The sequence below is a fragment of the Scatophagus argus genome, chromosome 19, assembly GCF_020382885.2.
Source record: "Scatophagus argus isolate fScaArg1 chromosome 19, fScaArg1.pri, whole genome shotgun sequence".
In the NCBI taxonomy this organism is placed as follows: Eukaryota; Metazoa; Chordata; class Actinopteri; family Scatophagidae; genus Scatophagus; species Scatophagus argus.
This window is the reverse complement of record NC_058511.1, coordinates 13,415,433-13,645,341: the sequence shown is the minus strand read 5'-3', so window position 1 is coordinate 13,645,341 and position 229,909 is coordinate 13,415,433. Positions and strand designations below refer to the sequence as shown.

The 229,909-nt window shown below is 41.5% G+C and overlaps 17 protein-coding genes across 27 annotated transcripts; 8 read left to right on the top strand and 9 right to left on the bottom strand.

The window, feature by feature from the left end:
* The first annotated feature begins 2,299 nt into the window (after positions 1-2,299).
* Positions 2,300-44,854, top strand: evlb (Enah/Vasp-like b). Of its 3 annotated transcripts, none has more exons than XM_046373065.1 (13): positions 2,300-2,722; positions 29,560-29,728; positions 30,868-31,045; positions 37,094-37,160; positions 40,321-40,391; positions 40,544-40,791; positions 40,982-41,079; positions 41,273-41,312; positions 41,627-41,678; positions 42,305-42,362; positions 42,450-42,510; positions 42,734-42,791; positions 43,947-44,854. In XM_046373065.1, the coding sequence occupies exons 1-13, from the start codon at positions 2,718-2,720 to the stop codon at positions 43,982-43,984; spliced, it is 1,143 nt and encodes a 380-aa protein (XP_046229021.1). In that variant the 5' UTR covers positions 2,300-2,717; the 3' UTR covers positions 43,985-44,854. The 3 variants fall into 3 exon arrangements, with proteins under 3 accessions (XP_046229021.1, XP_046229020.1, XP_046229019.1); XM_046373064.1 differs by lacking the exon at positions 2,300-2,722 and adding an exon at positions 3,499-3,668 and having other exon boundaries at positions 41,276-41,312; XM_046373063.1 differs by lacking the exon at positions 2,300-2,722 and adding an exon at positions 3,499-3,668.
* Positions 44,855-45,991: 1,137 nt separating this feature from the next.
* Positions 45,992-52,533, top strand: yy1b (YY1 transcription factor b). 2 transcript variants are annotated; one of them, XM_046373066.1, is made up of 5 exons: positions 45,992-46,712; positions 48,066-48,228; positions 49,792-49,852; positions 50,349-50,507; positions 51,433-52,533. In XM_046373066.1, exons 1-5 carry the CDS (start codon positions 46,172-46,174, stop codon positions 51,613-51,615), a joined length of 1,107 nt encoding a protein of 368 aa, XP_046229022.1. In that variant the 5' UTR covers positions 45,992-46,171; the 3' UTR covers positions 51,616-52,533. The 2 variants fall into 2 exon arrangements, with proteins under 2 accessions (XP_046229022.1, XP_046229024.1); XM_046373068.1 differs by having other exon boundaries at positions 45,994-46,712; positions 48,078-48,228.
* Positions 52,534-60,963: 8,430 nt separating this feature from the next.
* On the bottom strand, positions 60,964-75,938 carry lrfn5b (leucine rich repeat and fibronectin type III domain containing 5b). Its single transcript, XM_046373397.1, has 8 exons — positions 75,743-75,938; positions 75,515-75,613; positions 72,391-74,325; positions 66,167-67,083; positions 65,177-65,351; positions 64,104-64,437; positions 62,852-63,152; positions 60,964-62,721 (listed from the first exon to the last, which is right to left on the bottom strand). The coding sequence occupies exons 4-8, from the start codon at positions 67,055-67,057 to the stop codon at positions 62,026-62,028; spliced, it is 2,397 nt and encodes a 798-aa protein (XP_046229353.1). The 5' UTR covers positions 67,058-67,083; positions 72,391-74,325; positions 75,515-75,613; positions 75,743-75,938; the 3' UTR covers positions 60,964-62,025.
* A 250-nt stretch (positions 75,939-76,188) lies between these two features.
* LOC124050655 (methylmalonate-semialdehyde dehydrogenase [acylating], mitochondrial-like) lies at positions 76,189-85,795 on the top strand. The gene is made up of 12 exons (XM_046373398.1): positions 76,189-76,402; positions 76,736-76,777; positions 79,608-79,682; positions 80,070-80,231; positions 80,333-80,411; positions 81,380-81,682; positions 82,246-82,367; positions 82,640-82,829; positions 82,981-83,162; positions 83,617-83,796; positions 84,553-84,651; positions 84,764-85,795. The coding sequence occupies exons 1-12, from the start codon at positions 76,367-76,369 to the stop codon at positions 84,866-84,868; spliced, it is 1,575 nt and encodes a 524-aa protein (XP_046229354.1). The 5' UTR covers positions 76,189-76,366; the 3' UTR covers positions 84,869-85,795.
* A 270-nt stretch (positions 85,796-86,065) lies between these two features.
* On the top strand, positions 86,066-93,878 carry LOC124050657 (ectonucleoside triphosphate diphosphohydrolase 5-like). 2 transcript variants are annotated; one of them, XM_046373403.1, is made up of 15 exons: positions 86,086-86,201; positions 87,539-87,626; positions 87,808-88,043; positions 88,458-88,537; positions 88,822-88,965; positions 89,470-89,545; positions 90,049-90,084; positions 90,430-90,518; positions 90,603-90,685; positions 91,025-91,086; positions 91,413-91,514; positions 91,796-91,939; positions 92,237-92,293; positions 92,493-92,608; positions 93,149-93,878. In XM_046373403.1, the coding sequence occupies exons 3-15, from the start codon at positions 87,809-87,811 to the stop codon at positions 93,230-93,232; spliced, it is 1,308 nt and encodes a 435-aa protein (XP_046229359.1). In that variant the 5' UTR covers positions 86,086-86,201; positions 87,539-87,626; position 87,808; the 3' UTR covers positions 93,233-93,878. The 2 variants fall into 2 exon arrangements, with proteins under 2 accessions (XP_046229358.1, XP_046229359.1); XM_046373402.1 differs by lacking the exon at positions 87,539-87,626 and having other exon boundaries at positions 86,066-86,201.
* On the bottom strand, positions 93,070-105,078 carry znf410 (zinc finger protein 410). 3 transcript variants are annotated; one of them, XR_006841667.1, is made up of 13 exons: positions 104,920-105,078; positions 104,518-104,604; positions 104,381-104,432; positions 104,113-104,245; positions 102,423-102,608; positions 101,388-101,609; positions 99,107-99,257; positions 97,864-98,045; positions 97,187-97,276; positions 96,894-97,013; positions 95,698-95,799; positions 94,051-94,223; positions 93,070-93,228 (listed from the first exon to the last, which is right to left on the bottom strand). XR_006841667.1 is itself a non-coding variant. In XM_046373400.1 (12 exons), the coding sequence occupies exons 3-12, from the start codon at positions 104,411-104,413 to the stop codon at positions 94,123-94,125; spliced, it is 1,320 nt and encodes a 439-aa protein (XP_046229356.1). In that variant the 5' UTR covers positions 104,414-104,432; positions 104,518-104,604; positions 104,920-105,078; the 3' UTR covers positions 93,070-94,122. The 3 variants fall into 3 exon arrangements, 2 of the variants coding, with proteins under 2 accessions (XP_046229356.1, XP_046229357.1); XM_046373400.1 differs by having other exon boundaries at positions 93,070-94,223; XM_046373401.1 differs by having other exon boundaries at positions 93,070-94,223; positions 95,698-95,796.
* Positions 105,079-105,807: 729 nt separating this feature from the next.
* cipcb (CLOCK-interacting pacemaker b) lies at positions 105,808-114,280 on the bottom strand. 2 transcript variants are annotated; one of them, XM_046373405.1, is made up of 4 exons: positions 113,892-114,280; positions 113,229-113,345; positions 112,961-113,145; positions 105,808-111,125 (listed from the first exon to the last, which is right to left on the bottom strand). In XM_046373405.1, exons 2-4 carry the CDS (start codon positions 113,335-113,337, stop codon positions 110,211-110,213), a joined length of 1,209 nt encoding a protein of 402 aa, XP_046229361.1. In that variant the 5' UTR covers positions 113,338-113,345; positions 113,892-114,280; the 3' UTR covers positions 105,808-110,210. The 2 variants fall into 2 exon arrangements, with proteins under 2 accessions (XP_046229361.1, XP_046229360.1); XM_046373404.1 differs by having other exon boundaries at positions 113,229-114,280.
* A 935-nt stretch (positions 114,281-115,215) lies between these two features.
* pgfa (placental growth factor a) lies at positions 115,216-123,093 on the bottom strand. 2 transcript variants are annotated; one of them, XM_046373407.1, is made up of 7 exons: positions 122,848-123,093; positions 119,878-119,911; positions 119,567-119,763; positions 119,357-119,433; positions 119,245-119,271; positions 119,101-119,166; positions 115,216-115,821 (listed from the first exon to the last, which is right to left on the bottom strand). In XM_046373407.1, the coding sequence occupies exons 1-7, from the start codon at positions 122,911-122,913 to the stop codon at positions 115,785-115,787; spliced, it is 504 nt and encodes a 167-aa protein (XP_046229363.1). In that variant the 5' UTR covers positions 122,914-123,093; the 3' UTR covers positions 115,216-115,784. The 2 variants fall into 2 exon arrangements, with proteins under 2 accessions (XP_046229363.1, XP_046229362.1); XM_046373406.1 differs by having other exon boundaries at positions 119,101-119,169; positions 122,848-123,092.
* A 2,852-nt stretch (positions 123,094-125,945) lies between these two features.
* On the bottom strand, positions 125,946-134,497 carry actr10 (actin related protein 10). Its single transcript, XM_046373517.1, has 13 exons — positions 134,276-134,497; positions 133,083-133,155; positions 132,896-132,978; positions 132,658-132,766; positions 132,259-132,366; positions 131,480-131,547; positions 131,255-131,334; positions 130,435-130,470; positions 129,372-129,451; positions 129,161-129,234; positions 128,785-128,866; positions 127,289-127,490; positions 125,946-127,100 (listed from the first exon to the last, which is right to left on the bottom strand). Exons 1-13 carry the CDS (start codon positions 134,350-134,352, stop codon positions 126,919-126,921), a joined length of 1,254 nt encoding a protein of 417 aa, XP_046229473.1. The 5' UTR covers positions 134,353-134,497; the 3' UTR covers positions 125,946-126,918.
* A 1,503-nt stretch (positions 134,498-136,000) lies between these two features.
* On the top strand, positions 136,001-143,998 carry LOC124050551 (armadillo-like helical domain-containing protein 4). 2 transcript variants are annotated; one of them, XM_046373220.1, is made up of 8 exons: positions 136,001-136,294; positions 137,407-138,341; positions 139,432-139,809; positions 140,405-140,554; positions 141,178-141,336; positions 141,425-141,456; positions 141,813-141,947; positions 142,064-143,998. In XM_046373220.1, exons 2-8 carry the CDS (start codon positions 137,432-137,434, stop codon positions 142,136-142,138), a joined length of 1,839 nt encoding a protein of 612 aa, XP_046229176.1. In that variant the 5' UTR covers positions 136,001-136,294; positions 137,407-137,431; the 3' UTR covers positions 142,139-143,998. The 2 variants fall into 2 exon arrangements, with proteins under 2 accessions (XP_046229176.1, XP_046229175.1); XM_046373219.1 differs by having other exon boundaries at positions 136,002-136,294; positions 141,813-141,962.
* Position 143,999: 1 nt separating this feature from the next.
* naa30 (N-alpha-acetyltransferase 30, NatC catalytic subunit) lies at positions 144,000-151,771 on the bottom strand. Its single transcript, XM_046373221.1, has 4 exons — positions 150,684-151,771; positions 149,721-149,844; positions 149,364-149,419; positions 144,000-147,917 (listed from the first exon to the last, which is right to left on the bottom strand). The coding sequence occupies exons 1-4, from the start codon at positions 151,542-151,544 to the stop codon at positions 147,780-147,782; spliced, it is 1,179 nt and encodes a 392-aa protein (XP_046229177.1). The 5' UTR covers positions 151,545-151,771; the 3' UTR covers positions 144,000-147,779.
* Positions 151,772-168,980: 17,209 nt separating this feature from the next.
* On the top strand, positions 168,981-171,953 carry LOC124050559 (homeobox protein OTX2-like). Its single transcript, XM_046373230.1, has 3 exons — positions 168,981-169,120; positions 169,480-169,631; positions 170,142-171,953. The coding sequence occupies exons 1-3, from the start codon at positions 169,024-169,026 to the stop codon at positions 170,769-170,771; spliced, it is 879 nt and encodes a 292-aa protein (XP_046229186.1). The 5' UTR covers positions 168,981-169,023; the 3' UTR covers positions 170,772-171,953.
* An 18,538-nt stretch (positions 171,954-190,491) lies between these two features.
* Positions 190,492-201,429, bottom strand: LOC124050682 (E3 ubiquitin-protein ligase pellino homolog 2). The gene is made up of 7 exons (XM_046373451.1): positions 201,067-201,429; positions 196,526-196,655; positions 195,987-196,088; positions 195,253-195,450; positions 194,881-195,066; positions 194,560-194,765; positions 190,492-194,377 (listed from the first exon to the last, which is right to left on the bottom strand). The coding sequence occupies exons 1-7, from the start codon at positions 201,144-201,146 to the stop codon at positions 193,993-193,995; spliced, it is 1,287 nt and encodes a 428-aa protein (XP_046229407.1). The 5' UTR covers positions 201,147-201,429; the 3' UTR covers positions 190,492-193,992.
* Positions 201,430-211,083: 9,654 nt separating this feature from the next.
* arf6a (ADP-ribosylation factor 6a) lies at positions 211,084-213,811 on the bottom strand. 2 transcript variants are annotated; one of them, XM_046373364.1, is made up of 2 exons: positions 213,653-213,811; positions 211,084-213,516 (listed from the first exon to the last, which is right to left on the bottom strand). In XM_046373364.1, exon 2 carries the CDS (start codon positions 212,829-212,831, stop codon positions 212,304-212,306), a length of 528 nt encoding a protein of 175 aa, XP_046229320.1. In that variant the 5' UTR covers positions 212,832-213,516; positions 213,653-213,811; the 3' UTR covers positions 211,084-212,303. The 2 variants fall into 2 exon arrangements, with proteins under 2 accessions (XP_046229320.1, XP_046229321.1); XM_046373365.1 differs by having other exon boundaries at positions 213,649-213,800.
* A 3,028-nt stretch (positions 213,812-216,839) lies between these two features.
* On the top strand, positions 216,840-223,980 carry prpf39 (PRP39 pre-mRNA processing factor 39 homolog (yeast)). Its single transcript, XM_046373528.1, has 15 exons — positions 216,840-216,996; positions 217,873-218,310; positions 218,490-218,656; positions 218,820-218,945; positions 219,138-219,256; positions 219,444-219,611; positions 219,865-220,045; positions 220,487-220,594; positions 220,697-220,861; positions 221,305-221,431; positions 221,594-221,862; positions 222,321-222,505; positions 222,610-222,693; positions 222,951-223,065; positions 223,314-223,980. Exons 1-15 carry the CDS (start codon positions 216,984-216,986, stop codon positions 223,401-223,403), a joined length of 2,355 nt encoding a protein of 784 aa, XP_046229484.1. The 5' UTR covers positions 216,840-216,983; the 3' UTR covers positions 223,404-223,980.
* Positions 223,981-224,443: 463 nt separating this feature from the next.
* Positions 224,444-226,406, top strand: faua (FAU ubiquitin like and ribosomal protein S30 fusion a). The gene is made up of 5 exons (XM_046373608.1): positions 224,444-224,551; positions 225,029-225,110; positions 225,296-225,440; positions 225,970-226,025; positions 226,180-226,406. The coding sequence occupies exons 2-5, from the start codon at positions 225,036-225,038 to the stop codon at positions 226,303-226,305; spliced, it is 402 nt and encodes a 133-aa protein (XP_046229564.1). The 5' UTR covers positions 224,444-224,551; positions 225,029-225,035; the 3' UTR covers positions 226,306-226,406.
* A 370-nt stretch (positions 226,407-226,776) lies between these two features.
* Positions 226,777-229,000, bottom strand: fkbp3 (FKBP prolyl isomerase 3). The gene is made up of 7 exons (XM_046373607.1): positions 228,842-229,000; positions 228,377-228,478; positions 228,159-228,260; positions 227,928-228,063; positions 227,596-227,663; positions 227,371-227,468; positions 226,777-227,158 (listed from the first exon to the last, which is right to left on the bottom strand). Exons 1-7 carry the CDS (start codon positions 228,944-228,946, stop codon positions 227,104-227,106), a joined length of 666 nt encoding a protein of 221 aa, XP_046229563.1. The 5' UTR covers positions 228,947-229,000; the 3' UTR covers positions 226,777-227,103.
* Positions 229,001-229,909: the final 909 nt, after the last annotated feature.

Genomic DNA, 229,909 nt, shown 5'->3' with positions numbered 1-229,909 from the left:
AAATCCAGACAATATAAAAACTCATTTAGCCTCCTATGGATATACAATAACAGTGACATCTATCATTTGTGTGAGCCATGATGAAGTGAGCGAGCTACAAGCATCCACAACCTCAGCGCCCTCCTGTGGAGATAAAGTCCATAGACCCCAGCATGGATGAGTGATCATCAGACAAAGGTAATGTTGTATGGGTATTAAAGTTGCATCAGTGAATCCAGACTGACTTAACCAAATAAAAGTTCCTCTAGGGCCTCTTTTTTCATGATGATCTGATCAGTGTATAAACCACAATGAAAATTGTTGTGCACTTTGGACATCAGGAGGACCTCTGCTGGTGAGAAAACAACACTGCTTCAGGTCTGATTTGAATGCTGCGAAAGATGCATGTAAAAAAAGTCTTGTTTGCAGTGGTTCTGTCTTGGGTCAGCCTTTAATAAAACAAATTCTGAATTCTGATAATACACTGAGGTACTACACAGAGGTTAAAAAGAGTGAGTACTGTCCAATGGAGACTTTGCAGCCTGAGTAAGGAAACCACAGACTTGCCTGACTACCGAGGGGTAAACGAGTGGAGATTTAGCTGAGCCTGTCTGTCCTGCCATGTGAAGAAACAGCAGCTGGCTGCTGCAGACAGAGACAGATGTTAGCTGGTCAATCCTGACTGGTGATAGGTGTGTGTGTGTGTGTGCGTGTATGTATGTGTGTGTTAACCACCTACACTCTGTCTGTCCTTTTATATCCACTATATAGACTAGAGAATTGGGACTTGTGACCATTACACCTACAGGGACTTTAATGACATTGCATTCTAGATACATAGAATTAATACAGAGTTGGTCCCCTCTCTTTGCAGCTGTAACAGCTTCCACTCTTCTGGGAAGGCTTTCCACAAGATTTTGGATTGTTTCTGTGGGGATTTTTTGCCCATTCATGCAGCAGAGCATTTGTGAGGTCAGACGCTGATGTTGGACCAAAAGGCCTGGCTCACAATCTCCGTTCCAGTTCATCCCAAAGGCGTTGGATGGGGTTGAGGTTAGGGTTCTGTGTGGGCCAGTCAGGTTCTTCCACACCAGACTCTTTCAATCATGTCTTTAAGGACCTTGAAGGGCCTTCCCCAAACTGTTGCCACAAAGTTGGAAGCACAGCATTGTTCAAAATGTCTTGGTATGCTGAAGTATTAAGATTTTCCTTCACTGGAAGTAAGGGACCTAAACCAACCCATGAAACACAGTCCCATAAAGAGGATACTTTTTGGATACTTTTATCTATATAATGTAAAGTATTGCATCATGTCTATTTCCACAGAAAAGACTGTATACTTCTGTACAGCAGCATGCAGTATAAGTGAGCAGTAAGACGACTGAGAAGGGAAGCTCATAAAAGAAGAAACTGGATGTGATGACACTGAAGATACTCTTACTGCGATAACTTTAAACTCATGAAATGAACTTTTTCCTTATGTTGTCACCAATCCATACAAACTACCATAAGATATTATCTTTGAGTGTTTATTCCATATTTATTCTAGATATCAGATGGGAGGAAATAACACACACACACACACACACCATATGACAATATAATACTATTTCTGCAGGGTCTTAAAGGCTTAAAGTATTTGTGGTACTAATCGCGGTATTTTATATCCAATCATATCGCTAATATAGCAGTGATTTTGTTTTACTGAGAAAATAAAATTCACTTTGAAAAGTGTAAAATGTGATATGCATACACATACTGTATATTGACTGAACTTACTCTGATGGTATACGGTGTGCGTTTGTTTTTCATAAGTGCTTGCACAGTAGCTGCATCGACACATCGAGGGCGCCACCGTGCAGCAAAACCACCAGGACTTGGATATTTATTCCAGCAGCCTTCTCTCTGTGTCTGTCTCCCTCTCCCTCCATCTCTCTCTCTCTCTCTCTCTCTGTCTGTCTCCCTCTCTCTCTCTGTGTCTGTCTCCCTCTTTCTCTCTGTTTCCCTCTCTCTCTCTCTCGCCCTCTCTGTCTCCCTCTCTCTCTCTGTCTGTCTCTCTCTCTCTCTCTCTCCCTCTCTCTCTCTGTTTCCCTCTCTCTCGCTCTCTCTCTCTCACCCTCTCTCTCTCTCTCTCTGTCTGTCTCCCTCTCTCTCTGTTTCCCTCTCTCTCACCCTCTCTCTCTCTCTCTCTCTCTGTCTGTCTCCCTCTCTCTCTGTTTACCTCTCTCTCTCTCTCTCTCTCTCGCTCTCTGTCTCCCTCTCTCTCTCTGTTTCTCTCTCTCTCTCTCTCTGTCCCTCCCTCCCTCCCCACATCCAGCCGCCCAGTGGTTGAAGTGAGGAAAAGATGGCACCTCAGAAGCCGCTGTCAGCCACTCCGCCCGGCCTGTCGTCCTGCGGACAGCGGCGTGCCCGTCCCTGAAATGGCCTCAACCGAACCACCAGCCGTTTGACAAGACCCCGGAGAACAATTTGTTATTTTTTAAAAGACAGACCTGAAAACTGTGGGCATCCGTGTAGCATTCTCCACACCCTGTCGCCTTTTCCACCCTCAACATCTGCACATCCAGCCGGCTGCAGGCTCCGCTTGAAGCATCGCTGTTTTTATTGAAACATTCAGAGCTCTGCTGTTGGATCTGGATTTGTTTGTTTGTTTGTTTTTACAATAAGTCTACTCAAGGACAAAACCGTGTGCAGACAGACAACATTATTCATCCCACTCAAACGGGCAGGAGAGGAACATGAGGTAAGCAGAAGCATGCGTTGCTCTTTTGCTGCACAATAAAGCGCAGACCGCTGCTCTGCGTATTATTATGGGATATTAAAGGATGTAGCGAGATAAACCAAAAACATCCCATTAACGGGCACACTGTGCGCAGTTTCATTCAGAGGCCTATGATGTGCCACAGCACAAAAGGTGTATCAGAGAAGCACGCGCTTTTATTGACCGGCAGATCACCTGCTGGCCGACAGAATATGGACATTTAAGAGGAGGAGCGGCTGGTCTGAGAGCAGTTCGCCACACTAAAATTTCCCCCGCGATAAAAACAAGAGCAGCAAGGCTTTGATGAAGCCAGCTAACATCTCTGACTCCAGCTCGCTCTGTGATGTGTCACGTGGAGGCTGTCTAAAGAAAAGAAATAGGTGTTGTCATGGAAACCGTTTGCACGTGCAGAATTGGGATGAGCATGATGATAGTTCAATTGCGACATAGCCTATCTAGTGATCACATATAAAGCAAGCACATGTGTTGAGTGTTCGAAGCCCACCTAAATATGCGCACACACACACACACACACACATACACACACACACACACACACAGACAAAACCCAAATGCGCATGCACGTGCACACACCTTCCCTACTGAGAACCAATCAGATTAAAGTATTCATTACAGCACCCAGACACAGCTGTCTCACAGTCCGGGGATGCAAGCACTGGTTTAAGTGGCTGACTGTAAGAGCCTATCGCGTGAAACGTTACTGACAGGACCCAACTGTGCAGCCAATCAGCTGTAAGCCTGCAGCTACATGGATGTGGGTGAGGCAGCAGTGCTTGGCACAGGTTCACCCTGACAGGAGGAGCCCTGAGCTGATTCTAATTGCTGTTGGCATAGAATTTTACGTGTGTTTGAGTGTGGTTGTGTGTCCCAAGGTCAGAGTAGGATTTTGGTCACCGGGGTGCTTCAGGTCAGTGTCTCTTTGAACAGTCTCCCTCTCAAGCTGTCAGTGCTTTTTTTCCTGTGCTGCTGCTGTCTCTGCAGTCATCTCAGTTGTGTTTCCTATTGACTGAGCCAAAGACATTGCATACTCCTTATTCTTTTGTATGTTAATACTGTAGTCTGCTGCAGGAGCAGGGTAAAGTAGACAAATTCTACTTTACAGATTCTACCAAGTGGCCATAAACACTGCTCTACTGCAACCGTCTACTATGCGTCCAAACTTTGTTTTGTTGTGTACTGCTTTTTTCCCCATGTAGTGTGCCAGAAATGATAAAGACTTATGCAAATTCACACCAGTTAAACCACAGTTTTGAAATGTCACATAACAAATCTGCTTATGTAGCATGATTGTGTTGATGCGCTGTTCATAAACAGAGATTTGATTGATGATTTATTGCTTTCTGAGCCATTCGCTCGGCTGTTTGACCACCACCCACAGGTTGTGTATTTTTGTGTTGTTGGAGTGCAAGAGTGGATCCTCCATTAGCTTTGTAGATCGCACTATGGACAATAGCATACATAAACAGTACACTTGAGTCAAACCTTTTATAGCATGCAGAGTCACTGATTTTTTTCTTTAATTTTTCAGTGATGTAGTGGACAGAGTAAATAGATCCATAAACCACCGCCAGTCAAAAAAATGTTACTGTTTAGAAGCTTATGTTTGATGTAAACCACCCTGACATGCTGTCAGCTGATACTCTTGTCATTTTAAGTTTTGTCTGATAGCCACTTAAATACTCGACTGCGATTTAGGGTGAGTGATTCTGTGCTTTGCAGAGGTCCTCTGTAGGTGGCAACATAGACTGACTCACCACAACAGGGCGGTACTTCACACAGTTTGTAGCGGCCCAGCTTAATGCATGTGAGTGTGTCTCGGTATTGTGAGCGTGACTACTGCTACTACTACTATCGTGTTCATGTTAGTAGGACACAAACAGTTGTTTTGTGCTCTGATCTAATGAGCATTGATCTCAGTGCTGTGAGCTGAAGTTCAAACATACATCACTCAAGGTCAGATATACAGCCACATAAAGGTGAAATGGAGAGGCTCAGGTGTTTTAAAGGGTTTTAAAGTTCAAAGGTAGTGACCAGGGTTTGGATTTCATATCAGTACAATGTGTATAAATTCCATCACATCATATAAAGTCCCCCTTAGGTGTTTTCAAAGACCAAGGTATAAAGGTTCTGATACACAGCAGTCTGGCCTTGCAAAGCGATCTGATCTCTTGTTTAAACAGAAAATTGACTGCCATATTTCATATATCATCTTCACTAAATGGATTTAGTCTCAAATCAGTCAAAACGAATGCTTGACAGATCTGGATACACCCCGTTAGAGCTATTCTGAGGCAAGCAAAAGCTTGAAATCAACACAGCCGCAGTATCTGTTTCTCATTTGTCAGGATTGGACATACAATATTAGTTTCTATTATCTCCAGCAGTGCAGAGACTGAAGGTGCGAAATGTTCCTGGGGAAAAAATCCTGGGACAGTAAAGCTGGGGTTTGTGATTCCAATGTAGGATTTGGGTTGAAGAACCCGGAATGCATTGTTCTTCCTCTGTCTTTCAGTTTTCCTTCTCCACCAACTCTCCCTCTCTCCCACTTAATGATATAAACAAGTGTGATTTGTAAGGGCAATAGTTTCTTTTACATGCTGATCTTCTGATCTGACACAACACCAAAAACTCCTGGACATGTGAGGTGCTCCTTTGTTGCTCCATGACGTCTTGGCTGCTCATACTGAATTACAGACGATAGTACTGAAATGGGATGACACAGACCTGAAAACAAAGACCTAAAATTAGTCAGCTACTCGGTCTCTAAAAAAAAAAAGGTTCATTTGAAATTACACAGACACACTGTGGCATGTCAGCCTGGCAGTCAGTTAGTTCACCACTTTGGTCCAGGCTGAAATATCTCTACAGCTACTTGATGGATAGTCATAACATTTTTTTCAGACTTTTCCTGTAGAGCCACCATGAGGTTTGTCATTACATTGGTGGTTATCAGATTTAAATGTTTTTCTCAAGAGACTGACACAATACAAATCTGATATTTCATATAGAAGTCATTCATAATCAGTTCATATTAACTGCAAATTACTGGAGATGGAGATGTAATGCACAGACTGAGAGGTGCCACTTTGACTAGGATATATGACGTGTGACTGTTGCCTACACGTTAAGTGGCATATTCTCTAACTCCATGACTTCCTAGTCCATTTGCTGGTGACTGACCTGACTCATGAAATTTGACAGCGGGATTGATGTGGTCGTGGTCCTGCCCGCAGCCTGAGCCACCACCTCCATCTGAATGGATTGGAGTGTTTCATTGTGCTATCGATCTAGCGTCATCACTGTTGCCTGATGTGTATTGACAGGAGCATCTGGTGGTATGTGTGTGTGACCAATATGAACACCAGCATGAATAGTAACTGTGTGCTAAATGAATGCAGGACAAGGGCAAACACATAGAGGTGAACTCAGTTTAACTCAGGATGCCCCTTCACACCAACAGGCAAGTGAATGAGAGTGTGAAAGTAAACATATGATTTCTTAGTGTAGTGTTGTTAGAGGAAAAGAAGCTTCAAAGTAGTTACGGAGGGGATAGCTTTTACATTTCCGTAGTATATATGCTTTGTAAACCAATACTCTGGGCATTTGGTGCCTGACCTGAAATAAATCAAAATGTCTTGGGTTATGGTATCGCCTGTAATGTCCCACTGTAGTCACGACTAGCAGTGGAGGTCAAATTTCTCACTCAGTTCATTGTTCCCAGTGCACAGCTGTGTGCTTTGAAGCTGCACAGGTGTGCGCTCTTGATTACACCCTCACTGCAACCAAGTTACAACCTAGAAGTTGAGGTTTTTCTTTTTTCTTTTTCTTTTTCTTTTTCTTTTTTTTTTTTTTTTGCTTTGTTCCAGAGATGTTGGAAATTTTGACTCATTTTCAAGGGCGATTGAGGATGCAGTCCTTTCATGTACATACCAAACACTGCACTGCTTAAAATGTTAAAATGAAAATGAAAATATTACAGCCCTTCACACCAATTAAAACGCCATCTGGTGAATAGTTAAAGCAGCTATATTTGATATTTTTATATGAACAATGGGTCAAATGAAAAGTGTCATAACTGAACCACAGGTGATTATCACACAGCTTTAAAGAGAGTTTTAGCTTCTTTGCTGTTGTCATTGTTCTGGTTTAATGGCTTGCAACTTTACTGTTTTGGATACGTCTCATAAGTCTCCATGCATAACAGAAAGACATTTCGGTGAAAAAGCTCCAAAAACTTACTGCACACTACCTGTCCAGCACCAAAGAGCAGACAGACTAAAGTCACAACTAACTGGTGAATATCATGGAGCATTTAGCCAGATATTTCCCTCATGAGTTGGTGGAGACCAAAAAAGAGGCTTAAGGGAGAATGGATATTGGACCTACATTGTTTAGGCCAGGCATGTCAAACCGGTCCACAGGAGGGCCGGTGTGGCTGCAGGTTTTCTTTCCAACCAAGTAGCAGCACACCAGACTTGACTCATTTAATCAACTGATCAACGTCTTCAGACAGTTGATTGGTCAAACGGTGTGCTCTTGGTTAGTTGGCACAAAAACCTCTAGCCACACCGGCCCTCCTGTGGACCGGTTTGACATATGTGGTTTAGGCGATCACAAACATGACTCTAAATGAACACTGTGGTTGCTGCGTATAGTAATATTGACTACCGCTGTTGCATATTTTTTGCAATTAGCTTTTGGTAACTAAGTACTATTTGGCCAGCTTTTGGTAGCTTTTAGACTACAATGACAGATGCAATCTTTCAATTGTGTCTCATAAAAATTACAAATATATGCGACTAATTTATACAATAACAGCAAATATGTCAAAGAAAGAAACTTAATATCACATGGATCACATTTTTTGGATCACATTTGAGTATACGTGTGAAACTGTCAGTGACAGTTACCCTCCACTGCATGATTAATGTGTTTGTTATGTTTAGGCAATACAAAACGCGTGGCTAAGGTTAGAGAAAAGATTGTGGTCCTGTTTAAATGCTGAAAAATCTGAATCTGACTGAAACATCAGGCCAGACTTGCTGTCCTGAAGCAAGTAGGTTTCAGTTTTGTAGGGTTGAGTCTTTCTACTAAAATATCTGTGATGCTTCCTTGCAACATCATCATTTTCAGATCCATTTTGCACTTGCCAGCTACATTATGAGTCATCTTGCATGAAAAAAAAAGTTGTTGGGGCAGAAACAGGAATGAAAGACATCTGTGACAGTCAATGAGCGCTGAACATGCCGCTTGTTGTCTAGTTTCTGTGTGCATGAGGGAATTGAATGGACCTTCACTGACTTGTATACATGTCTGTGTTGCGGAAGCTGTAATTTACGGATTGTACCATAATGCCTGTGCACGGTGCTGCGGCCACATCATATCTGAGTAATAACAACCATGTTTTTCATAATGCACACTATGATGCATCCAGTGTCAGGTGTGAGTTCACGTGTCCTTGTCTCTGTTGTGAATCTGTTTGATAACACAGTGTATTCTGGGTGACAACAGTGTGGTTTATGAGTCATAATTATGCACACTGAGGCATCACAAGGCAGAGCACTGAAGCTGAGCTATATGTGTGTGTGTGTGTGGGAGAGAGAGAGGGAGAGGTAATCAAATCTTTGTGAATGAGTGGGAAATCGCTCCCTCCTCCTTTCCCCTACTCCCTGTCTCCCTTCCCCCTCTGTATCTCCTCTGCCAGCTCCCATTGGTGTGCAGCGTAATTAAAATGATCGGCTCATGTGAGACAGACAGTGTGTGTGCACACGTGTGTGCGTGTGTTTGTTTTACAGCTGAAATTCAATCCCCGGGCATGAGAGGATGAACTCTGTGAGTTAACCGAGAAGACAGGAAACGTCAAAGATTTTTAACCTCATTTCTGTCACACCTCTCGCTCTCATTTAATCCCATTTCGTTCTCCAGCTCACTTTACCTTGTGTAGCGTGACTGCATACAGGTGGATTGTGGGTGTTTGTGGGGATGAAGAGACAGGGAAGTCAGATTGGATTATACAGACCAACATGTGACCGGGTAGCTAGAAAAACATACAGCAATCTGCATGTCTTTGGACAGTACATTGGATTAGAAATGAAACAACGATAATGAGGTCAAAGTACTTGCACTCAGCTTTAATTTGAGGATGTTCACATATATACTGGGTGAGCCAGGTAGGAATTCTAGCCTCTTTTGTTGCAATATGTTTCCCCAATTTTAGAAAGGCAAGAAGCCGATGCAATTGACCTGACAGACCACATGAGACTAGTGTAGTGGATGTAAAAAGAAGAGCTGAAAAGGTGCAGAAAACCTCTTTAGCAGATAAAATGCTCTTCAGGGTCCACAAGAAGATTGTTACCCCCTGATATGATAGGATAAAGGTAACAGTTTGTAAAATAAAAGTAAATAATTAAGTAATTGTCCTGCAGAGTTCTTCTTGACAAAAGCTCAATCTGTAGCAGAGGAATGGAAAGAAGAAACTTCAGGGGAAAACAGCACCTCATCCGTCAAATCAGGTAGAGCTGGCATTTTGGCTTGTTCCTCAGCAGCGGGATGAATAATGATTAAATAGGCCAAATCAAATGATTCAAAACTTTCCTATCCCACAAAGACAAATTTTGGGGATATTTGGTTCTTAACGTGTGTGTATTTGTGGGTGCACTTTGGAAACAGACAGCCTGTTGACTTGACGGCGCCTTCATGTCAGTCATAGTAAAGAGGCATGCAACTATGTCAACAAAAAGCTTTGTGGAATGTGCTGCCTTTGCACAGCAGATACTTCCACGCAGAGTTTTATGGTCTCTTTCACAGAGTTCACGCTACAGAGATGTCACATAATGGGTTTTCAGAAAAAACACTTGTGCATCGTGTGTGTGTGGATGCGTATTCCTGTAGCTGTGGGGACAAAAGTCTGTTTACACAGTCACATTGTGAGGTCCTGTGTTACTTATGGGGACAAAATGCAAGTCCCCGCAATGTAAATCATTAAATATTTGGTTTAAGACTTGCTTTAAGGTTAGGCTGAGGTTAGGGTTAGGATTAAGCAAGTAACGTTTATTGTGGTGGTTAAGCCTCCAGGAAATTAATGTGAGTCTAAAAAGTGATGGAAATGTGACTGTGTGTGTGTGTGTGTGTGTGTGTGTGTGTGTGTGCATTTCATAAAATGGAATAACACTACTAGAAATGATATCATAATACCCTGCCCAGAGTAGGATTACTCTGAGTATACCTCAGCAGTGTGAGGAAAAACCCCTTACCTTTCCAACAACTGAGTTTGAGAGGCAGTGTCAGAAATATGTTTACTTTTCTGAAACCAACAATCTGCCATGAGTGCACCTGGCAGGAGCTGGGCATGTTTGTGGAAGTGAGGAAGCAGGATTTGAGCCTCTTTAAACCACACCTGTCACGGTGCACAAACACCTGCTACAACATGACTGAAGTTCAGAAGATCCCATATTTAAATGATTATACTATAAATATATTGCTTCAGTAAAAACCTTTTACCATTCAACAATACTCCATGGAAAATAGTAACAAGTCAACAAATCTGTAATTTAAATCCATTCATTCATTTTTTTGTCTTCAAATTTTGTGATTGCTTTGTTGCATCAGCTGTAAAACCAAATATGAACAGTTTGCACACATCAGAGTGCATTGGCTTGTTTATGCTCATTAAAGGTGACTTTACATTGCATGTGTATGCACATTGCACAAAATTTGATGCGTCGCTTCTGCAGTTTCTGATCAGCAAGTTCATTTCTCCCAGCTCCTTTGCTTTGTGTGATTCACCCCCCCACACACACACACATACACACATACTCTCACATACTCAGTCATGCTGTGTGTAAGGCCATCCCTCCTGCTGTATGCTAACAGCCATGTTTTTACAGTAGCACCTGGCTGCTCTCTCCCTCTCTCTCTCTCTCTCTCTCTCTCTCTCTCTCTCTCTCTCTCTCTCTCTTTCTAACACACGCACACACACAAACATATGCACACAGAGTCAAATATAGAGACACACATAGTAGAAACTGAGGTGTGTGGATTAGAGTACAATCTGCTGGAGGGGTCTAACCAGAGAGAGAGATGGGGGATGGGTGTGTATTGTAAGTGGAGACTAGATGTCCTTTCACTCTTCCTGTTCCACCTCTTCTCTTTTTTTCCTCTCTCTCCATCTTTTCTTTCCTGTTTCCCTCCACCATGTTCTTGCCTCTCCCTGACTCTCTCTCTCCATGCAGCCTGTCTCTTTCTCACTGAGGCATTTAAGCCTCTCTAACCACCTGCTCCTCTATCCTCTTCCCTTGCTTACCGTTCCCATCCTTTTCTTTTGTTTACCCTCTTCTACTCTGTTATTTTTGTGTTTTCTGCTCACGACAGTTTATCTGTAACTCAGATAATAAGAGAGCAAGATAATAATAATAATAAGATAACTATCATTCACAAACACACTGTGGTAAGCTAAAGTAGTGTCATTTTGACAGCTACAATGTGCTGATAAACAAGTCCTTCTCTTCCTGAACAGAACAATTGAGAGAAGTATGAATAAAATTGCTCAGCAGTCTTTCGTTGACTTTTCATAGAAAGCAAGCATTCATGCTTTTGCTTTGATAAATGTAGCTCAGTGTCCTGCTTAAAAGTCGGTGTCCTCAGTCAGTGAATCTTAGTGAGAGTTAAAGAGAAAATGATGCTGCCCGTGATAACATCTCTCAGCAACATCTCTCTCTCTTTAAAAAGCCAACATAGCCTACAGGGACCAGTAGATGTGGAGCGAAATGTCCATGCAGATGTGGGTCTCTCAGAGAAAACAATTTGATCAGGTGGGTGACAGATGGACAAAAATGTACACCCAGACTTGTGTACGTGCAATGTGAAGTTGCCTATATAGGCACATGCTGTCTGAATAATGCACCCTTTAAATAAATAAAAAAAGAATAGAAAAATACTGCCTTGACTTTTGTTGGTCAATAACTTTCTGTTGGCTCAAGAAAGCAATGTCACAACAATTTGCCTGACCACAGCTCATTTTGAAAGCAGCATACCCATGGGCACACACATGAGCGCAGGCACATTTGCCTCTTGTCACAAATGTACCTGCTGCACGCTGCCCTTCTTCTGTTGATTCAGAGAAGCTTTCTGAAGTGCAGAAAAAGAAAAGAGTCTTATGATGTTGACATGGTTATAGTAAATTTTAACAGAAAGCCTGTGTTATAGACTGTGGCACAGAGTGTTTGCCAAGCAGGAAAAGTCTAACAAAGTACATATTGCAGTATTTTGGAGGCTTTATAAGTAAGCACATCCCAGCTTTGATTTTGACCAGTCCTTTTTTAAATCTACTTTAAATTGCTGTGCAGCTGTTATGACACTGAATGTCTGTGAGAAGGCTTCATGATGCAACTCATGGCAAGCAGACATTTGCATCTCACTTGAAGCAAATATGTTTCGTCGAGGTTCTGGCATATAAGTGAACTATTATTGCATGGATATTAAAAGGACACAGAGGAAATTTTAACATTGGCATGAAGATTTGTGGCCAAACACTGTTGTTGACTGGAGAGTAAATAGTACTAAACTGCTGCCAATTTGCAGTATCCGCTGCCCTCCACACCGATTACAAAGCTAACGATGTCATCCAACAGTTCTCTACACTGTATAATCAATGAAATTGCCTGCTGGCAAAACACAGCAGGACAGATGTGGGTGATGTGAGCTGCGCTAGAAAGAGACTATTCCTGGGATGTCAGAGGATGTACAGTAAATATGGGAGGGATTTATTGGTTACTGGCAGGCCTGCTGTGATGTGGACCCTTCCCAGAGGATTAGTGTTATGACCACCCACCACTTACTGTATATAATTTATAATCTACATGCATCTGGATAGACAGAGCTGGAAATATTGAAGGGGGAAATGTTGGAACACATTTGGTTACTTACTGTTTGTTTTCATGTAGACAATGACCCTTATTCCATTGATGCACTTTTGAATTTAATTAATTTTTTCAGCTTATGTACATGTAAGTGCATCTTCACACACATGCATCTAGCAGTTTGTGGCTTACATTAACTGTGCACAACCAAATGTCACCAAACCAAGTGTTGCATTGCTTTTCCTATCATCACCTGTGTCCCTTTCTGTTAATGAACATCCAGTAAAGGCTGTCAGATCAGTGATGCCTGTGTGTTTGTGTGTGTGTGTGTGTGTGTGTGTGTGACTTCTTTCAAGGCTGGCATGTCACCTCAAATCATATGTGAGGAAAGATGGGAGCCATCAGATGAATTAAAATCTGTTACTCCTCCTCCTCCCCCCACCCTTCCCTCTCTACATGCGGGCTTACGCATCCTTGCCTTAGCCAATCCTACAGCTGGGTGGAGGAAGGAGGGTAAAGGAGGGGAAAGAGGGACAGGACCAGCAGCCTCCGCGGCTGGCGGCTCATCGCTCTTGTTACAGCTGGGAGGGGAGGATGGGAGGGATGGAGAGAGGAGGGGGAGGAGGAGGGACAAGGTGGGGTGGAGAGGGAGGAGGTAATCCAATGAGACAGAGAGAGGAGAGGCAGCGCAAGGGCAACGCCTCACAGCACTGGGAATCTCTCTCTATCTCCATCTCTCTCCCCCCCCACCCGTGTCTCTGAAGCGTAAAAACCAAAAGACTCTCATCTCCCATTCAGTCTGCTCTGTGTGTGGCTGAGGACTACTCCCGTATTTTTAAGACTCTCTTAATTCCCCTGCAGTTAAAAATTAGCCTTTATTTTTTTTTTCCTAATTTTGCTTCTCCACCAACTAAAGAATGAATTGGTGACCACAAACCAGGATTATTTTGTCACTGCTGTGTCTTTGGGATCTTCAGCATCTTTAACTGGAGTCATCTTTGTTCTTGTCTCGTGCTCACAGCTGCTGAGTGTTCAGTGGCTGCTAGTGGGGAAATAGGTTAGTGTGCCTGTTTGGTGCCGGGCAACAGAGGTGATTGAATGTTTCTGTGCACAGTGGAGACGAAGAGGAGGGGGATGCCTTCCTGACGATAGCGCTCTGTAGTCCTGCAATCACTCGGGGAGAAGGTGACTTGGGATGCTGCCGCTGAACTCCGACCTTCAGCGAAAGTGTCAGTGACGAAATTGAGGACAGACAAAGGAAAAAAAGCAACGTTTTTCACCGCCCTCCCTCATTTTTGCAGTTGCAGAACAGGGCTCAGTTGTGTGTCTGCTGTGTGTGGACACCATGGACATCAACCTTCAGTCGCACCGATTTTACTTCCCCCAGATCTACTGTGCTGAATCGGGGGCACAGCCACAGCTCACTGAGTTCAAAGTCAGGTAGGCTTTCAAGGGTGGGAAAGCTGTTCAGGGTGGATCCATTGGTGGATGAGATCCACCACTGAGTCCTGAATGGTGGATACACTCATGTCTGCTCATGTCTCCATTTGTGTTTGTCATTGTCAGGTGTTTTTTCACTGTTGATACGCCCAAAAATACGCTCCAGCATCATGGTTGTCTCATCCAACAGATCCCCAACTGCTAAAGCATATGAAGCGTTTCTGTATATGATGAGTGCTGCTGTGAGTGGCTGGTTGCCCTTGCAGGGGGATGGGGCTGCATGCTAATGTGTTAGCTAGCTGTGCAGAAAAGTGTTAGGCTCCTGGGAGAAGCAGAGGGCATTGACGGTCTATGAACAGGCTTGCCAAGTTTGGACAGAGGGGGTGACAGTGCAGCACTTGTCTTATATTTGCCATCCAGGGCCCAGTGGACGCTGTAGCTCTCTTGTTGGCTGCCTCTGTGGCTCTTTTGTTCTCTGTGTTTACGCCTGTTTCTGCTACTCTTCCTCTCCAATCAGCGCTGAAAGTGCTCAGGGCTGGCTTGTTGCATCCACAGTCGACGCCTGCCGTCATGGTCGCAGAGCGCTGGAAGACGCATGCTCAGATGTGCAACAGATTCCCTGCTCTTTGTCTTGTTGAGATGTAATTGTGCTGGATGGAGTTATTGCATTCAGGCGTGCAAGAAGTCAGACCTGATGCTGAATGACATCTATTTTAGAAAATATTTATCTCTTTTGTTTGTCACTCGAATAAAGGCCACAATCACAATAATTTTAGCTCATTTGTTTGCCATTTGTTCTTGTGTCCATCCATCCAGCCATCCAGCCTTGCTTTCATGTGGAGACGTCCTTGTAATCTTGTGTGCGATATGTTTGACAATTCCTCCTCTAACAGCTCTGATTAGTGCAGCTTTAAGGGACTCAGCCAGAGTTTTGCCCCACTAAGCAGCTTTTAGTTTGGCCAGCGCTTGAGACTGGAGCAGCTTTATGGGGCTACAGCGTGTCACTATCACGGCCTGGCCGAGCTCCCTGGTGCCTCCACAGGAGTCTGAGGGTGACCACAGCTGGGCAGCGTCATCAGGAGTAAGAGAGTGAAGGAAAGTGTGGACCCAGTTTTCTAACTACTCTGTACCCACCTAATTTATTCATCCAACATAATCTGTTAAATGATCAAATAATCTTGAAGTAACTCTGAAAATCTAATGTGCTAAAGTATATGTCATACCTGTTGTTTTCAATCCAGATTAGTATTTTACTTTATGCCCAGAAGGGTCATTTGAAAGCGTTTTAAACCTAATAAACTATTAAATAGGTTTGATCCACTGCAGTCTCACCTCAGTAAACTTCTGTCAAATGTCCACATCAGCAAACATCAGGAAATGTCGGCAAATATCAGCGTTTGATCTGTCTGTGTAGACTGCAGTCCTAATGAAAAAACATCCAGTCTCGCACATTTCCGGCTGTGCCTCACACCTCTCCTGTTCTTCTCTCGGAGGAGGCACACCAGCACACACATTCACACACACAAAAGTGTGTTGTTGTTTTTTTCATAAAGCCAATGTTGCCCGTTAAGCAATATTAATGTTTCACAAATCAGATTTTATACAATGAATTCTCACTTAGAAAAGCAGAAAGAGGAAAACATTGACACAAAACACATAAATACACATAATACACATAAATTTCTGTGCAGATCACTTGTGGTTGTTTTTGTCAGTGTTCAGGTTAGTTCTGCACACACACACACACACGCACAGCAGCGTCAGTCACCATATTATTAGCAAGGTGAATTCATTAGAATTGAGTTAGATAGAAGAGGAAGGAGAAGATGAAGAAAAAGGGAGATTGGAGATGAAGAAAAATAAAGAAAAATGAGAAATCAAGACAGAAAAACGGGGAGAACAGAGGGAGAGCAGGGAAATGAGATGAGAGGGAGAGAACAGAGACCAGGAGTGAGGGGGGGATGGTGACAAAAGCAAAGCTAAGCAAAAGGAAGAGGGAGAGTGGATGATAAATGTGAGAGGGAAACAGTCAGCTGGATGGGGGTAGAAGAGAAGAAAGGAGTGATTGTTAAATAAAGAAAATATGTATGATCATGGTTTTTGGTGGGGTTTCAGTGGAGCAAATGCCCAGGAAAAATCTTTGCAAGGGCTGCCGGGATATTAGCACCAGCATGGGCTCCATGGAGACCGAAGTAGACTTAGCCACAGTATAGCCAGATAACCATGACAACCAGTGCTGGCCAATCCATGGGAGTGCATAAACACGTACAGTACATGTATGCACAGAAATGCACACGCACACAAACACATACAGAGAGAGAAGACCTTCTGCTTCAGTGCCTCTCAGAGCACCAGGCAGAAACCCAGCCTCTTGGTAATGATTTGGATGTGATTTTGTCTCTGTTTTCTTTATTCTGAGGATCCAGTGCAGTGATATTTATTTAAAGCGTAAAATCAGTTTATAATTAACCTGTTATTATTTCAGTGACGAAAACAAAAGCAATAAAAACAATCTAAAATATATAAAATACTACACACTTTCTTTCAATCTCAAACAGAATGAGTAATAGCAGAACACGAAAGTCATGCTGATACCTGCAGCTCTGTGAAAAGAGAGTTGGTTCTGTACGCTAGATAGCTAGCACACACATTGGTTTCAGTAAGTGTTCGGTTTGGTGACAAACTGCAACCTTCTTGAGTAGCCACATGTGTAATTCATGGCACGATTTGCCAGTAACTACCCAAACATATTTGTTCTGAAATAAGATCCCAGGGCAGACTACTAGAAGGGGTTGGGAGTTTATCTCTCTATGTGACCAACAAGGAATTTTTGTGTCTCAAAAGCAAAGTCCGAAGTCATGTGATAGTTAATAATCAGTTTTGGTGTTGTTTAACCATGGCTGAGATCATTCCTGAACCCAAATCAAGTTGTCCATTTCTGAACCAGTTGTTTCCTCATCTATGTTTTTGTAAACATATTTTAAAAGTTACAGTGGCATGTTAGAAAACGTTTCAGTATCTGTGATTCATCATGGTTTTGGGGTTGGTATTGACGAACAATGCTGTGCTTGCAATGATGGCTTCATATCAGAAAATGCTTATCTCCCAGTCAAGTTTGGAAGACTTGTGTCTGCCCAGGGAGATAGGATACTTTAGGCTTCACTTCCAAAAGATGAAGAGAAGATGTTTGCTTTTTCTGAAGTTTTGAATCAGCATGTCTTTCAGACCACCACTATAGTCATAAATAAGATTCACTTAGAGCCGACTGGCTGATTTTCCCCTTCAGCTCACTCACTTCTCATTCACCTTGAAAGCCCGTGTTTTAAATCCAAGAGCTGCTGTAATGTACGTTATTGCTTGAGGATTATGCCTTCTGATGATGGAAGGGCTTTTTGTCTTTTCAAGATTACCAGAGGAGACCAAATGTCTTTATTGCTCCCTCAATGCGCTGTGGCCTGACCAGATTAGAGTTCACCACACAAGCATGTCAAACATAAGAAAGCACCACCGGAAATATTCACGGTCATTGAATGCACTGACTGATGACTTGACGGCAGAAATAGGAACTGCATAAAACCACCATATTGTCTGTGTTGCTGTGTGTGTTTCAAAAGAGGATGAGTTGGCCAATTACAGATACCTGTGAGTGTGTTTCATGCAGACTATCAGGTCCTGCTGGAGTCTGCAATGGAGAGCACTTAACCTAATGGCCTTCAGCAAATGTTAAACTGTAAAATGGATCACTTGTAAACAGGTCTGTGCTTTTTGTGTGTTTGTGTGTGTGCACGCACGCATGCGTTTGTGCATATGCATGTGTGTTTGTGTGTGAGGCTCCACAGCAAGTTGCAGCAGTTAAATGGCATCACAGAGGAGAGACATGCACAGCCTCAGGGCATCTCTGCAGTATCCTTTTCTCCTTCACTCTCTCCTTCCTCCTTCTTTGCTTTCAGGGTTAAGGAAGTGTTTCTTGTAGACAATATGAGTGTTAATGCTCCAGCTAGGCTCTCACCTACAGTCTTCTCTCTGTGGGAAATTTTCCCCTCTGCCAAATGGAGACACATGCATTTTTTAAAGCCACCCCCGCTCTTTTCTCTGCTCCCTAGCTTCTGTATCTGTCTGCCTTCTTAGATTTATCTTTCTGTCTCTGTCTTAATTTCTCTCTTCTTTTTCTTCTTCTCTCTTCACTTTATCTCTCTCTGCCTATCTTTTTACACTGAAATTCTTTTCTTTTGGGCTATCTCTGTCAAAGCGCCCAAACCATCTGATTTGTCGCCTCATACCTGGGTTGATTGGGACAATGACTGACCTCCCCTGCATACACTCACCCAAGGACACCAGAGACGGAATTTGATTGCTTTAATATGTTTACAGTAATGCATAACTTCAGTTGGAGGTAGACGAGGAAGGCCTGAGGCACTAGACTCTGTATTAAAACATTCCAGCAAATGCTCATTAAGATGAGATCAGGATTCCCACGAACAACAAACTAGACAGGAATGTCTGGCTCCTTGCTGGTCTTTAATGCCACATATAAAAGGGAAATGAAATAAATTAATAGTTTGGCATTTTGGAACATACACTTGCTTGCTTGCTGAAAGTCAGATGAGAAGATTAGGAGACAGTTAGTTTGGCTTAGTATAAAGACTGGAAATAGGGAAATTACCACCCTGCCTCTGCTCAATGTAGAGAAATCTGTCTTAAAGCACCTCTAAAGCTCACTAATTAATACCTTACATGTGAAGTTTTTGATGTGCTGTTTGGGGTAACCAGGGTAGCTGTTTCTAGTGTTTATGCAAAGATAAGCTAGCCAGGTGCTGGCTGTACCTTCATATGCAACATTTGTACCAGACAATGATTCCTTCCTGCACCTGAAGGATTCAAATCTTTATCTACCTGCAACTTATCAAATCCTAGCTGTGTGTTGGATTGGACTGAGTTCACAGCAGATTAACTCGTTTGTTTAAGGCTGCAGTCAACTCATCAGGGATCTGTTGACCATGTGTTGTCTCTGCTGATGCTTCTGTTATGTCAGAGGATTTGGCCGTCTTTGCAAAGACATAAAGGACCATCCAAAGACTAAATCCTCCACCGCTGAGTCTCTCAGTTATTTTCCACTCTTCTTCTTCTGCCTCTCTGATTTCAGCCAAGCGGGGTCAGACACAGACAGTCCTCTCTTTAATTTCGGTTGTTTCGCCTGGCGTCTTCTCTGAGTGATGAGAGGATAAGTCAGGAGGGAACAAGATGATGTAAAGACAGCAGTTAAGAGTGAAGACCATCCAAAGCTTGCGAATTCTCTGTTAGTCCTTGTGTTTTGCTGACGTGACAACACTCCTTTACGAGTTTTTCAATTTTTTACATGTAGCTCAAAACCACAATCGGAAATCAAAACATCCTACCTCAAGCCACTAACACACTACTTAAAGTCAATGTTAATCTTAGATTTTCTCATCATCACACTTCATAATTGATGCGGTTATTGGCCAAACATAAGAGTTGAGAGCTCCTGATCTCATATGAAACCTCCTTATTCTGCCCCACAACCCCCACCCCCCCCCAACAAGATTTCGCACTGCTATGCTGCTTTTTCAGAGGCTCAGCATTAGTGCTTGGGGTTGAGGAAACTCTTAAATGCTTAATGCATCTCATGCGGTGCAGCAGTAAAAGAAACCTCATCCTTGCACTCTCTTCACAGACTCTCAGTATGAATTAAACCATAAATCCAAACCTGTTTTATGGCACCAGGATTTGGCTTTATTCCTTTTTGCTCTCCCAGCTCACCTCTGTGGACTACAAGAAGCGTTTAAGGCTTTTTTAGTGGCATGAAAAGTGAACGAGAAAACCCTCAAAGGAGAGCAACATGTGCGTTAGACACAGCAAATTGTTATAATGCTTTACAGTGTGCAGAGTCTTCGCTGACTGCCGCACTCTCATATGGATGCATACACCCGTGCTAATACACAGATGCAGCCACGTGAGAGATATTTGATGATGAAAGGATGAGGCAGGACATTGTGTAGTATTGTTGCAAACACATTCATGTCTGTAATTAAAGAGCAGTCTGTCTGAAGGATTATGTTACTGGTTTTTTTTTTAAATCCACATCTTGATGCTCATTCATCTTTTCTTCACAGCCATATTTTCTAGGCCAAGTGAATATTCCACTCCAGTTGTCATGCCAACAGATTAGCGTGCTCTTGCGTGGTCCCAGCAGTCTGCACAAGAATCTGAGAGCGTGTGTGTGTGTGTGTGTGTGTGTGTGTGTGTGTTCTCAGCAGGGTCTCTGGGCTCTGGCATGCATTTACATTCACACAAGCTGAAAACACTCAAGTGCACACACACACACACACACACACACACACACGCACGCATGCTCTCGAACTCTTGTGCAGACACATGGTTTCATTAGAATGCTTTTGAATTACTCTTGTAGTAGACTTCACATCACATGGAGGTATACAGCATCAAATATACACAATGAAATGACCACAAAAGGTCTTGAAGTTTGATGCTGGGTTAGAAAATGGGGCCAAATGGAGATATTTTGCTGGGATGAAGTCGTTACTAAAACTACATACATGTTTTAATGTAGTGAACTAATTTTCATAGGTATAGGTTAGCTTTAAGGACAAAATTTGCTTTTTTTTCCACTTTCAGTTGTCAGCGATGGGATAATGGAAGAGCCAGAGAGTTAAGTGCATCCAATACTTATCCAGGTATCACAAATGTCAGCCTCATGGTAGAGCTCATGGAAAAATCAAGAGATCTCCAAATTCTTTAGGAATCATTCTCTGAAAACCATGAATACCTGTCACATATCTAAGGACATTCCATCTAATTGTTGGTGAAATATTTAACCAGAACAAAAGTGGTGCCCTTTAAACATGCAGAGTTACTTGTATTCTGGACATAATGTTTTGGTTTAAGGAAGTGCCCACATAACACAGCACAGTTTGCTAGATTGGCTTGCAAAATAGCCTGCAAAAATTAGGCCAGAAAAGGAGAGAGAGAGAGAGAGATGATTTAAAATGCTTGGTCCATAGAGATGAAGTTCAAAAACCACTGTTCTATTTTGGTACTAATATGCAATGTCATATCCAACAATAAATATTATTAGGCTGCTGAGTCACACTACAGCTTTCCTGCTTTACTGCAGATAGGAAGAGACCGGACAAAATCACTAGGAAGGTCAGCTCCATCCTCGAGAGCCCCCTCGACCCAGTGCAGGTGGTGGGAGAGAGAAGGATGATAGGCAAGCTATCCTCTCTGCTGGGGAACGACTCCCACCCCCCCCTGCATGAGACTCTGACAGCACTGGGCAGCTCCTTCAGTGGAAGGCTGCTTCATCCTCCCTGCTGTTGTGAGACTGTACAACCAGCACTCACTTATCCCTGTATTTTTTACTTTGTATATTTTGTCCTCAACCTCTCTGCTCCTTTATTTTGCTATCCTTATGCTGCTGTGACAATAAGAATTTTCCCACTGCGAGAAGGCCTATCTTATCTTATCTTATTGTTTAATAGTCAGTGGAAGAGTGATGATCACCTTCTCTCTCAGACTGCCTTTAACTATTTATTTATTTCAAATTTCCACAAGCACACAGTGAGTATGATTTCCACACATATAAAACTATTCCAGTAATCTAATTCAGCCAAGGCCAGTTATTTTTAGACTTTTCCTTTGCAAGTTGAGCAATTTGGTTTGTTTTATAACGTTTGTATTAGAGCAGGCAGGCTGTTTGAAAGTCTGCTGTCAACACAGGCCCATTTTTCCCTTATGAGTCCTCTCTTTTATACTCTCCCTGCTTTACTCTTTTTCACCTCACCCCTTCACCACCAAACCCTCAAATATGCAAGCAAGCAAGCAGCTTATGTAACTGGTGAGCAAACCGGCCTGATGGCTTACTTTCTTCTGTACCATTTTTTACAAATGAATGCATAAATGTGCTTCCACACATAAACATACAGTTCGTTTTAGCAAAGGACACAAGTGTTTGTGCGCGCACAGACTGTAATGCCATTCTTATTCATTTTCTCCTTACTTCCAAAAATAAGTGAAGGTATTCTGTTGAAAATAAAAAAATGCCAGACTATAAAGTCACACACAGATACTGTTTTGCATTTTCCTAAATAAGGAATATCCCCTTTAACCACAATGCAAGAAAATCTTTGTTCAAGTGGCCACAAATCACCTTCAGTGGCTCACATGAAATTTATAGTAGTTGCATCCATGTATGAATACTGGATTAGTTAGTTATATGTTAGTAATTATTATTTCTAATTTTAGTTTTACAGTTTTTCTTTTCTTTAAAGGAAGAGTTGCTGATGAAGGGAAAAAGCTCAAGAGGTTACCAAACCAGTCAGCTCATTAGTTAACATTCAGGTTAACAGCTTTGGGAACATTTCTTACAAATGCGAGTTGTATAGTTGTATGATGACCGAAACAGATAAACTTTTGCTAAGAACTAATTCATAGTTCAGCATTTAAGAAAATAGCTTATTTGCTTTTTAAACTGTAATGTTTTAAAACACTGCTTTGGCACTTCTCCCTGCTTCGTGTTGACACGAATAGTCTTTGTGGAATTTTTCATGCACAAGAGAATACATTTGCGTGTCAAAACTTTGTGATCGTTTTATGAAGTTATGAGAGAACAAACTGTCTGAACATTTTTGCAGAGCAAACATGGCTGACATCCAACACAGCAAGCTCAAGTTTCACAGAAGCTGCAGCAGCAGCAGCAGCAACTGGGACAAACTCTTTCTGTCAGTGTTTGTGCGTCTTCCCTGAAGTAACAGTCGACAGCAGTTTGTTTAGAGACTCAGATGGAATCAGAAGTTAATGTCATTTAACCAAAGTGGCTCCTCATTATGCCAACTGGCCCCTGTTTTTGGATTGCAGTTTTGGTTAATAGCACAATTTATCCCATTTCCTGTGAAAGCTGAGGTTTAACTCAGGGCTCAGTCCCATTACTAATGTAGCTTTGCACTGGCACGCTTATAAATGTTTAAGCTGTCAGCTGTTCTTCTTTCTGTTTTATGCAGCTTTGATGTTTCATGCAGATGATGCTCACACATGCAGAAAGAGACGCACTTACTGGTACAATAAGTTTCTTTTGTGCACCCTTTTTGGTCAGTTTGCAGACAGTGAATTCGCCCATGCTCATCCCATCTAGGGAAACAGAGAGCATTTAGTAAAGGCGTTAGACAAAAGACAAACAATTTGTGGTGATGATTGTTCTGCCAGCTAACTCTTGGGATTTGGCTGTTTTCTCTAATCAGCTGGCTGAGAGGGAGCACGAAGACACAAAGACACTTTTTGTAATCCACTCTTCTCCATTTTCATTATCTATCTATCTATCTATCTATCTATCTATCTATCTATCTATCTATCTATCTATCTATCTATCTATAGTGGTCACTGCTGTGGTGTCTAATGATTGTAATGAGGCTGAAGGTGGGACTGTTGTTTTTGCAACATTTTAACAAATCTCAAAAGAGAATCCAGTATACAGTACATAAACCTGCATGTTTGTATTTGCCAGCTTCAACACCTTTAATCGAAAGAGAGACACATTTTATTTCAGAATAAAAGCATGGGAACTGACTGCTTTAAGAGGTGCTACTTTTAAGTACATTTAAAGTAAAGCTCTGCACTATATATCAAAATAATAGCTTGGTATCATCCTTTCATAGTTTTTAATGGTTTTTAGAATGCATGCTGGCTTTCATTATGGTGCAGTTATGCTAACAGAAATATCTATTCATATTTAGCTGACAGATACCTGACATCTGTCTTGTGTCTTTGTTTCTCAGGCTGTTTCCACTGTTTTTTAAGTCTCACAGTGGTGCACCATCAGGAGGTTTACTGTGTATTAACCTCTTGTTCTGGCTTCAGCAGCATCACTGGATAATCCATCAAATCAGTTCAGTTTTTGATCTCCTAATGACAGCCACTGCTGCCCACTGGCAGGTTTCCATTCAGGGACAATATTGTCAGCCAGTTTGTTTGTTGTTTGTTCGTATTTTGCTCCATCACCTGGAGGGACAGACTGCAGAGTTGATTCCATTACAGGTTGGCAGGATTTCTGTTTGTCTGCATTATGCTATATTGTGGCACCAGTTTTGTTATTATGCACTATTTGCATTGTCTTATATTGTTGATATTTTGTGTCTTTCTGACTGTTTGGTTCTTTTTCTTCAGGAAACAGTGCAGTCATGAATCTTGAGGTCACAAGTCATTTAATCAACTGGTAACAGTACTTTGATTGTTATAGTTACACATAACCTGTTGAAAATCACTTCACTTGGATGCTTTGAGACAGCTCATATTCAACATTGTTAAAATATAAGAGGAAGTGAGAGAAAGCCTAATTGTTCAAAACAGCATAGATGATTAATTTGTCTCTTTAGCCCTTAGTGTCATGGTTGTTGACGGCTGTCTTTTGTGAGAAGAGCGAGCACGTTATGATGTTGTAACATTACATCTTGGTACAGCAATCATGAAAAAAAAGCACCAGGCCAACCCTCAGTTTTAAACATGTCAAATTTAGAGGTGATTTTCACATTTTTTAAGTATATATATGTATATTTTTATTTTTTATGTTATGCCTTATGCTTTGTCTACTTTTACCTTACATCTATACAAAGACAAATTTCCATTTACATGGATGTGAAAGAAAAGCTCATCATTTGAGGAAATTTCACTGCCAAGAGTGAAAATCCCAAACATTACAGTATCAGTCACACACTGCTGGTTTCTGTGGTTTCAACAAGTGCTTCATGCACACTGTGTATTGCCCTTGTTGTTTATAAAACTGAGCATGACCTTTGCTCTGCACTCTGTGGTCTGTTGGCAAAAGACCACAGTTTATTTTAACATACTTTCACTTGCACAGTTGCAGGTAGAACTGAATTCAACAATTACTGGCTGCAAAGAATGTAAAACATAATGAGGCTGATCATGTTGCCTTGTAGTAAATCATTCCGGTTCCATTTTGTAATCATTACCGCCATGCTAACATTCCTCAGTCAACTTTTTCACACTATAGATCATTTTGAGCCTCGGGTCAGTTTTAGTCACCCCCTCTGCCTTTGCAGCCTTCATTCACACAAATCAGAGTGCAAATGAACAATATGAATCTGTACTCTGAGCATATACACAAATTTGCATGCAGCAATGTGTAGGTCTGCATTTCTATTTCAGGACAGATTTCTTCTTTGTTGTTAGTGCACCGCTGCCTTGAGCACTGATACTCCAGAAAGTGGAGCAGCACAGTAGCTTTGATGTTGTGATGTCTACGCGGTGGTGTAAGAGCTGCAGCCTGCCTGCTGCGTGGACTGAGACGTGCACAGGGCCCTCTGACAGCACAGATTATTGTATGAGATGACGACTGACACAAGCGAACGCTCACACTTTGACAGGAGTGTGTTCACTCAGAGGGTAGCGTAAATGTTCATGAGAGAATGGAATAACATCAGTGCATTTAATGTTACAAATGCAGTTAGCAAACGCTCATAAGTAACTCAGAGTTACTAATCTTATATCCCTCACTGACTGACTGGCTTTCTGGCTGCTGCTGATTCATAAAAACACTCAGAAAAATGAATGAAATCTGCTCAGAAAGTCAAATATCCACTTTCAGTTTCAATGATGCGCTGAATAGGTAAAAACTAATTCACACAACAGTAATAGATTATGTGGTAATGTGAAAATTTCCACCTATGATCTCTTGCAGTTTGCCATTACCAAGCAATTATGATGCTAAATTTAAATCCCACCTCCCTTTTTGGCAGTTTATCAGCAGAGGAGAGGATCAAAGTGCTAATTACATTTCACGCTTCATGGTTTTTTATGTGTACATTTCATCCATAATTCTCTCTCCTATGCATGTGCTTTTTTCTACGTTTGGTTCATGCCTGAGTCAAAGGTGTGTGATCGTTCTCCTCTGACAGCTCATGCCTGTGCTGTTCACCTTGGATCATACTGATGCCAGCAGAGCAAATTTAGTGCAGGCAGGCAGGCAGGAAGCTTGGCTACAGAATAGTGACGGGAACTAAACACTCTGACGGTTTGACACTAGTGGTTAGAATAAACCAGCGGCTGGTTTGACTGGTCCAGGTGTGAGCAGACAGCTGCATCGTCGTCTGTGATGAAGGAGCTGGCCAACTCTTGTGCTGTGCCTGGATCTGACCTGTGTACTGTAGACTTTAAATTGTGTGCGTTAGAGAGGAGAAATGAGAAAAGCCAACAATGGTGGAAGGAGTTTTTGCGTAAAACAGACATCCCATTAACCCTGCGATGACCTATGCATGTGCATAAGTTTGCAAGAGGGAGTTGAAAAAGAAAAAAGGGCTGCATTCGAGCAATAATTATTGTTTTCAATACTGCAAACATGCAGCAGTGTGGCTGAATAATTCATGTGTTTGCCATTACAGACCCCCATTAATCTGACCGTAGACAGATACATGGACTATTCACTTAAGAAGTGTTTTGTCTGCCTGCACATCAAGCTTATACTGTGATCTTTAAAGTCACTGAAGGATGAGACTGTACATTGAAGCTGGATTTAAATGTAACACTTCTATTGTTATGAACATAAGAGCCTGGCCAAAATGTGCATCGTCATGCAGAATAGCATTTCAATAGGTAAGGACAGGGCTTTAACAGTGAGTGAACGCATTTTACACTTGTTTACGATTCCCCCAGCATCATTCATCCTGTGCTCCGTGATTGGACCACCTCTGTGGAAGTGACTCAAATTTCCGAGCAGCTCTCTGAGATTTTTCTCTCTGTCCCTGTCATCTCGAATTTACTGTAGTGCACACTGGTCATGAACCGACCAAAGAGGAAGGCATTTAGAGTGTGTGTGTGTGTGTGTGTGTGTGTGCACGCGCACGTGTGTGCTATCAAGGTAAATTCAGAAGCATCTGATTTATTCATGTCCTGTGAAGAAATTGTTAATTTTTCAGTGGGTATGGCATGGAGCTATACTACTGTGTGTGTGTGTGTGTGCGCGTGTGTGTGTCCCATAACTGTCAGTAGTCAGAAAAACTTGTTTTCTTGTTGCCTCAGCTTCTTCACAGCTCCTCTCTCCTTTCCCTCCACTCTATCTTCATCTCTCTGTCTCTTCTGTTTTTCCTGCTCAAGTCTCTTTTAGCACAAGAACCTCATTTATTCATGCTGCTGGGCCTTCGAACCCATTTTCTGCTGGTTGCCAAGAACTCCTTTTTAAAAATTAACAGAGTCGACAAGTTAAAGAAAATAAATTAAACACATCATTGCCCTGCTGGTGCCTGAGCTGATTTCAAGTGTGTGCACATCAAAACCACTAATGCATAACAACGTGTGTGTAGAGACCATGGAGAAAGTTATTTATATACATCCAGTGTATAAAGCAGGGTATTACATGTATATATTTTTTTCTTTTTTATGTTATTTTAATGGCTGGTCCTCCAAGTTTCAGCTGCTTCTTACTCCTTTCAGTGTGCTTTGAAGTGAAAGAAGAAGGAAAGCTATTGTTATTTTCTTTATCCTAGAGTTGGCCTGGTGCTTTCTTCTCCTGAATTCTTATTTTCAGAACGGATAAATATGTTGCTATTCAGTGTGCACACATGTCAGGCACAGTAACTTGCAGTGAGCATTTCTTATCCTTTAAGCTTCACTGAGAGATCATACTAAGGCATTGTTAAGTAATTTCTATCCCAGCAGGAGAATAGCTTGACATTGAATGGAAAATAGACTTTAGAATAGAACTCTTGCCCCAACACTTTGAGACATGCTGGTTCAAACTGTACCCAAACAAATATAAAATCTGCTGCCATGCTAGCAGTTCTGTCAGGCTGTACTGAGGCAGTGATGCTTTGAGCTAAATGCTAACCAGCCAACCAACCAACCAACATACAAACCTGCTAACTGTGGAAGTGCTAAATTCTGATGTTTAGCAAGTATAATGTTTACCATGTTCAGTAACTTGTTTAGCATGTTAGCATGCTAGTATTATACACAGCTGAGGCTAAACCTTTTGTAATGTCCTTTAAATAAGATGCATTACTGTCTGTTACAGTACTTTATGCTGCATGCATCCACACACTACTCTTCAAGCCAAGACTTTTCCCTTTTTCCTTTTCTTCTCTGACGCAGCTCTTTCACTTGGCCTCAGGGGTCGGCCCACTAATTTTAGCTTGGCAAAAAGGCAAAGACGCAGATGGGACTCTTCTTGTTAATCTCATTTGCAAGTCAAAATTGTGCCTCTGTTCCTCCTGTTTTATCCCCTCGTATACTTCCACCTTGATCTGCTCTTCTCCATTTCACTCCATTGCTCTTCTCCGCGTGCCTCTTGTCTGGAATGCACTGTAAAAAAAACAAACAAGCAAAAAAATCACATGGGAAAGTCAGTGCATGTGTGCTTGTATGTTACAATGAGGGCAAGTAAAAAGAGAAGACATGAGCCTCAGTGGGCTGATAAATGTGGTCAGATGGGAGAGCAGGCAGACCCAACACTGGAGGCCACACACACACACAGACATTGCAATTGCCTCTCATTAAGGACATCAACAGATGCTGGACAAGCACTTGATTACATTTGGATTAGACTGTCAGTGTGACACAAGATTAGGAGACTTGAGTTGTTGTCTTGTTCTCTGTAATTATCCCATTTACATCCTCAGGCATATGTGCAGCAGTAGTCATGTCAGTCACTGTTGTTGAAGGAACATTTGACCCTGAAAACACTTTTTCACTCAGTGGTGTTGGTGATCAACCTTATATTTCTGTTGACTTTTGAGTTCATGTATAAACCACAATCAACAAAAAACAGAGAGTATCTGTATCTGAATTATAGCTCCTGAGCTCCAAACACGCAACGTGTTGACCCAACTGACTCATTAAAACTAGTGATTCCCTATGTTGTTTGATTAGCAACAACTTAATACTAAGTTAAAACACATTTGAGCTCTTTCCTCTTGGAACATAATTGGGAACCACTGGTTTAAATATTTATGAATGTGTTGCAGTGTGTGGATATTCTTTGCTTTTCCTTTGCTGAATCTCACTGTCTGTGTGTACAAATACCGTTCTGTATCTCAAATTCACACTGGCATATTTCCATGCAGCCATGGTGGAGGTCAGTGTCAAAATATTTTTATCTGAAACAGTCCTTCACAGAAGAAGCATCCTAATTTCTCAACGAACTGATTCCTTGATGTTCTTTCCACGCAGCTAAATGCCCAGTCTTCTCTGATGCCTAATGAAAGTATGTCTGGGAAATTACAAAGTGACTTTAAGATACATGTGGCAGTTTGAGGAAAATCAAGAAGCCAGTAGCTCGTAGAAAATGAAATTATGAAATGATTATATCCAAAAGCATATTTAAATATCCATGAGTGGATTTGTCCTTCATTCAGTTGTTTCTTGGATGAACACTGATTCACTGTTGAACCGATGAATTCTAAAGTCTTCACAAAATGAAATATCTCCCTCTTCTCTGTTCTTCTCTTTTACTCCCAGTGAGCAGAGTATCTGCCAGGCGAGGGCCTCGGTCATGGTCTACGATGACACCAGTAAGAAGTGGGTGCCCATCAAGCCTGGACAGCAGGGATTCAGCCGGATCAACATCTACCACAACACTGCCAACAACACCTTCAGAGTGGTGGGCGTCAAACTGCAGGACCAGCAGGTAGCTGACAGAAGATGATGACATGCTGCTGTGAGACTTGTCGTAGATGTGGAGTTAGTTTTAGTCATTTAGCTACTAGAGAGAGAGAGAGAGAGATTTCATCATGCTGTGGGAGGACTGCAACATACAAGACATTCGGGATATTTTCGATTGTGGTTTCTTTTGAAGTAACATGCAAGACAAAGTTGTTGTTCAACGGGAGAAAATAGTGATGGTTTAAAACAGAAATGGGTACATGTGAGAAACCTTATGCAAGATGACTTATACTTTTTGTTGATCAAAGTTTGTGCGTGTGTTTGTGTTCATGAACCCTAGTGTTTCATTAAAGGTAGCACTCATCCTCTGCTGTGACATGACTCAGGTCTTCTTCTTCTCTCCTGGTCTCTTACATGTTTGTTTTACGTGTGGTGATAACACATAGAACACACACGTTCATCACAACAAAATTTAAAAATAGATTATAAAAATAGATTCAAACTGACAACACCAAAGATGAGCAAAAATGGCGATACAAAGGTCCATAAAAATAAAAATTAAATAAATTCATTCAGTGCATTCTCAGTCAGTAATTATCTCTCCATGTGGTATTTTTTGCTTTTAGTCCACCATTTCTGAGCTCTATTCAGATTGCCTGTCCAAGCCATACATCCATCACAGATACTGCTAAAATATGTGGAAGCAAATGCTAAAATGCTTATTTTATTGCAGTAAAAGCCAAAACTTCGCAGAAAAAAAAGTAAAATTGGCTTATTTTTAAGCATATTTTCTAAAAACTGAGAGACAGAGTGTAAAGTTTCATCTAATTTTCATCAGTAGCTGCAGCAAAAGTATTTATCAGTAGTATTTTTTTACGACTGTATTTGTTCCAAATTATAGCTCATGATGTAAGCCCCATTAAACTGACAGGTGACAAATCTGAAAGCTATTATAAGTTGGGCTTGGACACAGATCTGGTATTTAAAGTCTGTTTGTTCTGCCAGTAACGCACCAGAGTTTATCTCCCAGCCTGCTGTCTGTAGATGTACATCATCCCTCAGATAAAGAAGAAGATTGGCTGTTTAGTTCTGCTTAAGTGCTCCACAGTGAAAAATCGCTTTTTGAAATACAGCCCCGTCTCTTCTCTTCTTCCTCTCTCACAGGTGGTTATCAACTACTCCATAGTGAAGGGCCTCAAGTACAACCAGGCCACCCCAACCTTCCACCAATGGCGAGATGCCAGGCAGGTCTATGGCCTCAACTTTGCCAGCAAGGAGGAGGCCACCACCTTCTCCAACGCCATGCTTTTTGCCCTCAACGTCCTCAGCGCTCAGGATGGTGGTGAGTTCCCCCTCAGCGTATTACACATACGCTTTGCACACAAGTGTGCATACATGGAATAATCCTCAAAAGGCCTATTATGGATGATTTTCTTCATTTTAGGAAGAGCGCACACGCATGTTGACCTTCAGCTTCCCTTCCAGAGCACCAGATCAGAGTCATTACAAAAGCTAATTAAAGTTTTGCGACAAACATGACAGACACACACTGGGACAAGTGTAGGTCCGCAGATAAAATGCTAGTCATCGTTTTGATGCAGGTCATTTAGAGGACAGTTGAACTGGTCTGTATAAAGTAAAAAGATGTGACTTTTCATATTCCTGTCAAATCACACACTTGTATTGTTGATGTGGTTGTTTGGAAAACCAGCAAAATATTAATATGGTACATATCAATAGTGCAATGAAAATTCAGAGTGCAGGAGGAAATCACTGATGCAGTGATTTAGTCTGCTGCTGTCATGTCACATTTTGTCTTAGCTAACAGTTCCCTAACTCCTTCTTCCATGTGGGGCCTTAGTTTTAAGATCACTGAAGGCGTACAATGCACACAGTAAAGCCCAGCTTTGACAAAATAACCTATTTATCTGTATTTCTGACAATGTCACCACAGCCCTAGAAGCTCTAGAAGTCACTTTTGTCAGATAGTTGCCCTGATTTAAATCTAGTGACTGAAGACTTCATATTATCAGTAGTAACAGTACCTGTATTATAGTGTTAGCACTGTTAGTGGTAGTATAACAATACCAGTAGTAGTTGTAGTAATAGTATTAGTAATAGTAGCAGTGGTGTAGTAGTGGTGGTTCGTCCAATGGCTGGAATGGAAAAATAACAACAGCCCTGGCACAAACAAAGTCAAAAATGTGTGATAAATGAATCGACTTTATAGACCCTGCAAACCCACACGTTTTTACTTGCTCTCACCGTTTATTAAAAATCTGCCAAGGTTGTTTTGGGTGAATAAAATTGAATAAAAAAGAAAACAACATCTATTTAAAGGCTTCTTGTAGAGGTGAAGATACTTGCAAGACAGGCATCCTCTTGAGCTCTCTGAGTGCCCAAGTGTGTGTCTACATATGTGTGTAAGAAAGAAAAAGAGTGACAAATATAAACTGGGGAAAGACAGAGTGAGTATCACAGCTTGCCAGTCATTACTGGAGCAGCAACAGCAGCCTGTCTGCCCCTGCATTCCCCTCCAGCCTCTAAAGTAGAATGAGTCATTGAGAAGATCTCCCCTGGGTCCCGTGCTAGAGAGCAGATCTTTTCATCTGCTTAATAACACGGGACGGGGAACAAAGAGGGTCAAATAACAGCAGCAAAACACGAGTGCACAAATACAAAATGGAAGGATACGCACACTTGGCAGACAGATAAACTGATAGTCTTAATGCTACCAGCTCGCAGTGCAGTGACTCCAGCTGCCTGAAGAGATATGTGTGTATGGGGTTCGAATGCCATCACACACACACACACACACACACTCAGAGAGAGGAGAAAACACATTAATAGCAGTATTCATGTTCATCTGTGTATATATGATTGAGAGAAAGAAAAAGATGCAATTAATGTATTTTGGTGTGTCATCCCTTTGTTTCCTATGTTGGTAAATGATCTGATGATTTTAGCACATCTGTGGGCTCAAAATAATTTAAAAACACACATTTGCGCCTCTTGAGGCAAATGTTGGGATGATGTGTGAGTCTCCCTCCAGTCCAAGGAGGTGTGCCTGCCCCCTCTAGTGGTAAGAGGGTCAAAACTTGACCTTTTGTATTCAGTGTTGCTCTCACATTGGAGTACAGAGTAAAAAGGTTGATTGTGGTGGTAGTATAATAAAATAATGTGAAATGAGCAGTGTCATGCCTATTTTCATACTGGGATAGTCAGAAAGGCACCTCCTGTCACCTGAGAAAAGAGAGAGAAAGTCTTGAGATCAGGGGGTAAGAATCATGTCAAATTCTAATGAGCTAATAATGATTGATGATCATCAGAAAACAGTAAAGAAAAGTGATGATTGTTTGAGTCATGCAAAGTTATAGTAATAGTTTAACAAAAATAAGGAACTGATTTCTGTCCTCTATTTCATATGATTTCCTGTTGATTATTGGAAGGTTTTGGCTGAGGTTAATTAGCCAGTTTTTGGGCTTTCATTGTTTTATAATTTTATGATGGCCATTTAGTTAGCTAGAATTCACTGACTAATGACTAAGCTATTAGAATAGACTGAAATTCCAGGGTGATTTTTCACTTGGGATAAAGTAATTGGCAAGAACATTGCCAGAAAGCTCCACAAGGAGCCTTCAATCATATCACATAATCCTCCTCAACACATGAAGTTTGCCCAGCTATCATGGAAATTATGCTGAAATTTCCATTTTCCTGAGCACTTTGGAGAGTTCATTCTTGAAGCCGTTATGTGATTTAGTTGAAAGTGTTTGACCCTGACAGGTCAAATACCAGCTGTTCAGTAAGTACAACTCATCAGTTTGTTTGAGCGTCATTTTAATATGAAACCGCACGGACAGTCTGTACGCACCGAGGCCCGTTCTGAACCAGAGATGCATGTTGATCAGCTGGCTGTAATATTTGTGTGTGAGAGTGGCATCAGGCTGTGCAGCCTACAGACAAACCCGACCTTTTGAAACATTAACCAGAGATGCACGCTGGGCTGCTGCTGCCTGGAGGTGTGGGTTACATGAAGATGACAGATGATACTATGGATGCATGTGGCAGGGGAGGAGGGGAGAAAGGCAGGCAGGTGAGGAGAAAGAGAGATAGAGCGAGGGGGAGGAGGGGGGAGGAAGAGGAGCTAAAGGTGAGAGATGGTCAGCAGGGAGTGGGTCTGTCAGTGCCTCTGTGTCTGCTACAGCCGGTTCCTCTTCTTCAGCATGTCATGTAGGTAGTAAAGCTTTGTGTGCGTGTCGTTGTGTGAACCTCTGCATGACAATTACTATTTGAAGTATGTGTATGTAAAGATTGAGGTACATTCCTACAAGTGTGTGTTTCCATCAGGCTGTATTATAATTTCATAGTGGAGGCAAAGGTCACTCTTTTCGTAACATATGTTGCAACATGTAATACAAAACAACCTCCCCATATTCTATCCTGTATTAATACTGCAGTGTAGAGTGTAAAAGTACCATTAGCATCTAAAGACTATATTATGGTGAAAGTAAATATTTAAAAATACAACTTGAGTAATATCTTTAAGTTTTTGAGCCATGAGAGTGGAAAGAGCATGACTTCCCTGATCTGTATGGCTTTCAACAGGCTGACAGGTCAGAGTTCATACTTCATAAACAAAAGCCTAAAAGAGCACAGTTTTTTTTCTTCCTTGTAGATTGACCCATTGATTTATCAAACTGCTTTGTGCTTTGCAAAATAAATCCTAGCCATACAGACATGAGCTGAAAGACAATGCCATGCTGAAAGGAAAGACCTTAGTGCCAACAAGCAGGTCGGGCACAGCCAGAGAGACGATAAGCTAGTTTGTAGGCGTGTGGAGCTGTTTGAAGATGGAGATTAGGTTTCCATTAACTGGTTGCTGAGTGTCTGATTCTTTCTGAGGGGAAACGTCATTCACACTCTGTAACATGACTTTGTGTTAATGACACTAATTGAGTAAAAATATAAGTTCCTGACTAAAAAACGAATCAATATGTGTTCTCTTGTCTTTTTTGATAACTTCAATAATAATAATAATAATAAAGCAATATAATGACAGTAACAGTTGGACCTCTGTGTATCTTGTGTTAGAGCCTGTGTATCTTGTGTTGAATCCTGTACATTGTATATACTGTATGTATCTGTACGTATATTAGTCTTTAAACAAGTACCCAACTCACCATAATTGATCTACAGGAACTGAATTGACAGTTTTGATAATCACTTCATATTCAAGTAACTGATCGAGTGGAAATGCCTTCCTAATTGCAAAACTACTCATTTCATTAACTTAACCATAAGACAGTGCTGTTCAGCTCTTCAATAAAACTGAAGTGTAAAAATGACAAATTGTGGTTGAGTTATGTGCCATCACAGTGAGGCCCAGACCCAAACAACAACACATTGTTGGCCTACTCATGTGTAGGGATAACTTGTACGTGGTTAAAGTGGACATTAATGGACATTAATGGGAAAGCCTTTTTATAACTTTTAGGAAATAGCATACTGCCTCAGTCCCAATCTCCACTGTAGTATGAAAAAACCTAAACTGGCATAAAAATGTTGATGTAGCCTAATTTCTACATGGGAAGAAGAACATAATTGAACATTTAAATAATTTCAGTTTAAAATTAACTATAATGGAAGTTAATCAGTGAACTGCTCAATAGATTTATCAGTAGTTAAAATAATCAGTACAGTATGTGCAGCCCTGTGGGTTTGTGCATGCATGTGTGTGTGTGTGTGTGTGTGTGTGTGTGTGTGTGTGTGTGGGATGAGATATCTGATGAGTCCTGAGTCAGATCTTTTGTTGCTCTGTGTTATTTTTGGGTTTCCGTTACTTGATCAATGGCAGCCATTATCACCATCGGCTGGCCAGAGAGTCACTTCCATTAGAGATGTGAGCAGTGGAGAGTATCGTCAGTGAGTACTGACCCTGAAAAGAGCCTGACCTGACGTGTCGCGCTGTAAAACTGTTGTGGAAGGGACATCGCTCATTAGACAGAAGGGCACAGGGTCTGTAGAAGTGACTCTGATGAAGGACAGGGAATATTTTTGTTTTGTGCACACTGGCAATAACTCTTCATTAGTATTAGGACTTATAAATCAACAAAATAGGTCTTTACGCCGCAAGGTTACTCCTTTGTTCCTGTCACTTTAAAAAGACTTCATCCCATTTCTCAGTTTAAAAAAAGAGGTCTGTGCCAAAACACTAACACTCTGAACAATGAAGATTAATAGCGTCCCACTGGGAGTTCAGTGAGGAGAGAAGTTTCTCTGAAAACTGATGCTTCACTTGATTTGAGTGTAATCCCTGAGTTGCAGTTTTCTCATTCTCATCTTATCATGTCTTAAATTAATTACATTCCCTATCTGCCTCTCCATCTGCAGACCTCACTTATAATGTTAAATGGATTACATCGTATTGTGCATTGTAGCTCAGATAACATCATAAGCAAGATGGGGAGGATACAAGAGGGAGTCGCAGATCTTTGATATTGATATTGATATCTCCTCTTCCTTGATGTTTTTACATCAATAAACTGACTTCTTGCATTTTACCGCAAAGCCGGCCAAGTTGATTTTGATGGAACAAAAAGGGATGATGTTTGAGCTTCTATATTGTACACAAAAAAGGTCACAGATTCAGCCAAATTTAAAAAAAATATATTAAAATTTTAAAATCAGGTCTCTTTTGTCTGTGAACTTTGAACCCAAGAGTAAATCTCTAAAGCTTCAGTGTATTTTCAATAACTCAGCAACCGCAGATGACAGAACTTCCTCTGCTTCCAATTTAGGGCCATGTGCTTGGAAGCTGCTTGAAAGGCACTCCAGACCTCACTCAATCACTCTGTTTTTATTATCCATAACACTTGAATGCACACAAGTTGCATTTCATGACAGAACAATACTCGTGGATGCCTGTTTTGTGTTTGCAATGTGCTTGTGTGTGCTCATTTGGTTATTTTGGTGAGTGTAAAGTAACTAAAACTAGTGTGAGGTGTTTTGTTCTCTGACAGTACTGAGACTCAAATGCAGCATCACGTATCCTTAACAGAGCATTGTGGGTAACAGGAGTAAACACATGAGCAGTATGACAGCAGGTTCCAGCAGCTCTCTCTTACGTGAACAGATTTCACATGTGGATAAGTCAGTTTGAGTCAGTCCAAAGGCTTAATATGCTTTTCATTGCATGTTACACATTACAGAAAAAATGGCACATAATGATCCACTGCTGTCTAATTCCCCATCATTTGGAAGTTAATTGTCTTGACTGGGACTAATTTCAGTTAACATTGTACTGCTCATAGTGGATTTATTAAGGTCAGCTTCACTTTATCTGTGTCTCTTTCTCTCTCTCTCTCCCTGCCTTCATTTGCATCTTTAGGTCCAGCTGTCCAGCGCCAAGTCCAGAACGGACCGACTTCAGATGAGATAGAAGCTCAGAGAGCGAGGTAAAGTTTCTTATGAATGTGTTCAACAGAGTTTAAAATGTTAAAGCGTCTGGAATCTTAAGTACGTCTCTGTAACATCAACCTTGTATTAAAGGACCAGAGTGTAGGATTTAGTGACATCTCATGGAGAAGTTGCAGACTAGCAGCCAGCTGAATACCCCCCAACTGCCCTTTTCCAGCCACGTGGAAGAATCTATGGTGGCTGTTGGGTGACTCTGTGTTTAGTTTGTCTGTTCAAGGCTGCTGTAGCAACATGGTAGTGCAACATGGCAGACTTTGCCCAACATACGGGCCCTTTAACTTACATACAGTCATTTGATGCCTTTTTAATATAAACATACTAATTATAGCCGTTTAAAATATTGTCTAAGTTTCGGAGTGATAATTTATAACAGTTTTGATGACCAAAACAGTATCACTCTGATTGGACAGAACTGTGCTATATAGAAAAAAGTAATGGGACATCTGACCATTACACCAACAGAGCCTTTAATGACATTGCTTTCTAAATACATACAGCTTTGCAGCTATAACAGCTTCCACTCATCTGGGAAGGCTTTCCAAAAGAGTTTGGAGTTTTACTGTGGGAATTTTTGCCCATTCATGCAGCTGAGCATTTGTGAGGTCAGGCACACAGGCACAAAAGGGCCTTCCCCAAACTGTTGCCACAAAATTGGAAGCACAGCATTGTCCAAAATGTCTCGGTATGTTGAAGCATTAAGATTGGCCTTCACTGTAAGTAAGGGCTGAGCAGAAACCCCTGAAAAATAGCCTCATAAAGAGGTGTGTCTGGATACTTTCATCTATATGGTGTATGTGACGTCACCTTTTTTCCAATGAACACCCACACTAACCTCAAACCAGTGAAAGCAGTACAGACAGAAACATAAATACATAAAGTCTCTCAGTGGCAGAAAATGATACAATGAACAAGATGCTGATTCTCTTTAAATAAGAGAGAACCAGAGTGGGGAGAGACAAGCAGTGCAACAATGGCAAAGCAATACTCCAAAGACTCCAAAGTCTTAGAAAAAGATAAAAGATTGTCAGCTATATTTAGATTGTCCCACCAGTGATGTGACATTTACTGCCTGCTTCAAAAATGTTTACCGGTGAGACCTCTTTTGAGACATTTACTGAATTATCCCCAACCCAGTGGATGAACTTTAAGTGAACTGAGTTAAAGTGAGTCTAGTGGTTCGGATTATGGGAGTGAATGCAGGCCCATGTGTCTGACAACCTGTCACACAGAGAATATGAACTCTGGCAACTGAGGTAAGCAGACAGCTGCCCTTTAGTGATTTCTGTTCCTATTCTCTGTCATCCCTCTCCTCCCCTTAATACCATGGTTAACAGTCAGATAAAGACAGTGAGCTTTAGAAAGGACTAAAACGCAAGATGTTCCTTTTTCTGAATCACAGAAGCAGTTTAGTATTTTAAATTATGCTTGAGGCAATTTCCATGGTTTATTAAACGGCCTGCATTTCTTCCAATGTGGCTACCATTCCTCTCTCCCACTCAGACACACACACTCGGGCACAAGTAGGTCTTTGTTGCTGCTTTTAAACCCAGTTCAGCTCAGCCTATTGGTTCATCCAAATGCCACGGCTTAAGCGAACAAATATGATGGGAGTTACGGCTCTCTGATCCCATGTCTGCTAAACTGCACCTCTTGCACAAAGGATTACATCTGTGATTGTGAGGGGAGATTGTGTGCTTATGCGTGTGGATTTTGGGTTATTGTGTGTGTCGCTGGATGCAAATTCTCTCCAGTGGTAGCAGGACAGTATTGATGTACTGTACTGAAAGCTCCCATCAGTTTCAAATGAGCAGTGTTTTGATCAAACAGAGGTCTCTGTCAGGCTGGGAGCTTTTTGTAATTCTTGCCTTTAGTTTTTTTTTTTTGTTTTTTGTTTTTTTTTTTCATCCAGCACCTGTAGACATTTTTTTGGATGCGTATGTTTCTCAGCAGCGCAGTATTGCTCAGCAGCTCTGCTCTTCCTTTGTGCCCTGCTGTCACATCGAGGAGGTAGCTGGCTCAGCATTTCTGCTCTCCAACACACAGCTGGAAATTTCCACTTCCTCTCCATGAGCTGTCCCCTTTCTCTCTCTCCTGAGTCACGACATACATATGCTTCTCACATCAAAGACTGAGATATGAGGAAAGATGAGGGGAGCTGAAAGGTGGAGAGAGTAGAGATGGACAGAGATGGAGAGAGTGAGACGTAAACTTCGTGCTGTAACAGTACTGTAAAGAAATGCCAAAAAGTTATTTGAAATGTGTAGACACTGAGATTTCAAGATAACATGTACAAACTACGCAAATCAAAGCTGGGTTCAGGATGATGACAGCAACAGAGAAAACCTTTGGCAATCTGGATGTAGTTTTGCACAATATAATGGAGTCTAACAAAAGAAACAAAAGTTGCTCTTAAAAAGCAATAACTTTAGCAACTCCAAGACAAAGATGTCTCAAAGAGTTATTCATTTTAGGTACTGGGATACAAAGCATGAGAGGGGTGTGCTCCAAATATATTTTTTTCATTTCATTCAGCTTTGTTTTACAGCAGGAGGAGGCAACAGCAACTGGCAGATGTTTTTATTTATAAGGCCTTCATTGGCATCAGCTTTAGTCTTTTCTCCTCATCATTAAACCAGTTTTGGGCAGTAATTTCTGATAAGTTTTCACCATACACACAGTGCTGTAAGTTTCACTCCAAGCTCAGTAAAAAATATAACATTTTTTTTTAAAGCTGTACCAACAGATATTTTCTACACAAACAAAGGGTCATCTGACTACATGTAAAAGTGAAAGAAGTCGCTGGAGATTTAACACCTGACTCACCACCTGTTTTGTCACCTGCAGCTTTAATGTTTTGGTTCCGCCATTCATTTGTTGCTTGCATGTATCCATATCAACTTTATAAGGTGATAATATGTCAGTGTTGTGTGCCGTTCGGTCACCACTTGTGCACATGTCCTGCACTCAGAAGCCTTTTAGATCATTTCTGCTATTGCAGCTTTGAGGCAGGAGGAGTTTTCTCTAGCTGCAGCTCTGAGATGGTTGACTGCACTTCCTGTAAAATGACAGAATCACAGATAAGATATGACATTTGAGGCATTAAGTTACCAGATGTTTTTCCTTCCTGTCCCTTTATAGGCAGATGATGGAGCAGCAGCAGCAGCAGATGCAGGCACACATGGAGCGGGAGCGACGGTCGTCCAACTCAGGTACTCACATTAAAGAACACGCATCAGATGTAGTTCATAAACTAAAATGTAAGATATATATTCATCATCAAAGCACACATTTATAAGTACAGGCGCACACGCACAGAGACAGGTTGGGTCTTCTCCATCTTCACATCACACTTCCTCTGCAGGTTCTCCTTTCCAAGGCCACCCTGCTGTGCTCTCCGTGGCCCCCCCAGTAGTACCACCTCCAATGAACATGGGCGGTCCTCCTCCCCCTCCCCCACCACCAGGACCTCCACCACCTTCAGCAGGGGCACCCCAGCCTCCCCTCCCACCTCCACTTCCCCTGGGTGGAGGGAGTCACGGGGATGAGCCCCCCGTCCAGACGGGTCTCGCCGCTATGATCGCAGGAGCCAAACTGCGGCGCGTTCAAAGAGTGAGACACAAAGTTATCTCTGGGACTTTGATCTTGTCATCAGTCTTCTTCAAGTCAGTCAGCATATAACTGGATTATCTCCACCGAGCCTGACTGACATACATGAAACGTTCACTGTTCGTCCATATCAGAGAGTAGCAAGTAACACTGGGCTTCTCTCCTGTCCTTTCCTCTGCTCTCCTCTCCTCAGCCGGAGGACAGTTCTTCAAGCGCCAAAAACGATGCCAACCGAACAAGTGGTGGAAGTGGAGGACTGATGGAGGAGATGAACGCTCTGTTGGCACGAAGGTCAGAGCACTGACCGGAAAAAAACATTTTGCGTCAATGTCCTGTAGCCACAATTAGACACGAGTGGTCATTAAGCAATGTGTGGTTCAGGATTCATCAGTGAATATTATTATTATGCTTATTAAATCTATTAACATTCATAGATATGGATGAAATGCCCCTTTCTTACTTGAGGCTTCTTCTTTCCCCCCAGAAGGAAAGCAGCTTCAGAGAAGCCTGAGGACAGCCAAAATGTGAGTGAATGGAAAACACTGACAGTTTGCAGTTCAAGAAACTGGTGTCTGTGATTTGTAAAGATGATTAGGATCATGATTGAAGTGACTGTTGTTATTTTGAGGTATTGTAATTATTATTTGCATAGTGATTAAAACATAGAAGCAAACTGATAAAACACAATGATAATAATAACTGCAATGGGAAAAAATTACAAAGAAATCAGTTATAAAGAAACCTGGGATTAATAAATAACCTGACATAATATCCGTTTCAAACAGTAGTGTCTCTAATGATTATGATAATGCTTATTCATCTTTGTGTCTTGCTGTAGGATGACCCAAATTCTCCATCACCCAGCACCCGGAGTGGGCAGAATGCCACAGGTGGGATTAAAACTGAGCACAGTCACTTTGTTACAACCTCACCCAATGTTTTGTATGGTTTGGGCATCTCTTATAGACTCCATATATACACAGCTGACTAACAGTGGAAGAAACAGGGTTTAAGCTATAGTCACTATTATTTTGCAGAACAGTATTTTACATACAAAATACAATGCATTTTTAAGGAATAAACTCCCCAAAGTGGTTAAAATTAGCTTCATCAATACACCTACAACAAGTAAATAATGCTGCTTCCACATTAATACATCTAGATTGTCAGACTAATTGCATAATATGTGATAATATGTCACTCACAGGGGATTTGTGTTTCTCATAATACCATAATTATGTACTTCTACTTTAAATATAGGACTTTAAACAATATGATATTGCTAGGATAATAAAAATGTTAAGTGAGAAATGCAGGAAATTAAGCAAACACTGCAGTAACTCTTGAAAGGAAGATGAGTGGTAGTTGTGATGGAGGTGATCATGATGACTGGAGAGTGTCTGTCTTCCTCTCACCAGTATCTTCCTTTGTCTGTCTATCTGTATGAGAATATTTTGCGTTGAAATGTCAATAAATCGCTGCTGGTTGTCTGTCTGGCCCCGTTCCTGTCGTCTAGATGGTGCAAAGAAGCCGTGGGACAGAGCTAACTCTGCAGACAGGTCAATTATTTCAAGGTGAGAGCTGGAAGTATCTGGATTAAAGTCTGTGAAGCACAGCAGCTGCAGTGAATCTAACAGAGTATGATTGTTTTTATAATGCAGGGCACGGCCTGCAGGGGGTGGCAGTGACACAGACTCGTTAGACGTTGACAGAATGAAACAGGTAATTAACACACGCTTAACGCTAAACACCTACCAAAATGTGGACGAAACTTGTGTGTTTTTTCAATCCTCTGCACGTGACCACTATTGTCCAAAAATCATGTGTTTTCCAATTACACAGGTAAAATGCTTTTTTCATTCCTGTGTACAGCATTTTCTTACAGTAAGTAAAGAAATACAGCATATATTATGAACAATGACGTTATCTATTTGTGCATCCTTAGGAAATCTTGGATGAGGTGTTTCGTGAATTGCACAAAGTGAAGGACGAAATAATTGATGGTATGTTTAATTTGCTCTTGAAACACTTAAGAGGCATAATCAATCAACGTTTAGAAACACTGTCTCCTAATTCAAGTTAATGAATATTTAATTGGAAATCCAACCAGTGGGACAATGGAAATTATAGATAGGTAGTTATGTACAGCTATGACCACTAGGGTGCACTAGAGTCCCGGAAACCTGAACATGGAAGTGGAATACATGAAAGCCTACACTACATATGCAAGCAGCATTTTAATAACTAACAATGCAGTTTCAATTCCAGTTAAATATGTGCTGAAGAACTGACATTATAAGACTGTTTATGTGTATGACATTGGTGAGAGTCACATGTTTCAGATTCTGAAGAGCATAATAATAATGTAATAATGTAGCATAATTACAAATAATGTAACCAATTGATTCTCCAAATATAATAAAATGACGTGTCAAGAGCAGAAAATAGAGTATATTAGATTTTGTTCATATAGACCTAAAAATTCCTGAATAATGTTGTCTTCAGTGCCTACATTATTATATTAACTCACAAATACATATATATTAATACAATAATATGATCATACTGATAATACATTGCAGATGAATTGAATAAATACTACTGCACATTCCAGAAACTTCAATGTGCAGTGTATGTTAACTATATAATATTATATATATAACTGACCTTGATATATATATTATAATACAACATAAAAAAAACTGTCACATATAATAGCAATGATAATACAGGACAAAATAGTCTTGATGCTTGAATAATAATTTTATTGAGCTTCAAAATGCTCTGCATCCTACATTTTCAATAATGCACTTGGATAGCCTCTGTCACCCTGCCTGCCATTCAAACATCCAAGTTTGTAACAGAGGATTTTTTGTTAAATTTTCAAATCTCAAGTGTAATTCGAGGTAAACCTGAGGACATCACAATGACATAATGGGGTTTAATTTTTCAGACTTTGGAAAACTCCCTCCTGCTTTCACATGACTTGTGATGACTAAAGTGAACTTCATGGAGTTGGCCTAAAACTTGTCACTCCAGCACCCTCCACCCCACTCCCACCCCCTTTAAAGGACAATGGAGACAGGCTATTATATTATCAGTCTAACCTGTATTACCAACCTAACTTTGTGCCTGTGTTTTCTCCACTCTGCTTACAGCCATTAGACATGAACTCAGTCGAATTAGCACGACATAATCTTTCAGAGCCACCCTCCCACATGAACCACCTTTTGGAAACATTGCCCCTGCAGCAGCTGCTGTGGCCCTGAGGAGGAGGAAGAGGAGGAGGAGGAAAAGAAGTCAGGACCGGAGGCCCAAACTGTGACATCTACACATCCTGTTCAGCTGTGGTGTTGAAGCAATGCAGCAACGTTGCTGTAACACCTCAGACTTGTGTGTAACATTCGGTTTGTTTGTTTGGAGAGATGGACATGAATAGGGCACACTCTCGCACTGATTACTCTGATTTCTTAACATTTTCTGTCTGTTTGTCAGCCCAGTCTGCCCCTCTGTCCTCGGCCTAAAGGAAAACGGATAAAACTCTTGTGATTTCATTTGTTTCACTTTTTTTCAAGTTTGTTTTAAATGTTTTTGTTATTATTACTATCATTTTCATTATTATTACTATCATTTTTACGATTGTCAGTGTAATGTTTATGAGTAGTAGTAGTGTAGTGAATGCAATGGTAATAATGAGGAAATGATAATGAGCATATGATAGTAATGATAATGTTAATGTTGTTATTGCACATCATTTTATGTCAGCCTTTTGTATTTTATATTTGTCGTTTTCATTTGTTTTTGTTTTAGATACAGTTGCAAGCACATCCTCTTTTTTCTTCATCTAACATAGATCATTTTTTAATTTTTTTTTTATCCTTTTCACCAAAACAGCTATGCGATGAACTATGGCAGAAAAAAAAACAAAAAAAAAACAGGCTCTGACCTGAAACCGAAGGTGGAATTAACTTCTTTGGATATTGCAAACTTATAAACAAACAAAAAAATAAATAATACACCAGAGTATTTGTGATCATGTTGTTAATAAAATGTTTATTGGCTGCAAGGATGTGGTGAAGTATTGTTCATTTTATTCTCTCCTTTTATGACAAAGTGCTTCCTGGTTTGACAACAACAACTAAAAAAGAAACACTGAGTTTAAAATGCATTCAAATAAAACTGTGAACAATGTCTTGGATAAATGAGGTCGTCTCTTTCCTTTTGTGTCCGTTTGGGTGCTATTCTGACACTTGTCTGCTGCTTTTGTCTGACTAATTTTTCTTTTCAGTTTTTCTTTTTCAATATAAAACGTGCTTATTGAATAGGTGCTATAAACGTCAGGCGGTGCAACAAAGGGGAGTGTGAAACATCTCAGCTGCTTCTGTGCAACCTTATTGTGTTATCTGGGTGTTGCACACCATGTAGGATGCTGTTAAAATATCCTGGTGCTGTTCAAGGGAGAAACTTCTGCATCATATATCACTGACTGAGGTGAGGACACAGGGCAGCAGCAGTTCTTTACTTTAATTGACCACCAATATATGTTACAGCCAGTACAGCTATAGGTTTCATGTTTGACCGTGGTTATGTCAGTCTAATCATAGATACTATATACTTGAGGTCAGACTGATAATTAAAGCTGCAAATTCTAATTAACTCCACTTTGTTGTCAAAAACTCTCTAGGATTCCCGTTGTTCTGACCTATTAAAATATTCAAATAAAACCAGTGAGGACCAACCAATAAAAGTAATCATTTAATCAAGGTCAATAAGAATTGTACTAAAAGATACTAAACGTTTGTTATACATGCAAAGTTTTTCTTGTTCTTTTTGTTTAATTTTCTGAGCTTCTGGTCTGCATTAGCCACCTTTATTCTGTCACAAAATGTTGGCATCTAGTTGCTTGAGATGGATATTTGCACTTTTGAACATTTTATGGGCAAATTCATCATTTGATTAATTGCAAATCTATAGCACAAGTCAAGTTCAGTAACAGTCACATCTCTAATTTCTAGAATATCACTCAGATTAGATGTTCACCTCATTACCAATATGTATTTTTAATGTGTTCATATGTGTGATTTTGTGACAAACGGAACTAAACTTAATTTCAACAAAGTTAGGGAACCCCCTTGGCATCGCCGCTACAAACAACCAGCAGAACTAGTATCGCTTGGTTCACCAAAGTCTCGCGATGTTTTGGTATTAGAGAGCATAGTGGCGACGAGAACTGGCGTGGGACGGAGTGAAGAGAGTTGTTATCGAAGAAGAGGGAGAATAGACAGCGGCAGGAGCAGAGCTGGGGGTGTGTGAGTGTGTTTGTGAGGTCCAAAAAGGAGCACAACACGGCGTGAATGAGAGAGACAAGCTGGCGGAATTCAATATGGCATCAGGAGATACGCTGTACATTGAGACAGACGGCTCGGAGATGCCGGCCGAGATCGTGGAGCTCCACGAGATAGAGGTGGAAACGATACCGGTGGAGACTATTGAGACCACGGTGGTCGGCGGGGATGACGACGACGACGACGGGCAACCCATGATCGCGCTCCAGCCGCTGGTCACGGACGACCCGAGCTCGATCCACCATCACCAGGAGGTGATCCTGGTCCAGACTCGAGAGGAGGTGGTCGGTGGAGATGACTCGGACCTACATACGGACGGCGGCAGTGGGTTCGAGGACCAGATCCTCATCCCGGTACCGGCTCCAGGGGTGGAGGACGAGTATATCGAACAGACTTTGGTGACTGTGGCTGGGAAGAGCTCGGTGGGTCGGGTGAAACGGGGGGGCGGCACTGGTGGCAAGAAAGCGGGCAAAAAGAGCTATTTAAGTGGTGCAGAGGCTGGCGGAAGAAAATGGGAACAGAAGCAGGTGCAAATAAAGACACTGGAGGGGGAATTTTCTGTTACAATGTGGGCATCGGGTAAGTAACGTTAGCCTGTCTGTCAGTTGTTAGCCATTGCATGAGGCCTCATTGCCAGGGCGTTGTCCTGCTGCACCAGACTAGTTCCTGGAGTGGTCCGTTGCACCGCTGTAAAAAGCGACAAATGTTGCAAGTTTCGATGCAAAACGCTATTGTACCACAGTGAAATGTTTATGTTTTGAAGGGAGGCCATGTTTTAGGTCTTGCTGGGCGCCGCCATATTCCCCGAGACTAGTAAGTATGGCGGCGGCCCCGAAAAAATGGCGATAGTCGCGGTCGGGCAGAGATGGCGGCGGTGCTTGGGGAGATAGAGACAGCTGGGTTTGAATTGTAAGCAGGCCTCAAAACTAGGGTGAAGGTGGGGCTCAACGGTAGCCGCTGTAGCACCGGAGGGTTGTGTAAAGCATGCGGAAGTTTAATATGTGAGAATTATCGAGCCAGATACCGTTAAGCCAATAAAACGTTTAGCAGTTAGCTCTGGTTGCTGTCGGTGGTAGTTCACCAGACAGCTTTACGTCTGCGTCAGGCTAGCGACTGCCTCTGTGCACACTGATGGTAGCTACTGCGTGCAGTGTGATAGTGACCAGATGGTAATCCATCATTACTGTAAAACGGTTTATCAACCAAGAGGTTATATAGTCTGAGATTGTTCATGTTGTTCTCCAGTTACGCGAAGAAACGCTGTTCAACATGTTTTCGTATCAATATCGATCCGTGTTGTTTTTCAGGACGCAGCAGCTTTCCGGTGCTATTTTTAGTGCACTCTGCTGGTTGTTTAAAAGTAGGATTCAAGAGTTTGGCTTCGTGTTTTTACACTCTTTTGAAGGAGGCTGCTTGACTCAGGTCTCTTGTCTCTGCTTGACAAATTATATTTTTTTATAAATTTAGAACAAATATCTCCACATTGTGGTTTAGATTTATTTCCATCTTCTTTTCTGTACTTTTGTATTTTCGAGTGCCCATGAAGCCAAGCTCTCCCATTTATGTAAAACCGTAGTTGAAATGATGATGATTATTATTTTTTCTTTTTATCGATCGCAGCCCTGCTTCATTTTCCACTGTTTATTCTGTACGTGTTTAATGTTTAGTTTTGTTATGTCGTTTAGAAGTGTGGGCATTTGTTAATGTTAATGTTTTACAGCGTAAAGACCTTCAAATTCTGAGCTGTAGAAGGGAAATGATTAATGGAAACAGATCATTTTGCTGTTAATGTAAAAATACTTATGCAACAATAATGTGGCTCCTAATATAACCTTTTGGCCAGGTAGCTGCAGGTGTTTTTGCGCTCCCTCAGAGTTGTAGCTTAGGCAATACCAGTATGTTATCGGTTCAGTCTCTGTAATGTGTTTCTAGATGACAATAAAGACATTGACCATGAGTCGGTGGTGGAGGAGCAGATCGTCGGGGAGAACTCCCCTCCAGATTACTCAGAGTACATGACAGGGAAGAAGCTGCCCCCTGGTGGCATCCCGGGCATCGACCTTTCAGACCCCAAACAGCTGGCTGAGTTTGCCAGGTGAGTGTGTCAGGGTCTTTGCATCCCTTGTCCCCAAATGTAAACACACATGTTTCCTAAGAAGAACTCTAATTGTGGACAGCTCAGAAAGATAGATAGTGAGGTACTGTTAGGTATGTGCCAAAAGACCAGTGTGCAATAAATAATAATATTAATTAGACAGTAAAAAGAAAAAAGAAAAGAACATGTTTGTGAGTTCAAGCCCCTTTGTGCTTAAAATTAAAACCACAAGCACCAACAACAAGCTTCTTTATGACTCTGGCCCTGCAGGGAAATACTGCACACATTTTCACAAGTTGAGGCAGTGACATCATATATCCAAACTGGGATATTTTTGTCTGTTTAAACGTAAACACTTAAGCGCTTGCAACTGTCAAAATGTGGTGTGAAAATTCTGAAAAAAAATCCCTGAAGTTTGATTATTGATTTTTGAAAGAATCTGTACAGCCAGTTGTGAGATATATACTTTTTTTGCATTTGTTGCATTGCCTGTGGGTCACCCTCAAAATAGTTCAGTTGGTCTATTTCAGCACAAGACCTGAATATATGTACCAGTGTTTATGATGATTGGATAAATAGTTAATGTGCTTTGGGCCGTTTTCTTACAAAGCCCCGCCCTATTGGGACATTTTTGGTTGATGGTGGCCATAATTCTTTTAACCTATCCTGCTCATTTATATGAAAAATGTTTATGTTCATCCTGCAGTGCTGTATACCCAATTTGATGTTGATAAATCAAATCAAAATGAGAAGGTATATGTCACTTTACTGTTTTTCAGATTCCACAAATTAGCGAAAAAGCCATCACTGCAGATTGTTATGGTCCGAGAGGCTTTTTTGTAGAGCTCATTGAACTGGACTTGTAACTTTAGAAGGGGAGGTGGATGACCTTTCCAAAACTGATTATTACATCACCACCATCTGGATGATTGGGAGCATATTTGTTGGGATACAAAAAATGTCATGTTGTAATATGCCAATCTGTAGATAGACATAACTCAAATAACAGCCAAGGAATGAAAAGAGCCCTCAACTTCAAAGTTAGTTTCATTATTTTTTATTGTTTGGTCTATAAAATGTCAGCAAACAGTGAAAAAGTCTAATCAGAGTTATAATAAAACCCAATTTAACCTAATGATAAATTGTTGTTTTGTCCAACCTGGAGTTTAAGTCACAAAGATAAGGAAAAAAAAACACCAAATATTAATACTTGAGAAGCCATAGCCAGTGACACTTTGATGCCCTTGCAAAACAAATGACTTTAGTGGTCATTAAATTTGTTGCAAATTAATCAACAAACTGTGAGTCGCCTTATAATCGCAGGTCGTTTAAATGCAAAGTAGTGAGACCAGTGAAAGCTCACAGTGAGTGGGCGTTATGTCATTTTTTTACCATAAAAATTTCATAGAATCTTCTGACTTTCTAGCTAATGTGTTCATCTTGGGGTGAAATGTTGAGTGGGTATGGTTACTGGTTATTGATTGAGGTGAAAAAAAATCCAAGTTAAAAATAACTGGACTAGTAGATGACACGATATCTCTTTTTTTTCTGCTTTCTAAACAGGATGAAACCCAGGAAAGTCAAAGAGGACGATGCTCCGCGGACGATAGCTTGCCCTCATAAAGTGAGTTTAATGACGTCCCTGAAGGAATCTTGGCACCAATTTGCTAAAATAAGAGTTCATAGTTGGACAGTTTTATAGTGTTGCTTTTGTGTAAATGAACATTTTTGTCAAGGTTAATTAAAGTGCAGAAAGCGCTTGAGTGTATTGATTAACATACAAGAGCAATCGAATCTTATTTGAACTCTACATGTTTAGCTAATGCACAGGGTTTCATTTGCTCAATTTGCAGCCTGTCATTGGAGTGTGAAGCTGTTAACAGTGCATTACCACTTCAGGGAAAAATAGAGGCAGCTCCACTTCATTTCACACTTTAAACCTGATTTAAGAAAATGACATAAAATGCAGGCAACACTTGACATTTATATTTGTGTACAAGGAAACAAAAAACCTTTCAGTGCACCACTTAGTAGTTAACAAGCCAGCTGCAAGGAACCTAACGTGTTTTGTTTATCTGTGCTGTTTGTCAACTCTGTGCCGCACTTTCTCTGTTCCATAGGGCTGCACAAAGATGTTCAGGGATAACTCAGCCATGAGGAAGCACCTCCACACCCATGGCCCCCGCGTGCACGTCTGCGCTGAGTGCGGCAAGGCGTTCGTCGAGAGCTCCAAACTCAAACGTCACCAACTTGTTCACACAGGGGAGAAACCCTTCCAGGTCGGCATCTGGACGAACTTCATGCTCCCCCACACACTGATACACTTGCACTATTTTTACATTTTAAGCATATAAGCCCATCGCAGTTTTAAGACAAATTCCAGCTAAGGAGAATTGGATAATAAGTCATTTCTGGCTCATGGCGTTCAAAATGTATCACCCACCAAATACCAAACACCAGCAAAACTTTGTGTTTGAAGGGTAAATGAAAGTTCATCGCCTGGTTGGCTTGCTGGTAACATTTTGAGTCTTTGCATGATCGTAAACTGTGCCAAACCACATTATTTACTTTTGCTGTGCCTGTCAAGCTTTCTTGACACATTTCCTACAGATTGTTGAAACAATGATTCTTTAATTTCAAGGCAGACAAAAGCAGTCTTTTCATTGTTGGCCCACAGCTGTTGAACTGTGTCTAGCAGAATTTACACTAACAAGTGTGAATGGTTGTCTAATTAAGTAATGCATGCCCCATAGGTTTGTTAACAATTTTTACACCTGGCTCGTAACATGAAAGAAGAAAAAAAAATGTGTGATATGCTGTTTGTATGTTATACTGTAAGTTTGAGGCATTTGATGGCTGCATACACGATATCGTCCAGAAAGACTGAAGCTACTGCAGGTGAAAAGTCAGCATTCTCAGCAAATGGTTGAAAAAGAGAATCAGTAATGTTTTAGTTTTGCAGTGTAAAGCTAATTAGTGCTAGTAGCAGAAGTATGATAATGGAAACTTCAGATCAGGCTGTTGATTTGTTCTAATGTTATGCGTTTGGCTGCTTACTCTTATGAAAAATTGAAGAGAATGTTTAACTTTAACATGATAAGGAAAATGGCAAATGCTTTTAATGTGAATGCTAACATTCATTTGGTCAACATAATATTATGGTAAGTGTGAGGACTGACTGTCTGCTCCTCTGATTTCTTTTAGTGTACCTTTGAAGGCTGTGGGAAACGTTTTTCTCTGGACTTCAACCTGCGCACACACGTGCGAATCCACACTGGAGACCGACCCTATGTCTGCCCATTTGACGGCTGCAATAAGAAGTTTGCGCAGTCGACCAACTTAAAGTCTCATATTCTCACACACGCCAAAGCCAAAAATAACCAATGAGAGCCCATCCACCAGCGTCAAGCAACATCGATGGGGGGTGGCAAAGAATATCCTAGCGACACACGTGAAACCTCTCTAAAAGACGGAATGAAAAGCTTGAGACTTATTGATTTATATGGAAAAGTCTGACAGATTGAAAGACTCAAAAACACTGAAATTCAGCTAGTTTTCCTGCATCCCCTTTCTTCTGCTATCATATTGGCTGAGGAACACAGTGACTATTCCCTGAAGCCCAGGCCAACACAGTCCCTCTGCTTCTCCAGTGGCACCAAGCTGCCAGAAGATGGAACTCATGGACAAACATCAGAGACTTATTTTTACCTGAGTGGGGAGAGAAGCAGCAATCTATTAGTATTTTTATTTCACATAGCTTTTATTTTCCCTGAGTGTGCATATTGTACACTTGACTCAGGCTGTGTTTAGTAAAATTGTGATTTTTTTTTCCTCCCTTCTGCATTATGAGATCGTACCTATGATACAAAAGACCCCAGCGTGACCTGTTTCACATGTATGAGAAGTTTGAAAACAGCTGTATGTTTGCATTTCCATACCTTTGGTTGTATTTTTCTCTAACCACAAAATAACCTTGTATACTTGTATTGTATGGCTGTACTGAAATTACGTAGACATAGATAGAGGTGTGATTTAAAGTGTTAACCAATTAAACTTTTAGTCATGAGTTGCTTTATATTTTCTATGAACTGTCTTTACACACATGAATGAGTATTGCGAACTTATTCACGGCGCATCTCGAAGTATCTGAAGCGTACATTGAATTGACTGCGAGACCACCACTTTCTTTGTTAGAATGTAATGTACAGACGTGAACCATTAACTTCCTTTGTTGCTATTTACACCCATGTATCACAGCTGCCCACAATAAAATGGGTCATTCCAACCCTGACGAAATATACAAAAGCTTTTACTAAGCGTATCATTTTGGTTGACTAGTGTTTGTTGTTAGAGAAATTCCTACTCATGCACAATGGGTATCATCTTTTAGCCTTCCCATTATTAACATTAATTCTACTGTGTCAGAAATAATCATGCAAATGTTTTTGCGCAACATTCCCTAGTTTCCACCATCATGTTTGTGTGGATTTGTTGATTGTATGGTGCAGTTTTTGAGGTAAATACATTTGTTTGAATGTTACTGGTTACTTTGCAGAATGTAAACTTTTTTGTGAAAAACTATTTTACACACATGTGATCAGTTTATGAAATAATGCTCTGTTGTTATGGATTCATATCCCCACAACATAAAGCAGTTACATTAGCTCCAGGCCGGCTACAACATTACAATTAATACATCAGTAATAATGGCAATGATATAATACTGTAACACTGACATGGGCCACGGGTTAGGGGGTGTGTGCAAAAGAGCAAGTTTCCCTGCAAAACATTGCATTGTAAACAGGTGGTTAATATTATTCACTTCACCTGTCAGCGGTGCTGATGTTGTGGCTGATTGGTGTAAGCAATGATCTAAATATTTCTCTCACCAATGGATTTCATGAACTGTCTTTGTGATTTTCATGGTTCATTGTGTTTCTGGAGACCTTTGACTCACCAACCAGAGATATTAGTAGTCATATCTCCCTGGCTTGTGCCCATAGACCCGTTCAGTGATTCATCAATGATCGCATTGAAAATCAGCAGCAGTGTGAAGTACATAGGTTTTGCGGTAGATGTGCAATATCACAAAAATCAAGGGCTGAAGCTAATAATTATTTTCATCATCATTTATTCATATTATTTTATCAATAATCAGCTCAATGTTTGGCCTGCGAAAAATCTGAAAATAGTTAAAAAGTTAATTGCAGTTTGCTAGAACCCAAATGGACATCTTTTAAGTATTTTGTTTTGAATCCTTGATATTAATTGTTTCTTTGAAGACTGGAAAAAAATGTTCAGAGTTGAGAAGCTGGAATCTGTAAACGTTTAACATTTTTGCTTGTTTTTTTGAGAAAGTCACCCTCAGAGTCTTGACTCTTGTGGTTGGTAAACATACCACAAGCCTCCTAAAGTGCATTTTCAGGGAAGTTCAACATAAAAGTGAAACCCTCAGTGTCAGTCTTCATATATTTTTAACTCAGGTTAACAAACTTTCTCAAAGCTGGATCAGCTCGGTGAAATTTCCTCCCTTTCCTCCATGGGCAGCTGCTTGCAGTTTTGGAGTTTACACATAAGTCCATTCCTGTTTCTGCTCAGCCAGCGGGATTAACTCAACCGTCTCCGTCAGCATCCTGCTGAGATCCTGCTCTTTGGCCTGATCCTGGTCATCCTGCTGCAATCTCCAGACCACCTCTCGGCACTGCCCCCTTCTGGCACTAAACTCCAATGACTTTACCCAGGTGATGGTGCTGTCCATGGTGCTGATCCCCAGGCGGTGCATGTAACAGTCAGCATTAAGCTGCTGTGTGTTCAGTAAAATATGATGTGAAGAGACTCTTTTTTAAAAGAAAAAAACTCCCGTGCTCGCTGCCTGTCACACAGAATGATCCAAGAGAAAAACCAAAGGGAGGTGTGTTACTTTGTGTTTCTGGTGAGGAAACACATTGATTTACCTCCAGTGCATTCTTGATGTCTTATTGGATTTTTTTAGACTCCAACCAGCTCAGACTTGCTGCTTGAAATTCAGAGCCAGATGCATTGTACCTCTGTCTGAGACCAACTTTGACTGGAGTGATGTCTAAGTCCACCCTGTGTGTGTGTGTGTGTGTGTGTGTGTCTGAGGGAGAGAGTGAGAGTATGTAAAGGCTGATTCAGACATGATTCCACTTGGGGGTCTCTTTCTTTTTTTGTTCTTTTTTTTTTTTCGAAGGCAGCATTTATTCACAGGATTGGTTGTTTTGATTGACAAAGGCAGGGGAGAGTAAATGCGCTACTTGTTATGCAGCTGAAGTCTGTCAAGCCTCCAACACCTGCTCTCTTTCAGATGCTTATTTCATTATGGCTTCTCTCTCCCAGGAATCAAGACGCTTGTGTGTGTGTGTGTGTGTGTGTTTCTATTATTAATTCTGTGCTGCATGTTTACCTGGATGCTACTCCCTTTCTTACTTTCTCTCCCATCTTTGGCCATAAGTCGAAGCTTATTTGCAACTGAGTGTGAACTCGTCTACAGTCTTGACACCTGGATTTGCTTTCATTACTTTGCCTCCTTATATGCTGCACTGGTGGTGAGCAAACAAAGGTTTATCACACTGAAGCATACCAGGCAGCCACAGCAGTGAGCTACCCACAGCTGCTGCACTAAACCCCTTCATCTGTAAGTGGAGACTAAATCAGAAAATCCTTACAGATCTCCCCTCAGCCCTCTGTGGTTTATTATTTATTTTACATTTATAATAACACTTCAACAGGGATTTTTCTGCTTGTCAAGAAATACATAGTCACATGTTGCTGGATGTAAATAAATCCTGAAGCAAACAACCACCAGTGTAAACACTGAATTCTATCTTCATATAATGCAAGATACACATATTTAAGCCAATTAAAGAGTATTCTGCAAACACAGATTTGTACAACTGGAATCATACGTGCATATATCTTCCACTACATCCTCAGTTATGGTGAAAGCCTGTCAGGGACTATCATGCTTAACTCCTTCACTGCTCCATCACACAGCCAATTTGATGGTAAGGCATGCAGAACGGCATAACTCAATTCCTCCCTATCTGTAGGTCATATCACTGAACTTAAATCTGCTCTGGACATGTTAAAATATCTCGAAGTGCCATTTTTTTTCTGCAGTGAGCACAGCAAGAGATGCTATTTCCATGCAGAAAATATGTTGCCAAGGTAACAGAGGAGAGAGTGAGCATGTGTGTGAGTGCATGCAAAAGTGTGTGTGTGTGTGAGAGAGAGAGAGAGAGAGAGAGAGAGAAAGAGAGAGAGAGAGAGAGAGAGAGAGAGGCTGAGGTACCCCCTAAATGCCAGGACTGCCACTACAGACATAGAGCACAACGCTCCACCCTGTCATCATCACTACAACAGATTTTCAAGCCGTGTACAACACTCTTTACACATGTGAAGGCCGTCTTGGAATGCTTCAAATGTCAAGCCATTTGAGTTTTATTTCTGTCTGTTTGCTCAAGTATCACACCAAAGAACAGCGCTGGTTGTAGTGCGTCTTTCAGTTTCCTGCTCTTTCTATGTCTCACCCTCTTTTTCACCTCTGGTCCCCTTATCAGTCCTCTTTTCTCTCACTGAGTCTAAGTCTGAGTCTTTCTCTACCTATATATAGACCAGCTTCTGCACTTCCCCCTGCCTCAGTTTCAATCTCCCTCTATCTGTGCACACCTTTCTCCTCCATGCTTCTGTCAAACTCAGAACTGCTTCATCTGCACAGCCATGATTAACTACACTGTCACTAAAGTGGGCTGCACAAGGTTTACAGTGTAAGTCACATTTCATAATGTAAAAAAGGGCAAATGTGGTGTAGATAAAAACACAATATACATGAACCACCATCTAATCATTAATGGATTATTCTATAGTCATTTATTATGCTAAAAAGCCAAAAATGCAGACTTTAACTTCCCAAAGGTGAAGATTTTGCTGCTTTTTCTGTATTATATCAAATTATAATATAAAATCTAAATATATTTGGATGTAAACTGCTGATTCAACAAAACAGGCAATTTGAAGATGTTGGGAATTTGTCACACCTAAACTAAATGAGTGCATTCAAGTACTGTACTTGAGTACAGTTTTGATTTACTTGTAATCAATGATTGACAGAAGGGTAGAGTTCAGGGAAACAGAAGAACTTTAGGAAGATAGTGTAGACTGGGGGATAAAGAAAACCCTTAATCTTATAGTTCATTATAAGTCACATCTATAATGTTTTATGACTGTTCTTACAGTGCATTAGAATGCATTATGTGTGTTTATGAGTGTAGTCATAAAGCATTGTGAATATATTATAATTCACTATGAATGCTCCCATAATGCACAGTAGCTGTAGTCTAATCAGTTTAATAAGCAAAAATAATAATAATAATAATAATGGTTGTGGCCTTAAAACATTGTACTTTAAAATGAGAGTTTTTTGAAGTCTGAGAGTGTGTCGACTTTTATTTTGGCAAAGAACTCATTTCCTCTGTTTTTAAACAGGCTACAGAGTAGCCTTTGTGTTGCTTTTGGTCAACAGACTCGGTCGCCCTTCTTTCGGTTGCCAGATTTGTCTGTGTCCACCAGTCTTAGTGACCAGGTTGTGCTCATCACTCACTTTGCATTCAGCCTCTAGTTGTTGTGCTTTGAGTTACAGCTCTGTGTTTCTGTCATACAGTAGATGCTCTTTTGCTGCATTTGATGGGCCAGATTGTGTGAAGGTGGTAGCTGTTCTGGCTCTCATTGTAGTCAACAACAGTTTCTCTCTCTTCTCTCTCCCCTGTGCCTCCTGTCTATCCCCCCATAAGCCACCAGACGTCAATCACAAATCGACCTTTATTTGATTAATGCTTCATTTCAGGACCCTCATCACGTCCACCCAGTCACTAAAGGTGATCTCTCTTCAAAAGAGCATAGCCATTTCATCTACATTACGAATCACTGACTGTACAGCTGTGACTGAGATGTTACTGGCCTGCAGGTTCTACATTGTCAGACGTGGTTACAGTTAGATCAAAGGACCTTTAAATCCTTGTTTATGAAGAGCTACCTGACATTCTCAATTTTAGCCTCAGTGGCTCTGTCCCATCGGCTGTGGTGGATGACAACTGATCAAACAATAGCCGTGGGGCCACTGTACTCTTATTTTCTGTCCATATCCCCATGTGTGTTAGCGTGTATGCTTTATTTGCCCAATTAGCATGAAATTCATGTTAAATGTGACACCATGGTTTGATATCTCCACTTAACAAGCACACTTAGATGAGATCACTCTGAGCAATAAATAAGATTAGCACAGAGAAACACAGGAAATTCATAATCCTTGTGTGAACTGGTTATAAAAGCCCGCTAACCACACGGATGTCTGTGTCTGTGGCTGTAGAACTTGTTTAGCAATGGACAAGCGACATGTAATAGTTTGGGACCAGTTGATACTTCTGTGATGGATGGGCAAAATAACGTGGCCCACAACCTCCCAGCGGCTTCCTGTCCTCCGTCACCAGAAGCCTGAAGTGATAACGAGATTAGCATAAGCACTTTTAGTAAGTCACTGTGAATGGGATCCTTAAAGAGGCTTAAACTGTCCCCCCTTCACTAGCAGCTGATAGATAGTTGGGAGCTGACTGGCACATCTGCTTGGCTGCTGTACTGTTCTCTTAGTGATCTCCAACAACGGCAAATCAATGGGAGATCCATCATTGGGGACACTCAGTGCACAGACAGAGAGCAAATCACTTCCATAAGTGATAGCAGCTATCAGGCAAATGGGCAGAAAATGGTTCCTAATGATGCCTGGTATGTCTGGTGTAAACTGCAGCCAGCCTCTTTGTCGTCCATCACCCTGGAGCATATGTAACTGAAAGAGGAGCGGCGGCAGGAGAGGAGAGGAAATGGGGGAAGCATCTGTTAATTCAGCGTGGGAAACCCCTCGGGGGGGCCCACAGTAATCTGGGTTCACGTCAAACCAAATCTGGTGTCTGTGTTGCGGCATGACACTGTGTCACTTAGTAAGTCTGCGTGTCAAACAGTGGAAGTCACTCAGTCAGCACCCCTGGTGTGTGACCTTCACTCAGCCAGCTCCTCCACTTTCTAATGGGATCTGAAAAATGCTCACTCATTCTCTCTCTCCGCTTTGTCAAAATCCTGTTGGTAATTGAAGCATAGTTGACTCAAAATCTGACATTATAAAAAATGGATGACTCCAAAATCTTCTCTATACTCCCTGCATCCGCAGAGTCAGGCACAGGAGACCACTGGGCCAACATGAGAGTGAAGAAGTTTTCAGTGTGTGAAATTAACATCATAACGGGACACTTGGCAGCATTAGTTATCAACATGACTAGACAGTAACAGTTGGTGCTGAGTAAACAAGGAAGTCTTTAGTTTAGATTTGACCATTTCAATTATCTTCCCCCTTGCCCAGACTTCTGTTTTCCCAGAAACAGTAATCACATTTACTATTAATGAGCCATGATGTTCATCCTGCACCCATTTACTCCTCTTAATAATGCATATTCTTTGGAATTGCCTGTGCATATTTTACACTGTGGCCCCTCAATACCCACCCCCTCTGTGTGCTCTCCCCGAACAGGGATATCAGTGGTGTTTTGGACAGATTCATAATCCTGCCCCAGGTTCTCGCTACGTGTACTCCCAAGGATAATGCTTGCCAGGGGAACAATGTCTCATGTGTGACTCTGACTAAGACTGCCTGCTGTGCCGAGATAATGAAACACTGAGCTGCAGTATGGAGAGCAAAAGGTGCTAACACACTTGTTGAAGGACCTCGGTGTTCTTCGATTAAGCATTCATATTACCACTCTCTTAACTGTGATTCTAATAGGCTCGTCAGTCTGTTGAAACAGGCCCAACAATCTCTTTAAATAAGACAATTGACCGCAAATTGGACACATCAATGCCCCAATGTGATTTTCCCCACATCATGATTGTCATTAAAAGCAGGCAATTGTGGTGTCGGAGACCGTGTTGGTTTAAGTGCTTCATAAAGGAACTCATTCTGTCAGAACCAACTGAAACTCACACAAAGGAATGAAAAGCCCATTACCAGTGACAGCAGAAAATGAATTTAATCAGTGGAACACTGACGCTACAATTGAGAAGAAGGGAGTGCGGGATACTCAAATGCTTCTGATGATCACAGTGACCCAAGTGGCATTTGAGCAAGCCAGGCTGAGGAGGCATTGGCCAGTTTGTTTGTTGAAGGCAGGTCAGAGTCAGGAAGACTGATGGGTTCAGTTTTCAAGTGGGCCAGTGGGTGGGTGGGTGGCTGAGGGTTGGATGGTTGTTCAGGAGCATGACAGGACTCTTGTAGTTTAGAGGGGTGACTCAGCATGATGCAAGATGGTAGGCTGAATGGGGGGGGGGGTGCAGATGATGCCAAGGAAGGAGGAAAACTAAGCATTGGCCAAGAAACACATTATAGGTTTTTGGAAAGCAGGTCAGGCACATCTGTGCAGTATTGTAAAGGGAGGCATGTGGTTCTGATCTGGCCGCAGGGCTCACTCCTTTCTGCTCATTGCCAGACCTCCAGCCGAGGTCTATCACCCACACTCAAACCACTGCCGGCCCTTCCTTCCTCCCTCATCCCCTTTGTGAAGGTGCACTGAATACTGAAGAGCCAGAGGCTGCATGGCTGGCTTACAAAGGATGCTCTTTTCTCTGTCTCCTGCACTCCTCGTTCTGTTTCGCTCTACATTTTTTCTTACTCCCAGCTCCCTGTGTCCTCTTCCTCTCTTCCTCTGTGTCTGCGCCGTCTCGCTTTCTTCTCTGCACCTCTCGCTCCATCTCTATTTCTTCATCCTCACCCCTGCCTCTCTGCCTCCCACCCTCCTCGGCGTATTTGTTTCACAAAACCTTCCATCTACTCTTCTCTGCTTTGCCTCCTCCCCTCCCCTCACTCCCCGTCTCCTTCTCTCTCCCCAGAACTGCATCTATTATTAACATACACCTCTGGCTTTCGCCAAAGACTGAACTGACTGGTTTAGGCCAAGCTTCTCAGCATTTTAATCACTCATAATGAGCAAGAAATAATGAATAAAAGAGCTTGAATCCAGTCTGTTCGGGTGGCAGCAATTAATTTATGTTTTACATACATTATGTGCGGCTCATCTAAACAGCTTTTCCCTGCACCGTGCTGTATTTTCAAACCAATATGCTGTATCCCTTGAGGTTTCATGCTGTGAGAGTCATACCAGTGCATGTATATAAAAATCAATCGGGCAGCATCCGACTAGAAAAATACACAGTGAATCAGAGCTCCTATTCTGATAGATAATGCATATCATGTCGGGCCTGCTATCAGGGACACAGTGCTGTAACTGTAAAATTAGTTGTGCATGGGTTCCCACTGCGGAGGTTGTGTTAAACCTCTCCTGCGGCAGGTTTCTGCAGTGGCTGCCGTCCGAGGGCACAGGCACGATGCCTTCAGATGAGCAAGGAGATGCGCAGGCGAGAGGCGTCCCCGGTGACTAGCTTGCCCTCTTTTCATCATCTTCTTCCCTCCTCTCTTTGAGTAAACACAAGGGCTCTTGGCTGGGATCTGTCAGAGGTCCACCACTTGCAGATAGAGGGGAATCATGTTGCTGCAAGACTAGTGAAACCCCATATTCATTACCACTTCTGCTAGGGCTTGCTAAATTAAAGGATGCATGTATTGTTTTGTTCTGAAACTGCTTCAAACCGGAGATGGCTGCTCTCTCATTCTGATGTGGAAAAAGTTGTGAAAATTAACAAAGCTGAAAATGAGATAAGTCTGTGTATGTCCCTTTTATCACTGGTTTATTTATTCTGGTAAACATCAAACAGAAACAACAGCAAAATCAAGAGCTGACGTCCTCCCATACTTGTGATTATCACTTCTCTTACATCAACGAGTTAATTTACAATGGTTGTCATTGGCGTGACATGATAACGTCAGTTAAGTAAAAAATATGGAAATGAACCATTCCTCTGGATCTCATCCACATGGAATATCAGATTACTTCCAGCACCTGTCATGCTGTTGGTGTTGGTTCAATTGTCGCTCAAATCAGCCATGACAGGAATCCTATCAGAGCTGAGTCTTTATGTAATTATGTGATAAAAATGTATCGATTCAAACCGGAGGGCAGTATTAGGATGAGTTGCCTTGTGCCACAAAAATACTGCATTGTGCTGTGTCTTGGAGTGTCGGGATGAAAAGATGGAGCACTGTTTGTCTACTACATTCTGTTCCAACACCTCTGGGATGTAAAGCACATTCGTAATCTTTCCAAACCCCCACCAAGGTAATTAAGACATGTCACCGTCTGTCTGTAGAACTGGAGACAAGAATCATGTTCAAAGTCTACAGAGATTGTATCACTTTAAGTAACAGGCAATCAGACTGTGAGTATAATAACCCCACCTCCTGCGTGTGTCTGTCTTTGTTATAATACAGATGTCTAGGTTACTGCATTCAATACCACATAAACACTTATGGTTGTATTGAGATTTACAGTATCTCACGCAACAAAACATTTTTGTACATGAAGTTGTTTTATACATTGTTGTGCCTTTCATCAAAGTTTGATCAAATGTCGTTATAAAGAAGACTTTGATAAGGTAGAAAACAAATGTGAAATGTCTCCCATAACCCTGTATGCCTGCCTTGCCCCCAAATATATGAGAGAAGCTTACAGGTCCTTCAGTAGAGAGCACCAAAGCTCAAAACAAGGCATAAAATCCCTGTCTGTTTCACAAAGGGCCACAAATCCAATCCCAGAAAACAAGAGAACGCAGGTCATAAACTCCAAATCATAAAGTGCTCTCCAGAAGCCACTCAGACCTGGAGAGCTTGTCCCTGGCTCCACGAATGTTTGTTGTGCTCTCGAGCTGCGGCAGCTCTCCACTCATTGACAGGCTCCGCTTGGAGCGCAGACTGGCACCAGTTTTGGGGTAGGCCACATAGCAGCGCTCCCTGTACGAGTCTGCATTAATGGAATGTCTGCGGTTCACCCTCACTCCCCCTGTAGGCACAGTCATGTAATGTTGAGGGGCCTGGTGGGGCCGTGGACCCCTGGGAACAGGAGTCCACTTGGTGGGCTGACCAGGAACAGCAAGAGAGATGGCGGTCGCCATTTTAACCTCTGATGAGTTATTCCGATTCATGTTGTCGAGCTCAACATCTGCCTGAGCTTCACCTCGACGAGCCTCTGAAGGTTTTGGTGGAGCACTGGAACGTTTGGGCCTTGGAGCACCTGGGGAGGCTGGGTGCCAACTGTGGCTAGCAGCAGAGGTAGAGACAGTGCAGTCTGGGACAGAGGGCTTGGTGGTGGCCACAACAACTGGTGGGCGCTGCTTGGTTGGCTCTGGCGGCGGCAGGGCAACTCTGAGGGAGTCCTTGTCATTCTTCTCTGGACGCAGGACCTGCTTGGAGAGGGACTTGGGAATCCCACAGCCCTGTAGCTGTCCATCACTGCTCAGTGAGCGAATATCTCCCATCTCTAGAGCCTGACAGGAAACAAGTAAGGTAAGGGACAGAGAACAATAAAAGTGATTCTATTAGACAACCCTGCTTCAGTATTAAAAGAAATAATGAACAGACAAAAGATCAAAACAAAGAGAATCATGCCAAACTGACCTTATCTGCATCTCCTTGGTTACACACCCGGTAGCGCACAATGAGGAAGATGATAAAAGCAAGCACTGAGGCCACAATAATCCCTCCAATGATAACCACAATGGTTCCGCCAAGAAACTGGGACTGCATGAAATGGCATCTCAGGTACTGCGGCTCTGTGGTGAAGTGGATACAACCTATCACCCTGGTGGCAGTCAGTGAGGTCACCTGGTCATCGTAGATGGCCAGCACACACAGGTCATAATTTGTACCAGCCGCCAGGTTGTTTACCAAGATGCTTTTACTGGTTGGGGGTATCATTCTGTGAAAAGAAAAAAAAAAGCTCTGTGAGTTCTGACATAGATTAGGGAGGGTTAAATGAAAGGAGACAGAAGCAAATCAGATTATCCAGCTTATTGTTTTGCAGGGATAAAATGACATGACAATCATTTATCTCTCAGGAGGCTATTTAAGATCTGCCTGGGCATAATCTTTTGTGACATTTGATTTATTCTCTGCAACATCATTACCGATAAAAGGTTGCTTTCAGTCACTGGGGAGGCAGGATGCCTCTCTTTGTTCACAACATCAAGATTACAGAGTTGATTTTCTAATGTCTGCTGAATTCAGTATCAACACCATATGTGTTGTTGACTTCAGAGTTCCCTTGGAAAAAAGAGGTCTGTGTGACGATCCTATCCTATCATATCACCATAAATACGGACTGAAAGAAGGCAGAGATGAAAGAATGCAGTGTACATCCATTTCTCAGATGGGCATGCGTGAAGCCTCTGATGCTTTTTGTAATACACTCACTGACTACTCTTTCATCTCCTATCTGCAGAGGGGATATTTTGTTTTGATTTTGTTGATTAAGCATTATGAAGGTTTTGCATATAGTAAATGGCAGACTCTGTTGGGGGGGGGGGGGTTATGAGTCAAAGAAAAAGAAGTCAGATACAGTGCATTACTCTTCCTAATAGGCACCACAAATAATCATGTTGACAGCCAGTTCTGCTTCTTAATAACTTGATAACAATAAATCAAAGGGATTTAGGCATTCAAAGTAGACTATAAAGGTAAAACACAGGTCAAGGGATTTTTTCATAGTATGATTCCAGTCAGCTTAGTTTTATTTGCTTATGTTAGGATTCAGATTTAAGGTTTGCTTACTAGATTAAATTGCCTTATTTGGGCAGTTTAAGAAAATGTTTTATTCTTCAACTTATGATTTCATACTTTTTAAACCAGCAGGTCGTGTCTTTCTGTTTACCTGTAAACCAGTGAATCGTCGTAGGTGCCGTTATATTGAATCTGGAACATGCGTATTCCAGGAATGCTCCTCTGGAAGTTAAACTTGATCAGGGCTGAGGTGGACGTAGCTTCAGCAATTACTACTTTCTTCTCCTGGCTTGTCTTTGCATTCCCCAGAGGCAACCCTCCAGCCTCTGCCCCCGTCTTGGTCACTGTGGCGATATCTGATGATCCGGGGTCAGGCTCCTGCTCTGCGACTGTGTTATTGGTGAAATGAGGGAGTTTAGCGATGACCAGCTCCACTGTCTGCTGGGCCTCCCCTGCAGGGTTGGAAGCCACGCAGGTGAAGGAACCTGGAACAGAGTTACAGTATTATCCTTCCTGGCATTCATATCTACAGAAACAGTTTGATGTTTTGGGTAATGTACGGAACAACCAAAGTCTTGAAAGATGGTATTTCTTTATTTTGTGCACACAAGACTTGGCTGATAAGCCTGATACCAGTGTCCTGTCAGGTAAACTTCAGGCTACAGTCAGCAACAGGATAGCTTAGCTTAGCATTCTGGACACAGTCAGCACAAAATCTGCCAGCCTGTACGTCTTAAGCTCACTAATTAACGTGTTATATCTCTTCTATTTAACCCAGAAAGCTTAAAAAACAACTACCATAAACCCCCAACTTTTCATGTTTACATTTAATTTTTTTGCACAGACAGCTGTTTCCCCTGTGAAATGAGCCAGAAATGAGAGAGGGATCAATATTCTCATCTAACTCTCTGCAACACTTTTCCCAATTATTCAAATTTAAATGTGTTGCTTTAGCCACTAAAACATAAAGGTGTGTGGATGTGTATCTTTATAAATAGATATATATGACGGAAATTTGGCCAACAAGGTGAAAAGTCATTTGTCATTCTATTGTGACTTTAATCAGTGTGCCAGCCGACACTCTTCCACACTCTAAGTCAAATAAGAAACTTTATTGCTTGATGTAGACAAATACTTAAGTCCTATAGTCTTCTGCATACACAAGCAAACAACTAATTTTGTTCAGTCAACAACACAAGCACATCCACCAGGGTGTAAACAGACCAGAGTCCTTGACAGTGCTGATGAGGATGTCCAGCGTGCCGTCAGTGTGGACCACAGCCCTGGAGGAGTTGGACATAAGACGTCCGTCAGGGGCGATCCAGTGGATAATGGGGTCGGGGTCGCCCCTGGCCTTACAGCGCAGAGTCACACTCTGACCCTCCAAAGCTCGCAGCTCCTGAAGCAAAGGCAAGAAAGGCAGTTGGTGGGATGACTTTAGCATATGTTAAATAGACACACTGATTAGATAATGCACCAGATTTAAAAACTGAAAAACCCTTTGCACAAATAATTATTATTTGTAAGTCTGACTTACAGCAAGACAGTCTGAAAAATTGACATATTATAATTAATACCCATATTGATGATGCTGTGTTTTAAAAATTGTCTCCCTTTTAAATATAACAAACAATTGATCATTGTCATAATATTGCATTAGTATGATTTTGAAGGCGGGACAATCAATATGACAGTACATTACAGTGTATATGATGGAGTCCAAGTAAATCATAATTTTCTCTGCAATTATGCAAAGGAGCTCTGCCAAATGTAAACGCAGTGACATAGCTGTAGTATTTTGGCAAGGACTTGATCAGATAATTTTGTTTGGATGCATGAATCAGGGGCTAAATCACTGCAGGCTTTCAGTGTTTAATAAGAGCTTTGCAGCAGATCCATCATAAACCTGCAAATAGCTTTATTAAAACTGAAAATCCTGTAAAGAACATTTCTGAAAACTCCCCACAGGCCACAATTTGATTACATTTTTTAAGTAAGTCCTATATATTTTACAATATTAAGTTAGCTGAGCAGTGCAGACAAGTCCCACAAGTCTTGTAAGACTCCTCTGGCTCTGAAAGCTAATATTTGGTGTGACAGTCAAAGAAAGCACAAAGTGCCACCTTGGATTAACTGAGATAGAATACAGTCCCTGGCACAGAGTTTAACAGTAGTGAGTGTTAGGTATTACAGTCCTCCATTTGGCAGTTATACCTGAGAATGCCTGGTGATGAGAGGGGGCTCACAGAGGAATTCTTCCTCTGAAACAGTCCAGAAATAGCGTCCGGCGAGGTGCTGCGGTGAGGCACAGGTCTCCAGATCATCTTCTCTCCGCAACCTTCGCAGCCAGAGCAGCTCACAGTTGCACCTCAGTGGGTTCCCTCCAAAGCTCAATGCAAATGATGAAGGCCCCATTATCCCAGAGGTGGCCAGGACTCCTGCTCTTTGGAAAACAGGGTCAGGAGGAAGCTTCTGGAGCTTGTTGGAGGTTACGTCCAGCCTCTTGAGCTTCTGCAGCCCAGAGAAGGTGCCCTCTGGGATGTAGCTGATCATGTTGTGGTCCAAATTGAGAGTGTGTAGATTGGACATCCTCTGAATGGCGACCCATGGTGCACTTTCCAAGTTGTTGTAGGATAAGTCCAGCTCTTCCAGTGCTGTCAGATCATTAAATGCCCCACTCTGTATGTGGGTGAGCTGGTTGTTGTTGAGGATGAGGTGGTGCAACTTGGACATGCCACTGAAGGTATCGTTGGTGATGCGGGTTAGACGGTTGCTGTCAAGGTGAAGAGCTCGTAGGTTTTCGAGGTCCTTGAAAGCATGAGGTGTGATGGAACCAATAGTGTTCCGAGAGAGGGTCAGGTCCACTAACTTGGTCATGTTGGCAAAGTCTTTGCGTTTGATACTTGTTACAAAGTTATCGCCAAGGCGCATCTCCACTGTGTGCCTGTCGATGTTCGGTGGCACAAATAGAAGCCCCTTTTTATCACACAAAGTCGCCAGGTTAGGGTTCAGCACCTGGCAGACACAGCGTTTGGGACAGATCTGAACTTTGTGGGCCTTCACAGCCACACCAAATACTATCAGATAAACCAGGAGAGACTCCATTGGGCTTTTCAGTCAGGTTAGTATACCTAAAAAAGATCAAAGCAGAAAGAGAGAAAGAGAGGGGCATAGTATTTATTAAGCAGTTAAAGAACAGGCTTAAATGTGTGCATCATCTTTGTGAAACTAATTTTGTAACAGGCTATGTACAAATGCAAAGTGAATTGGGGGAATTCTGCTCTGTTACTTGAAAGATCTTCTGCTAGATTTGAAAGATGCTCATTGCCAGCTGACAGGTAAGATTTACAGAGATTCCAAACTCTGAACTGGAAGCTAAGCGAGTCAGTGTCTGAACAAATAATAAATGCCTTGCAATTAAAAACAAAACCAATTAGTCATCCGCAATCTTGAGAAAGTGAAACATCCCTGGTAATCTTTAGTGATTTTTGTGACAGCTCTTGCTTTCAGCTCCTGCTCCCTTGATCATACTTTTTTGATATGATAATGCCAGGCCTTTTATGTTTGTGTACAGAGGGATGAAAGTCTAGACTGGCAGTCCTGGGCCTCATCAGAATTAGACTTATATCTCCCAGGATCATATCGGCAATAGGAAGGGATGATTGGGCCCAGTGCCTCAGTGAGGATGTGCTATGCCTTGCTATTGATTTTCTCTCTGCTCTCTCTGCTGCTACTCTTACTTATGACACAACTGAGATGGGGGATAAGGAGGGATCCAATTGATGAATCCTGAGACCTTGTCAGGGATATAGCATGTCATAAAACTGAGACAGTGGAGATCAGATCATAGCTCTGCAGGTGCACAACGCAATGTACCAGAGCAAGAGTGACATTAGTTGTGATTATTTTTAGAACTGAAATTTAGTGTCATTTTGGTTGAACATGCAATATTCAACCCTCTGGGTATCCCATTACAGCACACAGAAAGGAGTAGCAATCCTATCAAACACAGAGAACAAGAGATCCAATCCCACCACTGCTGTAAAAACCCAAAGCCTAACCTTTAAATACTGAAGAGAATAGCTGATTTATGATTATAGCTTTCTGTGGTCTGCTGGTAATGCCTCCGTTGTCAACGCTGGGTCTTGGAGAGTCCATAAAAATCTTGCATCAGCAAAGGGCCTGCCAACTGAGAACCTTCATGCTTCAAAACCCCTGTGACACGGCTCATGGTGTAATAACCTTGACAGTTGGAGTATGAAGTAAATATTTTTGAGTAAAGAAAACATCAGACAGGATGGGACTGACATGGTTGCCACGTGGGGACATGTTTTTAATGTAAGAAGGGAAGTGAAGGAAGCCTGGTGGCGTCCACTGACAACAGCTGCGTTTTGACAGCTGGTTAAAATGCATCACAGGCTGACAAGGGAAGAGGTCGCCTTAAAATGGCCCATAATAGCAGAGGGAGGAAGAATATCATTGGAAAGAGCATGCTGTGCATGACATTTTCATGAATACTGCTGATCAAGTAGCAATGAATGGATGTCATTCTCGACCAGTTTTTACAAGGGATAACCTGAGTGGCCACACAAGAGACCCGTTTTGCAGACAGTAGTCTGGGGTGCAGTGCTGCATGATCTGAGCTGGTGAGAAATGAAGTGTAGATTCATCATTAAATATTGTCATGGCTCCACTTAAAGATGACAGCTGACTTCAATGTCAAGGAGTACAGCAGAACTACATGTAGTGGTGCTTATGTAGAAACTAAGTCTGTTTTGTTTGTGTGTCCATCAGAGAGGAGTGTACGAAAGCCAAAAGTGTTCCTGCACCAACACGAAGTGTGTTCATGTCGGTGTGCCAACCACCTTCTGCTCTGACTCTAAATGGCATGGCCTCTGGATGTGCAATGAGGCAGAGAGGACCTGCTACTTCCAGACTCGAATGCCACTGAGGACGTGATATTGATTCACTCTGTAGAGATGGGGCTTTTTTTCACTGCTCAAAACTCAGTCAAACGTGAACAGAATGGTTGCAATGGTAATCCCTACAAAATTCGTTCTGTGAGGACAAAAGGACAGCTCCTCGCTGGTGAAACAGGGGAGGAAAGATCTGCTGCTGTCTCCCTTATTTGCATTTAATTATGGTTGTTCCACAAAGATTTGCATAACAGGTTGTGCTCATCAGGTACACGAACAAATAAGGAGATAATCAATCAATGCATTCATCAATCATGCACTTCATCTTTAAATGTCACACCCCCAGAAAATCATTATCCTCCAGGCTGGACTGTTCATTATAGTGAGGTGACTTGGGAGGGCCACAAATAAACAAGAAAACAGATAATCTACTGATGCATTAACCATAATCTCTTTCTTAGTCAATCAAATGTTCGTTTACTACCTCTGAGCAGGTCTTTTCGCCCTCAGAGAACAGAACAGACTGACAGTACACACCCACACATGCACACCAGTGGGTGGATTTGTGCCTAATAGAGGTAGCTCACAACACAACAACCCCCAGCAATGGAGAGAGAGACATTCATGTGCAGCAGCAGCAGCATACTGAAGGAGAGGATATCTATGGTGTCCCTGGGGCAGCATTCGCCAAGAAAAGCCTTATGCAGCATACTGCATGGCAATCGGCCGGTGAGGTCATGGGGGATATGTTTTCAGCTGGTCTAACTTATGCTGGAGCTCATGTGAGAAAGCCTCTGCAATCCATGTCTGGGCAGGAAATCAGGGAAAGCAGCATTGCAAGAGGAAGTTAATGAGATGAAGTCTGCTTGGTATGCCTCCATGCAGGTCGACACGGTGACACATGGCAGTGTCTCGGCAGGTTCACATCTCTACTCTTAAAAAAAAGCAGCTGGACATTTACTTCTGCCAAAAATAAGCTCTGCTCTGTCAAGGAGGTAAACTGATGCTGCAACATGATGGTAAAATGGTATCGACAAAGCAGTGAAATGAGTCCTCAGCCCGCCTGCTTTATGAGACCAAATGGAGCAGCCGCGTCTGTTGAAGTGGATCATATTTTGACTGAGCTAGTAGAAATTATGTTTTGTTGGGTAAATGCTCGCTGTAGCCCCAGTCCAAACATCCTGACCAAACACTGATGCTGTTATGGACTGTCTAACTAACACATCTGTGTTTGTGAATGGGGGTATGTGCTGTGACACCCTTTTCCTACAGAGTCTGCCAATGTTAGAATGTGATAGCTCTTGGGTGACAGCCTTGATGCCATGGCAACACAGAAAACGTCAGATTTGGGTGAGATGTAATCAGCGGCTCATTTTCAGATCACCTAATAATATTTAGAACAAAGAGTCCCCTCTGGAGGAAAGGGCCTCGACTACTGAGGTTCTGGTTGCAAGCCAGAGCAGACTCATTGTACCATTTATGACCCTGTTGTGATGAGAAGAAAGGAGATAGTGCACTCAGCTAATTTTGTATTGAATTCAGTGTTGGAGTGACTTAATAATTACTGTTTTCCAATTTTGCATGTAATAAAAACCTAAATGATTTGATGTAGAACTGGCTGAAATTATTTTTCACTCAGACAAGCTTGTGTGGGAATGTGTGTGTGCATGCGTGCATGTGTGCCAGGGGGTAAAAATACTAAGCAGACCCCACTGCATCAATAGAAGTGCTGTTTAGAATCAGAATCAGATTTTTTTTTAATTTATCCCAAAGGAGGAAATTCTTTTTATTTACAAACATTGCAATTTGCAATTTTCCAGACCAAGAAAATGTTCATCAGCATTTACAACTCGCTCTTGTGATTACAAATGTTGTGCTTGACACACTATCACAGGAAATTCGGTGATACCTTGATATGCTGGGTATCTCCTGACTGGAGCATCAGATCAACGGATAAATAAACAAACACAGAAAACACTCTACATATTTTAGATGCTGTCTTACATCAAAGCAGGAGGCTGAATTTAAATACTGACCACTGATTTTGAATCCCAACTCTGCATTTTTGGCATGAGCTGATGAGAGGGCCTGATGACCAGGGATTTTCTTGCGGCCAGAGGAATGCATGAATACCACCTCTGAATGTCAGTATGGCCTCTCTAAGTGAATATTCTCCATAGTATGGGTCTGCAGGTCTGCAGACCTTCAGATATGCCATTTCCCAAGTGCAATTTCAGATGCAAGGAGTGCGAGAAAAAGCAAAATCTTTACCTCACTTTGTGAAAACACCAGTCTCTGTTACATGGGCTTTATTCATGTTACAGTGAGGGAATAATGACAGCCAAAATTAAATTCACAGTCACTGTATCCACTGATTCATTTTCCCATCTTTAAAAGACCCCCACTGTTTTCTACTGCACACAGCAACAAAATGGCTAAATTATGCATCATCTTCTCTGTTGTGTTGTGTAATCGAAAAACAACTTTCATACAGCACATGCAACCATGTCCACATGTTGTGTATATGGTTGCATATGTGTGTGTATGCGTGTGTCTAAACGCTAGTTTGTGAATGTCAAATAATCTGAAGTGTTTCAAGTCTTAATGAAAGTGGGTCCTGAGCGAAAACAAAAGCTTATTTTGTGCAAGTAAAAATTTGGGTCAGTGAATGTAGAGCTGGTCTGCAGAACAGGAACCACACATCACTCCTCTGCTATCAGTGAAAGGTAGCAGCACATAAGCTACATCGCTGAGTGCATTAACATGGCAGTAGGAGCAAATAGAAGCAGCAAAATGAGGCGTGGGCCTGATTTCACTGGTGTAGCAGTTACAATGGTGCCTCAGGCACTCGTGAATAATAAGATATGTGATAACTAACACTCGACATTGTACTTCATCCTTTACAAAAATCACTAGGGCCATATTTTCACCTGTCTTCATTAGTCACCTGGCAACATGTTCCCCTGCCCACACACTCATCTTAATATCAATTTTGTTACTTAGGTTAATTTAGACTTCATCACACCTTAATCACTGATATGTAATTTGCATATCAGATAGGGTTTAACCACAGCACGGAGCAGCCTATCACAGGACCCTCTGTGCTGATAAAAAAAATGTACAATAAAACAAAGAAACATCTCACATATGAAATCAGCCTTATCCTGCAAGCATCCGAGAGCTGACTGAATAATGGCCATGTTTGGCATGATTCTGTTTCACCTGTAGGAGAAAAAAAACAGCGCAGAACGCAGTCAAGTGGGTCCTCAGAATAAAATAGCTATCTGACGGCGTTCCTCGGCAATTGAGGAGCTTTTTTGACCTTGCGGTACAGGTCCTGGGCTGATGGGTTACAGCCACAACCCCTGTCACAAGGGAAAATCTCAACCCTTTCAGATGGGTCCTGAGAGAAGTACTTCAAGTCAGTATTGCGCCTCTTGACAGACTGTCGCCCCCACCTCCCGAAAAGAGTTCAGAGGCTACAATTCACATTAATTACAGCCTATAAAATATTCAATTTACCTTGCAGATGAAACATGAAGCCAAGTCAAATTAGGGTGGGTTTGAGCTGATTTCCTCCCAGGAGGGCTGAGAGCATTCTGAGAGCGGATTGCCTAAAATGGGACCGACGGTGCCTCTAGGAGATATTTCAGGTGTCCCGAAACACGCGTCTTGGCTCCTATAACATGTGACGGCCTGCGAAACCAGCGGTGCCCTTCAAGAAATCCATGACCAGCAGATAAAGGGCGACTCCTTTCCGATCCCCTCACACTGGAGAAATGTAACCCGGCGCTCCCCTTTCGAGAAAAAAAAAAAAAAAAAAAAACACTGGAAAACGCAACCTGCGGGGTCCCGGCGTGGCTTCGAGGCTGCAGCTGTGCGGGATCGCCTCTACTGCGCATCCGTCTGTATGCACCTCCAGAGGAGAAAACGCCTTTGTAGCGACAGGCTGCTTTAATATCTACAGCGCTGTAAGTGACTGGTGCTGTACTGAATTCAGCCAGATGTTCGTATCGCTTTCACGGGGTTTTGCTGGCGACGCAGGGCTCAGTGCGAGTTAATCCAGATTGACTGAAAGGTTGCTGCTCACCCCCACCCTCACTCCTTCTGCCCCCGGACTACTGTCAGCCACCGACCCGGCTCCATTTCTGACCAGAGGTGCTGTGCTCGGAATGGTAATCAGTGCGCTCCGAGCTGCACAGAGACCATTTGTGTGCATAGACAGATGCAGTGCCTCCCAGCTTATCTCACAGGCAGGCATCATAATTTATTCATGTAGATTGAACTCCACTGCACGAAAATGCAGTTGGTCTGGAATCTTTAAAAAATCAACTCAATTTTTTAAGAAAAGCACAGAAATGTTGATCAGATTTACAGGCACAGAAAATGAAAAATGAATCAAGTAATAACCAGTGTAGGCCCAAGCATGAGTGTTATTTGAAATCCATCCATTCCTTTATAAAATCCTTTGGTAGATATATAAAGCCAAATATAGCAGCCTATAGCTGAATATCACTGCATGTATTACATAGATTATTGGCAAGAAAGTGTTGAGTTGGCTGAAAATGCAAGCCCTGGCTCCCCGTGGATCTGCTTGGCACTCGACCCATCACTATCTGATGCAATGATCCTATGGTCTTTTCTGCAAGTTAGCAAAGTAACCTATATGTTTATAAGTCTATTACAGTACAGTGGAGCAAGAGTCTTCTATAGCGGACTCAGTGGTTTTAATTCCCAAGAACAGTGACCTATGGATGCTCCTGGGGCCTCCTGGCACTTTGAAATAGGTGTTCGTTATCATCCACAGAATTACCCTGAGGATTTCTACTCTAGATCAATAGCTCCATCCCGTTACATCCACTTGAGATCAATAGGAATAGCCCAAGTGGTTTAAGCATAGTTATCCAGAACCGCAGTGACAAGGGTTATTTAAGCTGCTTGTCATACTATAAATGTGTGCACAAAGTCACCGATATTACATGTATGAAAAAGTCTTTGTTGTGAGATCACTCAGTAGCTAGTTACATTCATTTCAAAGATGATTTTCAGACTGAACACACGTTGACTGCTCTGCACAAAACCTTGTACAATAACAGATTTTTCAGCAGCCACAACAACAAGCATTTTAGTGGCAGGAAGTGTTGGTGTCACTGGCTTGCATGTGACCCACTGAGTGTCTCATCAGAGTCATCATCAGCTTACAGTTGGTGATATGAAATGACACTGACATGTCTTGGTTTTCGCTGTGCTCCTTTACTGTTGTGAATCATGCCGGACTCCCGTTCAGTGACGCATCTTATCCAGGAATTGCTGGTAGGTGAGGCTGTCCGCCCGCTCACCTGTCTGGCTCTTCCTCTCCAAGAACAGGCCCATGCTATCCCGTGGAGGGTCAGCGATGCTGCGACTCCATGGGGTCTCTGTGATCCCCAGCAGCTCACGCACTCGAGCAGAGATGATCTGCGGGGGGGGGGGGGGGGGGGCTTCTTGTTAAGGTATATATTTAGGCCTACATAATCTTTATTTAAAAAGGTATTACCACTGAAAGTGACAGCATCTAGTCAGTGAGATCTCACCAAGTTTGTGGAAAGAAAGGAAGGTTACAAGGTTATAGCCCTAAGAGGAAAATGAATGCAGGGCTAAACCATTATAAAACTAAATACAGCACAGGCAATTCTTTACTGAGTCTGTCTCAAGATATGTGTTTTGATGTCTCTACAGTAAAGCGGAGCTGAATACATACAGTTGCTTTCAGCCAATTTAGTTCTGACCTGAGGGAGAGATAAGAAAAACAGCCGCTTTAACTGTAAATAGCATATATGCGATAAAGCTGATCTGAGATGATCGCTGGCAGAGATGCTTTTTTTTTTTTATTGCAACACATAACTTTAATTGGATGTCACACTGTTCAAAGATAGAGTGTTCAATTGCCAAATGAGATGTGCAGTTGAGCTTGCACAGACACCAGTTTGGTGCTGTTTGCAGTCCACTTAGAGATATGTGGAATACAGCTTAAGAAGCAACCAAAAATTATGTCTGCCATAGGTCAATCTTTATTGTTTTTTGTCTTAATCAACCCATTACTTTACCCTGTGAAGAATTAAATTAACCAAAAATGCCCATGCCACACGTTTCTAAGCCCTCAGTGATGTCTTGGATGGGTGGATCCCAAACATTTTCAAACATTAATGTAGAAAGTGTAGGAAACCTATGACCAAACCAGACATATATATATACATATAGCATTCTGTAATTGTATTACTTAATTGAATTATAGTGAAAATAAATTATTGCTCCTTTTGTTGTGGATTCCCTGGAAACCCCTCAAAGGCACCTGAAGGTCTCTGGACCCCACTTTGAAAAATAGCGTTTTATGCTTCGTGATGTCGTCATTTTCACTTGGTGGATTAAACTACTTAAATGATCACATCAAAATTTAAATCAATTAAGACAAAATAAGAAATAACAGGAAGTTTAATAGCGCACGTTAACAGTGCCATCATTATCTTGGCGCTGCTCTGCCTGTTGAAACTTCTTTGAACATCGTGTATGAACCCCCATCTTTGATATGTAAACAAGTCTCCTAAATAACATCAGTCTATTTTGAAGGCTGGAATCAAAAACTGGAGATTCCACCTCAGCTTAATACCTGCATGTCTTTAAAATCTGTGATTCCAAGTCTTGGCAAGTAGATGCAGTTTACATAAATGAGCTTTCTTCCTGTGATGACGTTCTCCGTGAAACATGCCTGCCACAGAAATGAATAATGAGGTCAGAGCTTTGAAAAGTAACATATTATCTTGGAAGCTGGCAGACACATATCATATAAGGGTCAGTGTTATCTCTATTTAAACAGGTGAATGATATCATAACATACTTTGTAGTGCGGAAATCCCAAAGACTCAATCCATCTTGCAACATCATGACAACTCCACTGCAGAAACTCCATGTTGTCTGTAATAAAGTTGCCATGGAAACTGTTACCTGCCGCTAGGTGTTGATAACTGTTTTCTTCGTTCATAAAAATAAACAATATCCAGTGATATATATTTGTAAATAAAGTGGTTTAATGCGGGACGCTGCAAAGCATCTGTACTACATTTTTGACAACGAAGAGAAGGGTTTTAAAGGTTCAATAAAGTAACAGAGACAACTCTAGTGTGTGCTTATAAAAACAACCAATCGGCTTCTTGTAATTTAGGGCGGCTGGTAAATTGCGTGCAGTGATTGGCTTTTTGAGAGGGTTTGTCCCGCCCACACTGAACGAATGGTGCTAATGGTGCACACGCAGGTTTCACAGATCAACAAATCATGTACGATGACGCTAACCAATGCCATCTACAGCGAAAATGTTTTTTAGATCGTACAAAAACGCAGCAGTGAATCCCACCATTCTGTCCTGTGCAACATTTCTGCTAGCTAAAGTTCTCTTTGCTCTCTGGTGTTTTGTGGGTCGGTCGAAGGTCTTCGGAACGGGAAAAGAGGAACCCGACTTTCCACAATGGCAGCAATTCTCCGGTCACTTTTGCATAAAAAGGTGAAACAGATTTATGCTCATATTTTACAGAGCAGTTGGTTTTGTATGACGCTTATGTAACTCAAAATAGCTAACGACATGCTCTGCTAGCTAGCAAAGTCGTTGTTACGCACGTTGCTTCCAAGCAACTCCATTTACTGCAAGCGTTTGGTATTTATGTGCATTTTCATTTGGGCAGGTGAGGGCTGGTTTTGTTTGCATCACGTGGACAGGAAGACAGGGGTGACCAGCAATGGAGCGCCCACACTTGACTCTCATCAATTAAAACTTGGACAGTAGGTTTTGTATGATTTGAAATTGACTGATGTTCTGGTGGTGTTTTATTTCTTGCAGCTCCCACTACAACTGAGTCGTTGTTACTCCGCCTCTGCAGTGGTAAGAGCTTCCACGTACCAGCTTTCATAAGTCAGCAGTTTATGATTGTTATGTGTTCGTCACATGCTCTTCTAACTTTCACACTGAAAAGTCTCAACACGTGTTTCCTTGGGCCTCATCGAGAGTTTTGATAGTATGCATACTGGCTTAATTTTATCACCTTTCCAGTACGTACACACTATGTGCTCAAAACCAGCCTGGAATTAGTAGGCTCTGCTTAGAAATGACTGATCAGGAAAACTTTGAAAATGTGAAAATGAACCAGTAAGACACACCCGTGTATGGAAAGATAAGATAAGATAAGATAAGATAAGATGAACTTTATTGATCCCGCAGTGGGGAAATTCACTTGTTGTGGCAGCTCACAAGAACACAAGAAGAGTGCAAAAAGTGTGCATAAACAGTTACAAAAAAATATAGAGGTGAAATAAATTAACAATTTACAAGGTAAGTAAAAATAGTACACTATAAAGCTATATACAAGTCCTCATAAGGGAAGAAAGAGGACTAGACCATAGAATTATACAGCCTAACAGCAGCGGGAATGAAAGACCTGCGGTAGCGCTCCTTCCTACACTGAGGGTGTAGCAGTCTGCCACTGAAGGAGCTGTTCAGAGCCTCCACTGTCTGATGCAGAGGATGAGAGGTGTTGTCCATGATGGATGTCAGCTTGGCTAACATCCTCCTCTCACCCACCTGCTCCACGGAGTCCAGTGGGCAGCCCAGGACAGAGCTGGCCCTCCTGACCAGCTTATTTAGTCTCTTCCTGTCCCGGTCCGTGCTGCCCGGTCCCCAACAGACCACAGCATACTGAATAGCAGAGGCTACCACAGAGTCATAAAAAGTCCTTAGGAGGGGCCTGCACACTCCAAAGGACCTCAGTCTCCTCAGAAGGTGGAGGCGACTTTGGCCCTTCTTGTACAGGGCATCGGTGTTATGTGACCAGTCCAGTTTATGGTTGAGGTGGACACCCAGGTACTTGAAACTGTCCACAATCTCAATGTCCAAGCCCTGGATGTTCACTGGTGTATGTGGTAATGACCTTCTCCGAAAGTCAATCACCATCTCCTTTGTTTTACTGGTGTTTAAGCACAGGTGGTTGCGCTCACACCAGTCCACAAAGTCCACGATGACTGACCTGTACTCCGTCTCATTCCCCTCAGACACACAGCCAACAATGGCTGAGTCGTCAGAGAACTTCTGGAGGTGACATCTGCTGGTGTTGTAGGTGAAGTCCGAGGTGTAGAGGGTGAAGAGGAAAGGTGAGAGTACTGTTCCCTGGGGGGCCCCCGTGCTGCAGACCACCACCTCAGACACACAGTTACGCAGTCTCACATACTGTGGCCTGTTGGTGAGGTAATCGATGATCCAAGCAGCCAAATGTCCGTCCACACCTGCTCTCTCCAGCTTCTCTCTCAGCAGCACCGGCTGAATTGTGTTGAATGCGCTAGAGAAATCAAAAAACATGATTCTCACAGCGCTCCCAGCACTCTCCAGGTGAGTCAGCGCCCGGTGCAGCAGGTAGATGACAGCATCATCCACCCCAATGTTTGGCCTGTAGGCAAACTGCAGCGTGTCCATCGCTGTACTCGCCACAGAGCGAAGGTGACTGAGGATGAGCCTCTCCATGGTCTTCATCAGGTGAGAGGTCAAGGCGACAGGCCTGTAGTGGTTTGGCTCCTTGGGGTGTGCAGTCTTAGGAACTGGAACCACACAGGAGGTCTTCCACAGGACGGGGACCCTCTCCAGGCTAAGGCTCAGGTTGAAGATGTACGAGACCACCTCACAGAGCTGGTCAGCACAGTCCCTAAGCAGTCTGGGGCTGATCCCGTCTGGTCCTGCAGCTTTCCTACACTTCAGCCGCCTCAGTTCTCTCCTCACCTGGTCCGATGTTAAGGAGAGGGGTGAGAGAGGGGGGTGGGGAGGGGAAAGGGGTGGACAATAGGGGATGGTTGGGCTGATGGTGGAAGGGGGGGCTGGTGTGAAGTGGTGTGAGGACAGGGCGGTGATGGGAGGTGAAGTAGAGGACAGTGATGGTGTGGTGATGGTGGTAGTGTCTGCTGGCCTGGAGATGTGTGAAGAGGGTAGAGGATGGGTGGCAGAGGGGGTGGGGTTGGAATTAAACCTGTTGAAAAATAGGTTTAATTCACTTGCCCATCGCTGGTTGCCTTCAGCTGTCCCTCTGGCTCCACTCTGTCCATGTCCTGAGATGGTCTTCAGGCCCCTCCACACATCTCGTGTGTTGTTATGCTCCAGCCGCTCCTCCAGCTTCTTCTTGTAGCTGTTCTTTGCCCGCCTGATTGCATACTTGAGTTCACCCTGTACTCTCTTCTGCTCCACTCTGTCCCCAGAGAAGAAAGCCCTCTTCTTCTGGTTCAGTAGGGCTTTCAGCTCAGGGGTCACCCAGGGCTTGTTGTTGGAGAAACACCGTACTCTCCGGGTTGGCAAGGTGTTCTCCACACAGAAGTTGATGTAGTCTGTGATGCAGTCGGTCAGGCCATTGATGTCGTCACCATGAGAGCTGTAAAGTGTCTCCCAGTCTGTAGTTTGGAAACAGTCTCTCAGTCTCTCACTGGCCTCATCAGTCCACACTTTCACAGACTTCTTCTGTGCAGGCTCTCTTCTCACCCTGGGTGTGTATTCAGGGAGCAGATGAACGAGACAGTGATCAGAGCGTCCCAGCGGGGGGAGGGGGGCTGAGGTGTATGTGTCTTTGAAAGGAAAGAAACTAAAACGAATTCTTTACAAATTCACTGTATGAGTGTCCTTAATGAACTCTCATGTAACCAGGCAGGACAGGATTTAATCTTATGCTCGTGTGATCCTCTAGCCCACCACCAAGCTGTTCATTGATGGCAAGTTTGTGGAGTCCAACAGCACTGAATGGCTTGACATTCACAACCCTGTAAGTATTTATAGACAAACTATCTCCAACCTGCAGACATTGGTAGTGGTGAACATAAATCTTAGTCAGCTAATTTCTAATATTTTAATTTGTAAAATGAGAAAAACCAGAGCCCAGACTGTGTAGCCAGTCTTATTTTATATCTTCCAAAAATCTTGCTCTGCTGTTGAATAGCTTGTCAAATCTTCTAGCAAGGTTGTGATGGATAATTATAGCGTTTCAAACAGCCCTCTAATTTGACCACATAAAACATCAAACCTGTTAAGGATAGAAAACAAACATGTGGTTATTAATATTAATGAACTGATGAACATGCAGTTTTATCAAGTAATGACTTCCCCTACTCTCAGTCATCATGTCTGGTGTGGACTGTCTCCTGCTCTCCAGGCCACTAATGAGGTGGTGGGACGTGTTCCCAAAGCTACCCAGGAGGAGATGCTAGCAGCTGTGGACTCCTGCTCCAGAGCCTTCCACTCCTGGTCCGAGACCTCCATCCTCAGCAGGCAACAGATCTTCCTGCGCTACCAGCAGCTTATCAAGGATAACATTGTAGGGAAATGTATCACTTGCTGATCTTGTCTTCTTTCTCATCACTTACCATTGCAAATGTCTTGAATTAATTGTCAGCTGTTTTTCCTCTAATATTTCAGAAAGAACTAGCTAAGTCGATCACTTTGGAGCAGGGCAAAACTCTTGCCGATGCAGAGGGCGATGTATTTAGAGGACTCCGTAAGTAAAGCATACACTTGCCAGTGTGCTGTTGTGTTTCGATATCTTGAGTACGGCAGAGTGCTTGTGAATGTTTAGCAGAGATCAAATTCCCTTGCTCAAACTGTTGTCTGTAGTATCTGTATCTCCTGATGAAAAGCCGCTGTCTTTGGCAAACCTTTCTGCTGTTGCCTGCACGAAATTAGTGGCTGTAGGGTGTCATTTGTGCGTGTAACAAGACACTTTCAAAAGGTGACTTCCACTTTTAAATTAATACTGGCTCTCTTTTGGTCATATTGACTTGTAGGGATTTAAACTGCTTTTCAAGAGACTTTCAAAGCGTCCAATTATAACAAAACAATCCCTGCAGCGTCACCTTGTTAGGTTGTGATGCGTCTTCCTAGTTTGTTTTTATGTAAAACACTTTGCAGGCTCTGGGTTTAGTTGCATGCTATATAAAGATAATTGTGCACTTCCCCTCATTGCGGTGCACTTGTTTGCTTTGGAAGAGTTTTCATCAACAAGTGCCATGTTGAGAAATTAAGAGCCGTGCACACTTGCAAATTAAGTAAGATATATTTTGGTTATTGCAAGACAGAGCTGCCAAAGTATTTTTCATACTTGGTACAGCTCCCAGTTGTTGGGATGCCTGAGTTATTCTGGTATGCTCACTTTGAATTTATCAGCTGAAAGACAGGCTACATCTGCAGGTGTGCTGCCAGCATTTGAGATTTCTGGCAGTACTAGCAACAATGTTGCTTGAAGTTTTCACAAGTTCTCTTATAGTTTACTCAAAGGGAGAAGAAATCAATTAACAGTCTGTTTTTATTAAGGAAGATGATTTTATGTATACATTACAATTCATTATCCATTTTGTACTTGAGCGTGTTATCCTAATACTTCTTATTTCCATTACAATTTTCTTTTATTTATTATTTATATCTCTTCATTTTTTTATCTTATCTTTTCTCTTGCTCTTCACACCCCAGAGGTGGTAGAGCATGCCTGCAGCATTACATCCCTCATGCTGGGGGAGACATTACCTTCCATCACCAAGGACATGGACACTTACACCTACCGCCTGCCCATCGGGGTGTGTGCTGGTATCGCTCCTTTTAACTTCCCTGCCATGATTCCTTTGTGGATGTTCCCCATCGGCATGGTGTGTGGCAACACCTACCTGATGAAGCCCTCCGAACGGGTCCCAGGATGCACCATGCTTCTGGCCAAAATGCTCCAGGATGCCGGAGCACCAGATGGCACACTAAACATTATCCACGGCCAGCATGCAGGTGTGTGTGTGTGTGTGTGTGTGTGTGTGTGTGTGTGTGTGTGTGGAGGAGGAGGAGGGGTGGGGTTTAAGTGTGTGAAAAAGAAAAAAAAGCAAGTCCCCACAACATAAATCATCAACTATTTGGTTGAAGATTTGCTTTAAGGTTAGAGTTAGGTTAAGGTAAGTGTTAGGATTAGACAAGTAATGTTTATTGTTATGGTTAGGTGGTGGTTAAGCTTCCAAGTAATTAATGTATGCAAGTCCCTAAAATTGATGGAAACAAGACTGGGTATGTGTTTGTGTCCACATCCATGTTCATTTAGATGCATGCAATCTGTGTGTGCAGTAAGCAATGGGGAAAGGTCCAAGGCTGATTGAAATGCCAATCATATACCCTTTGGTAATATGCAGATGGTGAAATTTTCATAACATGTGCACCCTATACTTGTAAGTAATTCAGGACTGAGGCATGAGGATTTGAATCCCTGTATGCAAGGCCTTTGTGTTCTTATATTGTGCCTTAAGGGTGCAGCACAGATGATGAAGGAAAGATTTATGATATCCATTTGTATCTCTGTGTAGCGGTGAACTTCATCTGTGACCATCCAGCCATCAAAGCCATCAGCTTTGTTGGCTCCAACTCGGCTGGAGAGTACATCTACGAGCGGGGATCCAAGAATGGCAAGAGAGTGCAGTCCAACATGGTACACCAGAACTCACAATGCGTTAACATCCTTAGACTAAAAATAATTCTCTTACATCAGGGATTCTTCAGTCTCACTGGGCTCCTATTGTTACAGGGAAAAAACATATGGAGAAAATGATTTACTCTTACCAAGGCAACAGCTTAAGGTTGAACTGCCAATCACAGAGATTTGCAACATATGTGATTAGCACCGTGCTTCCTCCGTTTGATGTCCTACAGTCTAACTAAAGAGAAACCCTGAAGAGCTGTGGCCTACATTTTTCATTTTAGGGTGCCAAGAACCATGGTGTGGTGATGCCTGACGCCAACAAAGAGAACACCATCAACCAACTGGTGGGTGCTGCCTTCGGAGCAGCTGGCCAGCGCTGCATGGCTCTCTCCACTGCTATTTTCGTAGGCGATTCTCGTGAATGGCTTCCAGAGCTGGTAGAGCGCTCAAAATCACTGCGCGTAAATGCAGGTAACTTCATTAGTAACGGTGTCAGCACAAATTTGCTAAACATCTCAAATGGCATTTGTTCATGTGCAGTTTAACATGAAATGTTGCAGCATGATACTGCCCTTCATGAGGGGGAATTTCATACATATATATATATATATATATACTCAAGGTGATCAGCCTGGGGCAGATGTGGGGCCCCTGATCTCTCCAGAAGCCAAGGCCAGGGTGGAGTCTTTGATCCAGAGTGGAGTTGATGAAGGCGCGAAGCTGCTGTTGGATGGGAGAAATGTCAAAGTAAAAGGATATGAGAACGGAAACTTTGTAGGACCCACCATCCTGGCAAATGTTATGGTGAGATTTGGCTCAGAGACCAAGTGTCCAAATGGATGCCCTTTTTCAATTGCTAAAGAAATCTGACATCTTTAAAAGCATGTCCAGTTTACTTGCAGAATTACCAGTATGACTACTAGAATTAAAAAAACATCCTTTGCAAAGAGTATACTGTAAGAAATCATCTCTTTGGGACATTTTTATCCACAAGCTGGTCAAACCCTAAATCTAAATTTGAACCAAATCCTGTCCAGACAGCTTGACTGTCACAGTTCAGACTAATAAAACTGTGGTCTAATAACATTCTCAGGGACATTTTGTGCCAGGGTTCCTGTTACAAGTGTTGAGTGTCAGACATGGTACATATTAAAACAGAAAGTAGCTGTGCTAAATGCATTTGGAGCACTAATTGCAGATGGTGTTATATTGAGGAGGAAACTGATGCGATCATATTACTTACTGCTGTTCTTTTCAGCCACACATGAACTGTTACAAAGAGGAGATCTTTGGACCAGTGCTCGTCGTCCTGGAGGCTGACAGTCTTGACGAAGCAATTACTTTAATCAACAGAAACCCCTACGGCAATGGCACTGCGATATTCACCACCAATGGAGCCACAGCACGCAAATACACACATGAGGTGGACGTTGGCCAGGTGAGAAACTCTTTCACCAAGGATAAATAAAAGCAGAGGACATCGGAGATGAATTAGTAAAAGCTATTGGAACTGTATACTTTTCAAATTGAATTTTCGGGGATCCAAACTGGTCACCTGTAATGTTATTTTGGTCCTGAGTGAGAAACCTGTGTGAGACTTGGTTGAGTAAACAGTTTTGTGTGGGAGGCGTTCTGATTGAAAAGAGCAAACTGACATTATTCATGTGAAGTGTATGAATAGTGACTTGATAACTCCAAGGAAGATAACATTAGTGACAATAGGATGTGTTCAGAGTCTTTAAAGTCTGCCTTAAAACAGTACACATATGTTCCAATTTATGTTGAATACAAGTCCAGTCTGAACAGTATGTTTAAAACATGTTTACAGTTTAATGTTTTTTAGACACATTGTCTCAGATGGCACCCCCTAATACATAGAAACTAAGTTACAGCTGTTGCAAGTCTGGTGCAGATTTCTGTGTGATAAATGAGTCTTAATCAAAGTTCTCTCTGTTTGAAGTTGGTGCACAATACTTTTACAATATCGTGTTTTAAACAATCTGGTATTCGTATTTGATGGTGTCTAATGTAGCGAAGCTATGAAAAGACTGATCTCCAATCAGATTTTCAACCCGAGGTAGTATTGAGTTATATGATTATTTTTTCATTGTAACATTGTACAGATGTTTAAAATTCTGGTAACAACCTTAATGTCGGCAGTTGCATATGATTTGCCACTAATGTCTTTGTGTAGATTGGTGTGAACGTGCCCATCCCCGTCCCCCTCCCCATGTTCTCCTTCACTGGCTCCAGAGGCTCATTCAGAGGAGACACCAACTTCTATGGCAAGCAGGTAAATGACAGAAGCAGCTTGTCATGTGTTACATAATGAAAATACTTTGCGTCTAAAATCTCGCGCATGCAGACTGGGCAGCTGACACAACAATTGTCTCTTTTACAACCAGGGCATCCAATTCTACACTCAAATCAAGACTGTGACATCGCAGTGGAAGGCCGAGGACGCCACTGTAACAAGCCCAGCTGTTACGATGCCAACCATGGGACGCTAAGTTGACAGGACACCCAGTGTAACTTCACTGACTTCTCATATGCCTTAAGAAGAAGCCCAAGGAGGAAAGTGGGGATAAAAAGATTATATGTCCTCTTTACTGTATTCACACTGGGGTTTATTTGTTGGTGATTCTTTTAGACAATGTTGTTGCACAAAGCACACACAAATTCGAAGTACAGCTCATTTGAAGAGGTGAATGTAACCAGTGCAATGAATGGTGCTTTGTGTCTCTTTATAGGCTTGTAGTCTTTTGTACCTATTTTCTCCTGTTCTGACTGGATGGACTGATGGTCATTCATTTCTATGATCTACTATATACTATACCCCAAAAAAATCTACAGTAGATATAAAAATGACCAGGAGATTCTGCCTTTAAAGCAGTGACAGTCTTCTAACAATATCCTCTGTGGTTCTTTTAACTTGTTCTGTTTGTCAGAACATTGTCATGTATAAATGCCACAAATGTTACCTTAGAACAAGGACACACTCATTCTGTTATGCCATCAAATGTGAAATAATGGTTACTGAATTTTTGTCCTCTTAATGTGTATCCTCGTCCATAATGTCCAGTGGTGAAACCACTGTGTCTTCTGTGTGTCAGATAGAGGTTTTGTACTGTACTGTACTGTCAGGATAATACTTTTGTGTGGTCATGAACAATGTATAGGCTAAATTATAGCATTTTACATGGTATGGACTTGACTTCTGTTGTTCTTTCTAAACTATTATGTTGAAACTGTTAGTCGTTGTGGTGCAGTTGCAGTACAGTACATGCTAAGCCTCTTTTCATCTGAAGTATGAGCCATATAAATCTTTGTCCCCTTGTATTTTCTTAGGTCATATGGCTGAAGATTAAGAGGTGATAGTAATAAGGGTATCAGAGTCTGTAGTTCACTGTGTGAATAAAGACACTGTTTTGACCTGATTGAATTCTGGTTCTTTTGCAATTTACATGTGGTATGCTGGAAGTGCACATATAAATGATGTCTGGTGAATTCCACAGATAAAAGCATGTGATAATATTTGAACTTGAGTTATTCTAACTGAACGATGAACAACCTATAATTTTACTGCTGAAAACATCCCACCGTCTGTGAAATGGGACCATCAGAAATATAATGCTATTGCAAGCGGAAAATTAAGCACAGAGGGGGGTTCTCACTAACAGAATGGATCATATTCTTTGTGGGCTCTTTTGTATTGCACTCAGCATGTTTAGCTCTGACGTTCCGTGGTGAGCCCTGCACGAGGCTCAAAACAACATGGGTGACGTCACGACGAGTCAGCCGCCAGAGGAGCGAGTATATGGACGAGAAGAGTCGGACACCATGGTGAGCTCGGACTTTGTTAGCTGTCCATTAAACACCTCATTAAGTTAGATACAGATATTTTTATTTTATTGTTTTAGTGTTTTTATGTTGTTTTTTTTTTATGTTTCGTCTCCATTAGTTTTTAGCTTCCTCGAGGAACCTGCTGTGACTTGCGGCAGTTGGCTAGCTTGTTGATAAACTTCGCCGGCTAGCATCTCTGGTGTAGCATTCACGCTAGCCAACCTTTAATAAATGGCCGTCAAGCTAAGCTACGGTTAATAAAGTTTACGTTAGCTGTTGTGGGTCTTTGCATCTATAGCATTAGCTTTCTCTGCTATATGTTACAGTGATGTAAAACAAATAAACAAGTATAGTGTATAGTGAATACTGGTGGAAGTAATTCACTGTAGAGAGTTAAAGACAATACACGTTCAGAACCGGAGCTTGTTCTCTAGAAGTACTGTAGGACTGGAGTATCACACCGAATTTATGACTCAACATGTCAGTTAGCAGTGAGAATTAATCTAAGAATAACAAGGAAGTTTAGGATAATAAGATGATTTGAGGGGAATCTTTCTTTCTCCAAAGCTGAATTCTTTTGCTTTGTCTCTGAGCATATAGTTCTCTGTGAAGCCATAGATTTGCTTTATAGTGATACAAGCCGCCGGAGACATCAGTATAACTTCAGTTGCATAAGCACACATTGTTAATACGTGCTGTACTCACAAACTCAGGGTTTAAAGCATGTGACACCTCACGCGAGTAGTTCGTGATTGCAGCAAATCTCCCAAAACATTTGGCTGTGTCTTATTGGTTCTATAACTTTATAAAAGCTGGTTTACTTGCATCTTTTCTAGCAGAGAGTAGCTTCAAATGAGCAAACATCCAGTCCACAAGTAAAATGATCTCTTTCCCTGCAGAGAAGAGGCGAACGCCCCATTTTCAGCAGGCAAATAAACCTTAAGTAATTCATCTTTAGTCATCTTTCTTCTTTGTAGATACTGTGCTGTTGCTACTGTTGTAGCTTTTCTGTTAATTTGACTAACTTTCCATAGTTCAGGATACATTTCTGTAATGTAAAACTTCAGGTGGATTTCACGGGCAATAAAATGTCTTTGTTCGCATAATTTTATATATAAGCAGGGTGACAGTGACTGACTCAGCAGGGGTTTCCCACAGAGCAGTGCTTGACTGAGGCTAATAACAAATCATAATTCTTCCCATTAGATGTATGATTTCTGTAGAGACACACTGAGACACATTTAAGCCTCAGTGTACTGATCAAACATCAAGACCAAAGGACATAAGTCCAGTCATTCAGTGCAGTGAAACTGTGATGTTTTCTAAATTGTCCACAGGATTTGAGTCAGCAGGTGGAGAGGTTGATTTTGTGATATGTCTCTGTGGTTGGTTGGAACGTCTGGCGGGGAGTGGTCAAATGTCCTGGTAAAAATAAGTCAATTGCATGGTACCCTTCTGTTGTTTGTCATGCTGTAATTTAACATCTCCCAATGCTAATCAGCAGCAGTTTGAGCTGCTTTTTTTGAGCAGTTCAAAACGCTCTAATAGAATAACAGCTTTTCAGTGCTGTAGCAAAAAGACCTATTGTTTTTTGCTGATTCTCCAGAATGAAAATGAAGCTCACCGGTGGGCCTCTTCTGCTCCTGGTCCTGCTCACTGTCACAGGGCTGAATCGAGCCCAGGTGAAGACCTCTCTCCTGGATTTGACCAACAGCATAAGGAGCATCCTTCCCAATCTCAGCCGACCAGCAAACCACAGCCGCATCTTCTATGCAGTGATGTTTGATGCAGGGAGCACAGGGACACGCATTCATGTCTACACCTTCATCCAGAGTGACTCGGGTAACACTGGGCAGAGCTGGACATCGTCTCAGAATATTCTGACCTGTTTCTCTCTGCTCTTTTACTCATTACAACAGGGTGAAAAGCAGGTTAAATCAAATGTGTATTTACAGCAGAAAGGGTGCCATGTAATGTATTTGTATAGGCTGTGAAATACTTATGCAGTCTGTTTTGCAGTCTCTATTCCTTTCCTCAACTTTCCCGCTATCCTCACAGCCTCTCACTTCTGTAAACCTGTACATTTTCACCTTTGGGTACATAGGCTATGTTTGACTTCATCAACTTTTTAAGTAATAATCCTATTTAGTTACAAGGGGATATATTCTGCATATGTATGCTAAGCAGATTTAGACGTCTTAATGCTTTTAATAGCTGCTGCATGTTTGATGTGGGTGGATCTTGCATTTTTTTTAGTGGAGCTGCCGGTTTTGGACAATGAGATGTTCCATTCCATAAAACCTGGTTTGTCATCATATGCCGACTCCCCTGAAATGGTGAGTTCATTGTCAAATCTAATGAATTACATTGAGCCGAAGGAAAAGGTCCACTGGCTCTGCATTTTATTCATAAAACCTTGCCAGTATCCTCCTCCTCTTGTAGGGGAATTACATTGCCAATGAAAGTAAGTGGGAAGTGAGAAAAGCAAAATAGCGATTGAAGATCCAAGCAGCCTGACATGTAACACAGCATTTTCTCAGCTCTAAACCAGTTACCTTGTTGTCAAAAGCCAGTTCTGAGCAGGGCTGTTCTATAGAGAGCATTATCTGTGTTTTTAAAGGCTGGACACACAGTGAGGATGTTGCTGAAGGTGGCCAAGAAGACTGTGCCTCGTCTGGAGTGGAAGAGGACTCCAGTGGTCCTCAGAGCCACTGCTGGACTTCGGCTGCTGGATGCAAAGAAAGCTCAGGCTCTTTTGGACCAGGTAAAATATTGCACTGGTGCCAAGACATGACTTGACATGACATCGTGGTATGGTAAAGTGCAGTTCTTTTTCATTGGGGATTGGAGAGTTGTTAGGCGCTACCTTGTCTGACACTTACAAAAGAAAGTGCAACATCTTATCCAGGGAAGGAGTAGGCAGAAACATTTTCAGTGCTGTGGCAGGTAGCACAGAGACAAGAGGATGACTATTGTTATCGGAGTGGTATGAGCTTAGTGTGGAGGGGTGTTGTGGAAAGAATAAGACAGTAATGGATGGCTCTGGGGCACCTTGGAAGATAAGTGATACTTTATTAATCCCCCAAAGGGAAATAATTAATCCCTTCAAGCGGAGAGCACCTCCAGATGAGCTACCGAAACAGGAGATAGCATTAAGGCCATTTCTGTCCTGCTTTATTTTCTGTCACCCCTCTTTCTCTCTCTCTCTCTTTCTCTTTCTCTCAATCTGCCCCCTCCTCCTTCACTCTTTCTTCTTCTTGCCCCACAGGTTCAACATGTGTTTGATGAATCTCCTTTTTTGGTCCCAGACAACAGCGTCAGCATAATGAACGGCACAAATGAAGGTAACGTCTGCCTACTCTTTGCCCTAACAAGCAGCACATTCATCAGTTACTGCAGCCACTCTTGTTATTTCTGCAGTACTTTGTTGGTGGCATCGGTGATCCTTCCATCCTACTTTTAGCATGCTGTGCAATTTCTATAACGAATTGTTGTTTACTGCAGACATTTACCTAAATTGCAGTAGATTAGCGCCATCTTTTTATGATGACACTCAAGAAAATGAAATTGCTCTTCACCACAAAGTTGTTGTGACCTAGGATGGCTGTAATTATGTGGAATAAATTTGTTATTGTGTGTTGTGCCACAGTGTAATTAGTCAGCATTTTATCCTTGTTTTTAGATTATAGCTCTTACTCATCTGTTTGCACTTGTGTTTATACATGCCAACTGATATAATTTCCGTGAAAATTTGTTGTCAGCTCTTCTAAAATGTGCTTGTGCGTTCCACCTGAAATGACTGTTTTCTGTCTCTTGGTTTGCAATTTTCCTAATCTCTTTAATGTAGGAATCCTGGCTTGGATATCTGTGAACTTTCTAACAGGTGAGTACTGTCAACTTGTGTCTAACATAACACATCAAATATTTTTCTTAAATATAATTTGTTCCTAAGCTTAGCTACTGTATACTTAAATTTAACTTGGAAGTGTCTGAAGTTGTCACAGTGTCTTATTATGGACCCTAATTCACAACACAAGCTGAATATGTACATCTATGATGTTGTTGCCTAAAGGGATCGCTGTGATCTTTATCAGGCTCAGTATTGGGATTTTATACTCTTGGGTTTCACATTGTGTATCATATAGGCGTTTTGAAGATGGCATCTAAGGTCTGACTGATTAGCTCTTCTGTGTTGTGGCTGCTGGATTGAAGTAGGAAATGTTTTCAGGTCACCTGAAAGCGCAGACCAAGAAGACAGTGGGAATCTTGGATCTGGGAGGCGGATCCACTCAGATTACTTTCCTGCCAAAATTGAGGGTCAGTCATTTGTTTGGATATTTCTGTACAAAGTAAACTCTTTGGTGAATAGTAACCTACTCTTTCCATCCTGTTCCACTGTAGAAAACCATTGAAAGCATACCTGTAGCTGATTACGTTGCCAGATTTGACATCTTCAACACAACCTTTGAATTGTACACTCACAGGTAACAAATTCAATAATTAATATGTTTCATAAATCATATTAATCCTACATTTGAATTACATGTGATAGCATCAATTCAATTCCTCATTTAATCTCTATTCAAAGTGATTTCCATATACTTTAAATGTTGTCCAACTACAAATTCAGGTGACTGTGTTGTTATAACTTCATTTGGATCTGTTTTTCATTTGGAAAACTTCTATTATCTGTTTAGTCATTAGGATGTGAATAATAGGCAAACCATTTGTCTGGCTTGTTTTCAGAATGACTTACTTGTTACATGCACAGTCTGTTCCTGTTTTGTTTTGTAACTGTATAACAATCATTTGACTTCACCCAGTTACCTTGGAAATGGATTGATGGCAGCGCGACTAGCCACACTGGGCGCATTGGGTGCACAAGGTACTGTGCTGTATATGAGGAAATGGTGGTCTGTTGCCATGAGCTGTTCATTGTGAGTGGGTCTCATAAGGATGCAGAAACACAACTGTGCCTTTTTCTCCAGATACTGAATAGAGGAGGCACAGAGGCAAAGATGTTTTTGTGGGATGTACTTCAAGTCTTTCTTTCAAATAAACAATTCAAGTGAGGCCCTGAGATGAATCACCAAAGGGCTTCAGAGAACATTGTGTTAGTGCTTTCTCGAGTCAGTCTCGGGCCACGGTGACCAGGTGTGAAACCGCTGAGCCAGTTAGAAGATTAAATGAGTCATGTCCGTGCTCTCACAGGGCTGGAGTGGCGAGTGTTTAAAAGTTCCTGTCTGCCAAAGAAGTTCAGGGATGAATGGAGCTTTGGAGGCCTGACCTATCAAGTGAGCGGGGACCCAGATGGTAAGATGTTTGTTCAAAGTATAATCAGAGTGTTAAGTCAAGCAGTCAAGTCATTGTGATGTAGTTTAATGCAGGATTTCTGCAGATTACAAACATCCAGAGTTAAGATTTACAGATTTGGGAAATTACATAAACAGACATTTTATGACGGCAGGCGAAAACAGCTGTAGTAATGTCTTCAAAGTCCGTTAAAATGGAGTAATTTGAATTGCGCATAATTTCTTATTGTTGTTCCAATATAAGATGCATTATTAACACTTCTGTCTCTTTTTCTTCTCCAGGTTATGCAGGGTACAAGCTTTGTTATCAGGAAGTACTTAAGGTGGTGAAGGGGATTATTCATCAGCCGCATGAGCTCGAAGACAGCAACGTTTTCTATGCATTCTCCTATTATTTTGACAGAGCAGTGGATGCAGGCCTTATCGGTTAGCACACACTCACACACACCTTACATAATTATACAGACCCTGCAAGATGTTATTATCCATTCCAATGCTAGACAGAGGCAGGAAAACGTGAGTCATCTCCACCTGTCTCAGTGGATTTGACGAGCTATAGGTGTGTAGTTATTAGAGAAATTGCTATCCTCTGCCAGTCCAAGCTGAAAGGGCACAAGCTCTGTTATAAGTATTATGGAAATGTGCATGTAGATCTGCTCTCATAATGAATAGTATAGCATTTTAAATATGAGGAAGATGACCCAAAATCACTCCCTGTTGCAGATGGGGTACAAGGAGGGATGCTGCAGGTCAGAGACTTCAAGAAGAGAGCTAAAGAGGGTGAGAGGGGCAAAGCAATGCAACATTACTATGACACATCTGCAGTTCCCCATACTTGAGACACAGTATGCATCTCAATAGTTTGGATGTTGTGTTTTGTCTCCTCCACTATCTGTAACCCTACCCTCATCTTCTCAGCAGAATACAGATGAGTGATTATTCAACCTAACAGACATGATTCCCCCTTTTGTCTGCTTAGTGTGCAATAAGATGACCAAGTACCCTCCTATCAGTTCTTTCCTGTGTATGGACCTGACCTACATCACTTGTCTGCTCAAGGATGGGTTCGGCTTCAAGGAAAACACCATGCTGCAGGTGAGGCAGTTTTATACAACACAATCAGCAGGATTTGTGGCCTCACGTACAAAAGGAACAGACAGGAAGGAACATTTTTCAAAATGCTGCTAGCACTGTAAAAAAAACTACTCATCTTTAAAGCTGTGTCACTCAGGCTACCGTTGTATGAATAATAAGCTGACATTAAAAGACAAGAGCATAGTTACTTTTAAAATAGCCTCCATTTAGCATTTGTTAGTGCCTTTTTAATAGAAACCAGTTAAAGAGACCATGACACATCAGTAATGAAAAAGATTTCTCACCTTTTTCTTTTGCCCCTGACATTTGTAAAACACAAAAGGTAATATTTTTAAATTGTAGTACAGTCAGACAATGATGCTTATGCCGCAAGACCTCATTTAACAAATGAGTACAAGCCACAAGTCTCCAACACAAAAACAGTAATGAAAAAAGAAAATGCAAATTACGGTATTCAAAAAGAAATTTGTAACTTTTTTTTATTTCAATAAATACAAAAGGCATTTAAGTGATTTGGTGGTGGTTATTTTCTCCTCCTAGTTGACGAAGAAAGTGAACAACGTGGAGTCAAGCTGGGCTTTGGGCGCCACGTTGGACCACTTCCACAACCTGAAGATCCACTGAGAAGGGAGGAACACAACACTGCTGATCCACGTGGTGCTCAATAACAAACAGGACTAATTTCACCAACTTATCTAATATCCTTAGACATCTGCTGTTTGTTTCATACGGACAGAACTAACCTTAGTTTTAAAATGCAGTTCTTCTGAAGCTTGAAAATATTGAACTGTATGAGTAATGTGTGCCTTACTCACAAAACAAGCAAAACACTGGAGGTTGACATTTGAGTGAAAGATGTTACCAATAACACACGGAGTTAATGCAGCTTTGGGCATCATTGGGTGAACACTTTGAGAGAGGTTTTACTGTGTTTTACTCAGGCTCATACAAATGGTAGCTTGGCTTGTTAGACTGATTATGCTGTGCAAGACCAGTGTTTACATGCAGCAATGAGATATACTGTGCTTTAGCAGTTTTAATGTTAAGTATTTTGATATTAGTAATAAGGATATTGGGGTACTACATGTGTCTGGTATATTTTAATTGCACAGTAAATCTTATCAGCTATTGGAAAATTTAAAAAATAAGTGTGACTCATGTTTCTGTTACTGTTAGAGAATACAGTTGCTGCATTTCAACCTCAGACCTCTATTTACAATGATACTGCACATAACAATGCATGGTCATTATATTTTCTTAAACCTTTAAACCCGTCTCAGTATTTCTTTGGGAGTATTTTCAAAAACTTGAGGAAGAAGGTTGTCTGTACAAACTTTGCCATTTCACACTTGTCAAAATAAAACCATCATTGAGTCCTAATTACAAATATCTACAGGGGAGGACATCAGCAGTTAATTTATTTACAAAAAAACAAGGTTTATGTTTAGTCCACTGTAACTGACAGTGTAGCGCTGCTGAGATAGGCAGTGTGTGACGTTTTTCATTATGGCAGACTACAGGAGCGCCACCACATCATCTCCATATGCATGTCCTTCGGTCGTCATGGTCACCAGTTCATGAGGCTGAGAGAGAACTACCACTGAGTCTGCAGAGCCTGGAGGGACGGACACAAAGACAAGTAACATGAATGCTGTCCAGTAGTGAAACACCTGTCAGTTTGTATATATCTACAGTGAACCAGAGTTACTGTCATCTCTACTTCCACATTTGTCCTTGAGTTTCTGCAAGCTTCCACCTGGTTATGCCTTTTGGTTTTAATGCTGACAGAAAAACTGAGGACAAATGGACCAAAATGCAAAGATTCCTATATAAAAGGACAACAGATATCAAAACATTGTGTAGGCAAAAAGCACATTGCTAGATTATAATGTACAGAACAATACACTAATATTAAATCACCATTTAGCTGTGGACTTATGATACAATGGGACAAAATGACACAACACGAGTAAGCACCAAGGTAAAGGTCTGCGTTTGCTGTTTGTTGAGACTGTCAGAGGTTTTGACTGAGCTCTGGTCACTTGTATAGAGTGTTGTTATAATACATAAATACACTAAGAAGTGAATTTCACTGTGCTGTACTACTGGTATCCTTGTGATTACTATTCTGCTTCACCAGTGCAGTTCTCTAGTGTTTGGCGAATAAACTGTTCAAGTTTAGTTCGTACATAATTCAGTCAAAGAATAAGGGAATATAATATAAAAATAATACTATTAATACTAATATATAAAATAATTACACTAATATAAATCCACAGTGCATATTAAAGAAGCAACTCATTTTCAAGAGAAAGGAACGATTTAGGTACAGGCACTGCACCGGCTGATAAATACTGCAGCCTTGTGTTAACAGTGTTACCTGCATCAGAAGTCAAAACAAATGTATATTGTGGGACCAAGCTGACAGCATGGGACCAATAATTGAGTGTTAGAATAGAATAAGCACCATGTAGCTTGGCTGTTGAGCACTCCAGTTGTAAAATATTACTGTAAGTAGTAGTCCAAGAGTAAATCATAGTTCCTAACAACTGTAGCAGTCTATCCGAGACCAGCAGCAAGACCGAAGGCCAAGAAGACACATGGCCAGTCAGACAGGGAGAGGTTTGTAAAGCAGACTGCTTACAGTTTTGAAGATAAACATCCGACCAAAGACAGCAATAATATTAAGTAGAGCGAGATGCCGACAAGCTGTTTGCTTCAATCCTGACAATCATCACTTAAATATAATAAAGAGTTTTCAAAGCAACATAAAACTACACAGAACGCAAAGATGCCTGAAAGCTGCTACCTGAAAATCTGACAAAACATCCCAAAGTAGTGACAATTTGGCCAAACATGCAAAAGCTGGACTGTCAAAGAGTAACAGTAGTTACCAAAAGACAAGCAGTGAGGGAAAAACACTTAACAGGACAGTCCCAACACCACAGGCTGACTCAGAACCTCTGACCTTAACATTGTGAGCTTCATTGAATTAACATTTACAGCAGGGTTCCTGTATCGTCAGCAGACATTTGCCCCTCCTTCGGTATGTGTTGTGTTTTCCCTGCCACACGTGTGCACACACCTACCTGGTGATCTCAGCATGGCATGGTGAAGATTCATGGGCTCCACAGTTGTTGTCATGTTTTCTCCGTCAGCTTCCAGGAGGCTGCTTTGTGTCAGAGCCTCTGCTGTCAGTGGCAAACACACAACAAACTTAACACAAGTATGAAATGGAGTGACACGCTGTAATTAATCCGCTATCTTGAAAGACTTACACCCAACAACTTAGTGTTAAGTCTGAAAAATCTATGCCCTAACCTGACACCTGCAGATAATTACTTTCCCAGTTACCTTTTGACTCCTGTATGAGAAAGTCTTTTCTGCTTGTTTAGGACTGCAGCTATTCCAGCCCAGTTAATTGAATCCATTCACCCAGTATAAATAACACAAAAAACTACATCTATGTTGTGAAGCTGCATCTTTGCTCCGCTTTTACAAAAGACCAGCCTCTTTGGGGAGACTGACCCGAATAAATCTGCTGTTTATAATTAGAGCTTTGGCAGCGTTTCCTCTGTGGTGATTCAGCTGCGGTGCTTCCCACTGCTACAGAAATATGACAAGGATGCAAATGCTCTGTCTGCTCTCAGTTCTACGGGAACAAAATACTAATTTAAGATGATTTTGTGCAATTAGACCATATGTTGGAATGTAAAGAGCTCACTGACAAGATACGTTTAATCTGAAGAGGTGCTGAAAGTGATAAAGAGAATAGGCATGCGGGCAACTTTCCCACAGCTGCAGTCAGTGGGAGATTTAGTCAAGTATCCGCTCATTTATCTCAGTAAATTGTAAGGTGAGGGTAAGCAGACATTTTCATAAGGCAAGAGAAGCCTGAAGATGTGAATTTGAGTTACTGAGCCATTTCTAGCCATTTTTGGTGATTACACACTTTTGAGATGAATGTGACCCCATCGCAAAACGCCTTACAGACCTATTTCTGAAGTAGAGTTGTGCTGTCTCTGCTCCTCAGTGCAGTCTAAAACAATTCAGCTATTGGCCCTGAAGACTAAAAATTTGAATGATAAATTTTTAAGTGCTGAAGGGCATTAATTATTCAAGAAATGTTCCTAAATGTAACTAAACCAACACCATCTCCATGCACATTTTAAGTTGTATGGGCTGCTTGAAGCTCCATAATCCAAGGATTAGCATTACCACCTACTGCACTGTGTGTGTGTGTGTGTGTATGAGAGGTGGAGAGAAATGAAATGAAGAGAAAGACCTGTTTCTCTGCTTTCACTACTGAGCCCCTCCTCTCCATGCCTCTTCCTCATGTGGACGTTTCTGCTGCCAGATTGAGAGAAAGTCTTCCCACAGATCCCGCAGTGATGAGGCTTCTCACCTGGGAAGCACAGCCACAAAACCCAGAAGTCAGGTACTATCCTCTGATCCCTTCTGAACTGATACAGCCATGCATCTTTTCTACACAATATCTGTAGCACACCAATTACAAAAAGAAAAAAAAAAGGACTCAGCTCAGCTCAGCTGTACAGCTGTAAACTCTGTCCCACTCACCAGAATGTACGAGCATGTGTTTTCGTAGACTGGAATACTCTGCAAAGGATCGCCCACAACCATCTGCTTCACACAGAAAAGGCTTCTCTCCTGGAAATGGCCACCCACCACGGGCATGAACACACGAACACACACACACACACACACACACACACACACAAAGATTAGCGAAACTCAAACTACAAAGGCTTAAAGTAGTAAACTCATTATTGCAGTATATGTTCAAAGTGAAAACACTCTGAAAGTGTAGAATGCAGCTTTTTTGTTGTTTATAGACCCCACGGTGACAGCTGACCTACTTTGATGCACACAAGGTAAAAAATGTCATAGAGTTCCATCCAACTAAGTGGATATCACAGCTCATAGAAAGTTGCTCTTCCAGACATATGGGCAAAATATAAACATATAGTGTATAATGTAGCTGGTCTGCTAACAGGTCCCTCGATAAAAGCAGACTGTGGAACAGGCCATCAAAATCTTAATATCACCCTAGATAAAATATGACAGAGTGCTGTTACTTATTGCAGCAGTGAAACGGAGGCGCCAGTGCTGCTGACTCTTCACATCACCAGCCTTGACTGCACCAAGGAAGCACTACATGAGCAGACTGAAATGGCCTGAGTCATTTATTACTTGAGTGTTTGGGGTTTTATACGTGGGTATACGGTGCTCCCTACCTGTGTGTATGCGCCTGTGGTTCTTCAGGTTTCCAGCGGTGGTGAACTTCTTGCCACAGTTCTTCTCCTTGCAGATGAAGGGCTTCTCGCCATTATGAGTCCTCATGTGTACCTGCAGCCTCTGCAGCACGTAGAAGCTCTTCCCGCAGCCTTCTGCGCCGCACCTGAACATTCGGTCGTTCCTGGGAGATGAGATAACCAAACAAACAAGGCTTGCTGTCCTCTGTGCACGCGATTCATTTGCAACAGCTCGCCACAAGGTTGGACAGGGCAACCACAAATAGATTTCCTACAGTGATGTAAAGAGAGCTCCAGCAGTACGAGTGCGAACTTCTTCTAAGGCTCAGCTGTGTTTCTCCTCTGTTTTCCATTGGTGGTTTGTGGTGGAGGCAGACAGAGCCACCAAACACTTTGTGATCACTCCTCCACCCAAGCTGTAAAACATCTGTACAATGCTGATCTAGCACATCTGTCTTGTACAAAGAATGGTAATAAACTAATTACACTTCATCTCAAAAGCCCTGAAAAGAAGTGTATAACTGAATTAGTATTTACTCTGATTTCTCCCGTATTACACAATAAATTCCATTGTCAATTATATTACAATTTTTATCGTAAATAATAAAATGTTTCAATATATAATGAAATTTTGTGAAAATTATAATTATTCATTTTGTTTTGTTTTCTTCCACTTATCCCAGATCACGGGGGCAGCAGTGCGGCCACTTCCACCAGCTCATCCGGGAGGGGGACACCAAGGCGTCCCCACGCCAGACGACAGATATAATCACTCCATCGTGTCCTGGGTCTGCCCTGGGGCCTCCTCCTGGATGGACATGCCCGAAACAACTCCACATAGAGACGCCCGGGAGGCATCTTGACCAGGTGCCTGAACCACCTCAACTGGCTCCTCTCGACATGAAGAACCAGTGGCTTTACTCTGAGCTCGTCTTGGATGCCCAAGCTCCTCACCCTATCTCTAAGGCTGAGCATATTCACCCTGCTCTTACTATTACTATTAAATTAGTTACTGGTTTTGGCACTTTTTGTAACATTTCTTGAAAAGATACACACACTGTTTGGACAAAATGTCTGCACAGTTTTTTCATTTTTATTTTTCAACTTGGAAAATGTTCCAGATTAGCCAGAATTTTTACAGGATTGGCTTGTGATATTTTGGCAGCATCTTGTTGGGACTGCTGCCTGGGTCAGTTACCTTCTGTTGCTGTGTGTTGTGCGTTACCTGTGTGTTTTGAGGTGGTATTTGAGATGAGCTGGCCAGGTGAACGTCCTGCAGCAGCCTTCAAACGAGCAGCGGAGGATTTGCTTGGAGAGGGGGCGGCTGGTTCTAGGCGGCTTGTCCCCATCTGCTGTCAGGCTGTGTGTGTGGTCACCTAGGCAACCAAAAGAGGAAAGTGAGCTGGGTTGTGCAGAAAACAATCCAAGTGTGCCAGACAGCTGGCCTCTAGAGCCTGGCTATATAAAAGCTAATCATCAGATACTAACTGAGACCCGCTGAACAACTGCAACCGAAAGAAAACAACCTGCAATCACTCCCTTTTCACTTGCTCGGACTCCCTGCTCTGAATGCCTTTAACAGGTTCAATTTAGCTTACGGTGTGCCAGCAGTAATGCACGTATAACTGACATCCCACTGCTGAAGGAAACCTGTCTACTGTAATGCAAGTTAGTGGGAGGGCAGCCATTAGACTGGCTCAAAAAGTGGAGTTTTAGTCCCATGCTGAAACACAGTCTGCTGTAGACATTTTATTTAACAATGTACAAAGTATTTTCTGCCATTTCTTAACTGCCACACTAGCTCAGAAGAACAAGAGGAAGAATGTGCCAGAATGTGTTCATTTTTTGGTCTCAGGGCTGGATTCAAATAGTAATTTTTCTTCTCTTCTTTACGAACCGTTCTTACATGGCCCTAATAGAAATATAATGACGTCAGGGATAAATGTGAAGAAATCATAAGGAGGTAAGGAAAGAACACCTATGTTAATAGTCTTAGACTTAAACTAGGCCATAATTTCACCTAAGGCAAGTCACTTTTCAGTACTGCTTAAGTAAAGAATTGTGGGAAAACTACACATCTCCTCTGCTTACAGACAGGAAACACCGAGGCAACCTTCCTCAGCATGCTGGGAATTCAACCACACACCATGTGTCAAAATGTGGCATATGCAAATTCCAAGATGCCGAAAGCTGTGAGTAACTTCATTTAAATAGGGTTATTTTGCAGAAAATTATAAAATGTTTAATGTCACAGCAAAGACAACATGCAGCGACAGTAGCACAAAAAGCAGCGAAACAGAAAAAGCGTTTCTAAAGAAGCAGCGCTGAAGTGAAAGATTTTAAACGATGGAAAACAGATGCAAGTTGGGAAGGGGGAAAATAAAATGGGAGAACACTCTAATATCACTTTTATAACCAGGACCTCTGGCTGCAATTCGGCTCAGAGGGAGTTCAAAGATCGGAGATGTAGCTAGGAGCCACTTTCTTGAATGTCATGGAGAAAATCTTATCTAACAGGCAGCCCGTGGAGGGATGTGATGCCTGACTCAAGGTGTGGGTCAACAGCTTGCTAAGGCGCTGTGTGCTGGAGGAAAGGATCGTCTGTCTCAGATCAGAGATGAAAGCTTTACAGTAAACTAGAGAGAGGAGAGATCAAGGCAGGGAAAACTTTTAACTATGTGAGCAACAGATTAAGACATCGTTTTGGCAAGTAAAGAAGCTGAAATAAACAGCCCCTGACAATCAAAGCAGGAGTTTGGAAACTATTTTCAACACATTTTTATCACACTTAATTTTGATAGCTGTTAACAAACATGGTACCAGTAACCTGTTTAGATAGCTGCTTGTACTGAAATGTGAGGATAAACCACATGAAAAAGACCAGAGTTGAGCAGTTCTTGTCAGATGAGGTGTTACAGGGAGACCTACAGGCCTATAGCTATCAAACTTTTCATACATCTGAATATAAGGTACCCTCTCTGAAGCCTGCAACCACCATCGTACTAAATGGACATCAACTCTTAATAGACAAAGCACAACAAACACTCATCATCTTTCAGGAGAATGTGGCACTAACAGCTCCACTGGAGACTTGTAAACTCATGCAGACAAATATACAAATGCATTTTGATTAAGCAACCTACAATGAGAAGTGATGAACACAGACTGAGTCAGTGCTGATTACACCACAGTTTTATCTCATCCCTGACCTCATTTCTCTTCTCTGTCTGTGGTACCTGCTATAAGCAAGCCAGCTGATGCCATCTTACCAAAATGTGCTGCTTTCCGTACTCAGCCTTATTTTCATTTTGTAGTTTTTTTTTTCGCTGTCTAAAACACCAACACTACATCATAGACAGCTGTAAAGCACATTGCCACTTTCACAGCACACAACACAGCAACAATGTCAAGTATTGTCTTCTGAAGATTTTGTTTGGCTTTACTTTCCAGAATAAACGACCTCTAAAATCATTTGTGCCTGTAATGATAAGATAGAGTGGCTTTACCGTTACTGACACTTGCAGCTCTGGCATCCTGGCTGGCCTTGGCATCTCTAGCAAGCTGTGCCCTCGTGGCGGCAATCAGGCTGTCATGTGCCAGCTCCTGTACCCGCAAATACCAGGGAGCACTGCCATCTATCCCATAGTCCCCTGATGAGACCCCCTCATCATCGTCTTCGCCGGCGCCATCTGCAGCGAAGATCAGCGACTCTGAGGAGGCTGTGATGCCTGAGAGGCAACGAAAGGCAGGAGGAGAATCACTGTGAAACAAGAAATTCAAGGCCAAGGCAACTTTCTGCAAGATTATCAGTGGCCTGAGCCCCTTTAGGTCACAATTCTGAATTCATTATTATCCTCCCATCGTGCTCAGCAGTTTAATGTTTAATGAGTGCAATGTTATGGCTTTTTCTTCTGGAAAGCTGAGACGATACAAGCCAACAGATACACTCAAAATAGACATAAACACACTAAAAAAATATCCTATTTTTATTTAGGATTAGAATTTAATTCACATAAGACAAAACTTGATTTAGTCAACTGAAAAGTCTTTCCTAACGTTCGCACTGCTCACCCAGTCACAGACAGAACAGCACACTGCACAAAAGGTGTATGTCAAGAGACCAAAATTAATTTTTTGGCTCTCCTGCCGAGGGCTGCTGAACCAAGAGATTGTGCCTGCCAAGGATTATTTCTTCCAGCCAAAATAATTCACAGTTTTTTGTTCATGAAAATGTGTCACCCCATTTCTTTTTAGCGCTGTGTGAAGAATCAAGAGCCATGCGAGACACAAAGTACTGACACAAGACCAGATTTAGAGCTTTGCTGTAGAACTTCTCAATCCATCAGGAAGTGGCTCATCGAATAGGAATAACGTAAGATGTTATTATTTTCATTACTGTCTTAACTGTTTTCAATTTACTGTAAGAAAACAGGAAGAGATCCCAAATACAAGTCAATGACAGGTGCAAACTTTTCAACTTTCAAATTTCAAACTTTAGCACGTGTGAATAGATAACAGGTGGTTGCTTAGTGTCCCTTTACCTTTTGCAAGGTTCAGTAGGACATAGGAAGTGCTGTCTGACTGTTGTAGGTCATGGAGGATGGGTGGAGGGCTGGGTGAGGACCGTGGATGAGAGTGCGTCTGGACCACTAAGGGGCTTCGTGCTGACACACCTCCGAACTCTGACAGGGAGGGAGAACTCTCAGGCTCATGGCTCAGGCCCCCATCTGAACAAAACAGTGTTTGTTAGTGTTGATCCTGAGTCAATGCGTCATACTGCGTGTCAAGTACAAACCAATACATTTATAAGGTTTCAAGGATGCACACAATGTAGTGTGGAGAAGAAACACCACACATAAACATATCTGTGTTCACATACAAGAAAACTCCACAACAACTATATATATATATATATATATATATAAAAAGATCCAATATTTATGATAAATTCTATCTGCGCTGTCAAATATGCCTCTTTTATTCAAAGTGGGTTTACATGGAACCACACACACAAACTACGGATACAATGGATCATCTGTCCATCCAAATAGAAAAATGATTAATGCTTAGGTATCTTAAGCAGCTAATGTGCTTTACTGAGGGCTAAAGCTACACCAAATATCAGTGTTTTCCACAGCAAAGTCAGGTGGAGCTTGTTCAGAGATTTCTTTATAGCACATGTTAGGAGACAATGCAACACTGATCCAAACCTACAGGGCATGGAGAAGAATTATGAACAGACTTGTGGCAAAACTTTATAAACCTTGCTTTGCCAAACGGTCATTTGGTCAATGGTCATTTTTTGTTTGTTTGTTATGTCATGGCCTCTGCACTGGAATGTATTTTGGATGTGTATGACTTAACCATTTTGATACAGAACTGGGTCAACACGAAGATAAAAGAAATAATCTCCGGATGGACAGGACAGCTAAACAATGAGCTGAAAGTCAGTACAAAGCACAGTGAAACTGAAGGGAGCTGCATATTTAGGAGGTAGTTCTGTGTAGGATCATAACTACAAGTAACCCCTTTCACACTGTTTTCATACTACCATTTGACCCACAGTATTTGGAAAAAAATTATATCCTCTTTAAAATTACAGATAATGATTTAGACACTGTTTTCAAAAGACACTGTTTTTTCAAAAATGATTTGCCTTGTTAATGTTGTATACTATTCTTCAGTTACTTCAGATGTGAGCGATAAAACAAACATGATTGGATTGGATTGTGATACTGTCACCCATGAACTGAGGATTGAGGGACCTTGTAGAGTTGACAGTGGACGTGTCAAACATGAAAGATGAAAGATGAAAGATGAAAGTGACATATTTTGTCATTGGAGGGAACTCACTCCAACGAAATTTGTTCTCTGCATTTAACCCACCCAAGTGACGTGCGCACACACACACAGCAAACCCGGGGCAGTGGGCGACCGCGTGCAGCGCCCGGGGAGCAGTGGGGGTTAGGTACCTTGCTCAAGGGTACCTCAGCCATGGACACCAGTACGGGGAGTCGAACCAGCGATCCACCGGTTACGGGTCCGACACCCTAACCGCTGATCCACGACTGCCCCTATTGTGCTACAACTGCACACTCTGGCGCTCACAGCAAAAGAGATAGCACTATTACAATCAGTCACTGTAGGTATAGTGTGACCCGCAGCAACAATGGAAAATGTTAGTAGTTTGGTCTGTGGTGGACAGGACCGGAGCAGTGAGCAGCTGCTGACCTGTGAGCTCCAGCGGGCTGCACAGCGAGCTCTCAGCTGGAGCCAGCAGAGGCAGGCAGGAGTGTTTGGACTCTGAATCCTCCAGACCCTGCACCAACGGGATGGATGCGTTCTGTACAAACTGCACCAGCAGCTGAGAGGACAAAAAGAAAAGAGCCTAAGCGTGATACCAAGTACAGTCAGGATGTGAAGCTCGTGTCTTATTCAAAATCACAACAACGTCTAGCCCTTCAATGGAGAAGGAGCATGAAAACGATGAGAAGTTTACCTCTGGTTTGGAGTCAAGCTCATCAGAAAGCATCGGTCACCCTGTGTGGAACCTGAAGAATAAGAGAATAACACTGTGCAATCCAGCGCACAAAACTTTGACACGATTTGTTTAAGTCTAATCAAAATAAAACTTACCTAAAACCGGACCTGATAAATGTGGGATTCACTGTCGGTCATAAGCGTGGGGCGCAGGTCATCTTTGGGTCAAAACCATCGCACAATCTGCAGAAAAGCAACATGACGAAACGACAAATCATCAAGTATACATCTTAGCTGACAGCCAAAGCCCAACTAACCTACCGGTCAAACAGTGTAGCTAAATGTGGATAGAGGTCTAAACTGTTACTGTATTGCACATAAACAGGCAAATGACAGACTGCGTTGTTAACTTAGCTAGCAGGGTTAGCAGTTACCAAACTAGCTACCGGGGCTAACAGAGAAATGTTAGCTACCCGGTGCCCAAGCCTGGTCGCTGACGATACACCGAGCATAGTTAACGACATTAAATCTTTAAGAACATGAAACTAATTCCTTTACCTCGTAATGGTTGTGTAACCGAACTACAGCGTGTCAGAAAGTGGACAATTGTACCAAAACAGAGAAGCAGATTTGTTCTACGGAGTCTCTGATGGAACAATGTTAGAACACTTCCGCGTTTTGCATACCGGGAACCTGTATCGACGACGCCACCCAGTGGCCAAAACGTCCAAAGCTCATAAGGCCAAACAAAATTTACGCTGAATTCATAAAGATATTGAGTCATTACAGCTTTTCGGTAAGTAAAGAAATAAAATAAATATATGTATCTCAAAGTCTAACTTAACATTTGTTTTAAAATAATAGATATATTGTATTCCACCAAATACCTTAATCTAACATCCCTTAATTGGTGTTTGAGGGCAGATGCACTGAAGACATTATATTGTTAATCCTCGATGTTAACACATCGATACAGTGTGAAACAAATTGTACTACTGCAAGAGTCACTAATTTGCTATCAAGACTGCAGTCTTTTTAAATAAAACTAAATCATGTATATTTTATCATTTGATGGTATTTAGAACAAGCATAGAGATTTCTAACCAAAAATTTAAAAATCAACTTCCAAAATATGACAGCAGAAGAACAGCTGCATAAAAGACTTCATGGTGCCTAAAGTGTTATATCTTGTGTTAACAAAATCCACACATCGTTCACAGTGTTTGTTAATGTGATGGCAGGTGTGTGAAAAACTTTAAAAATAAACGCCTCAGTCTTCCTCTTTCTCATCTCTATCCAAAATTTAATACTTAATGTTCCTCTTCCCCATGTAATCTAATAGTGGTTAAAAATAAAAATGGAGTCTGAAGTGACTTAATACCCCCACCATTCAGTTGGACAGATATCACTATAAAATTGAGGAATATAACATATGCAACAAGAGCATTTTCTTTGGAATGACATTTATTACACGAGCAATGAGTGTCTAACTTAAAATGTAGAAAAAGAGCCCTAAAGCATGTTACAAAAAAACCCCTTTTTTTCCAATCTTAACTCGTTGATCACTGATTGGTTTAGCAGAAGTAATCATTATTTATAACAAAGTTCATGCTTAAAATTGTAAGACATGAAAATAATGTTTTGGTAAATCTCCCACAGTGGCAAGTACCAGGAGGATTCTTAACAACTTTCTGCATTCACGTTTTTAGAAAAGAAAAAAGATGGCCAGCAAGCCTCATTACATTCAGTCTGCCTGATTCAACTAAAGGAATTTAAAGGATCATTTTGTTCACTGCTACTGCTGGTGCACCACTGAAGTATTTTGATAAGACAATCGCAATAGTTTTCACAAGCATTTCCAGCATCTTTGAAATTTAAGAATGCAGGCTAAAATGCAGCAAGGAGAGAAAGCTGCCAACATTTAGATAAAAACTCAAAATCCAGTGTTATGAAACAGCAGGTCTCCTACTGCACAAACAAAAAAAAAAACAACTAAAAAACTAGTGAACTTCTTTTGTTTTGAAAGTGGAATCAGAAAACTGCAGTCACATAACACAATCAAGTTCACAACAACAGCATTAATAAACGATGACACAGCATGTTGTATATATAGTAGTGGCACCAGAGACTTTGATACAGTTCAGTCAACAGTCAGTCACACAAACAGGATCCAAGAGAGATTAACCACAGCAGCATGGACCCACGTAAACTAAACCAAACTTTATACTGCTGCAAGCTGCATTGTAACCACTGTTCAGTAAGTAAATGTGCTGTGGTAAAACTGACGGCAGAAAAAAAACAGAAAGCCCTTTAAAAAAAAAAAAAAAAAAAAAAAAGTGAACATGACCATTGCTGCTGTGCTATTATCAGCCAAAACATCACTGACCGTCGTGATGTTACTGTGCCATCATTTATTTCATGGGCAGTGAACCAGTAGTGGAGCAGTAAGATCCTATTTCTGCAGAAGGCCATTTTCTCAGATTTTTAAGATGTTCACGCTTCAGAGATCCAATAAGAATATAATTAACATAAATTCCAAGAATATAGCATCTGTCTGTAGGAATAGGTCTACAATAGTCTGAAAATGAATTCTGAATTGTAAGCATTTAAATTTACAATTTATGGGAGTAGTGGTTAAACAAATAAAAAAGGACCTTTTGCACTGGTAGGATCCTGACTGCTTTAAAAACAGCTCACACACACCCACATTTATTTTTGGCTGAGACAAAAGATCCAAATAGGGCCAGCAGTCTTGCTGTCCGTCCTTATTCGAGAGTCTTAAAAAGGCCTTTATTAAGGACACGTGGCATTAAATTACTGATCTATTGCAGTGACAATAGCACAAATATTACAGCCACATGAAAAGACTGTTGTCTTTTCCATGCACCAAAACATATTTTGCAGTGAGCAAACAGTGGCTTTTAAAACCTTGTCCTAAGGTTTAGAAATATTATGTGCATGGCCATGAATTTAAATTATTACCGCAATTTCCACTTCTGACATTTGGAAAACATGCATTATTATCACATACACACAAAAAACACATTTAGCCTCCATCATAAATGAGTCCTGGGTCTTCTGAACACCCGATGATTTAAAAAACAAAGCACAATCAGCATGTTCTTTTTACTTGGTAATATAAAAGTGCTGACCATGTCATTGTGACTGTGGTCTACTGAGTACTGCTGGAAACCTGTGTGTCTGTGTCTGTGTTTTCTTTTTCAGAACACTCACAGTTCATTCATAATAAACCCAAACCTCTGAGTTTATGTGACAAAGACTTTACATTGTACAATGTACTTTACTGAACATTTTGTCAAACAATATATGACCCTCACAAGTATACACAAACGTTAACTTAAATGTATTTCTGTTCACATGAACTACGACTGCAAACGTAGAAAACAAATGATCCCTCACTTGAGATGTTCCTCTTGAGCCATTTTAAGTCAACATGAGCACTGACAGTACATTATCGCATCAAATATTATTGTTATTATAGTTATTGTTAAAAACTGGAAAACTGCTATTAATAATTAAATACGTGACAATGTACGTTATGGACAGCTGTTACTATAGCAGTGACCCTTCAACCTTTTCTGTCATAGTCCCCATCAGAAGCCAAAAAGGTAAATGCAACCCTCCCCATAATTTTTATCAATAATTAACAATGATGCAAAATGATCAGAGCTGAATTTTAGTGACTTACAGGTCAACACGATGGCATCAGCAACTCCTCTTTATTTTCCCAGCATAAATCATTTTGATAAACTTAGTTTTACTTGACATTCATCCCCTCCGCCCCCACTCTACTGCCCCCCAGGGAGTTTGAGCATCACTGCACTATAGAAATAGCACGTATGGACTGGTAGTGTGCTTATGTTGCCTCACAATGCACTTCAAGGACTGTGACTTAAACAAAAAGTCTATTGCAGTCTGCCTCAAATGAGCTACCATAGCTGCCATTAATTCTGCCCAGAGATTGCTACAGAGCTATTTTCTGATTCTTCTTTTAGTGCAAATGCAAAGTTCTCTGACATACTCTGGGTTTGGATATTAAGGCCATAATTTATAAATATTCCAAAAAAATAATAAAAAAAATGTAAAACAAAATAGAGAAACTGGGATAAAAACTGGACTTGTTAGACCCAAAGTTGATGCAAAACAACTGGTCTTCATCAAGATACCTGACTTTATGGTTGTCTCAAAAAGGTTCACACAACCACATATTATTTATATCTATATATATAGAAACAAAAATAAAAAGAAACATCTAACTAACAGAAAAACGTCTTCACTTAAGTTAGATAAAATATAGCCACATTAAATTACATTAATTGTATGTATAAAAAAACACACACACACACAAAAACAAATGAAGGAACTCATGTACAAATTACTGTTAACTATGACTGAACTAAGCACCGTTTATGCTGGGATGTTATTACGGAAGCATCTAAATGATAACCTGTGAACAGCCTCACTTCCTTCCCATTTGCACTGTATGGGAATGCTGAACTTGAAACCACCATCGCACTGTGCCAAATCTTTCACATCACATTTTAAAATGCAGCTCGTCCTAAGAAGACACTTCAGGCATATGTTTGTCTATTTAAAGATGTTGACTGGCTCTGGACGCCTTCAGTGTGACATGAGAATATTTCCTTAAGACTGACATAAATCATCAATAACTGTAACTGTTACAATTAATTCGATTAGGGGCACACTTCTGACTGTTAACTGCATGTCTGGAAAGCAGCACACCAGGATCAGTGGAACACAGCTTAGAGAACTACCATGAATGATGAAGAACTGTTAAAACTACTGAAATGCAATACGAATTCAATTCATGGAGTGACATGCAGTGGTTAAATAGTGGAGTTTTGTGGTTTTAGAGGAAAATATCAAGCCATACAATGTTCAAGCTTAACAATCTGGTCCAGGGGGATTAAACTGAGCTTCCAGATTCTGAGCATATATTGTGCTTTCAGTTTTTTTTTTAAAAAAAGGGATTGTACTCATCTATCCATACATGTCTTTTTCACTGCCTTTGGATCTTGATTGCCAATAAATAAGAGTTTTCAGGCCTAATATGGCAGAACAGTGAGCTGTTCTGGCTTCGTTCGACTTTAGGTCCCTGACACACCAAACCAACAGTTGGCAACTGGGGCACCAACTTAAGTGTGTGACAGACCATTGCAACTTAGTTTCTGAAGCAAGTCCTTCAATATTGGCACTAGTCCAACCTCATCTGTGGTTGTCTGGACTTGCTGAGCTTGTTGTATCAATGATGGAGGCGGTCAGAGCGATCAGATCAGAACTGACACAGTAAATCTGTGATATCTTCTTGTTTTCACCTCCAGTTCATCTTTTATCCACAAGCTTAAGACAACAGGCTGATAGTATCAGACTGCAGCAAAGCACAGTCTGATATGAAAATTGAGTTTGCTTAGTTTGCTTTCCTTCTCTTTCCGGAATTATGAAGACAGACTGCTTACTAAAATATTTCCTCTCACACAGGTGCAGAACATATGGCATGCTGGCACTCAACGGGCCTCCAACTTGATGCTCCTACCAAGAGTTCACATGCAAATTTTTACAGAAGATGCTAGGCAACAAAAAGTCTGCACTAAATCTTGGCGTTCAGGCTGGTGTGTCAGGGCCCTAAGGCAGCCGGCAGCCAAAATGTAGGCCACAGTACACTGTCTGTGTGAAAAAGTCTGGGCGTGAGTTTCTATAGTGGAGCACATTATTTTCGGTCCATCTGTCTCTCTGTCCTCCAACCCCCAACCCTGGCCTTTCTCTCCCCATCTCAGCCTAAAGGATTACCATCGAGCACTAGTCTAGATCTAATCTGCCTTTAAGCTGGTCTGAGCAGCCCTCTCCCTATCTTTCTCTCTGTCTTCCTCCTGAAGGCGGGCCTGCAGCCTAACACAGGTGCTGGTGTCGCCAGTCCACAGAGCCTGAAGGAAGAGGTCTGTGTTTTCTTTTAACTGGTCTAAGTCATTCTGGGTGCGTCGGTTCTGGCGGTGGAGCTCCTTGGTGCGGAGTGCGATGTCTAGCAGGCCAGATTTGCTCAGGATGTTGTACGTGTTGCAGAAGCGCTTCCTCTTAGTGTCAGCATCACTATCATTGTGCTTATGTTCTCCTGGTGTGCTGCTATCTTGGGTGGCGAGCTTGGGAACAGAAACTGTCTCGTTTGTGGAGGCTGTGTTGTGAGTGACAGACAGGGAAGTGGTCAGCTCTGACTGGCTGACAGTTGATGAAGGCCTCTCTCTGGCAGGACTACTGCTGGTGCTGCCTTCTGTTGTGTGGAGTGATAGTCTGCTCTGGAGCCGGGGAGACATGGTGTTGGGGCTTGCGGGAACATTGGGAGTGGCTGAGCCAGAGTTACTGGCACTACCACACAGACTTCTCTGCTGCTTCTCTCTCTGACAGTGTTCTCTGTGGTTGAAGGTCAAACCGCTGCCTTTCTCTGACCCTGAAGAAGAGGAGGAGGTGGAGGAAGAGGAGGATGCAGTTCCTCTCCCAGATGAACTGGAACTGTCTCCAGGATGTGGAGCAATTTTGGGGTAGGATTTCAGGATTGGAAGATAATTCTTAGGGCGTCTGTGTCTAGAGGAGGCCTCTTTTGAAGCAGGGGAAGTTTGACGAGAGACCACAGGCTGGAGAAAGACAACCTGAGGCTGCTGGACCACCGGCTGAACCACCTCCACGGTGGGACTAAACCCCCAGGGCTTCAGAGCAGGAGGATTATCTCCAGGCTGCAAAAGAACAAATTCAAAATTAAATGCCTTAAGAGGTTAGTCCATCAGAAGCACTTCCATATTTAATATTTTAGTTCTTTTTCTGCTGCAATTACAAGCTACAATTTGACATAATGAGAAGAATTTAAAAAGTGGGGATGTGCAACACTCTTACACACAAAATGAGAACGAAACCATGAACATAGCATACCAATTAATAGGGTTGGGGCAATGCATCGATGTCAGCGATTACAGAAATATTATGATTTGCATCAAATGCACTGGCGCATTACAGTGAAGGATGGCTGTGCCCAGTCAAAGTATGGATCTCCAGAGAGAACAAGCTGCAGCTGAAAAACCTCAACAAAGACCATGTAAAGTGTGGAAGTATTTAGACTGAGACCCAACAATGTGATGCTCTGTAAGCACTGCAATGGGTTATCACAGCAGGTCAACTTCAACACTTTAAACAAAAGCATCCCAAGGTGCTTTGTTTAAGTTAGAAACGACAGCAAGACACCACCATGTTATCAACAGGCAGAATTCTGTTAGTTGTAATCACTTAAAATTGTATTTCTAAATGTTTCTTCAAATTTCTTCCCATATCACCAGTCAAAAACTTCCACAAACAAGAATTCCCATTAAAACTGATAAGTTACTAAATCACAATTGGTATACAATAGATATTTGTACTTGACAAATAACTACAATGATCAATAGTTAAAGAAAGTTGAATTATTTTAATGAAGTTAGTTTCAGTACTACTGCGTATAGTTTTGTCATGACCACAGGGTAACCTAAACTGTACAACTAATTCCACTTTCGAGGATCGGTACATGATGCAGGTCTACTGACCACATGCTCAACCTGTGTTGGAGCCATTCATGGGACAGCTGTCAGATATCAGTCCCCGCTTACAACATCAGCAGGAGTCACTCCAGTCTGCAGTGTAGTTCTGTGCGCCGATAATGTATTACTTTCACGTGCCTTTCTGCTACTTACAGTATCTCCCTCACTTTTGCTTGCTAGCCCACACATACATGCTCTCTCTTCAACTCTAAAGGCACCCAAGACTTTTCTACACCAATACCACTAATTAATTTCTATCACTGTCAAGAGATGCCCACAAACCTTTGTGCAGATGCAGATTAGACCAACATAATTGTGTCTGTCAGAACTGTTTTTTGTGTATATAGATACTTAATTTACTCATGGAAGGGAAATTTGGATTTGTACCAATATAAAATACAAAAAAATATACCCAAAAATACACTGAGAACTTGAGGCAGACAAACCATGCCAGGAACAATTCTATTTAAAGGTGGCCTACGAGTTACAATTACATTTTACCAATATGAGCACTGTAAGCATACTATGAGGAAATTTGCCAATAAAGAGTCAATAAAGTCAATAAAGAGGCTTAAAACAAACTGATACCATTACTGGTCTGCTTTAAAAACTGTTTGTGATTAAAATCTTTGTCATAAAAACTTAAATAACCAATAACTAAAGAATTAGTCAAGTAAACACCATTCTTTGCTTTTATCGTCTTATTTTTTCCTATTTTCATGATTTAATGACGTCTGAATTAATTTTGAACTATTTCCACCTTACTTCTGCATCTCATACATTGGTCTCAACCCTATGTGAGTGGTCTAGTCCTTTTTAATGACACATTTCCGTCAGTTGTAAAGGGACTGTGAAGACACATTCACAGCTGCATCAAAATTGGACCACAAGTTTCCTGTTCTGATCCTGTCGTCGCCAGAAGTACAAAGGATGAGGGCTGCACCTGGAAGTTTGTCCACACAGATAATGTTATTTGCTCAGGTTTATGTTACAGAGCAGTGTACCTGCTTGAGGAGGACATTATTCATGATGATCATGGGAGAGAGGTTGGAGTAGGAGCCTCCCACTACAGCCAGATGAGAGGGCTGGGACCCGGAGCCAGAAGTCTGTGGTCCCTGCTGTACAGCAGGGCGGGGTGAATCCTCAGAGTCTGTGTTGTCCATTGTGCTCATGTGCTCTGAGCTGGCATCTACAGAGCAGCAAAAAAAGTAATGATGGTTCAATTAAGTGACACTCTCAGCAATTAAAACTGTGGAAAGAACGGACTCGAACCTGAGAATCCAGAGTCTCTTTCTGAATCGGTCCGGCGGTCCCCAGACTTCATGATGCGTGGTCTGTTTGCTGCCCTTGAGTGACTCTCGGCCTTTCTCTTGGTGCTCATCTTTTTTCCTGTTTTAATGACAACACACTTGCTCTCACAGCAACTACATTAGCTAATAAAAGGATGGGAATCAAACAACACGAAGAAGACCCCTTTTACACGCCAGTGACAGTTTGTGTGACATTAATGAAAGCATATCGATTACTCCTCCATTGTTTTTTACGATTAGGCGACTCTAATTTAAGAAAAACACTGAAAATCCTTGCTGTTGTACATAAAATGTCAAAGTAAGCTACGAAAGCTAAATGAAAGTGTAACGTTTAACATCAAGATATGGAGTTGAGAACGTTAAATCTGCATGACAGGAAAAGACTACGTTAGCTAACTGAAGTAACTACGTTTTTAGTATTTAATATATGACGGCCTAAAATCAACTGAACACTTCATTAGCAATTAGTTTTAAGGTTAACACTTTGGTTAGCTACCGTTAACTTAACAACAGTGCAAGCAACGCTAACGTTAGAGCGATAACTAACATGAAGTACACAGTAACGCTGGGTACAGAAACAATAAAAAACGTTTACTAAACACAATAAAATGTAACATTAGCCTACTTTGCTCGTGGCCCTATTCCGACGACGCTGTCTATAAAGCTGGGCGATATGAGCTCGCTTTCAGGTCGAGCTGTCCTCTGTTGTTTCAGCGACTTCTACTCCTTGGCGTGGCCGTGGTTGCTGCTGTCCACAGCTACGTTGCCTGGAACTCGGTGTTACACGGTACCGTACACGAGACAGAGCGCCCCTCCCCTGTCCGCTCGATCACATACGGAGCACGGTGGCAACAGCAGTTAACCGGTGCAGTTTAATTGTCCTCCACGAGCGTCAAAACGGAAAGTAGCCTTTTGATGGCCCACCGGCTTTCGTTCATCAACCAGCAATTGTTCCGAAAAATGCAGGGGACAGGATATTCGTTACAGACAATCTGCCATATTTGGTAGTTAAGGGCGTGGTCTTGTCTGGAGTAGTGAATACGTCACATTCCTTAGCTTGCTGCGTCCGCCCACCTGGTAGGGTTTCTAGCTTCTGATTGGCTGACAGAACCAGCAGCTGAAAAACGTGACCGCAGCTAAATGTGTGGCAAGTTGAGGACATTGTGTTCGCCGTGCAGTCGGAAGGTGTACAGTACAAGCATGTTGAATACTGTTGGGGAGCCCAGTGACGTGAAGTTTAAAGCGTAATGTTCTTGATTATTACATAATAGCCTGGTTGCCCTGCAGCTAACCTAAGCAGAGCAACTCTGCTCTGCTCTGCTCTATGTTTGAATAAGTAAACACACCACAGTCGCACAGAACAAAACGTCCTCACGTGCAGGCACGCTGCTCTTTGCATTACTTGTACTTGTACAGCTCATTTCCTCGCCTATAACAATTAATCTGGAGGATGATGTTGCAACGGTTTCTGATAGATGTGTGCATACATCCCAACTGTGAGAAGACAGCCACATATAATGATTCAACATATAGTGAGAGATGCATAATAGGCCTTACATATACTGCAAAAGAATGCTCTCTTGAAGTAGTACTAAACTTAGAGTAGTTAAAGTACCTGGTGACACTCATTTGAAATCCATAAAATCTTAGGGTCATTAAGTCATATCATTTTATGATCGCCTCCTAAAGTTGTCTGAAATGCCTTATGTCCTCTTATGACCAATACTAAGCAGAATCTTGATAGCTGAATCTGACCACACCTCCATCATCTCACATGTCTCTAAAAGGCTGTGAATGCAACACGAATCAGTGGATAACAGTAACCCCTTGTGCTTTGTTAACAATGTGCTTCCTGTAGAGCCTTGCAGCGATAAAGAGCTCATGGTGTCCTCACACGTTACCTATCCTAATGGTCTACCAGTGCAAATATAAGTAACAGAAGTTCCATGTATTTGGAAGTGAATTTTATTTCATGAACTTATGTCCAAAGACAGTAAACAACACTTAAAAAAGTCACATATTATGATTATGAAGAGTCAATCGACAGAAGTTACAATGAAGATGAAGTCATGAAGTCTCCACACTGTGCGTGAATGTTGCCATTGATCTGTCAGTTAACCTTGAACACGTCAGGATTAATCCTTTCCCCTGGCAGCATTCCATGTTATCTCCTATACCAACCCCTAATCTGCTGTATCCCATTTCTTCTTTAAATCCACACACAAAAGCATCTTGATTTTTTTTTTTTTATCAAAATTGAAGTTGATTTTGGCCCATGAAAAAAACAGCAGTTACAGTTAAAGAGGTCTGTAGATACATTTGTTTGCTTCAATAATTAATCAAAAGAGAAAAACAATGTCATGTATAGGATGGAAAGTCTGATGTTTGATGGATGCAATGGATGAGGAGAGATAATAATAGATAGAAGATTAATAGTCAGATGATTAGTTCACAGACGTGCTGTTGTTCCCCACACCAAAGTCACTCCTCCAAATATATCTTTGGACAGACAGGTGAATCACTGAAGATTTATCTTGTGTTGGGGGAACTGGCACCTGGAAAGACAAAAATAAACAATCAATGTAATATATCAGCATCATTTTGTCACACTGTTTGACTTTACCAAATAATTTTCAAATCTTCCATCTTAGCTGTAAGGCAGCAGACCTGTCTCTGTAAAGTATTACATATTGATGATACATTATTCATGGACTGTTATTCCATTTTGCTGATCTTTTTGCTGGATTTACCCTTCGATAAACAGAATTGTGGCTATTCGACCACAGGCAAGAGCGCATCTAATGATATACAAACCTGATTCAGGCACCAAATTGGAATAATTGGTTAGTGAATATTTGATCTCAGTGTGGCATCATGCCAAGAGGTGAGTCTACATTAACTTGTCCAAATGCACCATTCAATCAGATCAAATCTTTGGTAAAACAATAAGAAGCACTTATTTCATTTTTCACAGCACTTACATAACATCACTGAGCTGAAACCACGAAAAAAACATGACATAACACCCCTGTTTTTACCAGAGATGTGTTACTTGAATCTGTATGATATCTTTGTGAGTGAGTTAAACCATTCTTACTAACAGATACGCTTCCTTCCATAAAGCTCGTAACTGTTTCCAAATTGCAAGTGAAGGTTATGAGGCCCAAAAATGTGATAAAATGCAGCACCACAAATCACCACCCAAATAATATTTAGACACTTAAATGGAGGGATTACAGAACGGGGTCGTAAACCCCTTAAGACTGAGCCTTTGAGTAAAGTGATGTTTCTCATTGCACAGTGAAAAGGCAAAATGTTCTTCAGAACAACCAAAGTAAAATCCCAAACAGTCATTTAGAGGTTGTCACAAGAGTAATGACATCATAAAACCATCAAAGGGAATGTTTATTCCCTCTGGTTTTGTGTAGGAAGTTTTTCTCCATTTCAGTTTATGTTCAGGACCACCATCATACCGTTTGGAGCCTCTCAATCTGATGGAAGAAATTAAACACTCTGCAGCTGTGTGGTCCCTTGACCACTAAAGAGGGCATGGAGGGCTCTAAGCAATGGTTTACAAAGAAACAGGAGCTAGAGCAAGTCACTGCGCAGAATGAGCATTGTGTTTGATCAAACAACAACAACCATGACAACATGGCCACACAGGTTCCTACACTGTTGATAAAATCTTTAATGAGGGCAAAGCTACAGACCACCACCAAACACACACCGCCTTGCCCCGCAATGACCTCAAGGCCAATGTCCAGTTTTCAGCAGGGCCGGTTCAGAGAATGGATTTCTTTCCAACTCTTTGAAGGCTGCTGGATAAGATGTCCGCTCACTCTCTTTCTTATCAGAGGAGAGGGTCAAAGCCTATTGTTCCTTGTTACCCAAGAGTGAAAAGTTTTTGTGCTTCGATGACTAAGCCAGATCTGTTCCCCAATACTGGTAATGAGGATCTTGATAGAATGCTTATAGGATAGGTTCAGTTAAAGCAATACTCACATACTTACTGCAGTTGTTACCGAAAAGAGATCCCTCCATTATGTGATTGCAGTTTACATGATATGGAACAAAATCCACGAAAATGCGGTCTCAAGTTCAGCTGAAGCTAATGTAAGGCTCCAGCACTTTGAGTTAAACAAATAAAAAAAGGTATCTTACAGTCTTTTCAGCACAAAATTCTTTCCTTGCTGATCTGAGGTGGAGAGACAGTGACACAAAGAGTTTTCTCTTCATACTGAAAAACTATAACCCAAGACACTCAGTTGATTTGACTCACTCAGACTACTCATCTGTAATGTTGGCACATCTCAGCCTCATGTTAGCTTCAGCTAAACTTTAGAATAGAAATTTGAACAAACTGTGGATTTTGTCCCACTCTGCATATCTTGGAATCGCTTTAAGAAGGGATGTTCTCAGGATCATTGTGCCACCACTGTTTTAATGTACAAATAGTCATGCACGTTGTTCTAAGACACACTTGGATCAATGCAAATCTATCCATGCCCTGAACTCTACAGCTCCTGTATCAGCTCAGTAGTGACCATGCCTGGCAAATGACCACACCTCCATGTCTCCAGTCTGCTCAAAGGTTGACTGCTGCAGTCTCCAAGCCCAAATGGAGACATCTATCTATCTAGCTAGCTAGCTAACACGCTTTTATTTTCAACTTTACAGTCATAAACCTCATAATGTAGTCTTTGTAAAATAATTTTTTGGGGATTTCACTCTTTATGGAACACCTTCATTAATTCAAAATGGGTTACACAACATTTTCCTTTGTCAAATAATAAAGAAAGGAAGGCACAGAGAGAGACTTTCTGTGACACACACTGTCCTTTTGTGAAAAACAAACAAAAAAAATAATACAATAAAAAAATATATACCAAAGTGCACACAAAACTCTTGGATGGGACTGTAAAATAAGGGGTCTGATATTGCTCTGGGATGAAATTGCTTGGCCCATAGGACCACACACACACGCACACACACACACACACACACACACAAAAATATTTTCATTTGCACAGAAGGTTGATTTGGCTGCTGTTTGGATTCATCCCCTGGTCAGCTTCAACTTAAAGGCCAGAATTGAGCTTCACTGTGGCTGAACTCATACTCCAGTTGCACCTTCATCTCCATCGTTGCGCACTCGGATTGTGTCATATGCATACTGACTAGTTTTAATGTATTTAAAATTATGTATAATGTCTTTGATGTGACTGATCCCTTTCTTTTGTGGAGTTATTCCTGATATGGCCAGCGTGGGTTTTCTCCGGGTACTCTGGCTTCCTCCCACAATACCAAAAACATGCACGTTAGGTTAATTGGCTACTCTACATTGCCTCTAGGTGTGAGTGTGAGAGTGTGTGGTTGTCTCTCTTTGTGTGTTGGCCCTGTGATGGACTGGCGACCAGTCCAGGGTGTACCCCGCCTCTCGCCCGTCGTCAGCTGGGATAGGCTCCAGATCCCCCGCGACCCTGATGGACAAGTGGTATAGAAAATGGATGGATGGATGGATTCCTGATATGTGAATCTGGTTATTTTCAGACTAAACCTTTACACTGGCAGTTGCTGGGTGAAACTATCAGGAGCCTTGAGTTATTGTGCCACAAATGCTATGTGTCTGGTGGATTACAAGCCTGCCAAACAGAAGAGAAACGCATCAGACAATATATTGTGATATTGTTTAATTTCATCTGTCCTTGGTAGTCTGACAGTGTGGAGGAAACAGTGATGAATGTAGCCATAAATGTCCAAACATTATGAAACTCTGTGTGTGAGTGTGTGTATATGTGTGTGTGTGTGCCACAGGGGGGTAATCCATCTCTTACTTGCCACAACCGTTTGCTGTCTTCTTGTGCTTCCTCCTCCGAGGTCTGTTCTTTATAGACTCACCGCTGCTGTGGAGGAAGAACAAAGTGCAGTGAAGATATTGATGTGTTTATGTCTGATAGATAAAATGTTTGCCCACTGACCTTTTATTATTTAGAAGTAGCCGGGCTCTAAATATGGGGGGGGAGACACAAACAAACATCAGTTAGATGTCTCCGTTTGCATTTAGTATTTCTTACAAAATCAGCAATTTACCTGCATTCACATCTCTGATGCTCCACAAACGTGAGCTCCACGTGATTCATAGATTTCATGGGACGAATCCTTAACACCTGCGAAACAAAGTAAAGGGAAAACTAAAACTGAGTAGAGGGCCGTATATTTGATGTAGACAGAAAGTAGATTTCAAACACTGCCCTTCAGGTATTTCTGATAAATCATGTCTGATTAGAGATCCAACTATACCTGGAGAGTGATGTTGCGTTCCAGGATAGGCTGGCACTCCAGGTTCTCATCCCCACAGCAACCAGAGCATCTCCAAAGTGGGACACAAGCGGGCATGTAGATGGACTCCACTTCTCCAGGGTACTCCTGCTCCACATCCACTAACTGCTCCATGGGCCGACACATGCTCTTCGCCCACACCTCCTGAAACGCAATTACTCCAAGACAAGTTTTGAGTTATACAAGTTAGACAAGAGTCTTTAGTCTTTAAATCAGTAGCAATAGCTGCAAATGCTTATTCAGTGGGATTTGATGAAGTGTACAGCCCTTACCATTTGAATGACCCTCTTCTGGGGGGTGTGAAATCTGTAAAATACAGAAAAAAATTACAGAGCTCAACCTCACAATTTAGTTTGATGAAAGTATTAACATCAGTGCCAACATGGTTGTGATGATACAGAACATACAAACAATCAGGAGGCTGATACGAGTAAAGAGTATGAGACAGTAACGCCGTAGAGTTCATCGAGCAGTTGCAGAGCGCCCTCTTGTGGTATAGAAAAAGTAGGGCACATACAATGATCCAGCACAAACATCAACGCAGCATAGCCTCTGCAGTGCCGCAAAGAAGCGGTAAAATGAGCCAACCAACCACAAGAAAAGCACTTGATTTCTCCATTTGTTGTAACAATACAAGGTTTGTTATCACAAGAAGCAAAAACCTTCAAAGTATGCAAAGAATAACAGGAAAGAGTAGCTGCTGCCTTTACTCGGGGGAGTTTTACACACAATAAGCACAGTTAAAACAAAGGCAGTACTGAAAAGTGTTGTGACACAGCATGAATTTTGTTAAGTTCTCACAACCAGGCATCCAAACTCACAACGGCAATGTTCCCGATTTCTGAACACCAAATCGAGCAGAGACACAAGTGCGAAGTTGATCTTGGCTGCCTTCTGCTTTTGAATATCAACAGCCTCTTTCTGACTCCTCACCCCTCTGCTGCTCTCCTCTCACTCTGTGAACACCGATGGGAACGTCACACACAGCCAATGCTTCATAGAACAACAGCAGTTTTATTGTGGAATTTTTATGTTTGCTGTGAGTGAGTTTGTACTTGTGCCAAACACACAAAGCAAACCCAAAGAGCCTGCACTGCTTCATCAAGCAGCACATCCACATGCATCACAACAGCTGTAATTAGCATGAAACAAGCACACATGCATGAGCAATACAGCGTGATGGTAAAGTGGCTTGATTTCCGACATGATAATATAATGTACTGAAAACTGTTGCTTTGCTGGAAAGGAAAAATATGGAAAAGCGTTACACATAGAAAACTGTGCGTTTCTTTACTGACTCCTCTCTCATTATTCTTTATTCCCTTCTAATTTTGTAACTGAAACAAAGCTTCCAAGCAAACGCACAATGGTTATTATCATGCCAAACAAAAAATGATTTCACATGTCATTTTCCCTTCCACTTTTTCCCCACCCGTTCTCCTACTTCTCTCACTGTGAATTTTAAATGTCATATGTATGTTCTGCTTCAGCACCTGACAAATAAAACAGCAAGCTTTGCTGTTTCACTGCACTGAAACTGCTGAAGTCTGATCTGGGCTGATGAGAGTCTAGGAACTCAAAGTGTCTGTTGGGGTCCTGATTTGATCTTCTCCACATATTCGAAGAGCATTTGTGAACTTGAGTTTTGGACTTATTTCCGAAAATACAACAACCAATAGAGGGAATAGGTTTTGCCATTTATTAATGTGATTTTGGATTTTTGAAAATGGTAACCTCAAAATGCAACTTTCTCAAATTTAAGATCCACTTGGCTGGAGGCTAAATCCACATTTTCTTCATATCAGTTAGTGCACATGCACAGAAACTGCAGCCAACAACATATAAAGAGAAGTGGCTGGTGATTCCACTTCCGTGCATTCTTATTTTCTATATTTATTCTTTGTGTGTGTGTGTGTGTGTGTGTGTGTGTGTGTGCAAAGTTTAGGCTTATAAGATCTTGTTACACCCCCTGAAAAGCCCTTTAATGCTGTTAACACTGACACTGTGGCCTACATTCAGACTGTTTATGTTTTATTACAAACTGTGGCCTGGTTTTGCTTTATTTTCTTTATTTATTTCCCCTTAAATTAATTCTAACTAGTTGTGTTTGAACTGTTCATTCCATTCTTAGTACTACAATTTCCATTCATTATCTGCTGCTGTATGAAACATCTGTGAAACACAGAAGAGAACAGAAATATGCAGGAGTGAAACTTCTGGACAGTCTCTGAACAATAACAAAAATGTATTTCACGACATTTTGGGGTGACCTTACATTTTTATTATGTCTAATTCATCTCATATCAGTGCTCCCGTGATAAGCTTTCTTGCCTGCACTATGCATTAAAAACATCTCATGTGAGAGCCACCTTTATAAATTTTAGCTTGCCACTCAAAACAAGTCCCATTTATAATCTCCCTCTGATAAACTAAAATGTGTATTCACAGTGCAGCCAGCTCCCTGCACTGTCACAGTCAGTCACTTAATTTCCAGCATTCTGGTAAATTTTATGAACCAATTTGTGCAATTTTTTTTTTGTATCAATTTATGGCGGAAGTGTATTTATTTCTCTAACAAATTTACATATTCTAAATCTTGAGGGGAACATGTTCACTGCATCCAACCCGACATCTACGCCTATGTGTTTCTCATGCCTGTAGATGTTACACTGAGAAGGAGGCAAAGAAAGAAATGTGGAGGATTACATCTTCAGAACCACGGGATCAGGACCTGGAGTTGCAGAGTCCCCAAACCACAACTGCTGTGTTGTGTCAGTCAGCCAACTCTCTCTAAATTACCAGAGACATCTCTAACTGAGCTCTAGGCTGCGTTTTTCAGTGCGTGGTTCTGCACACCTCTCTATCTTAACCTGGATCAGTAACATGCAGCAGCTGCATCTGAGCCTGGCTGGTACCGTCAATATCCGTGCACATGACTGTAAACATGGAGCTTCCCAAACGCCTAAATGCAGATGGTATCTTCATGGTGGAGCGCAGCCAGTCAAAATACAGATAATGTGTAAAAAAGGCTGGAGTGTGGAGCAGATGTGTCCTTTCACAGTGGAAAAAAAAAGGTCTGACATTCAGTGTTTCAAGAAAGGAGAAAAGACTTCTCCAAAGAAGGAAAAGCTTCATGTTGAAGCTTTTGAATTTGGATTGAATTTCCAAACAGATTTCACTTGGATAAAACGTTTCTTAAATGTAGTAACATTACAAAAAAAAAGCTGTATAAGCAGAATTACCTGCGCAGGTATGAGTTGCAGCAGAAGAGCCAATAAGAAGTGCGAGATCCCGATGAAACTTTGCATGGTGCCAAAGACAACTTATGTCCCCTCTTCTCCTCCAGTCGGTCAGTAAGAACTGAAACAGTCTAAATAGCAACGTCGTGAAGCGGCCGGGGATTTTGATTGGCGCGCCGTCCCACTGTGCGCGAGCTGGGATGGAGAGCGCGCGCCAAAACCTTGAATATTTAGGCCTACAGCTGATGATCAAAATAAAGTATCTTATCACAGTCTGTTTGTCTGCCCCCACCCCTCACACACACACACTTTTACATCAAGCTTATGAGTTTATGCACAAGACTAACAGACGAAAAATAATCATCCTTATAAGAAATAAAGCGGCCTAAGCTATAATAAACATAACGTATTTACTTGTGATGAGGAAAAATAGTTATGACAAACGAAAGCTGTTACAGTGAGCTAAATCAGCTTAATTATCTTAATGAGGCGACGCAGTTCATTTTTCTCACAACAATCGGCACTCAAACTGCATTACCACACAACAATAATGTGTCGGTGAGCAAAGCAGTGCAGGCTCTCTGGTTGATGTGCCTATTGACAACCATGGCTCTGCATTACAGGTGATTTGGGGTTTTTTTAGATAAAAAAGAAGAATTTGGTGTTTCTTTAAGGGTTAAGAGTATTCACCCGCTTTTTTTAAAGCAAAATAATTTGAAAATCAATAGGGATAAGTTGAAAAAATTACAGTGACAAAGCAGAAAATGCTGCCCTATTTCAGAATCAGGCCTGCTGCTTCTGTTCTGCAAACACAGCAGATCTGAGGTGATCAACACTGATGCTGCAAAAAATGAGCAGAATGTGTCAGAGACCCCTTTGTTCCTGATGTTGTAATGTCTGTGCAAACCGTGCGTTCTCATCAGTTTATGTCTGGCATGAGAGCTATGAATAACTGCTGCTACTTGCCTCCTTGTGGTTTGTAGATGCTGTCATTTACAGCTCAATCACTTTCCTGATTGTTCATCTCCCAAACTGACATCCAGATGCAGTGGTACCAGCCACCGTTCTTGTTTGCTCATTTCTGCAGGCCCTGAATGATAAGCACCGAGGTGCCCCTACATTTATTAGGAGGGCTCAGATGTGTTTTCGCAGCCAGTGTGATTTACGGGGTAATTGGGACAGCGTGTTCTGAAAAACGTCTGTGGAGGAGATAACGGAGATGGATGTTACCTCTCCTCTCATCACATCCACCTCTCACTCCTTGCAGGCTGTGAAGGTGGAGCCATGAAAAACAGCCACATCCAGAAGAGTTTGTACACCCAAATCTATCAGAACAATCTCTCAAACCAGTGCAGAACACAAATATTGTGTAGTAGCCATTTGATGTCAGGATTTCATCTGTATAAACGCACACATCTGGGGGCGTGTGAACTGCTTCGTGGTCTCCCGATGAATGGTTTACCAACACTCCTTATAGGCAAGGCTCACCCACTTTCCGGGGGTTTCCACTTCTCGCGCAAAACCCCAGTCTGATAGCCAGAGGTCAGATGGACAGCTGCTGCTTCCTGTCTCTGGGAACCACACTGATGCTTCAGTCCCAGCCCTCTTCAAGGGAGGATGGGGCTTCCCTGAGCTGGAGCAGAGGCAGCAGGTGGGACCATACAGATCTATATCATCGGATGTGGGTGAGGCTGCGGCTGTCTTCAGTTATATGGTCAGAAAACGAGCATCTGAGTACAAACATTGGCCTGCATCCACAGGTAGGAGGTCTACATTCCTGCTTTACAGTTTAAAGGATCAACTATCATGTGAGAAGCAAAAAATTTGTATTTTCCTCTTCAGGATCCCTGTGGAGGCGAGGCACAATAGAAGCATCTTTGTTTTGAACCTACATCACATCGAAACAGATGAAACTGAAACACAGTGAGATTTAAGCCTGGAAACCACAATTTTTTCACCTAAAAATCACCAAAAATCACATACGCCATTTCCAACAAGTATATGAACGCTCTGGGGTGTTGATGGGCTTTATTGCTGCCACTGCAGAAGACAAGAGAGACAAACAGATACACATCTCCTAACATTCATCCATGTCTTCATCACTGCAGATTTTGCTTCTCCTCCACTCAATGTTTCTGCCTATTTTTATGCCTGCCTGTGATCACAATCCAAACTCCTTCTGACTTCCCACACTTTGTTTTGCCAGTCTTGAGATGCAGGTGCATTGTGGGTACTGGTTCCCAAGCCCACAGTAGCCAGACGGACCAGCGTTGAGTGATATATGTGACCCAAAAGGCCAAACAGATGCAACTCCATTCTGGGACACACACACTCACAGTGTGCTGATGGTTGTTCAGCTCAACAAGAGAATAACCTACACTGTGAATGTCACTATAATTACAACAATACACACATAAACACAAACATAAAAGACTGGTGTGCCAAATCACAAACCAATTAAGGAAGAACATGACAAATGTATCTGGATTGTGTTCTGTTGCCATGTGCAACTTAACGCTGCATTGTTTTTGCAGGTAAATGGAGTAAAAAACTGATTAACTCTGCATCCTTTTAAGTGAGATGTATGTTAACTGTATTGGCAGCCACTGCAGTGTTTCCTCCTGCGTGTTACAAAATATAGAATGAGGTGAGACCTGAGAAAACAAGGACTTCACTGAGATACTGTGAACATTTATAGCTCAGAGATTCAGCTGAGAAAGAAATGATTTTGGCAGTACCCGTGGCAATGCTCTGGGGAAAGGGGTACTTTTTTGGGGGGTTTGACTGATACAGCAGAGTTTTATTTTGACCTACAGCTTATTTGAAAATGAGATGTGACTTTATTGTCGTTACAGCTTCTTACGTGGCAGATCTGTGGCAATGAGCGACAACACAAAATAGTCTAATCGCTTTCTAGGTTTTGGAAAAAGCTCTAAGGGCTGTTTCAAATCTTGGGTAACGAGATGTTGTTCATTGTGTCTATAAGCTATCTTCAATCAGACACAACTGCCTGACAATCCAATTTATTTACAAAATATTTGTTTTTTTTTTTTTTTTTTTACCATATACAACATTCAAGAAGAGAAAGGACAGAAAACATGTCAGATTGAATTTTGAACATTTATTTGTTGTAGTAGTTGAATTTAAAGGATCCAGGCATCATTTGGAAGATGTTTTTAAGTCTGTTAAATATTGTCAACACACACACAAGTGATGTCGATCATTTCACTTGATTTAACGGCTTCTAAGGGATGGGCTGATGCGTTGAGAGCATGGCTGACTGACACGTCCCTGACACCCTGTTAAATGTGGTACACTCATCAGGGTGGAACAACTTAAATCTTAGTGTGTGAGTATATGTGCATTTTGGATACCTCCACCCTGCTTTAACATGAAAAGCAGTTATGTAGCTGGAATAACTGAGAACACTTGTGTGAGTGCACATTATTATAGAGTGCACTTTATTAACTCCAAACAATAAATAACAACTAATAAATGAAACTTCTGTCTTTTGAAACTCAATCAGACATTACTGTTTAAATCCCCTCAGGTTTCCACACTTGATCATACATCATCCCGGGCCAAAGTCTGTTTTCTCCGAATTTTTGCAACATTTTCTGTCATCTTGTTGACAGCAGTGGATGACTAAAATGCAACTGGGTCATCACTGGAAACATTTCTGCTGAGCATGATGCAATTACAACTTGCAATGGTTAGAAATTGAGTGACAGTAAGCACGTACGGTTTCAGTGTCTTAGTCAGTGAGACTTCAAATGACAGGAAAAGACGGCAAGTACTTGAAATTCTAACACTTTGTAAAATATCAATGTGAATCAATGTTGAAAATCCTGTTCTGTCTGGTATGGTCAGAAACCAGCTCACCTCATCATCAAACAGTCCACAGTCAGTGAATACAAAAATGTGGGCGTGACTTTTAGATGATACAAACATCTAGAACTGTCTGTGTAGTTGAAACATGAACAATATGTTACACTCAAGATTACTGATGTTGATTACTGTTCTATCGGGTAGAGTAAAGGAGAGTACATTGTTTGAATGACGTTAGGGCATGTTCTACTTCTCTGTGGAGAAGGCTCTCTTCATGAGTGGAGGAGGCGTCTTTCCTGCTTCGTACAGAGATTCAGGAGGAGGGGAACTCAAGCAGCACCAGTCTGGGATGCGGCCCGTCTGGTTGTAGTAGTCTCGTGACACTGACCTGCTGCCCAAGATGTCCTGCAGCGCCCCAAAGATAGCACCTGTGCAGCAGAGGACAATATGAATACAGAGAGGGCTTTCTACATGATTTGAGGGGACTCAAACAATATTGCTTCAGAATCTTCTCCTGAAATAGGCCGACACTGCCGTTTTTGAAGTATGTTGTTCTTGGAGAAATATCTCGCCACAATGCTGTTCTTAAATGTTTAAATGAAATCTCATGTCTGACCTCCCAGCCAGGCGGTGCAGTTGGGCTTGGCAGGTGGAGCGTGAATCCGTAAGCTCTTGCTTGCCAGCACGCTGCTGTACTTGGGTTTCTCCACCAGGAGGCGTAACTCCGCCAGCAGCCGGTGCAGGAAGCCTGGCAGCATGGCTGTGCCTCCGATCACAACCAGGTTCTCGGAAAGCACCTTCCGTGCATCAATGGGGCACTACACGAAAACACACAAATTTATCAAATTCAATCATTTACATAGGCGGCATCTGTTCTGTAGTACCTCTTTAATCTATTCATTTTACACCATGCCTTTTTAGCAAAAAGTTTAGATCAAAGTTATAAACCTAAACAATTGCCTCCAACCTCTTTCCTTCATATGAATGCAGCAGAAGAAAAGCTAAGGCTGGAAGAAATAGGTCTGTCACTTAAGGACAGCACTTTGGCTTTTCGGGACAGGTGCAGACTACAAGAGAATGTGATGGATGACCGTAGCTGAAGGGACATCACTGCAGTGCCCTCTCTCAAGTGCAACACTCTAATCACATATCAGCGTGTCCTGTGGAGTAGTGCACAGACTGGGGGTTTAAAACCCACTGCAGGCTGCTGCTGGACCTGCTGAGATTAATTAGGCTGCTGTGTGCTCATTTGATACCCACATGCAACAACAGAACTGCTCTCAGTTACATAGAATGGTTACAGATGAGTGTCACCATGGCAACCACACTGCGTCAAATCGTACGCTCAACTCCTATGTAGAGCACGAAAGTGGGTTGCTGCATTCCTCCTGCCAGAGACAGTGAAGGCTTACAGCAGGATAATTAGGGATTAACTAATAAGGGGCAAATGAGTGAGGCAAAAACCAAATGAAATGATGCCAAGCAAGGAGCAAAAGATGGTGAGGAGGGCCATGAAAGATCATCACAAGCACGCACTAAAACAAGTGAAGCTCCTAAATAAACAGACATGAAAAACTTTAATCCAGTAAAGTGTAGTGGTGTTAAGATATCATAATAACAACAATAACTCATTTTATTTTGTGGTATTTGTGTTGTGCACTGTAGCAAAGACATTAGACTCCAATTAAAGGTGTCAAGCTTTCGAATGAAGTGCTTGTTAGATGAACCCTTTGCCCACACAACTCTCCAACTCCATAATTAGAGGAGGTACATCCATCATTTTTTTGTAACTTTCAGAGACTGACAATCCGACAAGCACACCCACTTACACATCTTTTTCATATAGTTAGGTGATCTGTTTTAACCAAACACTCGTTTTAACAAACCATCAATACTGGGATATTTCCTTTTTTTCACCCAAAGGTGAAAGTAGGTGAGGGTTTAGTTACCTATCAAGGATTGTTCCTGTCTTGACAAAGACATTCACTGTACATATCTACTGTTTTTCAAATCTTTACATTTACATTAAGATTGCATCAAACAAACTTAAAACACACTAACAGCTTACACTCACATATGCCAAAACAAACAGAAAGAATAACATTTCTCTACCTTGACCAGAGTGTCAAGTATCAGAGTGGCCACACTCTTCTCTTCATTGTCCTGTTCAAACAGGATCTCCATCACAGAGTCCCTGCAAAGAAAACAGGAAATCTAATGATCAACAACAGAAATCCAAAGCGCAGACAGCAAGCAAGTTAAAGGACATATTCACTGTGCCATAAATGGGTGGTACACCAGGGAGATTAACATCAGACAATTCATTTTACGTGTATGATTGTGTGTGTGACAAATAAACCTATCTTGTATCTTGTACAAGGAACTTCTATTGTCACATATGGATGTGTCTCAAGTTCAAAGACATTCTAGTTTAAAAAAAAAAACCAACACAAAATCAGCTCAGCAAATGCATTTTTTGGTGAACTACCTGATTGATCCTTTGATGTGCAGGATTTTCTCACCATCCAGAGGATATTCAACATCTGGAGGAGGGGCTGGGCGCTGCCAAGACATTGACAAGAAGGAGGAGGAGTAAATGAATCTACAGCAATGCATTATTGAAGGAAAAAAAACAAATTACAGACAGGGGAAAAGTAAGGTAACTAGTATAAAAATCAGTATACAAACATTTCACTTACCTCAGCTGTACCATCCAGGTTGAACTTGGCTTCCTGGATCTTGAGGCCCCTCTGCAGGTCACTGACAAAACATGTTCTGACTGCAGGAAACAAAACAAAACCAATAAGCACTCATCCAGACTAAAACACATGTGCCTTTGTAACTAAAGATGAACATTTTAACTAACTGTGACAGTGGGCTACGAAAACAATGCACGATGCGAAATGGATGTTAGTCATTATTCCCCAGTGAAAGCTTTAATGGCATAATTGATGTGGAATATTTTACAGCATAAATGTCACATCCGCATCATTATGAAACACAAGCAAATAATGTGAATCATAAAAGTAATCAGTATTATCAGTTTGTGGTTGTATGCCTCTCTGCACCAGTCAAGTTACAGTTTTCATCCATGTCTGTCCAGACTCATAAAATATATGAAGTGCCAGATCACATGGTGCAAATTCACCTGAAACTCAACATCAGCAAACCCAATGAGTTTGCAGTGGACTACAATGCTTCAAATATGCATGTTGCTGCTAAGAAGCCACAACGTGGGTGCTTCACCCACACTTTCAACCCAGCAACACAGAAGATCTATACAATCAACACAGTTTCACAGGGTGGACACGCAGGATTAGTGTCACCTGTTCACCATCATTTCATTACTTTTTCCTATTAGACATTTGTGTGACATTTTGTCATAATTAGTGCAAGAACTCTTGGTTGATGAACAAAAACATGGCAGCTCACAGTACCCTTTGACCACCAAAATCTAATCGGTTCATCATTGAGTCCAATGGATATCTGAGCTATGTGTCACAAGTGTTGTGCACAGTTAATTTGCTTCAGTTTCACTTTGATGGGTCAGTTTTGCGAGTATCACATCCAGTTTAAGAAAGGTAAAATGGGAAGCAGTCACAGTGTCAGGAGAAGTTTGGATATTTTTATTGGTGTTTTCTTTTTGGGAATACCACCTTTGAAAGGAATAAATAAATAAGTATGATTCATTACCCTCACAGGAACCAAACAAGACATGCAGATTTGAAATGGAGAAAAAAAACAACAGCTCATCAAACCTACCCTTAATATCCTCCACAGTCTCCTCTGGGATGGTCCCTGAGGAAAAAAAAAAAAAAATGAAAAAGAGATATAAATGAAGGGACACTGAATTTTCTTCATTTCACTTATGCATAAATCAACCATTTCTCTCATTTCATCTGCAAGTTAGATTTATGATGAGGCTGAAGCAGCTTTTGGGAAACTTGTGAGCTGACACTGCAGCAAACGACAAGTGTTGAATATGACTGCTTGACATAAAACAGACGAAGGGTCCTGCTGAAAATAAAACCTATTTTGTGGTAAGGAGGGATGTGCGAAAACACAAATTTCAACTTCCTTGTGCACATTGACAATGAAGTCATTTCCTTCTTCTAGACAATTTACAAATCCCATGCGAACTTTCAGGGATTCATTTTTCTCCCTGAATCATGCACACTGCTAAGGGCTGATTGCAGAGTCCTCGCCCCTTCTCTGCTTTCTGCAGAAATACAGTTCGTTCACTGGTCCAGCCAAGTGAGTCTCTCTCAATTATTGATGCATATGTGTGTAGTTTCTCGCACTGCTGCAGCTGTATATCTCAAAGCTCAACACAAATGACTCAGTTTGTGGAGAGAAAACTCTAAAATAGACTGTGTGCATACCGTATGTATAATTCACAAATTGAGAAAGGAATTCTCTCAAATTGCCACACAGAAACAAGTTCTTCTTATAAATTATGCACAGCAGATCACAGATGTTATATATTCCTGCTCTCTGCATTGTAAAACAAATCAGCAGTCCATATCAGAAATACAAGTTTATCCATTTAAAACAATAGTTTATGGTATGTTTTTGTAATTACCAATAACCGCCGGCACACTCTGCCCAGTGCTGGTGTCTGTGTCCACGGTACACTGTTCTACAAGAAGTCCATCTAATTCTCTACAAAAAATAAAGACACATGGTTCCATTTTACAGTCATGAGATTTCAATCAACACAGAATATAGCACGAAACAGAATAGTATAGTAATAGTTTATAGTAAACTAACATGCAAAGCCACACACTCCTCTTTAAGAGGTACTTACTTATGGATGGCTTTACCTCCCAAAGGCAAAGCCTCCCAAGCTGGCAGAATAGGTGTGCATTCATAAACCTGATTTCACAGTTAAGGTGGTAACATATAAATTCCAAAGTGAAAGCATAAGCTCTTATTTTCTTCATTTTTTTTTTTTTTTTGCATTCACATTCATAAAATCCATTGATATTGACACAGCAATTTGTACACTGAAGTCTCAATTTTCCTGCAACGAAGCTGCTTCTTTCTGAATGTAAGTTGCTTAGCCTAGCTTAGCACAAAGACTGCTAATGGAGAAAAAAGAGCTAACCTTGCTCTAACAAGGGTGCATTCTTACAACTACACAATATTATTTACAAACACACAAAAGACCCCAACAAAAATAAGGCACTGTGATTTAATAATTGGTTAATGCATTGGAGTTACTGAGTGACCCAGCAATAGGTTTTACAAACTGTGTTCATATAGTGAGAGCTTTGTCGGTTTCTGCACTTTCATAACTCTGAACAAAACCCAGCTGACTCCTGGATGTATTCTTCACTGGTGTGCTACCTAACAATATATAATTAATTTTATACTGAAACAGATGAGAGCCACTTTGACAGAGGCTAGCTGTAGTTGCTTCAAGTTTTTGTGCTACACCAAATGTCTCTCAGTTACTGAAAGAGAATTAACTACCAATTGACTCACTTCATTCACAACAAAAAAATAGCTACTAAATCCAAGGACTAAATAGCTGGAGTATTCCTTTAAGGGTCAAAGACTCCATGGTGCCAAGACAAAGGATACAGGTAGGACCAGTGTCTCTGTGTAGCCACAGTCCATCACCAGAGCAGAGTTTATGCCCAGAGTCATGATGGCCATGAGGTGACTTGGAGCAAACAACACAGAGGGCACCTGGAAAACATCATCAAAGAATAACACACGCTCTTATTAAGCTTGTTAGTAAAGTTAAAATAAAGAAAACATAAAAGTGTTATTGCAGGAATGTCTTTACTCTTGTCAAACTGTGGAAACAGCAGATCTTAACTTCTCAGTGAATTTTCAAAAATGAGTATATTTAAAAAAGGTAAATTTGTCATATCTATAACACACACGCTTCATGTGACCACATTTTCCAAACGTGCTACAGCTTAAAAAAATAACCGAAACAAAAACAAAACACTGATCTGCTTGCTTTTTTTATACCTCAAACTGTTTGAAGAAAACTTTGGTGAGCGTCTCTCTGAAGTGAGACGGGCAGAGGATGGACTCGATGATGACCACTCTTCTGTCGCGAGGGTTCACCAGCAGGTGCCTGATTCAGATAAATGGGAACACAAACTTTGATTTGAAGACCACTGCCATCTTCAGCTAAACACAGTATATGTCCTATAAAAGGGAAGTTTAACACTTCCTTAAAATTAATAACACAGCAGAATCTCACCTGAAGTACAGTATATGGATAAACTCTTTGAGGATGACATAAAGTTCTTCTGTGTTGATGTTGTACTGAACCACTTTGATGGCCTGAAGGTGAGACATTGTATACCATGTTAACGTACTGTACATATCACAATTTTCAATCATCCGTCCAAATGATCACACTCTGGGAAAGCACAGCAGTAGCTCACCTGCTGCTGTCCCGGTTTCCGGATTTCGCTCGGAATTATGAACCTGGGCCCCGTTTCCCCTGCAAAGCCACATCTGCAAGAAAAAGAAACTGTTGACCAAGCTGCTAGAGGACATGCAGAAAAGGTTCACAGCACACACTCACAGAAACAGAATGAAGAATGAACTCTACACAAGCAAAACGTGTGAACATGATGCGAGCCAACACAGTTATCAAATTTGAGAATGGGACAATTATAATTAGAAATTGTGAAGTCTTTAAAGTAAGTTGCATATAAATAACAGTGCAGCTGTGTGCCAAATGTGAGACAGAGGTGTACACAAACACTTGGTTATTAAAGAGAGGAGAAGAAGCGTCCTCTTGATCCTCATGTGACTTGCCTTGGGCTACTATCTCATCTTCACTAGACAACATCTTTGCCTAAAACTGCAGCAAGAAGACAGATATTATGTAGCACTGTAACGACCCTAAATGTGTGGATCTAAGTAAGGTATAATGATAGCAGGTGACATGACTTTGAGTACCATACCGCTCTCCAGTTACCAGGTGCTTAAATATAGCTATTTAAGTTACTCAAACAACAGTCAACATGGGGGTGACTTTTCATCTCACAACGGACAAATGACAATAACCTGTTTTGGTTTGGCTAAATCAAATTTAGATTAGTTGTTCAATCGGGTTTTAACAATTACATCTTAAGTAGTTTAATTTCCTCTAATATAACGCTTTCCAATACCTGTGCTCATAACTAGATGATTCTCATAACGTTTAACTATCTCTAGCTTTAAAAGGGCTCATTGTCTGAAATTTATACAAATACGAAAAGGTCGAGTGCTCAAAAACATTGGTTTATTTTGCACTGCAGCACGCTGTGATGCTAATGGCGTTCAGGGCTGTTGTTTTTCTGTACTTATTGGATTTGTTCCTAGCTCTAAATTGGCATTAAGGTTAGCTGAACACTGACATTTAGGTTAGCAGTGACTGTGTGGCTTATTAGCTAACAACGCTACAGTATTCACTATGGGCACATACGCAGCCATGTATCATGTATCTGTGAGGTTTAACCTCTGTATTAAACCAATAGGGTTAAGAAACATAACGTTGCAGCCTTTCAGCTGGTATATTATATGAGGACTACATATTATGCTAACCGATGGGCTAAGTGAAAACGGCGTGCTAACGACTGAGACTCACTTTGTGTATGCTGCTCCTAAGTCAATGACGATTGCAGTCTTCTCTCCTCCACTTCCCAACCCATCAAATAAGGGCATTTTATTAATATGTTCGCCTTCAGGCGCAAATAGTATCAATACTTAGCGCTGGCAGTCACAAATTAGCATCGCATCAAAAGGATAAAAAAAAATCTGTTGTCTTCCGGTTGGGTTGGGTTGGGTCTTCAGAAACGCGATGGCATCACACAATGTTGCCTGATCAAAATACGCTAAAAACTGATGGAAACCTTCTGTTCACTCAGTTCATTTCACATGAAACAATCAAAGGTGAACTTTTCAAATACACAGATTAGAATGTTAACACGTGTTTAGAAATAGACTAAAAATACAGACATGCCAGTACATTTTCATCAGCTTAATACATTTTCTTGTTTTCATATATTACTGACAAATTGTTTTGCTGTGTAGTGTGTTTGGAAATATATTTTCTTTAAAGCATTGAAGATCCCTGTTTTCAAGGGGAGAAAGGGAACAGTTGTTGCAGTGAAGAGCTTGCTTCAAAAATTCTCTTTCATAAACAGGCTGTATGTTTTGGAAATGAAAATATAATTCAAAATAAAAGAATGGAAATAAAAATAGCAATTGTCCCTCTAACTATTGACATACACAGATGTAACCCACGGATTCTGATACTGTAATCTCAATGGGCCACCACAGGGGGTCACTGGAACTTTTTCCTGTATGCCCCAGTAAACCTAATCCGGTTTTGCTGTGCTGTGCCATGGAAAGTTCTCATACTGAGGCTAATTCCTCCTTCAACACGAGTCCCATTTCTCTGATGCAAATACAAGCAAATAATTATACCACTTACTATACAACTATCATACTGCATTGCAACACAATTAACTATATGTACTGTCACATATTGCCAATACAACCCACCTGATTGTGGGTACTGAACAATTTGAGTGCCTGAAACTTTCATTATCTTTGATACTGTTTTAGAGTTGACTTGTTGGGAAGAAGTTATGAAAATTAGGCCATGCAGGCGTGCAGACATGCTGAATATGTAACTGAAGATTTTTACTTGAGATTATAAAAATGCACATACAGCATCACTTATACAAAGTGCTCTTACCCTTTGCTTTGCTTGTTTCATGTGCTGCTTTGGCGTAACTGTGCTAACTGATCAATGGGCCAGGCCAGTTATAAGTAGCCTAATAGCCTATTTGATTATAATGTAATGACATGTATGAGCCAGGAAAGCCAAAGCAGTCATTGTAGGAACATGTGCACTTTTTGTGTTCACTCTTTGTTCTTTAACACAACTCTGCACTACACAAACAGACCTCATTATCTTGAATATAACCTATGAAGACCGACCCCCTTTTGTTAAAGTTTACTTTATTTAATTTATATTCATTGAAGATCTGGTTTTCCATGAATATAAAATAGTTTCAACTTGCAAATGAGCCACAATTCTAGTCAAAAGAATTCAGAGTTGAAATACACTTTTGCATAGTGTCACCATCAAGTACGTATGGACAAAGATTCTGATCATCATCACAAATGAATGACATTTACAATAGTGAGCACTATTAGTTTACAGAAAATACATGACAGATAAATAATGTTTTTTTAATGAATGCATTAAGATTATTCAAAAAAGTCACATTTGCCTTGCTTGCAAGTGATTACATTTAAATAAATGTAGCATTCAAAAACTAGAAAAGCTGTCTCTGGTCTCCCCGTCGAACAATATATATATCACTTGTACATACATACAGGTAAGTAGGGGAGAAATAAACAAAGAAGAGTTGTCACAACCATCCTGCAGATTTGAAGCATTTTGGTGGCAGCTCTTGTGAAGCAGGCGGACATACGTCGAGAAGACTGAGACTTTGAGTCAGTGACGCTGAGCTGCACAACAAGCCTCTCCTTCAGCTTGCTTTACACAATCCTCAGTTTGTATCCGTACGAACTGCATTTTTTTTTCTTGCGTCCTCCAGGCACAGCGAACCGCCATGAACTGTGGTGGAAGGTAAAGGCAGTTTTATTTCTGTTACCTTATGTGAATTGTGAAATGTGATGATGCGATTTAAGGGGGCGCGTTCTGGTCTCATGAGGCTGAAATTAGCTCCAAGGTGGCAATTCCGTGCAGTCAAGACTGGGAGAAATGTGTTTCAGCACCGCAGTTTGTTTACAGTGCAAATGCTCGAGCGAAGGTGGTGTCAGGTGTCGGACAGCACGAGCACACAGGCTGGGTGCGTTAACTGTATTGATCACAGGGGAGGTGCGCAGGCAGAAACGTGAGTTGTATTGTGACAATGCTGGACTGTGCATCATCAGGACTAGATGATGATTTCTCTCAGACGTTTTGTGTGACTCAGGCAATGTGGAAGGGTGGCTCTCTGTCAACACCACGCATGTCGTTTTATTCCCTTTTTTTCCACAGCAGTGATTGATTATTAAGTGATTATTGCTGTCAAATCATGCAATGCAGCACATGCGCCATACACAGTTGTTTGCTTTGCTTTTAATCTAATTTAGCATTTAATAATGTATACGTCTTGCCTCATGAGAAAGCTGCCCTCTTTTCTGAAGAGACGCAGGCTTGTGTAATATGAAAATGTAACATTCATGGACCCATCTGTTGAGGATCCAGAGGATAGAAAACTAAGTGCTATTTATAGGTGAAGTGCGGAGGGGTGCTAAGGATTGCTGTGTCAGTTTTTTTCTCTCTCTCTCTCTCTCCTATTTGTCACTCTCCCACTGTGAGTGTGCACCCAGCATTTCTCCCTATTTATACAAAATGAGCAGAAGAGTCTGAGATGAAAAGGAATTTCATCCCGAATTATTCAAAATGGTGAACCGCAGCATGAAAGCAAAAGCAGGCAGAACTGCACAGTTAATCCTGTTCTCTGTGGTTATCACAGGCTATATGAAGTTCTCACTTTGCTTTCTGACCCTTAATCTGCAGTTGCGCTCCTAGATAATGATCCCCGTCACCTCACCTTCCCTTCCAAGCACCTCCAATTCTGCTTTGTCTCCTTGTCCACATGTCTGCTGGGTGGCAATGCGTTGAAGTTGCAGGGAGGGACTGTTCACACCTCAGTTAAGCCTATCAGCATGTGTCTTTGCTTCCACTCTCAGCAGGTACTAAGGCAAAATAGAAGAGATGCTGATGTTTGAGATGCTCCATCACCTCCTCCTGGCTTGGATCTGTCTCTGTGTCTATGGAAACCCTGTCCGCCTATCAGACTTTAGCCCTAAGCAGGACAGCAACTGTGACGGGCAGTGTGCCAGCTCAGTAACAACTGTCTGGTCAACGCACACCACAGATGCAAAGCCTGAACCCTCAGATACTGAACATGTGACTGGCCTAATACTGAATGTAGATACAGGAGGAGGGGCTGGCCCGCATGGGCGACCTGAGGGGACAGCTCCAGTGACGCATACGGCAAACGGGGACAGCATTGATGGAAGATCTGGGCCGAGTGAGGCTGCCGAAGAAGTAAGGAACCAAAGGAGCAAAGTAAAGAAGGTCGGGAGCACATCTGAGATGGGAGACGTGCAAAGACAGTGGGAGGCAGCTTCAGTGCTGCCTGTTGATCCAGACAGATCTGTCACCAGTGAGCCTATTTTAAGTCCTACAGGTGGGAGGAAGCAGTTGGACGTAGCTGTGAGAACTACAAGGTTGCCTCCAGGTGGATTTTTAGACTCCTCCACAGCATCACCACAAATGAGCATCACAGCCAGGAAGAGCAAAGGCCAAAGTGGGGAGGATCAAAGAAAACTACCTGGTTATGGTGATTCTCTCCAGGATCAAAACCCAGAAACAAGCTTGCCATCCGCTACAGAACCTCCAAATCCTGGAGAAAGGACTCGGAAAATAACCTCCCACAGCCCCATCCCTCCCACGATCTTCGCCTCCCCCCAGACCTCCACACATGTGTCAATTTGGGGCCACGATGGAGCTACAGTATCCTCCCTCCCAGACCCAGTGTTACCTGAAATGGGACCAAACCTGACACCCAGAGAGGAAGGACCAGAAAGCCTATGGACTGAGGCAGCAAGGCCTGGTGGAGGTAAGCCAGTAAAATTAGAAAAGCATGAATAATGTTGATGGAAAACGGTCGTGCATGGATTTTCGTTGGGGTAAAACTTTCTGTAATCCATTTATAAGTCATTAATTCAATGTGTCCAAACTTCACACAAAATCCCTCTAAAGTGGTGTGAGCTAAAGCTCTGCAGTCGTTGTCACCTAATAAGAATTCCCTTCACAACAAGTCGTATTTTCTGGCTTGCTGGAGTTTGCAGGGTTTGAGGAGGCTGCATTAAAAAGTGAGGCGGAAATGAAAGCGACACGTCTAGAAGAGATTGCCTTTGATGATTGGCAAAGAAGGCGCCTGCTTTTCCACGCTCCACTTTGAACCCCAGCTGGGACCCGTGGCAGTCTAATTACTTGCTATTCCTGACTCGAGTCTGGAAAAAAATAAAGAGAACACACACAACTGCCAGGAAAAGGCCGGTGGCACGGTGTGTTATACAAGTCTTTGGAGGATTCAATCCCTCTTTCTCTCTATCTATATACACCCCCTTTAAAGCCTCTCTTCGTTCTTCCACACCCTCCACACTCCTTTCCAGACTATTGTGAAGAAACAGGCAGGTTATTATTCAGTGAGACAGGAGAGGGAAATGGATTAAAGGAGTCTGTCTGTGCCAATATGTGTTCCTGCCATCGTCTGTTTGATGAAGCTTCCTCCCAGCAGAAAGGAAGCTGACATAAAACTCAATTCCCAAAAGGGCCTTATGTAAAAGGATTGCAGTCTTTATAAGCATTTTCAGCCTACTTTAGAACTAAAGGAAATGCCTGAGAGACATGCAGTAACAGCGTGGTGGTAGCTTATATCAGGAAGGAACCATTTTTAAAATAATCTCTTTCATTGTTCTGTAGTTGTACTGTGAATTCGGCTCAGAGAAAGTGCTCCTAATGAGAAAATGCTGTAATGGAAAACATATACGTTTTTAGCTGTCAGCAGAGTTGGGTTTGCTCTCTGAACTGAACCTACCATCAACACAGAAACATTTCTATTTCAAGAACGATCCTGCCCTTTGAGAAGTAAATAGGCTAACGTCCCTCATTATGTCTTTGTGCTTGTGTTGACACGATTATAGTGGACACTGTGGTCCCACTGTCCCAGGATGAAGCCACAGAGGGCACCATGTCATCAGAAGCTCTTCCTCTCATTTTTGAACCTTTTGAAGATGTCAGCCCTGAGGGGTCACCAGCCGAAGCGGAGGCAGAGGTTACGATGGTGCCAGGCAGCTCTCAGCCTCCTGCTGCCATGCCTCTGTCAGAGTTGGACCTGGACCAGCTGGACACCGTGGAGACAGATAGTGACGGTCCCTCGCATGTCCCACCTCTGCTGATGCCAGACTGGACGTCACCTTGGCAGACGTCTGGTGCTGAGCTGCTGGAGCCAATCAGCTCCTTGGGTCCGTCTGTTTCACCACAGCAAGCCGTAACTGAGCCGGAAGACCATTCTGAGACGGGTAATGTGGCAGAATTAGAACAAATGAAAGAATTACTTAATGTACCATAATGCTGTTTTTGATTTTGCCTTTTTTCTACACATCACATGTACTTTCAAACTATAACTAGTTTACTTTATGCTAAATTTGCTTTAGAATATACAATTAAAACCCAGTTTGAACACGGAATTTCAGTGCCACAGTACTGTATCTTGATGGTGCTGCACCATCATTTTACTTTAATAAAATAAGTTGTCCCTCTAGCCTCTGCTTGGAACGTGTTGCTTCAGCATTAATGCAAACTTGTAGAGACTTGAAATTAACTTTGGACATGCTTGCTCACTTACTTTATGTTGGAACTTCCAATATCACTTGCAATCCTGCTTGATGTCTGGCTTTTATGCTTGACACTTCATCAAACACTATGTCATAATTTCTTAACGGCACTTGAATGTGCCAGGAACATGTTACTCAATGTAAGTGGCACCAAGAGTTGCACAGACCAAACCGCTCACACATTATTACGCGTTAAGTTTAGCTGTGAGTTGTACATACAGTGTATGAAAAGCTCCATCTCTCTTGCTTCCCCTTGTGTCGTCTGGCTTGTGACATGTAGGTGCTGTAGGGACACTGAAGCTCGAGGAGAACTTGCCCACCACTGGTCCATCCTCCTCATCCTACCAGCAGGCTGTAACAACAGTAACAAAGGCAAACCATCAGTCACTGCACAAATCCAGATCAGGGTTAGAGGAGATGGAGTCTGAGGGTAAAACAAGTTTTATCCCCAATTATTTTATTATTATTATTTTTTTTTTTTTAAATCCTTTTTTTAGGAAGGTTCCTTTGAGATACAAGATCTTTTCTTCCAGGGTGTCCTGGTCAAGATGACAGCATAAGCAGTCCAAGATATAAAAGTAAAAGAAAAGAGGCATACAGGCAATATCAGCTATATCCATAACACATTCCACCTTGAGTGAAGGATTATGTAAAACAGCAACATGATTTCTTCAGGGCAGTTTGTAAATGTATTCAAAGAAGGGAGTGCTTCTAAGGTAATGATGTTTTGCAGTTCATTCCGTGACTATGGTGCAGAACAGGAGACAGCAGTTTTACCAGACTCTGAATGCATCTTGGGGTGAAGAATCCGATTAGTCAATCCAGTGCTGTAGTTGCTGATACCACAGAATAAATGGATAGAGATATAAAATTAAACTTCATCTAACAGCGTATGGCAGTAAATAGCTACATGTATATTTTCCTCATCTGGTATAGAGAAGTCGATCCTAAAGATAAAGATAAAATGTAATGGTGACTGCATGAGCCAAAATGTAATGCTTTCTGGAAAGTATTATTTCATTTGCCCACAGACTTTTATTTTGTTCCCCACAGAGGAGCCAGATGAAGATGAGGACGATGAGAACTCTGAGGAATCAGTCGAGGATGAGAGCGATGAAGACCTAACAGAAACACCTACAACATCCTCAACGCAGCCTCCATACAGCCTCATTCCTCCACCTCCCGTCTGGGTCCAACGCAACCAGGGGCTGAGTACGGGACCATGGTTTCTAAATCATATCTTTATAATGATTAGTTTGTGGGATGTTACCCTCATAAATCTATGGCTCTTGTCTTCCAGTGCGAAGCTGGGTGGAGCTGATTAGAGAAAAGGTAAGACTGCCCCCTACTGTCCTTGAAAGGTCTTTGGTGTCTATCAAAATGTCTTCACTCCCTCACAAAGTGGTGTCAAGGATGATGCTGACAGTATTGTTTCTTTTTCAACAAAACCCATGAAGAAACCTAAATTGATGAATTTATCCAAATAACAGGTATTGCCACTGTATACAGAGCCTCAGAAATGGTTGCTCCATTGTCATAACCTGGGCACTGCAGTTTATATTTAGTCAGTTACATACACACAGTTCTGCAGCTAGAAATGAGCACGAAAGCAACAAAATGGATGAAACTGGATTAAAGATGTTAACGACTCTGCTCCACTGTGACCTCTCCGTATCCACCCTTGACAGGCCGGTTATGTGTCTGGGATGTTGGCCCCTGTGGGCATTGGCATCACTGGGGCTCTGTTTATCGTCGGCGCCCTCTACAGCATCAGGATGATTCACCGCAAAAGGAGGAACAGCTTCAAACACCAGAGGAGGAAGGTCAGACAGCCAGAGGTCAATACTTTACTTTTATTTTTCAGTTATTATCACTTATCTCACTTGTTATTGAGTATCAGTCTTGAGTACTGAGTATTTAATTTACTTTTCCAACCTAGCAACCTCGAGAGCCTGGAACCAACCGTCAAGACCAGGCCATGCTGCTGGCTGACAGCTCGGAGGATGAGTTCTGATGAGACCCTTTGGGGCTCCTTTTGTCAGTGACCAATGGCTGATGCTCCTGTAAAGGAGGCTCTGTGAACAACCCCATCGCTATGACTACCACATCTCCAATCACCCTGGGCTGTTTGGCTATGACTCATCTGATCCATAGAGTATGACAAAGTAAAGGGCACAATTTGCACAGGCTGGACTAAGGTCAGCTTTGTATTCCCCCCCCGCCTTTCTAAAAGTACCAATGTGAGCACTTTCCTAAATGTTGTCAGGTGGTGGTGACTGTAATGGCTTGGCAGGACTGGTGCGATGAAATAAAAAATAATATTGTTGCTTGTAATGACAACATTAGCAGAGCACTGGCAAGGATGAAAGTGTTGCTGGTAATTTGAAGTTTCACCTTTGTGGGGTGGGGAGAGGGACCAGCTGGTTTCCTGTCAAGTAATACAAAAGGGCTGTTGGAGAGTAACATTAACAATGTAAATATGTGTACTGTATGTAACTGACTTTGATCAGTTGTGTTAGTGTAAATAGCATTTTATTTCACACATGTAGGTTATTTAAAAGGAATTGTTTAACATTTTGGGAAACTGATTCACTTTCTTGTTGCGAAGTAGATCAGCCCAATTAAAATCTTTTAATCATTTAATCTGTATGACAAATGAAACTTAGAAATGACAATTCATGTGCCAAACTACTGGGTGAGGGCAGCGACCTAATGGGGTCTCGCTGTAACCTTACAGCTGCTAAATGCTAAACAAGATATGCCGTAATGTGTTAATTAGTGTGTTTTAGAGGTACTGGTTACCAGATTTTGTTACATTTGGACAGAGCTGGGCTGACAGTTTACGGTCTTTATGCAAAGCTAAGCTAATGTCTCCTGGTTGTAATATCAGCTTCCTTGTTATCAGACAGATTCGAGAATGGTATCAGTCTTCTCATGTGACTCCCAGCTGGGAAGTGAATTATCACACTTCCCAAAATGCTTACCTACTCCTTTAAGCAAAATTTCCACACATTTCAGAAAACTTAATGTATGATTCATTTCAACTGATGCTTCATTTCAATGTGAATTTTGTGAAAAATATGTTTTAGCCTATTCAGAGTTAATTCGTCTTAAAAGTTAAAGTCAGATGCACATAAAAATACCATAATCCTGCAAATGTAGCAAAAACAGATTGATGTGCAATATCATCTCTGGTGCAAATTCATTTTTTTTTTTTTTTTTGCCACTTGAAAATGTTCAACATTGTGCAAGTCAATTCATACACAGACCCCTTACAGAGACTTCTTTCTAATGACAGAAGTGTTTCAGTTGGCTGGAAAAGCACAAACACAGAGTGAATTTTGTTTAAACCAGTTCATTTTGTGCAACAGTGATTTTTATGTGTTAATCTGGTTTAGACAGATAAACATTTTGGCCCACACAACTCAAGGATGTCACACTGCTGAGATGCAGTGAGGCGAGTCAGATGACGTCCTTACATTTTTAGAGAAAATAAGAGGAATCATTTAATAAAAACTTGTCTGTTGTAGTTCAGAGAAGACTGAAAAGACAAAAAAAGACCTCGTTCGTAAGACCGCTGACAATAACACAAGAACTTATCATTGTGTTTCAAGAAAACAGGTCTATTTAATTTATCTTCATGAGCCATCTGATATGCTTAATGTACAACTAGCTGTTTATATGCAATAATACTGTTTAGGGTAACTGTGATTAAAAAATAGTGGACACTTTTTTGTCTCTTTCTGTAGATATGAAAAATTGTGATGAAATAAACAGTTCTTTTAGATGTCTAATTGTGACTCTGTTATCATACAGTTTAAGTGTAATTATGTTGTAAATTAAAAGCACCACACACAGCAGACAAGATAACACAGTTTACAGCATTAAAAAAAAAATCAAATAATTTATTTCTGTGTTCTTTTTCCACATTAAATAAAAGCTATTGGACATTTCCAGATCAAAATCAAGAGAGGGGACAGGAAAGAGAAACAGGGGAAACAGAAATCTGACATGCAAAACACCCCCACCCCCCCCAAAAAAAAACAAAAAATGAAAAACTTTTGCACACTTCGTGGATGGTGGAGGAGGCGGCGCTGACCTGCCCTGAAAAGACGGCAGAAAGCCTCTGTGGTTGGTTGGTTGTAGGGACTACAGATTTTGTGCCGCAGCCAAGATAGATTTTGTTTATCTGATCAAACAACTGGTTTCCAGGGGAATTTATGATTGTAACACTCAAAATGTAGGAAGGCAGATGTCACTGCAGGTGAGGCCAGAGAAGTGTGGTTGTGATTGTTCAAATAAGCCTCCTGGATAGCACAGTGAATATCCACGACAAGGGGGGAAAAAACTGCCTCTGACATCTGTGAACACTGAACTGGCATGTCAAGTCAAAATGTATTGCAAATGCATTGTCAGAGAGAGAACTGAGTAAAACTATGCAACACCACAAGCCATGGCTACAAACCGATGTTGATGACAAAGCCCTTCAGTCTGTGGTCATGGTCTACGCAGAGCCCTTAGGCTCTTTGCAACAGGCTGTAATGCCCATATACCAAATGGAACTGCCAGAGTTTCACAGGAGTAAAACAAGAGAAGATAACCGAGCCTCTTCCTTCAAAATTTAAAACTCATACTGACAGCTGGCTTGAAAGGAAGAGATAGGTTCATTCTATATGGTTATCACCTATGCCATCCTTTCAACCATCAGTAGTCATGTAAAAGAAGAAAAGGCAGAGACAGTGAGGGGTCCAACACTGGGACAGAAGATAAATAAACTCCTGGTTTATTCCAAAATAAACCAGGAGTTTACACGAGGTGATAACTGAAATCTAAACAGTGTCAGACAAGCAGTAAAGATCATAATTGGTGTTCGGAGACTAGGGCGTTTTCATATGACCACAATGAACTGCTCAGAATTCTTGTTACACCTCTAAATGGGCTAAAGTAGCACAGAAATTAAAAATAACAATCAAATCTGATAAATCAACCCAAAACGCCCACTTCCCAACAGATGATTCACAACATGCTCTCAATATATCCGATGAATAAAACACTCGTATACAAATCTGAAAAAAAAAAGAAGAAAAAATATAGGTCATCTGATCCATTGCTCCAAATGCACAGATATAAACTTACATAGATGGGTTGTTTTGTGGGTGGAAATTCTGTAAACATCTACTGTCCCTTCCAGTCCCAGGCTCCTAGGATGAAACATCTCAGCTGAACTGCTGAAAGGGGACATAAACCCAAAACATGTACACGGTCCTGTAGTGTCATTAGCTAGCTCAGCCATCCTTAAATCATCTGACTGCCAAGAATGTTTCCTGGAGGCTTTTGTTTGTTCTGCAGTCAATATTCTGTAGCAGATTTTAATCTGATTTTTGGTTGTGCCACATGGCAGTGTCTTGCAGTGTTTCCTACAATGAATATTGTAGACACACAGATGTCCACTTGCATAATATGAGGCGCAACAAGGAAAACAATTGTACTTAAAATTGCAATTACAACCTGTCCTGTAAAATCTAGGATTTATTCTCAACTATGAACCCAACTGTCTCTGCTCTATCACAATGAGCACAAGAGCAAATCCTGGAAAACTTATAAACAAAAAAAACAAAAAACAAGTGAATTGTTCCTTCCTGATGTCATAAGGCTGGAGAAAAACACAGCACCTCAAATACTCTGATTTTCCTGTGTGGGGGTCTCTGAAAGCAGAGAAATTATAGTCCTACTGAACAGATCAACACCTCTGTCAAAAATAACGAGACAGACACTTTTCCGACCTAGCAACCTCAAGACACAGACACAAACATATGCACACATCCACACTGCAGCAATTTCCAAAGAAGTGCATTTGACCTTTGCTCATTTTAATTTGTAAGAAAAAACAAAAGCGGCTAAAGCAAACTTTCTTTGCCGTAATTAGTGTGGACTGGAACATCCGGGCGTATCTCCAAGCTGGAGATATTAAAATGTTAGCAAGGTTGGTTGTGCATCAAGTTAGGACACCTGGGAAGTGCATTGTGGACTAAGTCTCTCTTGCAGCAGCATGAGGTTATAAAGGTGTAAAAGTACACAATCTAAATAAACTGAGAGCGAACACAAAAATAAAATATAATCTACTCAGAATACTTGTCTATTTTTCCTTTTTATCAAGAGAAACACACTCAGCATAATCAAACACGAATCCAGCATATTTAACACTGCTTGTCTGTTCCGACGCAGAGTACAGACCAGAACCGGGTCGAAGCTGCTGTGTGACGCCTGCTAGCAGGCAGATACCTGCAGCTGAGGCCAAGAGTGCTGATGAATTGAGTGGCACTTGCAATGAGGAGAAACAGATGAGTAATCTTATCTTTAAAAAAAAAAAAAAAAAAAAAAAAAAAGAGAGAGAGAGAGCAAATTGAGATGGCTACCACACCATCATTGGCAAGGAGGCTCTTTGAGAATCTCCATTTTCTCCATGTTGGGAATTTTGCAACAGCTAACAGTGCATTTCAGAAAAACAAGTTCTGAAAAAAACCCTCAACCTATACTCTCAGAGTTTGATGACATGAGATTTAGCGAAGGACACTGAAGTGAAAAGGTGGCAGGTCCACCAGTTGGGCAAAATTTGAGGTGCTAATGGAGTGATTAGTTTCGATCAACTGCTCTGCATCAACATGCTTACACCAAACACAGGGAAGGGTCCAGAGGCTTAGCCTCAGACTGGGTTAATCAACACACACTCTTCACACTATTCCCCCGCACTCACATTAAAATAAATGCATGCATATCTTTACAGGCTTCAGTCCTGGGGGCTGAGGCAGGTGATGGAAACAGCAGCAGGGAGCAGCTGCACCCACTGGACAAGATGGGGAACAAAACATACAACAGTACGCACAATTCCAACCAAGCATGTGCTCGCTCAGTCACACAAACACATTCACTTTCTCACAGTGATACCAGCCACGCCACATACACATGCACACAAAAACAGGCCAAACACTCGTTTTAAAAAAAAAAAGAAAAAAAAGAGGTGTACAAACACACAGTCATACTATAGCTTTTTCATCAATCATCCAACTTACAAGGTTAAAAAAGAAACACAAAAATAAACTCCACAAATATTTTCTTCCCAGTCTGTTTTTACAGCCCTGCTTCCTTGTTTTTCATGTTGTTGCTTTCTTTTAAGTCTGTATTTGTCCTGTGTTCTGCAGGAGGATTTGGTGTGGTGCCATGTCCTCCGGGGTTTTCGACGTACTTCCTAACTCGAGCTGCGTCACACTTCACGTCTAGGGCAATGCGGCGTCCAAGCTTGAAGGTCCAAAAAAGGTCATCTAGTCCCCAATCAAGGTCATCCCGGAGACCACCCTCACTTGTGCCCTCCTCGCCACAAAGCATATCGGGGGCCCCTTTGTGAAAACATTAGACGGGATCTCAGTCTGTTTCTGCCTAAACAACAGTTGTTCAGAGGTCAAGGACAAAAAGAGGGTGTGTTTGTATGTCTAGGCATACCTATCTGCGTACTCCTGTGTGTGTACTGTGTGTGTGTGAGTGTGTGCATGTATACATTAGAGTGAAATGACCAGGGCAGAGCTGAGGCTGTCAAGCTGATAGTGTATGAGGTGAACAGCACCCGCTGTCTTGTCCTCCCCCGTCTCCTCTTCTTTCCTCTAGCGGAGCCACAGTTTGAGCCGCAGCGCATCCACTCCGTTCAGGTAATATCTGAACAGCCGCTTGTCTCTGACAAAACCCAAGTTCTCGTACAGCTTCAGGGCTGATTTGTTGGTGATTTCAGTCTCCAATACAACCTGGGGACACACAAATGGCCATGCCAAAAGCCAAGAAAGAAAAAACAAAAAAGCTTCATTTGCTGTCATGGAACCAAGGTCAATTTCATCTCTACTTGCTCAGTACAATGATAGCTCTCTATGGGGTTAGTTTCAGTAAATAAAACACTCAAACCGTCTTAGTTGCATGTTGTATCTAATTAGCTTGGAAGCTAACATAATTATAAAATGTATGCAAAACCAGCAAGTTGGCTTGAAGGCACATGATGTCATACATGCTGTGTTTAGTTTGTCACTTGGTGGCAGTGAGTCAACTCTCATCTTAAAATTGTCATGATGGAGCAGTGCATGCCCAGAACGCATACAGCCAGCAACCACAGTGCAGTGGTTAGCACTGTCACCTCACAGCAAGAGGGTTACAGGTTTGAATCCCGGTCTGGGCCCTTCTGTGTGGAGTTTGCATGTTCTCCCTGTGTCTGCGTGAGTTTTCTCCAGGTACTCCGGCTTCCTCCCACAGTCCCAAAAACATGCACATTAGGTTAACTGGCCACTCTACATTGTCCCTAGCTGTGAGCGTGTGGTTGTCTGTCTTTGTGTGTCAGCCCTGTGACTGATTGGCGACCAGTCTAGGGTGAACCCCCATCTCTCGCCTGTAGTCAGTTGGGACAGGCTCCAGCCCACCATGACCCTGACAGCTAAGCGGTAAAGAAAATGGATGGATGATGGATGGGTTATAAAACCACTGATACAGTACCACTGGTTTCTTTTAGCTTCCAGGACCCAAGCTATGATGTTGTGCTGGACCCATACAAAAAAAGGTCTGCCAAGCACCAATGTTGGAAAAATGGAGCTTGCAACACAGTTACAGTGTTTGCAGTGGCTTGCAGTTGGGTTTCAAAATATCTTGAAATCTACTGTGTGTACTGTTTGTGTGTGTAAGAACCGGGTGAGTGAGCATGAGGCTACTCAGGTGGAAACAGAGCAAGTAAAATAGTTTGGAGTAGAGGGAAGATATTGAAGGCTCAGAGCAGCTGGCAATCAAGCCAAGGTTATCAGCAAACTAAAATAGAGAAGGATGAAGGACAGGAAAATAATGGTGAGCTTTGGAACCCAGGCTGAACTATTTTCTTAGGGTTTTCTTTCGGTTCATGCTTGCACAGAGAACAAACTAAAACAAATGTACCCTTCTGTATGGTTCCAGTTTGTTATCATTTTATGTTAACTGTATGTTCAAGAGATTTGTTTTCTTTTTTTACTGTACAATATGGTACAGTAAACACAAAGTTGTCCTGTAGTCTACTGCCTACATTAACACTGTGAATGCTTGCGACTGTGTGTCAATGTCAGGCATAAAGGCCGTGCATGTTGGCACGCACCCATACGTTTCAGGCTTTTCTCTAAAACTTGGATATTTTCTGCATGTATTAAAATACAGTCTTCCAGTGGGAATGGGTCCATGTATCTTACCTCATCACAGTCACCCTCCACCATGGCATAGATGGCCTTCTTCACCAGATTAGTACCTGACACAGAAGAGTCTAAGTCAGTAATGGTACACACATAAAACACTACTTTTTTAAGAAAAGAACTACTGTTTTTCTATTTTTCTGTCTTGACATCTGATACTATAAGAAATGCAAATAGTCAGTGCTACAAATAGGCTCACAGTATATAACTTATCGAAATGTTGTATTTGCATAAGGAGATTTGGTTATCAAAAAAAGCACAAAAGGCACTGTAACACAGTTTGGTCTGGGCTCCATCGTATTAAAGGATCGACTTTTTGTTTATTCTACGTGGGACTTAGTTGGTCAATAATCTCACCGATGCTTTTCCTTCTGTGTTTTGAGTCCACAGCCAGCATGGCAATGTAGCCACGACGGAACATCTTCTTGTGCATGTCAAGCTTACAAACTATGGCTCCGACACACTCCTGCTCCACCATGGCCTGTGACAGACACACACAAACACAAAGACCCAAGAGTTCTCTGAGTGTCTACTGGGGTGGCCTCTAAGAGCCTAGCAACAACTCCTGTACAACTGCTGTCATCCTGCCAGCTCTCCGCGCTCTCTGAGCTGACCTCTGACCTTTATTTCATGGCACTTCCTCTTATGTCACATGAGGCGTTCCAGACAAACTAGAACCGGAGATTTACGACCTTGAGGCTCAGAGGATAAACAAAAAAAGGATAGCGCTTCTCAGAGTAGAAGAACCTAATTGGACATTGTAAGTGCCAGAGGAAACGCCTTCTTAAGGATCATTATTCTCTACTAAAACTGTACAGTTAACTTTTTAAAATGCTGTTTCCCCTTAAATTCCTGTACACACATGACTGGACATAAGATCCAGATACACCATTAAAGAATTAACTGGGATACTGTCATGTCAATTCAATTTGTCTTGAATGGACATCTATTAAAACAGACAGAAATCCACAAAACTAACAAGGATGGAGGCTTTGTGATGTGGGTGTTGCAGCTCCTAATGGACATAATAAACTCCAAATAAACATATCATCAATGAAACATTTACATGTGTATGTTTATTACCAGTACATAGTAGTACTACGATTGGCTGCTTTTGAGACACGCTGACAGGTGAAAACCATGGATATGCAGTCACACCCAGACCCAATAATGGAATGCTGATTCAGGTAATTAAAGTCCATGGACTAGGAGGGAAGTAGCTCACACTTTTTTCTGGCTTGCTAAACCAAGATAAACAGTGAATACAGCCATGTTTTTCACACTGAGAGAAGGTTTCAGTGTCGTGGTTTCAGTACTCACCAAAAAGCAGAGCTGCGGCCAGTTGTGGATGAAGTACCTGTACGTGTAAATTGAATAAGGCTCAGACAAGTCCTTGGTGATCAGTCTCATGATCCATGGCATCTGAAGCTCGGACTCGTAGCGGACATAACGGATACCGTGGCTCTCCTCTTCCGCTCGGCCAGGAGAGCTGCTTAGGTCGAGCCGGGCCAGCTCAGCGGTTGGCGGCTGCTGCGGGTCAGAGGGGCTCTCCTCTCCGCCGGGTACAGCAGTGGCCGGCGTACCGACGCTCGGCGGTCTCGGCGGCTTCGTGTGGTCAAACTCCTCGTCTTTTCCTTCGTCCCCGGGGTGGCTGTGGGCCGCCTCAGTTCTTGTGAAACCCGGCACCCCGTTCATGCTATTGTTAACCAGGGGAGAGTGACTGCCGTTTTTGGAGAAGGGGCCGTGGCCTTCATGTTGGCAATGGTCACTATTGTTTCTAGCGGCTGGAGGCTCTTCGTTGCTTCCGCTGCTGCTGCTGTCACAGTTGTCCACGGACGGTCTCGGATTGTCAGGCCGGTTTCCTGTGTGTTGGTGGCTGTCAGTGTCCTCGGAGGGGCTGGCCAAGCCGTTTAGCTGCTGCTCTCGGGCTTGCATTTTGAGGTGCAGCGCCGCCGGGCTAGCTCGTGCTAGCATGTTCTTCTGCTTATTCTTGACCGACGCTTTGACTTCGCTTACCGACTGCGACTTCTTCCCTGTATCAGCGGGTACACAGTCCTCCCTGTAACAGGCCGGCTCTTCGTCTCCCCCCACCGGCTCCGCGCTCCCAGCCCCGGGGAAAGGAGGAATTTCAGCCGGGGATGCAGGCAGTGCGCTACTAGGCCCAGGCGGCACTGTGGCCATCCCACCGCATTAAGGTGGAGATTCACACTTGGAAAACGTTGAACACAATCTCATCCACAAGGCGAAGGGATATACAATCAATATACAAGTTAGTTCACCGAATATTACATAAATCCAAGGGTTTTTGAGCCGATAACGTATCCGCTGGCGACGTTTGTCGCTGCTTTCTCCTCGATTTCCCTACTGCCGCAAAGTGCTGTCGCAGCAAACGCCATTGCAACAGCAGACGGAAACGTTTTACGACAGCGGTGTAACGCATGACAGATGCAGGATTTTGTCAGACAGCACAGCCAGCTGCTTTATTTTACAACAGTGTAAATAAATCCCCCAAATTATTCATGTAGCTTTATTCATTTTGTTTGCCTTTGTATTAACAGAATTTACGAAGCAGAAATATGAACAAACTTTTTGGAACAACATGAATGTACATGGCTGGTGCAATTGTGAAATTTCCCAAGCTGGGAATAATGAATGATATCTATCTATCTATCTATCTATCTATCTGTGGATCTATCTATCTATGAGGATTATATGATAAGAGATAAACATTCAAAGGTAAATAAAATTGGTACACTGTCACTGGTGTACTTAAATAACATAGAGACTATTAAAGTAATCTTTAAATTGATGTATAGCCTATATTTTTTAACTACCACATCAACACATTTCTTTATTTGAAATCCTGAAAAAGTGGCAAAATCACAAACAAACGTTTGGTCTATTTTACGATTTACGCGTTAAATTACTGACACAAAGAGATGCATCAATCATTTTAGTTGAAAGGTATCTTTATGCAGAGACGCTTACAGTTAGCTTTTCATCGTATACCTATTAGACCTACACTTCACCAGTGTTATATAATCTAATACAGTTTACATAAGACCACATTAAATAGTGAAATTTCAGGGATCTCAATAATGAAAGTGTCAAATGTGATTTAGGAATTTGTTGTACCGTTTTCTCACCAGCAGAGGGCATCATAGATTTTATTTTTTTGAACAGCAACACTGAAGTATCTCCACTAGATGTCGCCAGTAGATCGGTTTCGGTTGTTTCAGTAGTTTGCTGCGCTGTCTTCATCCTGGAAAGCATTTGAAAGTTTATTTCGAGGTATGTGTGTTCATCTTGTCAAATGTAATCTACCTGACGGTCATGACATTTAAGCAAAGCGACTTTGCATTTTCCTTCACTTTGAGTGGAATGAAATTATTTCAGCACAAGACAGTTGACAGAGAAGGCGGTTTCTGACAAAATCACTGTAGTAACGCACATTACAACACAGCATGAATGTTATTCCAATACCACTGAAAACAACAAATACATATTTCCATTGTTAGTGTTAAAAAATCTTTAATTCTGACAGACACATACTGGTACTTACTCAGTATGTGTAATGCGCTTTTAACTTGGATGGACCTTAACTTTTCAACTACTCTGAAAAGACTGAATCGCTCACAGAAAGATCATACTTTTTCATAATTATCATATATAACTGTCCACGGGATCCTTTTTAATAATGAATTACATATTATTAATAGAACTGTTAATTAAGACATAAATCTGTTTAGACGAAAAGTGTTTGGAGCGTGGTAGCAGCAATTGGTGAATTATTTTTTTCCAACTAATTTTGATAATATATAACCTGTTTCAGTCATTTTTCAAGCATAAATGTCAAACAGTTTGGTGGTTCCAGCTGCTTTTCTTTGTAGTTTCTGACATTAAATGAAGAATCTTTGGATTTTGGACTGTTGGTTGGACAACAGTTATCACAGGGAAATTGTGCCCAGCATTTTTCACAATTTTTTGACATTATATAAAATAAGTGATAAATCGTGAAAATAGGCAGCAGATTAATCAATAATGAACATATAGGTTCACCTCTAGTGGTAGTCAAAAACAGTAGAGGTGAGTAGCTGATAGTCTTATATTTTTATTAAACTTTCCCTCAAACTCCTGACCACTAATGTGAGAGTCATACAAAACGCGGTGATGGTTTTCATCTACAGAGGAAAAAGGAAATTTGCCCCTTTTTTTTTGTTTATAAGGTTAATAAAAGATAAAACCTCCTGCCCTCACAATGTGTAATGACCTTAAAATCATAAACATGAAAAAGGCATGAATAAAATGAAACAAACAATTAGTTATTTATCAGAGATATATCGTGTATGCACCCTGTACCCCTGCTTACTTCACCCTGGAAATACAAGTTTTCAAGATTAAAGATTTTTATTTGCCATTTGTGCACAAGGAAACAGTCCAGGCACATGGGAATTCTTGTAGGCCTGTTTTTCTTGCAAATATAAAAAGAAATATGTTTTGAATCAGTTTCTGAACAAAATGCAGGGTGCTGGAGCTCATCCTAGGTGGCACTGTTACTCTACTGTGTCCTCAAGCACATCCATGCACTGAGAGGTGGATCTGTTTGGAAGAGACTCTGTGTGAATTTTCAGGTGCAATAGCACTGCTGGATTTCCTATACATAGAAAGAGGATGCCTGATGTTTCAGCTGTGATTCAGCTGAGTCATGTCATATGGTCAAACGCACAAGCCTCTGTCCTGCATTCAAACACCTTGATCATAAGTGTGCTTGATATGTGGAAAGAGGGAGAGTCATATTTTGTTTGTAGATACATGTTACAGAGAAAAAGACAGAGAGATAGACAGGGAGAGGGAGAGAGACGGCCCTTTGAAAGCTAAGCCTTGGGGCTGAGAACTCTCTGAAGAGCTGGAATCAGACATGCACAATCAGTTCCCCCTCTTCAAATCTCCTTTACAGGCCTATCTACTTGAACAGGCTTCTCTTAATTACTTTCTCTATCACTTAGTGAGCTGTGCCTGGGACTAGGAGCAGTAGTGTCTTGCCAGAGACACTTGGCTGGTTTGAACCCTTATTTATATATCTTCTTTCTCACAATCCTGTCCCATGTACCTTCCTTTTCTCCCTCCTCCTCCTCCTCCTTTCTTCCTCTCCTGCTTTCATTCTGCACTGCTCTTGTCTCTCTGTGACTCTCCTCATCCATTCTCTACCCTTTTCCAAATATCTCCAGGGCGTCAGTTGCATCATGTGACTGGTGTGCTTGCGATTACAGAAGTTGGCAACCATACTTATCTATGAGGGAGAACCCAAAATACCTTAGAAACCACGGCATGTAAAAAGTACAAGGTCAGTGTGGAGCACAGAGGTGCAGCATGCTCGGGACAACCCAGGCTGACATTGAGACCTAAATGTCCTCCTCCTCCGAATCTCGCTGCCTATCTTTATGTCTGTCTGAACCCGTCTCAGGGGCTGGAGGCCAACCTTTGGATCCCCCCCCCCACTCCCCACTCCTGCCTGTCACATTGGCTCGTTCACTTCCCTGTGTCCTCCTCCTGCTTTTTCTTCTTCTTTTTTTTTAACCTTTTTTTCTGTCTGGCGTCTGGTCCACTAGAGCTGTATTTAATTAGTTTCTGTTGGGTTAATTAGGGGCTAAAGTTAGGGGGTCGGACCAGAACAAAAGTGGGTCAGTGGACGGATGCAGGTGCTCCTGTGTGGTTGCCAGATTCCACCGTTCAGATTAGGATGGCTGCGAATTGTCTGGAGTATTGGGGAGAGGGAGAGAGAGCCACCACTGACACACAGGGGAGGAGGTTTTCCATCACATATGGGATGGCAACTCCATATACGCCCATGTTGGCAGCATTGCATTATTTGGTATCAACATTTTTTCTTTGCAATTCCCCTAGAAGCCTCCTTATATTTTCTAGATTTCTGCTTACTTTCATGTCTTTCCATTCTCACAATACAATGGCACACATCACACAGCCGATCTAATGTATGGTGTGTTCAAGTGATGTCATTGCCAGTCTGTTTCCCTGTTGCCATACAAGGTGCTGTGTTGTATGTTATAATTCATATCGCTTCCAGCACAGTACCTTAATTCATCTTCCTGTGGCAGCTATACCCTTTCCTTTTCCTTTGCAGGTCTGCTATGTAGAATAAAAAACATGTGAGGAGGACATCAAATGACCAGTCCAGACAAGTGAAGTATACATAAAATGGCCATTTCAAGCCTGTGAAGTGTACATCAGTTGTTTAAATGCAGTGATCATGTAAATGAAACGAACAGAAAAGCCTCTGGCTGCAGCACTTTGAAGGAAACCTGTTTACTTTTTGTACGTTTGGCAGGTTTTTACTATTCTAAAACGTATAACAAGTGGTGAACTGGAACTTTTTAAATAGATGTACAGCAAATATGCACTTACACTCATATATGTGAAACTTTGATTATAAAAACAAGCAGCTGAAAGAGACACGATTTGACCTTTTTTTCTATCCTGTGGAGATGAAGAGGGACCAGATGAACTGATATGAGGGGAGAGGAGGAGTTGAGAGGAAAGGAGAGAGAGGGCATCTCTGGCATGGCTGGAGACCCTCAGTGTGTGAGGGTCCTGGGGCCCTTTAGACAGGCGCCAGCCCAGCAGGGAGGCAGAGACAATCACACAGCACCAGATTCAATGCACAGAGATGGAGGGATGGATGGAGATGAGGAGACACAGAGGGGAGGATTGGGGGGTGGTGGCTGGTGTGACAAAGAGCGCAGTTGAGAAAGGTGGAGGACGCGACAAGGAGAAGAGTAGACAGGTGCAGGTAGGAAAGGAAAGAGCTGCTTAATAAAAGGGACGAGTTGAAAAGAGATAGATGGTAGAGGGAGAAAACGGCAGCGTGGATCAAGAGGAGGTGAGAGGAGATGGAGTAAAGGCAAGCAAGAGAAAGCTAGAGAGAGATAGCATATATTCCCTCTGTAAGTGTCTTTATCACCAGCCCAGATCGTGGCGTATGAACAGTGATCCAAGTCAACCATCTGCTGAGGCTAGATAAGCCTGGGAGAGCTGGGTATTGAGCTGTCACTCAGGGAGGAGCGCAGAAAAAGAAGGAGAGGAGGGGAGAAAAGAACAGAGGAGAAATAAAGACAGGATGGGAGAGAGAGATCGAGAGGGAGGGAGGGATCTGCACAAGGTAGGAAAATTCAAAGGAGAAGATTTGTGTGGACTGGAGAGCATCCGTCTTGTTAGAGAAAGACTTAACGTCAAATAGATGTCCAGCCCTGTCCTGTCTAATCTTGAAATAATCCTCCAGCTAATGAGAAGAACAATAACATGAGGATATTTGTTGGTTTTTACTTTTGTCAGCCCACACACATACATGCTAGTGAACAGACACACACGTCCACTCGCATCCTGACTCCTGATCATGTTAATGATGATACGCGGCTGTTGATTTTCTGTCAGCAACACACACACATTCATACATGTCACCAGTTAAAAGTACAAAATCAGACTGTTATCCTCTTTTTTACCCTTTTGCTCTCACATAACACTACAACATACAACAAAAGAGTAAAAAGTGTGCCGAGAGGAAGTTGTCTCCGTTGATTAGACACCTTTACCAGTGGTGAGGATCCCCAGAGTGGAAGATGGGTTACTGGTTGATTAAGTCTATGTGTAGGTGATTAAGTTAAATCCCATTTAAACATACCCCCCTAAACCACTTACTGCTTAACTATGAATGACAGTATTATCCTGTATGTATGTGAGATAGTGGGGAAAAGTTTAACATTCATTATTGTGTGACTGCTGTCATCATTCACCTGATTTTGTGTTTTAAAGATGCACATCCAGTCCCAGCTCTACATTTCCACATGGATGTGTGTTTGTGTTTATAGTGTGATACTGTGGTAGTACAGGGGCGTGAATTAAGGCCGGGAGGGGGGTCAGGCCTGGGAGTGGGGGTTAGGAGGGGATTAGTCGAGACCAGTTGGATCATTTTACAGCCGGAGGACCCCCCCTCACCCTCTGCAGTCTCCTGGACAATGAGGATTAAACTCCTCTTGTTCCTCAACTCTGAAAAACGGCAGGACGACAAAGACACTATTCCTCCTGGGTCCCCTGGCTGTGGCTGGGAGCTGAGCTGAGCTGAGGAGGGAGGGAGGGAAGGAGTGAAGAGGAAGAGAAGGAGGAGGAGGATGAGGAGGAGGAGAGAGGCAGGAGGAGGCAGGGGGTCCATCATAAAATTAATCCCTTCACAGTTTCCTCTGGGTGCAAAGTGAGATATGAGGCAGACATGTCTAATGAAACGCTACAGTCATCTAAGGGCAGAGTGATAAAAGCATGTATTAAACTAATGGAGCTCGTCATTAGTGCCTCTATTAAGCGGATCGTGAGGGTTGTGCTCTCCTTTGGTGATCAGCAAGGAAGATGAATCAATAGCAATCAAATTCCAACTTCCCACATTCTCCTCAGTGCTCGTACGGTATGACAATACTTAATATCACTTATCCATAATCCTCAGGGCTGAAACTATGACTGGTCAATGTTATTTATATAGTCCAGAATCATAAATCATAATCTGCTTCAAGGGGATTTACACTTTGTACAGTTTATGACACCTTCTGTCCTTAGACAGGAGGAGCTCCCCAGAAGAAACCTTTTGACAGAGAAAAGGATGAAGGAAACCTCAGGAAGGGCAACTGACAACAGGTATGCACGTGTTCAGAATGAAAAACAAAACCAGGGACATTTGGGGAACGCACTTCACTTTTTTACAGTGAGTTTGATGAGATACTACTCTGTGTCTGTACAGTAAATATGAAGCTACAGACAGGAGACATTAGCTTGACTCAGCATAACGACTTGAAATAAGGGAAACAGCAGCTCTAATGACTGAAGAGTAAAAATGACATGGATATATGTTGGACTAGGCTTTTAGCCATGACCAAACCAACAATCTGTCTGTTCCAAGTTATACCTTTTGACACAAGTAGCAACCATAATGTATCACTTCGGCATTCAGTGAACAAAAAGTAAACCAAATTTAGAAAATTGAAAGATAAATCCAGTGTTAAAGCCCAGTGTTGAGCATTAGTGATCATAAGCGATTAAGTATCCCTATGTGGCAAAGTGTCCATCCTCGAACATATGAGTGGGCTCAGTATGTGGCAGGCTTAGGAAAGAAGAGACCGATTTGGTTGCCCTATATGTTTTACTGTAACAACTACTGTTGCACATAGCAATAGAGGACAGAAGTAATTTTTGGATGTGAATGCTGAGGATCAAATTTACTGGTCAACATCCAAGTGAGAGGGACAATAAAAGAGAAAGACAAAAGAAACAGAAGTCCACTGGTTTTAATCTGAGAGAGAAAAAAACCCACGAGGGAGTCAGTATAGGGACGTATAGAGAGGAGCGAAACAGAGAACCGCGGAGCACAACAGAACCAAGGGGAGTTGGAGGAGAGAGGAGAGCAGAGGAGGGGCCTTTCATACAAAAAAGGGCTCTCTTTTACTTATGAAAGAAAAAAAAGAGCAAATAGAAAAGCTTCTTCTCGCCTCCTGGATGCAGTGTCAAACCCAATCAGTGTCTGGTCTGGCAGTGCTGCTCGTCTCCCAGGCACCGGTTCACAATGGAGGCAAGCCTCGGCCGCCACACCTCTCACTTCCAATCTGCATCCCTCAGGACGGGCCTGAGAGCAAGGGGGCCGCGTGGAGGGACAACAATGCACCTCAAATGTTCAAATTCTTCTAAAACATTTCTGTGTGGTGAGAATTGGATTAACTAGTAAAAGTAAAAAAAAAAAAAAAAAAAAACTTAAAGTAGCTTTAGATCAGTTCATATTGCTTTGGACAGCTAATATCAGTTTTTATTGTAAAGAAGCTCGGTGGAAGTGAGGCTTAGGATCAACGGCTGGGTGTAGGTAGTGATTGTTCTTAAAGATTTTCAATACAGGTAAAAAGAATGGGACTTAGTGTCAGGCTGTATATGCCTAAAGCCAAACACAAACATGGATAAACTGCACGACGATTACAACAACCAACAATCCCTGAGCTGTGCAGTCCTGCGCTAATAAACGTGAGCAACAAGACTTGATCCTTATAAACCTCACCACTCAAAAAAAAATGTCTGTCTTGAATAGACACCCCCTAAATCGTATTGTTGAGCAAATCCTGTATTAAAAGGACAGAGTTACTCTGCATTTATACTCACTGAAGACTTTAGTTAAGCCAGTGCCTCTGCCACTTCGCAGCCGGGCTCACCGAGCCTGAGTAAATCCGTCTCTCAATGGCGATTGGCTGAAGCCGAAAGGGCCATCTTTTTCACACGCTTCCTCACCCCCCACACCCTCCACCCGCACACACACACACCCCTCATCTCGGCTAGTGTTTACCCGTCACCAAACAATGGCTGGTTACTGGCAATTAAACGGCACTTTCCGAGGAATCCGTGGCACTGGTCTAATGGCATTACTGTTGGATGATTCAGTTCTTGAATAGTCAACAGGATTTTGCCTCTCACCAGGAAAATACTGCTTCATCGAATTACCCGTATTACATAGATTTACCCAAAGCTTATGATTCAGGGTTCACAGATTACTGCTCTTCTAAAGATGGCGGGAGAAAGGAGCGATAGGCCAGGAAAGTGATGACTCCAACACCTCACTCTATTACCCCCAAAAAGGCTAAAGCATAACAAGGATTTATCAAAATATCTTTCCAGATTTAGAGAGATTATTAATTTAGTTGCATGCAAAGACTTCTCGTCTTTATGTTTTCTTTCTTGTGCTTTAATATCAGATGCAAGTCTTCAGGGATGGCTCAGAGAACAACATTACTGTCACAAACACACACACACACACACACACCTAGAGACATGCATACAGAAATATATAGGAGCCAAACTGCACATTGTGCCCTTTGACCTGCCATGGGTCGAGTCAGGCTGGGCAGCTCGAGGAACCAGGAAGACCGGCCAAGTCCATTATCTCACAATGAAGGGCTAATTACTGGGCCTGCAAGCCTCAAATCACACGGCAGCAGACTGCCTGTCTCTGTCCTCCGTTCACCCAACATCTTAATTGCTCTTTTATTCTCTCTCTGTTTTTACTGTGCCTCTCTCTCCGACTCGTTCCTTCTCTCGCCTCAGCCATTTCACACATAAAAGCAAGATCCTAATTGCCTGCTATGGAAATATTGGGCCTGTGATTAGCCAGGCAGAAGGTTTGGCCGTCCTGAGCTTTTCCCTGTCTATGTGACGGCGAGTCGAGCCAGCACGCCAAGTGTAAAAAAATAGGAAACTGCAGTCGACTGCGGTGAAAGGAAATTCATTTTTCTGTCATTCACATGCGAGGCAGGGTTGAAAGTGTAAGGATTGTCATTGTGCTCCAGTGGCAATTTGTCAGGCTGCTATGTTGGCAAAATGTTGATAGAAAATCAGCTTGAACAAAATTACAGGAAAATTTGTTCAGTTGCTTTCAGGCAGAGTTGGACTATTGTTATCATTAGCATTGACATTATTATGGGACTAATTATTTTGCCTCATTATGTTTTAAATATCTGGACCATGGCTCTAGACTGTCAGGCTTAGTCAATGAATAAAAAATAAATAAAAACAGTGCGAACAAATGAAAACAGGTCGGTGCACAGGATTGGCTGATGGATTTATTATCCACGCATCGTGTTTTAATCTATGATGAGGAATTTAGCCAAACCTCATCATGTTCTCCTCCCTGACCCCGACTTATTATCTCAATCTGTAGGCAATTTACTAATAATCATCACACATAATCATCTAACAAGACAACAAGGGTTTGTCTTAATAGACTCCATCTTGAGATGCACATACATATGGAAATGAGACCCAGTGGGGGACTTTGCTTCAGCTTCAGCTTTATATAACAGCCCTCTAACCTACTGAAGGAGTTTTCTGAAGAATTATTCCATTTACAAAAAGTACTTTTTCCGTTTTAGTGGAGAATTGGCCAATTTTAACCCATCTTGACTTCTGTCATTTCTTATCAGGCAAGGAGTTAAAGAAATCCTCTGAGAATACAGTCACATTTTAGCAAACAGCAAGCTTTATTTATTATATTCCTTTTCAAAACTGAAATTAAAATGTGTTTTATGGGAAGAATAAAGTGGAAAGAGAGAAGGAGAAGAGAGAACATATAACCAACTGAGCAGTACAAACCGAAATATAAAAATGCACGTTTTAGAAATGTGCTGATGTGGCTTCTCCGAATCTTAGCAGGTGCAGCCTTTCCCCCCTCTACTGCTTCTTCTATTATAATGCCTCTTTGGTAATCTTAATCTCTTTTCCACACATGTCAGATGTTAGCAGGTTATTTTAGTAACTTTTCTTCATTCCAAGTCACCTGCCATATGACCTCTGCCTTGTTCCAGCAGCAAACCAAAGCTTTTTGAGAACCTTGGGCGGATATTGAAATGCTCCTTCAGACACTTTCTCTTTGCAGTGGTCCTTCAAGTGCTTTGTCCAAGATGCTGGAAAAGATGAAGGAGGGAGAGAGCCTAGTTTTCCCAACGATCAGAGCGGTGAAGTTTTTCAGCAGTGCAGTGATTGGTGGTAGGGGTGGAGGAAGGTTTGGGGCCAAGAGGGGTGCAGGTCGGCTGTTCAAAGGCTGGCTTTTTGCATTGTTGGTCAGTTGGGGATTAAGGTCCTCTGTGCAGCAGAATGGCCCCTCTAATTAAAAAGGATAAGAAGACAGAAAAATAGCGAGAGGCACGGGAGGAAGCAAAGAGAGAGGGAGAGGGGAGAGCAAATTTGCAGAGAAAAGAAAGAAAAGAAAAACTGTTTTCAGTGTCACTCCTATAGCCAGGCCCATCGATTCAGACTGGATTAACTTTACACTCCTCCTACCCATTTCTTTCTGTCACTCTCCCCCAATTCCTTTCTGTCATTCTTTCTATCTTGCAATTTCCTAACTTTGTTCCCCACATGCACTTAATTTACTTGAAAGTACAGTTAAACAATGCATTCTGAGTATTTAGACTGACCCTCAAAAAGCTACCTCTGTATATTATTTTGGGTAATCTCTTTACAACTTTAGACTAGACTGTAACAGCTCAGTCATTTCAAAAATACTTTTCAGTCATTCTCACCTTTAGCCAGAGAAACTAAAACCAGACAAACTTTCATTCTGTTGCAGATTTGTGGGGCGTGTTTCTGACTGGCCAATTGCACCGTGTGTGTGTGTGTGTGTGTTGCCGTATTTGCCTTAATCAGAATGATATAGAGGGGCGATGTGCTGTGTCCCAGATGCTAACTGACAGTAGGTGGGCTGTTTGCCGTGGGGATGCCAGGTTGTGTTTTTGTTTGGCCCTCCTCTGTCCCGCCTGCCTCCCTCCCCTCGCCTGGTGGGGGGTCCAGGGCTCCTGGGGCCAGTCCCTGTTGACCAATACCCAGGTATGAGGCCTTTCAGTTTGGCTAACACTAGCCACTGGCTGTGGGAGGTTAACGAGGTACCAATAGGGCAAAGACATTCAACCCTCCCTTGGGCAAACCACAAGTGGTGGATGTATCTCAATGAAGGGCATGAATATGATATGGTAATAATACTGTTGGTGCAATATAAAAGACAGTGTACTGATACTCAGCTGTCAGGCAAATTCTCCACCAAGTCATTATATTATATTATTTATTTATTAGTTATTAAGTTATTTTATATATTTTAGGAAAGTGCCTCTCAGCTGATCTCATGTTAAGTATTTCACTTAGATAATGAGGGAACAAACTGCGATGAACTGTGGTGCAAAACTTTGTAATGAGCCATCTTGATAATGGGGAGGCCTTTGAGGGACCAAAGAGGCCGAAAGCACCAAATGCAGAAAGCTATGGTATCGTATTAGGAGTGCTGCACTCTAAAACCTGTTTTTTAAGCAGTTATGAAAATTAATGAAAGAAATAAAGCTTTAGAATAACAATTGTTATCTTATTGTTTTATGGGCAACCTAGCTTGCTCAAAAAACTTTTTACCTCTAAATGAAACGGGGACTCCCTAAAAACCTGGGCTGGGCTGGGTTCTTCAACTGGATGTTGGATTCTGCAGGACGTAGCAGTGCGCACTCCAGCAAGCTGTGTTACTCAGCTGGTGTTCTGAGTGCACATTGTTTTCCTTTAATTTGGATATGTGGTTTCACACCTATGCATATGAAAAGTGATAGTCTTTAGTCTTGTAAGGCCATTTAGGAGGTTATGTGAGGGTTCACGTTAGAGTGATCAAATCCAAGTTACGCAGCTAAATGTGCTGGATGAATGCATCAAACAAAGCGCTTTCACCACTGGGGTCCCGTGTGAAGCTTTTTCAACATTTTATTTTTACTTTTCTTTGCAAGTGTATTATTTTCAGGTTGTTTTTATTTTCAATACTACCAGTTTTCTTCTGCAGTCTGGATTTTCGGAAGTCCCAAACGAAATCATGTAGAATTCTGACAGCAAAATGCAAGGCAGGCAAGGCACAGAAAACAAAAAAAAAGTGTACTAGTGTTGGTATGTTCCTGACTGTGTTCATTGTTACCTGCCAGCTACAGTAGTGCTATTTTTGTCTTGAATAAACTGTGTTAACTTTTTGTCACAATAGCAACCTTGCGAAAAGCTAGCTAACTGATCTCAGAGAGCCTTTCTTTATCTTCACCTTCTCTTAATAATTATTATTATTAATAATTATTCAGCAATGAGGGAATTAAACAGCCTATAGTGCAGAGAAAATAAAAAGGGGCTTGGAGAAACAAGTGCTAGCATGTTCATAGTAAGCTTGTAAATTAGGTCGCCAGCCAGTGTAGTAACAACAAGTCACCGCTTCAACAAGCCTGAAGAAAGCACAGCAGCCTTTAATGTGCCTGAAAACTACAGCTGACATTTTGAAAACATTTTGCAGCCAGCTACCCTGTCTGTTATTTTTCTCAGAAACACCTGCTGCCCGACGCTCACGTAGACTCGTCTGAAGATGCAATAATTCATTATGTACGGACGCTCATTTTGGTTTGCGGTAGAATCATCATTACATGTTTCGCTTCCTCTGCCATGCCTATCAATAAATCCATCAATGTGAGTTTTGCAGTGCAGATGGCAAAAAACAAGCAGTCATAAACGTCCAGTACAGTTCCCTGTGTGTAACAGATGGGGTTGGCTGAGCGGGCCAAGTCATTGATTTGACCTTGAGATGGACAGCTGAGGGGAACTGAAATGATAGATAGATAGATAGATAGATAGATAGATAGATAGATAGATAGATAGATAGATAGATAGAAGTGTTTTCTCTGTATGATCAAAAAGCTATTAATATTTAATACCAAATATGAATTTATAAAGGTTTTAATATAAAAAATCCCACAACCACAAAGGACTCTTGTGGTTTTCCTGCTGTTTACAGTGTGTAAATGACAGAAATATATTAACCAGGAGCAAACAAAAGGTTTCTGCAGAGAGGAGGCAGCACATTGTACTTTCCTCATGCCATCCAGTATTATCCAGTGCTCTGTGAAAGAGTGGTATCTCAGTCCCACGATTCTTAGCCTTCAATTCGTCTCCCTAACAGCAGGAGAAACCGTGACTTCGTCAATTGGCCCGGAGACAGGGGGAGGGCATATTGCCACAGACATTAACAAGCGACTTCACCTTTTTACAACCACGGCCCCGTTTAGCTGAAACGCTCCCCAGGGCTATTAGATATTTTCTGATGAATTATATATCAGAGCTGAAGATGAAAGGGCTCTGCGTGAGCCAAGAACATATAGCTGTGGGACAACAAGGGGACCAGATAGTACTTAAGCTCGGTTAGGCTGTTTGTTTTAGTGTGATCGCCGAGGGAAAACTCCACTTAGGCCTACTGTAAAACAGCACATGCAGGGGGATTTTTAAAAACTCTTTTAGTCCATTAATGACCAAAATCAAATATGTATGAACATAATAGCCATTTTTTTTAATTATTTTTTTAATTTAATATATTTATTTTTAGCTCCCTACTGACAGCTGTGACTTTACGTAGACTAATTGCAGCAAATCAAAAACAATGAGATATTCTTAATACTGTAGATGATTTTCTATAGTCCATTGAAGGTTGTATTGATTTTAGTCTTGTCTAAGAACCCAGCAGCCTCACAGTCTGTTCATCTGGCATGTAGACTCCTAATTAGTTCTCTAACCTGCTGCTCATTTGGGAGTGTCAGTCAAAACCTTCATTCAGGCCAAAGTTTTGGAATGAAATCATTTTTTAAAAATTACATTTACACTGAACTGGATTCACTACAACACTATAGGCCTACGAGAAGAGCAGGGATGAATTGGCTGTATTGATAATACAACAAAGTCAATTTATTTAATAGAATCAGAATCAGAATATCTGATGAATCACGTATAATCTGGGCTAGTGTTTTTGTGGTTTGTGTGTGTGTGTGTGTTGGGTGGGGTGGGGGGGCTTGCTTCACGCGCTACTATTTTTTTCCCTTAAATCTCCTTTATAGGGTTACACAGAATCAATCCGTGACAGATCCCCAAGAAGTTATTTTCACCTCTTGCAGGGAAAGTTGCTTCAGTTTTGCTTGCTCAGCTCAATTTGACAATTAAATCTGCAAGCTGCAGCTTTAATCTTCCGGTTGTTCTTACGAGCGTGGGTCTTTCTCAGTGTCTCTGATTTGATCGTCACCATGCAGGTGCTCGACTCTGATTGGTCGTTCTTAGGTCAATTCGTCACACATACTGACACCTCCACACCTTTCTACACCAAATATAGACTTAATCACTGATACCGAGAAGGGTGTGTAGACTATAATATATCATGTGCGTTTAAATGATAAAGAAATTTAGTCCAACATAGTTAGTGGTGCTTTGGAAGTGATGTTGCCACGGGTTTACTTCAGCGGCTGCGTCCTTTCACACCTCTGCACATCATTTTTTCGCTTATTTCCATTGGCTGCTAAAATTCCTCGCAGTCTCTCTCTGTCTCTCTCTCTCTCCATAAATTCTGAGCATCTCTTATCCGCATCCAACAAGCTTACCCGGGAGGAAACTAATCAAAGCCGCTTGATATAACTACAGAGCACTGCCGACGAGAGACTTTCTTAAAATAATAATAATAGTAAAAAAAATCAAGCCTCTGACAACAGAAGTAAGTGATTTGTTTAATTGAAGCAGTTTGGGCAACCCGATATTTTCAGTAAATGTATTTAGGTGAGATGATTTGTTTCAAAAATTTTTATTATTATTATTATTATTTCAAGCCACCGGGAGCTGCGCACGATGGAAATGCAGATAGCCCACTGGGAGATAATTGGGTAGGCGTGCTTGTAAACTTTTCTCCCTCTACTCTCCGGACTGCAGGCTCGGAGCAAAGGGGCATTCAACCGATTAATAGCAGGACGGTGGAGCAGTTCACAACTTCAGATAACAATACACTCTAACTGCTGGGTGTTTGACTAAAGACTGTGGATGTATTCAGGCATGTAGAGAAGGGAGGATAAACCCTAACCCTCAAGTCAAGTTGTAGGTTGACAGGAGGTTTTAATCTTAAATCAAATGCCATAGGTTGTTGGATTCATCGTTAACGTTGCACTTCATAATCAAATGGTTGGAAATTGGAAAGTCTTTTAAAGGAAAAGGGTTATTTTCTGGTCTGACTGTACGTTCTGGTCTGACTGTACGCAAATTTGCGTAACGATATTCGCAAGTTTATCCTATTTATTGCTGAATTTGGACTATAAAAAATTCTGAATGTGTAAACAGTTAATGGAAATTGCTCAGACAATTCAATGAAAACATACAGGGCTGAAGAAATTATAATAAGATGAACAACAGCAATAATAATAATAATAATAACGTGTCGGTTTGGGAAAGTGAGTTGCAGGACTGGTTGTGCTGGGGTTGGGGGGTTCGTGGGGGGGGGGGGGGGGCTGGACGTCTGGCGGTCAGCTGGGCTGATAAATACAATGCCAGTCTTTGTTTTATTTTCGTGACGCAGAAAATTAAGGAGGCCTGAATGCGGAGTCGTGGCTGGCGTCCTGTAATCAGGCCAGCGCGTGCCGTCCGGATTATCTCGTTAATTTCTTACAGAAAAAAAAATCTCTTGTAGCCAATAATAATTAAAGGTTGGGCAGGGTATTTATTATTGAACGGATGTGGAGCAACCGGTAGCCGGGGTTGCAAGAAGTGACAGATTGAGAATAGGAGCGGCCGTTATTGGCTCCATAAAATAGAGAGAGAAGCACCCTGGGCTCCTGGGAACTTTATTCTACAGGTAGGTGTCACTGGAAACGTTACGAGAGGCCTCACATAGCAGACTATGGCCTACACACTGATTAGCTATTATTAAGAAAAGGAAAATATTAAGGCCTGTCAAACATTTTGTGTTACGTGTCCAACAGCCTAATTTTCTCAGACTATTAGGCCTAACAACTGCTTTACCCTCTGGATAAAAAAAATAATATCATAAATTATTATTGCGTTAGATTTTAAAGGTAATGGTTTGCATCAATTAATAATAATAATACTACTGTAAATGAAAATTGTCACACAAAATATTAATTCCTCTGGTGACCCTATTAAACTTGTGGTATTGATTATATGTCTTTTAACATTTAGGAATGAACTATTGCGCTACTGTTATTAGACCTCGTTTAGAAGGAGCGCTCTTTCACTAATAGAACATAATATTTTTCTAAGCAAAATATTTTACCTGTAAATGTATTTTACCTGTAAAATTTTTTGTTTTCGCCGCGGTACCTGGAGACAAATTTAGTGGGCCATCTCCTTGTTTGTTTAGATTAAGATTAAGTGCTTCTCTCTAATCAACACTTTTCGATAGTCTCACCTTCCAAATCTAATTACCGGGAGCGATTCATTAGGAAAGGAGGGGGAATCGCCCCGAGCGGTGTAATATGTCAGAATTCACTTTGGGCACTGCCTCCATGTTTCTAATTATTAGCTAAAGTGGTATTTCATATTTTAATTTCGTTGCATTTTAATGTACAAGGGTTTTAGTGGAAACCAACAATAGACCCCAGATACAGAAATGAAGATGCTCGGTTGTATTTGAATGAGCGCACAGTTTGCAGTGTTGGCTTCTTTGTTTGTTCCCTAAAGTCTTTTGTTATCAGCATTACTTATCGGTCAACAGTGGGCTTTGTTTCTGCAAATGGCCCCCCAATCAGCTGTCTATTTAGCTTCGCCTAACCTGTGGGTATATGCTAATTGAGTGCCCGGTTGGGGCCCAACGAGTGTGCGCATTTTAACGACAATGTTTTGTTTTGGTGCTACTAGGAGAGGAGTGTGTTTGGGCAAGAGGGGGATGATATAAGGGGCGGGGTTAAAGTAGCAGTTAGTGTTTGTGTGTGTGTGTGTTTGGGGTGGGGGGGTGTTGGCGTAAGCGCCTGTCAGCCAGACAGAGCATCCTCAGTCCAGCAGGGACAGCTGGGGGTCTCCACTCGCCTTTAAGAGCTGTGTGAGTCCGAAGACGCCCACTTCTTCAAACCCACAGCGGTGCGTAAAGGCTGCGCGTAAAAATCAGCAGACGATCCTATACAACACTGAAGCCCTCCTGTTTCTGTGTCCTGCCTCAGGTTGATCTGGAGGTGAAACGCCAAACGCCGACGCGAGAGGATTAAAACACTATTTTCTTCCTCATCTTTTCTCTTTGGTGCCATCTCGTCCGGCCGCCAGCATGATGTCCTATTTGAAGCAGCCGCCGTACACGGTGAACGGACTGAGCTTATCTACCTCAGCAGTGGACCTGCTGCATCCTTCAGTAGGATACCAAGGTAATATACCCTTTAGATGGACAAATAAAAATAGATTGTTTGGATATCTTAGGAGTATTAAGCCACCGAAACGTGTCCAGAATTATTTGCAGTCATTTGCAATTACCATCTTATTTTCATATTTGCATTAACAGCTGAATGATGACTGACAACAAAGTAGCCCTATAGCCAAGGCCTTTAAAAATCCTTTAAGTAACATGTAAACACCTAAACTACGGTCATGTATTAGAGGATATTTTGAGGATTGAATTCGAATATTTATTGAGTTCCGTAATTTTGAACACGTGAAAGTTGATGTAAAGTTTAAAGTCTAATTCCATTTCTTATTTTCCTAACCATTGTTTGCTTCTTCTGATCAGGGACCCCTCGCAAACAGAGGAGAGAAAGGACGACCTTCACTCGGGCCCAGCTCGACGTCCTGGAGAACCTGTTCGGCAAGACTCGGTATCCGGATATCTTCATGAGGGAGGAGGTGGCCTTAAAGATCAACCTGCCCGAATCCCGAGTGCAGGTGAGTCCCCAGCACAAGCACCTCGACACACCACTCAGCTCAAGGCCGATAATTGGCCATTTGTTTCCGAGAGGTGAGACATTTCCCCTCGGGGCGAAGTGTCCTCTTCATTGCTGAAGTGCTTCATACGACGACGATATTTTGATTTGATTTGAGTTTTCTGCAATTATGAATAACGAAGTTATTATCTCAGTTTATAAAATATGCAATACAATTTTCTGTGTTCAGAATAAAGTTTAAGATGACAGAAACCCTGACTAAGTATTAGAAAGCTGTGAATATAATGTAAAAATCATATACATAATTTATTAATTGAGATGCAGTTCGTACGATTTTTTTTTAGATTTGATTTTATGAACTTCATGATTTTTCAGTATTTCAGTACAATGGGCTTGCGGAGTAAACCTACATTTAATCCTAGTAACAGAAAAGAGTAAACATTTCCAAACTCCAGATTGTGTTTATCACTTCACTATCACTAAACCTGATATAATCGAATTTTCCTTTCAGGTATGGTTCAAAAACCGACGAGCCAAACATCGTCAGCAGGCCCAGCAGACCCAAAGTGGAGTGCAGAACAAGGCTGTCAACAAGCCGCTGAAAAAGAAAGGCTCTCCGGTTAGAGAGGCCAGTTCAGAGAGCGGAGCCAGCGGGCAGTTCACACCGCCCTCGAGCACCTCACTCCCGTCGGTGAGCAGCAGCGCCGCGCCGGTGTCTATCTGGAGCCCGGCGTCCATCTCCCCGCTCTCCGACCCGCTGTCTACCTCCTCCTCCTCCTCCTGCATGCAGCGCTCCTATCCCATGACCTACACCCAGGCTCCGGCCTACAACCAGGGCTACACGGGTTCTTCGTCCTACTTCACCGGGATGGACTGCGGCTCCTATCTTTCGCCCATGCACCACCAGCTATCGGCCGCGGGCTCCGCCATGAGCCCCATGGGCAACAACGGGGTGTCCAGCCACCTGAGCCCCGCGTCTTCCCTCTCCTCGTCGGCGTACGGAGCGGCGGGTCTGGGCTTTGGCGGCGCTGCAGACTGCCTGGACTATAAGGACCAAACAGCCTCCTCATGGAAGCTCAATTTCAACGCTGACTGTTTGGATTACAAAGACCAAGCAGCGTGGAAGTTTCAAGTGTTGTGAGAGGAGAGAACTAGAGGGACTATTTTTAACAAACTGCAGAGCATACAGGCAAATTTAAACCCCAGGTTGGGAAAAAGTGCGGCGTTTTCCCCCGCGTCTACACACCCCAACTTCTACCTCGGGCAGAGCAGAGCAGGACTGCCAGCCGGTTGGCTCAATTGTTGGGTTAATTTATTGAACATTCAAACTGACTTCTCCCCAACTTTGATCAAGGACACGGAACAAATGTGTTGACCAAAAGGAAAAAAAGGATCAAAAGAGTGAAAGATCCAAGCTTAACTTGGTTGAGTTTGAGGAATAGGTCAAATTTTCTTTTAAGCTCCTTAAAGACTCCCCTCTCTTGTCTTTTTTATATTTTGTTGGCAGACTGAAGGGCCCTTTTGATCAAAGCCTTGAGTGTGTGTGTGTGTGTGTGTTGGTTGTAGAGTGTGTGTGTGTGAGAGACAGAGCAGCTCTGACATGAACCTGGATGCACTATTAATTTATGAGAAATATGTTAAAGACTAGTTATAAGAGACAATCAGTCCATTTTGCGTGTGCTCATAAATATCCCTATGTGTTTTTGAATTTTGTTTCCCTGTGTTAGATTTCTTTTTCAATTGTGATTCTTTGTACTGCCTGTATACAGTTTTTCTTTGCGCCACAAACCCAGCTGTGAATTTGATTTATTTCCATGTTTTGAGTGTTAAATGGTAAATTATGCTAAGGAAATATTAGTTGAATGAAATAGGGATTGCAGGGTAAATCAAGCCAGCAGCAAGCAAGGTCCATTCGAGCTGTAAAGTGCGGTGAGAAGGCCACAAACACACTAAATAACAATAAAGACCACTCAACCTGAAACAACACTGTGGCTGCACGTGTAAATCCATCTAAATCGTTTGTTTATTTCACCTTTTATCACTTGTTTCTACACACAACACACGACAATATGTCCATAAGCCTGAACAGGGAAGGGATTTTACCCACATGTTTAATCAGATTTTTTGCTGTGGCATGCAATTTATATAAAAAGTATCAGTGGTAACAAATTTCATTCACTTTTTGACCACTTTTCATACTTCTACGCCTGCATCACTAAGAGTTTCTGTCCAGGCTGGGAGGAATGTGAATTATGGGAGAGCTATGTTAATCCTGTCTCATAAAGAGGATAATCCAACATTTTTATTGACCGTTGCTCTTTGGTTTAGGGCCCGCTGCTGGCCAGTTCACACAGGGAAATGTGAAATGAGCTCCACTGCTCGAGAGTCCAGGGGCAAGCACGACTTAAAAGACAAGTTACATACAAAAGAGTTTAAACAATAACTCAGTTTGTGATGCATAGAAAAGTAGGTAGACGCTGTCAAATTTAAGAAAAAACATCACTAAATGGTGAGGCATTTTTCCATCCGTGTGCAAGCTGAATGAGATGAAATCATTCAGCTTCAAATTGCATCTTAAGCTCTTCTCCTTTGGTCAGGAGATGATGAACGATCCCCTGCAATACAACCCTGTTGATCAAAATCCATGCAGCAGACATCTGTTGCATGGATTCTGATAGCTTATACTTACAGCCGTGCAGTTTTAAAGAGTGAGTATATGAGTTTGAGCAGGTCCAGCGACTCATGTATGGATTCAAGAAGAAAAAGATTCGTGCTATTGGTCTAATGAGGATGCGACATGGGGCTGTCAGACAGACTTCATACAAGTCTGGGGCGACTTTTTGCTGCCGTTCACTTGCTTTGTTGTCCATTTGACCCCCAGTTAGCACCAAATGACATACACAATTACAACAACAACTGACTCTCCTCTGGGGTGCACTCTATTACGAAAACTGATAAGAAATCTAAATTTATCTTTTTAAATTTAGACTTAAATGTTTTTTAAGGGCAACACTAATGTGCTTTTATTTGTTTAAATATGCAATCATGACAAAGGATTTGGAGTTGACATCAATCTTAACATGTTGTAACATCACACGAAAAAATGGCAACAGCGTTGACCTGAATAAAGAAAATATTAATTAAGAAAAATAAAATAATAAAACACAGATAAAGTGACGTACATCTGCGGAAAAATATAATCATTTGTATGAGTAAAACAGGCCTAATTGATACTGTATAATCTGACCCACGTGCTACTGGATGTCAAGTCACAATGAAGGGGTTCTACATAACTAAAACACCCAATAAAAATAGAGTTTTTACATGTTGAAATATGATGAAAAATCTCAACCACAGTCTAATAAAACCGGCTCATAAATAAACTGACCTCTCTGTATTTTTAGCATGTTTGTTACAGCAGTTCTCCAAAAAGTTTTTCTTTTTCTTGATCACAGAGTCAGAGCTTCAACAGGTTCAGTAATAATGTCAGCAGAGAGCAGTAAGTCAGTCTTCCTGCAGCAGGACGACCAGGGACCCCCCCGAGTATCCATTCGGTTTTAATTAAGCACAAGCGGCACTAAAGGGGACATATGGGTCCGGCAGACGCGCTTCATTAATCCTCTCATCACATTTGAGGATGTTAAACAAAAAAAAAGGAGCCTCGGATGCCTTCTCTGGCCGAGGGGCCCGCACGTTTAGTCGGCCGTCGCCCTGAGGCAGGGCTTTCCCCGAGCGGCGGCTACTTCACTGCAGCCGGGGATTTCCAACTTCACCGTGATTTGGTGGGGTGGCATCTGAATAGCACGTTGTTATTAAGTACACTTCGCAAGTCTATGCATGTAAAGCTTTTTCTCGTGCCATTTAACTCCGTAAGTAGATCCGACCGACGCTGCAGTGACATCTCGACGCTCCAGGGCGGTGATGAGCCCGATACTCCAAACCACAACACTTTACTCCCGTTTTACTGGTGACATCAATGCACCGGGAGCAGATAAATACTGACGTTATTTACATACCGTCGGTTATGACTTCTTATTGTATCTCCCGCATGTTCCTCTTTTGCTCCATGAGAGCATGCAACCGAGCAACAGTGCAATTTCCCATCGGTTTTTAATAAATTAAAACAAGAGACATAAATGTGCTCTCAGTTAATAAATGCAATAGTCTGTATCTTTTAACTGCCAATACTGGCGAATTATGGAATTGTGACTTTTGTGATTTTTCAAACCCCAGCTCTCTGTTACATCACTAAATAAAACTGCCAAATTAGCAACTGGATACAATCATACAAGCCCTTTTAAAACCTCAGGCATTTCTGAACACCTGAATCCAATTAAATCCATATTAGTAACGGCTGATTTAGATATGAAAATATTTAAAATTACTTGTGTATCAGCTTTTAAAAAATAATAATACCGTACCATACAACATGTTTTTACAGTTATCTTTGCAGTCATCTTACAACAATTGTTTTTTTTTTTGTTTGTTTGTTTGTTTGTTTTTTCTTAAGCCACACCAATACAATGGACCCATTGGGAGCAAACCAATATGTCAATTATTATCTGGAGAGACACCAGGCTTGACATAAAACATCAAGAAACGTTTATGATGAACAATTGGTGATTTAAACAAGCCTACCAGAGTTTAATTAAATAGGCTAATGCTATTAGCAGCCATGCAATGTCACTGACAGACATATGACTTTGTTTTTAAGAAGAAAGAATTAGTGAAAGTACTGGGGCAACAGCCCTGCATATTAAGTGCTATTTGGTACAGTGGGATATGGACCCGGTTTCTCAACAGTTGCATGAAGTAAGCACAGGATGAACTGGATATAGTTTCTTTTATGAAGAAAAGAATATGGCAGATAAACGGCCAACTTGTTGGTGAGAATATAACTGAAGGCTATTGTTATGCATAAGTATGTGTCCTACATTACCAAAGAGATGATGTCTATGACATATCAACACAGCAACACATACATAATTCATTTGCAACAACAACAGTCATGGAATCTCATTTAAGTGAATGAAACAATGGTGTTTGTGTGCTCCTGTCAGACTGGCGGTTGAGGAATATGGTAAATGGTTAAAAGCACACGGCCTTAAAGCTTCACCACCATCTCTATATGTGTTAAGCCATGTAATGTTAAGAGTGATTTTATCTCATGGATTACACAATTTGATGAGATTAAATTCAATTCTGTCAGATGCACATGTTAAATGTTGCCATGCAATGTTTTAATGGGACTTAAAGCTATGCAAAATGTTCTTTTGATTGCTCCAAACACGTGACCAGGGGTTAACTTTAAAGTAGGTGCAGCTGAACTCATGTGAATTTTTACAACTACTTCTCTATGATTTAAATGCTGAGTGTTAAATTGAAATATCTGCTATAACTCTCTCTCACACAGTTTCTACCTCTAAAATAGCGAACAATGGCACTAAACTGACCAGGAGACATTTTCTCTCACTGCGTTTTTGTTGAAAAAGCTCAGTGGTGGAAGAAGTAATTTAGATCCTGTATGGAAAAAGTACAGAATAAGAATGTTAAAATACTCTATCAAAAGCAAAATTCCTGTATTCAAAATTATACGGCACTATAAGTATTATTAATTATCATTGAATTGTAAACCTTTTCTAAGAATCAGAATTACTTGCTGTGCAGAAAAACAGCTGCTGTGACTGAAAAATGTGTTACATTATTAGATTGTTAACACTGTTGCAACAATTAAAAAAAATAGCATTTTACTGTCATATCAACGTGGAGCTAGTTTTAGCTACGTTGCTGGTGGATATATCTGAGGAATGCAATACAGAAGTGTGTAAAGTAACAATTCTCACATAAAGTAACAGTAAGTTTAAATTGTACTTGAGAAAATGTGCAACACTGAATCTCAGCAATTAAATGAATTGAATTAAGCTTACCTGAAGTGTTAATGATTGTCATAATTATACTTTTTAGAATTATTTTTGCCTATATTGGATCGTAACAGTTAGAGGTAGACAGGAAACAAGATTTGTAACCACACACAGAGAGAGAGAGAGGCGATAAAGTCACACTCGGATTGCTTAAAAAAATATTTAGTCTTAAGGGTACGAGCTCTACTAGATGTAGTGCTGTCCTATTATTTGATGTTTTTCTTGAGGGGGTCAGTACATGCCTTAGTGTCATTAAACAGTCTGACATTGACAGTAACAGGTTTTGTCCAGTGCCCATGGAGAATTTGGTGATATTTTGTATGAAATTAAGGGGTAGTGTAGCATGTTTATTTGGCTCTTTTCCAATTGACGATGGAAATTACCTGAGAAAATGCTTACTAAGTGGACCTCCTGAGTGCTTCTCCAATAATAATAGCTGCTTTCGCCTTCTGTTGATGCTATTTTTATATTACAACCATGAAAGACACACTGCATGCATGTTTTTAATTTTCTTGTGAGGAGAGGGGCCCTCTGCCAAAAACAAAATCATTTTTATACAAGATAAAATTATCATACATTTAGAGTTTTTCTGTGAGACCATCTGAAGAACGTGTGAGTACATTGTGCACTGATGAAGACCTCAAGCTATAATGTGTGTATTCCTATCTTTTAAAGTCATTTTTGAATCAGTTATTTTCTTAGTTAGAAAAGGAAGAACACCTTTATAATGATGAGCAATGTCTTGCCCTAAGCTCATAAAATGTATCTGATTTGTACAATAATCTGCACATTAATCCCTTAACTTAAGTCATCCTCATCACTCAATCAGTAACTCAATTTGTGTAAAATTAAGGGATTTTCAAGAGCCTGTTATGAAAGTGTTCAAACCTCTTACAAAGAAATTACAAAAACTAAATGACATGGGAGTGGTGCTATAGGATTTGAACTGGATGTCTCCACCATATGGCTTGGAGTTACATATGTGAGCCAAAATATCAATAAATTTTGGATATTGTCATAATACGGAATTGTATAAACAAGAAAATGCTGCTCACACACACACACACAGACACACACATAAAGCAGAAAGCTGATTACAGGTTTAAAGGAAATCTAACATATGTAAAAATGAACTGCAATCAGAGAATTGCTGCTTTACACAGTTAATGCCTAGTTAATGTTTTTTTTCTGTTTTTTTTCCCGACGTGTCCATTTAGCTTCAGGACCTTACAAACCTGGATTACGGCAGTGGACAGTCAGCCAACAAAGCACTCCTGCCCTTATGAGAGCAGACCATTAGCAGGGGGAAAAAAATCATAAATCTCCTTATAATCATAAAAGGGAGATGTTGTAATAACAGATTATGTGCATTTAATAGCCAAATTTATATCCGCAAGCTGGGACTAAAAGCATTTGATGCAAACAGACGACTGAATGAAGATTCATCGAGGAAGGTATAGGAATAGGAACCAATGTGGTAGCTATATAAATAATGAAATCAAAAACTTATCTTACAGTTTGACTGGAGCTTGTTGCTGAAAACATTAAACATGAAATATGTGATTAGTGCCCTTTAAAACTAAAATCCCATGATGATGTTTCTGATGCAGTGACAGTACAATAAGCAGACATAGTTTCTGTATCTGAAAAGTGAAGTCAAGTGCAGTAAAACTTGTGATTGCCAAGTTGCTACCACAGCATGTTCTCAGTTGCATCCAATCAAGACAGAGTAGCAGCAAAGAGTATAATATCCAGCTTCACTGTCTTATCTAAATAATGTTACTTTTGGCTCCAAAAAACCAAGATGGCTATGGCCACAATATCACACTTGAGACTTCACAACCGTAGTCCACAAACCAGTGAGTAATGTCAAAGTGGTTCCATTCACTATTTATTGTCCAGTGTATGGATTGAGCATAGTAAATGGAAATAAACATCAAAACAACTGTATGCAGCATCCTAAAAGGAAGGCCAAATGGTATTTACCAGCTTTATTACACGAGTTTGGAAAAACTGTGACCAGAACATCTCTTTAGCCTTACACACAGTGATCATGTTTGCTTATTTTGGTAATGTTGAACATGAGCTACTCATGAAAACAGCATTTCACTATAAAGATACACTTGGATATAGGTCAGATTATGACCTTTCCCAAAATGTTAATATGTATAGTTCATACTTTATATAATTTGGCATAAATAAGGTCAAATCAGTGCCAACAGCCCACTAATTGGATAACATGTTAGATATACAGTGACCTCAACTAACAAGCCTCCTGTACTGGTGTTACAATACAGAGGTCAAAGGTCAAGGGGCATCCCCTTGAAAGCCATACAGTGTAGAAAAACATATACAACTCCATTCTTGTCGATCTAAGGGAAGTTAGATACAAGTAGGATATGATTTACAAATGTAAATCACAAACACAAAAGCTACAGCTAAGCAACTGGTGATTTATTTCCAAATTTCCACTGTATTATTGACCTTCTTCCTTACTCTGTGTCTCTGGGCAGATGGAGAAGTAGTACAGTGGAGGCGGTGGGATGCAGAGTTTGTTGACAGATGCCTTCCTCCCCTCCCCACCTCATCTTGGCCCACCTGTTAAGGGCAGCGCTGAGCTCCTGGAGGTGAGCGTGTCTGTTGTGGACACATGCCGGGAAAAGGAGGTGACCAGGGAGGGGCAAACTGGAAACCCTGACACGTGCGTCCCTTGGGGAGATTATATTCCAGCTACAAGTTCTCTAACAAGACAGGACTGTGTGTGTCTGTTTGTGTGTGTGTGTGTGTGTGTGTGTGTGTGTGTGTGAATGAGTGCAGGTGTGTGTCTATGGGTGTCCCCTCCCCTGTGTTAATATAAAGCATGAGAGCGTGGAGCAAGCACTGATGTGTTTATGGGTTTATGGATCAATCATATGTGTGTGAATGCGTTAGTGTGTGTGTGTGCATGTGTGTTTAGGGGAGCAGGAGGAGTGTGCCCTCTCCGCACCCCCACAGCCGCCACACGCCTGGCCACCTGCTCTGGGATTAGAGAGCATGTGGATTACACGCGTCACAATGGAGATACACAAACACAAATATGCCCTCAGCCAACAAAAGACACACACACACACATACACATCGGACAGCCTTTTAGCATCTTCAATACTTCTATAGTTGGGGAGATAATGATTGTGGACGCAGCACACAACATGGCAGATGATGTTTATGTTTATGTTGACTGATGCTGTTAAGTGTTAGGAGGAGAGATTTGGAGCTGTGGATTTTTTTCTCTGGAATCATTTTTGTATGTGTTTAGGGCTTATTGCACCATTCACTGGACTATTTGTTTGAGTGGGTTTTTATGTGTGTGTGTGTGTGTTTGGGAAGTGGGGTTGGTGGCTGGGAGGTGTTTTGCCATGCCTGCTCCAGTGTGACCCACAACAGATCTGCTGTCCTACTTTTCAAATAGGAAAACGCTGTGACGTCAACACGGACAGGCAATCGTCACCAGGGAAGGTTGTCCAAACGGAGCATCATCATCAACATCGGTAGCATGGATGACATATACAGAAACAACAACAACTGTTGTGTGTAAAGAACAGTAAAGAACCTGTAAAGAAGAATGAGCACAGGGATTCAGTGATGCACAAGCACTCATAAGCACGCAGTCTGAAGTGTGATCATAACAAGCTCTTTATGAGATCAAAAACATATTATTATACTGGTATATTATTGCCTTCATCACCCACTTACTTATTCTTTAACTTTACTGAGTACAAGAAAATCTATTCAGAGCTTTGACTAAGTTCCCCACAATAATTCAAACTTCCTTTCCACCCATTTTACATGTCAGAGTTAATTGGTTAGTCATGGGGAGCATTGAACTGCCAGTGAAATGACTTCTATAATGCCTCCCATGGATTTTAGTGACTAACAGGCAGGATATCTCAATCTCCGCAGCATATCAGCTTTCAACATTCTTTTTAAATCTATGCCAAACTATACATGTAGTCTGAGCAGCAAAAAAAAGCATTTTTCACCAAGAAGTTATTCAAAGTTGAATTGAATGCATAGAAGAAGAAAAAAGTGTGATCTCAACTTGGAATTCTGTGGTTCAGAGAGGATGTTAGTTGTAGGGGTATTTCAGCTTTACACATTAAAAAATGCTTTCGGTAAGTAATTTGTAATTTGTGACATATCAGACAGGGACATGAATGAAAAATGTCACTAGTGATTAAACAAAGACAAGCGATATTACAAACATCATCGTAAGAGTTGAGAGTAGCCATCAGCTGCTTGCATTTAAATCTAACAGTCATCAGTGTAACGCTTGCTTTTGTATGCATGATGTAATTCAGTGCTTCAGTGTCATCTAAATGTATTTCAATGACATATTTGAACTAAACCTATCACAGAAATTACGGTAAGATGATGTAAAAGGATGCCAAGACTCTTGATGTACAGCCAAAAAAAGAACTACCAGCACACTGTGTTTTCAGGGGCATTTTGAAACATTTCACCTCTTCCACTTGTTGGATGGAGGTGAAGAGTGATAGGCCTTTGGCTGGCTCGTGTGTAAATACAGTCAAGGTGAGGTGGTGGGGGGATCTCCTGCCACTGTCCTCCCCCCTCTTCCTCACCACCTTTTGCCCCACCACAGAGTCGGTGGGTTTGTTTTGCTAATGACCCCATCCCGTTATGACCTCATTCACTTTGCGCTCAGTAATTGGTGGCACACTGACACACTGTGGTGTTGAGGGAGGGGCCCACATGCCTCAGGAGGTGATCCCATTGCAAACATTCCTCCCTGACAAATAAGGTATTGTTATTGATGATTAATGCCATTGAGGAGTACTGTGTGTGTGTGTGTGTGTGTGTGTGTGTGTGTGTGTGTGTGTGTGTGTGTGTGTGTGTGTGAGAGAGAGAGAGAGAGAGAGAGAGAGAGAGAGAGGATGATGTGGGTGATAAATAATTACATTTTTTGTTGCTGATGATGATAACACTGAAATGTCCCCTGGGCAGAGCAGGAAGTCAGTAGTAATAGTAGTAGTAGTAGTCGTAGTAGTAGCAGTAGTCATAGTCAATTACTTCTGTACAAATACAAGATTAAAAAAAAACATTTTCTGTAATGGTGTGAAAATGATATACACAGTAGACCTGAGGAGATTATATTATCATCAAGAAGTCAGCAGGTTTTTGATACTTTGGGGATTCACATTTTGATAAATATGGTGCAAACAACCCAACATTAGATGGTTAGAATAAGCTTCATCTCGACCGGGTACAGTGTAAAACCACTGCTTAAACATGGACAGTATGTACTACTGTGTGTGTCCACCTGAGGTGTCCTTTGTGGATCCTTCCAACCACCACAAATTTGCAGTATGGGCTTTGACACACAATGCGTCTGGTGGTTTGAGCTAGATGTGCCTTATTGGTGAACTAAACCGCACTTCGTGAAAGGACAAGGTGGACCTTTTTAAGGCTGATCTTGATGTCCTTGCAACCCTTTAATGTGGTGCCTGCTGGCCTGCTTGTAGCTGGAGGATCTGTGTAGGTTAACATGGGTATGGCATTCTTACTATGTGGTGGGTCCACATGAGGTCAATCTTTTTTGAGATGTCTCCAGGGTTTTAACCTTTAGGTTCAGAGCCCACACAAATGCACCAAGAATTCACTTTTCTTACAATATAAGGATATAATACACTGACAATACAATACAGCTGTACTTCCACTAGAATAAAATTATGCATACAGAATTTTTACTGATGGTGGAGAATTTTTGCATTGAGGTATTTCTACTTTAACTTCAGATCACAATACTGCAGCTGCACAAAGGGAACATCTGAACATGCCCCGCTGTGTTGGATATAGTTATTATCTATGACAGAAGTGAATAAGTTTCTGTCTCATCCTCCACCTCTTTTTTTCCCAAAACTTTCATTTGGCTCACAGATGGAGGCCTCTCTTGCAGGGATGGAAGGTAAACTATTTGACTTGTAATATAGCACAAAATTATATCCTCGAGGTCTGCGTGAGTGTGTGCGGTTATGTGCTTAAGTGTTAAGTGGCTGCATGTCTCCTGTGAGAAATGCCTGGGGTCATTCATGGGTTTTTCTAATGTGTCTATCTACATGCCATTATTCAAATGAATTCAAGAGGAAGTGATTCATTTTGTGTGTGTGTGTGTGTGTGTGTGTGTGTGTGTGTGTGTATACCAATACATTCCGCTGAGGAAGTGCACCATACATCAAAAAGCCTCATGATAGCTATCAGTCTTAATTATCATCTACTATGTGTAATATGTAATTACACAGACATTATTACCATTAATTATAAGGAATTTACAAATTAATTAGCATGTAATTTGTCTTCTGTGGATGTGAATGTCTGCATGTGCTCTGTGCCAGTGGGTTTGCCAGGTCATCAAGATGTTCCGCTGGTGTGTCATGCAGGTGAGCACCACAGGGACAAACAACAACAAAATCGAAAAAATGAAATTGCTTCTGCTTGTGTCTGCTTTATATGTGGAAAAAAACCCTACATGTGTGAGCATGCACCTATAAACACCATCAGATGCAAACACACACATGCACAATCTTCTTTTTTTTACATTTAGTGTGTGGCAACAAAAGTCGTCCCTGCAAGCACCCACACCTCCTCCTCCTCCTCCTCCTCCTCCTCCTCCTTTTCCTCACCTCTCCTCTCCCCTCTTCTCCCTCTCTTCATCCCACTATCACATCGGACAGGGTCTACTTATAGTGCTGCACCAGAGAGCAGAGAATGGAGAGAGAAAGGGTATTATGACAGTGAGGAGAGAAAAGAGAGGGAGCGAGAGAAAAGAAGGGCAGACAGGGTATTATGAGAGAGAAGGATGAGAGCAGTGAAGGCATTTGGAGTCTTTATTCGCCTTCCTAAGCCACGGGCTCTGCTCCCAATCCGATTGGTTGATACGGCCAGCCATGTAAATGAAATGCAAAGCAGAGAGACCCTGACTTCTCTTTGCCAATTTGTGGGGCCCTTTCTCTCTTCCTCCGCCGATGGCTTCATTCTTTTATCAGTCTGCCTTCCTCGCAACGTGACGCCTTTCTTCCTGAGTATCACAGCCTGCCGCCTTCAACCTCTGATTCTTCCCCTCACTCTGTAAGATAATGATTTGCCTTTTTTTCCTGCAAGAGCTGAACTCTGCACTTCTCTAATGTTGAGCTCCGAGGATTTAATCCACAGAGGCTTTTTTATTTCCTGGGAAACTCCAGTGGTGATTAAGCATATGCTCTTTTGCATATGTGCTGCTCTGTTTGTGTGCGTGCAGAAGCATATATGTCCCCTCACGCTCTTCAGCATTGGATTTGAGGCCATTAGAGGTTGTTTTTACTTCCCTTGTAGTTTCCTTCGGCTGCAGTAGGGTAAACTGCAAAGGTCTGGCCCTGAATAATCATCTTTACCCATCATCTGTTTCTGTCAGAATACTCTTATTTCATCTTAGCATGTCATTTAATGTCTATGATGGAGACCCTCCTCCACCCTTTCAGAGGGAGTGTCTGTTCACACTAAACTCTTCCCAGGGGGTAGAGTCCCAGTAATGGGGGCTCTGGCTGAGTAAACCCCTGGCTGTGAGATTTAGGTTGGAGTTTATTTATTTTATTTATTTATTTTGAAGAGTCTAATCAGCTCCAGCAGTGTTTCGTGTTTTTTTTAACAGGGTGGGATGCAGTGAGATCCCGATAGGACAGGACAGGACTGATGACAGTTTTAAGTGCAGACAAATGCCACAGTCTGTCCCAGATTAAAAATGCCCACTACCACAGTAATCCCTGTAGCGCTGCCAAATTGGTATTTCCTTCCCTTCCCTGAACTGAGTGGCACTGAATGAGCAGAGACTGGGACAGTGAGAGAATGAACCTCACATAGCGACGTGTGACCTGACTGAACTCCCTGACCATGTGCATGGCTGCACTTTACTGAATGTTAAAAAGAACCAATCACTGGAAATTAGTTTCAGGAATTTGCTGCAAAGACGCTCACAAAGGGGAAAAAAAAAATCAAGCTCTGCTGAAGAAAGATGTGTGAAGAGAGCTGTGGGTGCTCCTAATTAATAATTACAGGTACATACAGTAAATATTTAAACAGCAAAGATGACTAAGAGAAATAAAACGTATGAGTTGACCAGATAGGTACAAATGCATGACTAGAAGGGAACTCAGGTAGGAGAACCAGTCCAGTGGTCAGCAGCTATGCTCTTAGTTTGCTCACAATGCAAATACTGCCACCTGCAGGATGGTGTTTAAAACACAACTGGTTCATGACACTCATTCACATGCACTGAAGTGAATTTCGGGACAGAAAATTTAGTTTATCTCCCTCTCAAGCCTAAAAATAAAATAAAACTGTTTGTCTACAGTGTAATAAAACACTCAGGTTCAGGGTACTGGCATTGCTGACATCAGACTGGGCTCCCTGTTCTACCGTCATGACCTACTGGGCCACTTAAATTGAACAAAGCCATCATTGATGTCACTAGTAACACTTGTCTCTACAATTAATCAAAATATCTGTTGTGAAAAAAATCCCTCTATATATAATTTATTTGGTTTGTACTGTGTTCACTGCCAAAATGACAACAATGATGGTGAAGAAAATGAAATTATACCTTAATGTCCACATTCTTGGTTTTGTGCCATTTCCAAGAGGGAGCCTTCAAACTCAAAGACTGTCAGTTTTTTCTTCTCTGCCAAAGTTCTGCTGAAACTGATCCCAACTCAAATTTAAAGGGCCAGTTTCCCAGTTGCCAATGTTGCCATGCAGAGACACTGTGTAGACAAAAGTATCCAGACAAACCTCTTTATGGGTTGCTTTTCATGGTTGAGCTCGGCCCCTTACTTCCAGTGAATCGAAATCTTAATGCTTCAGCATAACAAGACGTTTTGGACAATGCTATGCTTCCAACCCAGTGTACAAACCAACATCCATAAAGACATGGTTGGATGAGTTTGGTGTGGAAGAATCTGACTGGCCCACACAGAGCCCTGATCTCAACCCCACCCTACACCTTTGGGATGAACTGGAACAGAGATTGTGAGTCAGGCTTTTTGGTCCAACATTAATGCCTGATCTCACAAATGCTCTACAGCATGAATGGGCAAAAAAATTCCCTTGGAAACATATTGGACAGCCTTCCTAGTGGAAGCTGTTATAGCTGCAAAGTTGTCGATGCATTTAGAATGCAATGTTATTAAAGTCCCTGCTGGTGTAATGGTCAGGTGTCCCAATACTTGTGTGAACTAGTGTGAACACTTTTCATTGAAACTACGTAAAGCTGACAAAATAAAATGGTTCTCATGAACACTGTTGATTTCTCATGAAAGACTAGACAAGAAGTAAATGAGAAAATATGTTAATTTTTGGGAACCAACTATTGGCAATTCAACCTGTGCTATGACATTAACTTTATTGTTGACTGTGTAGACCAGTAAATGTGTATGTTTGTGAGTACATGGTGCAGGTATGGGCAAAGTGTGGGAAGCAACACAACAACTCCCTGACAAGAGGGAGGAGGCCTACCATAACACACGTCAGACACACACACACACACTTACACACCCTCCTCATCAGCCGCTCCTTCCTCATCCTCCCATCAACCCTCTCTTCGCCAGCTCTCTCCTCCTCCTCCTCCTCCCAAACCCTCCCAACAGTCCTGCCAAGCTGACAGCTCCAAGCTCCGTGGAAAATGAGTCTTGCTCGCATTACAATCGTGCAGGACAGATTCCATTAGCACTATCTGAAATTGAGCGCGGGGAGCAGAGAGCGGGAGGCAGCGGCGCGTGGCCTTATCAGAGGGAGAGGGTGAGTTCCGCCGACGTCACTAATCCACCGGGCAGGATTGAGCAGACACACACACACACACACAACTTGAGGGAAACACAGGATGCATACGCTCCCTTTCATCACAACAAGGACAAACAGATAGAGCAGCATACCTACACACACATAGACAAAGACACACTAAGACACACAGGAAATGAAAGACTCATAAACATACACAGATGCCATAGCTCTCATATTCTGCAATGTACCGAAAAGGACCAAAATTAGCATTTAGCTAAAGGACATGATGAAACTGTTGGAAAACAGGCAGGCGATCAACTTTCACACAGTCCCCCTGACTCTCTCTCTCTCTCTCTCTCTCTCTGTCTCTTTCTGTGTGTGTGTCTTTGAGAGTCTTTTCCCGAGGAGTGTTGGCAGGGCTGTTCAGTGCTGCTGCTGGTGGGATTTGTAACATGTCATTCCGTCGGTTTGAGATGAAACTGAGCCTCTCTTGCACTTGCTGTGTGATCTCTACCTCCCTGCTTGTGTGCACTCTCTCTCCTCCCCCTCTATACTCACCACAACACAACATCCTTGCATGCATATGTATATAAACACATTCTGCATATACGTGCTGACACACGTGCATTTGCAGAAACACCCTACAAGCCAACCCGTCCCCAGCCACCCACCCACCCAGTGTCCTCATCCTCATAGTTATTAACCCTTGACACATAAATCCAAGGGTATGTGGGTGTGTGATATTAGTTGTGTGTGTGTGTGTGTGGGAGGGAGGATGGGGTTAATCTTTATGTAGTGTGGATCTTTCACACAAGATCACTCAATTAAAATAGAGCAGGAACACTTTGATGTCTCCAGCCTTCCTTCCTTCCTCCACTCTCCGTCTCTCATTCACCCCTCTAATTTGCTTCATGTTGCCCCCCTCTGTGCTGTAGTGATAAGGTGTAATGAGAAATGTTTTCAAAATGGCTCTCACCTACCATGCCATGGTAATTGAGCATGTGCTTGATACAGCCACGGGTGGGGAGTGCTCATCCCTGACTGGTGAAGGTGGTGAGGAGAAGAGAAAAGAAAAGAAGAAGACTTAGTTTCTCAACCATGAGTGGATAGCAGAGGGTAAAATAAAAGTGACACATGCTTGCATCAACCACCAAGCACCGCTAATGGCTCTGCCCCCTCAAAGACGCAAAGTAATCAGGGGAAATACTGTCTTCATTAGTTGTCATTTACAGGAAATAAGTAAATGCTTCCTCTGGGCTGTTATTGGTCATGCTGAGAGCGAACAGTAAGGGTGACATCAAGGAGGAAACGAAGAAAACTTAGAGAAGAAGTGGGAACAGAGAAGCGTTTGGCTGGATGTAAAACAGCTGCATTTGTCAGATGGAAAAGAGGCCTGGAAATCAGCACTGTGATATACTGGATATGAATAAAAATGATATAAGAGATCCAAGGACACCAACTGGGGCAAAGGATGTCTGGCCTCAGATTTCAGAGAGAGTTAAAGTAAAGCATAACACTGAAACATGGTTCATTAAATTGAATCTGATTCTGATTACTAGCTTATTTTGCATACATTTGCCATGCCAGACTATTAATTTTTCATGAATTTTAAAATGTTAATAAAGGGTCAGTTCACCCAAATCTCTAGTGGTACCTATCTTCACAGATAGTTTCATCTGCGGTTCCCACATCCAGGACAGTCTCATATTTTTGTACTATTTGGATCTCTTGTATTTGTTGTTAAACGGACTGCATTTATATAGTGCTTTTCTGGTCTACGAACCACTCAAAGTGCTTTACAACAAATATCAACATTCATCCATTCAGTAACTGAGGGCAGTGGCTGCCCTGTGAGGTGCCAACCTGCTCCTCCTGAGCCACAGTTGCCCCAAACTGTTAAATTAAACTTGCCATTAAAGAGTTTCCTCAAACCACTGCCTTCACCACACTGCCAAGAATAAAATCTTTTAATTGTAAGACTCTTTCTGAAGCATTTACACATTTTAACATATATAGCATAAGGCTTAAGTGTTTGACTGTAGAACACAAAGTCGCCCAGATATAATCTCAGAGGACATAATCTCAATGTCACATAGCACTATTAATGCTGTATATGTCTGAAAGTAATGCATATATAAAACTGAGCTTTGATTTGGTGGTTGGGTAAAGGTGTGGTTGGATGCCGAAGCTTTCTTAGACTACCAGTGAGGAATATCTTCTTGAGGGCTTAAGTGAGCTGTATGTGACAGGTGTTGACACAGTGACGACAGCCTTCATGGCAGCAGCGCGGGAGACCACTTGGTTAGACACAAGACAGTCCGGATTACCAACCCACTGTCACAACATCACCTCCTTAACAGGATAACATAGCATAATAAACTCCATAAAATAATCAAACTTATTATAACTCTTAACCCCTGCTTAATACATTCTGTACAGCTTACGTGTGCTGGTATTCACAGCCACAAAAGAGAATAGTCTTATAAGACTAGAGAACACAGGGCAGCAGCTTGTGATGCCTTAATATTGGCTTTAATTGGATTTGTAAATTATGTGGCTAAATTAACACTTTCTATGGCTCGATGACTTAGTGAAATGTGTAGAAGGAGAGAAAGAAGAAGTGAAAGTCTTAAAGTTAATTAATCGTCTGTGGCACCAGCTTAATTAAAGTTTCCCAGTGTTTGTAGTTAATGGGTGGATTGATGGAACAATGGCTTGAACGCCCCTTGTTACCTCCAGAGTGAGTCCACAGAGAGTTTACAGGGAGGAACACTTTTGAGTGGTTGATTAACACACACACACACACACACACACACACTAATCAGATGCCTTCGCATGCTCCTTACAAGCTATGTTTGTGTGTGTGCACATATACATATGCATAAAAAAAACACATGCACATGCACACACACACAAATATAACACACTCACAGTCCCCTTCAAACTTCCCGTGTCTCAGATACCCATTACTTCCCATTGAGACTTTCACATTAATTAGCTGGGATCAAACCTACAAATCCCTCCACTGAGGATTGAATGGTATTGCTAAACCCTGCCTCCATCATCTATGCTAGGTCCCAAGACACACACACACACACGCACACACACACACACACTGAGCATGGCCAGGTAAACCTCCAGGAGAGTCAGAGGGCAAGCTGCTGTTCCTTCCCTGTGTGTAGTAGGTGCAATTTTTCCTAAAATATTTGCTCTGCAGACATCTGATCACAGAACATGAACCATTTAAAAACATCAAAACATCATCTTTTAAGTATTATAGCTAAACAGTAGCTAACAGTCAGGTTGCGGGCTGTAAAACCAAAACAACGAGCTGAACCTCACTAAAACACTCAGTGGGGTTGACGGGAACGGCAGAGTCGTGTGATAAATCTCTGTGGGGACGGAGAGCCATTATAAGGCTTAGGAGGAGCACTCATGACACGACATGCACCTAAACCGAATAAAATCAGTGTGGAGGGCATCAAAACTAATTTTATCATCAAGGACTCGGGGTGTTAATTATCTCCTCTACTTATTCCATCTTTTTGTACACAGATATGGTAATAATAATGGTCCAAAATGATGTGAAGTTCTATGTTTTTATTAAAAAATCTTTCACAAATCTAGGAAGAACACTGGACATGTAGACCAACATACTGTACATATTGACCTGTTTCACATGTATATAAGCATCGCATGTTTCTCTTCATTGTTGCTTCATATCCATTTTTCACCTACTTGTCTGTACATTATAATTAGCTGTTTACCTACTGTTGTTAAGCTATATTGTCCTTTTCTTTTTAGCTTTATGTTTATTTCTGTCTTCCAGTAAATTGTTCTTGGAATTGTGTGTAACCTTGTGAACAACTTCACAATTAATTGGCCAAAAGAGCTGATTCAGATTCCTCCGGCTCTCATGCTCCTGACTTTACCCTTCAAGTCTCCTTTGCATGCAGCTGTCACCTCGCTCTTCTGTGTGTGCAGTGCAGTTGAATTTTGGGCAAATTCACAACAGTCATTATAATAGCTACGACGGAGACACAGTTTCTCCCCCGTTAAAACATATCTGTGAGTGAAAACCAGGCTAAATTAACAAGGACTTGGTCCTTATTAAAGTGTCAGAGATGTGCTGCACAAGAACTTAACATCTTATTAAAATAAAAAAGCAAAATTTACAATGGAAACTGGAAAGAGTATATTAGCAAGCCGTATAGTAAAATGTGATCTAACAAATAGTTAATCTACTCAGAAGGAAGGACATGTGTAACACTTAGTGCAACTTATTTGATGAAATTTATAGTATATCCTAACATATACCAGAATATATTTTGTTCGTTCAGTCTCTTCTATAGTTTCAGCAGGGTTTTGGTTTTCTTCCTCCCATGCTTTAGAAGAGATTAAATGTAGTGTGGCAGTGAAATACCCATGAAATAGGCTTCATGATCTTTGAAAGAAATGTTTAAAAAGCCTCCTCCTTATGGTTCAAGGGTGAAATAATTTCTGAAGAAACTTCTGAATAACATTACTTCTCAGCAGGTCTTTCAGAAGACATCCTGAATTCTTCGCAAAGGAACGAACTTAAGTCTTTTAAAACTGCTATTTTGAACCGAGCCTTCTGTAATTTTGCAGGCATTTGTGGCGCCTTATCACATTTGCGTGGTGATGAACATGACTGCCAAAAGTACTCATTAAAATGGCTGATTATTTTAAAGAGGTGATGCAACTCAGAGCAACCTCAAATTTTGTGTGCGTGCGCACGTGCGCCCTGTCACAGCCTCAGAGCTGGTGGAGGGCGCCCTCTGCTGGCCGCACCACATATGAAATGCATCTCTTCACTTATAGCTTTACTCAGTTTTTGTAATTCGCTTTGGCTCATGTGTTGAAACAGTCTGAATATTCTTGTAGCTTTATGTGCAACTGTTTAATGGGACATGATAACTTTATCTCTCTCCACTCAAAGATTTGAGCTTATTACTTAAAAAAAAAACTCATTCAAGGACTGAGCCAAAGCAAACGAGAGAAACTGTAACTACAACGTACTCTTTTTGATAAGCACATTCTTGACTTTATGCTAATCTTAAATATTTCATACCCTGAAAAAGCGGAAACTCAAAACAGCCAGATGGTCAGAGGAAGTTCAACTTTTTTTAACAGGTTTATTGACATGTGTATAGCGATTGTCTGTGCACCAAATGATTACAGAAGAATATGATATAAAATAATACAAAAGAGCTGTACACAACACAGGTGTATTTAAAAGGAATGCATTATTAACTGTGAGGTTTTATGCTGTATAATATGTGTCAGCTACTCACTCACCTACAGTAAGATGAGTTCATAAGTTGAGGTTTTGCCATCTGGAATGAAGGTCAATTGATACATGTAATACCAAAACAAAGTCAGGGAAGAGTGAATGATGTTACTGGTGGTATTAAACAACCTGATGCCACGCTAAAATACTTTATCTGAATTCACTGATACTAACATCTAAAAATAGAAGGAGAGGAAATTGCATATGGACAACTATAACCCAAAGAGGGCTCCAACAAAGAAAAGGAAAACTAAAGAAAAATCAGTTAAAATAAATATGTCAGGTCATAGACTAGAAGCCAATGAGGGTGCTGCAACGGTTCTTCCATCCACATGCCAATGGTGTTACATTAATTGTTGTGTATGTTATCTTCAAAAGCAGAATTCACTGGATTTGGCGTGCTTAGTAAAGGGCAGCTGATCGAGATGTATTTGGCCTGTCTGTGCCTATTTCATCAGACCCCTTTTATTATAACCCGTATGTGACTGACCCTAGACCTGTGGTGATCTACCCTACTATATGCCCTCCATAATCTGGCCATTACATTAGATGATTCCCTCTCACACCTAATGAAACCTTGAGGCTGAAACTAACTTCCTTCCTTTCCAGCTGTGAATCTGAAATCACTAATCCTGAGCTACAGCAATTATCAACACTACGTCAATTATCCACCGCACTGTAGGAAGTTTAAATCTTGTATTTAGACTTCAAAAAGGAAAATACAGTATTTTGAAAGCAGCAGGTTGACTTTCAATAGCCTGAAATGTTCCATCATCTGTCTAAATGCAAAATAAAAACTAGTGTCAATATGGATAGCTTTCAGCAGTGAACTGGTTTGATGGAAAATATTAGCATAGTAGTACAAAGTGGGTTCTGATAGGTCTCATTCACAAACATCACACATCTATCAAGTATGAGGATTTTTTTTTGTTTAGGCTCTCTATTTTTTCTCCGTTTTTTTTACCTTTTGGAGAGGTCTTTCGAAACAAAACAACAACAACAGAAATGCTGCAGTTTTAAAAGCTGAGGACTCGGAAGACATCTTGGTCTAAGACAAAACGCTCTCTGCGTAAATAACAGGCTGGCAATCAACCGTGCAAAGTTTTCGAGTAAGTGTATGTGTAGTGTACATACTGTATGTGTACGTTCAGCACATGCAAGCTAGACACTATTTCCATGTGACTGTGTATTATCAATTATCTGTCTTCCACACTTGAGGCTATTATTGAAATCATCTGACATTTTTTTGAGCTAGTTCACCAAGCTACACCATAATATTCAGTTACAAAAATAGTATCACAATATAGACCATTCAATATGAGCACCAGGGAAGGCTAAATATAGCCTGAGTATTTGGCTACATTCATTGTCTGGGCAATGTTGTTTTTAACGGTAGCAGTGTGTTAAGTGTGTGTTTGTGGGACACAGTGTTGGCAATGTTTTCTCATTCACAAGCTCTCCTAGATCTACCACACGATAATACTCAGAAACATACAGAACCTGCTTACACTGGCGTAACAACAGTTAACTAAAACCAAATCAGTTAGAAAAATAGTTGTTTGCTTTAACACTGAACATCTAAAAGAATTCCACCCACTTCCCCAAATAAAACCCTCCCCTTTTACTAACAAAATAGTTTTCTTTGAAACAAAAAGTTATCCATTGAGGTTATACAAGGTCAAACCTTTTTGACACTCCACCATACTAACATGGACCCTGTTTAGCATAATTCAGCAACCAGAAGTGTGTTCAAGTTAACCCAACATTAGCAACACAGTATGTTCTTTCATAACAACTGCTGTGTGTGTGCAGCCTAAACATGCTAATTTCCTGTCAACATGTTTCGGCTTCTAATACATCCCAAGCAAGGACTGAAATAAACCACTGATTTAGTTGCTAACCTCTAAAATCTAGCGCTTTGGTTACATCACACATACTTCACATCACTGGTCTGAGACCTCATTTGGAAATCAAATACATCATGATGTTGAACACGCCTCTGGTTGAGCCCTTAACCTGGAAACCATTTCAACCGTGTTTGAAGTGAACGCCAACTTAACGCTTGGCTAAATGTAGCACAACATCTAGCTTATCTATGGGAGTGTTATTTATTGCTGTAGAGAGTTATGAAGTGGATTCTACCCAGTTTCATTCCCAGCCCTTGCTTATCCTTGGTCTGCTGGATAATCTGGATACCACTTGGCCTTAACAGGCGAAGTCATTGTGGTGTGAAGATACAGCGGGTGATGTATCCTCTTATCCTCCTATAGCTATTCATAGAAAATCAAAGGGTCTACAGGTTTTCATTCCAACCTAATAGTACACAAGGGGTCTCTCTGCATAGATATCACACTAAAAGATGAAAATCATGATGAAACACATCCTGATTTTAACTGTGGTTAAGTATTTTCCCTTTATGATTCCCTTGAAACTTGAAATGGAACAGGAGCACAAGATATCACCTTGCAGCCTCCCATACTTTTGCAGAACCAGGGGCTAGGCAGTTTATATTCTTTTGGTGATGACAATGCTGCCACAACCAATAAAGAAAAAACAACCACCAAGTGGCAGCATTTCACAATTACGGTAACATGTTTTAGAAATTAAGAGGCGGTGAAGGTAAGTGCAAGAGGTGGCGTTTCCCCGAGGTAAGGACACACAGGCACTGTAGGACGCTACAGTGCAACTAATTAAAAAGGCCATTCATTTTTATGTGCAAAAAGCTAGTTGTCATTTCATGCATGGCTTCTGAAACAGACAACTAATAAATGCTTGGATCCGTCTGTTTCGTGTCACATTGCATTTAAGGAGGGTTGTGTCAGCTGATAATGGAATGGAAATAATTGTTTGAAAAGGGTCAAGCAGCATCATCTAAGTTCCTCTGTACATACAGTTTTATTTATGAGAACCCTTTCTTGCTGAAGGTTGAGTCGTGGGTAAATTCAGCTCATGTAGATTTTGGCTGGAATGAAAAGCGGCAGAACCCTCCATGATGGAGGACTGGACACCATGTAAAGATTAGAGTGAATACTGTCTACGTGACAGTACTGATCATTCTGTCTTTTTTCACCTGTTCTCTAGATCCTACACCAATCAACACGCAGCAAAGGATAAACAAGGAGAAGGATTCGTCAGCCTTGAGCTGCATTCAGCAAAAAACATCTGACAGTGCTTTTTATACGTACAGAATGTGTGACTTAAGTATAGAACACACATGTTTCTAACATCAATTTTCTATCCATACTGAACACTGATCAATGTTTGCAACATGAATGAAGCTCAGGCATCTTCCTGTTACTGTGATAGTGGTTGCTGAGGAGTGGCGACTAGTCAATGGGCCCCTGGAAGATGAGCCGCGTCCAGCCGGGGGAGCTGAGGGCAGTGGAGCAGAAGGGGCAGATGGGTCTGAAGGCATGCGTCCCGTGGGGAAGCGGCGTCTCAGCCCAGTACTTGGCTGTCCTCTCTGAGCAGACGTGGCCGCACGGAACAAAGCTGTGAGTAGGTGCTCCAGCGTCCACGTACACAGCAGGCTCACAGCCCAGCCACAGGGGCACGTAGGGACCCACACTCCTGCACAGGGGACATTCTCGTCGTGCTGTGGAACCGTCGCCCTCTCCTGGCTCCTCTTCTCCCTCGGATCTCTGGCCCCAGTCGTGCCGTCCGTGGACATGACCGCAAGTGAGGTAGACCCAGGGCTGACGCTCTTCAAGGCTGCAGTAACGAATCAAAAGCGAGTATAATTTTGTGTGAACCCCTGTTGCTGATAATTCATAAAAAGCTTCTAGACTCATGAACATAGAGGTGGTAATAGATGCTTTATAAGGGGGCTGTTCTAGATGAAACAAGATCCTGATAGAAAACAATGAATATTTTTGAAAGACTGTGGTTCCAACCTGTGGCTGCGTGGCAGGCTGGGGAAGGCCAGTGTGCTGAGGCCTACAGGACACTGAGGCCGGGATGCATTAAGCTCCTGGCGAAGGGCTTCCAGGTGACGCAGGGTGGGAGCACGCATCAACCCCTCACCGGTACGCCAAAGCAGAGTAGCACCACACAGATCGACCAGGGAACCGTCACGTAGCGCACTGCTCTCACCCTCCGCCTGCAGAGGTTGATTCACAGACAGGTGCTTACAATCAAACCAAAAAGAAACCTCACAAAACTTGATTGGGCTAAAAAGCCACATAGACTTTGTAACCAAAACCACAGTGGCTAACCAGTTTTCCACGGCTGGGCCCAGAGCGTGTCTCCCGCAGGGCATAGACATCTCCACAGACTGAGATTTCCCTCCACAGACCCTGCTTGGGGTCCTCTGGAAACCCCTCCGGGTGCATCACCAGCACCCCATTGGTGGTCAGGCCATCCATATGGCCATCAGGGTTTTTCCATTTGGTTGCTTTCTCCTGTGGTGTCATAGACACGATGGCATATAAATCATTCACGATGAAATGAAGACTTTTTTAACAGGGAAAAAAGAAAAAAACTTTCAAACCTTGACTTTATGTTCGTGCATTTTAGGTTTCAACTGTTATGCCAAAAATATACTCTTTACTAGAAACCTTTGCTGGTTGGGTCATCAGTCTACTCACCCCTAAGAAGATATTTTTGGAAGAATCAAAGCCAGCAGCGTAGATGCGCGCAGTGTACGGTGGGTTGCGTTCACACACCACTCTGCAGGCAAAACGTGAGATTGTGCTGGGAGCGATGGAGGGGTCCTCTCCCTCCTTCCCCCCTCCGGAGGTGTCTGTCACCACAAAGTCAATGGGACTTTCTGTGGAGCGTCCAATCTGCAGGGCACAGCACAGAGAAGGGCTCACTGTAATCCCCTTACATCCCTGAATTCATCTAAAAAAAAAAATGCTTTTAAAGTGATATTCAAAATTGCTATTGCTATATATATCTATGAGATGTCACAATTATTAATAGTTTTACAGATTTTCCACAATTGAATGGATTTTCATTCCCACATGATTGTGGCTTTTATTGCTGTGGGGGACCTGGGAGAAAGACACAGCAACATTAGCTGGAAACTAAATAAATCTGTGATACTATTTAAAGATCAGAACATTGTGTATAAAAATAGACAGAGAGTTTCCACACATGTCTCTATTCTTAATATGTAATGGTCCCAGTTCTGAACCAAAATAATTGACCTACCCTAGAAGTTTCTTTGATTACTCAACATAACTAGCATATTTTAGGAGTAATTTGCTCATGGTGAAAAATGTAGGATTATATTTGTTGTAAAACAAGCCTTTACTTAAGGAGGACGCATTAACAAGTTGACCCTCTGTTTCTCTCCTCTGATTTAATGGTGGGTTACCTGGAACATGTCTGTGTTGTTGTCATGGCAGTACTCCACCACCACCGTCTGGTTACGGGACAGAGTGAAAGAGATGCTGTGCTGCCCCCTGCTGTGTACAGCCTGTAACAGTGACAAGCAGAGTTGATACACTCATTTCTGAAAAAGCTTTTTCATTGTGTTGACAATGGATTGAATCATATTGTCGCTTAAAAATCTGTAAGATGTAGCAACGTGAATAATGGTAAAATAAACATTTTATACTGTATTTGAAAGGATCATGATGATGGCCTGATTTGACTTAAAAATGTAATTTGTCTTTGTTTCACTCCATCACTACGTGTTATTCATCATACAATCACGCATGTTTGTGTAAGCAAGCAGACACACACACACACACACACACACAGACAGACACACAGGAAAGGACGGCCCACAAGCGGCAGTCGTCATGCTTAGTCATCCTTCCTCTGGCTCATTTATAAAATACAGCAGGGAGTCACAGGAAGGAAACTTTTCCACACTGGTAAAACATGCATTCCACAATCATACACACACACCTTGCTGTCCTGTGGTGTGTTGAGGATGTGCACAGCGCTGGGTTTGACACCGTTGGCCTTGGCCCTTCGGTATAGGGCGAAGCGGCTCTTTCTGCGCCCACGGTCTCCGCTTGGAAGAGAGCCATTGTACCTGGAACGAGGCAAACAAAAACAAGCACAGGATGAAAATTTGAGCGCGGACACCAGCAAGTCACACTCAGCTATAGCTATAAATAAAATGCCACTGATGCTGCCATGATGTCTGAAGAAATAACTGCAACTGGAGTGTGAGCTCAAATGATTTTGTGCATCTTTATTGTAACATCATCACAGATCCTTTTGACATGCATTAGAGCAGCACACCAAGGCCACTTGTGGTTCATGTTAAACTGCTGAATCTCAAAGAAGAGGACAACCACTTGATCTCACTCACTCAGCTTGTACTCAAGGCTCATACATTCATACAGCATTTTCAGCAGTACAGAATCATTTTCACGACACCAACGCCCAGTACCATTAACCAGACAGCCTTGAGGAAGGTTTGGGTTCATTAATAGAAACAGATGGGAACACTGAGAATGGTTAATAACGTATTCTAGACTTTCAGTGTTTCATAATTCACTCGTAACCTTTTTTGAAAATATGATCTCAGTTTTCATGTTTTAATAAAAAGAGTAAAGAATGATGTTGAAACTGTTTTGGTGTAGATGCTGACTAAGATACTGGTTTTGTCCTCTTTTGTTTCTTTTGAAGCCGAGGTGAACATCAGATGGGTTGACACAGAATGGAGTATGCTGGTTTTAAGCTTTTAACAAATCAGCAGGGCATGGTTCTAATTAAAAAAACTATTCCGAGGATAGCCAGCAGGCAAGAAGACTTTGTGAGGGACAATAACTGTCTTTGCTGGCTTTCAGACTGATCAAATCAGAGGACATCTGGTCTGGCTCTGTTCAGATCTGTCTCACAGTGGCCTCGCAGTGCAGGCTGAAGACACCACTGCCTGCTTTGACAGAATCTGCACAAGGCGAAACTATGACTATGGCTATGAAATTTGACTGATTCCTCAAGCAGTCTTTCATAAGACCATCAATCAAAGACAATTTTGAAAAAACTGTAGGTTAATTACTTCGGAAAATATAAATAACAGTAACATGATGGTCGTAGCTTTTCTTATGTACAAACGTCTTTATGTTTCTTCTAGGTTTCTACACCAACAGACGTCCGTTTTTTGAGACTCACAGTTTCCGATTATCTGAGAACACAATCAGCAGATCTATCAATATTAAAAATAAACCTTAGCTGCAGCCCTAAAAAAAACAAATAGCATACGAGCAGAACTGTTTATCAGAACGACAGCTGAACAAAAAATATTTGCCTGTTTGTGTTTGAAATTTGGACAGTTGGTCAAACAAAACAAGACATTTGAGACTGTGATTAACTGTACATATAACTAACAGTGACTGAAATAATTATTAGTTGTAGGTCTCCTTTGGATATTTATAAGTTTTCCTATTGCTAACAATGTAATACTGTGATCTTGATAAAACATGAAAAAGTGACTTTGCTTTGATTATTTTGTCTCAGTATGCTTTACATAGAACAGACAGCTTTCATACCAGTACTACGTATATATAGATATATATATATATACTGGTTAGATGTTAATATCACCCAACCAATCTCTATAGGAGGAGAAACACATTTATAGATATGTGTGGTCACTGCCATCGCACAGTGTAACATTTTCATACACAGCGTTCACATTTGTTCAGTTTTACTTCCTTATATCTGGTTTGTTTAATATCTATTCAAAATCTGAACTGAAGCTCAACATGCCAACTTTTATCTAATTCGTAGTTTGAATTATCCTTATACAAAATTTCTAACCAGATAAATCACAAAAACAGCCAGCTGTCAACATTTTTGGCCTGTCTGTTGGACCAAAAGCAACGTGATCTTGACTGTAATCTTGATACAGATTTTTATCTTTTCAGTGAGAGCAGTTAGTAAAAATCAAATGTGAACTGTACTTGGTTTTGGTGGTTATAGCGGTGTGCGTGCCTAAGGAAAGTTTGGGAGAACTGGTTATGTTGCTTAGAAAAACCTTCAAATAGGGCATATTTACTTGTGATATTTTTTTAAATATGGAGTCCAATCACAGAGGATGACTCAGTGCTACCTGTTCCCTCTGTGGCCCTACCTCTCAGTTCAAACCGGACCCTGGCTAAAGAGAAGAGGCCTGGGTCAGGAAAAAAGACACACAAGGACAGTCTTCTGAGGGGTCTAGTTAAAAGGCAGAAGATGTGAAATGGGTCTAACTATAAGAGGGCACAGGAAAGAAAATCAGCTTATGGAAAGAGAAAAGGTAGTCTGTGCCTTGACAGAACAGAAGAGACAGAAAAAACATCAGCAGCTATCATGAGTGTTCTGGACAGAAAACTAAAGCTAAAAGAATGAGATGAAGTAAAGAACATCAAGACAGGGGCACGCATGCTGTGAGACAAGGCCAGGTAGAGGGTTGAAGGGGCAGGATAGCGGAAGAGCAGCTGCCACAGATACGATTTGCCTGGCCAGTACCCGCCTGCATCACGCATGTGCGTACATCATAAAGCACAATATAAAATATTCACTCCTTCTGCCCCTCGACACAGGGTTTATTTTCGTTGAGGGCCAGCCACCAAGGCGACCTGCCTCTGTGAAAGTCAGCACTCAGCAAAACACTGGGAGGCTGTCTCAGAGGGGACTGGGTGAGAGACAGAGGAATGCGACAGAGACCGTGTTAAGAGGGGTTACGGGTGAGATTTGAAAAAAAAAAAAGGTGTAGGACAGATGAATACAGAGAACAAGAGGGTGTTTGCATAGTGATGGCAGTGGGTCCTGAATGACTTGTGCTTTGTCGGAGTGTGCGTGGTATCCAGGCTAACTAAGGCAATCACCGATGGCAGACAGCCACTGCAAAGATCACACTGCCGGCGGTGAAGCAGGCATCGACCACACAGGCCATGTGATCGTCAAAGCTGACAGATGCAAAGTTAACTCACACTTGCGCAAGATGGGCCAGGAAAACGTAATATCTGACAGGAAGCAGAAGAAAGAACAGCCTGTTCTATGTGCTGTCAAAATTACTTGCAGTATATTTGATGACATATTAACTGGTCAAGGGTCTGAATCCTGATAGATCCCACCGATGTGACAATACTGATATTGACATTAATACTGCACAGTCTACTGCTGTAATCGGATTATGACATCAGTTTTAGCAGCATCCACTTTTCGTGCATCACTCAGCCTGTGTTCAAAACCACAGAGATGATATCCACGATAGCCTGCAAGTCTGTGGCCATCAATCCGGCAGATGAAGATCAAACCACACCTCAATCAGTATAGTTTCAAAGCGAGCTGATACAAATACACTTTAACCATCAATGAGGTCCATTACAAATTGAGGCACATACTGCAATGTACGCTTGCACTTAATTTACATGGCCAAAACTTAAAAACAGATGTTAAATGACTATTCTGATCTGAGGATGTAAAGGACTGCCCTGTTCCAACAGTCAGATGATGAGGAGGGCGACTAATCAGTATTCTAATGGGGGCGGGCTACAGCTTCCTCACTCCATGTTCAGCCAAAGGGGAAGAGATAGGCCATTAGGTCAGTTATCTTTGGCATACACAGGAAGCTCTGCAGGGCAAGAGGGAGGCCTGTGTAAGCCTGGATATGACTGTGTATGTGTGTGTGTGTTGTGGCATTTCTTGTCCCTGCAGACCCTGCACAGTGTGGTGGAGCTGCAGGGGTGGAAATGCTGTGGAAGCTGGTGGCTGTCATCAGCACATCCTGCCTACTGTGCGTGTGTGTGTGTGCTGGTGATGAAGAGGGGCTTTTCTCCACCTCCTCTTCCTCCTCCTCCTTCCTTGGCATGGATGGTCTTCTGGCTGCGACGTTTATTAATTACGTAGTAATAAAAGAGGCTTTGTGACTAAATAATATGAGCAAGAAGCATACAATTTTCAGACAATGATATCATCCCCCGTACTACTTTTAGCAATCTCAGATCCAGCATAGTATGACATCATAGGGATTTTCAGCCTGAGAAATCCAGCGCTGCTTACCCCCCACTACAACCATTGATGAAAAAGCGGCTACATACCGTAGTAGCCTTATGTGCGATGGTTACAGCAGATTTTGCATCTTTTACACTCAAACGCACCATACGTAATGTGGAAACAATACGGTGCTAGGTTTTCATAGCATATGTGTTCATTTGGAGCATAAAGTTAGTTTGTAACATTACAACACAGCCACAGACCGGCGGTGTATGATGGCAATGTGCAATAAACGAAAAATGAGCTAAAATATGTTACTATAACAAATTTCCTATCCCAAAAATGACGATAAAGAGGTTATCTTCTGTATGAGTAGTGGATTAAAGCTGAACTCACACGTCATCTGTTGGTTTATTGTGCTCCTAGTGCCGCTACATATCTAACATTAATTTGACGCTGGAGCGTTTCCCCTTCCAACGCAATTTTACTATCGGTTTAGATTTTAAGAGACTTACCCCAAAATGACCAATTCGCCATATTTTACCGGGTCTTTAACGGGCACATCATCATCTCCGTCTTTTTTCGGTGAATTCATCAGACTAGACTGCTCCTTAAGAAAAAACGCGTCCAATGGCAATAGTGGTGGGATAAAACAATGCTAACACGCACGAAACTGTAGGGAAGTGATTTGGGTTGTCGTCTATCAAAGTTTGGCCACAGTTGGGCAAAGTTTTTCCAGACTTCTCGTTGTTTGTTTTATTGTTTTAATCCCGTAAAGACGCATCTTTTCGTGGCTTTAATGCCAGTATGTGGCTAGTTAGTATCGCGTTATATCTGTTCAGTAGCATTGGATACAACAACGGCTAACGGCAGGGAGTGGAACATACCATTTTTGTAGGGGTGGTCGTTCAAAACATATCTCAAAATAGTTGACAAAATGGGCTCTACGCGGAGAAATACGTGCTGATAGGAGTTTTTACCGGAGAACAATACTGTACTAGCGATTAGGACCTTAAAGCATGTTCATAATTCAACATACAAATGCACATCAGCATGAACCCTCCTAGGGAATAAGAAATGGCTGCACCTTGATGAGACACTGGCTCCCACTGATAGAATAAAATCACTCATTTCGAAATCCAGAGGAAGCGTTCACATCCTCTGGTATGTAGGTGGTGCTGGCACATTTAAATTTAAAGACAATGCCATTTGATGCTATGCATACAAATCATATGGCTCTGATCTCATGGGTGATTATGGAATCTGACGTAATGAGATATTCGGGGGGTGTGGTGTAGCTAGGATGTGGGTCACCATTGCGCCCCAGACAAGACAGCTTCTTTTCGTCTTGTCTACATTTCATGTGGGAGTTGGGAGACAGATATAGGCCGATTGGAGCCCACACTTACACCCCACCCCCCCAATACATACACACACGCACACACAAACACAAAGAGTAGTGTCTATGTACTTACTCATAATTGTGTGACCACATGAGGGCAGTGCATTGCAAAGTACAACTTTCCAGTCTATGAAGTTAGTCACTAGTAATTATTTACATTAACCTGGATATCTAAACATTCTACCTGTGCATTGTATACATTGTTCACAAACACCTGCTGCACCCGCTGTACCACAGTGTGTTTTCTGTTGGGGTAACAATTTGGGATTAAGATTGAGTATTTAAAGTGATATGAATGAATGGGACAGAGAATGACAGCTGGGTCAGATACGGTTGCCTTGTCACATTCTTGACACATTTCCTCCAACAACCTGCTTGCTGTTCATTCTTATTTGATGAGACAGAAAGCAAAGCCCTCGCTTCAGGCCTTTTGGCCAGAACGCAGAGGTGGAGTGTCAGTAACAGAATCTGCTCAGTGCCCACAGCGGCACGGCTTCCTTCATCTGCAACAGTAGCCTATTTCGTGTTCTGGCGGGGTGCTGTGACATGTAGCGACTTGCATGCAGAGTAAGGCACAGAGGCGCCATGCGGTATTCTGCATGTTACATTTCAGTGATGTTGGTGCTTGCTAGACATGTAGGTGTCATTAAAACATTTGCTTGTGCAAATTTACAAATGTTATCTGAATGATATGACAATAAATTCAAAATAGAAATGGTCATGGCCTCCCTCACACATTAGCGAAAGTGCTTGGAAGAGCTATGACTCACGCTTGATCTTCAGCATATAACAAACCAGCCAAACAACCACACCCTTAATATATGAATGACAGTTCACTGTGGCTGTAGTGTAATTAATCAATCAGCTGGAGTGTTGATTCACCTCATCAGGGTAAACAGTCGTACCATAGTAAGTTTTACTGTGTGTATCGGGGTGACACCACCAGCATACTTTTCTTCTGAGATACAATGTAGAAACTGGATGGGCCAGATGTGCGTGAGTGTGTGTGTGCATGTTTCAGTCAGTGTGACTCTCTTTCTTTCCCACTCTGGGATTAAGGTCACACCCTCCTTACTCTCTCTCTCTCTCTCTCTCTCTCTCAATCTCTCTGTTTCTCTACCTTCCATTTTCTCTGCCTTTTTCCACTCTTCCATCTTTTCTCTCTGGCCGTCCCTGTCATTGTTTGGCTGAATTTCGGCATTACGCTTGAAAATATGTCCAGCCTCCATTACGCAGGAGGAATTCTCACCACTCCCCTTAATTTATGTTGTTCATGGCCATAATTATCAAGCAAGGATCCAGTTTTTGCCACAGGGATTATTTACTCAGTCTTGTCTAAGCAGGAATTTCCAATATAAAGAATGCTCTGAATGAACAGAATCCACAACATTTCAGGTAATCAACTGTATCTGGTGCAAAAATATTTAGTGTTTATGTATCATTAGTCTCCAGAGGAGAATATCAGCAACAGAACAGTTGGAGGCTCTCATCAACTTGCTCAAGAATACTTTGCAGGGCAGATGCTTGTCTTAACAGTGTTGACTTTTTGTTCATAAATCTTTCTGCTCACAAAACTGCGCTACTGCTGTAAGTAGGCAAGGAAATAGTTTATATAGACTGTCTTTCCATGATGCCATTAGTCCTGTCACCTAACATCCTCTCGCAATTAAGGACAAACTGAGGTGATTCACAAAAAAATGAACATGGCAGTTGTGATTGACAGCCACTTTACTCTATGTTCGCCTCGACTGCCAGACAAATTGTCATCACTTAAATTACTGTGTGAGGTCTTGGCTGGCTTGCTGCTGCTGAGTAGTATTTGCATTCACAGTTAACAAAATATACAGTATTATTGATATACAAATACAACACAGTAGTTTAACTACAGTCAGTCAGCATCACGTAACAATTTAAAATCTCCATTTATGGCAGCTTGCTTTGACATTTGTATCCATGGTATGAGTATAAGGGATCTAACCAGCCAAAGTGGAAAGGAATTTGTAGTCTACTACTAGTGTACTGCATCAGACAAGTTATCCAGAAACCATATTTGGTGAGCAAATCACAGATCAGATTGTATGCCTAATTGCGAACATGTGGAATGCATTATACCTCTGCTGTCATTATGGAGCTTTTGGCAGACTGCATTTCAAGTCAAGCAAAACATAGCAGGCAAAGCAGCCACTGATCATTTATAAGTGCATTCTTATGCAGAATGTACACAAGGAAGGACCTCTGTGGAGTAACTCTACTCTTTTCTGTTCTCAAATAGGAAGAACAGACCTCCTGATTTACACATATATAGCCACATACTCACAAATAAGAAATACATACTGTAAATACGTGAAAAATTTAACCAAAATTGAACCAATGGTAAGAGGTAAATGATAAATAAATCACATTAATGAAAACAAATCAAATAAAAAAAAATTTAAGAGTGAATGAATGGGGCATTTTAGACAACCATGGCCAGGATGACTGAGAACCTACACAGACATTATTAAAAACAGAACAAAAGTACAGATAAAAAAAACCTCTTTTTCTAAACACATAGATGCTATATGCACACAGTTACACAATACTGCTAATGCTTTTCACTTTTCACAGGGCCTGTTTTGCATACTGCTCACCATCAAACCATTATGAATGTGACTTCTAGATTGTTTCTGTGATAGATAGATAAATAGATAGATACTTTATTAATTCCACTGGAAATTCAGTGTTCCATAGCATCAGTAAAAGGCCCAAAAAACCCAGCATGTATTAAAATATAAGGTATAAAGAAGCATAAAAATAAAAAATATATCAAAAATTATTATATACCCAGAACGTCAGTGTATCGGCGATGTAAAGATGCCACTGGGCCAGCTGGCATGATTTGGATCTGGATTTAACTGATACTGATATAAAGATGATGAACAGATATTTGATAGAGGAATAGGAAGTAAGGGATGGGAGTCAAGACTGTCAATTTAAACCACTTAGATGTGCCACAGCCATCTGCTGTTGAGTCTTTGTCAGTGTTGCCATAGAGACAAGAGCAAACAAAGAAAAGGTATTCTTGTAATTCAGCAACCTTGTCTCCCCTGTGGTAGTTAAACCTTAGGTGGATTGGTGAAGACTTTTGGGTATAATGCATGGTGAACAGAGCAACAAGATGCTTTACTTTAATCAAATCATGGTGTGATCTCTTATAATGTAAGAACTGATATGTGCTCATGTAAGTGCATGGGGTCAAAAGACAGCATCCTATCTGTGATGCACACAAGCCTGCTGAGCATGTGTGTGTGTGTGTGTGAGAAAGACACCATACTTTACTTGATGAGGAGGCAGACTCCTACATAGAGCAGGCATAAAACTGCAGATGGCTCAGAATATTCCCATTCTCTATGGGGGGACTGGGACGCAACAGGCTCCACTAGTGATTCTGACTCCCTACAGGGAAGACTAATTGCATACACAAGCAGGTTTGTTGCAAAACACTGAAAATGAGTGGCATTATAAGCTGTGGCAAATTATTGTGTATGCTGAAGATAATAGCTGTAATGGTCTGTCACATACAGTATATGCAGTCCTTTTTTTTTCATTTTAGGAGTTGTAAAATATATGATGATTTGGGGGCAGTTTTATTACACATGTTTGTGTTTTCAGAGTTTGCACATCATTGAGTAAGAAGAGAAAAGATGACGTGAGATCATGTGAGAAGCATGAAATAAGGAAGTCATTTGAAGGCCTGACAGAAACAACTTCCGAACCAAATCGCAGTCACAAATGGACCAAATAACGATGCTGCACCTGAGTCAAGCTTAACCTCCGTAGTCTGTTGGTTAGGAAACACACTTTATGTATTCCACCATTTCCATTTTGGATGAAATTATCCTTAATCACGATATATAGAAAGAACTGAATAAATACAAAACTTGCAGGAAGAATCATAATTATAACCTAATCTGAAAAGCACAGGAAACATTGTACCAGCGTGGGATACGAAACCACACTGTTCATCAGGAGGCCTGTCAGTGGGACAACTGCAGCTCTGCTTAAACACTGAGCAGTGAGCTGAGACGTCTTTTCACAAATCGCTGAGCTCCATGGAGCACCTGCCAACAACCTGCCATACATGTACATGACCCAAGCACATGGGCTGCACACACAGCTGCCGCCATGAGCTGCGCTGAGTGCTTTACATGAAAGCAGATGGCTCCTCAGACGGGTCATTAATAAAAGCCGGTGGGGAGACTGTGTGTGGTGGGTTATTTTTGGATTTCATGTTGTGTGTTATTTAGGGATGAAAGTTGTATTGGTAACTCTATTTCTGTGTTTGTGGAAATAGGAGGCTGCCAACAGGCACCAGAGAGAGAGAGAGAGAGAGAGAGAGAGAGAGACATTTAGAGTAATTGGCTCCCTGTCCACTCTGACAGTATTCCATCTATTAATAATTACACAGTGTGTAAGTGACAGCCTTTGACCAGGCTTTGACAGGTTTTATTACCACAGCTTTTAAAGAATGTGTTAAAACATAGTGACTCTTGTTGACTGCTGTATCACCACTCAAGGTGGAGTAACAAAAACGAATAAAGATATAGAGATATATAGGGATACAGATAAGAGATAAACAGAGATTTAACTGATGCTGAGTCTCCTCCTCTTGCCCACACTCATATTTAAAGCACTGTAGCTCGTCCTGTCTCGGTTTTTCAGCAGAAAGTCAGTCCAGGTAATTATAGTGCTGTTTGCAGACACATAATTTGCCTCTGTATAACAATACTTTAACCCTGTTGTATTTTATTCTAGACAAAGGCATACACTTGTGCTGTACCTCTCCCTACTACTACGATGATCTTTATCTCAGTATGTCCATCCGTTGCTGTGGTGTGCCATGTGTCACACAGGAAGGTTGCAGCATATGTCACTTCCTGTCACAAATGAAACTTGTCTTTTACACATCAGTTTAGGGCTTTATCTGTAGAGGAAAAATCTGTCTAGAAATAGAAAATCATGAAGCTTCCTGTTATTCTTCTGAAGCAAGAAATCATTAGCACTAAAAAGATCTTCTTCCTGTTCGTTTATTCACTTTAACATATGAGAGGGCAGTTTATAGATCCTGAACATAGTCACATTAATCAAATTGAAATGTTAGCATAAATGCATTCTGAGTAAAGCGAAATGAAAACCTGTGCACCAAAGGATATTTTTTTATGCAATATACGAACTCTCCATCTGCTCTCATTTTACATTCATCAAGACACTTATCAAGAAATCCATTCTATCAAAAGCGAAAAAGCAACACTTTCACTTCTCAATCTCCATTAATTACATCTGTGAGCCTGAATCATTTCTGCAGCTCACATCCCTCTCACTACACAACATGTTCGCCAAATGCAAACCCTGGCCTCAGGGTCCCTATAATTATTAGCACATTGTTTAAGGTGGAGGGAAATGTAATATGCAACAGATTATGAGGAGCTCACAACTGCCTGGAAGCTCAACGTCACTCTGCATGCTGCTTTTATGACACTGTTTAAAGGGGCCCCATGACAACCGAGACACTGAGAATTTCTGAACTGTAGTTGCAGCCCATACAACTTGTCCTAAAGTCTCTTTGTCTGTCTCAATAGCTGTTGGACAGGAAAACGCCTATGAAGACAACTGTGGAAAATCACTCAATCAAAAGACAGTGCTTTTACAAAAAGGTGGAAAACAAAAGCAATCCATGGGTGAATATGACTCTCGATGGGATGAACAAGAATTGGTCAAATGAAGATTAGGCCGAGGGGTGCGTTTGGGTAGCACAATATTTCTTGTTGCCCATGACAACCAGAGGATGCAGTGCCCTGGGTTAAAAACCCCCTTATGTAGTGGAGGCTGATGGTAATAAAGACTAAAGGAATAGCTGTAAAGTAAATTATACGTGTCTATACTCTAAACACTGGGTTTGCAGATGATGAGCTGAGCTGTGACAAGTTTGGTTATAACGTGAAGGTTTTTAATTCATTATTTAATGCTATTCTTATGAATTTTCTAATAGTCTTTGTCAAACAAGCTTTTCTCAATAAGGATTAGATTAATACCCGCAGTTACACATAAACAGAAAGTTCCTAAAGAATTAGGATTATGATAGTTTTCTCTAATTAATTTTACTTCAATGAAAGGACGTGAGATCTTACCAGGGAACCGAATATGCATAGTCCCCTAAATGTCTAACTATTGAATTTAACAGCAACTTTACTCTTAGATAATTAAACAGTAAATATAATGGAAGTATTCCATTACAATATTCATCATGTAAAAGATAACTGTAGTTAAGCTTCCCAGTGTAGGTGGTCCATGCACTGCCGTATATTTTGCAAAATTTTGTCAAAACCTCTGCATCTGCTCACTTTTCATTCCACAGATTCTGTACATATGTACACCAGCCAACCACAATAACTTATAAGCACATTTGTGTAAGCATGATGAGCTAGAGCTCGAGTGCTTCACTTGGCCTCTGACACTTGAAGGAAAGTGAGCATGTCTTCTCTAAACTCCACAGCTCTATGGAAACAACTGTGGGCAGAGACAGACAACAACTGCCTGAGGTGTGAAAAAAGCGACGACGAACAAAGTGCCAGTTCAACTCTAGAACTTACTATATGTGTGTGTGTGTGTGTGTGTGTGTGTCTTTCACTCAAGGCTTTCATTAATGTAAACATAATCAGTGCATTGATTTACAGTGGCATGACACACAGCTGGTTCAGCACCGGGCAAACAGGTGAATAATTCCTAGAAACTAAGCGTTACAGGCTTTTAACATTGCAGTTCACAGGCAGCTGACTCTGTCGTGCTGAAACGCACACAGTCTGTACGTTTCCCGGTTTGCTGAATGAAGAACTGCAGTGAGATTAAAATCAAAGAGGAACGCCTGTGCAAACAAATGACAGGGGAACTGCCAATGAGCTCCGTTTTAAAAGTATTGTTTGAAACCACCCCCTTTGAAAATGCGTACAATAGTCCAGTCCACCCCCACCCAGCAACATACAATGGCAGCGCTTCGAAAACGAAACAGGTCTGCTCAGGCTTTCATTCAAATCCAACACTTCCGTAGCAGCTTTCACTGGGAGGCTGTTTGCAGGAAACACATTTCTAGTGAATCACAACTGAAGTCCTGATGTGACTGTTGATGATGAATGTATCAGTGAGGTTGCATTGTGTTGTGTGCAAATTAAATATAAACCTCAGGACATTATGAGCGTCTGCAAATCGCGTGCTTGCATCTACTCTCGAAGGCACATTTTTCTTGACACAAAATACAGCTGAATTCATGAATTGTACTCAGTTGAGTCACAATGGAAAACTCGTAAATTGTGCCCTTTAACCGAGGGCAACAGGTGAGGATGACAGCATTCGACACCAGTCAGTGTGTGCGGTGCATCTGCTGCCGAGTGCAGTGACAGCTGTACAAAAGGCCTCTGACATGTGCAGCACGATTCACCGGCTCAGCGCTGATGTAACATCAGGAGCCGTTTCAAACTGCTGTCTTTTTCCATATTTCTTCTCCTGTGCAGGCCGTTCGTAGATTTCACTTAGGAATTTCCACATCCGCGTTGGAAACCATGAATGGTAAAATCATAAGCAAACAAAATCATACTTGACGCAGCAAAGGCACTGCCCTCAACTGTTCAAATAAAGCGGCTTCATTACGATAACACACTCTGAAAGTGCAGGAAAATCCTGTGAGTGGTGAGTCTAATTCCAAAAAAACACATACTGGAAGGTGACAGCAGTTTCAGCAGAGATAACGAGCTGCAGCATTTGTGTATCTCTAGTTTAACTGGCCGTCCCCGTGCTTCATGAGGGACATGTCACATGCACAGTACTGCTTTCAACACAGCAACAGGTCAAACTTCACCAGGCACAGAACAAACACCACATGGTCAAGCAGAGCAAATACAGAGATAGAGAGCAAGCATTCCTGCACAGAAATTCCTGGACTGTGACTCTCTGGAACATCGTCATAGTAACATATTAAAAACTGTAATACCATCAAAATGGAGTCTTTTCAGAAAATCAGAGAGCGATTATTGTGACTATTGTTCCACTACAGCTTGAATAAAAATAAAATTTTGAAAGAGAAAATTCAACTTGACACACTGTTAACATTTTTGCTCACTGACATTCTCCTAAACTAACAATTTCCATGACAACTGTTTTTTTTTTCTTTGAAGCATTTCCTGACTTGACACAATGATGTCACTACCCATAATTCACACCCGTCTGATGCATGGGGAGGGGAAGCTGACCTTATACACCCCGAGCGATTTTCCTTACACTCACAGCCTGGTAACACGTGAAACTCTGAACAGGGATATATGGTGCAAAATACATAAATAAATAAAAATGGATGGCTTCGAAACTGTGGCCTGATCTCAAGGTGATCTTACAGCGTCTCACATACCCGAGGCAAAATGCCAGGTTGGCAGAGACCTTCATGAGGCTGACCCTAACCTCAGCAGTTACACAAGACATCGTTCTCATCAAGTTTTAAGTTACTTAAATTTGCTAATATTTATAAGAACAAATTCTCAAATTGTGATGACAGTTGAACTCTTGGTTTGTAAAACTGCTTATGAAAGCACATTATTTTACTTTTGTTTTTGTTTAAATAGGTGAAGTTAACCATTACCAAGTTACGGTAGTACTGAGTATCCCGTTTCTTGTGTACCGCCTATAAATGTTTAGGCTTGTTGACTTGTACCCCTACATAGTAGATTTGGACCAACTTCACAGTATCTCTTTACATTTGCTTCTTTTGTTTTAAAAAGCCAAAAGCCCTTTGCTGAGTCAGTTCCCTGATCAACAAACAACAATTCTATAAGGTCAAAGCAAGGCTTTACCTGATAATCACTATCCTGAAACTAGAGATCTCATCACTTATTCACAGCCAGTGACTCACACATTGCAAGTGTAGAGAGGAAACAGGCTGAGGCTCACTTCACTTCACTTTACAGTTTGTTCTAACTAGTCCCTCAACCATTCTAACGCCCTAAACTCTCACTTCCTCTTTTAGCAGCTCAACATTTTCAGAAGTGAAATATTACTTTTGTTGCTCTAATGATTGCAACCACTTATTGAAAAGGCATCAGTTCTGTACTGATCTGGATATATTTTTTTATTATTTCATCAGCATAGCAAAAAAAAAGGGGGAACATAAACAAAACAGAGCAGTATCTATGAACTATTAACAGAAGAATGGTTGGTGTGTGTCTGCGCGACCTTAAAGTGTAAAGGTAGATAATGATGATGGGTACAAAAACAAAAGAAGAAGAAGAAGAAGGAGAAGAGGGGGGTTGCAGTCCTTGAAGCACCTATATTGGAGACGGTGGGGGGTTGGGAATTTTTGAAACACTTGCTGACGTCCAAAAGTCACTCACAGGAAATCTGAATGTGCACAGCCAGCTAGTTGATACCCCCCCTTCTCACACCCCCCCCAAACACACACCATACCCCTCCAACCCAAAGTGCAAACTCAACAGTTGAGCATACCTTCTGCCGTAGTAACTATCTTGATTTTGGGGGCACCTGTAACCTGGGTCCCTCCTAAGGCAGCCAAAACTACAAATACACAACAGTAATGGAAGCTCTGGGAGAAACAAAATAAGACTGGTGGTAACAGATTCACACCCTGAATTAACAAAAATATATATCCAATATCCATATCACAGTGTGTGTATATCCAGCGTCCACATAGTGTCTTTCATAGACATGATGGATGTAATCACTGCACATGAAGTAAGTACAAACATGTTTCCTCAATCATCTCAGTACAAGCAATTATGAAACCATTTTTTTCAAGGTCCTAACATATCCAGAATACGCATTCTTACAAATGACAGAGGCAGTTTGAGCCGTCAAAGTGATATGCTGATGAAGGCAACAGTTTCTGGATTTTTCCCACCCTTTGGATATGTAGCTGGGTCACGAGAATACTGTTTGAGAGCTAAGCAGGGGCAAAACAAAAGTGTGTGTCCTAAAGTGTCCCCTCAAAGAAATGATACAAAAAAGAAGAAAACAAAAGAATTTGCACTGAGAGCTCAAAGCTTTAAACAGAACTGATTACACAGAATGTGAACCAAAGCAAACTAGTAAAATAAAGCCAAAGAAGGAAAAAATGTCTTTTAATGAAATCTGGGGTTATAGTGAAGTTATTATTATCAAATAAAATGAAACAAAATATAACTGCTACTCTCGTTGACATATATACTCAGCAGAGAGGTCATGGTATTAATTGCTTCAGATTGCGTTTTTTTTGTTTTCATTCTCAGCTACTTTTATTTGTCTCCACGTTTCCAGGCTGGTGAAGGGAGAAACACATTAGGATTTGTAATTTGAGGTAAGCCAGGTGAGGCCCTCGTATAGTCCATCCCCTGATGTCGCACATGAGGGCTGAACGTACCAATTCCTATCTCTGATCCGGGTCAGGCCTAGCTTCTCCTGGATCTCATGGGGTTTCATGGCGTCTGGGAGGTCTTGTTTGTTGGCGAAGATCAGGATGATGGTGTCCTTCATCTCCCGGTCGTTGATGATTCTGTGGAGCTCCTGCCTTGCCTCATCGATCCTGTCCCTGTCGGCACAGTCCACCACGAAAATGAGGCCCTGGGTGCCAGTGTAGTAATGTCTCCAAAGTGGCCTGATCTTGTCCTGGCCACCCACGTCCCACACATTAAACTTCACATTCTTATAGGTAACCGTCTCCACGTTGAAACCAACAGTGGGGATGGTGGTGACTGACTGTCCCAGCTTCAGCTTGTACAAAATGGTAGTTTTACCAGCAGCATCAAGTCCAAGCATCAATATTCTCATCTCCTTGTTGCCAAAAATCTTTGCAAGCACTTTTCCCATCTTGTTTGTTGTGCATAAATACTTTGTTAGAAGAAACAAAACTTCTCTAATGAGAGAAAAGAAGCTGCTTTCAGTACAGCTTAGAAGCTACAGTTTCGGTGTGCGCTGAAAGATCTCCACGTGATGGCAGCGGTGGGCTGACACAAGTGTCAACGTTCAAAAGGTGGTGACTTTCAAGTTTGTACAGTTGGATGACAGAACACTACAATTAGCTGGACTATGATGATCGGACCTGAGCGGGTGGCTGAGCGTTCAGTGGGAGCAGTGTGCGTGTAGTCCTCACAGAACTGGGTGGGGATATATTTTCATGATCCACTGCCCTCCGATGTAAGAAGAAAAAATTACATCCCCTTGTTTCAGACTTCCGACAAAACAGATATGTCAACTCTTCCTCAAAAAATATCGTTATTCTCAGTTTCAGAGCCACTCTCTCCTACAGAGTAGGTTTTTAAAAACAAAAAGCCTACTATACAAATCAGGCCCTGTACAAGCCCGGGATTCTCACTTCCTCCTTGGCTGCCGGCTGTCCACACTTGCCCTTAGCCAATTCCAGTCGAATTTCAAAGAACAGTTCTCATTAAAGCACGTCAAAAATAGGGACTCTCCGCTCTGTTTGTGCACGGGGACATCCAGAGGAAGAGCGCTGAAAAAGGTCATTGATTCATCCGACTTTCTTCTCTTCCCCCTGTGACACAAGAGCGGTCCAGAGAAGGGAGGGGTGTTAGTACAGAGGACAACTTTGGATCCGAAAAAAATATTGTCTCTGCTGGTAGAAAAGCAAAATAAAAACAAAGAAAATAGATAGCAGGATAAATACCTACTTTTGAGGCAAATCACCCCCCAGTCCCCGGGCCGTTTCTCCCCGCTCTTGCCGCTCTCTGGCTCTCTTCTTCCCTCTCTCTCTCTCCCTCTCCCTCCAGCCGTTCAGTCACAGCGGTGGCGGTGCTGTGTTACCGGAAAAGGTGCGGACCCAGATCAGCCGCCACTTCCTCTACACTGCTCACACATAGGGGTGCTGCGTTCAGGAGTTCCCCATGAGCTCGGACATCTCCCAACGAAGAAAACGTCCAACATTTAAAGCATTTATTTCAGGTTACTTTTGTCCTCGCTGGTGTGTTCTTATTCTATAGTATTTTATTTATATATTTTTATGGTATTATTTTATTGCAATGTTCATTATGAAAAGTAGCAGTCAATTACTCTATATGACTTCCTCATGTTTTATACAGTTACAATGTCTGTATATTGGTGTTGGCTAATAAATAAAACATACTTTAAACTCGTGAAATATGATATTGATGGTCAGCTTATCCCACATGAACACATTATTTTCCAATTGTAAGTTAGAACAGTTTTAGTTATTTCACATTTGAGATTTCTTTATTTCATTTTTTCCCTCCTGTGCTCTTCTGACTGGGTAAGCATTATGAAAATCTGATGATGTTTTCTTTAGTCACTGTCAATTCAGATCAAACCACCCCTGGTCCATTAACCACAAACAGTCCTGATGAATTGGTTTGAATGTCAACTTTATATTCTTTCTAAACGTGATTTTCCTTTCTCAGTGATGATTAGTCCTATTTAATGTTACAGATGAGACTCAAAGCACTGTTTCAGGAGCTTTAATACACAGCTAAAGCAGTTTTGAACCTTCCCATTTCCCAAAATTTGATGTGTTGCTCTTCTGACCACACCCAGCAGTATGTCACGCTGCACTGATTCACCATGGAGTATGCTTCTACCTCAGTGGACCAAGATGACAAGCTAAACCACCACTTTATTTATTTACTATTGTTATTACGTGACATTAAAAGTCTAACCCACAGACCATCAACACTGACTGGTATAGCCCATGAGTACCACTACACATGAAGACTGGCCATTAAATGAAATATCAATTAATCATTTAAAACTTTTTAATAAGTGAATAAGTATTAATTGGCATATCTTTTTTTATTTCATTAATGTATAATTTAAACGCAAATGATTTATTAATTTATAGTCACAGAAATCTGTAAACATACATGCATTAAAGCTCCATACAGATAAACCACAGTGAGCGTGGGATACAAATGCATCGTTCTCTGAAATTTTACGATTTCCGACACCACTCAAAGGTACTATATGTCATTTCGCATGCGCACTTCAAAAAAGAAATTTAACTGCAGACAGGATGATTTGGCTGTTGACGCCATTAGCTTTCATCATGCATTTATTCTCCTCTGTTGTTACATCCGCCACCAAAATTACTCATAGAGCTGTATATGAAACTGATGTAGTGGGTCTAATGATGTCAAAAAAGCGTTTACGGCCGGGTATTTCCGACATATCTTATCATTCATTCAAAACGGCCCTCGTATAGTAGACCTAGTCTGTGACGTGGAGGTTGTGAGGGGGGGGACTAGCGGTACGCGCCTTCACATTTCACGGAAGTAGACCATTAATTGATATTTGCCTGTTGAAACAGACTAAAAACCCAGTTAACGTAATGTAACCTACGCAACCGAAGTATGTCATGTCATGTAGTGATGGGATAGTATGCAATTACTAAAATCGAGAAATTTAGAATTGAGTAGCTTAGGCCTCGTAAGTGTCTCCATTTAAGGCAGCGTACCAGGTAGTAGTCAAACCCCAGGTATTTGTTACATCTGGAACTACAAAAGACTAATAGATGTCAAGTTTAGGATTTGATAAAGTTGTAGTCCTTAAATGTCCAGTTTGAAGTGCAGTTTAAATTAGTTTCTAGTTTCTTAGAAGTTACGTTGGCCATACACACACACACACACATAGATATATACATATATATGAAATGAAATTGATTAAGTCATTAATTAATTAAGAAATAACAGGTTGACCAATATTTTTGAGGCTGATTCAAATAATGATATGCTCTATTTGAGCCCTATTTTTGTTGTTGTTTCATGAAGATCTAGTACAAAAACATTTGACCTAGGGATTTCTCTACTCCAGATGAGTACTGATATATGCCAGAACAAATATACCTGCATTAATATGACCAAAATGTCATAACTGATTATTTGTCTAGCTGTAATATAAGAATGATAACAATAATAATAATAATAACAATCAATCCATCCATTTTCTATACCGCTTGTCCATCAGGGTCGTGTCCAGTCAATCGCAGGGCTGACACACAAAGACAGACAACCACACACTCAGGCACTCACAGCTAGGGACTATGTAGAGTAGCCAGTTAACCTACTGTGCATGTTTTTGGGACTGTCGGGGGAGGCCGGAGTACCTGCAGAAAACCTACACAGGGACAGGGAGAGCAAACTGCACACAAAAGGGCCCAGACTGTGATTTGAACCTGAAACCCTCTTAATAATAACTTTACTTATATAGCACCTTTTGAAAAACAGGTTCCGAAGGTGCTTAACAATCAGTTAAATTCAGAACCTACCTAAGTATGTTGGAGCCAGACCCAAATGTGTTTGGGAGTGATCAGTAACATCTTAAAATCAGTACTATGTAATGCTCTGAAACCAGACTGAAATTTCTCAAAGAAGTCATTTTGACACATAAATTCTAAAATCTAAAACCACTTTTTCTAAAACTTTAGATAAAAAGGGGAGTTTTGAAATTGGTCTAAAATGACAAAAAACAGATGGATCAAGGTTAGGTTTGTTTAAAAATAGTTGCACAACAGCATGTTTAAAAGCAGAGGGAAAGATAGCATTTTCTAAGGAGTTATTTATAGTCTAAAATAATGTGAGAGATTTGAAGATCTTCAAGTCACACAATTCACAAGTCACAAATTGAACTGCTATAACATAGGCTAATTGATTTCATCTTATTCTTTAGTCAACCGAGTGTATATAACTTCTTTCATCCATCCATCCATCTTCTTGCGCTTCATCCGGATAACTTCTTTCAGTTTTTATGTATTTATGAGTTTGTGGCCTTGCACTTTGTGATATGAAAATGTGGCAATATTTGGAAAATGTCTCTCTCTAAACTAATAGATTCATGAATACCACACACGGACTGGCGCTGCACTGAGCATGCGCACACGTCGTCTTGGCTCTTCCTCTAAGTTTAGAATGGTGGGCGAACCGCGCCTGATCGTAGTGGGTTAGATAAAAGTAATTTCGAAAGCAACTCAAAACTTCAGGGGTCGACCAGCGTTTCATGGACGATACTGGTAAGATCACAAAACTAATGAAATCGGTATAATGTGGGTAGAATTGTGGCATTCCAGAACGAGGTAATGCTAGCTACTAGTGGCGAAAATACCAACGTTAGCCGGCTAGCTAATATGGAGACGCTACTGGTACCGACTATCAACTGGAAATGGAGGCAAATGCCTAGCACGTTGTAGTTGTTCGAGTTAGCTAAAGGTGAACGAGATTAGAATTTTAGAATTTTATCAGGTGGTACACCAGTATTTAGCTGTGCTAAGATGGAAAGTATAGTTAAGTAACTAACACTAACGTTAAATGCTCGTAATTTAGTTCACGCTCTGCATTAGCGTTAACAAACGAACGCTAATGTGTAGCTAACGTTAGCCACTTGCTACTTCAGTGCTGTGATACGGCTCAGGAAATGGCCTGGCGTCTGGGCCAACTTTTGACTGAACTTTGACTGTGCAAACAACGTCCTGAGTGCAACATGATCTGAAACGGTGAACAGCGTTAACATTAATCGACTTAAACGAAATACGCAGCTAGTGATTAGCCCATATTATACCGTGGAGGAGTCACACGTAATGTTAGCTACGAACCGATCACGTGGATACAGTATTTTTAGCCGCTAATGCGACGATTTAAACTGAAGCAGATGTCCGCTTCAGTGTCAGAACAAGGAAGTGTCCCGTAGCACGGTTTACGGCAGTTTATGTGACCTATTTTTGGTGTAAAACCTGTTCATTTAAAGTTATTGTTTGATAACGATTATATCAACTACTGCGACTAAAAATAATGTGAATTCGGTTTGACTTTGTTTACTAGAAACTAATTTTCTGTCAGGCGACGAATTGCTCCCACTCAATGAAATGACAGTAAAATCTGCTTTTCAACAGGCCTGCATCTCTCAGACAATACCATTACTGGAATGCTGGACACTGAGTCCCCAGCGATGGATAGCAATGGGGATGCCTTTCTTCCTGACCTACCTGTTCTAGGCCAAGCTGCTGACTGGTCCATGGACCAGGTTGCTCCAGAACCACTTACCAACATATTGCCTGAGCATTCAGATGCATCTCAGGATGCCCTGGGGCAACAGCAGCAATCAAGCGAGCAGATGAATTCCACAGAGCTGGGATCTGTGGAGAAATCTGTTGAGCAGTTTCAGCTTGCCAGTGCTCAGCTCTTCCAAGGGGAACAGCCGGCACCTCCGCCACAGCCCCCAGAAGAATCAGAGCAGTCATCAGACCTCAAAACAGAGTCTGGAGATTCTCAGCAAACCAGTCAGCATATGACTGTTGAACCAGAGGCTTCTGTACAGGATGGCGGTCAAGGTAAGCTAAGTAGTTGTTGCTATGTATGTAAAACAAACAAAACAAATGAAAACTAAACAAAACAAACCCACATACCATAGCTGTAGTTTACGCTCTTTGCTCCTCTAATTAATGCTGCCTAATACTAATTGATTCCATGTTGACTTCTCCACATGGAATTGAAACCTCACACATGACAGGGGATGGCATGGAGCTGGAGGAACCATCGAAAGAGACCACTGAAGAATCGACTGTTCCTACAGAACCAGAGCTTCCCAGTGAATTTGAAAAACTCTTTAACGGGTGTGAGGAGAACCCAGAAGACTTCAATGGTTGGGTTTACCTGCTGCAGTATGTGGAGCAAGAGGTAAGAAAAAACACTCCAGTTACTCAGATAGGTGCATACATGTACACTTTGGCTATTGCTGAACAGAAGGCGATCAAACATTTTATATAATGATTTCACTGTTTTCATGGTTATAATATAAAAAGTGAAATGGTAACATATTTTGTCTTTTTCTCCCTTGCAGAATGTCCTTACAGCTGTGAGGAAGACCTTTGATGCATTTTTCCTTCGTTATCCCTACTGCTATGGCTACTGGAAGAAGTATGCTGATATTGAGAAAAAGCATGGCAATATACAAGCTGCAGAAATGGTAAATATCAGTATCTTGTGGACACACTTTTTGTTTTTCTTTTTTTTTTTTTTTTTGCCTTGGGTGTCTATACTTCAGTTATCCAGTATTTGGCTTATCACCAGCTGGGCTGTTCTGGTCATTCTGGCCAGAGGCACAAGTAGAGAGTTAAAATTGTTTCTGACAAATTGCTTGTGTTTGGTGTCTCCCAAGGTTTACAGCAGAGGTTTGCAGGCTATTCCTCTCAGTGTGGATCTGTGGTTGCACTACCTGGTCTTCATCAAAGAAAACTCAGACCTGACTGACCCAGAGACTGAGGGACGCATTCGAGCGTGAGTGAAAGACTCATACTATTTCCTAGTTCTTGCGTTAAGGGACTCCGACTCCTACTTCAGTTAAATGTGTTTTCTGTGTAAATGATTGCATTTAGTCAAATATTTGAGAGTTCATTCTAATGTGAAGAAAATTGATGTAAAATTAACAATCTTCCTTTTTTTTTTTTTTTCCAAATACCATTAGTGCCTATGAACATGCAGTGCTTGCAGCAGGCACAGACTTTCGCTCAGACCGTCTGTGGGAGTCCTACATCAACTGGGAGACAGAGCAGCAGAAGCTGGCTAATGTCACAGCCATCTATGACCGCATCCTGGGCATCCCAACCCAACTGTATTCCCAGCACTTCCAGAGGTAGGGGAAACAGCTAAAATGTGGTTGTGTCTGGTTTTATCAAATCCTTAGTTTAACTCCAGAGACACAAGTTCTCTGTGGTTGCAAAAATACATTTATTTTTCAATGGTAAATGTAGCCAGAATAGGGGCATCTCTTTGTAGCACTTATCTTCACACAACACAGAGAGAGGCATTTTTCCCTAAAGTCATTTTGACTAAACTAATACCTATATACTGGTAAACCTTGTCCATTCTTTTTCTAATCTCTACAGGTTCAAAGATCACGTGCAAAGCAACAACCCCAAACACTTCTTGTCGGAAGAGGAGTTTGTTCAGCTGAGGCTTGAGCTGTCTAAATCCAGCCTAGCGGCGATGGTCGGTGAAGGTGAAGAGACACCTGTTGCTCAGGAGGAACTACCGCCTGGTACAGAGGATCTTTCGGACCCAGCTAAGGTATAAATTCAATTTCCAATCCTACAGGCCCAACACATTTCCTAAAGTACTGCCTGCAGGGGTTGGTAGGAGCTTGCCTGTTCTCCATGATGAGATGGAAAGAAAGCCTTGTTCAGGTTTGAAGAGGTGTCTTTATGTCAGCAGCCAAGCCACTGAATGCCAGGGGGGATTCAAGTTGGCATCCTGTCAGGGGCTCAGGGATTCGCCCTAAAACTAAAAGGAGCAGCCGTGGCACATTGACCCCAGAACCGGCACCCAGAGGCTGATATGCAGGGTGCATACATACCTCCCCCTCTACAGGCTTCTTGTCTCTGTCAAGCTCATGGTGATGTAAATCCTTGCCTGCAGGACTAGCAGTTTTGACATCACGTGGAGAATGACATATGATGACTTGTACATGCAGCCATTGACCATCTGTTTTGTTTGTGTGTCTTGATGTAGAGAGTGACAGAGATTGAAAATATGCGCCACAAGGTGATCGAGGGTCGGCAGGAAATGTTCAACCACAACGAACATGAAGTCAGCAAGCGTTGGGCCTTTGAAGAAGGGGTATGTGTCTTGTTTTCTTTAAACTTTGTTGATTGTTGAAAAAAATGTTTTTCTTTTTATTCTTTGACAATGTAAAACAAGCATTTATTCATGTCATTTTAGATTAGGAGACCATACTTCCACGTCAAAGCCTTGGAGAAGACCCAGCTGAACAACTGGAAGGAGTATCTGGACTTTGAAATTGAAAATGGGACTCCGGAGCGCGTGGTTGTTCTTTTTGAACGATGCCTCATCGCTTGTGCCCTCTACGAAGAGTTCTGGAAAAAGGTAATGTGAGCTTTTAACCTCCCTCTCACTCCTGCTACCTCCCTGCACTTCCCCATCCACGATGATAATCACATCGACACAGTAAATCGTCCTGCACTCTCTTTGCGTGTAACGTTGATATGTGACTGTATCTGTTGTATTAGGGGATGGCCAGCTTGCCACACAAGATATGACTGCAGCATTTGCCAACTACTACGTTGCATCTTCTTCGTCTCCCACTACCTTACAGAAACTTATCTAATTGGTTCCATGAAGGTGCTGATGGGTTTACACAGAAAATTTCTAAAAACGATCTTGTCAATGAAGAAATTCACTGTTTCTGCCAGCTGAAAATTTAGGTTTAAAATGTGTTGTCTCTTTTGCCTTTCTCTTTCTTCTCTGTTCTTTTTCCTCTGTCCTCTCCTGCACCTCTTCCAACTCGCTTTCTCTTTTTCACTCTGAAGTATGCAAAATATCTAGAGGGCTACAGCATTGACGGTATGAGACATGTCTACAAGAAGGCGTGTACCATCCATCTGCCCAAGAAACCATCCATCCACCTGCTGTGGGCAGCCTTTGAGGAGCAGCAAGGTGAGTGACGATGACATGCAAATTAAACACAGTAGTGTTCACATTCTCAGAAGATTATGAGTGACCACGTGTGTACTTTGTGATGCAGACTTTAAAACAAACTCAAATGTGATTTGATCTGAATTAGACCTCACTGACAGCATGCTGCTTTTCTTTTCCCAGGCAACGTCGAAGAGGCTCGTGGCATCCTGAAGTCCCTGGAGGAGGCGGTCCCAGGTCTGGCCATGGTGCGCCTTCGGAGGGTCAGTCTGGAACGTCGTCATGGTAACTTGGAAGAAGCCGAGGCCTTGTTAAGGGAGGCCATGGAGTCTGCGAAGAATGCTACTGAGGCATCGTTCTACGCTATGAAGCTGTCCAGGCAGCAGATGAAGGTGCAGAGAAATCTTGCCAAGGCCAGGAAGGTGCTGCTGGATGCTGTTGAAAAAGACCAGGTGAGAGTGTCATACATCAGTGGTCACCATATTCAGCGAGTCCTTTTTAATTTTACAATGCCATATCGTAGTCAAAGTCATTCATTTACATGTTGTATTTACTAATTTGGGTGATGTGCCCCTCTATTTAGAGGCCAGTATAATGTCCAGTGGCGTCTGTACCATTACACTGTACCGAGATCAGTCACCTCTTCTACTATGAACTATATAGGTTTCCTTGCATCAGTGAAACTGGTTTTGCATTTGTGTAACTATTGAGATTCTACCAGATAACAAGTCTTGATTGATTTTGATTTGATAAAACTTTTAGACACTTTTTCATTTGAGTTTCTCCTGCAATAAATCCTTCTTAAATCCTGCTTCAATGTACGCAATTAAAAATAAATTGCACCATTTTGCGTGTTGGCTATGCTGCATGAGTTGTGACATATGTACTAATATTTTTTGTGGCTTTACAGACAAATCCAAAACTCTATCTAAACCTGCTTGAGCTGGAATTCAGCGGAGACGTGATGCAGAATGAGGCTGAGATCTTGGCTTGTTTCGACCGAGCCCTGACCAGCCCGATGCCTCTTGAATCCCGCCTTCTCTTCTGCCAGCGCAAGGTTGAATTCCTGGAAGACTTTGGCAGTGACATCAATGTGTGAGTTGTTTTTTTTTTTTTTTGGTAGCTTTAAGTGATAACATGATGCAGTACAATATGGATCAGTCATGTTAGAGTAATTTTTATTCATTTCCATCTTTCAGGCTTGTGGCTGCATATGAGGAACTTCAGAAACTACAGAAAGAAAGCGAACCTACAAAGAGAAAAACGGAGAACGGGTATGACAGGTAGATAACGGGACAGGGCTTGGGTCACATCAACACATTTATTTTATTATTTTATTTTATAAGTTTAGTAACTTTCCAATGAAATAGTAGTAGTCTAACCAAAGTGTGTTGTAGTTAGTTTTTCACACAAATGTGCTGTGGTTGTTTGACATGAGTTTATCTTTCTCAAAAAGTTAAAACACTCAACTCAGGGATGTAACAAGCTTCATTACTTGGTGAACAAGGAATTTCACTAATTTGAAAATGTTCATTTCCAGCTCTGAAGAACCCGATGCCAAGAGACAACGTGTGGACGACGCTTCGGTGGTTGCAGCAAACTCAATGACAGACGCACAGGCTAACAACTCTGCATACAACTACAACTGGTACCAGGTGGGTTTCTTATTTGAGCAGTTGATGGCACTAAAAAAAAAAGGTTTCCATACTTTTGACTTGTTTGACTGTTATACCAAACATGTATGACCATTTACAGCATTTTATTATGTTTACTAAGAACTTGAATTAGCTGATTTAGCTGACAAAACTGTACCATAGTTGATGTCCTGTATTGTTTTTGCCTGTTGAAATTTTCAGTAAACAGGTTAACTGTCTGATTTTTCTTTCCCTCCTTTTTATTTTAGCAACAATATGGCGCTTGGGGACAAAATTCCTGGGGGCAGTACAACCAATATGCCCAGTATAACCAGTACTACCCTCCTCCTCCAACATGATGGGCAAAATCCTGACATGAAGATTGAGACTTGGAGAAAAGCATCCCTTTTGATCCACCTGCATCTCTGAACAGGGCTTCGCAACACGGTGTCATGGAGATTTCAGTCTAACCACAGAAAACTGATTCTTTCCTTCTTTCTGGTTTAAAGTGTGCTAATCAGTTAAATTACACTTTGTAGCTGTTATTTGAAGTATGAAACACTTGGCCCTCCATGGCAGTAATGTTGATCAGTCATGTTTATAAAAAAAAAACAAAACTTAATAGCTACATCCATCATCTCCAACACTGGCTGCTTTTTTGGGTTCTTTATTGCATGTTATTTGTGAAGGCAGATTTAATTTTTCCCTGTGTGATAAGGCTTTTTAATTTTTAGATCTAATGACTTAGTTTGGTCTCTTTCTTTGTGTTAAAGATTCAACCTTGTAAAGGAGGCATTCATTAATGTACCTCTGAGCCGTGTTTGTTCTTCCCAAACTGAAAGATTTTTAATATTTCATGGTTATGTTTCCAAAAATGAAGCGTTCCTCCTTTTTTATTTTGACTTGATTTCATAATAAAGAGATTGTTATCCTGAAGTTCTCATTGTTTGATTTCATCTTTTTCATTCCCAAGTGGATCAAAGGATCCACTTGGGAAGAAAGACCTGAAGTACAAAAATAATTAAAATGTTTTCGCTGGTCAGTATGAAAGATCACGTCATATTTGATGTTTTTTTTTTTTTTTTAAAGAAAATTACATTGTGCATTTTGCCTGTATGAAACCATAATTTACAGCTAAAGGAGCTCACAGTTTAATATTTAAGTGAAGAAATGAATCCTCATTTTAATTTAAAATGCCAGAGTATGCCTGCTGAAAACACGGCTAGTTTTAATGACCCGGTTGCATAGAAGCTCAAATATTTCTATTTGAACTTGAGATGTTTATTGAGCTTTGTGCGGTTAGGATGCAATGCTGAGGCGTTGCCAATTAAATCTGGAAAAAACAATTATCGATCTTTATAGCTAACCTTACAGCTGTGACACCCTCCAAAGCCAAATGGGCGGGATCACCACTTACGACTAGGCTTACGTAAAACCGCACATGCGCAGTCTCGACCCTTAAACAGCCCTTTCTATGCTAAGCGTTGAACGACTAGCATCAAACGAGGTAAGGCCTTCGTAATTTGAGCGAAAAAGTCTAAATATGTAAACCTCTTCTACATTTTGGTTTGCTAATAACGCACGTTTATCACACTTTATCATATGGGCACATTATTGTGAACACTTAGGCCACATTTCCTGCGTTTTTAAGTGATTTTATGAAACGCGTGTCCCATGCGGATAGTTAAGCTAACGTAGCTTTAGCAAGATACCAAGAGGGAGAACTCTGTTCCAAGCTCTTAACACGTTGTTTTCCAGTGCTTGTTGTCGGTTTTCAACTTACTAGACTTATGACAAGTTATATAAAGGTTTATAGTTCTCATATGTTCCAGTGTACCTTATGTAACAGTGTCAGAAAAAATAGAATGTGGCGGGTTGTGTCGCCAGTGTTGGCTGTCACTAATAAATACAGCGACACAAGCTGATTTCCGCAATAGTTTTGATAATGACTATAGTGTCTTGGGTCTTTTCTGTTTTTCTCCAGCATCAAGATGCAGCTCTTCTTGCGTGCCCAGAACACTCACACCCTTGAGGTGACCGGACAGGAGACTGTTGGACAGATCAAGGTAAATTTTACACAAGTTGGTGAGAATTCACCAAACCACGGATCGCCCTAAGCAGTTAAAATGGAATGCAATATTTTCAGTGAGCTGTGTGAACCCTAGTAATGGTGTAACTTAGAAAAGGCTTTAATAATAATAGTAGTAATAATGAAAAAAACAACATCATCTTATTCGTTCGTGTCTCTCAGGCCCATGTCCAGGCTCTGGAGGGTCTCCTGGTTGAAGATCAGGTGCTTTTGCTTGCTGGCTGCCCACTGGAGGATGATGCCTCCCTGGCATCCTGCGGTGTCTCAGAGCACTGCACCCTGGAGGTAGCTGGCAGGCTTCTGGGAGGTTTGTACAAAAATGAATGTGTTCTGCAAAATTACCATTTTTGAAGAAACAAGCAATGTAACCCAGACTTCATTTTAGAAGGTGGAAACCCTCAGAGCAGACCCTGGCTCAATGTGGGCAGCCACAAGGAGGGGGAAGGGGGGGTTACCCAGATAGAGATGCATAGCAACAGCGATAAGTATTGGAACTACCGTGGAACCCGTGAGATGAGAAAGCACAAAGACTTTGGGTGAAGAAGTCAAGTTAGTGTCATGTATTAATGGGACATGAATGTATATGGAAAGAGAAGGAGAGAAGCTCAGTGCATCATGGGAGATCCCCCTTCAGTCTAAGCTTATAGTTTATAGGTTTAGACTGCAAGATCATCATGAATAAATACACAAATGGGCAGATGTTTTCATTATACTGCAAGCCCCATGTTAATGTTTTGAATGATGGGGACATTAATATCTGAACAACTGCAGGATCTGTAGCTTGTCTGGGAAATGTCCCAGTTGACACTTACTTTTTTCTTTTTCCCCTCTTTCAGGTAAGGTTCACGGCTCCCTGGCCCGTGCCGGAAAGGTGAGGGGACAGACACCCAAGGTAAGATTTTATTTTTCTGCCACGTCATGTTTAGTATAAAACAAGCTCACACATTTATGCCTTTTAGATGTTGTTTTGGATATGCTATTCTTCAAGATGCATACATTACAATTTTAGAGAATTAACAGATGCCTCTCCTTGCTACATTGTCCAGGTTGACAAGCAGGAGAAAAAGAAAAAGAAGACTGGCCGTGCTAAGCGTCGCATCCAGTACAACCGGCGCTTCGTGAACGTTGTGCCCACCTTTGGAAAGAAGAAGGGGCCCAACGCCAACTCCTAAGTGTTTCAATGCCCTTAAGGAGAAATATGGTCACCACCCATTATTTTCTACCAAGTTGAATGATATCCTGCTGTACAGAATAAAAATTGACTTGGATGAGAGAAGTTTTTGTTTTGTTGTTTAAGTTTTGTGCTTTAGCGAACCAGTTATCATATGTAGGGTTTTGTGACGTGCGAACTGTGTTAATTTTAAATGCATTAGTCTATTCAAAATAATTGTTGATAAACACAATTTCTGGTTCCTTTTGAAATGCTTTAGGTTAGTTAGCTTTTGATTTACACCAGCCAGTTTTCCTCAGTTTGGTAACCAGTTATTTGACTTGCTGAGTAGTCTGAACTTAGTGTGCATCTGCTGTAATATAATGGATGGACAATTGAGACTTTCTTAGTTGTGACAGTAAGTTTTCTCTGCTCATGCTAGGTATCTGACTCAAAGTGCTCAAAATTGACATCAAATGTACTTACTTACTGATGACATGAGAACCAGGAAGTTTTTATTCTTGACTATTTAGTCTCTGAAACAGGTTCATCATTTATATTGTACATGCAAAAGAAAACAATACCAAGAATAAGGTTTCAGGATGTCTCATATATACAATATTGACAAGCCACCACATGTGGGCAAAAACATAAACCGTTAAAATAACTGGTTGTTTGTTTTAATGTGATAATAAATGAGCCAAAATAGAAACAGAACATCACAGTCCAAAATGCCATTTTAACTTGAATCTTCACAAATAATTGAGCCTTTTTCTCTTCCATCCTTGAGACATAGTGCATGCAGGCCAGTGTTGGTCAGTTAATCCACAGACACCAGCTCAACCTCAAAAATCAGTTTTGCATTAGGTGGAATTCTGGTAGAGGTGGAGTTAAGGAAATGACAGAAGCCAATGCAAATAAGAGTTATAGCACAGGAAAAGATGACGTGCATAGAGCAGCTGTGTCGACAGTGAAGTTAGAAAATCCCTGATTCAAATTAACTATCACATTACTTCTTAAATACATGTTCTATATATTTATATGATATGCACAAAGTGAAGCATAAAATCAGCAAAAGAAAGGATACTTGGACTCGGGAAGACCTTTCTTTCCGTAGGCCCACTCTGGTTCAATCTCCAATCGAGCTGTTTCACCCTTACTCATTGTTAGAAGAGCCTCGTCCCACTGTGAAAATTATGAATAACTGGTGACGATGTGTTGGTGAGAAGTGTCACTGAGGAACTGACACAAGATTGGATGCAAAAAAAAAAAAAAAAAAAAAAAAAAAAACCCTAAACAAAACATCACTTACTCCTCTGATGACTTTGCCCAGGCCAACTTTGAAGCTCAGTGGCTTAGCTTGCTTCTTCTTCCTTGCCGCTGCAGAGAGAAACACAGACCAGTGATGGTTTCAACTTGGACACACATAATCTTCATCACATGGTACTGATTTCATCTGTATATATAAACAAGACACATGTGAACAGTTAACACTTAAACCGGGTGATAATAAGCAACAGTGGCTGGTTTTAGGTTGGTTAACAAATGATTCGACTGTTCTGAAGAGTATTTTGTTACATCCTTTGAAAAATGGCCAATTGTTGTGCATGGAGTATGACGTAAAGGTGTCAGATTCTGTCATGCCTGTGGGAATATTGGTGTCGAAGACAGTTCCATCCTCCAAAGAACCAGTGTACCAGCAGCTCACAGTGTCGCCTTTCTTTGGAAAGTTTGTCTTGTCACCTTTCTTCAGCACTGACTTGGTGTACTTGGGCGGACCCTATGGAAAGCAGTGCAGGAGTGGTTAATAATCGTTTGTGTTTGTGCCAAGTAAAAATGCAAACATCCTTAAAATTCATCAACTTGGAGCAGTACCTCTTCCACAACTTCTGTCTTGACTTCTTTGGGCTTCTCTTCAATTTTGACAGTTTTAACCTGCTCAGTCACTTCTTCAACTGGTTCTGTGCCTTTAAACCTCTGCAAATGACACAGAAGACATGAACCGCAGACATTCACTGTAAAATGAGTTTGTCATGAACCCCACAGATGCACTGTCACTGTGTGCACTATCAAGTCTCCTTGTCATCACTTACTTTGCTCTCAAAGAGCTGATTGTAGGCTATAATCAGTTGTTCTTTTTTTGCAGTTTTGGCAACATTTTTGATGTTTCCCAGCAGCTTATGCTCACTGAGGAACTGAAAGGGGAAAAAAACAATTAAAAGGAGAAATTTAACAGATAACAACTTTGATTAACCCTCATATGTGTATTGCGCAAATCAACTACAGGTTTTAGCTACGGCTATATGAGCAAAATTATGTCAGCACTGCAGCAGTTTCTGTGATGATTATGCTTATTATGCTTTGGTGAAATTAAGAGCTGTGGCTTACAATTTTATGTGCACTGTGCAGCAAGATGCTAACTAAACGCTAACAGCAGCTTTTTATATCAGGCTTCACAGAGCTAACCAAGCAGCGTGTTGCTGTTAAAAGTGAGCATTAAGGTTTTACCCTATACATATTCAAGCTAAACCATAAGGACACTAGGGTGATAAACATACCGAGTGGGCTGCGTTATCCTGAATGAACATTATAATGTCTTTTTTGGGCAAATCGTCACTTTTGAGCTGCTCATCGCTCCACTCCCGTGTTGGTTCAGCCGCCATTTTGAGAGGCGAACTAATGAACTTTGACCCTAGAGCTTGTATTGGAAACTGCAAAGACTTTTTGTTTTATTTCGAACATGTATTAAACATTGGAATTTACCTCTTAAACTGTCAAGGGAGCAGGGACAATACAACGTAACTCTATAAAAGTTGGTCTATGGTGACAGGCACAGAGACTCAATTTATGTCTCGCAAACGTACGTGTCCTGCCACCTAGTGGACACTATTGATACGACCATAAACTGTGGTCAATAGAGCCGTTACCCAAAATCATCTCTGTAGCGGACGGGCAGCTGATGTACTGTCTTTCACAATGACTTTCATGTAACATGTAACTTTAGTAGTAGTAGTTTAACACACAACTACAGCCAGAAAAGGATTAGGGGTGAAGGATGGATAAGGTGGCTAAGATGCCTTATTTGCTGGCTTTGGTCTATTGCTTAGATGCTGTTGCTGTTATTTACCCAGTTAATTATTTATGTGGAGATTTTAATAGCTGCAGCTTGGACTAAGATGATTATACTGATAACATTCCATCTCAAGTAACAACAGATCTGAACATAAACATACATGGGGCTTTACTCCTTGACTTTTTAAGTCGCTGCAAATCCTTTGTCTTAAATCTTGGAATAAATCCTGTTGACAATGACAATTTTACGTAAAACCCAAGAGGAAAAGCTGTTGTGGATACAGACAACTCCTCATGGCTGTCTGTACAGTGGTGTTGATTGAGAGAGATGCGAGTGACCTGACTATTATCTGTTAACATTCAATTTTAAAGTTCATGTTACAATAAAGAGGTGGTTAGTCCAACTCAAAGACACCATAGTGATAGTATTTCCAGAGAATTTCTTTTCATCTAATATGCATCTTCTTGTGTTGTAGTTTACAGTTCACAAACTGTACTTTAATATACTAAACAAGGGGCTCACACAGTATTCAGAGATGGTATAGTATTGTTAT

What these genes read in the sequence shown, in the direction of transcription:
- LOC124050551 (XM_046373219.1), top strand. Translation starts at nt 137,432, where the DNA reads ATGCTGATGTTTGAGATGCTCCATCACCTCCTCCTGGCTTGGATCTGT. An exon ending in AGAGGAGATGGAGTCTGAGG is followed by an intron (nt 140,555 to 141,177) that starts GTAAAACAAGTT and finishes TGTTCCCCACAG; the next exon opens with AGGAGCCAGATGAAGATGAG. An exon ending in TGGAGCTGATTAGAGAAAAG is followed by an intron (nt 141,457 to 141,812) that starts GTAAGACTGCCC and finishes CACCCTTGACAG; the next exon opens with GCCGGTTATGTGTCTGGGAT.
- faua (XM_046373608.1), top strand. Translation starts at nt 225,036, where the DNA reads ATGCAGCTCTTCTTGCGTGCCCAGAACACTCACACCCTTGAGGTGACC. An exon ending in AGACTGTTGGACAGATCAAG is followed by an intron (nt 225,111 to 225,295) that starts GTAAATTTTACA and finishes CGTGTCTCTCAG; the next exon opens with GCCCATGTCCAGGCTCTGGA. An exon ending in AGCTGGCAGGCTTCTGGGAG is followed by an intron (nt 225,441 to 225,969) that starts GTTTGTACAAAA and finishes CCCCTCTTTCAG; the next exon opens with GTAAGGTTCACGGCTCCCTG.
- LOC124050559 (XM_046373230.1), top strand. Translation starts at nt 169,024, where the DNA reads ATGATGTCCTATTTGAAGCAGCCGCCGTACACGGTGAACGGACTGAGC. An exon ending in TCCTTCAGTAGGATACCAAG is followed by an intron (nt 169,121 to 169,479) that starts GTAATATACCCT and finishes TCTTCTGATCAG; the next exon opens with GGACCCCTCGCAAACAGAGG. An exon ending in TGCCCGAATCCCGAGTGCAG is followed by an intron (nt 169,632 to 170,141) that starts GTGAGTCCCCAG and finishes TTTTCCTTTCAG; the next exon opens with GTATGGTTCAAAAACCGACG.
- prpf39 (XM_046373528.1), top strand. An exon ending in ACTGAGGGACGCATTCGAGC is followed by an intron (nt 219,257 to 219,443) that starts GTGAGTGAAAGA and finishes AAATACCATTAG; the next exon opens with TGCCTATGAACATGCAGTGC. An exon ending in ACGGAGAACGGGTATGACAG is followed by an intron (nt 222,694 to 222,950) that starts GTAGATAACGGG and finishes GTTCATTTCCAG; the next exon opens with CTCTGAAGAACCCGATGCCA.
- LOC124050655 (XM_046373398.1), top strand. Translation starts at nt 76,367, where the DNA reads ATGGCAGCAATTCTCCGGTCACTTTTGCATAAAAAG. An exon ending in GGCTTGACATTCACAACCCT is followed by an intron (nt 79,683 to 80,069) that starts GTAAGTATTTAT and finishes CCTGCTCTCCAG; the next exon opens with GCCACTAATGAGGTGGTGGG. An exon ending in ATGAGGTGGACGTTGGCCAG is followed by an intron (nt 83,797 to 84,552) that starts GTGAGAAACTCT and finishes GTCTTTGTGTAG; the next exon opens with ATTGGTGTGAACGTGCCCAT.
- pgfa (XM_046373406.1), bottom strand. Translation starts at nt 122,913, where the DNA reads ATGCAAAGTTTCATCGGGATCTCGCACTTCTTATTGGCTCTTCTGCTG. An exon ending in TGCAACTCATACCTGCGCAG is followed by an intron (nt 119,912 to 122,847) that starts GTAATTCTGCTT and finishes TGTATTTTACAG; the next exon opens with ATTTCACACCCCCCAGAAGA. An exon ending in AACGCAACATCACTCTCCAG is followed by an intron (nt 119,434 to 119,566) that starts GTATAGTTGGAT and finishes TTTGTTTCGCAG; the next exon opens with GTGTTAAGGATTCGTCCCAT.
- znf410 (XM_046373400.1), bottom strand. Translation starts at nt 104,413, where the DNA reads ATGCTTTCTGATGAGCTTGACTCCAAACCAGAG. An exon ending in CCACAGGCGCATACACACAG is followed by an intron (nt 97,277 to 97,863) that starts GTAGGGAGCACC and finishes GGCCATTTCCAG; the next exon opens with GAGAGAAGCCTTTTCTGTGT. An exon ending in ACACATGCTCGTACATTCTG is followed by an intron (nt 97,014 to 97,186) that starts GTGAGTGGGACA and finishes TGTGCTTCCCAG; the next exon opens with GTGAGAAGCCTCATCACTGC.
- cipcb (XM_046373404.1), bottom strand. Translation starts at nt 113,337, where the DNA reads ATGAGCACCAAGAGAAAGGCCGAGAGTCACTCAAGGGCAGCAAACAGA. An exon ending in AAGAGACTCTGGATTCTCAG is followed by an intron (nt 113,146 to 113,228) that starts GTTCGAGTCCGT and finishes GCTGCTCTGTAG; the next exon opens with ATGCCAGCTCAGAGCACATG. An exon ending in ATAATGTCCTCCTCAAGCAG is followed by an intron (nt 111,126 to 112,960) that starts GTACACTGCTCT and finishes GTTCTTTTGCAG; the next exon opens with CCTGGAGATAATCCTCCTGC.
- fkbp3 (XM_046373607.1), bottom strand. Translation starts at nt 228,946, where the DNA reads ATGGCGGCTGAACCAACACGGGAGTGGAGCGATGAGCAGCTCAAAAGT. An exon ending in AGACAGAAGTTGTGGAAGAG is followed by an intron (nt 228,064 to 228,158) that starts GTACTGCTCCAA and finishes TGCTTTCCATAG; the next exon opens with GGTCCGCCCAAGTACACCAA. An exon ending in CGACACCAATATTCCCACAG is followed by an intron (nt 227,664 to 227,927) that starts GCATGACAGAAT and finishes TTCTCTCTGCAG; the next exon opens with CGGCAAGGAAGAAGAAGCAA.
- arf6a (XM_046373364.1), bottom strand. Translation starts at nt 212,831, where the DNA reads ATGGGAAAAGTGCTTGCAAAGATTTTTGGCAACAAGGAGATGAGAATA.
- LOC124050682 (XM_046373451.1), bottom strand. Translation starts at nt 201,146, where the DNA reads ATGAATTCACCGAAAAAAGACGGAGATGATGATGTGCCCGTTAAAGAC. An exon ending in ACACACCACAGGACAGCAAG is followed by an intron (nt 196,089 to 196,525) that starts GTGTGTGTGTAT and finishes TCACTGTTACAG; the next exon opens with GCTGTACACAGCAGGGGGCA. An exon ending in CCAAAAATATCTTCTTAGGG is followed by an intron (nt 195,067 to 195,252) that starts GTGAGTAGACTG and finishes ATGACACCACAG; the next exon opens with GAGAAAGCAACCAAATGGAA.
- naa30 (XM_046373221.1), bottom strand. Translation starts at nt 151,544, where the DNA reads ATGGCCACAGTGCCGCCTGGGCCTAGTAGCGCACTGCCTGCATCCCCG. An exon ending in GGCCGCAGCTCTGCTTTTTG is followed by an intron (nt 149,845 to 150,683) that starts GTGAGTACTGAA and finishes TGTCTGTCACAG; the next exon opens with GCCATGGTGGAGCAGGAGTG. An exon ending in TGGAGGGTGACTGTGATGAG is followed by an intron (nt 147,918 to 149,363) that starts GTAAGATACATG and finishes GTGTGTCCCCAG; the next exon opens with GTTGTATTGGAGACTGAAAT.
- actr10 (XM_046373517.1), bottom strand. Translation starts at nt 134,352, where the DNA reads ATGCCCTTATTTGATGGGTTGGGAAGTGGAGGAGAGAAGACTGCAATC. An exon ending in TTTTCTTCAAACAGTTTGAG is followed by an intron (nt 132,367 to 132,657) that starts GTATAAAAAAAG and finishes GATGTTTTCCAG; the next exon opens with GTGCCCTCTGTGTTGTTTGC. An exon ending in CACATCAAAGGATCAATCAG is followed by an intron (nt 128,867 to 129,160) that starts GTAGTTCACCAA and finishes TTTTCTTTGCAG; the next exon opens with GGACTCTGTGATGGAGATCC.
- lrfn5b (XM_046373397.1), bottom strand. Translation starts at nt 67,057, where the DNA reads ATGGAGTCTCTCCTGGTTTATCTGATAGTATTTGGTGTGGCTGTGAAG. An exon ending in CAGCACTGTCAAGGACTCTG is followed by an intron (nt 64,438 to 65,176) that starts GTCTGTTTACAC and finishes ACTCTGTTCCAG; the next exon opens with GTTCCTTCACCTGCGTGGCT. An exon ending in ACCAAGGAGATGCAGATAAG is followed by an intron (nt 62,722 to 62,851) that starts GTCAGTTTGGCA and finishes GTTTCCTGTCAG; the next exon opens with GCTCTAGAGATGGGAGATAT.
- evlb (XM_046373063.1), top strand. Translation starts at nt 3,514, where the DNA reads ATGTGGGTGAGGCAGCAGTGCTTGGCACAGGTTCACCCTGACAGGAGG. An exon ending in TGGTCACCGGGGTGCTTCAG is followed by an intron (nt 3,669 to 29,559) that starts GTCAGTGTCTCT and finishes TTTTACTCCCAG; the next exon opens with TGAGCAGAGTATCTGCCAGG. An exon ending in CCTCAGCGCTCAGGATGGTG is followed by an intron (nt 31,046 to 37,093) that starts GTGAGTTCCCCC and finishes TTGCATCTTTAG; the next exon opens with GTCCAGCTGTCCAGCGCCAA.
- yy1b (XM_046373066.1), top strand. Translation starts at nt 46,172, where the DNA reads ATGGCATCAGGAGATACGCTGTACATTGAGACAGACGGCTCGGAGATG. An exon ending in TGTTACAATGTGGGCATCGG is followed by an intron (nt 46,713 to 48,065) that starts GTAAGTAACGTT and finishes ATGTGTTTCTAG; the next exon opens with ATGACAATAAAGACATTGAC. An exon ending in CAGGGGAGAAACCCTTCCAG is followed by an intron (nt 50,508 to 51,432) that starts GTCGGCATCTGG and finishes GATTTCTTTTAG; the next exon opens with TGTACCTTTGAAGGCTGTGG.
- LOC124050657 (XM_046373402.1), top strand. Translation starts at nt 87,809, where the DNA reads ATGAAAATGAAGCTCACCGGTGGGCCTCTTCTGCTCCTGGTCCTGCTC. An exon ending in CTTCATCCAGAGTGACTCGG is followed by an intron (nt 88,044 to 88,457) that starts GTAACACTGGGC and finishes CATTTTTTTTAG; the next exon opens with TGGAGCTGCCGGTTTTGGAC. An exon ending in GGGCGCATTGGGTGCACAAG is followed by an intron (nt 91,087 to 91,412) that starts GTACTGTGCTGT and finishes GTGCTCTCACAG; the next exon opens with GGCTGGAGTGGCGAGTGTTT.